At 48.2% G+C, this 215,828-nt stretch overlaps 73 protein-coding genes and 4 pseudogenes across 74 annotated transcripts; 1 reads left to right on the plus strand and 76 right to left on the minus strand.

The window, feature by feature from the left end:
• Positions 1-14,563: 14,563 nt before the first annotated feature.
• LOC126378768 (phosphate carrier protein, mitochondrial-like) lies at positions 14,564-25,749 on the plus strand. The gene is made up of 9 exons (XM_050027150.1): positions 14,564-14,686; positions 16,663-16,762; positions 17,720-17,825; positions 20,625-20,794; positions 21,269-21,430; positions 22,894-23,073; positions 23,629-23,766; positions 24,437-24,568; positions 25,283-25,749. The coding sequence occupies exons 2-9, from the start codon at positions 16,667-16,669 to the stop codon at positions 25,373-25,375; spliced, it is 1,077 nt and encodes a 358-aa protein (XP_049883107.1). The 5' UTR covers positions 14,564-14,686; positions 16,663-16,666; the 3' UTR covers positions 25,376-25,749.
• A 5,735-nt stretch (positions 25,750-31,484) lies between these two features.
• Positions 31,485-32,374, minus strand: LOC126379058 (histone H1B-like). The gene has a single exon (XM_050027628.1). It carries the CDS (start codon positions 32,298-32,300, stop codon positions 31,596-31,598), a length of 705 nt encoding a protein of 234 aa, XP_049883585.1. The 5' UTR covers positions 32,301-32,374; the 3' UTR covers positions 31,485-31,595.
• Positions 32,375-35,696: 3,322 nt separating this feature from the next.
• LOC126378766 (histone H2B) lies at positions 35,697-36,071 on the minus strand. The gene has a single exon (XM_050027148.1). It carries the CDS (start codon positions 36,069-36,071, stop codon positions 35,697-35,699), a length of 375 nt encoding a protein of 124 aa, XP_049883105.1.
• A 404-nt stretch (positions 36,072-36,475) lies between these two features.
• LOC126378765 (histone H2A) lies at positions 36,476-37,171 on the minus strand. Its single transcript, XM_050027147.1, has one exon. It carries the CDS (start codon positions 37,169-37,171, stop codon positions 36,797-36,799), a length of 375 nt encoding a protein of 124 aa, XP_049883104.1. The 3' UTR covers positions 36,476-36,796.
• Positions 37,172-37,939: 768 nt separating this feature from the next.
• Positions 37,940-38,829, minus strand: LOC126378762 (histone H1B-like). The gene has a single exon (XM_050027144.1). The coding sequence runs from the start codon at positions 38,753-38,755 to the stop codon at positions 38,051-38,053; it is 705 nt and encodes a 234-aa protein (XP_049883101.1). The 5' UTR covers positions 38,756-38,829; the 3' UTR covers positions 37,940-38,050.
• A 4,569-nt stretch (positions 38,830-43,398) lies between these two features.
• Positions 43,399-43,928, minus strand: LOC126378763 (histone H3). Its single transcript, XM_050027145.1, has one exon. The coding sequence runs from the start codon at positions 43,877-43,879 to the stop codon at positions 43,469-43,471; it is 411 nt and encodes a 136-aa protein (XP_049883102.1). The 5' UTR covers positions 43,880-43,928; the 3' UTR covers positions 43,399-43,468.
• Positions 43,929-44,409: 481 nt separating this feature from the next.
• LOC126378767 (histone H2B) lies at positions 44,410-44,863 on the minus strand. Its single transcript, XM_050027149.1, has one exon. The coding sequence runs from the start codon at positions 44,861-44,863 to the stop codon at positions 44,489-44,491; it is 375 nt and encodes a 124-aa protein (XP_049883106.1). The 3' UTR covers positions 44,410-44,488.
• Positions 44,864-45,267: 404 nt separating this feature from the next.
• On the minus strand, positions 45,268-45,963 carry LOC126378764 (histone H2A). Its single transcript, XM_050027146.1, has one exon. It carries the CDS (start codon positions 45,961-45,963, stop codon positions 45,589-45,591), a length of 375 nt encoding a protein of 124 aa, XP_049883103.1. The 3' UTR covers positions 45,268-45,588.
• Positions 45,964-46,731: 768 nt separating this feature from the next.
• Positions 46,732-47,621, minus strand: LOC126378770 (histone H1B-like). The gene has a single exon (XM_050027151.1). The coding sequence runs from the start codon at positions 47,545-47,547 to the stop codon at positions 46,843-46,845; it is 705 nt and encodes a 234-aa protein (XP_049883108.1). The 5' UTR covers positions 47,548-47,621; the 3' UTR covers positions 46,732-46,842.
• A 3,256-nt stretch (positions 47,622-50,877) lies between these two features.
• LOC126378692 (histone H2B) lies at positions 50,878-51,314 on the minus strand. The gene has a single exon (XM_050027074.1). The coding sequence runs from the start codon at positions 51,312-51,314 to the stop codon at positions 50,940-50,942; it is 375 nt and encodes a 124-aa protein (XP_049883031.1). The 3' UTR covers positions 50,878-50,939.
• A 411-nt stretch (positions 51,315-51,725) lies between these two features.
• On the minus strand, positions 51,726-52,430 carry LOC126378686 (histone H2A). Its single transcript, XM_050027067.1, has one exon. It carries the CDS (start codon positions 52,428-52,430, stop codon positions 52,056-52,058), a length of 375 nt encoding a protein of 124 aa, XP_049883024.1. The 3' UTR covers positions 51,726-52,055.
• Positions 52,431-53,228: 798 nt separating this feature from the next.
• LOC126378650 (histone H1B-like) lies at positions 53,229-54,118 on the minus strand. The gene has a single exon (XM_050027027.1). It carries the CDS (start codon positions 54,042-54,044, stop codon positions 53,340-53,342), a length of 705 nt encoding a protein of 234 aa, XP_049882984.1. The 5' UTR covers positions 54,045-54,118; the 3' UTR covers positions 53,229-53,339.
• A 4,422-nt stretch (positions 54,119-58,540) lies between these two features.
• LOC126378662 (histone H3) lies at positions 58,541-59,196 on the minus strand. The gene has a single exon (XM_050027041.1). The coding sequence runs from the start codon at positions 59,134-59,136 to the stop codon at positions 58,726-58,728; it is 411 nt and encodes a 136-aa protein (XP_049882998.1). The 5' UTR covers positions 59,137-59,196; the 3' UTR covers positions 58,541-58,725.
• Positions 59,197-59,545: 349 nt separating this feature from the next.
• On the minus strand, positions 59,546-60,285 carry LOC126378696 (histone H2B). Its single transcript, XM_050027077.1, has one exon. It carries the CDS (start codon positions 60,119-60,121, stop codon positions 59,747-59,749), a length of 375 nt encoding a protein of 124 aa, XP_049883034.1. The 5' UTR covers positions 60,122-60,285; the 3' UTR covers positions 59,546-59,746.
• Positions 60,286-60,532: 247 nt separating this feature from the next.
• Positions 60,533-61,234, minus strand: LOC126378674 (histone H2A). The gene has a single exon (XM_050027053.1). It carries the CDS (start codon positions 61,232-61,234, stop codon positions 60,860-60,862), a length of 375 nt encoding a protein of 124 aa, XP_049883010.1. The 3' UTR covers positions 60,533-60,859.
• Positions 61,235-62,131: 897 nt separating this feature from the next.
• Positions 62,132-62,910, minus strand: LOC126378651 (histone H1B-like). Its single transcript, XM_050027029.1, has one exon. It carries the CDS (start codon positions 62,834-62,836, stop codon positions 62,132-62,134), a length of 705 nt encoding a protein of 234 aa, XP_049882986.1. The 5' UTR covers positions 62,837-62,910.
• An 832-nt stretch (positions 62,911-63,742) lies between these two features.
• LOC126378660 (histone H4-like) lies at positions 63,743-66,807 on the minus strand. 2 transcript variants are annotated; one of them, XM_050027039.1, is made up of 2 exons: positions 66,427-66,807; positions 63,743-64,481 (listed from the first exon to the last, which is right to left on the minus strand). In XM_050027039.1, exons 1-2 carry the CDS (start codon positions 66,592-66,594, stop codon positions 64,170-64,172), a joined length of 480 nt encoding a protein of 159 aa, XP_049882996.1. In that variant the 5' UTR covers positions 66,595-66,807; the 3' UTR covers positions 63,743-64,169. The 2 variants fall into 2 exon arrangements, with proteins under 2 accessions (XP_049882996.1, XP_049882995.1); XM_050027038.1 differs by lacking the exon at positions 66,427-66,807 and adding an exon at positions 65,273-65,659 and having other exon boundaries at positions 63,743-64,488.
• Positions 66,808-66,998: 191 nt separating this feature from the next.
• Positions 66,999-67,694, minus strand: LOC126378680 (histone H2A). Its single transcript, XM_050027060.1, has one exon. The coding sequence runs from the start codon at positions 67,692-67,694 to the stop codon at positions 67,320-67,322; it is 375 nt and encodes a 124-aa protein (XP_049883017.1). The 3' UTR covers positions 66,999-67,319.
• Positions 67,695-67,733: 39 nt separating this feature from the next.
• On the minus strand, positions 67,734-69,839 carry LOC126378760 (uncharacterized). The gene is made up of 3 exons (XM_050027142.1): positions 69,247-69,839; positions 68,325-69,165; positions 67,734-67,853 (listed from the first exon to the last, which is right to left on the minus strand). Exons 1-3 carry the CDS (start codon positions 69,837-69,839, stop codon positions 67,734-67,736), a joined length of 1,554 nt encoding a protein of 517 aa, XP_049883099.1.
• Positions 69,840-70,829: 990 nt separating this feature from the next.
• LOC126378659 (histone H1B-like) lies at positions 70,830-71,719 on the minus strand. The gene has a single exon (XM_050027037.1). It carries the CDS (start codon positions 71,643-71,645, stop codon positions 70,941-70,943), a length of 705 nt encoding a protein of 234 aa, XP_049882994.1. The 5' UTR covers positions 71,646-71,719; the 3' UTR covers positions 70,830-70,940.
• A 4,437-nt stretch (positions 71,720-76,156) lies between these two features.
• On the minus strand, positions 76,157-76,531 carry LOC126378697 (histone H2B). The gene has a single exon (XM_050027078.1). The coding sequence runs from the start codon at positions 76,529-76,531 to the stop codon at positions 76,157-76,159; it is 375 nt and encodes a 124-aa protein (XP_049883035.1).
• A 1,465-nt stretch (positions 76,532-77,996) lies between these two features.
• Positions 77,997-78,692, minus strand: LOC126378681 (histone H2A). The gene has a single exon (XM_050027061.1). The coding sequence runs from the start codon at positions 78,690-78,692 to the stop codon at positions 78,318-78,320; it is 375 nt and encodes a 124-aa protein (XP_049883018.1). The 3' UTR covers positions 77,997-78,317.
• Positions 78,693-79,461: 769 nt separating this feature from the next.
• LOC126378641 (histone H1B-like) lies at positions 79,462-80,351 on the minus strand. Its single transcript, XM_050027019.1, has one exon. It carries the CDS (start codon positions 80,275-80,277, stop codon positions 79,573-79,575), a length of 705 nt encoding a protein of 234 aa, XP_049882976.1. The 5' UTR covers positions 80,278-80,351; the 3' UTR covers positions 79,462-79,572.
• Positions 80,352-82,652: 2,301 nt separating this feature from the next.
• LOC126378667 (histone H3) lies at positions 82,653-83,112 on the minus strand. The gene has a single exon (XM_050027046.1). It carries the CDS (start codon positions 83,061-83,063, stop codon positions 82,653-82,655), a length of 411 nt encoding a protein of 136 aa, XP_049883003.1. The 5' UTR covers positions 83,064-83,112.
• Positions 83,113-83,672: 560 nt separating this feature from the next.
• LOC126378707 (histone H2B) lies at positions 83,673-84,053 on the minus strand. The gene has a single exon (XM_050027087.1). The coding sequence runs from the start codon at positions 84,045-84,047 to the stop codon at positions 83,673-83,675; it is 375 nt and encodes a 124-aa protein (XP_049883044.1). The 5' UTR covers positions 84,048-84,053.
• Positions 84,054-84,451: 398 nt separating this feature from the next.
• LOC126378682 (histone H2A) lies at positions 84,452-85,147 on the minus strand. Its single transcript, XM_050027062.1, has one exon. The coding sequence runs from the start codon at positions 85,145-85,147 to the stop codon at positions 84,773-84,775; it is 375 nt and encodes a 124-aa protein (XP_049883019.1). The 3' UTR covers positions 84,452-84,772.
• A 3,011-nt stretch (positions 85,148-88,158) lies between these two features.
• On the minus strand, positions 88,159-88,533 carry LOC126378698 (histone H2B). The gene has a single exon (XM_050027079.1). The coding sequence runs from the start codon at positions 88,531-88,533 to the stop codon at positions 88,159-88,161; it is 375 nt and encodes a 124-aa protein (XP_049883036.1).
• A 404-nt stretch (positions 88,534-88,937) lies between these two features.
• Positions 88,938-89,633, minus strand: LOC126378676 (histone H2A). Its single transcript, XM_050027055.1, has one exon. It carries the CDS (start codon positions 89,631-89,633, stop codon positions 89,259-89,261), a length of 375 nt encoding a protein of 124 aa, XP_049883012.1. The 3' UTR covers positions 88,938-89,258.
• Positions 89,634-90,402: 769 nt separating this feature from the next.
• On the minus strand, positions 90,403-91,292 carry LOC126378642 (histone H1B-like). Its single transcript, XM_050027020.1, has one exon. It carries the CDS (start codon positions 91,216-91,218, stop codon positions 90,514-90,516), a length of 705 nt encoding a protein of 234 aa, XP_049882977.1. The 5' UTR covers positions 91,219-91,292; the 3' UTR covers positions 90,403-90,513.
• Positions 91,293-94,613: 3,321 nt separating this feature from the next.
• Positions 94,614-94,988, minus strand: LOC126378694 (histone H2B). The gene has a single exon (XM_050027075.1). The coding sequence runs from the start codon at positions 94,986-94,988 to the stop codon at positions 94,614-94,616; it is 375 nt and encodes a 124-aa protein (XP_049883032.1).
• Positions 94,989-96,698: 1,710 nt separating this feature from the next.
• On the minus strand, positions 96,699-97,157 carry LOC126378688 (histone H2A). The gene has a single exon (XM_050027069.1). The coding sequence runs from the start codon at positions 97,155-97,157 to the stop codon at positions 96,783-96,785; it is 375 nt and encodes a 124-aa protein (XP_049883026.1). The 3' UTR covers positions 96,699-96,782.
• A 770-nt stretch (positions 97,158-97,927) lies between these two features.
• Positions 97,928-98,817, minus strand: LOC126378643 (histone H1B-like). The gene has a single exon (XM_050027021.1). The coding sequence runs from the start codon at positions 98,741-98,743 to the stop codon at positions 98,039-98,041; it is 705 nt and encodes a 234-aa protein (XP_049882978.1). The 5' UTR covers positions 98,744-98,817; the 3' UTR covers positions 97,928-98,038.
• A 3,417-nt stretch (positions 98,818-102,234) lies between these two features.
• On the minus strand, positions 102,235-102,650 carry LOC126378664 (histone H3). The gene has a single exon (XM_050027043.1). The coding sequence runs from the start codon at positions 102,643-102,645 to the stop codon at positions 102,235-102,237; it is 411 nt and encodes a 136-aa protein (XP_049883000.1). The 5' UTR covers positions 102,646-102,650.
• Positions 102,651-105,594: 2,944 nt separating this feature from the next.
• On the minus strand, positions 105,595-105,969 carry LOC126378700 (histone H2B-like). Its single transcript, XM_050027080.1, has one exon. The coding sequence runs from the start codon at positions 105,967-105,969 to the stop codon at positions 105,595-105,597; it is 375 nt and encodes a 124-aa protein (XP_049883037.1).
• Positions 105,970-107,760: 1,791 nt separating this feature from the next.
• On the minus strand, positions 107,761-108,137 carry LOC126378693 (histone H2A-like; annotated as a pseudogene).
• Positions 108,138-109,015: 878 nt separating this feature from the next.
• LOC126378640 (histone H1B-like) lies at positions 109,016-109,715 on the minus strand (annotated as a pseudogene).
• Positions 109,716-111,054: 1,339 nt separating this feature from the next.
• LOC126378661 (histone H3-like) lies at positions 111,055-112,526 on the minus strand (annotated as a pseudogene).
• A 577-nt stretch (positions 112,527-113,103) lies between these two features.
• Positions 113,104-113,479, minus strand: LOC126378702 (histone H2B-like; annotated as a pseudogene).
• A 1,713-nt stretch (positions 113,480-115,192) lies between these two features.
• LOC126378689 (histone H2A) lies at positions 115,193-115,651 on the minus strand. The gene has a single exon (XM_050027070.1). The coding sequence runs from the start codon at positions 115,649-115,651 to the stop codon at positions 115,277-115,279; it is 375 nt and encodes a 124-aa protein (XP_049883027.1). The 3' UTR covers positions 115,193-115,276.
• A 767-nt stretch (positions 115,652-116,418) lies between these two features.
• Positions 116,419-117,308, minus strand: LOC126378644 (histone H1B-like). The gene has a single exon (XM_050027022.1). The coding sequence runs from the start codon at positions 117,232-117,234 to the stop codon at positions 116,530-116,532; it is 705 nt and encodes a 234-aa protein (XP_049882979.1). The 5' UTR covers positions 117,235-117,308; the 3' UTR covers positions 116,419-116,529.
• A 1,270-nt stretch (positions 117,309-118,578) lies between these two features.
• LOC126378706 (histone H4) lies at positions 118,579-118,971 on the minus strand. Its single transcript, XM_050027086.1, has one exon. The coding sequence runs from the start codon at positions 118,888-118,890 to the stop codon at positions 118,579-118,581; it is 312 nt and encodes a 103-aa protein (XP_049883043.1). The 5' UTR covers positions 118,891-118,971.
• A 1,753-nt stretch (positions 118,972-120,724) lies between these two features.
• LOC126378665 (histone H3) lies at positions 120,725-121,140 on the minus strand. The gene has a single exon (XM_050027044.1). The coding sequence runs from the start codon at positions 121,133-121,135 to the stop codon at positions 120,725-120,727; it is 411 nt and encodes a 136-aa protein (XP_049883001.1). The 5' UTR covers positions 121,136-121,140.
• Positions 121,141-124,082: 2,942 nt separating this feature from the next.
• On the minus strand, positions 124,083-124,457 carry LOC126378701 (histone H2B). Its single transcript, XM_050027081.1, has one exon. The coding sequence runs from the start codon at positions 124,455-124,457 to the stop codon at positions 124,083-124,085; it is 375 nt and encodes a 124-aa protein (XP_049883038.1).
• Positions 124,458-125,922: 1,465 nt separating this feature from the next.
• On the minus strand, positions 125,923-126,618 carry LOC126378678 (histone H2A). Its single transcript, XM_050027057.1, has one exon. It carries the CDS (start codon positions 126,616-126,618, stop codon positions 126,244-126,246), a length of 375 nt encoding a protein of 124 aa, XP_049883014.1. The 3' UTR covers positions 125,923-126,243.
• Positions 126,619-127,386: 768 nt separating this feature from the next.
• Positions 127,387-128,276, minus strand: LOC126378645 (histone H1B-like). The gene has a single exon (XM_050027023.1). The coding sequence runs from the start codon at positions 128,200-128,202 to the stop codon at positions 127,498-127,500; it is 705 nt and encodes a 234-aa protein (XP_049882980.1). The 5' UTR covers positions 128,203-128,276; the 3' UTR covers positions 127,387-127,497.
• A 1,271-nt stretch (positions 128,277-129,547) lies between these two features.
• On the minus strand, positions 129,548-131,813 carry LOC126378711 (histone H4). The gene is made up of 2 exons (XM_050027090.1): positions 131,805-131,813; positions 129,548-129,859 (listed from the first exon to the last, which is right to left on the minus strand). The coding sequence occupies exon 2, from the start codon at positions 129,857-129,859 to the stop codon at positions 129,548-129,550; it is 312 nt and encodes a 103-aa protein (XP_049883047.1). The 5' UTR covers positions 131,805-131,813.
• On the minus strand, positions 131,598-131,972 carry LOC126378695 (histone H2B). The gene has a single exon (XM_050027076.1). It carries the CDS (start codon positions 131,970-131,972, stop codon positions 131,598-131,600), a length of 375 nt encoding a protein of 124 aa, XP_049883033.1.
• A 1,465-nt stretch (positions 131,973-133,437) lies between these two features.
• On the minus strand, positions 133,438-134,133 carry LOC126378679 (histone H2A). The gene has a single exon (XM_050027059.1). It carries the CDS (start codon positions 134,131-134,133, stop codon positions 133,759-133,761), a length of 375 nt encoding a protein of 124 aa, XP_049883016.1. The 3' UTR covers positions 133,438-133,758.
• A 768-nt stretch (positions 134,134-134,901) lies between these two features.
• LOC126378646 (histone H1B-like) lies at positions 134,902-135,791 on the minus strand. The gene has a single exon (XM_050027024.1). The coding sequence runs from the start codon at positions 135,715-135,717 to the stop codon at positions 135,013-135,015; it is 705 nt and encodes a 234-aa protein (XP_049882981.1). The 5' UTR covers positions 135,718-135,791; the 3' UTR covers positions 134,902-135,012.
• Positions 135,792-137,062: 1,271 nt separating this feature from the next.
• Positions 137,063-140,444, minus strand: LOC126378705 (histone H4). The gene is made up of 2 exons (XM_050027085.1): positions 140,436-140,444; positions 137,063-137,374 (listed from the first exon to the last, which is right to left on the minus strand). The coding sequence occupies exon 2, from the start codon at positions 137,372-137,374 to the stop codon at positions 137,063-137,065; it is 312 nt and encodes a 103-aa protein (XP_049883042.1). The 5' UTR covers positions 140,436-140,444.
• On the minus strand, positions 140,229-140,609 carry LOC126378708 (histone H2B). The gene has a single exon (XM_050027088.1). The coding sequence runs from the start codon at positions 140,601-140,603 to the stop codon at positions 140,229-140,231; it is 375 nt and encodes a 124-aa protein (XP_049883045.1). The 5' UTR covers positions 140,604-140,609.
• Positions 140,610-147,796: 7,187 nt separating this feature from the next.
• Positions 147,797-148,686, minus strand: LOC126378648 (histone H1B-like). Its single transcript, XM_050027025.1, has one exon. The coding sequence runs from the start codon at positions 148,610-148,612 to the stop codon at positions 147,908-147,910; it is 705 nt and encodes a 234-aa protein (XP_049882982.1). The 5' UTR covers positions 148,613-148,686; the 3' UTR covers positions 147,797-147,907.
• A 3,322-nt stretch (positions 148,687-152,008) lies between these two features.
• On the minus strand, positions 152,009-152,389 carry LOC126378709 (histone H2B). The gene has a single exon (XM_050027089.1). The coding sequence runs from the start codon at positions 152,381-152,383 to the stop codon at positions 152,009-152,011; it is 375 nt and encodes a 124-aa protein (XP_049883046.1). The 5' UTR covers positions 152,384-152,389.
• Positions 152,390-152,787: 398 nt separating this feature from the next.
• Positions 152,788-153,483, minus strand: LOC126378677 (histone H2A). Its single transcript, XM_050027056.1, has one exon. It carries the CDS (start codon positions 153,481-153,483, stop codon positions 153,109-153,111), a length of 375 nt encoding a protein of 124 aa, XP_049883013.1. The 3' UTR covers positions 152,788-153,108.
• A 4,028-nt stretch (positions 153,484-157,511) lies between these two features.
• On the minus strand, positions 157,512-158,401 carry LOC126378649 (histone H1B-like). Its single transcript, XM_050027026.1, has one exon. The coding sequence runs from the start codon at positions 158,325-158,327 to the stop codon at positions 157,623-157,625; it is 705 nt and encodes a 234-aa protein (XP_049882983.1). The 5' UTR covers positions 158,328-158,401; the 3' UTR covers positions 157,512-157,622.
• A 2,301-nt stretch (positions 158,402-160,702) lies between these two features.
• LOC126378666 (histone H3) lies at positions 160,703-161,162 on the minus strand. The gene has a single exon (XM_050027045.1). It carries the CDS (start codon positions 161,111-161,113, stop codon positions 160,703-160,705), a length of 411 nt encoding a protein of 136 aa, XP_049883002.1. The 5' UTR covers positions 161,114-161,162.
• Positions 161,163-161,643: 481 nt separating this feature from the next.
• Positions 161,644-162,097, minus strand: LOC126378690 (histone H2B). The gene has a single exon (XM_050027071.1). It carries the CDS (start codon positions 162,095-162,097, stop codon positions 161,723-161,725), a length of 375 nt encoding a protein of 124 aa, XP_049883028.1. The 3' UTR covers positions 161,644-161,722.
• A 404-nt stretch (positions 162,098-162,501) lies between these two features.
• On the minus strand, positions 162,502-163,197 carry LOC126378683 (histone H2A). Its single transcript, XM_050027063.1, has one exon. The coding sequence runs from the start codon at positions 163,195-163,197 to the stop codon at positions 162,823-162,825; it is 375 nt and encodes a 124-aa protein (XP_049883020.1). The 3' UTR covers positions 162,502-162,822.
• A 768-nt stretch (positions 163,198-163,965) lies between these two features.
• Positions 163,966-164,855, minus strand: LOC126378655 (histone H1B-like). Its single transcript, XM_050027034.1, has one exon. The coding sequence runs from the start codon at positions 164,779-164,781 to the stop codon at positions 164,077-164,079; it is 705 nt and encodes a 234-aa protein (XP_049882991.1). The 5' UTR covers positions 164,782-164,855; the 3' UTR covers positions 163,966-164,076.
• A 3,242-nt stretch (positions 164,856-168,097) lies between these two features.
• LOC126378691 (histone H2B) lies at positions 168,098-168,551 on the minus strand. The gene has a single exon (XM_050027072.1). The coding sequence runs from the start codon at positions 168,549-168,551 to the stop codon at positions 168,177-168,179; it is 375 nt and encodes a 124-aa protein (XP_049883029.1). The 3' UTR covers positions 168,098-168,176.
• Positions 168,552-168,955: 404 nt separating this feature from the next.
• LOC126378684 (histone H2A) lies at positions 168,956-169,651 on the minus strand. Its single transcript, XM_050027064.1, has one exon. The coding sequence runs from the start codon at positions 169,649-169,651 to the stop codon at positions 169,277-169,279; it is 375 nt and encodes a 124-aa protein (XP_049883021.1). The 3' UTR covers positions 168,956-169,276.
• Positions 169,652-170,414: 763 nt separating this feature from the next.
• LOC126378656 (histone H1B-like) lies at positions 170,415-171,304 on the minus strand. The gene has a single exon (XM_050027035.1). The coding sequence runs from the start codon at positions 171,228-171,230 to the stop codon at positions 170,526-170,528; it is 705 nt and encodes a 234-aa protein (XP_049882992.1). The 5' UTR covers positions 171,231-171,304; the 3' UTR covers positions 170,415-170,525.
• Positions 171,305-173,535: 2,231 nt separating this feature from the next.
• Positions 173,536-174,065, minus strand: LOC126378663 (histone H3). The gene has a single exon (XM_050027042.1). The coding sequence runs from the start codon at positions 174,014-174,016 to the stop codon at positions 173,606-173,608; it is 411 nt and encodes a 136-aa protein (XP_049882999.1). The 5' UTR covers positions 174,017-174,065; the 3' UTR covers positions 173,536-173,605.
• A 341-nt stretch (positions 174,066-174,406) lies between these two features.
• Positions 174,407-175,165, minus strand: LOC126378670 (histone H2B). The gene has a single exon (XM_050027048.1). The coding sequence runs from the start codon at positions 174,999-175,001 to the stop codon at positions 174,627-174,629; it is 375 nt and encodes a 124-aa protein (XP_049883005.1). The 5' UTR covers positions 175,002-175,165; the 3' UTR covers positions 174,407-174,626.
• Positions 175,166-175,543: 378 nt separating this feature from the next.
• Positions 175,544-176,113, minus strand: LOC126378687 (histone H2A). Its single transcript, XM_050027068.1, has one exon. The coding sequence runs from the start codon at positions 176,111-176,113 to the stop codon at positions 175,739-175,741; it is 375 nt and encodes a 124-aa protein (XP_049883025.1). The 3' UTR covers positions 175,544-175,738.
• Positions 176,114-176,959: 846 nt separating this feature from the next.
• Positions 176,960-177,792, minus strand: LOC126378652 (histone H1B-like). The gene has a single exon (XM_050027030.1). The coding sequence runs from the start codon at positions 177,716-177,718 to the stop codon at positions 177,014-177,016; it is 705 nt and encodes a 234-aa protein (XP_049882987.1). The 5' UTR covers positions 177,719-177,792; the 3' UTR covers positions 176,960-177,013.
• An 833-nt stretch (positions 177,793-178,625) lies between these two features.
• Positions 178,626-179,663, minus strand: LOC126378703 (histone H4). Its single transcript, XM_050027083.1, has one exon. The coding sequence runs from the start codon at positions 179,366-179,368 to the stop codon at positions 179,057-179,059; it is 312 nt and encodes a 103-aa protein (XP_049883040.1). The 5' UTR covers positions 179,369-179,663; the 3' UTR covers positions 178,626-179,056.
• Positions 179,664-181,016: 1,353 nt separating this feature from the next.
• Positions 181,017-181,684, minus strand: LOC126378673 (histone H2B). Its single transcript, XM_050027052.1, has one exon. It carries the CDS (start codon positions 181,469-181,471, stop codon positions 181,097-181,099), a length of 375 nt encoding a protein of 124 aa, XP_049883009.1. The 5' UTR covers positions 181,472-181,684; the 3' UTR covers positions 181,017-181,096.
• Positions 181,685-181,875: 191 nt separating this feature from the next.
• Positions 181,876-182,571, minus strand: LOC126378685 (histone H2A). Its single transcript, XM_050027066.1, has one exon. It carries the CDS (start codon positions 182,569-182,571, stop codon positions 182,197-182,199), a length of 375 nt encoding a protein of 124 aa, XP_049883023.1. The 3' UTR covers positions 181,876-182,196.
• Positions 182,572-183,340: 769 nt separating this feature from the next.
• LOC126378654 (histone H1B-like) lies at positions 183,341-184,230 on the minus strand. The gene has a single exon (XM_050027033.1). It carries the CDS (start codon positions 184,154-184,156, stop codon positions 183,452-183,454), a length of 705 nt encoding a protein of 234 aa, XP_049882990.1. The 5' UTR covers positions 184,157-184,230; the 3' UTR covers positions 183,341-183,451.
• Positions 184,231-187,737: 3,507 nt separating this feature from the next.
• On the minus strand, positions 187,738-188,266 carry LOC126378704 (histone H4). Its single transcript, XM_050027084.1, has one exon. The coding sequence runs from the start codon at positions 188,070-188,072 to the stop codon at positions 187,761-187,763; it is 312 nt and encodes a 103-aa protein (XP_049883041.1). The 5' UTR covers positions 188,073-188,266; the 3' UTR covers positions 187,738-187,760.
• Positions 188,267-189,587: 1,321 nt separating this feature from the next.
• Positions 189,588-190,351, minus strand: LOC126378671 (histone H2B). The gene has a single exon (XM_050027049.1). It carries the CDS (start codon positions 190,184-190,186, stop codon positions 189,812-189,814), a length of 375 nt encoding a protein of 124 aa, XP_049883006.1. The 5' UTR covers positions 190,187-190,351; the 3' UTR covers positions 189,588-189,811.
• A 7,055-nt stretch (positions 190,352-197,406) lies between these two features.
• On the minus strand, positions 197,407-198,294 carry LOC126378653 (histone H1B-like). Its single transcript, XM_050027031.1, has one exon. It carries the CDS (start codon positions 198,218-198,220, stop codon positions 197,516-197,518), a length of 705 nt encoding a protein of 234 aa, XP_049882988.1. The 5' UTR covers positions 198,221-198,294; the 3' UTR covers positions 197,407-197,515.
• A 3,070-nt stretch (positions 198,295-201,364) lies between these two features.
• LOC126378672 (histone H2B) lies at positions 201,365-202,120 on the minus strand. The gene has a single exon (XM_050027051.1). The coding sequence runs from the start codon at positions 201,956-201,958 to the stop codon at positions 201,584-201,586; it is 375 nt and encodes a 124-aa protein (XP_049883008.1). The 5' UTR covers positions 201,959-202,120; the 3' UTR covers positions 201,365-201,583.
• Positions 202,121-202,369: 249 nt separating this feature from the next.
• On the minus strand, positions 202,370-203,071 carry LOC126378675 (histone H2A). The gene has a single exon (XM_050027054.1). The coding sequence runs from the start codon at positions 203,069-203,071 to the stop codon at positions 202,697-202,699; it is 375 nt and encodes a 124-aa protein (XP_049883011.1). The 3' UTR covers positions 202,370-202,696.
• A 4,028-nt stretch (positions 203,072-207,099) lies between these two features.
• LOC126378657 (histone H1B-like) lies at positions 207,100-207,989 on the minus strand. Its single transcript, XM_050027036.1, has one exon. It carries the CDS (start codon positions 207,913-207,915, stop codon positions 207,211-207,213), a length of 705 nt encoding a protein of 234 aa, XP_049882993.1. The 5' UTR covers positions 207,916-207,989; the 3' UTR covers positions 207,100-207,210.
• Positions 207,990-215,148: 7,159 nt separating this feature from the next.
• On the minus strand, positions 215,149-215,677 carry LOC126378669 (histone H3). Its single transcript, XM_050027047.1, has one exon. It carries the CDS (start codon positions 215,627-215,629, stop codon positions 215,219-215,221), a length of 411 nt encoding a protein of 136 aa, XP_049883004.1. The 5' UTR covers positions 215,630-215,677; the 3' UTR covers positions 215,149-215,218.
• Positions 215,678-215,828: the final 151 nt, after the last annotated feature.

Consider the following 215,828-nt stretch of genomic DNA (forward strand, 5'->3'; position numbering starts at 1 on the left):
AAAATTCCTAAAAAAAAGGGGGAAATTACCGGCCAAAATGATGGAATACTGCACACAGTGCGTTGCGAAGCGTACGCCACAATATTTGAACTAACCAACTAAGTTATGACCAGCGCCAAAGAGAAGATCTCCCATGTGCTACGGCGTCGGTCCGTGCCGCCCCCACAGCCTATCTCCTCGATGTCGCCTAAAACAAAAGGATTCCTGCAAAAGTTCTGCTGCAGGCAAGCCGCGGTGGTAGACATGACTCAGTACGGGTTCATCAATGACAGCAAGTCCAACCCTGTCAATCTGTTGCTTCGCCCGCTTCGGGAACGCATCAAGCAGATTTGTGGTTAGTAGCTACCCTGGGCCCCGGAATAAGACAGCTTGACGGCGCATTGGCGCTTCTGTCGTGTATATATCCCAATAAAGGACTACCCAGGCTACTCAGAACCCCGATACCGACCCCGCCGGCGTGGTCGACGATTTCCCTCATTCAGCGCTTATCGCTATCGACCCACTACGGTTGATTAATTCTTTCAAATTTTCTTCCTCTCAGACGACGCCCTGAGCCGAGGTTCGCGCCCAACTGGCCACCCTCAGGCCTGTTGTCTTATCTTAAATTTTGTACCAGGTCCGGCCAAGTAGTTAATTCCATCTGTGATTTAATGAACGTCCTTTATGCTATTTTGAAGTTGCTCTGTGAAAATTTTAAGTGATGTTATTGTCTTGTTTTTTGTGTGTGGCGTCCTTTTATAATAGGAAACAATTTCAATTCTATTCTATTCTAAAGTGAGTTTGTTTAGGAAGCACATTCAATAAGTTATTCATTGCAGGTGCCAGCAAGACCGTTCAGTCGAAGAAGAAACGCAACACCCCCACAAAACGACCGTCTGGTACATGTAATTATGATGTTTTTTAAAAATTCTTAATTGATATTTTTCTTAGATATATCCAGCTCCGCACCACTTAAATTCTTTGGTTTTTGCAGCTTTCGAACGCATCCCACTTGAGGACATAACCCACCACCTTCCCCTGGTCTTACCAACCTCGACGTATGGAACGGCAACTCTCCGCCCCCCACCAGCGTCTGAGCTAGGTTTACCTCACCCCCCCCCCCCCCTCGAACATAGTTTAGACTTGAATCGTATGGCATCAGACGTCACACACACAGATGCGCGTGTACGATAATGTCAATGTGTAGTGTCTGTGTAAAACGAGGTTGTTTGTATGAAGTGAGGCTTTCAGTCATATCGGACCGAGTCACGAGTGATGTGAGTGGTACTTTCTCGGGGATCTTTCCGACCCACACTTCTTGACACCCTACAAATTCTCGTCCTGTCCTGGACTTAGGACCCGCTTAGGGACAGTAGGTACTGAAGAATATCCCCGCCCGAAGGACGTAGGTAACATTACAACGACCCGATTACTCTAGCCTAGAGGGAGAGGGACCAATTAGCTCTCGACCCGCCGCCGGCGTGGTCGACGAGCTTTCCATGAGTTTTATATCAGGTACATGATTGCTGTCGATGACCTAGACCAGCACATCGGAACGTCTGTCGACTTAGACCAGCATGACAGATGACTGGACCCTCGAGGCGACAGACTCCCACGACGATTTCCCTCATTCAGCGCTTACCGCTATCACCCCACTAGGGTCGACTTATTGTTCCAAATTCCAAACAAAAAACATTAAGTTTATAGGTTAAAAAACCCTCTCAAACAACGCCCTGAGCCAAGGATCGCGCTCAACTGGGTACCTACCTTTTCTCAGAGCTATTGTCTTAAATTTTGTACCGAGTGAGAGCCCTCAGCGCTCCCCATTAGTCCGGCCAAGTAGTTAATGCCATCTGCGGCGAATCTACAATAAGTCACGTGAAATTCAAAAACCAGGACGCAATGCGTGTAGAGGTTAGGTAGATGTTAATCAACCTCTTGCGGACTAGATTTCCAGATAGCTAATGGGGTTTGGATTTTAAAAGGATATTCGGTCTTGCGACTTTAAGCAGGAGAGTACCACCTAAGTACCTACTACATACTCTGTCATCTACAGGGTTCACGAGGTCCCGCGGTGCCACGGCACGAGAGATAGTTCGTGAGCGCGGAGCCTGCACCAACAAATTTACAGGTTCACATTCTTTTTATTTTATTTCTTTAATTGACTCACCAACAGTTACTAAGTACATTTATACATGGTTACAATAGCATACAACTTAATGAACTTAATGTCCCCGATTCCTGCAGACACCTCCTAATTTTAAAGCCGGGACCTCCGGATCGTGAGCAGAACGCTCAATCACGGGACCACGGAGCCGTCACGTTATAACCCTGCCGAATTAAGTTAAAATTAAGTAGGTGTGGCCCGAATCGACATCATTATGTACTTACACGATGAAGTAAAAGAGCGAATTCAAACTTTGAACGAAGCGTTTTTCAAATCAAATCAAATATACTTTATTGCACAGAACTACATACAATTTGTTGTTTTTTGTTTGTTGTTTTTAATTTGTTTCCTAGGTACGGTCACGAGCAATTAATATGTACCTATACACTTTGGTACCATGTCACATTAACTTTTTTGACAAATTGAACTGTAAATGTCAAATATGTTAGTGCGACAGAGTCCTGAAGTGGGTACATTATATTGCTCATGACTGTACCTACAATTTGAATTTTCTTTTTTTCTTGCCAGGTAAGGCCCGTGTGGCCCTCAACACTCCGATTCGCAAGCTGCGTCGCTATAAGAAGCGCCTCAGCCCCGGGGGCGGCTGCGGCGGCGGCGGTTGCGGATGCGGCAGCGGCGGCGCGTGCGGCTAACCCATACGTACCGCAGTCGATCGGAAAATTAAGCTATCACTTTCAACGCAGTCTATGGACAAATAATAAAACAGTCCCAAAAGATAGTTTCCTTCTTCTTCCACTTGTCGTGTGGGACGCATAATGGGCTTTTTTTTTTTTTTTTTTTTTTTTTTTTTTTTTTTTTGACGTGACTTATTGTAGATTTGCCGCAGATGGCATTAACTACTTGGCCGGACAAATGGGGAGCGCTGAAGGCTCTCACCCGGTACAACGTTTAAGACAACAGGCCTGAGGGTGCCCAGTTGGGCGCGAACCTCGGCTCAGGGCGTCGTCTGAGAGGAAAAATATTTGAAAGAATTAATCGACCCTAGTGGGTCGATAGCGATAAGCGCTGAATGAGGGAAATCGTCGACCACGCCGGCGGGGTCGGTATCGGGGTCCTGAAGTGTTTGGTGTCGCGAGCTGATTGGCTGCCTCTATGGCTAGAGTAATCTGGTCGTCGGGATCGTATATTACGTCCTTCGGACGCCGATACTTTTCAGTACCGTCCCTAAGCGGGATGTATTCGGAAGCCGCAACTACCAGGGGATTTGGGTGGTGCGGAGCAGAATCGAAAAAACGTTTGGAAGCTAATTTGAGCCATTGGGCAATGGTTGGCAGACCTAGGTCAATGTGCAGATTTTCATTGCGAAGGAACCACGGAGCTCCCGTGGCTTTCCGCATGAAACGATTTTGTATTACCTGTAGACGGTGGGTTTGAGAGGGACTCGCATGAGCGAAAACTACCCCTGCATAGGTCATGATCGGACGGATGCAAGTCGTGTAGATTTTGACCTTATTCCTAAGGGACAATTTACTTCGCTTGTTAAGGAGACAGTGAAGACGGCCCATTACAAACGCGGCGCGATCGCGCACACGTTTGATATGGGCCTTGAAAGTAAGACGTCTATCTAAGACTACGCCGAGATATTTGACTTGCTCCTCCCAAGGGATCGGCTTGCCAAACATCTTAATGATTTTAAGTTGACGGCGTGACCGTGGCGTGTTATAATAGCCCTTTGAAAAGTACACCGCTGCACTTTTCTCCGGGTTTACCTCGATTCTCCATTTGCGAAACCACTTGCCCAAGGCATTAGCCGCGCGTTGGAGGATTCCGGTCATCATAACTCGACCACGGCACGAAGAATAGATGGCTGTATCATCCGCAAATAAAGCTAATTCGGTATTAGGGGATTTGGGAATGTCACTAGTATACAATGAAAATAGTAAAGGGGAGAGGACGGAGCCTTGTGGGACTCCGGCATGTATCGGGTGCGGTGACGAGAGCGTCCCTTCCACGCGGTAGCGAAAGGTTCGATTTGAGAGGAAGTCTCGTATGATGTGCACGAGACGGTCTGGCACTCCCAGTGAATAAAGCTTGTAGATCAAGCCGTTGTGCCAGACTTTGTCGAACGCTTTCGCCACATCGAAGAAGAGCGCTCCCGTAGCGACAGGTTTTTTTAAGTTTAATCTACTGGAGATATGTTCAACAATACGGTGCACTTGTTGAACGCAGGAGTGTTTGGTTCTAAAACCAAACTGCTCTGGTGGAATAAGACTATTGGATTCGGCGTAGTCCCGTAATCTAGCAAATATGAGCCGCTCATAAATCTTCCCCATGGTATTGAGGAGACTTATAGGGCGGTAACTGGAAGGTTCGTTTTTAGGTTTCCCAGGCTTTGGTATACCAATTACAATTGCTTCTTTCCACTGCTGTGGAAAGACGCAGTTGCTCATGGCGACGTTGAATATTGCCGTTAGTAAGCAGATGAGGGGAGCACCGAAGTTTTTAAGGACACGATTCGTGATACCGTCTGAGCCAGGGGCTTTTCGGGTATGAAATCTTTTGATGATACCTAGTACCTCTTCCTCAGTAACCTGTGGAAGAGGAGGATCGGTGGGAGGTACAGAAGCCCTACGCTGAACTTCAGAGTTCACCGTCGAGAGGTGCCTACGATCGATAGGGAGAGTACTGGGCGAACATTGGGCTTCGAGACTGTCGGCAAGGCATTCGGCTTTTTCGTCATCGTCAAAAGCGGGGGGTTGGTTAGGCCTATTGAGAGGAGGAGTAGGAACAACCGTATCCTTTTGAAGAGACCTAGACAGCTGCCAGATGGCCTGGTGGTGGGGCTCAATGCCGCTCAAAAGATTATCCCACCGATTCTGTCGCATGTCATTAATACGTTTTCTTACAGTATGCTGCAAGAGACGCAAATGACGGCGACATTCCTCGGTGCGATTGGAATCATATGCGCGGGTGGCTGCGTTTTTCTCCGTTAGCAGATCACGGATGTCGGTAGGCAGTTTCCAGCGATGGTCTTCCATCTCCGGAACCTGTTTTGAACTTTCATTCAAAACCGACTTCACGTGATCCGTGAGGGAGTTAATAGCTGTCGAGGCCTCCTCTAAGGAGACTATTTCTACTGGGATACTATCTAAGTATACTGAACTAGAAGACTGGAGGCCTTCGGCCACCTTCTCCCAGTCCAGTACTGTCTTAGGGGTTGCTGGATTATCAGGGGCGTCTAAACGGGAGCCTAGTTTTAATATAACAGGTCGGTGGTCGGATTGTAACTCGTGTAGTACTTCTATAGAACATAGACGTAAGTTTATGTTCTTTAGAAGCGCCAAGTCGAGTATTTCTGGTCTGTGGTTCAAGTCAGGGGGATATCTAGTGGGCTGCAATGGTGTTATTATATCATAATAGAGGGGCTCGGCTAGAGTTTCTAATACCCTGCCTCTTGTGTTTGTTGTTAAGCAACTCCAAGAAAGATGTTTAGCGTTAAGATCGCCTGCAATTATGACTGAATTACTGAGATTAAAGAGGGCTTCGAGGTCACTTCTAAGTAACCTCTTAGAGTTATTAGGAGATAGATAAGCCGACACTAGTGTGATTGGCTGATGTCCTGTCATGCCCACTCGACAGATCGAAGCCTCAATGTCAGTGAGGGCAGGCGGGTCTATAGGTATACAGTGAAGTGACTTTCTATAATAAATGAGAGTGCCCCCTTTGGGCGCAAAGATCCTGTCGTTTCGCACTAAATTATAATTCGCCATCTTGGGGTCGCGATTAGAGGGTTTGAGGAAAGATTCCTGCACTAATAAAATATCTACCTGATGATGTTTTACAAACTCGTGAATCTCTGCACGTTGACCTAAGATGCCATCAGCATTGAAAAAACCTATTGTAAGGGAACGCGGTTTGACTCTACTTTTATTCGTACAATCCATTATTAGGCTTTAAATTGGGACAGGGAGTCTAATAAACTGTCAAGTTGACTAAGGGCCGACTTAAAGAGAATACTAAATTCCCTAAACTGGTTGACAGGAAACGCAGAGGCCTGAGGGGCCATCGCAGGAACCGGATGAGGCGCAAGAGTGGCTGCAGGAATACCTAAGTTGCTACTAGGTTGGGCGCGGAGCGGATTTGTGGGTCGGACGATTGCCGGGGGACGAATCCATGCGGATGGACGCTGTGGCGCGAGTTTGGTCTGCGTGAGTGGCAGAGCCGGGAAATCGCGAGTAGAGTGCGAGGAAGGGGCCATATGGGCCTTAGTGGGACCGGGTTGGGAAGCTGCAGCGCGGGCTGCCCTTCGTTGAGCTACCTTATGGTGGGTGCGTGGAGCCTTGGTGCATCCGCGATAGTTCGCAGGATGACCTTGCTGACCACACAGCACACAGCTAGGGGGTTCCACCTCGTTTTTGCCTCTAAGGCAATCCGAGGTAGCGTGATCACCTAGGCACTTTACGCACCTAGGCTTGGCATGACAATGCCTACTAGAATGCCCGTAAAGTTGGCATCTATGACATTGCGTTGGGGGGCCTCCCTTATGGGGAGTTTCAACTTTAAGGCCAGATAGACCGCAACAAGTCTTCAGGTTGAAGATCTTCTTGCCCTCATCCGTCCTTTCTAATATAACGGTGACCATGTCGTACGGGACTTGGCCACGACCGCGGTGCATACGGTGCACCTCGAGAACCGGAAAACCGTTTTTAATAAGGTCCTCCTTAACAAGAGTGGTTTCCCACTCCTTAGGGATTCCCTTTAGAATAATACGGAGGATACGTTCCTCCGGGAGGGCGTAGGTATGGAATTGTATTCCTCTACCTTTTAGAATCGAAGTGAGCTTTCTATGCTCCGAAGATGACGGGACCTGGATTTTGATCCCATCTTGGGTCGTGCGGGCGCTGGTGATTACGATGTTCTCCTCTTTCGCCCGAAGGGAGACTTCATTCCACCTATTTTTGTCCCTCATGTACAAGGGCGGAGGGGTGGGACCTTTTTGTACTTCAGTGACAGCCTTAGAAGGGCTGGAAGGGACCTTACGGACCTCGGGGATGGAAGAGGGGGGGATCGACGTTCCCGAGGACGTTTTCTGAACCTTAGCAGGCTCAGATTCACGGTGACGGCGGGCTCGTTTTCCCTTACGGCCCTCCACGAGCGTGAATATGTCCTCCGAAGAGGACGACTCCACACACTCCGACGACGAATCGGACTCGGCAACGTCCATACGAACATCGCACGATACCTCATCGTCACCGGCGAGGAGGGAAGCAGGGGAAGGAGATGACGCGCGCGATTGGGACAAAGCTAGAGACGCGGCGGGGCGGGCAGGGCCGGGAAACGACGCGAAGGACGCGGTGGGGCAGGGGGTCGCGGGGAGACTGGGTGACGAAGCGCGGTCGGCACGAGGGCTATCAACGCGAGGCGCGGAAGGCAAGGTTAACGCCGCAACTTGAGGTACTAATCGGCATATCTCAGCGTAAAGCGCGCTGCTTTTATCCGCTAGGATATGCGTCAAAATGAGTTTACCGATTTCGGCCCACAGCTCGGAGCTGTCGGCCATTTTTAAGGGACGGCCAATCTGCTATAGAATAATTACTACCGCTTCGCAAAAGCGTTCCTCAGAGAATAAGCGGCGCAAGAAACTCTGAGGCGATCGCTCGCTAACTTTCGCAACTCGAGTGGGATTGCTCGAGGGTGTGTGAGAGTGAGTTTTGCCTCTTTGGTTGGGGTTAACAAAGAGGATGTGTGCTTATGGTGTGCCCTAAGCTGGTATCCCTTTGCCGATCTTATTGTGCAAGAGGGTTCCTATGCTCTAAGTGCGGAGGGTTTTTACACCCCGAAACACGAAGAGAAAAGAATAAGGGGTAGAGATTGGCCACTCTACCCCGGGTGACAGCTAGAGTCGACTAGGGTAGACCCCAAGGCCGGTGGTTCTAGCCCCGTCCGGGTAATATGCCTGCCTCAAAGTGAGGCAAGCGGACGCCCCAGGGCCACGTCCCACTCAGCTTAGTTAACACCGCACTGAGGACCACGAAACTGTGGTTTTAAATTAAGATCGATGCAACTGTAAAATAACAGTCGTTATTTTAACCTTGAAACTTAGATAAGCCAGCAAGTTCTGAGAAGAACTATTGTTGGCTCAATGAATGGCGGCAGGGTCACGCCAGCAGGTAGCCGGCAGACAATGGCGGCACGGGGCGCGGGGCGCGCGGCGGGGGGCTGCGGGGCGCAGCGCGGGGAGCTGCGGGGCGCAGCTCGGGACCTCTGAACAAACGACCGTTCGGGACGGCCGCTCGACGCAGAGTGACGCATAATGGGCCATCTTAGAGTCTAAATGCGGAAAACAGAGCCCACTAACATAACTAACATCTATCGTGTGGGTTGTGGGTTGAATTGATTTGATTTGATTTGATTTGATTTGTGAGGTGGAGTACCCACCCCATCAACCCTGGTGTCAAGGTTAATATTGAGCCGCCAAAGGCCCCTGACATGGCTCATGTAACGACTACTTACATCAGTAAGAAATAACCGGGACCAACAGCTTAACGTGCCTTCCGAAGCACGGATCATGTTACTTTCGGAATCAGGTGATCAGCCTGTAATGTGCTAACCAAACTAGGGATCACAAAGTGATTTTTGTGATATGTCCCCACCGGGGTTTGAACCCGAGAATATAACTACTATGGTCAAGTCCGTCATATGTCAAATTGGTAATTCGTCAAGTCCTCTTTTCGACAAGTTATGAAATTTGCCAAACACGCTATTCGTCATCTATGTATCTGTACCTAGCGATTGACCATGGCCTGCGTTTTAACGAATATATTAAATAATTAGTTCTATATTTGTTTTATCGAAATATGTATAATACACAATTTGTTCCGTTTTAGTTTATATAAAAAAATACTTCTCCTGTAACAGTTAGCCAGCGATGTACTTTTGAATTACGCACTTTGAAAAAACAAAATCTAGATAGGCGATTAGTTCTACATTAACTCTAATTACTTATCTACTTTTTACTTATAAAATTCATTACTTTAAGTTAAAAAGAAAATATAAAGGAAAGTAAAGCTAGCGATGTATTGTAAAATAAATTATTATTATTATAATATGAATGATCAAAATTGTCTGTACGTTTTTAAATTTTAATTAAATCATCCCATTTTATGTGTTTTTAAATTGGCCGGTAATTTCTAGAAGTAAATAAAACTAATAGTTTATTACAAAAAAAGATGAGTTTAATCTAAGCAGTTTTTTCAACATTCATAATAAAATACTAAATGAGTTGTAGTGTTTAATAATTTGTTAATACTCGTATATATAAACATATATATAAACATAACGAAACAATACAATCAGTCAAAAATCATCATAAATATAATCTTCAATAATTTATTTTACAATACATCGCTAGCTTTACTTTCCTTTATATTTTCTTTTTAACTTAAAGTAATGAATTTTATAAGTAAAAAGTAGATAAGTAATTAGAGTTAATGTAGAACTAATCGCCTATCTAGATTTTGTTTTTTCAAAGTGCGTAATTCAAAAGTACATCGCTGGCTAACTGTTACAGGAGAAGTATTTTTTTATATAAACTAAAACGGAACAAATTGTGTATTATACATATTTCGATAAAACAAATATAGAACTAATTATTTAATATATTCGTTAAAACGCAGGCCATGGTCAATCGCTAGGTACAGATACATTCGTCATCTCCGTGTACAGTCGCCTGCAGATATATTGGACCCCTCCGGTATCGCCTGCATCTGCATGGACACCTCTGGTATATCTATACCAGAGGGGTCCAGTATATCTGCAGGCGACCGTACAATCAAAATCTGTTCATGTACATAAATATTTTGAAAAAAGAGGCTCATTATTATTTAAAAATAGGTTAATTGATTAAAGTTTTAAAATATAAAATCTTTATTTATTTTTATTGTGTGTAAGTACATACAATATTTTATTAAATTACGCATATAAAGAAAATAAACTAGTGTACTTATATTGCTAATGACTGTACTTGATTAACATGACGAGTAGCGTGTTTGGCAAATATCATAACTTGTCGAAAATAGGACTTGACGAATTACCAATTTGACATATGACAGACTTGGCCATAGTCGTGAAATTCGAACCCCGAGACCACGGAGGATCACGGAGGCCGTTATAGTTTTTATATTATTTTTGCTCTATACCACCTCGGGTTGATTGAAGGGTGACGTAAGTTATATTATTTATTTATTTATTTTATTTATTTATTGCAAAGCCACAGGTTATTATAAAAGGTGTTACATAATTAATAAAGTACAAGTGACACCCTGCAAGGGCACAGCAATTTAAAGTGTAGAGAGGCTACTAGATACAATAAAAAATAAATGATATTAGTGTTCTATTCTATGTTAGTAAATTATTTATATAGTGTTAATATGTTAGTTAGTACTTATTATCTATAATATATATATTTTTCTCTACAATTAATCAACAATAGGAACTTTACATATTTTCTTTATCATTATTATCGTGTGGGTTGCGTGCGAGGTGGATGACCAACCTCACCAAGGCATGGGACTGAAAAACCGACTTCTACATAACGTAAGCTTACTATTATATTTCAATTGAGGTAGTCAAAGGTACATCCAGTACCCTCACAGACACAGCGTGCTTCTGTTAGACATCAAAATCTGTTTAAAAGTAGTAAGTAAATAATTTCAAGGAAATTAAATAAAACAACAAATGTATGTAGGTAAGTATATATGTATGTACTTAAGTAGTTTATGTGTATGAGTGATGTAAGCAAGGAATTGTAAAAAGGCCATATCGGAGCAATTCATCTAACAAACAAATATTGCAATTTGACATTTGCGCATATAAAATTAAGTGCGCAATGTCTTGAGTGTCGTCTGATACCCAGTAGAACGCGAACCTCGGCTCAGGGCTTCGTTTGAGGGGATTATAGAAAGAATTAATCGACCCTAGTGGGCCGATAGCGGCGTTGAATGGGGGAAATCATCAACGGGGTCCTGAAGCTGTTTTATGTAAGTAGCTTCAATATGGCCTTTTTAACCCTCCAGGAGTATCAGGTGTCCTTGCAGCAGCAGCTGCCGGCGATGTTACCGGCGCAGGACAGCTGTTCGAACGCGGGCGGATAGTGGCATGAACATCCGCCCACGGAATTCTTGCTCGCTGAACTCTTGCAGTGACAACTGTCGCCCTTTAGATTAAGAGAAATAAAAACGTTAAAAATAGGTACAGTTCATCTACTTACCTATGACCCCGGTCTTCGAAGATGTGCCTACGTATGTCTGGTGAACTTACAGCGTACATCCAGAAGGGCGGGTGGCCCGGTGAAGGTACAATAAGCAATTTCAACTACTGGTATAGATACTGGACATCTAACTGCTCGGCCGACCGGAAGCACCACGAAACCTGAAAATACTTCCAATTGAACGAATAGTATTTTAAATCACTGGCACCATCGTAATGGTAATATCTGGAACCTAGAAAATGGGGCCAGAAATTGTCTGCTACCCTGTTTGTTTGTAAAAGTTCTTTATTCACATAGTAAGTAGGTACCTAAATTTCAAATATCTCGATATAGAGTTCATTTAACATTTTTCGAAGTTTCGTGAATTAAATTAGATGTCCAGTAAATATTCAATTGCTAGTAAGTAAGTACTTAAGTATTTTACTAATAATCTACTAACGCTTACCCTGTGGCTACTCTTTTTCTTCGCGAGGCAGTCCCGCGACATGCCGATAGCTTTCTCAACTACAAAGTTGCTCCTTATAGGGTCCAGCGCCACGTCGTAGCATTCACAAGTAATCTGATTGGCAACGGATGATTTCTTGCCTGCTTTTCTAGAATTTTTTGAACTGGTCTTCGAACATTCGCATTCCATTTTATTGCTATCCGAGCACATACAAGTGCATAACTGCCTCTCCTTTTCTTCTTCACAACGACAACTATTACATTCGCACACGTCCAAATCTGATTTCTTTCTCTTATCTTTTTTGTGTTTCTTTTTCAAACTGCTAACGCTGGTAGAACATTCACAGATGACCTTCTCAACCGACTTCTTGTGTTGATGCATTTCGCATTTGCTTCTATGATGTTGATGGACCCCGTCCGGGCTATCGCGGAAATCCTCGTCAGGTAGATCTGCCTGACATTTCCTTGAGAAATATTCACAGGGAGGCAACATACACGCGGGGGGAGAGGCGTTCTGCAAGCAGCCGAAGGAAACATTCCTCCGCTCGCAAACTGTTCCCGAGTCCTGTCGCGGCGGCAGACATTGGACACTTGCGGAGAAATTAGGACAAACTGGCTGGTCTGCTGGACATGGCGTAGGCTGCGCTGGACACGGTTGCGGTGCAGCGCACGGCACTGAAGGTTGTATACAAACAGACACGGGCTTCGAGCAAGTTGGGGACAGGAATCGACACAGGGGCTCGTGGTCCTGACATGGACCAATTTTGCGGAAGAAACACGGCGGGAGAGACACCATAGTCTGGACATGCTCTGACATCGGAGGGCATGGGTACATCTCGTCTTCGGAGAAGCACGGAGGGTCTTGGGGATAGCATTGCGGCGTGGGTGGCTGCATGTAACACTGAGGCAAGGGAATGGGCTCCGGCGGGAAGCAGGGCTGCTGCTGAGGTGGTTGGGGATAGCACGGCTGCGGCACATTGCAAGGTTGTAGAGGAGAGTAACATGGAGACGTCGCCTTTGGAACATAGCACGGAGCTTCTTGGGGATAGCACGGTGACGGCGGCTCTTGATTGGGATAACATGGAGTATATTCTTGGCAGTCCCTTCTAGAGCTGCAAGGTAGGCCGTATTCGTCGCAGTACAAGGGCTCGGTTGGGAGGCACGTGCGGTAGCGATGTCTGGAGTAGGGGTGGGAGGGGCGGCGTTTGCACTTTGGGTGTCTTTCGTATCTGAAGCTGGGCCTTCTGTACGAGGTCGAGCGGTCCACTCTGCAGCTGGTGGAACGATCTCTCTTACAAGGGCCGCCCTCGCTCGCACATGGTGATTCATAGTCATCCCACATTGGTGGCGGCGGGAAGTGGGGCTGCTGCGTGCATGACGATGGGATGTTCAGGCTGCCGATGCAATGGCGTAGACCCTGCTGGTGTCCGAAGCAACGTCCTTGCCATCGCCTCCTCCGGTGAGTGGGCATCAGATCATATATTGCGGGGACACGCGGTTCAACGAAGCATGGTTATGAATCGCTATTAAATCGCTGGTGGTTCTAATTTTCAATCATTTCTTATGGCTGCAACACATCCTGGATGATGAAGTGGATCCGGCGGCAATACTCTGTGAGCATTAGTTACATTTCTACTTCCTTCTATTTCTTGAATGTTAATTACTTGTGTTATGGCTATGTATGTGACAATTAGACTGACTGAAGTTCACAGATCTCGCTGACAGTTGATAGTATTCTTCTTTTCAGACCGACCGATTTTATAAAAAGTTTGTAGTCAATACGGCTCCTTTTAAATGAAAAAGTTTTTATTTTAAGAAATATGATTTGACTTCTACTTGACAATAAATAGATGGCGCTATCAAAAAATATTTAATTGTTATAGTGACATCTATTAGTCGTTGCATGGTACTTCGCGTACCGCTACTCGTCAATAGATGGCGCTACTTGTCTTTTATTTTTAAATCATACACTTCCACCACTGCATACGACAAAAAGTCACTTGTTTCTCATCTATGGCAAAATATGACTTTTCTTTTGTCTTTGTCTTCTTAGTACAAGTAAGAAGCAGTGTTGCCAACTTAGTGGATTTTCCACTAGATCTGGTGGTTTAGACATGTGGTTCGGCGAAAAAATATTAGTTTTAGTGGTTAGTGGATTTTTTAGTGGATCAGAGTCCTTCCAGTTAGCGATAAGTGACGAATTTAACCACTAACACTACCGAATATGGTTTATGAGTTACTTGAGCGAAAGAACCAATATGATGTTTATTTATTAGTAATACATACAATTAGTTTCATATTGAGTAAGATCAAGATGCCTAAGCCATAAGTACACCCAAAAGTTTCGTGATTGTTGGTTACGTGACTCAGTTTTAAAGGATTGGTTGCAAATAGTCGAAAGCACTGGTGGTCCAGTTGCTAAGTGAAAATTATGTGGTATATTATTAAGGAATCATTATTAATAATAATTGAATAATTTACCCTGTCTCTAGCACGTCTTTACCTACGACGCGGCGCTAAAGAGGGGGAAAAAACATCCCACGATCTGATTGCACTGATTCGGCTTTGGGTTATCTAGTGAAATTCTGGTGGTTTCAGAGACCGCTCAGTTTTAGTGGTTTCTGGTGGTTTGCACGGCCGCATTTGGTGGGCTGGTAAAAATAAAGTTGGCAACACTGGTAAGAAGAGACAGAGCGTGATTTAGACGAAAACAATGTGAGTTTGCCTCATAAGTACCACAGCTGTCAAAAGTTTCACGTGATTACGTAATTTCCGTCATGGCGCTCGCGTCGACACCTCAGTTTCCTTTACACTGTGCGGTCAGCGCGGTGCGGTGTGTTGAATAATTTCGATCGGATTTTAGACATGTAAGTAAATCAATGATCAATATTTATACAGTTGAACACGTGCAGAACGTGCCCGGTTATAAGGTATATTTATAAGTGTCCATTTAAGGCGAAGAACCGTAAGTTTTCTTGGTAATTTTTCCTTACGTAACGGATAATGGAATTATGTTTGCACGTGACCTTGTCCTATATATTATTTGGGAATAATATTATAATAACCTTCGTGAAAGTCCATTTTATGTAACAGTTACTTCCGTTGTTACTATTCTCGTGTAATTATAACCAAATATAATTTGTTTGATCTGACATGTACCCGGTTCGAAGCAGTATCGATTGAGGCATCAAATTGTTCATTATTTCTGTCGCATACACGTTATAGTCGCGTGTTCTTCATTTATTTTACTTCTTTATGTTGTTTTCGTCTAGAAGTACAAAGTAGTGATGTTTTTTGTCATAGAAGTTACCTAATCTGTCAGCTGCTTGACACTGGCATTGATTTAACCTATTTCCATCGAGGTCGACTATATTCAGGCTAATGTAATAATGGTTTACTCATTTTTTTTAAACTAAATTATTATAGAATACTTTCATAATGGCTTTTATTCTCTTCTAAATGAGTACAAGGTGTTAGGGTGCCACCTAGGCAATAAAAAAATCTGGAAAATATGTATGATGCCTGATGACGGTGTTTGAATAATAATATCTTTATTTTTGTACCATTAAATCAAGAAGTTAAATATATGACAATATTTGTTTACATTTATAAGTATGTAGTTAGTTAGGCTGTGACATAATTGCTATGAGTCTGCTGTTATCCCTAAAAGTTTTAAAACTGAGCTAAGGAATGAAAAAATTGAACTGCCCCAGAGAAATATTACCATATTAACTAAATTAAATAGCTATACCCAGCAGCTCTTTTGTGAGATCCAATGACATACAAGAGATATAATGGAGATGCAATTTTAAAAGGATATTCGGTTGAAGTGAACCTAAGGGGGCACTATGAGTTGAGACATAGAAAAATCACCACCATACATATAACCTACCTAATCCCTGATGCCAAAGTACATTGGGCTGCTAGTTTCAGACCATGCATTGAGGTATTTCCAGTTGGAAGTATAAATGCACTATTTAATTTATTGCACCTCTTTTTATTCTTCCGCAGTTACTCTAATACTACCTCTGGGTTAGCTGGAAGAGATCTCTCTTAGAGATAAGTCCACCCTTGTAAACGTCCATTTCTTGTTTGTGTTGTAACTAGTTGTTAAGTTCAATAAAGTATATTAAATATTTATAATATAAGTCATAGATATATGAAAATCAAGTTGTAACTTTTTTTACTTTTATGAATCCTGCTCAACACAGAAATCTGTCATCTTGGATATTTAGCTGCTTCTGTGTTTGATTTTCATCTGTGTTTGATACTTGTAATGCTATAACTATAAACAGAAACTAACAAAGTGACAATATTATTATTTTTCTTTTCTTTGTGTTTTTGTTTAAGTATGTATGTATGTTGTCTGTAACCTGGAACCTGACAAATAGCTTTATGGTGGTAGCAGTAACTGTCAGTACTATTCAGAGGCTAAGGAAAGGAGTCCTTGTACGGCTTTGAAATGGACTACTCTGGGTGGCATCCCACTTGCGTCAGACAGAGAGTACTGCGGGGCGGAAGGCAAGAGGGAAAGCACTGCCCTGTTTTTCCCTGAAAATGTAGCATGGGAAATGATACGTCGACAAGAGTGTGGCTCTTAAGGATAAACATCCGACATATGAATTAATCTTTTATCTTTCTTACGGCCCGGCTATACAGGTTGTGAGAAGCTGCAGTAGTTTTAGGCAGATGAGACATTTGTTATGTAAAAATTGACGATTCAAAATGTAACTGAGTTACCTACTGAAAAAAGATATATTTGAATTTCCTTATTACATTAGGTCGCATTTGCCATTCGGGCTCAAGACTTTTTCAACTTAATAACAAGGTGATTGTGTTGCAGTAAAATGTTCTCATCCCTGCTGGACGCGGCGCGGAACTCCCCGTTCCGCGGGCCGCTCTCCCCCGCACAGTGTGAACCCTCCACACTGCAGATCCAGCCCGTGAGTACACCTTTTATTACCTGCCTTTAAAGTACCCATATGCAAAATAGACAAAAACATCTGCAGATCTTCTTACCACAGGCGGAATATAATAAGTGCCCCTATTAAATCATTGGCCTAAGAGAACTTCAGTTTTGATGAGAACTAGGTAAAACCAGCATCTAACAAATAATGAGTTTATAGGAAAATAAAATATGCAAAATATCACTCTCTGCAGCCTTTGTAAAGGGCCCTTCTCCTTTGCGTTAGACAGCAAAACTGGAGCTGAGGAAAGGAAAATTGATTGAACACTAGAAATTATCACATGTTGTGGTGTGTTGTTTTTGAACACTAGAAATTATCACGTGTTGTGTTGCCCGATGATGACAACTCATGCCGGAGGGGGGTCGGGGCGGGGGCCGGCCGCGGCGCGCGGCCACTGCTGGCGCAGCGTGACCCCCGCCGTGATAGTGCCCTGTGACACAAGGATTATGAGAGCTGAGGGCTTTACACAGCATACAAAAAACCCATCATTGCATCAAATATTTATATGTACAGTCATGAGCAATATAATGTACCCACTTTAGGACTCTGTCGCACTAACATATTTGACATTTAGTGAGACTTACAGTTGAATTTGTCAAAAAAGTGAATGTGACATGGTACCAAAGTGTATACACATTAATGCTCGTGACCGTACTCTCAGTTGCACATAAAAACAGAACATAAAACCGCCTTAATCGGTAAAAAAAAAAACATCGAAAATTCATCTTGCGATGAAGATGAATCACGACTAGATTTGTATATAGATGTTAACTTATATAATATGTTAAAATAAAACACAAATGAACATTGTAATAAAAAAAATTACAGCCTGTGTGGCAGCCCTTTAACAACAATTTCCTAGATTCCAGCACTACACATGTCATAGAATAAACAACTGATTTAAAAAAAGAGAAATGCCTCTTAACTCTGCAGGCCAGCGGTATGGCTGCGGCGACTGCTGTCCCACAAGAAGACTCGTGCGAGTTCGCCTCGCCCAAATACTTCGCGCTCTGCGGATTGGGCGGTATCCTGTCTTGCGGTAAGTACCGACTATTTAACTCAGGCCCGCGATCCCTAATGGGGTGGGCAAAGCCACAAGTGAGACACATTTCAGCCACTGTTGATACAAAGTTCGTGATAAACCTTACGGTGACAAGGGATCAGCGTATCGCCCACAAACCAAAGATTGTCCATCATATTAGAAAGGACACAATCTCTGTCTTATCTTACGACAAGCCCGGAAGATAAGCAGCTGAAGCTTTTTATTCATACCCACATCTCGCCTTGCGTCACATAAACGCCGCGAATGCTATCTACGTAAATAGACGTCGAACGGCTATTGGTCGAAGCCCTCCATATAATACCCTACTGTCCAGCGTAGAATCCAGAACTAAGTAGTAATAGAAAGCTACTCTTCATTTTTTCGGTCAATATGCCTCTTCTGACCGATAGTAAAGTTATGATCTGCATTCAAGAAGACAAATTGTAGCCAGGTAAAGCCGACTCAATCGGCTAGTGGCAACATAATGGTCCCGATTCCTGTAGACACCTAATTTTAAGTTATACCTGTCATTTTCTTATCCGCCGAAAGGGAAAGGGACAGATGATTGATTGAAAGTAGGTACATTATATTGCTGTGTGTACATTACATTGTAATTGTGGGTACATTACATTAATTGAATGTACCCACTTTAGGACTGTCGCACTAACATATTTGACATTTAGTGAGACTTACAGTTCAAATTGTCACAAAAGTTAATGTGACATGGTACCTAAGTGTATACATATTAATGCTCGTGACCGTACAGGAATCGGCATCATTGTAACATCTGCACTGCAGTCTTTGCCTTGGACTATAAGAGCTCGACCAACCTTACGGTCACATTGTTCAAAATATCCTTGATAATGGAGAGATTATCATTATTGATGGGACATAGTTTATCCAGTCTTTAACAGTGAAATCGTCAATCACGGACGTGGCGTGTCAAACTTATCTAATCTGGACTTTTTAAACTAATTACATAATAATTTTATGTAAGGCTTGGGAATTATCAGTGCATGACTCACTTGGGTAGTTCTTCGAACGCCGGAAATCAATCTCATAACAGTTGACACAAAAATATCCAAGTATCTTTCCTTTCTTTGCAAATATCCAGTTAGAACTTACGTAACGTTGGCGACATGGATAAGTTCAAACTTGATAATGGATATTTGCAAAAGACTAAAGATTCTAGGATACTTTTGAGAGGGAGTGAAGTCGGCGCCCGCTACGAATTGGTGCGGAGAGAAGTACCGCTCTATACGTAGTAGAATTCCTTATTCTAGGGTCCACTTACCTAACCTGAAGATTTTGACAGGTTCGTTTTTACAGAAGCGACTGCCTGTCTGACCTTCCAACCAGCCCAATACAGGTTAGGTCACATACCTCCGAAAATCGGGAATGTGGGTTTCCTCACGATGTTTTTCCTTCACCGTTGAGCACGTGATAAACATTTATGATCCAAACATGAATTCGAAAACAAATTCGATAATCATTGGTTTAGGCCTGTGCTGGATTCGAACCTGCGAACTGCTACAAAGTGCTACCCAGGCTCATACAGCTCGACCTTATTCTATTCTCATACTTTATCTTATTAACCACGTGCAAAAGACAGTAGTTCAGTACACTTTCTAAAACAAGTAACGTAACCTTCGCAAGTCACGAGCTTTCCCCGTAACATTCGAAGTATGGCGCGTGTGTGACATTGAAATTGAATACCTTTGGCCTCTAGCCAGTGCACGAATGCTATCTCAACACTAAGCTATCTTTATCACCGAACAAGACTTATATGTTATATGTGTGACGTGACTTATTGTATATTTGCCGCAGATGGCATTAACTACTTGGCCGGACAAATGGGGAGCGCTGAGGACTCTCACCCGGTACAAAATTTAAGATAACAGGTCTGAGGGTGCCTAGTTAGGTGCGAACCTCGGTTCAGGGTGTCGTCTGAGAGGAAGAATATTTGAAAGAATTAATCGACCCTAGTGGGTCGATGGCGATAAGCGCTGAATGAGGGAAATCGTCGAACACACCGGCGGGGTCGGTATCGGGGTTCTGAAGTGTTTGGTGTCGCGGGCTGATTGGCCGCCTCTATGGCTAGAGTAATCGGGTCGTCGGGAGCTATACAATACCACACCCCGGACACTTCATACAACACACCTCGTTTTACACAGACACCACACATTGACGTTATCGTACACGCGCATATCTGTGTGTGTGGCGTCTGACGCCCATACAATTGAAGAATTAACTACAACACCTTAAATAACTTGTGACTTGCAATAAACTTATATTCTGTTCTAACTTATAAGAACGGCTAATGAATGGAATAACCTGTCTTAGTCTTGCTTTTCCCTCTCATTACAATATTGGAACCTTCAAAACTAGAGTGAATAGGCAAGAGTGTACTACCTTAGTCCACACTGTTCAAATGTTAAGGTCACAAGCTCCAAAATCCGGGGTTTTGCCTCTTATCCTATTTGACAGGTTGAGCGTTGGTCCCGGATCCGAAGGTCCCGGGTTCGAATCCCATTGGGGAAATATCACAAAAATCACTTTGTGAACCCTGCTTTGATAAGGACATTACAAGCAGATCATCCGATTGGCCGAACGTAAGGTGTTGGTCCCGGTTACTATTTACTGATGTAAGTACGTAGTCGTTACATGAGCCACGTCAGGGGCCTTTGGCGGCTCGATAATAACCTGACACCAGGGTTGACGAGATTGGTAGTCAACCTCACAACCACACGATAGAAGAGACGGTAACTGAATGCATATGTGTTTGTCGGGTTGCAGGTATCACGCACACAGCGGTGGTGCCGCTCGACCTGGTGAAGTGCCGGCTGCAGGTGGACGCTGACAAGTACAAGAATGTGGTGACCGGGTTCCGCGTGTCGGTGCGCGAGGAAGGCATGCGCGGCCTGGCCAAAGGGTGGGCGCCCACCTTCATTGGATACTCGCTCCAGGTAACATTTGGACAACATTTTATAAGTGATAAAAATCCGAATCCGCAACTATCGATGTATTTGGATCTGTTCGATGTATTTTGCCGGATCAAAGACAAATTATAAAATGCTAATCTAGAAATAGAAGCCAGTCTAAGATGATCAAAAATCAATCTCATTTTACTTTCGAATTTTATTTATGAATTAAGTAACAATGATTACGACGTTTGACCGATTTTATTGATGACGTCACAGGACAGTATTTCCATACAAACGCCAGACTTCGTTTGACGTTTCGTGAAAAGTACCTCATTTGACCAGGTTGTCAAGCAGTCCATTATTTATGATCCAAACATGTAACTGCAACACTATGATTATAAGTAAATCCAATTGTTCCTACCGAACACTCTTGAAGACAATAACATTATGAGTCGCATCAACACTTCTGTAGCTATCTCTGTCTAGCACACGTATTTGAGCCTATGTCTGTTGCAGGGTCTGTGCAAGTTCGGGCTGTACGAGGTGTTCAAGGTGGGCTACAACAACCTGCTGGACGAGGAGACCGCGTACACGTACCGCACGCTGGTGTACCTCGCCGCCTCCGCCTCGGCAGAGTTCTTCGCCGACATCGCGCTCTCACCCCTCGAGGCCGCTAAGGTAACATAACATACAGGGTACTAGTGATATTGTTACAAAAACTTTGAGGGATCATTCAGACCATGTTCTGAGTTGATATCAAGTGGAATTTACCATAGCAAAAGTATCATCACCAGCCCATTATCGTCCCCACTGCTGGGGCACGGGCCTTCCCTATGGATGGATAGGGAGAGGAGCAAAAGTATAGAACTGAAAATAATTTAACAAATACTATCATGACTTTTCCGACAGGAAAGTCCACTTGATATCGACTCAGAATCATTGTCTGAATCACCCCTCTCAGTATTTGTTACGGTGTCACTAACACCACTACGCACATGTATGGCAACAGTACGTACTCGTACGGGATGTAAGTAACATCGTAACAAATACTGAGAGGGGTGATTCAGCTGATTATTCTGAGTTAATATCACGTGGAATTTTCAATCGAAAAGTAAAGTAGTGATATGCCCGATGATGACAAAGCGCTTAGTGAGGGGGGCCGGCGGCGGCGAGCGGTGACGCGGTAACGTCACCCTGCCAGCAGCAGCGTGCCGCGGCCGCCGGGGGTGCCCTGTGACAACTAGATTATGAGAGCTGAGGGCTATATCGCTACGCTACTGTGATAAAGGTGCTAATACCTGTAAACACCATCTAATTTTATTTTAAGTTATATCTGTAATTTTCTTATCCGCCGAAAAGGAAAAGGACGGGTAATCGACAAGCATAAAATTTATGGAACACACGTCAATTTTAAGCACAAATCTAAAACAACCGTCTAAAAATTTTACACTGGCCAATAATAATCCGACAGAATTATGTTGACAGCACACGTCAAACGGTTTGCGACCAGCGAGAAAGCTTTTTGATTCGCCCGGGTTATCCATTCATTTACTCATTCTTCCTAAAATTAAGAGCTATCAATCATCCGTCCCTTTCCTTTTCGGCGTATAAGTATAACTTAAAGGATCAGGTATAACTTAAAGTAAAATTAGGAGGTGTCTGCAGGAATCGGGGCCAATAAGTGGATTGAATTGCAAGAGACATAAATAATCGTATGGAGTCGTATGATGTCTTAATAGGGAACATTAAAAGACATGTCCTGGATGTTTTAAATATTAAAAATGTTGCTGAACTCTTTTTTGGCAATCTAAAGAAATCTTTATTTAATCATCTTATTAGTTTACTACTGTTTTTGATACCTAATATTATTAAGCGAACCCCACTCCTACAGACGTGGTCGACGTGTCTTATAGGGAAGTCAAGGAATTGGCCTTTGATAGACTGGAATGGAAAATGCTACACCGACAAGAGCGTGGCTCTTAAATGATGATGATGACTCTTATAGACAAACCGAGGAATTGGTTTATTGTATTAATTCTTTACGAAAAATAAACATAAAAAAATTAATATCGGGTTGTAATAAATACAAATTTCTTCTCTATTTGTGCGTGTAATGCTAACACTGGACATTTGTGCGACAGGTCCGCATCCAGACGATGCCCGGGTTCGCGAACACGCTGCGCGAGGCGTGGCCCAAGATGGTCCAGAACGAGGGCTACGGCACCTTCTACAAGGGGCTGGTCCCGCTGTGGGGCCGCCAGATCCCGTACACCATGATGAAGTTCGCCTGCTTCGAGAAGACCCTCGAGCTCCTCTACAAGGTGAGACGAACGGACCGACTGCTTCATAATAATGTTATGGGGGATTAAAAATCTGGCATTAACTATTGGGCCGGACATATGGGGAGCTCTAGGGCTCTCACCCGGTCTTCTACTTTTTAATATGTAATGTAACCATAATAAATGACCCTTTTTGGTCTCGTTCAGATTAATCAGGGGGGTTAAACAGGCCACATCGAAGCAATTCATCTAAAAAAGCAATATTGCAATTTGACATTTGAGCGTATAAAAGTAAGTGCTCAATGCAAACAAATGTCAAATAGCAATATTGTTTTTTAGATGAATTGCTTAGGTGTGGCTTTTTTAAACCCCCGGATTAATCTGAACGAGGCCAAAAAGGGACATTTAATATGGTTACATTACATATTAAACAGTGAAAAACCGGGTGAGAGCCCTCCGTGCTATCCATATGTCCGGCCCATAGTTAATGACATTTGCAGCAAATTATTATTATATGCATGGTCTTTGTGATATAGTAACAAAAACTTTAAGGGATTCAAACCATGAATCTGGGTTGATATTTGTGTGTTGTTGCAGTTTGTGGTGCCGAAGCCGCGCGAGCAGTGCACCAAGGGCGAGCAGCTGGTGGTGACGTTCGCGGCCGGGTACATCGCCGGCGTGTTCTGCGCCATCGTCAGCCACCCCGCCGACACCGTCGTCTCCAAGCTCAACCAGGTAACAACACATTTATACACGTTCCGGCCAGCACTGTTATCTCACAATTTTGGTTACTGGCATTAATCTTCTATCGTATGGGTTGTGAGGTGGAGTACCAACCTCATCAACCCTGGTGTCAGGGTTACTATTGAGCCGCCAAAGGCCCTTGACATGGCTCATGTAATATAACCGGAACCAACGGCTTAATGTGCCTTCCGAAGCGCGGATCATCTTACTTTCTGACAGTCTGGTGATCAGGCAGTAATGTCCTAACCAAACTAGGGACCACATAATAATTTCTGTGTTATGTCCCCACCGGGAATCGGACCCTGGACCTCCGGATCGTGAGCCCAGCGCTCAACCACTGGACCGTTACTGACATTAATTAAAATACGTTGAACCGTTGGTCCCGGCTATTTTAGCTGTAAAACTGATAATCCGAAATAATTTAACCGTGTCCGGTATAATAATCATTCTTAAAACGGATTATCCAAGGATATCCAATCCGTATCAGAAATTTCATATCCTTAACATCACTGATGTATTCTTAATATAAATCTTCCAGTTTTCACAGCGATCGCTTACCTGACTTGAAGATTTGACAAAACTGGTTGTTCAAGCGACTGCCTCTCTGACCTAAGCAAGTCTGCGTATATCGAGTCGTTCACGGAAAGTGTTTTTGTTGCAGGACAAGACAGCGACCGTGGGCTCAATCATAGGCAAGCTCGGAATGGCGGGCGTGTGGAAGGGACTCGGCCCTAGGATCGTGATGATCGGTACCCTCACCGCGCTGCAGTGGTTCATCTACGACGCTGTCAAGGTAGCTAACGACATATAAACCGACGAAGATGTGTTTGGTTGGACAAACTCTGAACCAACGCCGCAACCTATGGAAATGTCACTTTTGCCAGTTAACCCTTTTACGGACAATAACCTTGGGTCATTGGTGGTTCATAATAACTAGTATGACACCTTGGAATCGGAACGTCCGTAGACTTTTTGTCCTTGAAAGTGTTAATAATAATAATATTAACCCCCAACAACAATAGGTCAGTTCCATATGTCTCCATAATCTGCAATAGTTCTACACGAACCGGGGATTGTCTTTGGGTGCACTCCCGTAGTGCATACAGGGATAATCGCCGGTTGGTGTCACACAACATTTAGATTAAATTGTCTTAAGGGGCCTCTACGTGTTGGCTTCAGCCCCACGCACGCCTTCCAAAAGTCCGGGCCTCCATAGGCCGAGATATGAAAACGCATGTGTCGTCTCCGACACATAAACGACTGTTATATCCGAATATCTGACGACTACTCGTCAAAATACAGCTAGAGATAAATACCGAAGCTCTATGATTATATTTATTTGGGGACCAACAAAATCCTTTGATTAGTAAAAAACTTTCAATGATTATCAATACAACCAATTGTTCCTACCGACTTATCTGTGGACAACAGTACTCTATGAGAAAGAGTTCACTTTCTACCTCTATTCCTCTCTGTGGAACGGATTTTCACATCAATATCTTTTCAGGTTTGGCTGAGAATGCCGCGACCACCGCCAGCTGAGATGCCCGAGTCGATGCGCAAGCGGCTAGAGGCCGAGGAGGCGGCCAAGGCCAAGTGAAGCGTACATACTTAGACTAGACTAGCCAATATATATCACGCGACATCTGTGATCAACGCTCTGTTATGTTTATATTATGATATAGTTCAATATGGACACGAGTTTCTAGCAAAAACACTCATGACGTTTCGCTGTTATTAACATTTAAGACTTATTCAATGGATACGTACGTAATTCATGTTTCGTTTGAAGCTGGTGTCCTCGAGAATGTTCCAGATGTTTCTCGATGTCGTGCGATGTACAGAAATTGTTCCACACACCGCCACATGTTGTATTATAGGTTTCCAATGTGATGATTACCATGTTTCAGTATAAGCGTAACTGATATCGTGTTAAATTATTTTGAAAATAAAATTATATTTTTATTTATTTAATTTTTCGTTTCTCTTTCTTTCTGTTCTGTGCATGGTTGAGAGTGCATAATGTATAATGATATGTATATGTCATAGACATGTGTCTTGGTACAATTCGATTCAATAAATTACATAGATTCACACAAATTGTTTCAATATAGTTATACCTACTCGATACATTAAATAGACTGCGTTGCGTATGCTGCCCACTCCTCTTAAGTGTGTGTATGAAGATTATGAACTACCAGCAATGAGATACGTAAATCTGTTTTCACGACAACTACTTGATCGATTGGATGAAAATGCGCGACCACTTCATCATCTAAATAATGAATCCACAGATCTCGGAATGATTGTGATTAAATATCAATCTCCTCAACCGTACCTGAGGTTGAGTGGAGGTATGACTTCAATAATTAGATTAAATTGTCTTAAGGGGCCTCTACGTGATGAATTTGGCCCCACGCACGCCTTCCAAAAGTCCGAGACTCCATAGGCCAAGAGATATGGAAACGACATGCATAATTAATATTTAGTTTATTAGCAGTATATGCTCCAGTGAGTAAAGTCCTCTGGACAACCTTATCCTACAATTGCTTACAGCATTATGTAGCTTCCACAGGGCACAATGAGGAAGGGACCAAAAAAAGAATAGAGGGTGCTGTAATATTTCAACGTGATAATTAGATATATATTTTCTCTTTCTCAGGTACATAATTATTCAAAAACATAATGGAATACTTATTTTGTTCAGAATAATAATGGGTGGAAGATGTGTTTGTTTGTTGCCTGGGTGAATGGTATGTTATACCGTGCCATCAATTTTTTTTTTTATTTTTTTTTTTTGAGGAACAACCTGAAAAGTTCCCTCATTAACAATAAACTTAATACATTGAAATTAAAAGAGTTCGATTTTAGAAACTATGGAAATAAACTATAGACTAGCTAGGGTAGTTCTTCGAACACCGGAAGCCAACGCAATAATATATCCTAGCCAGTGTTGCCAACTTAGTAGATTTTCCCATTTAGTGGTGAAATATTGGTTGGACTTTTCTAGTGGTGTATTAAAATTTAACTTCTTGTGTAATTAATAATTATATCCATTGTGTCAGACGAACACGAACACGTAGGTTAGAACAGGAAACAGTGTACGAAAGAGGCAGTGAGGCTAGGTGAAATGGACATACTGAAGAGCGAGATGGACTACTAGTTTGTGATTGGCAGAAAATGTTGTGAGATAATTTATTTCCGCGTCTAGGATAGGATGACTTTTACTTTCTTACTTTCCTCCGAACAGTTTTTTGTTAATAATTATTTTGTAATTTTTTAATTAGTTTTCACCTTGAATTTTTGTTAGTATATGTATAGGTAGTCGTAGTATATGTCTTCTATCACCCAACTGAGATATAAGATAAACGATAGACAACTTTTAGCAAAGTAATTTGTTTAAAAGTAAATTTTAGATATATAAAGGACAAAAACACCTTATAAGGGTGTTATTTGGATAGGATATAGCATGGACCGTCAGTCAGTCCTAATGATTATGGGAATTTTAGTTATAAGTCGAAATGTATGGGTTTCATAACTAAACGCATAACTGAGCTAGGTACATGCTTAGCCGTTACGTTCAAGTAAGTATATACTTATAGAGCATTGTTTATAGAAAAGGGTTCCCATCCCCGCGACGAAGGGGCAATGAATGCCAATAAAAAGGGTCGGCTCTTACAACTCTCGTTTACAACATTGATATACGGAAGACTCCCTCTGGTGTTTCGCTTCCTGATAGATTTCTTCTCGCCGCGGCGGGCGATCAGCACGCAACGGGCCTTGGTTCGCAACTAGCGGCCTCCTCCCCCGTCCATCCAGCACAGTCGGCATTCAAAGGCCAAAGAAGCCGCGTGCAAGCGGTCGCTGACCGCGTCACGGCGTCAGTCACTCGCGCATCTCTGTGGTGAGCGCATGCGTTCAAACGCCGCTTTTCCATGGGACTCGCGCGCGTTTATTTTATTGTGCTTGTGTGGTGACTAGTGACCTCCGGCTCAAGCCACTGGACCACTGTACTAAGGAGTGCGAAGTGATAATGCAGTTTTAGACAACACTCAAAATCATGCAAGATTCTGTGACAAAAGGGTCAGAGTCGGCTCTTACAACTCTCGCTTACAACATTGATATAAAGAAGACCTCGATAGTGCGCTCCCTGATTTAAAGATCCTGATAGAAGCATTTTATTTCTTCTCGCCGCGGTGATCAGCACGCAACGGGCTTTGGTTCGCAACTAGCGGCCTCCTCCCCCGTCCATCCAGCACATCCAGCAGTCGGCATTCAAAGCCCAAAGAAGCCGCGCGCGAGCGGTCGCTGACCGCGTCACGGCGTCAGTCGCTCGCGCATCTCTGTGGTGTATGCATGCATGCGCTCAAACGCCATTTAGCCAAGTGACCATCCGCGATTCGCCCGCGTTCATTTTGTCGTGCTTGTGTAGTTACTAGTGACAAACGCCCAACCACTGGACCACGGAGTGCGAAGTGATAATGCAGTTTTATGAAAATAAAAGGACAACACTCAAAAACGTGCAAGATTCTGTGATAAAAGGAATTTGTAAGTTAGTTTTTACGTTTGTACGTTTCATTTATCGATAATTTAATATAATCCCTATGCAGTATGAAGGGAAATGTGTTGACTTATATGTAACGTTGTTTCTAGATTTTTTGTTCTAAATCACATTGTAAAAAAAGAAACGTATTTATAGTTTTCGTCAAAGATTCACATGTTTCATTTTATGAAGTGGGCAAAAATTCTAATTTTGCGATTTTTAGTGTGAGATAATAATTTGTTAGTTGAATCTGGTGGAAAGCTAGTGTGACTGTTGGCAACACTGTAGGACGCCATAGTCTTGGCGCACAAAAATTTGCTCATTGCCGTCGATGTTCCCGTTCCGTCAACACGTGCCTGGTTTCCATGTGAGTAATTTTCCTACTGTTATAGGTATATACTTAGTAGTTCTTATTCTATTATATTTTTTACAAAGTGAATTCCCTTTCAAATATTTCAAAACTAGAATTTAACAAAACATGATTATTTATTTTTTTTTATAGTAGTGGGTATTTGGTGAAAATAAGTTTTGTGAAATTATAGCTTCCGGCTCGGCGTCTAAACTCTGAATTCGAGTTTATGAGTTTTAATCATAATTATATCACGTGGTTTCGAACATTTGTGTCCGGTTGATGGCATAGGCTCGCCTCCATTACATGGGACTACACTACACACTTATATACTTGTACCTCTGCTCTGATTCTATTATAGTTCTGCCTACCCCATCGGGGATACAGGCATGTTGCTATAGTATGTAATAATTCTGTACGTTACATTTGAAGTTTTTTTTTTATATCTGTGGGTAGTTTTAAAATGTAGATATATTTAAAACGTTTAACGGTGAACGGTGTATACCGTCCGATATTTGTGTGTTATTAGTACTTATATAATATAATTTACGTGTTTTATATAATTTCCTTATATAGTGACGGTTTTCAAGAGTGAAAAACATAATGACGTATAGTAACATATAGGCATAAAGCGATTATTCTGCCACGTGCGGTCGCCGTCTCTCGCTCTATCAAATGACTGTTCTGAATAACAGAAAAGGGTAGAAGCATAGGAAAGTGCTCCGAGGTGCTGGGTGCAGTAGTTCCAGCTCAGATTCGACTTCCTCCATAAATGTCTTTATTCATTAGGTATGATAGTTTTTTTTTTTTATTATTATTTGTCGGTATAATTTCGTTTCGGCTGATAAGTACCCACGAGATCCCCGATTTTCTTTCTACTGCAAATGAACTTCCTGCCCCTCTCTCTCGGGTTGAGTTCAGCACCTATGACGTTTGTTTCAATAAGCAATTGGATTGCTCAAATTATATATACACCTCGACGACTACATATGAAGCAGGTATGAATAGGTGAAGCGGGTAGCAGTCAACGCACTTGTTGAAATATGTGGCATGAATGGTTAACTACAGCAAATCTGTTCTTATTTATTATAAGATATATAATAATTGTCAGGTTATTTATTATGCCTACTTGAAATAAACTGGCGATAGATTCTCTTCTCGAAACACCGACTGTGTGATGGAAGGATTTGCTGTACCTAGAGGAAGATTACAGTACAGGTAATATTTTAGGTACGACCGACCACAATGACAGTGATTCGAGAACGCTTTCATTAGGCATTAGGTCCCCAACGCGCGTGCGCTCTCTACAGGATTCCACCTAATTTCAGTCGATAGGATGTATTATATATCTCTCGACGTCGAGGTAGGTAGACTTGCTAGGAAGGCTCGCTTTATAGGATACTCGATACGACGACACCTGGTATTCAGTTTCAATAGGCGACAGTGACAGTTGTTCGGTCGGCTGCTGCTAGCGGAGTGAGTGAAGCGGGCAAACCGCGCGACTTACATTCTGAACTATCGGTACGCAACTAGCGGTTCGCAACTAGCTTGCAGCAACACTGTAGATAGTCACTCAGTATTTTACAAAATGTTTTATACAAGATTAACAATATCCCAATTAGATTAATTTTACGTATTATCATGCTAATTAGAAAAAATAATTCTTTATGACACCATTCTGTTTTCCTATTAGGATTTCGCTTACAAAAATAACAAATGTAAGATGACGTACACAACATTTCTTATTGGAACAAGATATACCTCTAGTATAGAATATAAAGTAATTGGTTTCTTTAGTTTATTTACATAGTATTATGTGTGTATTATGTATGTACATTCGTGCTTATTAGAAAATAACAAATTAAGTAATGTTATTAATGTCATTTAATTAATGACTATTTCTTATCCCTTATTATTGCCACTTTGGTGGTTATTGGTGGCTTGCAGCATTTCGTGCAAGGAAGCCATTTTTCTAGATTAAGATTTTCTTCTGTTTTTGAGCCAGAAATATTGTTCCAATATTAGCTTCCCGGTAACTGTGATGCGCAAAGATCAAACGAAAACTGGCGACTAGAGGAGAGGAGAGTGGCGGGGAACGGGGCACGGGGATTAAGGACTCTGATTGGTGGATCTAACTGGTCCGTGATTGGTTTCTAATAAGACATGCGTGACATTGGTCATTACAGTGATCAAAGAATTTGCCGCCAATTTTACTCATCCTCAAAGTATAAATAGGACCGCGTATTATATTATATATTATAAATGTCGGAGTCGGAGTCGGGAGTCGGGCAGTCGGGCGGGTGGGTGCGTTCGCGGGCGGGCGGGGTGTGTTTCACCCGTTTGAGAGAGAGAAATTGAAAATTTGAGCGATTAGTATGAATCACTAATGAAGTTAATTAACCGATGATATTACGTTGTGTATCTTAATAAATAATTAAGATAATATTATGTATGTATAATATATTATGGTAGAATGAGAGCAATCTTTTATATAGGTAGGTATATACCTAGCCTAGGTGTGTTATTATAGGTGTTGTAATATTTTTTTAATTCGCGCAGCATCCGCTAGTTGCAGTATCGAAAAATACGTAAATATTATGGATGATTATGATCTATTATTACCTATAATCTATTGATTCATTGTACGTGTTGTATTGTTTGGTGAAGTGAGGTTATTTTTAAAATTTACCTATATGGTGTGTTTTTTATCGGTAGAGAGGAGGTTAGGTAGGTGGTAAATTTTGTTGTATTTTTTTTTTTTTTTTTTTCATATCGATGTAGAATAGTATGAAACCGTATATAAGAGTATCGGAACAATTTGTTAGCCCTGAAAAGGGCTTTTTGTTGCGCGTTGCTTTAAAAGCGCGCGCGCGGCTGTTTGCTGCTGCTGCTGCTGGTGCGGCGGCGGCTGCGGCGATGGCGGCGCGTTTACTTCTTGGACGCTTTCTTCGCTGCGGCGGCCTTAGATTTAGGCGTAGCGGCGGCCTTCTTGGGTTTCGGCGCCTTCGGTTTCTTCGTGGGCGGCTTGGCGGTCTTCTTTGCTTTCGGTGCGGCGGCGCTCTTCGCCTTTGCGGGAGCGGCGGCCCTCTTGGCCGCGGCGGGCTTCTTCTTGGCGGCGGCCGCCTTCTTGTCCTTGGTGGCGGCGGCGGCGGCGGACGATTTAGCCTTGGCCGGCGAGGAAGCGGCCGGTTTCTTGGCCTTCTTGGGCGAGGCGGCCGCGGCGGCTGCCTTCTTCGGTTTAGCGGCGGGCTTGGCGCCCGCAGCCTTGCTGGACGCCGGCTTCTTGCCGGAGGAGGACTTTGATTCCAACTTGAACGAACCGGACGCACCTTTGCCCTTGGTCTGGATCAGGGCGCCGGATTCGACGGCGCTCTTCAGATATTTCCTGATGAACGGAGCCAATTTCTCAGCGTCGACCTTGTACTGGGCGGCGATGTATTTCTTGATCGCCTGCAGGCTGGACCCGCTTCGTTCTTTCAACTCTTTAATGGCGTTGTTTACCATTTCAGATGTCTTCGGGTGGGTCGGCTTCGCCTTCGGCTTCTTAGCACCGGCGCCGGCGGCGGACGCCTTCGGCTTCTTCGCGGGCGTCGTCGGTGCGGGAGCCTCGGATGCGACTGCTGTATCGGCCATTTTCGCAATATTAAAGTAAGTAAGTAACTAACTTTTAATAACACTGTGTGTACTGTACGAGTTGTATGTATGAAACTTCGTGCGTGCGCCCGGTACAGGTGGCGCCACAGACCCCACGAGCGGAGCAATACTGTAAGGAGAGCCGCTGTGTCGCGAGACGTTTTCTCGTATGATAACTTCCAACTTTTCACTTACACGTATCGATGAATATCGATAAAACTAATTATATATAAATATTTGTGACTAAATATACGTATATTGATATTATTTTTGAGTTCTACCAACTGTTTAAATTTTATTTAAACGTGTAAACGTATCGAATACGGCGATAAAAGCGTTTATATTCACCTTTGGTGTCGTCGCTCACCTAGTGTCCACTTCAAAAGTTATTTTTCTCTATAAAAATTAACGCGTCGGTGTCTAATGTTCGATAATTCAACGCCTAGGTTCCCGACCTTCTATACGATAACAATATATTGCATATTTCCAATGATTTTGACGATTTTTAACGTGTAAATGTTGGAGGTCGTAAAACACTCGTACCCTACTCTTCACAACTACGGACGGCTCTATTCGGGACGTATAGATTTTGTTATTGCAATAATTTATATATTTTTTAAATAAATTATGTAATACGTTATATAAGGATATATACTATTATTATTAAATGTGTGTTAATAAAACTCTAAACGCTAAAAATCCGTCGAACGTCCACGCGCACACAACTCACGGCGCTCTCTCTCTATCTAGAATCTCTCATACACGTCGTACATACACACAGACCGCATCTGTTGTACACAAGTGTATGTATTTCACTTGATTTATTTATTTATTTTAAATTAGATATAAATCTTAAAAAAAAAAAAATTATGAATAAAATATGTATAATACGCTCGCACGTCTCGCTCACCTTACTAGTTAGATTCGTTAACATAAGGAAGGTAAGTACTAGATATTATTATGTATACTTATAGGGTACCTATCCAAATAACATGGAATTGACTGACTAATTATAAAATATTAAATGAGTGAGTGAGTGAGTGAGTAAGTTACTGTATGCAAGGGATTGTGTTTAGTTGAGACGCCTACACCGCCGCGTCTCGGCGCCCTACGGGCCTCGATGATCACAAGCAACTTTACCCACTCGGCTGCTGGGTATATTCGTAACTTGTACATATTGAGGTGTTATTTATTATATAGTATCGACGTAATATCGTGAAACATTTTGTAAAACAACAATGAACTATTTGCGGCCCTGAAAAGGGCCTTTTTGATTTGTGTGTTGTTGTTCTTTCGACCGACACACACACGAGGTGGGCGATGACGCCGGCGCGGCGATGGTAGACTTAACCACCGAAACCGTAGAGGGTGCGGCCCTGACGTTTCAGAGCGTAGACGACGTCCATAGCAGTGACGGTCTTCCTCTTGGCGTGCTCGGTGTAAGTGACCGCGTCGCGGATCACGTTCTCGAGGAACACCTTGAGGACACCACGAGTCTCCTCGTATATCAAACCGGAGATACGCTTGACGCCTCCTCTGCGGGCGAGACGACGGATGGCCGGCTTGGTGATACCTTGGATGTTATCACGGAGTACCTTCCTGTGACGCTTAGCTCCTCCCTTTCCCAGACCTTTGCCTCCCTTACCGCGACCGGTCATAATTATATATGTTTTTTATAAAAAACACGAAACTAAATGTACACAAACACGCACGACGCGCGACGCAGTGACGACGCTCAACGGGCGAATGGTGGCTAAACAATGTTCGAACGCCGTTATATATATACAGAATCGTCGCGTTCGCGGGGTGGTAGTGTAGCGAGCGAGGGGGGAGAGATAATACCAAACAAATGACTGACGACGACACTCCCGAGACATCTCATATTAGGTACCTACTTATATATTATAACGAAAATATTAAAAAAGCGGCGGTAGAATTCGATTCTTTCTTTTTCCTTCTATTATCATTGTTTTTGAATATTAAAATTAAATTCCGTTATGTACATACGCTACTCTCTTCTTTCCTATAATAATAATAATATATACAACCCGGAAAATTAAGTAATACCTAACGTTTCAACTTTTTTAACAAAGTCTTATGTAAATAAAAATAAGGTTATTCATTAATTTATGTTGCAATAATTTATATGTACGTTTGTGTATTCTCTAATATTATAATACCTATATATATATAAACTATATATATTATAATTTGTTTGTATGCGATGTTAAAATACGTTGAAACTATATTATCATAACAGAAACTCTTGTGGCCCTGAAAAGGGCCTTTTGAAGCGTAAAGACAAACAAGACACGCGCACGGTGGGAAGTGCGCGCGTCGTCGGTCTTTGGCGCTGTGTGTGCGTGCGCGTGTATTTTAGGCGCGTTCCCCGCGGATTCTGCGAGCGAGCTGAATGTCCTTTGGCATGATGGTGACGCGCTTCGCGTGGATAGCGCAAAGGTTGGTGTCTTCGAAGAGACCGACGAGGTATGCCTCGCTCGCCTCCTGGAGGGCCATCACAGCGGAACTCTGGAAACGGAGATCAGTCTTGAAATCTTGAGCGATCTCACGCACCAAACGCTGGAACGGCAGCTTGCGGATCAGCAATTCGGTACTCTTTTGGTAACGACGGATCTCACGGAGGGCGACGGTGCCGGGCCTGTAGCGATGGGGCTTCTTGACACCACCGGTTGCTGGTGCGCTCTTACGAGCCGCCTTGGTGGCGAGTTGTTTACGCGGCGCCTTACCACCGGTCGATTTACGAGCTGTCTGCTTGGTACGGGCCATCTTTTAGTCGCGCGCGCGAACGAGAACCTGCAACGTCAACGTACGAGAGTTTACTGAATAGTTCACTATTCCCCTACCTTCTTTTATATATAGTATAATGGACCGTTCGCGGGCGGGTGGAGAGGGGGGGCGCGGGGAGAGGACTCCGAAACGACAACAGCGCCACCTGAAGTTTATATTATAAATTATTATTCGTGATAGTGGTGCATTTTGTTTTTTCTTTTATATACTCATAGGTACATTTCTTTATGATCATCATAATTATGCGTGTGTAAATAAATATTTCCACTTATGTACATAAGTTGATTTGACTTACTAAACAACAAACAAAATTCCTACATCACCATTATTCTAATGTCGTAGTTAATTTTAACTTAATTTTTCAATTTACTTTCTACCGTGTCTTACGTTATTTGAAATTACTTACATAACATAACAACATTATTAATTATATTATATCGATTGTGGATCATCATTGAAACATAATATTTTATATATTGAACGAGTTTGTGGCCCTGAAAAGGGCCTTTTGTACGTTTGGCGCGAACACACACGCACGGCAGATTGTTTTAGTCGTCTGCCTGTGTATGTAGTCGGTCGGTGGACGCTTCACTTGGAGCTGGTGTACTTGGTTACGGCCTTGGTGCCCTCGGATACTGCGTGCTTGGCGAGCTCACCGGGCAGAAGGAGCCTCACGGAGGTCTGCACCTCCCTCGATGTGATAGTTGAACGCTTGTTGTAGTGAGCGAGACGCGATGCTTCGGCGGCGATACGCTCGAAGATGTCGTTCACGAACGAGTTCATGATGGACATGGCCTTGCTAGAGATACCGGTGTCGGGGTGTACTTGTTTCAACACCTTGTAGATGTAAATGGCGTAGCTCTCCTTCCTCTTGTGCTTCTTCTTTTTCTTGTCAGACTTGGAGATGTTCTTCTGGGCTTTGCCAGATTTCTTAGCTGCCTTTCCGCTTGTCTTGGGTGGCATTTCGACTAATGAACGAGTAAACTGAGAGCGTGTGCGTTATACGATAGACTCGGGACGAGACGTGTGCGCGCCGGTCGAAAAAATCGAACCTACATCAAGTTTTCGGTACGCTACTAGCGGGCTTTGCGCGCATTAAACGGACCAATCGCGTCCCTCGGTGGTAATAAAGCGGGACGGGTAGATTCGCTATCGCCGCTATACACCGCGACCGACTCTGACACCACCCCCCCACACATACGTAATACGTAATATTTTTATTTATTTTTTGAAACGTTTACTTATACGTAGATTTTGTATTATATTATATTTTTCACTTTAGATTATCTTTAATGACAATAATTTGATTTGATTCAATTATATAGTTCAAAAACAGTCAAATTGTTAAAATGACGACGAGTCTGTGTGTCTGCTCACCCCTTTTCGGGGTTCGTTGGTACATACGTGTACGTGATGACATGTTATTTATTCACCATAATTATTAGGTATTGCACTAATATCGTAATTGCTTGCTAATATGTATGTATGTAAGTTATGTAATTATTAATATTATGTCAAAAGTACACATATATCGACGATTGTTTTAACCGTTAGAAACTTTTTTATGATTATTGAACAATTTTGTGGCCCTGAAAAGGGCCTTTTTAACGTTGGGGTCCCGTCCCCTCGTCGTCGTCGTAGTAGATAGAGAGAGGGAGAGGGCCGCTTCGAGGTTGGTTCGGACGCGCTTAAGCCTTCTTCTCGGTCTTCTTGGGAAGGAGCACCGCTTGGATGTTGGGCAGCACACCACCCTGGGCGATGGTAACGCCAGACAGGAGCTTGTTCAACTCCTCGTCATTCCTGATCGCCAGCTGCAAGTGTCTCGGTATGATTCTGGTCTTCTTGTTGTCGCGTGCGGCGTTACCGGCCAACTCGAGAACTTCGGCGGCCAGGTATTCCATCACGGCGGCGAGATACACCGGAGCACCGGCACCGACGCGCTCGGCGTAATTTCCCTTGCGGAGCAGCCTGTGAATACGACCCACGGGGAACTGTAGACCGGCACGGTTGGAACGGGACTTGACCTTGCCCTTTACTTTACCACCTTTGCCGCGACCGGACATGATTGAGATAGATTTAACTTGAAACACACACAAAAAACACTATTGCGACACCGCGCAATAGTCGACCGCAACGTACGAAGTCAGTGGGTATAATAAAAACGTCGGCCGTATAGCCGGACATTTATATAGAAAACGCGAGTGTCACAAATAGTGGGGTCTGCGCGCAGTTAGAGCGAGACAAAACGCGAATGAACGACGTGATGCGCGCGCAGCAAGCAAGCAAGGAAGGAAGGCAGTCGGGCAGTCGGGCGGGTGGGTGCGTTCGCGGGCGGGCGGGGTGTGTTTCACCCGTTTGAGAGAGAGAAATTGAAAATTTGAGCGATTAGTATGAATCACTAATGAAGTTAATTAACCGATGATATTACGTTGTGTATCTTAATAAATAATTAAGATAATATTATGTATGTATAATATATTATGGTAGAATGAGAGCAATCTTTTATATAGGTAGGTATATACCTAGCCTAGGTGTGTTATTATAGGTGTTGTAATATTTTTTTAATTCGCGCAGCATCCGCTAGTTGCAGTATCGAAAAATACGTAAATATTATGGATGATTATGATCTATTATTACCTATAATCTATTGATTCATTGTACGTGTTGTATTGTTTGGTGAAGTGAGGTTATTTTTAAAATTTACCTATATGGTGTGTTTTTTATCGGTAGAGAGGAGGTTAGGTAGGTGGTAAATTTTGTTGTATTTTTTTTTTTTTTTTTTCATATCGATGTAGAATAGTATGAAACCGTATATAAGAGTATCGGAACAATTTGTTAGCCCTGAAAAGGGCTTTTTGTTGCGCGTTGCTTTAAAAGCGCGCGCGCGGCTGTTTGCTGCTGCTGCTGCTGGTGCGGCGGCGGCTGCGGCGATGGCGGCGCGTTTACTTCTTGGACGCTTTCTTCGCTGCGGCGGCCTTAGATTTAGGCGTAGCGGCGGCCTTCTTGGGTTTCGGCGCCTTCGGTTTCTTCGTGGGCGGCTTGGCGGTCTTCTTTGCTTTCGGTGCGGCGGCGCTCTTCGCCTTTGCGGGAGCGGCGGCCCTCTTGGCCGCGGCGGGCTTCTTCTTGGCGGCGGCCGCCTTCTTGTCCTTGGTGGCGGCGGCGGCGGCGGACGATTTAGCCTTGGCCGGCGAGGAAGCGGCCGGTTTCTTGGCCTTCTTGGGCGAGGCGGCCGCGGCGGCTGCCTTCTTCGGTTTAGCGGCGGGCTTGGCGCCCGCAGCCTTGCTGGACGCCGGCTTCTTGCCGGAGGAGGACTTTGATTCCAACTTGAACGAACCGGACGCACCTTTGCCCTTGGTCTGGATCAGGGCGCCGGATTCGACGGCGCTCTTCAGATATTTCCTGATGAACGGAGCCAATTTCTCAGCGTCGACCTTGTACTGGGCGGCGATGTATTTCTTGATCGCCTGCAGGCTGGACCCGCTTCGTTCTTTCAACTCTTTAATGGCGTTGTTTACCATTTCAGATGTCTTCGGGTGGGTCGGCTTCGCCTTCGGCTTCTTAGCACCGGCGCCGGCGGCGGACGCCTTCGGCTTCTTCGCGGGCGTCGTCGGTGCGGGAGCCTCGGATGCGACTGCTGTATCGGCCATTTTCGCAATATTAAAGTAAGTAAGTAACTAACTTTTAATAACACTGTGTGTACTGTACGAGTTGTATGTATGAAACTTCGTGCGTGCGCCCGGTACAGGTGGCGCCACAGACCCCACGAGCGGAGCAATACTGTAAGGAGAGCCGCTGTGTCGCGAGACGTTTTCTCGTATGATAACTTCCAACTTTTCACTTACACGTATCGATGAATATCGATAAAACTAATTATATATAAATATTTGTGACTAAATATACGTATATTGATATTATTTTTGAGTTCTACCAACTGTTTAAATTTTATTTAAACGTGTAAACGTATCGAATACGGCGATAAAAGCGTTTATATTCACCTTTGGTGTCGTCGCTCACCTAGTGTCCACTTCAAAAGTTATTTTTCTCTATAAAAATTAACGCGTCGGTGTCTAATGTTCGATAATTCAACGCCTAGGTTCCCGACCTTCTATACGATAACAATATATTGCATATTTCCAATGATTTTGACGATTTTTAACGTGTAAATGTTGGAGGTCGTAAAACACTCGTACCCTACTCTTCACAACTACGGACGGCTCTATTCGGGACGTATAGATTTTGTTATTGCAATAATTTATATATTTTTTAAATAAATTATGTAATACGTTATATAAGGATATATACTATTATTATTAAATGTGTGTTAATAAAACTCTAAACGCTAAAAATCCGTCGAACGTCCACGCGCACACAACTCACGGCGCTCTCTCTCTATCTAGAATCTCTCATACACGTCGTACATACACACAGACCGCATCTGTTGTACACAAGTGTATGTATTTCACTTGATTTATTTATTTATTTTAAATTAGATATAAATCTTAAAAAAAAAAAATTATGAATAAAATATGTATAATACGCTCGCACGTCTCGCTCACCTTACTAGTTAGATTCGTTAACATAAGGAAGGTAAGTACTAGATATTATTATGTATACTTATAGGGTACCTATCCAAATAACATGGAATTGACTGACTAATTATAAAATATTAAATGAGTGAGTGAGTGAGTGAGTAAGTTACTGTATGCAAGGGATTGTGTTTAGTTGAGACGCCTACACCGCCGCGTCTCGGCGCCCTACGGGCCTCGATGATCACAAGCAACTTTACCCACTCGGCTGCTGGGTATATTCGTAACTTGTACATATTGAGGTGTTATTTATTATATAGTATCGACGTAATATCGTGAAACATTTTGTAAAACAACAATGAACTATTTGCGGCCCTGAAAAGGGCCTTTTTGATTTGTGTGTTGTTGTTCTTTCGACCGACACACACACGAGGTGGGCGATGACGCCGGCGCGGCGATGGTAGACTTAACCACCGAAACCGTAGAGGGTGCGGCCCTGACGTTTCAGAGCGTAGACGACGTCCATAGCAGTGACGGTCTTCCTCTTGGCGTGCTCGGTGTAAGTGACCGCGTCGCGGATCACGTTCTCGAGGAACACCTTGAGGACACCACGAGTCTCCTCGTATATCAAACCGGAGATACGCTTGACGCCTCCTCTGCGGGCGAGACGACGGATGGCCGGCTTGGTGATACCTTGGATGTTATCACGGAGTACCTTCCTGTGACGCTTAGCTCCTCCCTTTCCCAGACCTTTGCCTCCCTTACCGCGACCGGTCATAATTATATATGTTTTTTATAAAAAACACGAAACTAAATGTACACAAACACGCACGACGCGCGACGCAGTGACGACGCTCAACGGGCGAATGGTGGCTAAACAATCCGTGTGGTTTCTTCTCGTCGCGGGCGAAGCCCGCGACGGGGAGACATTCACGGGGCGTAGCCCCTCTAATGTAGCAGCAGTCGCCGCCCGCAGAAACGGGCGTGGCACGGGGTTGGGTCACGGCGGGCGAGAACGCCCCTCCGTGAGCCCGATGATGTTTCGTCCGTGGTGCCGCCAGCGAGGTCGAGCCCACCGGGTGGTTCCCCATTGGGGGAGGCCCAGTGAGCGCCCGTCAGCCGGCGGTGGTGTCAGTCCGGTGAAGCTGCTCCGTCGCCGGGGCAGCTGGTGTCGAGTCGGCTGGAGGGGGGGAGAGGACTGCTTCCACTGCCACTGGAAGCGTCAACTCATCCCCCGGGGGGTGGCCACAATCCTGACTACTCGACGGGGAGTAGTGGATGTGGGCAGCCCCGGTCCAGTCCGATGTCCGAGGGGTCAGTGCCCACCAGTGAGTTGGCCCAGCAGTGATGCCAGGCCTCCCACGATGATGGGCACAGGGTCAATCCGTGAGCGGATGGCAGCGAGGACGTTGTGCAGCAGTTGGATCGTCTGCTCCAGCACTTCCAGTTTCTCACTGGATGGGGCCGATGGTTCCTCCACTTGGGGCTTCGCCTTCTTCCCCCCCCTGGGAGGGGCGGCGACCGCTTGGTTCGGCGTCGGTGTCGGCTGCGGCTCGACAGTGATGGAGGCTGCAGGGGCAGGCTTTGCCCTCGCGCGGATGCGCTTCGGCCTGCGCGGCTTGGGCCCGTCTGGGCCGTTCGCCGCGGCCATAAGCGAGCTCCGCGCGGTCGGCTCGCTGTTGGGGTCCACTGTTGAGGGTGGAGGTGGCAGTGGGGCTCTTCTTGCTGTGGTCATAGGCGCGGTTCCCGCCTTCGTGTTCCGCAGCTCGCGCAACTTGACCGGGCAAGAAGGGCTGTTGGCCGGGTGTCCCCCCCCGCAGTTACAGCAGGTGGCTGGAACCTCCCGGGGCCGCTGACAGTCCTTGGCCGCGTGACTTTCTCCACAGCGGACACAGGCCATTGGCCGGTGACAGTTGTGGCTGCTGTGGCGAAATTGTTGGCAGCGGTGGCATTGGGAGGGCCCCTTGCGTCCTCTCCATGCCTCGATCTTCACGCCGGGCATGCACAGCAGCTCGGTGGTCTCGTATACGGTCTGGAAGCCCTGTGTCCTCTTCATCTCCACGAAGAAGACGCAGCCTCTTTTGCCCTGGATGGGGCGCACGTACTCCGGGAAGAAGCCACGGTTGCGCAGCTCCTCCTCCAGGTCGGTGGGATTCGTGTTCGCGGGCAGGCCGAGGATCGCTAGCTTGAGCGAGCGTTCCGCCGGGGGTGCGTAGGCAAACCAGGAGAGTCCAGAAGCTCTCTCCAGGTTGGTGAGGTAACTCTGGTAGAGCCTGAACTCCCCCTCGGTTCTTGCCATGAACCGTACGCCTTTGCCGTAGGGGCGCGCGTTTGGAGCGTGGCCCAGCATCTCCCGCAGCTGGCGGAAGTGGTGCGGCCAGTTCGGCAGCTGGTCCACCACTATGGGCGGGATTTTCCTGCTCGCGGGGGCGAGCGGCGGTTGCTGGGCGGTCTTCTTCGACGGCGGCGATGGCGTGGGCGTCGTCCGGAGGGACGGGCGCGGTGGCGCGTGCGGCGGCGAAGCCGGGTTGGTGTTTAACACCGCCGCGTATGATCGCGGCGGTGTTGTCTCCGTGTCCGGCCTGGACATGGAGGGCGGCGAGAAGGGGTTGGTGGGCGCGAAGCTGAAAGTGCGCGGCGGCGATGTCTCCATGTCCAGTGAGGGCATGGAGAGTGCGACGGGCGGGCTAATCTTCGTGCGGAGCTGCGGGGAGGGCCGCTCCGGCGGCGTGGAGGTCCTCTTTGCCGCGGCCTCTGTTCCCGGAAGTTGGGGCAGGGGCAGCGGGAAAGCGGGTGGCCGATGAGTTGCGCCACTGAATGGCGGTGTGGCGGACGGCATCATTGCTGCGATTGCAGCGGTGGCGTGCGTTATGGAAGGGCAGGTGCGCACAAATACGCGCGACCTGCGCTTCGTTATTCCGGGCGTTGGGGGAGCCATGCTCACCCCGTATGGACGCAGCGTGGAGTTGTCCTGCGCGCGATGTCGAGCAGTCCGCTAGGCAGGGCACACGCTATCACACCCTCCCCGGTGAGACCCGCTGGTGGGAGGCCGGGGGTGATAGGCGTGATAACGGTGTTACCTAGCGAACGTGCGGAATCTGGAGGGTATTTTTAAATAAAAATACCCCCCCCAGCTTCTTTCTTCTTGTCAGGCAGCAGTGTGGGTAGACAAAGAGTGCATCCGTGCGCATGCAGTGGACAAGCGATCCGGCTAAACAATGTTCGAACGCCGTTATATATATACAGAATCGTCGCGTTCGCGGGGTGGTAGTGTAGCGAGCGAGGGGGGAGAGATAATACCAAACAAATGACTGACGACGACACTCCCGAGACATCTCATATTAGGTACCTACTTATATATTATAACGAAAATATTAAAAAAGCGGCGGTAGAATTCGATTCTTTCTTTTTCCTTCTATTATCATTGTTTTTGAATATTAAAATTAAATTCCGTTATGTACATACGCTACTCTCTTCTTTCCTATAATAATAATAATATATACAACCCGGAAAATTAAGTAATACCTAACGTTTCAACTTTTTTAACAAAGTCTTATGTAAATAAAAATAAGGTTATTCATTAATTTATGTTGCAATAATTTATATGTACGTTTGTGTATTCTCTAATATTATAATACCTATATATATATAAACTATATATATTATAATTTGTTTGTATGCGATGTTAAAATACGTTGAAACTATATTATCATAACAGAAACTCTTGTGGCCCTGAAAAGGGCCTTTTGAAGCGTAAAGACAAACAAGACACGCGCACGGTGGGAAGTGCGCGCGTCGTCGGTCTTTGGCGCTGTGTGTGCGTGCGCGTGTATTTTAGGCGCGTTCCCCGCGGATTCTGCGAGCGAGCTGAATGTCCTTTGGCATGATGGTGACGCGCTTCGCGTGGATAGCGCAAAGGTTGGTGTCTTCGAAGAGACCGACGAGGTATGCCTCGCTCGCCTCCTGGAGGGCCATCACAGCGGAACTCTGGAAACGGAGATCAGTCTTGAAATCTTGAGCGATCTCACGCACCAAACGCTGGAACGGCAGCTTGCGGATCAGCAATTCGGTACTCTTTTGGTAACGACGGATCTCACGGAGGGCGACGGTGCCGGGCCTGTAGCGATGGGGCTTCTTGACACCACCGGTTGCTGGTGCGCTCTTACGAGCCGCCTTGGTGGCGAGTTGTTTACGCGGCGCCTTACCACCGGTCGATTTACGAGCTGTCTGCTTGGTACGGGCCATCTTTTAGTCGCGCGCGCGAACGAGAACCTGCAACGTCAACGTACGAGAGTTTACTGAATAGTTCACTATTCCCCTACCTTCTTTTATATATAGTATAATGGACCGTTCGCGGGCGGGTGGAGAGGGGGGGCGCGGGGAGAGGACTCCGAAACGACAACAGCGCCACCTGAAGTTTATATTATAAATTATTATTCGTGATAGTGGTGCATTTTGTTTTTTCTTTTATATACTCATAGGTACATTTCTTTATGATCATCATAATTATGCGTGTGTAAATAAATATTTCCACTTATGTACATAAGTTGATTTGACTTACTAAACAACAAACAAAATTCCTACATCACCATTATTCTAATGTCGTAGTTAATTTTAACTTAATTTTTCAATTTACTTTCTACCGTGTCTTACGTTATTTGAAATTACTTACATAACATAACAACATTATTAATTATATTATATCGATTGTGGATCATCATTGAAACATAATATTTTATATATTGAACGAGTTTGTGGCCCTGAAAAGGGCCTTTTGTACGTTTGGCGCGAACACACACGCACGGCAGATTGTTTTAGTCGTCTGCCTGTGTATGTAGTCGGTCGGTGGACGCTTCACTTGGAGCTGGTGTACTTGGTTACGGCCTTGGTGCCCTCGGATACTGCGTGCTTGGCGAGCTCACCGGGCAGAAGGAGCCTCACGGAGGTCTGCACCTCCCTCGATGTGATAGTTGAACGCTTGTTGTAGTGAGCGAGACGCGATGCTTCGGCGGCGATACGCTCGAAGATGTCGTTCACGAACGAGTTCATGATGGACATGGCCTTGCTAGAGATACCGGTGTCGGGGTGTACTTGTTTCAACACCTTGTAGATGTAAATGGCGTAGCTCTCCTTCCTCTTGTGCTTCTTCTTTTTCTTGTCAGACTTGGAGATGTTCTTCTGGGCTTTGCCAGATTTCTTAGCTGCCTTTCCGCTTGTCTTGGGTGGCATTTCGACTAATGAACGAGTAAACTGAGAGCGTGTGCGTTATACGATAGACTCGGGACGAGACGTGTGCGCGCCGGTCGAAAAAATCGAACCTACATCAAGTTTTCGGTACGCTACTAGCGGGCTTTGCGCGCATTAAACGGACCAATCGCGTCCCTCGGTGGTAATAAAGCGGGACGGGTAGATTCGCTATCGCCGCTATACACCGCGACCGACTCTGACACCACCCCCCCACACATACGTAATACGTAATATTTTTATTTATTTTTTGAAACGTTTACTTATACGTAGATTTTGTATTATATTATATTTTTCACTTTAGATTATCTTTAATGACAATAATTTGATTTGATTCAATTATATAGTTCAAAAACAGTCAAATTGTTAAAATGACGACGAGTCTGTGTGTCTGCTCACCCCTTTTCGGGGTTCGTTGGTACATACGTGTACGTGATGACATGTTATTTATTCACCATAATTATTAGGTATTGCACTAATATCGTAATTGCTTGCTAATATGTATGTATGTAAGTTATGTAATTATTAATATTATGTCAAAAGTACACATATATCGACGATTGTTTTAACCGTTAGAAACTTTTTTATGATTATTGAACAATTTTGTGGCCCTGAAAAGGGCCTTTTTAACGTTGGGGTCCCGTCCCCTCGTCGTCGTCGTAGTAGATAGAGAGAGGGAGAGGGCCGCTTCGAGGTTGGTTCGGACGCGCTTAAGCCTTCTTCTCGGTCTTCTTGGGAAGGAGCACCGCTTGGATGTTGGGCAGCACACCACCCTGGGCGATGGTAACGCCAGACAGGAGCTTGTTCAACTCCTCGTCATTCCTGATCGCCAGCTGCAAGTGTCTCGGTATGATTCTGGTCTTCTTGTTGTCGCGTGCGGCGTTACCGGCCAACTCGAGAACTTCGGCGGCCAGGTATTCCATCACGGCGGCGAGATACACCGGAGCACCGGCACCGACGCGCTCGGCGTAATTTCCCTTGCGGAGCAGCCTGTGAATACGACCCACGGGGAACTGTAGACCGGCACGGTTGGAACGGGACTTGACCTTGCCCTTTACTTTACCACCTTTGCCGCGACCGGACATGATTGAGATAGATTTAACTTGAAACACACACAAAAAACACTATTGCGACACCGCGCAATAGTCGACCGCAACGTACGAAGTCAGTGGGTATAATAAAAACGTCGGCCGTATAGCCGGACATTTATATAGAAAACGCGAGTGTCACAAATAGTGGGGTCTGCGCGCAGTTAGAGCGAGACAAAACGCGAATGAACGACGTGATGCGCGCGCAGCAAGCAAGCAAGGAAGGAAGGCAGTCGGGCTGTCGGGCGGGTGGGTGGGTTCGGGGGGGGGCGGGGTGTGTTTCACCCGTTTGAGAGAGAGAAATTGAAAATTTGAGCGATTAGTATGAATCACTAATGAAGTTAATTAACCGATGATATTACGTTGTGTATCTTAATAAATAATTAAGATAATATTATGTATGTATAATATATTATGGTAGAATGAGAGCAATCTTTTATATAGGTAGGTATATACCTAGCCTAGGTGTGTTATTATAGGTGTTGTAATATTTTTTTAATTCGCGCAGCATCCGCTAGTTGCAGTATCGAAAAATACGTAAATATTATGGATGATTATGATCTATTATTACCTATAATCTATTGATTCATTGTACGTGTTGTATTGTTTGGTGAAGTGAGGTTATTTTTAAAATTTACCTATATGGTGTGTTTTTTATCGGTAGAGAGGAGGTTAGGTAGGTGGTAAATTTTGTTGTATTTTTTTTTTTTTTTTTTCATATCGATGTAGAATAGTATGAAACCGTATATAAGAGTATCGGAACAATTTGTTAGCCCTGAAAAGGGCTTTTTGTTGCGCGTTGCTTTAAAAGCGCGCGCGCGGCTGTTTGCTGCTGCTGCTGCTGGTGCGGCGGCGGCTGCGGCGATGGCGGCGCGTTTACTTCTTGGACGCTTTCTTCGCTGCGGCGGCCTTAGATTTAGGCGTAGCGGCGGCCTTCTTGGGTTTCGGCGCCTTCGGTTTCTTCGTGGGCGGCTTGGCGGTCTTCTTTGCTTTCGGTGCGGCGGCGCTCTTCGCCTTTGCGGGAGCGGCGGCCCTCTTGGCCGCGGCGGGCTTCTTCTTGGCGGCGGCCGCCTTCTTGTCCTTGGTGGCGGCGGCGGCGGCGGACGATTTAGCCTTGGCCGGCGAGGAAGCGGCCGGTTTCTTGGCCTTCTTGGGCGAGGCGGCCGCGGCGGCTGCCTTCTTCGGTTTAGCGGCGGGCTTGGCGCCCGCAGCCTTGCTGGACGCCGGCTTCTTGCCGGAGGAGGACTTTGATTCCAACTTGAACGAACCGGACGCACCTTTGCCCTTGGTCTGGATCAGGGCGCCGGATTCGACGGCGCTCTTCAGATATTTCCTGATGAACGGAGCCAATTTCTCAGCGTCGACCTTGTACTGGGCGGCGATGTATTTCTTGATCGCCTGCAGGCTGGACCCGCTTCGTTCTTTCAACTCTTTAATGGCGTTGTTTACCATTTCAGATGTCTTCGGGTGGGTCGGCTTCGCCTTCGGCTTCTTAGCACCGGCGCCGGCGGCGGACGCCTTCGGCTTCTTCGCGGGCGTCGTCGGTGCGGGAGCCTCGGATGCGACTGCTGTATCGGCCATTTTCGCAATATTAAAGTAAGTAAGTAACTAACTTTTAATAACACTGTGTGTACTGTACGAGTTGTATGTATGAAACTTCGTGCGTGCGCCCGGTACAGGTGGCGCCACAGACCCCACGAGCGGAGCAATACTGTAAGGAGAGCCGCTGTGTCGCGAGACGTTTTCTCGTATGATAACTTCCAACTTTTCACTTACACGTATCGATGAATATCGATAAAACTAATTATATATAAATATTTGTGACTAAATATACGTATATTGATATTATTTTTGAGTTCTACCAACTGTTTAAATTTTATTTAAACGTGTAAACGTATCGAATACGGCGATAAAAGCGTTTATATTCACCTTTGGTGTCGTCGCTCACCTAGTGTCCACTTCAAAAGTTATTTTTCTCTATAAAAATTAACGCGTCGGTGTCTAATGTTCGATAATTCAACGCCTAGGTTCCCGACCTTCTATACGATAACAATATATTGCATATTTCCAATGATTTTGACGATTTTTAACGTGTAAATGTTGGAGGTCGTAAAACACTCGTACCCTACTCTTCACAACTACGGACGGCTCTATTCGGGACGTATAGATTTTGTTATTGCAATAATTTATATATTTTTTAAATAAATTATGTAATACGTTATATAAGGATATATACTATTATTATTAAATGTGTGTTAATAAAACTCTAAACGCTAAAAATCCGTCGAACGTCCACGCGCACACAACTCACGGCGCTCTCTCTCTATCTAGAATCTCTCATACACGTCGTACATACACACAGACCGCATCTGTTGTACACAAGTGTATGTATTTCACTTGATTTATTTATTTATTTTAAATTAGATATAAATCTTAAAAAAAAAAAAATTATGAATAAAATATGTATAATACGCTCGCACGTCTCGCTCACCTTACTAGTTAGATTCGTTAACATAAGGAAGGTAAGTACTAGATATTATTATGTATACTTATAGGGTACCTATCCAAATAACATGGAATTGACTGACTAATTATAAAATATTAAATGAGTGAGTGAGTGAGTGAGTAAGTTACTGTATGCAAGGGATTGTGTTTAGTTGAGACGCCTACACCGCCGCGTCTCGGCGCCCTACGGGCCTCGATGATCACAAGCAACTTTACCCACTCGGCTGCTGGGTATATTCGTAACTTGTACATATTGAGGTGTTATTTATTATATAGTATCGACGTAATATCGTGAAACATTTTGTAAAACAACAATGAACTATTTGCGGCCCTGAAAAGGGCCTTTTTGATTTGTGTGTTGTTGTTCTTTCGACCGACACACACACGAGGTGGGCGATGACGCCGGCGCGGCGATGGTAGACTTAACCACCGAAACCGTAGAGGGTGCGGCCCTGACGTTTCAGAGCGTAGACGACGTCCATAGCAGTGACGGTCTTCCTCTTGGCGTGCTCGGTGTAAGTGACCGCGTCGCGGATCACGTTCTCGAGGAACACCTTGAGGACACCACGAGTCTCCTCGTATATCAAACCGGAGATACGCTTGACGCCTCCTCTGCGGGCGAGACGACGGATGGCCGGCTTGGTGATACCTTGGATGTTATCACGGAGTACCTTCCTGTGACGCTTAGCTCCTCCCTTTCCCAGACCTTTGCCTCCCTTACCGCGACCGGTCATAATTATATATGTTTTTTATAAAAAACACGAAACTAAATGTACACAAACACGCACGACGCGCGACGCAGTGACGACGCTCAACGGGCGAATGGTGGCTAAACAATGTTCGAACGCCGTTATATATATACAGAATCGTCGCGTTCGCGGGGTGGTAGTGTAGCGAGCGAGGGGGGAGAGATAATACCAAACAAATGACTGACGACGACACTCCCGAGACATCTCATATTAGGTACCTACTTATATATTATAACGAAAATATTAAAAAAGCGGCGGTAGAATTCGATTCTTTCTTTTTCCTTCTATTATCATTGTTTTTGAATATTAAAATTAAATTCCGTTATGTACATACGCTACTCTCTTCTTTCCTATAATAATAATAATATATACAACCCGGAAAATTAAGTAATACCTAACGTTTCAACTTTTTTAACAAAGTCTTATGTAAATAAAAATAAGGTTATTCATTAATTTATGTTGCAATAATTTATATGTACGTTTGTGTATTCTCTAATATTATAATACCTATATATATATAAACTATATATATTATAATTTGTTTGTATGCGATGTTAAAATACGTTGAAACTATATTATCATAACAGAAACTCTTGTGGCCCTGAAAAGGGCCTTTTGAAGCGTAAAGACAAACAAGACACGCGCACGGTGGGAAGTGCGCGCGTCGTCGGTCTTTGGCGCTGTGTGTGCGTGCGCGTGTATTTTAGGCGCGTTCCCCGCGGATTCTGCGAGCGAGCTGAATGTCCTTTGGCATGATGGTGACGCGCTTCGCGTGGATAGCGCAAAGGTTGGTGTCTTCGAAGAGACCGACGAGGTATGCCTCGCTCGCCTCCTGGAGGGCCATCACAGCGGAACTCTGGAAACGGAGATCAGTCTTGAAATCTTGAGCGATCTCACGCACCAAACGCTGGAACGGCAGCTTGCGGATCAGCAATTCGGTACTCTTTTGGTAACGACGGATCTCACGGAGGGCGACGGTGCCGGGCCTGTAGCGATGGGGCTTCTTGACACCACCGGTTGCTGGTGCGCTCTTACGAGCCGCCTTGGTGGCGAGTTGTTTACGCGGCGCCTTACCACCGGTCGATTTACGAGCTGTCTGCTTGGTACGGGCCATCTTTTAGTCGCGCGCGCGAACGAGAACCTGCAACGTCAACGTACGAGAGTTTACTGAATAGTTCACTATTCCCCTACCTTCTTTTATATATAGTATAATGGACCGTTCGCGGGCGGGTGGAGAGGGGGGGCGCGGGGAGAGGACTCCGAAACGACAACAGCGCCACCTGAAGTTTATATTATAAATTATTATTCGTGATAGTGGTGCATTTTGTTTTTTCTTTTATATACTCATAGGTACATTTCTTTATGATCATCATAATATGCGTGTGTAAATAAATATTTCCACTTATGTACATAAGTTGATTTGACTTACTAAACAACAAACAAAATTCCTACATCACCATTATTCTAATGTCGTAGTTAATTTTAACTTAATTTTTCAATTTACTTTCTACCGTGTCTTACGTTATTTGAAATTACTTACATAACATAACAACATTAATTATATTATATCGATTGTGGATCATCATTGAAACATAATATTTTATATATTGAACGAGTTTGTGGCCCTGAAAAGGGCCTTTTGTACGTTTGGCGCGAACACACACGCACGGCAGATTGTTTTAGTCGTCTGCCTGTGTATGTAGTCGGTCGGTGGACGCTTCACTTGGAGCTGGTGTACTTGGTTACGGCCTTGGTGCCCTCGGATACTGCGTGCTTGGCGAGCTCACCGGGCAGAAGGAGCCTCACGGAGGTCTGCACCTCCCTCGATGTGATAGTTGAACGCTTGTTGTAGTGAGCGAGACGCGATGCTTCGGCGGCGATACGCTCGAAGATGTCGTTCACGAACGAGTTCATGATGGACATGGCCTTGCTAGAGATACCGGTGTCGGGGTGTACTTGTTTCAACACCTTGTAGATGTAAATGGCGTAGCTCTCCTTCCTCTTGTGCTTCTTCTTTTTCTTGTCAGACTTGGAGATGTTCTTCTGGGCTTTGCCAGATTTCTTAGCTGCCTTTCCGCTTGTCTTGGGTGGCATTTCGACTAATGAACGAGTAAACTGAGAGCGTGTGCGTTATACGATAGACTCGGGACGAGACGTGTGCGCGCCGGTCGAAAAAATCGAACCTACATCAAGTTTTCGGTACGCTACTAGCGGGCTTTGCGCGCATTAAACGGACCAATCGCGTCCCTCGGCGGTAATAAAGCGGGACGGGTATATTCGCTATCGCCGCTATACACCGCGACCGACTCTGACACCACCCCCCACACATACGTAATACGTAATATTTTTATTTATTTTTTGAAACGTTTACTTATACGTAGATTTTGTATTATATTATATTTTTCACTTTAGATTATCTTTAATGACAATAATTTGATTTGATTCAATTATATAGTTCAAAAACAGTCAAATTGTTAAAATGACGACGAGTCTGTGTGTCTGCTCACCCCTTTTCGGGGTTCGTTGGTACATACGTGTACGTGATGACATGTTATTTATTCACCATAATAATTATTAGGTTTTATAATAATAATATTGCACTAATATCGTAATTGCTTGCTAATATGTATGTATGTAAGTTATGTAATTATTAATATTATGTCAAAAGTACACATATATCGACGATTGTTTTAACCGTTAGAAACTTTTTTATGATTATTGAACAATTTTGTGGCCCTGAAAAGGGCCTTTTTAACGTTGGGGTCCCGTCCCCTCGTCGTCGTCGTAGTAGATAGAGAGAGGGAGAGGGCCGCTTCGAGGTTGGTTCGGACGCGCTTAAGCCTTCTTCTCGGTCTTCTTGGGAAGGAGCACCGCTTGGATGTTGGGCAGCACACCACCCTGGGCGATGGTAACGCCAGACAGGAGCTTGTTCAACTCCTCGTCATTCCTGATCGCCAGCTGCAAGTGTCTCGGTATGATTCTGGTCTTCTTGTTGTCGCGTGCGGCGTTACCGGCCAACTCGAGAACTTCGGCGGCCAGGTATTCCATCACGGCGGCGAGATACACCGGAGCACCGGCACCGACGCGCTCGGCGTAATTTCCCTTGCGGAGCAGCCTGTGAATACGACCCACGGGGAACTGTAGACCGGCACGGTTGGAACGGGACTTGACCTTGCCCTTTACTTTACCACCTTTGCCGCGACCGGACATGATTGAGATAGATTTAACTTGAAACACACACAAAAAACACTATTGCGACACCGCGCAATAGTCGACCGCAACGTACGAAGTCAGTGGGTATAATAAAAACGTCGGCCGTATAGCCGGACATTTATATAGAAAACGCGAGTGTCACAAATAGTGGGGTCTGCGCGCAGTTAGAGCGAGACAAAACGCGAATGAACGACGTGATGCGCGCGCAGCAAGCAAGCAAGGAAGGAAGGCAGTCGGGCAGTCGGGCGGGTGGGTGCGTTCGGGGGCGGGCGGGGTGTGTGTTTCACCCGTTTGAGAGAGAGAAATTGAAAATTTGAGCGATTAGTATGAATCACTAATGAAGTTAATTAATTAACGAACGAACGAACCAACCGATGATATTACGTTCGTTGTGTATCTTAATAAATAATTAAGATAATATTATGTATGTATAATAAATATTATGGTAGAATGAGAGCAATCTTTTATGTACGTACGTACGGTATGTGTATATACCTAGCCTAGGTGTGTTATTATAGGTGTTGTAATATTTTTTTAATTCGCGCAGCATCCGCTAGTTGCAGTATCGAAAAATACGTAAATGTTATGGATGATGATCTATTATTACTACCTATAATCTATTGATTCATTGTACGTGTTGTATTGTTTGGTGAAGTGAGGTTATTTTTAAAATTTACCTATATGGTGTGTTTTTATCGGTAGAGAGGAGGTTAGGTAGGTTTTTTTTTATTTTTTTTTTTTTTTTTCATATCGATGTAGAATAGTATGAAACCGTATATAAGAGTATCGGAACAATTTGTTAGCCCTGAAAAGGGCTTTTTGTTGCGCGTTGCTTTAAAAGCGCGCGCGCGGCTGTTTGCTGCTGCTGCTGCTGGTGCGGCGGCGGCTGCGGCGATGGCGGCGCGTTTACTTCTTGGACGCTTTCTTCGCTGCGGCGGCCTTAGATTTAGGCGTAGCGGCGGCCTTCTTGGGTTTCGGCGCCTTCGGTTTCTTCGTGGGCGGCTTGGCGGTCTTCTTTGCTTTCGGTGCGGCGGCGCTCTTCGCCTTTGCGGGAGCGGCGGCCCTCTTGGCCGCGGCGGGCTTCTTCTTGGCGGCGGCCGCCTTCTTGTCCTTGGTGGCGGCGGCGGCGGCGGACGATTTAGCCTTGGCCGGCGAGGAAGCGGCCGGTTTCTTGGCCTTCTTGGGCGAGGCGGCCGCGGCGGCTGCCTTCTTCGGTTTAGCGGCGGGTTTGGCGCCCGCAGCCTTGCTTGACGCCGGCTTCTTGCCGGAGGAGGACTTTGACTCCAACTTGAACGAACCGGACGCGCCTTTGCCCTTGGTCTGGATCAGGGCGCCGGATTCGACGGCGCTCTTCAGATATTTCCTGATGAACGGAGCCAATTTCTCAGCGTCGACCTTGTACTGGGCGGCGATGTATTTCTTGATCGCCTGCAGGCTGGACCCGCTTCGTTCTTTCAACTCTTTAATGGCGTTGTTTACCATTTCAGATGTCTTCGGGTGGGTCGGCTTCGCCTTCGGCTTCTTAGCACCGGCGCCGGCGGCGGACGCCTTCGGCTTCTTCGCGGGCGTCGTCGGTGCGGGAGCCTCGGATGCGACTGCTGTATCGGCCATTTTCGCAATATTCAAGTAAGTAAGTAACTAACTTTTAATAACACTGTGTGTACTGTACGAGTTGTATGTATGAAACTTCGTGCGTGCGCCCGGTACAGGTGGCGCCACAGACCCCACGAGCGGAGCAATACTGTAAGGAGAGCCGCTGTGTCGCGAGACGTTTTCTCGTATGATAACTTCCAACTTTTCACTTACACGTATCGATGAATATCGATAAAACTAATTATATATAAATATTTGTGACTAAATATACGTATATTGATATTATTTTTGAGTTCTACCAACTGTTTAAATTTTATTTAAACGTGTAAAAGTATCGAATACGGCGATAAAAGCGTTTATATTCACCTTTGGTGTCGTCGCTCACCTAGTGTCCACTTCAAAAGTTATTTTTCTCTATAAAAATTAACGCGTCGGTGTCTAATGTTCGATAATTCAACGCCTAGGTTCCCGACCTTCTATACGATAACAATATATTGCATATTTCCAATGATTTTGACGATTTTTAACGTGTAAATGTTGGAGGTCGTAAAACACTCGTACCCTACTCTTCACAACTACGGACGGCTCTATTCGGGACGTATAGATTTTGTTATTGCAATAATTTATATATTTTTTAAATAAATTATGTAATACGTTATATAAGGATATATACTATTATTATTAAATGTGTGTTAATAAAACTCTAAACGCTAAAAATCCGTCGAACGTCCACGCGCACACAACTCACGGCGCTCTCTCTCTCTATCTAGAATCTCTCATACACGTCGTACATACACGCACAGACCGCATCTCTGTTGTACACAAGTGTATGTATTTCACTTGATTTATTTATTTATTTTAAATTAGATATAAATCTTAAAAAAAAAAAAAAAAAAATGAATAAAATATGTATAATACGCTCGCACGTCTCGCTCACCTTACTAGTTAGATTCGTTAACATAAGGACTAGATATTATTATGTATACTTATAGGGTATCCAAATAACATAGAATTGACTGACTAATTATAAAATATTATATTATGAGTGAGTGAGTAAGTTACCGTATGCAAGGGGTTGTGTTTAGTTGAGACGCCTACACCGACGCGTCTCGGCGCCCTACGGGCCTCGATGATCACAAGCAACTTTACCCACCCACTCGGCTGGGTATATTCGTAATTTGTACATATTATTGAGGTGTTATTTATTATATAGTATCGACGTAATATCGTGAAACATTTTGTAAAACAACAGTGAACCATTTGCGGCCCTGAAAAGGGCCTTTTTGATTTGTGTGTTGTTCTTTCGACCGACACACACACGAGGTGGGCGATGACGCCGGCGCGGCGATGGTAGACTTAACCACCGAAACCGTAGAGGGTGCGGCCCTGACGTTTCAGAGCGTAGACGACGTCCATAGCAGTGACGGTCTTCCTCTTGGCGTGCTCGGTGTAAGTGACCGCGTCGCGGATCACGTTCTCGAGGAACACCTTGAGGACACCACGAGTCTCCTCGTATATCAAACCGGAGATACGCTTGACGCCTCCTCTGCGGGCGAGACGACGGATGGCCGGCTTGGTGATACCTTGGATGTTATCACGGAGTACCTTCCTGTGACGCTTAGCTCCTCCCTTTCCCAGACCTTTGCCTCCCTTACCGCGACCGGTCATAATTATATATGTTTTTATAAAAACACGAAATTAAATTGTACACAAACACGCACGACGCGCGACGCAGTGACGACGCTCAACGGGCGAATGGCGGCTAAACCGTGTGGTTTCTTCTCGTCGCGGGCGAAGCCCGCGACGGGGAGACATTCACGGGGCGTAGCCCCTCTAATGTAGCAGCAGTCGCCGCCCGCAGAAACGGGCGTGGCACGGGGTTGGGTCACGGCGGGCGAGAACGCCCCTCCGTGAGCCCGATGATGTTTCGTCCGTGGTGCCGCCAGCGAGGTCGAGCCCACCGGGTGGTTCCCCATTGGGGGAGGCCCAGTGAGCGCCCGTCAGCCGGCGGTGGTGTCAGTCCGGTGAAGCTGCTCCGTCGCCGGGGCAGCTGGTGTCGAGTCGGCTGGAGGGGGGGAGAGGACTGCTTCCACTGCCACTGGAAGCGTCAACTCATCCCCCGGGGGGTGGCCACAATCCTGACTACTCGACGGGGAGTAGTGGATGTGGGCAGCCCCGGTCCAGTCCGATGTCCGAGGGGTCAGTGCCCACCAGTGAGTTGGCCCAGCAGTGATGCCAGGCCTCCCACGATGATGGGCACAGGGTCAATCCGTGAGCGGATGGCAGCGAGGACGTTGTGCAGCAGTTGGATCGTCTGCTCCAGCACTTCCAGTTTCTCACTGGATGGGGCCGATGGTTCCTCCACTTGGGGCTTCGCCTTCTTCCCCCCCCTGGGAGGGGCGGCGACCGCTTGGTTCGGCGTCGGTGTCGGCTGCGGCTCGACAGTGATGGAGGCTGCAGGGGCAGGCTTTGCCCTCGCGCGGATGCGCTTCGGCCTGCGCGGCTTGGGCCCGTCTGGGCCGTTCGCCGCGGCCATAAGCGAGCTCCGCGCGGTCGGCTCGCTGTTGGGGTCCACTGTTGAGGGTGGAGGTGGCAGTGGGGCTCTTCTTGCTGTGGTCATAGGCGCGGTTCCCGCCTTCGTGTTCCGCAGCTCGCGCAACTTGACCGGGCAAGAAGGGCTGTTGGCCGGGTGTCCCCCCCCGCAGTTACAGCAGGTGGCTGGAACCTCCCGGGGCCGCTGACAGTCCTTGGCCGCGTGACTTTCTCCACAGCGGACACAGGCCATTGGCCGGTGACAGTTGTGGCTGCTGTGGCGAAATTGTTGGCAGCGGTGGCATTGGGAGGGCCCCTTGCGTCCTCTCCATGCCTCGATCTTCACGCCGGGCATGCACAGCAGCTCGGTGGTCTCGTATACGGTCTGGAAGCCCTGTGTCCTCTTCATCTCCACGAAGAAGACGCAGCCTCTTTTGCCCTGGATGGGGCGCACGTACTCCGGGAAGAAGCCACGGTTGCGCAGCTCCTCCTCCAGGTCGGTGGGATTCGTGTTCGCGGGCAGGCCGAGGATCGCTAGCTTGAGCGAGCGTTCCGCCGGGGGTGCGTAGGCAAACCAGGAGAGTCCAGAAGCTCTCTCCAGGTTGGTGAGGTAACTCTGGTAGAGCCTGAACTCCCCCTCGGTTCTTGCCATGAACCGTACGCCTTTGCCGTAGGGGCGCGCGTTTGGAGCGTGGCCCAGCATCTCCCGCAGCTGGCGGAAGTGGTGCGGCCAGTTCGGCAGCTGGTCCACCACTATGGGCGGGATTTTCCTGCTCGCGGGGGCGAGCGGCGGTTGCTGGGCGGTCTTCTTCGACGGCGGCGATGGCGTGGGCGTCGTCCGGAGGGACGGGCGCGGTGGCGCGTGCGGCGGCGAAGCCGGGTTGGTGTTTAACACCGCCGCGTATGATCGCGGCGGTGTTGTCTCCGTGTCCGGCCTGGACATGGAGGGCGGCGAGAAGGGGTTGGTGGGCGCGAAGCTGAAAGTGCGCGGCGGCGATGTCTCCATGTCCAGTGAGGGCATGGAGAGTGCGACGGGCGGGCTAATCTTCGTGCGGAGCTGCGGGGAGGGCCGCTCCGGCGGCGTGGAGGTCCTCTTTGCCGCGGCCTCTGTTCCCGGAAGTTGGGGCAGGGGCAGCGGGAAAGCGGGTGGCCGATGAGTTGCGCCACTGAATGGCGGTGTGGCGGACGGCATCATTGCTGCGATTGCAGCGGTGGCGTGCGTTATGGAAGGGCAGGTGCGCACAAATACGCGCGACCTGCGCTTCGTTATTCCGGGCGTTGGGGGAGCCATGCTCACCCCGTATGGACGCAGCGTGGAGTTGTCCTGCGCGCGATGTCGAGCAGTCCGCTAGGCAGGGCACACGCTATCACACCCTCCCCGGTGAGACCCGCTGGTGGGAGGCCGGGGGTGATAGGCGTGATAACGGTGTTACCTAGCGAACGTGCGGAATCTGGAGGGTATTTTTAAATAAAAATACCCCCCCCAGCTTCTTTCTTCTTGTCAGGCAGCAGTGTGGGTAGACAAAGAGTGCATCCGTGCGCATGCAGTGGACAAGCGATCCGATGGCGGCTAAAATAGGTTCGAACGCCGTTATATATACAGAATCGTCGCGTTCGCGGGGTGGTAGTGTAGCGAGCGAGCGAGGGGGGAGAGATAATACCAAACAAATGACTGACGACGACACTCCCGAGACATCATATTAGGTATATATTATAACGAAAATACCTAAAAACAGCGGCGGTAGAATTCGATTCTTTCTTTTTCCTTCTATTATCATTGTTTTTGAATATTACAATTAAATTCCGTTATGTACATACGCTACTCTTCTTTCCTATAATAATACGTTTCAACTTCTTTAACAAAGTCGATGTAAATATGTAGTTTACTAAAATGCAAATCGTATTAATTAAGTACTTAAAACCAAAAATAAGGTTATTCATTAATTAATTTATGTTGCAATAATTTATATGTAAGTATGTGTATTCTCTAATATTATAATATTTGTTTGTATGCGATGTTAAAATACGTTGAAACTATATTATCATAACAGAAACTCTTGTGGCCCTGAAAAGGGCCTTTTGAAGCGTAAAGACAAACAAGACACGCGCACGGTGAGAAGTGCGCGCGTCGTCGGTCTTTGGCGCTGTGTGTGCGTGCGCGTGTATTTTAGGCGCGTTCCCCGCGGATTCTGCGAGCGAGCTGAATGTCCTTTGGCATGATGGTGACGCGCTTCGCGTGGATAGCGCAAAGGTTGGTGTCTTCGAAGAGACCGACGAGGTATGCCTCGCTCGCCTCCTGGAGGGCCATCACAGCGGAGCTCTGGAAACGGAGATCAGTCTTGAAATCTTGAGCGATCTCGCGCACCAAACGCTGGAACGGCAGCTTGCGGATCAGCAATTCGGTACTCTTCTGGTAACGACGGATCTCACGGAGGGCGACGGTGCCGGGCCTGTAGCGATGGGGCTTCTTGACACCACCGGTTGCCGGTGCGCTCTTACGAGCCGCCTTGGTGGCGAGTTGTTTACGCGGTGCCTTACCACCGGTCGATTTACGAGCTGTCTGCTTGGTACGGGCCATCTTTTAGTCGCGCGCGCGAAGGAGAACCTGCAACGTCAACGTACGAGAGTTTACTGAATAGTTCACTATTCCCCTACCTTCTTTTATATATAGTATAATGGACCGTTCGCGGGCGGGTGGAGAGGGGGGGCGCGGGGAGAGGACTCCGAAACGACAACAGCGCCACCTGAAGTTTATATTATAAATTATTATTCGTGATAGTGGTACATTTTGTTTTTTCTTTTATATACTCATAGGTACATTTCTTTATGATCATCATATGCGTGTGTAAATAAATATTTCCACTTATGTACATAAGTTGATTTGACTTACTAAACAACAAACAAAATTCCTACATCACCATTATTCTAATGTCGTAGTTAATTTTAACTTAATTTTTCAATTTACTTTCTACCGTGTCTTACGTTATTTGAAATTAATTAATTACTTACATAACATAACAACATTAATTATATTATATCGATTGTGGATCATCATTGAAACATAATATTTTATATATTGAACGAGTTTGTGGCCCTGAAAAGGGCCTTTTGTACGTTTGGCGCGAACACACACGCACGGCAGATTGTTTTAGTCGTCTGCCTGTGTATGTAGTCGGTCGGTGGACGCTTCACTTGGAGCTGGTGTACTTGGTTACGGCCTTGGTGCCCTCGGATACTGCGTGCTTGGCGAGCTCACCGGGCAGAAGGAGCCTCACGGAGGTCTGCACCTCCCTCGATGTGATAGTTGAACGCTTGTTGTAGTGAGCGAGACGCGATGCTTCGGCGGCGATACGCTCGAAGATGTCGTTCACGAACGAGTTCATGATGGACATGGCCTTGCTCGAGATACCGGTGTCGGGGTGTACTTGTTTCAACACCTTGTAGATGTAAATGGCGTAGCTCTCCTTCCTCTTGTGCTTCTTCTTTTTCTTGTCAGACTTGGAGATGTTCTTCTGGGCTTTGCCAGATTTCTTAGCTGCCTTTCCGCTTGTCTTGGGTGGCATTTCGACTAATGAACGAGTAAACTGAGAGCGTGTGCGTTATACGATAGACTCGGGACGAGACGTGTGCGCGCCGGTCGAAAAAATCGAACCTACATCAAGTTTTCGGTACGCTACTAGCGGGCTTTGCGCGCATTAAACGGACCAATCGCGTCCCTCGGCGGTAATAAAGCGGGACGGGTATATTCGCTATCGCCGTTATACACCGCGACCGACTCTGACACCACCCCCCACACATACGTAATACGTAATATTTTTATTTATTTTTTGAAACGTTTACTTATACGTAGATTTTGTATTATATTATATTTTTCACTTTAGATTATCTTTAATGACAATAATTTGATTTGATTCAATTATATAGTTCAAAAACAGTCAAATTGTTAAAATGACGACGAGTCTGTGTGTCTGCTCACCCCTTTTCGGGGTTCGTTGGTACATACGTGTACGTGATGACATGTTATTTATTCACCATAATAATTATTAGGTTTTATAATAATAATATTGCACTAATATCGTAATTGCTTGCTAATATGTATGTATGTAAGTTATGTAATTATTAATATTATGTCAAAAGTACACATATATCGACGATTGTTTTAACCGTTAGAAACTTTTTTATGATTATTGAACAATTTTGTGGCCCTGAAAAGGGCCTTTTTAACGTTGGGGTCCCGTCCCCTCGTCGTCGTAGTAGATAGAGAGAGGGAGAGGGCCGCTTCGAGGTTGGTTCGGACGCGCTTAAGCCTTCTTCTCGGTCTTCTTGGGAAGGAGCACCGCTTGGATGTTGGGCAGCACACCACCCTGGGCGATGGTAACGCCAGACAGGAGCTTGTTCAACTCCTCGTCATTCCTGATCGCCAGCTGCAAGTGTCTCGGTATGATTCTGGTCTTCTTGTTGTCGCGTGCGGCGTTACCGGCCAACTCGAGAACTTCGGCGGCCAGGTATTCCATCACGGCGGCGAGATACACCGGAGCACCGGCACCGACGCGCTCGGCGTAATTTCCCTTGCGGAGCAGCCTGTGAATACGACCCACGGGGAACTGTAGACCGGCACGGTTGGAACGGGACTTGACCTTGCCCTTTACTTTACCACCTTTGCCGCGACCGGACATGATTGAGATAGATTTAACTTGAAACACACACAAAAAACACTATTGCGACACCGCGCAATAGTCGACCGCAACGTACGAAGTCAGTGGGTATAATAAAAACGTCGGCCGTATAGCCGGACATTTATATAGAAAACGCGAGTGTCACAAATAGTGGGGTCTGCGCGCAGTTAGAGCGAGACAAAACGCGAATGAACGACGTGATGCGCGCGCAGCAAGGAAGGCAGTCGGGCAGTCGGGCGGGTGGGTGCGTTCGCGGGCGGGCGGGGTGTGTGTTTCACCCGTTTGAGAGAGAGAAATTGAAAATTTGAGCGATTAGTATGAATCACTAATGAAGTTAATTAATTAACGAACGAACGAACCAACCGATGATATTACGTTCGTTGTGTATCTTAATAAATAATTAAGATAATATTATGTATGTATAATAAATATTATGGTAGAATGAGAGCAATCTTTTATGTACGTACGTACGGTATGTGTATATACCTAGCCTAGGTGTGTTATTATAGGTGTTGTAATATTTTTTTAATTCGCGCAGCATCCGCTAGTTGCAGTATCGAAAAATACGTAAATGTTATGGATGATGATCTATTATTACTACCTATAATCTATTGATTCATTGTACGTGTTGTATTGTTTGGTGAAGTGAGGTTATTTTTAAAATTTACCTATATGGTGTGTTTTTATCGGTAGAGAGGAGGTTAGGTAGGTTTTTTTTTATTTTTTTTTTTTTTTTCATATCGATGTAGAATAGTATGAAACCGTATATAAGAGTATCGGAACAATTTGTTAGCCCTGAAAAGGGCTTTTTGTTGCGCGTTGCTTTAAAAGCGCGCGCGCGGCTGTTTGCTGCTGCTGCTGGTGCGTGCGGCGGCGGCTGCGGCGATGGCGGCGCGTTTACTTCTTGGACGCTTTCTTCGCTGCGGCGGCCTTAGATTTAGGCGTAGCGGCGGCCTTCTTGGGTTTCGGCGCCTTCGGTTTCTTCGTGGGCGGCTTGGCGGTCTTCTTTGCTTTCGGTGCGGCGGCGCTCTTCGCCTTTGCGGGAGCGGCGGCCCTCTTGGCCGCGGCGGGCTTCTTCTTGGCGGCGGCCGCCTTCTTGTCCTTGGTGGCGGCGGCGGCGGCGGACGATTTAGCCTTGGCCGGCGAGGAAGCGGCCGGTTTCTTGGCCTTCTTGGGCGAGGCGGCCGCGGCGGCTGCCTTCTTCGGTTTAGCGGCGGGTTTGGCGCCCGCAGCCTTGCTTGACGCCGGCTTCTTGCCGGAGGAGGACTTTGACTCCAACTTGAACGAACCGGACGCGCCTTTGCCCTTGGTCTGGATCAGGGCGCCGGATTCGACGGCGCTCTTCAGATATTTCCTGATGAACGGAGCCAATTTCTCAGCGTCGACCTTGTACTGGGCGGCGATGTATTTCTTGATCGCCTGCAGGCTGGACCCGCTTCGTTCTTTCAACTCTTTAATGGCGTTGTTTACCATTTCAGATGTCTTCGGGTGGGTCGGCTTCGCCTTCGGCTTCTTAGCACCGGCGCCGGCGGCGGACGCCTTCGGCTTCTTCGCGGGCGTCGTCGGTGCGGGAGCCTCGGATGCGACTGCTGTATCGGCCATTTTCGCAATATTCAAGTAAGTAAGTAACTAACTTTTAATAACACTGTGTGTACTGTACGAGTTGTATGTATGAAACTTCGTGCGTGCGCCCGGTACAGGTGGCGCCACAGACCCCACGAGCGGAGCAATACTGTAAGGAGAGCCGCTGTGTCGCGAGACGTTTTCTCGTATGATAACTTCCAACTTTTCACTTACACGTATCGATGAATATCGATAAAACTAATTATATATAAATATTTGTGACTAAATATACGTATATTGATATTATTTTTGAGTTCTACCAACTGTTTAAATTTTATTTAAACGTGTAAAAGTATCGAATACGGCGATAAAAGCGTTTATATTCACCTTTGGTGTCGTCGCTCACCTAGTGTCCACTTCAAAAGTTATTTTTCTCTATAAAAATTAACGCGTCGGTGTCTAATGTTCGATAATTCAACGCCTAGGTTCCCGACCTTCTATACGATAACAATATATTGCATATTTCCAATGATTTTGACGATTTTTAACGTGTAAATGTTGGAGGTCGTAAAACACTCGTACCCTACTCTTCACAACTACGGACGGCTCTATTCGGGACGTATAGATTTTGTTATTGCAATAATTTATATATTTTTTAAATAAATTATGTAATACGTTATATAAGGATATATACTATTATTATTAAATGTGTGTTAATAAAACTCTAAACGCTAAAAATCCGTCGAACGTCCACGCGCACACAACTCACGGCGCTCTCTCTCTCTATCTAGAATCTCTCATACACGTCGTACATACACGCACAGACCGCATCTCTGTTGTACACAAGTGTATGTATTTCACTTGATTTATTTATTTATTTTAAATTAGATATAAATCTTAAAAAAAAAAAAAAAAAATGAATAAAATATGTATAATACGCTCGCACGTCTCGCTCACCTTACTAGTTAGATTCGTTAACATAAGGACTAGATATTATTATGTATACTTATAGGGTATCCAAATAACATAGAATTGACTGACTAATTATAAAATATTATATTATGAGTGAGTGAGTAAGTTACCGTATGCAAGGGGTTGTGTTTAGTTGAGACGCCTACACCGACGCGTCTCGGCGCCCTACGGGCCTCGATGATCACAAGCAACTTTACCCACTCGGCTGCTGGGTATATTCGTAACTTGTACATATTGAGGTGTTATTTATTATATAGTATCGACGTAATATCGTGAAACATTTTGTAAAACAACAGTGAACCATTTGCGGCCCTGAAAAGGGCCTTTTTGATTTGTGTGTTGTTCTTTCGACCGACACACACACGAGGTGGGCGATGACGCCGGCGCGGCGATGGTAGACTTAACCACCGAAACCGTAGAGGGTGCGGCCCTGACGTTTCAGAGCGTAGACGACGTCCATAGCAGTGACGGTCTTCCTCTTGGCGTGCTCGGTGTAAGTGACCGCGTCGCGGATCACGTTCTCGAGGAACACCTTGAGGACACCACGAGTCTCCTCGTATATCAAACCGGAGATACGCTTGACGCCTCCTCTGCGGGCGAGACGACGGATGGCCGGCTTGGTGATACCTTGGATGTTATCACGGAGTACCTTCCTGTGACGCTTAGCTCCTCCCTTTCCCAGACCTTTGCCTCCCTTACCGCGACCGGTCATAATTATATATGTTTTTTATAAAAAACACGAAACTAAATGTACACAAACACGCACGACGCGCGACGCAGTGACGACGCTCAACGGGCTAATGGCGGCTAAAATAGGTTCGAACGCCGTTATATATACAGAATCGTCGCGTTCGCGGGGTGGTAGTGTAGCGAGCGAGGGGGGAGAGATAATACCAAACAAATGACTGACGACGACACTCCCGAGACATCTCATATTAGGTACCTACTTATATATTATAACGAAAATACCTAAAAACAGCGGCGGTAGAATTCGATTCTTTCTTTTTCCTTCTATTATCATTGTTTTTGAATATTACAATTAAATTCCGTTATGTACATACGCTACTCTCTTCTTTCCTATAATAATAATAATATATACAACCCGGAAAATTAAGTAATACCTAACGTTTCAACTTTTTTAACAAAGTCTTATGTAAATAAAAATAAGGTTATTCATTAATTTATGTTGCAATAATTTATATGTACGTTTGTGTATTCTCTAATATTATAATACCTATATATATATAAACTATATATATTATAATTTGTTTGTATGCGATGTTAAAATACGTTGAAACTATATTATCATAACAGAAACTCTTGTGGCCCTGAAAAGGGCCTTTTGAAGCGTAAAGACAAACAAGACACGCGCACGGTGGGAAGTGCGCGCGTCGTCGGTCTTTGGCGCTGTGTGTGCGTGCGCGTGTATTTTAGGCGCGTTCCCCGCGGATTCTGCGAGCGAGCTGAATGTCCTTTGGCATGATGGTGACGCGCTTCGCGTGGATAGCGCAAAGGTTGGTGTCTTCGAAGAGACCGACGAGGTATGCCTCGCTCGCCTCCTGGAGGGCCATCACAGCGGAGCTCTGGAAACGGAGATCAGTCTTGAAATCTTGAGCGATCTCACGCACCAAACGCTGGAACGGCAGCTTGCGGATCAGCAATTCGGTACTCTTCTGGTAACGACGGATCTCACGGAGGGCGACGGTGCCGGGCCTGTAGCGATGGGGCTTCTTGACACCACCGGTTGCTGGTGCGCTCTTACGAGCCGCCTTGGTGGCGAGTTGTTTACGCGGCGCCTTACCACCGGTCGATTTACGAGCTGTCTGCTTGGTACGGGCCATCTTTTAGTCGCGCGCGCGAACGAGAACCTGCAACGTCAACGTACGAGAGTTTACTGAATAGTTCACTATTCCCCTACCTTCTTTTATATATAGTATAATGGACCGTTCGCGGGCGGGTGGAGAGGGGGGGCGCGGGGAGAGGACTCCGAAACGACAACAGCGCCACCTGAAGTTTATATTATAAATTATTATTCGTGATAGTGGTGCATTTTGTTTTTTCTTTTATATACTCATAGGTACATTTCTTTATGATCATCATAATTATGCGTGTGTAAATAAATATTTCCACTTATGTACATAAGTTGATTTGACTTACTAAACAACAAACAAAATTCCTACATCACCATTATTCTAATGTCGTAGTTAATTTTAACTTAATTTTTCAATTTACTTTCTACCGTGTCTTACGTTATTTGAAATTACTTACATAACATAACAACATTATTAATTATATTATATCGATTGTGGATCATCATTGAAACATAATATTTTATATATTGAACGAGTTTGTGGCCCTGAAAAGGGCCTTTTGTACGTTTGGCGCGAACACACACGCACGGCAGATTGTTTTAGTCGTCTGCCTGTGTATGTAGTCGGTCGGTGGACGCTTCACTTGGAGCTGGTGTACTTGGTTACGGCCTTGGTGCCCTCGGATACTGCGTGCTTGGCGAGCTCACCGGGCAGAAGGAGCCTCACGGAGGTCTGCACCTCCCTCGATGTGATAGTTGAACGCTTGTTGTAGTGAGCGAGACGCGATGCTTCGGCGGCGATACGCTCGAAGATGTCGTTCACGAACGAGTTCATGATGGACATGGCCTTGCTAGAGATACCGGTGTCGGGGTGTACTTGTTTCAACACCTTGTAGATGTAAATGGCGTAGCTCTCCTTCCTCTTGTGCTTCTTCTTTTTCTTGTCAGACTTGGAGATGTTCTTCTGGGCTTTGCCAGATTTCTTAGCTGCCTTTCCGCTTGTCTTGGGTGGCATTTCGACTAATGAACGAGTAAACTGAGAGCGTGTGCGTTATACGATAGACTCGGGACGAGACGTGTGCGCGCCGGTCGAAAAAATCGAACCTACATCAAGTTTTCGGTACGCTACTAGCGGGCTTTGCGCGCATTAAACGGACCAATCGCGTCCCTCGGTGGTAATAAAGCGGGACGGGTAGATTCGCTATCGCCGCTATACACCGCGACCGACTCTGACACCACCCCCCCACACATACGTAATACGTAATATTTTTATTTATTTTTTGAAACGTTTACTTATACGTAGATTTTGTATTATATTATATTTTTCACTTTAGATTATCTTTAATGACAATAATTTGATTTGATTCAATTATATAGTTCAAAAACAGTCAAATTGTTAAAATGACGACGAGTCTGTGTGTCTGCTCACCCCTTTTCGGGGTTCGTTGGTACATACGTGTACGTGATGACATGTTATTTATTCACCATAATTATTAGGTATTGCACTAATATCGTAATTGCTTGCTAATATGTATGTATGTAAGTTATGTAATTATTAATATTATGTCAAAAGTACACATATATCGACGATTGTTTTAACCGTTAGAAACTTTTTTATGATTATTGAACAATTTTGTGGCCCTGAAAAGGGCCTTTTTAACGTTGGGGTCCCGTCCCCTCGTCGTCGTCGTAGTAGATAGAGAGAGGGAGAGGGCCGCTTCGAGGTTGGTTCGGACGCGCTTAAGCCTTCTTCTCGGTCTTCTTGGGAAGGAGCACCGCTTGGATGTTGGGCAGCACACCACCCTGGGCGATGGTAACGCCAGACAGGAGCTTGTTCAACTCCTCGTCATTCCTGATCGCCAGCTGCAAGTGTCTCGGTATGATTCTGGTCTTCTTGTTGTCGCGTGCGGCGTTACCGGCCAACTCGAGAACTTCGGCGGCCAGGTATTCCATCACGGCGGCGAGATACACCGGAGCACCGGCACCGACGCGCTCGGCGTAATTTCCCTTGCGGAGCAGCCTGTGAATACGACCCACGGGGAACTGTAGACCGGCACGGTTGGAACGGGACTTGACCTTGCCCTTTACTTTACCACCTTTGCCGCGACCGGACATGATTGAGATAGATTTAACTTGAAACACACACAAAAAACACTATTGCGACACCGCGCAATAGTCGACCGCAACGTACGAAGTCAGTGGGTATAATAAAAACGTCGGTTGCTTCTTCTTCTCGTCGCGGGCGAAGCCCGCGGCGGGGAGACGTCCTCGGGGCTATGCCCCCTTGACGTGGCCTCAGTCGCCGCCCGCAGAAACGGGCGTGGCACGTGGGTGGGACACGGCGGGCGATGATCGCCCCTCCGTGAGCCCGATGGTGAGTCTTGTCCGAGGTGCCGCCAGCGAGGTCGAGCCCACCGGGTGGTTCCCCGTTGGGGGAGGCCCAGTGAGCGCCCGTCAGCTGGCGGTGGTGTCAATCCGGTGAAGCTGCTCCGTCGCCGGGGCAGCTGGTGTCGAGTCGGCTGGAGGGGGGGAGAGGACTGCTTCCACTGCCACTGGAAGCGTCAACTCATCCCCCGGGGGGTGGCCACGATCCTAACTACTCGACGGGGAGTAGTGGATGTGGGCAGCCCCGGTCCAGTCCGATGAAAGTGGTCAGTGCCCACCGGTGAGTTGGCCCAGCAGTGAAGCCAGGCCTCCCACGATGATGGGCACAGGGTCGTTCCGGGATCGTATGGCAGCCAGTACGTTGTGGAGCAGCTGGATAGTCTGCTCCAGTACTTCCAGCTTCTCGCTGGAGGGGGCTGGTGGTATCTCCGCGCGGGGCTTCGCCTTCTTCCCCTTGGTAGGGGCGGCGACCGCTTGGTTCGGCGTCGGAGTTGGCGCTGGCTGCTGCTCGACGATGGTGGTGGCAGTGGGGGCCGGTTTTGCCCTCTTGCGGATGCGCTTAGGCTTCTGCGGCTTGGGCCCGGCTGGGCCGTTCGCCGCGGCCATAAGCGAGCTCCGCGCGGTCGGCTCGATGTTGGGGTCCACTGTGGAGGCTGCTGGTGGGATAGCTCCTCTCGCGCCGGTCATGGGCGCCGCACCCGCCTTGGTGTTACGCAGCTCGCGTAACTTGACCGGGCAGGAAGAGCTATTCGCCGGGTGTGTTCCCCCGCAGTTCACGCAGGTTGCCGGAACTTCCCGGGGGCGCTGGCACTCCTTGGCCGTATGGTTTTCACCACAACGGACACAGGCGGCAGGGCGGTGGCAGTTATGGCTGCTATGCCGGAACTGCTGGCAGCGGTGGCACTGCGCTGCTCCTCTTCGTCCCCTCCACGCCTCGACCTTGACGCCGGGCATGCAGAGGAGCTCGGAGACCTCGTAGATCCGCTGGAAACCCAGCGTCCTGCGGATCTCCGCGAAGAAGAGGCAGCCTGTCCTTCCCTCGCGAGCCTGGATGGGGCGGATGTATTGGGGGTCGAAGCCGCGGGCGCGCAGCTCCTCCTCCAACTCAGCAACATCGGTGTCCATGGGCAGGCCACGGATGGCCAGCTTCAGTGAGCGCTCCGCCGGTGGGGCGTACGCAAACCAGGAGAGTCCCGTGGCTCTCTCCAGGGTGGTGAGGTACCGCTGGTAGAGCCGGAACTCTTCCTCGGTCCTCGCCAGGAAGCGGACGCCCTTCCCGTACGGGCGCGCGTTGGGGATGTGGCCCAGCAACTCCCGCAGCTTGCGGAGGTGGTGGGGCCAGTCAGGCAGCCGGTCGACCACGATGGGCGGGAGCTTCTTGCTCGCGGGTGCGAGCGGCGGCTGGGGTCGCGCGGGCTTTGGCGACGGTGTAGGCGCCGTCCGGAGCGACGGGCGCGGAGGCGCGTGCGGCGGCGACTCCGGGTTGGTGTTGAGCACCGCCGCGTATGAGCGTGGCGGTGTTGTCTCCATGACCGGTTGGGGCGTGGAGAGCGGCGAGAACGGGTTTGTTGCCGCGTATTGGCGCGGCGGTGTTGTCTCCATGTCCAACAGGGGCATGGAGAGTGCTGCGGGCGGCGTGGTCCTCACCACGGGCCGCGGTGGGATACGTTCGGGCGGCGTTGTGGTCCTCTTTTCCGCGGCTCCTGCTCCCGGAAGTCGGGGCAGGGGCATCGGGAACGGGGACAATCGGAGGCCTGTGTCGATGAGACGCGGCGGAGGCGGTGGTATATTAGCGGCGAACGGCGTCGTGACGGCGCGGGTGCGCACGAAAGTGCGCGCCCGGCGCTTCACTACGCCGGCAGTTGGGGGAGCCATACCTGGCTGCTCACCCCGTTGAGCTGTCTCAGCGCGAAGCCAAGCGGTCCGCCTGGCAGAGCACGCGCTACCACTCCCTCCCCGGTGAGACCCGCTGGTGGGAGGCCGGGGGTTGGTAGGAGCGGTAGCGGTGGTACCGTTTGGAGCCGCGGGATTAGGAGGGTATTTTAATAAAATACCCCCCCCTGCTTCTTCTCGTCTAGGGTCGCAGTGTAGGTGGACGGAGAAACGGCTTCCGAGCGCTTGATAAGACAGAGCGATCCATAAGACAGAGCGATCCGAAAAAAAAAAAAAAAAAAAAAAAAAAAAAAAAAAAAAAACGTCGGCCGTATAGCCGGACATTTATATAGAAAACGCGAGTGTCACAAATAGTGGGGTCTGCGCGCAGTTAGAGCGAGACAAAACGCGAATGAACGACGTGATGCGCGCGCAGCAAGCAAGCAAGGAAGGAAGGCAGTCGGGCAGTCGGGCGGGTGGGTGCGTTCGCGGGCGGGCGGGGTGTGTTTCACCCGTTTGAGAGAGAGAAATTGAAAATTTGAGCGATTAGTATGAATCACTAATGAAGTTAATTAACCGATGATATTACGTTGTGTATCTTAATAAATAATTAAGATAATATTATGTATGTATAATATATTATGGTAGAATGAGAGCAATCTTTTATATAGGTAGGTATATACCTAGCCTAGGTGTGTTATTATAGGTGTTGTAATATTTTTTTAATTCGCGCAGCATCCGCTAGTTGCAGTATCGAAAAATACGTAAATATTATGGATGATTATGATCTATTATTACCTATAATCTATTGATTCATTGTACGTGTTGTATTGTTTGGTGAAGTGAGGTTATTTTTAAAATTTACCTATATGGTGTGTTTTTTATCGGTAGAGAGGAGGTTAGGTAGGTGGTAAATTTTGTTGTATTTTTTTTTTTTTTTTTTTCATATCGATGTAGAATAGTATGAAACCGTATATAAGAGTATCGGAACAATTTGTTAGCCCTGAAAAGGGCTTTTTGTTGCGCGTTGCTTTAAAAGCGCGCGCGCGGCTGTTTGCTGCTGCTGCTGCTGGTGCGGCGGCGGCTGCGGCGATGGCGGCGCGTTTACTTCTTGGACGCTTTCTTCGCTGCGGCGGCCTTAGATTTAGGCGTAGCGGCGGCCTTCTTGGGTTTCGGCGCCTTCGGTTTCTTCGTGGGCGGCTTGGCGGTCTTCTTTGCTTTCGGTGCGGCGGCGCTCTTCGCCTTTGCGGGAGCGGCGGCCCTCTTGGCCGCGGCGGGCTTCTTCTTGGCGGCGGCCGCCTTCTTGTCCTTGGTGGCGGCGGCGGCGGCGGACGATTTAGCCTTGGCCGGCGAGGAAGCGGCCGGTTTCTTGGCCTTCTTGGGCGAGGCGGCCGCGGCGGCTGCCTTCTTCGGTTTAGCGGCGGGCTTGGCGCCCGCAGCCTTGCTGGACGCCGGCTTCTTGCCGGAGGAGGACTTTGATTCCAACTTGAACGAACCGGACGCACCTTTGCCCTTGGTCTGGATCAGGGCGCCGGATTCGACGGCGCTCTTCAGATATTTCCTGATGAACGGAGCCAATTTCTCAGCGTCGACCTTGTACTGGGCGGCGATGTATTTCTTGATCGCCTGCAGGCTGGACCCGCTTCGTTCTTTCAACTCTTTAATGGCGTTGTTTACCATTTCAGATGTCTTCGGGTGGGTCGGCTTCGCCTTCGGCTTCTTAGCACCGGCGCCGGCGGCGGACGCCTTCGGCTTCTTCGCGGGCGTCGTCGGTGCGGGAGCCTCGGATGCGACTGCTGTATCGGCCATTTTCGCAATATTAAAGTAAGTAAGTAACTAACTTTTAATAACACTGTGTGTACTGTACGAGTTGTATGTATGAAACTTCGTGCGTGCGCCCGGTACAGGTGGCGCCACAGACCCCACGAGCGGAGCAATACTGTAAGGAGAGCCGCTGTGTCGCGAGACGTTTTCTCGTATGATAACTTCCAACTTTTCACTTACACGTATCGATGAATATCGATAAAACTAATTATATATAAATATTTGTGACTAAATATACGTATATTGATATTATTTTTGAGTTCTACCAACTGTTTAAATTTTATTTAAACGTGTAAACGTATCGAATACGGCGATAAAAGCGTTTATATTCACCTTTGGTGTCGTCGCTCACCTAGTGTCCACTTCAAAAGTTATTTTTCTCTATAAAAATTAACGCGTCGGTGTCTAATGTTCGATAATTCAACGCCTAGGTTCCCGACCTTCTATACGATAACAATATATTGCATATTTCCAATGATTTTGACGATTTTTAACGTGTAAATGTTGGAGGTCGTAAAACACTCGTACCCTACTCTTCACAACTACGGACGGCTCTATTCGGGACGTATAGATTTTGTTATTGCAATAATTTATATATTTTTTAAATAAATTATGTAATACGTTATATAAGGATATATACTATTATTATTAAATGTGTGTTAATAAAACTCTAAACGCTAAAAATCCGTCGAACGTCCACGCGCACACAACTCACGGCGCTCTCTCTCTATCTAGAATCTCTCATACACGTCGTACATACACACAGACCGCATCTGTTGTACACAAGTGTATGTATTTCACTTGATTTATTTATTTATTTTAAATTAGATATAAATCTTAAAAAAAAAAAATTATGAATAAAATATGTATAATACGCTCGCACGTCTCGCTCACCTTACTAGTTAGATTCGTTAACATAAGGAAGGTAAGTACTAGATATTATTATGTATACTTATAGGGTACCTATCCAAATAACATGGAATTGACTGACTAATTATAAAATATTAAATGAGTGAGTGAGTGAGTGAGTAAGTTACTGTATGCAAGGGATTGTGTTTAGTTGAGACGCCTACACCGCCGCGTCTCGGCGCCCTACGGGCCTCGATGATCACAAGCAACTTTACCCACTCGGCTGCTGGGTATATTCGTAACTTGTACATATTGAGGTGTTATTTATTATATAGTATCGACGTAATATCGTGAAACATTTTGTAAAACAACAATGAACTATTTGCGGCCCTGAAAAGGGCCTTTTTGATTTGTGTGTTGTTGTTCTTTCGACCGACACACACACGAGGTGGGCGATGACGCCGGCGCGGCGATGGTAGACTTAACCACCGAAACCGTAGAGGGTGCGGCCCTGACGTTTCAGAGCGTAGACGACGTCCATAGCAGTGACGGTCTTCCTCTTGGCGTGCTCGGTGTAAGTGACCGCGTCGCGGATCACGTTCTCGAGGAACACCTTGAGGACACCACGAGTCTCCTCGTATATCAAACCGGAGATACGCTTGACGCCTCCTCTGCGGGCGAGACGACGGATGGCCGGCTTGGTGATACCTTGGATGTTATCACGGAGTACCTTCCTGTGACGCTTAGCTCCTCCCTTTCCCAGACCTTTGCCTCCCTTACCGCGACCGGTCATAATTATATATGTTTTTTATAAAAAACACGAAACTAAATGTACACAAACACGCACGACGCGCGACGCAGTGACGACGCTCAACGGGCGAATGGTGGCTAAACAATCCGTGTGGTTTCTTCTCGTCGCGGGCGAAGCCCGCGACGGGGAGACATTCACGGGGCGTAGCCCCTCTAATGTGGCGGCAGTCGCCGCCCGCAGAAACGGGCGTGGCACGGGGTTGGGACACAGCGGGCGAGAACGCCCCTCCGTGAGCCCGATGTTACATCCGTGGTGCCGCCAGCGAGGTCGAGCCCACCGGGTGGTTCCCCGTTGGGGGAGGCCCAGTGAGCGCCCGTCAGCTGGCGGTGGTGTCTTGTCCGGTGAGCTGCTCCGTCGCCGGGGCAGCTGGTGTCATGTCGGCTGGAGGGGGGGAGAGGACTGCTTCCACTGCCACTGGAAGCGTCAACTCATCCCCCGGGGGGTGGCCACAATCCTGACTACTCGACGGGGAGTAGTGGATGTGGGCAGCCCCGGTCCAGTCCGATGTCCGAGAGGTCAGTGCCCACCAGTGAGTTGGCCCAGCAGTGATGCCAGGCCTCCCACGATGATGGGCACAGGGTCAATCCGTGAGCGGGTGGCCGCGAGGATGTTGTGGAGCAGCTGGATCGTCTGCTCCACCACTTCCAGCTTTTCGCTGGATGGGGCCGGTGGTACCTCCGCTTGGGGCTTCGCCTTCTTCCCCCCCCTGGGAGGGGCGGCGACCGCTTGGTCTGGAGTCGGTGTCGGCTGCGGCTCGACAGTGATGGAGGCTGCAGGGGCAGGCTTTGCCCTCGCGCGGATGCGCTTCGGCCTGCGCGGCTTGGGCCCGTCTGGGCCGTTCGCCGCGGCCATAAGCGAGCACCGCGCGGTCGGCTCGCTGTTGGGGTCCACTGTTGATGGTGGAGGTGGCAGTGGGGCTCTTCTTGCGGTGGTCATAGGCGCGGTTCCCGCCTTCGTGTTCCGCAGCTCGCGCAACTTGACCGGGCAAGAAGAGCTGTTGGCCGGGTGAGTCCCCCCGCAGTTACAGCAGGTGGCTGGAACCTCCCGGGGCCGCAGGCAATCCTTGGCCGCGTGGCTTTCGCCACAGCGGACACAGGCCATCGGCCGGTGACAATTGTGGCTGCTGTGGCGAAATTGTTGGCAGCGGTGGCATTGGGAGGGCCCCTTGCGTCCTCTCCATGCCTCTATCTTCACTAAACAATGTTCGAACGCCGTTATATATATACAGAATCGTCGCGTTCGCGGGGTGGTAGTGTAGCGAGCGAGGGGGGAGAGATAATACCAAACAAATGACTGACGACGACACTCCCGAGACATCTCATATTAGGTACCTACTTATATATTATAACGAAAATATTAAAAAAGCGGCGGTAGAATTCGATTCTTTCTTTTTCCTTCTATTATCATTGTTTTTGAATATTAAAATTAAATTCCGTTATGTACATACGCTACTCTCTTCTTTCCTATAATAATAATAATATATACAACCCGGAAAATTAAGTAATACCTAACGTTTCAACTTTTTTAACAAAGTCTTATGTAAATAAAAATAAGGTTATTCATTAATTTATGTTGCAATAATTTATATGTACGTTTGTGTATTCTCTAATATTATAATACCTATATATATATAAACTATATATATTATAATTTGTTTGTATGCGATGTTAAAATACGTTGAAACTATATTATCATAACAGAAACTCTTGTGGCCCTGAAAAGGGCCTTTTGAAGCGTAAAGACAAACAAGACACGCGCACGGTGGGAAGTGCGCGCGTCGTCGGTCTTTGGCGCTGTGTGTGCGTGCGCGTGTATTTTAGGCGCGTTCCCCGCGGATTCTGCGAGCGAGCTGAATGTCCTTTGGCATGATGGTGACGCGCTTCGCGTGGATAGCGCAAAGGTTGGTGTCTTCGAAGAGACCGACGAGGTATGCCTCGCTCGCCTCCTGGAGGGCCATCACAGCGGAACTCTGGAAACGGAGATCAGTCTTGAAATCTTGAGCGATCTCACGCACCAAACGCTGGAACGGCAGCTTGCGGATCAGCAATTCGGTACTCTTTTGGTAACGACGGATCTCACGGAGGGCGACGGTGCCGGGCCTGTAGCGATGGGGCTTCTTGACACCACCGGTTGCTGGTGCGCTCTTACGAGCCGCCTTGGTGGCGAGTTGTTTACGCGGCGCCTTACCACCGGTCGATTTACGAGCTGTCTGCTTGGTACGGGCCATCTTTTAGTCGCGCGCGCGAACGAGAACCTGCAACGTCAACGTACGAGAGTTTACTGAATAGTTCACTATTCCCCTACCTTCTTTTATATATAGTATAATGGACCGTTCGCGGGCGGGTGGAGAGGGGGGGCGCGGGGAGAGGACTCCGAAACGACAACAGCGCCACCTGAAGTTTATATTATAAATTATTATTCGTGATAGTGGTGCATTTTGTTTTTTCTTTTATATACTCATAGGTACATTTCTTTATGATCATCATAATTATGCGTGTGTAAATAAATATTTCCACTTATGTACATAAGTTGATTTGACTTACTAAACAACAAACAAAATTCCTACATCACCATTATTCTAATGTCGTAGTTAATTTTAACTTAATTTTTCAATTTACTTTCTACCGTGTCTTACGTTATTTGAAATTACTTACATAACATAACAACATTATTAATTATATTATATCGATTGTGGATCATCATTGAAACATAATATTTTATATATTGAACGAGTTTGTGGCCCTGAAAAGGGCCTTTTGTACGTTTGGCGCGAACACACACGCACGGCAGATTGTTTTAGTCGTCTGCCTGTGTATGTAGTCGGTCGGTGGACGCTTCACTTGGAGCTGGTGTACTTGGTTACGGCCTTGGTGCCCTCGGATACTGCGTGCTTGGCGAGCTCACCGGGCAGAAGGAGCCTCACGGAGGTCTGCACCTCCCTCGATGTGATAGTTGAACGCTTGTTGTAGTGAGCGAGACGCGATGCTTCGGCGGCGATACGCTCGAAGATGTCGTTCACGAACGAGTTCATGATGGACATGGCCTTGCTAGAGATACCGGTGTCGGGGTGTACTTGTTTCAACACCTTGTAGATGTAAATGGCGTAGCTCTCCTTCCTCTTGTGCTTCTTCTTTTTCTTGTCAGACTTGGAGATGTTCTTCTGGGCTTTGCCAGATTTCTTAGCTGCCTTTCCGCTTGTCTTGGGTGGCATTTCGACTAATGAACGAGTAAACTGAGAGCGTGTGCGTTATACGATAGACTCGGGACGAGACGTGTGCGCGCCGACGTAAAGCCTTCTCACGCGCCCTCTTGTGGGCACGGGGGATCTTCCGGGCTCTTGGAGCCCCTGCAGAGGTTGCATTCGCGACTGGTTAAGACCAGCCGGGGTTGGGTTGCCTTGCTGGCGCGGCTAGGTGCACCGTCGTGGTGCTGGGTGGCCATTCTGCGGCTTAGATGCTGCGATGGCCTATCTGCGGCTTGGAGGTAGGAACCTCACTGTGCGAGCTCTCTGGGTAGAGGTCGCCCACGTCTCTCCGGGGGGCGCGCGTGAAGCGGCGCAAAGCCCTGGAGAAACTGATGGCTTGAGTTGTCTGCGCGGTCGAACATCACCCGCGCGAGACGACTTATAAAGGCGTCTAGGCCCTCCCATCTGAGGTCTTTCGCTATCGTCCGGTTGCGGACGAAGCGAGGGGCTGCTAGTATCGTTCTTAGTGATAAATTTTCCTGCGCACGGAGCTTTTTTCTCTGTAATTCGGATACAAGAGCGTACCATGCGGGCGCCGCGTAAGTTAGGCGGGACCGCACGTACGTCTTGTATATCCCTAGCTTGGTGCGCAGGGGCAGGCGGGAATCGAGGATAGGGCGGAGGTTGTACCGCGCCTGCTTCGCCTTTTGAAGCACGGTGGACACGTGCTTAGCCATCGTGAGATTCCTGTCAATGGTAACCCCCAGGTATTTCACCGAGGGCTGCCATGGGATGTCCTGTCCCAGCAGTTTGAGGGTAGTAGGCTGCTGACTTCTCCCCGTAATCAGCGCCTGGGTCTTCGCGACGTTGACCTTCAGTCGCCATCTGTCCAGCCAGTCGGGAAGGGCGTCGAGTGTGGGCTGCATTTTTCTGACGGCGTGCTCGGCTTTGAATGACGACACGAAGAAGGCCGCGTCGTCCGCGAAGAGGCCTAGCTGGGCCTGGCCCTCCACCGGGATGTCGTCCGTGTAGAGGGCGTACAGTGCTGGGGACAGGCACGATCCCTGAGGGACACCGGCTCTTATGGGCCGCTCTGTTGAGGTGGCGTCTTCCACCGCCACCACAAATTTCCTCCCCTCGAGGAAGGCCGTGTGCGCGCCGGTCGAAAAAATCGAACCTACATCAAGTTTTCGGTACGCTACTAGCGGGCTTTGCGCGCATTAAACGGACCAATCGCGTCCCTCGGTGGTAATAAAGCGGGACGGGTAGATTCGCTATCGCCGCTATACACCGCGACCGACTCTGACACCACCCCCCCACACATACGTAATACGTAATATTTTTATTTATTTTTTGAAACGTTTACTTATACGTAGATTTTGTATTATATTATATTTTTCACTTTAGATTATCTTTAATGACAATAATTTGATTTGATTCAATTATATAGTTCAAAAACAGTCAAATTGTTAAAATGACGACGAGTCTGTGTGTCTGCTCACCCCTTTTCGGGGTTCGTTGGTACATACGTGTACGTGATGACATGTTATTTATTCACCATAATTATTAGGTATTGCACTAATATCGTAATTGCTTGCTAATATGTATGTATGTAAGTTATGTAATTATTAATATTATGTCAAAAGTACACATATATCGACGATTGTTTTAACCGTTAGAAACTTTTTTATGATTATTGAACAATTTTGTGGCCCTGAAAAGGGCCTTTTTAACGTTGGGGTCCCGTCCCCTCGTCGTCGTCGTAGTAGATAGAGAGAGGGAGAGGGCCGCTTCGAGGTTGGTTCGGACGCGCTTAAGCCTTCTTCTCGGTCTTCTTGGGAAGGAGCACCGCTTGGATGTTGGGCAGCACACCACCCTGGGCGATGGTAACGCCAGACAGGAGCTTGTTCAACTCCTCGTCATTCCTGATCGCCAGCTGCAAGTGTCTCGGTATGATTCTGGTCTTCTTGTTGTCGCGTGCGGCGTTACCGGCCAACTCGAGAACTTCGGCGGCCAGGTATTCCATCACGGCGGCGAGATACACCGGAGCACCGGCACCGACGCGCTCGGCGTAATTTCCCTTGCGGAGCAGCCTGTGAATACGACCCACGGGGAACTGTAGACCGGCACGGTTGGAACGGGACTTGACCTTGCCCTTTACTTTACCACCTTTGCCGCGACCGGACATGATTGAGATAGATTTAACTTGAAACACACACAAAAAACACTATTGCGACACCGCGCAATAGTCGACCGCAACGTACGAAGTCAGTGGGTATAATAAAAACGTCGGCCGTATAGCCGGACATTTATATAGAAAACGCGAGTGTCACAAATAGTGGGGTCTGCGCGCAGTTAGAGCGAGACAAAACGCGAATGAACGACGTGATGCGCGCGCAGCAAGCAAGCAAGGAAGGAAGGCAGTCGGGCAGTCGGGCGGGTGGGTGCGTTCGCGGGCGGGCGGGGTGTGTTTCACCCGTTTGAGAGAGAGAAATTGAAAATTTGAGCGATTAGTATGAATCACTAATGAAGTTAATTAACCGATGATATTACGTTGTGTATCTTAATAAATAATTAAGATAATATTATGTATGTATAATATATTATGGTAGAATGAGAGCAATCTTTTATATAGGTAGGTATATACCTAGCCTAGGTGTGTTATTATAGGTGTTGTAATATTTTTTTAATTCGCGCAGCATCCGCTAGTTGCAGTATCGAAAAATACGTAAATATTATGGATGATTATGATCTATTATTACCTATAATCTATTGATTCATTGTACGTGTTGTATTGTTTGGTGAAGTGAGGTTATTTTTAAAATTTACCTATATGGTGTGTTTTTTATCGGTAGAGAGGAGGTTAGGTAGGTGGTAAATTTTGTTGTATTTTTTTTTTTTTTTTTTTCATATCGATGTAGAATAGTATGAAACCGTATATAAGAGTATCGGAACAATTTGTTAGCCCTGAAAAGGGCTTTTTGTTGCGCGTTGCTTTAAAAGCGCGCGCGCGGCTGTTTGCTGCTGCTGCTGCTGGTGCGGCGGCGGCTGCGGCGATGGCGGCGCGTTTACTTCTTGGACGCTTTCTTCGCTGCGGCGGCCTTAGATTTAGGCGTAGCGGCGGCCTTCTTGGGTTTCGGCGCCTTCGGTTTCTTCGTGGGCGGCTTGGCGGTCTTCTTTGCTTTCGGTGCGGCGGCGCTCTTCGCCTTTGCGGGAGCGGCGGCCCTCTTGGCCGCGGCGGGCTTCTTCTTGGCGGCGGCCGCCTTCTTGTCCTTGGTGGCGGCGGCGGCGGCGGACGATTTAGCCTTGGCCGGCGAGGAAGCGGCCGGTTTCTTGGCCTTCTTGGGCGAGGCGGCCGCGGCGGCTGCCTTCTTCGGTTTAGCGGCGGGCTTGGCGCCCGCAGCCTTGCTGGACGCCGGCTTCTTGCCGGAGGAGGACTTTGATTCCAACTTGAACGAACCGGACGCACCTTTGCCCTTGGTCTGGATCAGGGCGCCGGATTCGACGGCGCTCTTCAGATATTTCCTGATGAACGGAGCCAATTTCTCAGCGTCGACCTTGTACTGGGCGGCGATGTATTTCTTGATCGCCTGCAGGCTGGACCCGCTTCGTTCTTTCAACTCTTTAATGGCGTTGTTTACCATTTCAGATGTCTTCGGGTGGGTCGGCTTCGCCTTCGGCTTCTTAGCACCGGCGCCGGCGGCGGACGCCTTCGGCTTCTTCGCGGGCGTCGTCGGTGCGGGAGCCTCGGATGCGACTGCTGTATCGGCCATTTTCGCAATATTAAAGTAAGTAAGTAACTAACTTTTAATAACACTGTGTGTACTGTACGAGTTGTATGTATGAAACTTCGTGCGTGCGCCCGGTACAGGTGGCGCCACAGACCCCACGAGCGGAGCAATACTGTAAGGAGAGCCGCTGTGTCGCGAGACGTTTTCTCGTATGATAACTTCCAACTTTTCACTTACACGTATCGATGAATATCGATAAAACTAATTATATATAAATATTTGTGACTAAATATACGTATATTGATATTATTTTTGAGTTCTACCAACTGTTTAAATTTTATTTAAACGTGTAAACGTATCGAATACGGCGATAAAAGCGTTTATATTCACCTTTGGTGTCGTCGCTCACCTAGTGTCCACTTCAAAAGTTATTTTTCTCTATAAAAATTAACGCGTCGGTGTCTAATGTTCGATAATTCAACGCCTAGGTTCCCGACCTTCTATACGATAACAATATATTGCATATTTCCAATGATTTTGACGATTTTTAACGTGTAAATGTTGGAGGTCGTAAAACACTCGTACCCTACTCTTCACAACTACGGACGGCTCTATTCGGGACGTATAGATTTTGTTATTGCAATAATTTATATATTTTTTAAATAAATTATGTAATACGTTATATAAGGATATATACTATTATTATTAAATGTGTGTTAATAAAACTCTAAACGCTAAAAATCCGTCGAACGTCCACGCGCACACAACTCACGGCGCTCTCTCTCTATCTAGAATCTCTCATACACGTCGTACATACACACAGACCGCATCTGTTGTACACAAGTGTATGTATTTCACTTGATTTATTTATTTATTTTAAATTAGATATAAATCTTAAAAAAAAAAAATTATGAATAAAATATGTATAATACGCTCGCACGTCTCGCTCACCTTACTAGTTAGATTCGTTAACATAAGGAAGGTAAGTACTAGATATTATTATGTATACTTATAGGGTACCTATCCAAATAACATGGAATTGACTGACTAATTATAAAATATTAAATGAGTGAGTGAGTGAGTGAGTAAGTTACTGTATGCAAGGGATTGTGTTTAGTTGAGACGCCTACACCGCCGCGTCTCGGCGCCCTACGGGCCTCGATGATCACAAGCAACTTTACCCACTCGGCTGCTGGGTATATTCGTAACTTGTACATATTGAGGTGTTATTTATTATATAGTATCGACGTAATATCGTGAAACATTTTGTAAAACAACAATGAACTATTTGCGGCCCTGAAAAGGGCCTTTTTGATTTGTGTGTTGTTGTTCTTTCGACCGACACACACACGAGGTGGGCGATGACGCCGGCGCGGCGATGGTAGACTTAACCACCGAAACCGTAGAGGGTGCGGCCCTGACGTTTCAGAGCGTAGACGACGTCCATAGCAGTGACGGTCTTCCTCTTGGCGTGCTCGGTGTAAGTGACCGCGTCGCGGATCACGTTCTCGAGGAACACCTTGAGGACACCACGAGTCTCCTCGTATATCAAACCGGAGATACGCTTGACGCCTCCTCTGCGGGCGAGACGACGGATGGCCGGCTTGGTGATACCTTGGATGTTATCACGGAGTACCTTCCTGTGACGCTTAGCTCCTCCCTTTCCCAGACCTTTGCCTCCCTTACCGCGACCGGTCATAATTATATATGTTTTTTATAAAAAACACGAAACTAAATGTACACAAACACGCACGACGCGCGACGCAGTGACGACGCTCAACGGGCGAATGGTGGCTAAACAATGTTCGAACGCCGTTATATATATACAGAATCGTCGCGTTCGCGGGGTGGTAGTGTAGCGAGCGAGGGGGGAGAGATAATACCAAACAAATGACTGACGACGACACTCCCGAGACATCTCATATTAGGTACCTACTTATATATTATAACGAAAATATTAAAAAAGCGGCGGTAGAATTCGATTCTTTCTTTTTCCTTCTATTATCATTGTTTTTGAATATTAAAATTAAATTCCGTTATGTACATACGCTACTCTCTTCTTTCCTATAATAATAATAATATATACAACCCGGAAAATTAAGTAATACCTAACGTTTCAACTTTTTTAACAAAGTCTTATGTAAATAAAAATAAGGTTATTCATTAATTTATGTTGCAATAATTTATATGTACGTTTGTGTATTCTCTAATATTATAATACCTATATATATATAAACTATATATATTATAATTTGTTTGTATGCGATGTTAAAATACGTTGAAACTATATTATCATAACAGAAACTCTTGTGGCCCTGAAAAGGGCCTTTTGAAGCGTAAAGACAAACAAGACACGCGCACGGTGGGAAGTGCGCGCGTCGTCGGTCTTTGGCGCTGTGTGTGCGTGCGCGTGTATTTTAGGCGCGTTCCCCGCGGATTCTGCGAGCGAGCTGAATGTCCTTTGGCATGATGGTGACGCGCTTCGCGTGGATAGCGCAAAGGTTGGTGTCTTCGAAGAGACCGACGAGGTATGCCTCGCTCGCCTCCTGGAGGGCCATCACAGCGGAACTCTGGAAACGGAGATCAGTCTTGAAATCTTGAGCGATCTCACGCACCAAACGCTGGAACGGCAGCTTGCGGATCAGCAATTCGGTACTCTTTTGGTAACGACGGATCTCACGGAGGGCGACGGTGCCGGGCCTGTAGCGATGGGGCTTCTTGACACCACCGGTTGCTGGTGCGCTCTTACGAGCCGCCTTGGTGGCGAGTTGTTTACGCGGCGCCTTACCACCGGTCGATTTACGAGCTGTCTGCTTGGTACGGGCCATCTTTTAGTCGCGCGCGCGAACGAGAACCTGCAACGTCAACGTACGAGAGTTTACTGAATAGTTCACTATTCCCCTACCTTCTTTTATATATAGTATAATGGACCGTTCGCGGGCGGGTGGAGAGGGGGGGCGCGGGGAGAGGACTCCGAAACGACAACAGCGCCACCTGAAGTTTATATTATAAATTATTATTCGTGATAGTGGTGCATTTTGTTTTTTCTTTTATATACTCATAGGTACATTTCTTTATGATCATCATAATTATGCGTGTGTAAATAAATATTTCCACTTATGTACATAAGTTGATTTGACTTACTAAACAACAAACAAAATTCCTACATCACCATTATTCTAATGTCGTAGTTAATTTTAACTTAATTTTTCAATTTACTTTCTACCGTGTCTTACGTTATTTGAAATTACTTACATAACATAACAACATTATTAATTATATTATATCGATTGTGGATCATCATTGAAACATAATATTTTATATATTGAACGAGTTTGTGGCCCTGAAAAGGGCCTTTTGTACGTTTGGCGCGAACACACACGCACGGCAGATTGTTTTAGTCGTCTGCCTGTGTATGTAGTCGGTCGGTGGACGCTTCACTTGGAGCTGGTGTACTTGGTTACGGCCTTGGTGCCCTCGGATACTGCGTGCTTGGCGAGCTCACCGGGCAGAAGGAGCCTCACGGAGGTCTGCACCTCCCTCGATGTGATAGTTGAACGCTTGTTGTAGTGAGCGAGACGCGATGCTTCGGCGGCGATACGCTCGAAGATGTCGTTCACGAACGAGTTCATGATGGACATGGCCTTGCTAGAGATACCGGTGTCGGGGTGTACTTGTTTCAACACCTTGTAGATGTAAATGGCGTAGCTCTCCTTCCTCTTGTGCTTCTTCTTTTTCTTGTCAGACTTGGAGATGTTCTTCTGGGCTTTGCCAGATTTCTTAGCTGCCTTTCCGCTTGTCTTGGGTGGCATTTCGACTAATGAACGAGTAAACTGAGAGCGTGTGCGTTATACGATAGACTCGGGACGAGACGTGTGCGCGCCGGTCGAAAAAATCGAACCTACATCAAGTTTTCGGTACGCTACTAGCGGGCTTTGCGCGCATTAAACGGACCAATCGCGTCCCTCGGTGGTAATAAAGCGGGACGGGTAGATTCGCTATCGCCGCTATACACCGCGACCGACTCTGACACCACCCCCCCACACATACGTAATACGTAATATTTTTATTTATTTTTTGAAACGTTTACTTATACGTAGATTTTGTATTATATTATATTTTTCACTTTAGATTATCTTTAATGACAATAATTTGATTTGATTCAATTATATAGTTCAAAAACAGTCAAATTGTTAAAATGACGACGAGTCTGTGTGTCTGCTCACCCCTTTTCGGGGTTCGTTGGTACATACGTGTACGTGATGACATGTTATTTATTCACCATAATTATTAGGTATTGCACTAATATCGTAATTGCTTGCTAATATGTATGTATGTAAGTTATGTAATTATTAATATTATGTCAAAAGTACACATATATCGACGATTGTTTTAACCGTTAGAAACTTTTTTATGATTATTGAACAATTTTGTGGCCCTGAAAAGGGCCTTTTTAACGTTGGGGTCCCGTCCCCTCGTCGTCGTCGTAGTAGATAGAGAGAGGGAGAGGGCCGCTTCGAGGTTGGTTCGGACGCGCTTAAGCCTTCTTCTCGGTCTTCTTGGGAAGGAGCACCGCTTGGATGTTGGGCAGCACACCACCCTGGGCGATGGTAACGCCAGACAGGAGCTTGTTCAACTCCTCGTCATTCCTGATCGCCAGCTGCAAGTGTCTCGGTATGATTCTGGTCTTCTTGTTGTCGCGTGCGGCGTTACCGGCCAACTCGAGAACTTCGGCGGCCAGGTATTCCATCACGGCGGCGAGATACACCGGAGCACCGGCACCGACGCGCTCGGCGTAATTTCCCTTGCGGAGCAGCCTGTGAATACGACCCACGGGGAACTGTAGACCGGCACGGTTGGAACGGGACTTGACCTTGCCCTTTACTTTACCACCTTTGCCGCGACCGGACATGATTGAGATAGATTTAACTTGAAACACACACAAAAAACACTATTGCGACACCGCGCAATAGTCGACCGCAACGTACGAAGTCAGTGGGTATAATAAAAACGTCGGCCGTATAGCCGGACATTTATATAGAAAACGCGAGTGTCACAAATAGTGGGGTCTGCGCGCAGTTAGAGCGAGACAAAACGCGAATGAACGACGTGATGCGCGCGCAGCAAGCAAGCAAGGAAGGAAGGCAGTCGGGCAGTCGGGCGGGTGGGTGCGTTCGCGGGCGGGCGGGGTGTGTTTCACCCGTTTGAGAGAGAGAAATTGAAAATTTGAGCGATTAGTATGAATCACTAATGAAGTTAATTAACCGATGATATTACGTTGTGTATCTTAATAAATAATTAAGATAATATTATGTATGTATAATATATTATGGTAGAATGAGAGCAATCTTTTATATAGGTAGGTATATACCTAGCCTAGGTGTGTTATTATAGGTGTTGTAATATTTTTTTAATTCGCGCAGCATCCGCTAGTTGCAGTATCGAAAAATACGTAAATATTATGGATGATTATGATCTATTATTACCTATAATCTATTGATTCATTGTACGTGTTGTATTGTTTGGTGAAGTGAGGTTATTTTTAAAATTTACCTATATGGTGTGTTTTTTATCGGTAGAGAGGAGGTTAGGTAGGTGGTAAATTTTGTTGTATTTTTTTTTTTTTTTTTTTCATATCGATGTAGAATAGTATGAAACCGTATATAAGAGTATCGGAACAATTTGTTAGCCCTGAAAAGGGCTTTTTGTTGCGCGTTGCTTTAAAAGCGCGCGCGCGGCTGTTTGCTGCTGCTGCTGCTGGTGCGGCGGCGGCTGCGGCGATGGCGGCGCGTTTACTTCTTGGACGCTTTCTTCGCTGCGGCGGCCTTAGATTTAGGCGTAGCGGCGGCCTTCTTGGGTTTCGGCGCCTTCGGTTTCTTCGTGGGCGGCTTGGCGGTCGATTTACGAGCTGTCTGCTTGGTACGGGCCATCTTTTAGTCGCGCGCGCGAACGAGAACCTGCAACGTCAACGTACGAGAATTTACTGAATAGTTCACTTTTTTTCCGTGTGGTTTCTTCTCGTCGCGGGCGAAGCCCGCGACGGGGAGACATTCACGGGGCGTAGCCCCTCTAATGTGGCGGCAGTCGCCGCCCGCAGAAACGGGCGTGGCACGGGGTTGGGACACGGCGGGCGAGAACGCCCCTCCGTGAGCCCGATGTTACATCCGTGGTGCCGCCAGCGAGGTCGAGCCCACCGGGTGGTTCCCCGTTGGGGGAGGCCCAGTGAGCGCCCGTCAGCTGGCGGTGGTGTCTTGTCCGGTGAGCTGCTCCGTCGCCGGGGCAGCTGGTGTCATGTCGGCTGGAGGGGGGGAGAGGACTGCTTCCACTGCCACTGGAAGCGTCAACTCATCCCCCGGGGGGTGGCCACAATCCTGACTACTCGACGGGGAGTAGTGGATGTGGGCAGCCCCGGTCCAGTCCGATGTCCGAGAGGTCAGTGCCCACCAGTGAGTTGGCCTAGCAGTGATGCCAGGCCTCCCACGATGATGGGCACAGGGTCAATCCGTGAGCGGATGGCCGCGAGGATGTTGTGGAGCAGCTGGATCGTCTGCTCCAGCACTTCCAGCTTTTCGCTGGATGGGGCCGGTGGTACCTCCGCTTGGGGCTTCGCCTTCTTCCCCCCCCTGGGAGGGGCGGCGACCGCTTGGTCTGGAGTCGGTGTCGGCTGCGGCTCGACAGTGATGGAGGCTGCAGGGGCAGGCTTTGCCCTCGCGCGGATGCGCTTCGGCCTGCGCGGCTTGGGCCCGTCTGGGCCGTTCGCCGCGGCCATAAGCGAGCTCCGCGCGGTCGGCTCGCTGGTGGGGTCCACTGTTGAAGGTGGAGGTGGCAGTGGGGCTCTTCTTGCGACGGTCATAGGCGCGGTACCCGCCTTCGTGTTCCGCAGCTCGCGCAACTTGACCGGGCATGAAGAGCTGTTGGCCGGGTGAGTCCCCCCGCAGTTGCAGCATGTTGCTGGGACTTCTCTGGGCCGCAGGCAATCCTTGGCCGCGTGGCTTTCGCCACAGCGGACACAGGCCATTGGCCGGTGACAATTGTGGCTGCTGTGGCGAAATTGTTGGCAGCGGTGACATTGGGAGGGCCCCTTGCGTCCTCTCCATGCCTCGACTTTCACCCCGGGCATGCATAACAGCTCGGTGGTCTCGTAGATGGTCTGGAAGTTCTGAGTCCTCTTGATCTCCACGAAGAAGATGTTGCCTTTTCTGCCCTGGATGGGGCGGACGTACTCCGGGAAGAAGCCGCGGTTCCGTAGCTCCTCCTCCAGATCGATGGGGTTCGTATCCACGGGCAGGCCGAGGATCGCCAGCTTCAGTGAGCGCTCCGCCGGGGGGGCGTACGCGAACCAGGAGAGTCCCGTAGCTCTCTCCAGGGTGAATAGTTCACTATTCCCCTACCTTCTTTTATATATAGTATAATGGACCGTTCGCGGGCGGGTGGAGAGGGGGGGCGCGGGGAGAGGACTCCGAAACGACAACAGCGCCACCTGAAGTTTATATTATAAATTATTATTCGTGATAGTGGTGCATTTTGTTTTTTCTTTTATATACTCATAGGTACATTTCTTTATGATCATCATAATTATGCGTGTGTAAATAAATATTTCCACTTATGTACATAAGTTGATTTGACTTACTAAACAACAAACAAAATTCCTACATCACCATTATTCTAATGTCGTAGTTAATTTTAACTTAATTTTTCAATTTACTTTCTACCGTGTCTTACGTTATTTGAAATTACTTACATAACATAACAACATTATTAATTATATTATATCGATTGTGGATCATCATTGAAACATAATATTTTATATATTGAACGAGTTTGTGGCCCTGAAAAGGGCCTTTTGTACGTTTGGCGCGAACACACACGCACGGCAGATTGTTTTAGTCGTCTGCCTGTGTATGTAGTCGGTCGGTGGACGCTTCACTTGGAGCTGGTGTACTTGGTTACGGCCTTGGTGCCCTCGGATACTGCGTGCTTGGCGAGCTCACCGGGCAGAAGGAGCCTCACGGAGGTCTGCACCTCCCTCGATGTGATAGTTGAACGCTTGTTGTAGTGAGCGAGACGCGATGCTTCGGCGGCGATACGCTCGAAGATGTCGTTCACGAACGAGTTCATGATGGACATGGCCTTGCTAGAGATACCGGTGTCGGGGTGTACTTGTTTCAACACCTTGTAGATGTAAATGGCGTAGCTCTCCTTCCTCTTGTGCTTCTTCTTTTTCTTGTCAGACTTGGAGATGTTCTTCTGGGCTTTGCCAGATTTCTTAGCTGCCTTTCCGCTTGTCTTGGGTGGCATTTCGACTAATGAACGAGTAAACTGAGAGCGTGTGCGTTATACGATAGACTCGGGACGAGACGTGTGCGCGCCGGTCGAAAAAATCGAACCTACATCAAGTTTTCGGTACGCTACTAGCGGGCTTTGCGCGCATTAAACGGACCAATCGCGTCCCTCGGTGGTAATAAAGCGGGACGGGTAGATTCGCTATCGCCGCTATACACCGCGACCGACTCTGACACCACCCCCCCACACATACGTAATACGTAATATTTTTATTTATTTTTTGAAACGTTTACTTATACGTAGATTTTGTATTATATTATATTTTTCACTTTAGATTATCTTTAATGACAATAATTTGATTTGATTCAATTATATAGTTCAAAAACAGTCAAATTGTTAAAATGACGACGAGTCTGTGTGTCTGCTCACCCCTTTTCGGGGTTCGTTGGTACATACGTGTACGTGATGACATGTTATTTATTCACCATAATTATTAGGTATTGCACTAATATCGTAATTGCTTGCTAATATGTATGTATGTAAGTTATGTAATTATTAATATTATGTCAAAAGTACACATATATCGACGATTGTTTTAACCGTTAGAAACTTTTTTATGATTATTGAACAATTTTGTGGCCCTGAAAAGGGCCTTTTTAACGTTGGGGTCCCGTCCCCTCGTCGTCGTCGTAGTAGATAGAGAGAGGGAGAGGGCCGCTTCGAGGTTGGTTCGGACGCGCTTAAGCCTTCTTCTCGGTCTTCTTGGGAAGGAGCACCGCTTGGATGTTGGGCAGCACACCACCCTGGGCGATGGTAACGCCAGACAGGAGCTTGTTCAACTCCTCGTCATTCCTGATCGCCAGCTGCAAGTGTCTCGGTATGATTCTGGTCTTCTTGTTGTCGCGTGCGGCGTTACCGGCCAACTCGAGAACTTCGGCGGCCAGGTATTCCATCACGGCGGCGAGATACACCGGAGCACCGGCACCGACGCGCTCGGCGTAATTTCCCTTGCGGAGCAGCCTGTGAATACGACCCACGGGGAACTGTAGACCGGCACGGTTGGAACGGGACTTGACCTTGCCCTTTACTTTACCACCTTTGCCGCGACCGGACATGATTGAGATAGATTTAACTTGAAACACACACAAAAAACACTATTGCGACACCGCGCAATAGTCGACCGCAACGTACGAAGTCAGTGGGTATAATAAAAACGTCGGCCGTATAGCCGGACATTTATATAGAAAACGCGAGTGTCACAAATAGTGGGGTCTGCGCGCAGTTAGAGCGAGACAAAACGCGAATGAACGACGTGATGCGCGCGCAGCAAGCAAGCAAGGAAGGAAGGCAGTCGGGCAGTCGGGCGGGTGGGTGCGTTCGCGGGCGGGCGGGGTGTGTTTCACCCGTTTGAGAGAGAGAAATTGAAAATTTGAGCGATTAGTATGAATCACTAATGAAGTTAATTAACCGATGATATTACGTTGTGTATCTTAATAAATAATTAAGATAATATTATGTATGTATAATATATTATGGTAGAATGAGAGCAATCTTTTATATAGGTAGGTATATACCTAGCCTAGGTGTGTTATTATAGGTGTTGTAATATTTTTTTAATTCGCGCAGCATCCGCTAGTTGCAGTATCGAAAAATACGTAAATATTATGGATGATTATGATCTATTATTACCTATAATCTATTGATTCATTGTACGTGTTGTATTGTTTGGTGAAGTGAGGTTATTTTTAAAATTTACCTATATGGTGTGTTTTTTATCGGTAGAGAGGAGGTTAGGTAGGTGGTAAATTTTGTTGTATTTTTTTTTTTTTTTTTTTCATATCGATGTAGAATAGTATGAAACCGTATATAAGAGTATCGGAACAATTTGTTAGCCCTGAAAAGGGCTTTTTGTTGCGCGTTGCTTTAAAAGCGCGCGCGCGGCTGTTTGCTGCTGCTGCTGCTGGTGCGGCGGCGGCTGCGGCGATGGCGGCGCGTTTACTTCTTGGACGCTTTCTTCGCTGCGGCGGCCTTAGATTTAGGCGTAGCGGCGGCCTTCTTGGGTTTCGGCGCCTTCGGTTTCTTCGTGGGCGGCTTGGCGGTCTTCTTTGCTTTCGGTGCGGCGGCGCTCTTCGCCTTTGCGGGAGCGGCGGCCCTCTTGGCCGCGGCGGGCTTCTTCTTGGCGGCGGCCGCCTTCTTGTCCTTGGTGGCGGCGGCGGCGGCGGACGATTTAGCCTTGGCCGGCGAGGAAGCGGCCGGTTTCTTGGCCTTCTTGGGCGAGGCGGCCGCGGCGGCTGCCTTCTTCGGTTTAGCGGCGGGCTTGGCGCCCGCAGCCTTGCTGGACGCCGGCTTCTTGCCGGAGGAGGACTTTGATTCCAACTTGAACGAACCGGACGCACCTTTGCCCTTGGTCTGGATCAGGGCGCCGGATTCGACGGCGCTCTTCAGATATTTCCTGATGAACGGAGCCAATTTCTCAGCGTCGACCTTGTACTGGGCGGCGATGTATTTCTTGATCGCCTGCAGGCTGGACCCGCTTCGTTCTTTCAACTCTTTAATGGCGTTGTTTACCATTTCAGATGTCTTCGGGTGGGTCGGCTTCGCCTTCGGCTTCTTAGCACCGGCGCCGGCGGCGGACGCCTTCGGCTTCTTCGCGGGCGTCGTCGGTGCGGGAGCCTCGGATGCGACTGCTGTATCGGCCATTTTCGCAATATTAAAGTAAGTAAGTAACTAACTTTTAATAACACTGTGTGTACTGTACGAGTTGTATGTATGAAACTTCGTGCGTGCGCCCGGTACAGGTGGCGCCACAGACCCCACGAGCGGAGCAATACTGTAAGGAGAGCCGCTGTGTCGCGAGACGTTTTCTCGTATGATAACTTCCAACTTTTCACTTACACGTATCGATGAATATCGATAAAACTAATTATATATAAATATTTGTGACTAAATATACGTATATTGATATTATTTTTGAGTTCTACCAACTGTTTAAATTTTATTTAAACGTGTAAACGTATCGAATACGGCGATAAAAGCGTTTATATTCACCTTTGGTGTCGTCGCTCACCTAGTGTCCACTTCAAAAGTTATTTTTCTCTATAAAAATTAACGCGTCGGTGTCTAATGTTCGATAATTCAACGCCTAGGTTCCCGACCTTCTATACGATAACAATATATTGCATATTTCCAATGATTTTGACGATTTTTAACGTGTAAATGTTGGAGGTCGTAAAACACTCGTACCCTACTCTTCACAACTACGGACGGCTCTATTCGGGACGTATAGATTTTGTTATTGCAATAATTTATATATTTTTTAAATAAATTATGTAATACGTTATATAAGGATATATACTATTATTATTAAATGTGTGTTAATAAAACTCTAAACGCTAAAAATCCGTCGAACGTCCACGCGCACACAACTCACGGCGCTCTCTCTCTATCTAGAATCTCTCATACACGTCGTACATACACACAGACCGCATCTGTTGTACACAAGTGTATGTATTTCACTTGATTTATTTATTTATTTTAAATTAGATATAAATCTTAAAAAAAAAAAATTATGAATAAAATATGTATAATACGCTCGCACGTCTCGCTCACCTTACTAGTTAGATTCGTTAACATAAGGAAGGTAAGTACTAGATATTATTATGTATACTTATAGGGTACCTATCCAAATAACATGGAATTGACTGACTAATTATAAAATATTAAATGAGTGAGTGAGTGAGTGAGTAAGTTACTGTATGCAAGGGATTGTGTTTAGTTGAGACGCCTACACCGCCGCGTCTCGGCGCCCTACGGGCCTCGATGATCACAAGCAACTTTACCCACTCGGCTGCTGGGTATATTCGTAACTTGTACATATTGAGGTGTTATTTATTATATAGTATCGACGTAATATCGTGAAACATTTTGTAAAACAACAATGAACTATTTGCGGCCCTGAAAAGGGCCTTTTTGATTTGTGTGTTGTTGTTCTTTCGACCGACACACACACGAGGTGGGCGATGACGCCGGCGCGGCGATGGTAGACTTAACCACCGAAACCGTAGAGGGTGCGGCCCTGACGTTTCAGAGCGTAGACGACGTCCATAGCAGTGACGGTCTTCCTCTTGGCGTGCTCGGTGTAAGTGACCGCGTCGCGGATCACGTTCTCGAGGAACACCTTGAGGACACCACGAGTCTCCTCGTATATCAAACCGGAGATACGCTTGACGCCTCCTCTGCGGGCGAGACGACGGATGGCCGGCTTGGTGATACCTTGGATGTTATCACGGAGTACCTTCCTGTGACGCTTAGCTCCTCCCTTTCCCAGACCTTTGCCTCCCTTACCGCGACCGGTCATAATTATATATGTTTTTTATAAAAAACACGAAACTAAATGTACACAAACACGCACGACGCGCGACGCAGTGACGACGCTCAACGGGCGAATGGTGGCTAAACAATGTTCGAACGCCGTTATATATATACAGAATCGTCGCGTTCGCGGGGTGGTAGTGTAGCGAGCGAGGGGGGAGAGATAATACCAAACAAATGACTGACGACGACACTCCCGAGACATCTCATATTAGGTACCTACTTATATATTATAACGAAAATATTAAAAAAGCGGCGGTAGAATTCGATTCTTTCTTTTTCCTTCTATTATCATTGTTTTTGAATATTAAAATTAAATTCCGTTATGTACATACGCTACTCTCTTCTTTCCTATAATAATAATAATATATACAACCCGGAAAATTAAGTAATACCTAACGTTTCAACTTTTTTAACAAAGTCTTATGTAAATAAAAATAAGGTTATTCATTAATTTATGTTGCAATAATTTATATGTACGTTTGTGTATTCTCTAATATTATAATACCTATATATATATAAACTATATATATTATAATTTGTTTGTATGCGATGTTAAAATACGTTGAAACTATATTATCATAACAGAAACTCTTGTGGCCCTGAAAAGGGCCTTTTGAAGCGTAAAGACAAACAAGACACGCGCACGGTGGGAAGTGCGCGCGTCGTCGGTCTTTGGCGCTGTGTGTGCGTGCGCGTGTATTTTAGGCGCGTTCCCCGCGGATTCTGCGAGCGAGCTGAATGTCCTTTGGCATGATGGTGACGCGCTTCGCGTGGATAGCGCAAAGGTTGGTGTCTTCGAAGAGACCGACGAGGTATGCCTCGCTCGCCTCCTGGAGGGCCATCACAGCGGAACTCTGGAAACGGAGATCAGTCTTGAAATCTTGAGCGATCTCACGCACCAAACGCTGGAACGGCAGCTTGCGGATCAGCAATTCGGTACTCTTTTGGTAACGACGGATCTCACGGAGGGCGACGGTGCCGGGCCTGTAGCGATGGGGCTTCTTGACACCACCGGTTGCTGGTGCGCTCTTACGAGCCGCCTTGGTGGCGAGTTGTTTACGCGGCGCCTTACCACCGGTCGATTTACGAGCTGTCTGCTTGGTACGGGCCATCTTTTAGTCGCGCGCGCGAACGAGAACCTGCAACGTCAACGTACGAGAGTTTACTGAATAGTTCACTATTCCCCTACCTTCTTTTATATATAGTATAATGGACCGTTCGCGGGCGGGTGGAGAGGGGGGGCGCGGGGAGAGGACTCCGAAACGACAACAGCGCCACCTGAAGTTTATATTATAAATTATTATTCGTGATAGTGGTGCATTTTGTTTTTTCTTTTATATACTCATAGGTACATTTCTTTATGATCATCATAATTATGCGTGTGTAAATAAATATTTCCACTTATGTACATAAGTTGATTTGACTTACTAAACAACAAACAAAATTCCTACATCACCATTATTCTAATGTCGTAGTTAATTTTAACTTAATTTTTCAATTTACTTTCTACCGTGTCTTACGTTATTTGAAATTACTTACATAACATAACAACATTATTAATTATATTATATCGATTGTGGATCATCATTGAAACATAATATTTTATATATTGAACGAGTTTGTGGCCCTGAAAAGGGCCTTTTGTACGTTTGGCGCGAACACACACGCACGGCAGATTGTTTTAGTCGTCTGCCTGTGTATGTAGTCGGTCGGTGGACGCTTCACTTGGAGCTGGTGTACTTGGTTACGGCCTTGGTGCCCTCGGATACTGCGTGCTTGGCGAGCTCACCGGGCAGAAGGAGCCTCACGGAGGTCTGCACCTCCCTCGATGTGATAGTTGAACGCTTGTTGTAGTGAGCGAGACGCGATGCTTCGGCGGCGATACGCTCGAAGATGTCGTTCACGAACGAGTTCATGATGGACATGGCCTTGCTAGAGATACCGGTGTCGGGGTGTACTTGTTTCAACACCTTGTAGATGTAAATGGCGTAGCTCTCCTTCCTCTTGTGCTTCTTCTTTTTCTTGTCAGACTTGGAGATGTTCTTCTGGGCTTTGCCAGATTTCTTAGCTGCCTTTCCGCTTGTCTTGGGTGGCATTTCGACTAATGAACGAGTAAACTGAGAGCGTGTGCGTTATACGATAGACTCGGGACGAGACGTGTGCGCGCCGACGTAAAGCCTTCTCACGCGCCCTCTTGTGGGCACGGGGGATCTTCCGGGCTCTTGGAGCCCCTGCAGAGGTTGCATTCGCGACTGGTTAAGACCAGCCGGGGTTGGGTTGCCTTGCTGGCGCGGCTAGGTGCACCGTCGTGGTGCTGGGTGGCCATTCTGCGGCTTAGATGCTGCGATGGCCTATCTGCGGCTTGGAGGTAGGAACCTCACTGTGCGAGCTCTCTGGGTAGAGGTCGCCCACGTCTCTCCGGGGGGCGCGCGTGAAGCGGCGCAAAGCCCTGGAGAAACTGATGGCTTGAGTTGTCTGCGCGGTCGAACATCACCCGCGCGAGACGACTTATAAAGGCGTCTAGGCCCTCCCATCTGAGGTCTTTCGCTATCGTCCGGTTGCGGACGAAGCGAGGGGCTGCTAGTATCGTTCTTAGTGATAAATTTTCCTGCGCACGGAGCTTTTTTCTCTGTAATTCGGATACAAGAGCGTACCATGCGGGCGCCGCGTAAGTTAGGCGGGACCGCACGTACGTCTTGTATATCCCTAGCTTGGTGCGCAGGGGCAGGCGGGAATCGAGGATAGGGCGGAGGTTGTACCGCGCCTGCTTCGCCTTTTGAAGCACGGTGGACACGTGCTTAGCCATCGTGAGATTCCTGTCAATGGTAACCCCCAGGTATTTCACCGAGGGCTGCCATGGGATGTCCTGTCCCAGCAGTTTGAGGGTAGTAGGCTGCTGACTTCTCCCCGTAATCAGCGCCTGGGTCTTCGCGACGTTGACCTTCAGTCGCCATCTGTCCAGCCAGTCGGGAAGGGCGTCGAGTGTGGGCTGCATTTTTCTGACGGCGTGCTCGGCTTTGAATGACGACACGAAGAAGGCCGCGTCGTCCGCGAAGAGGCCTAGCTGGGCCTGGCCCTCCACCGGGATGTCGTCCGTGTAGAGGGCGTACAGTGCTGGGGACAGGCACGATCCCTGAGGGACACCGGCTCTTATGGGCCGCTCTGTTGAGGTGGCGTCTTCCACCGCCACCACAAATTTCCTCCCCTCGAGGAAGGCCGTGTGCGCGCCGGTCGAAAAAATCGAACCTACATCAAGTTTTCGGTACGCTACTAGCGGGCTTTGCGCGCATTAAACGGACCAATCGCGTCCCTCGGTGGTAATAAAGCGGGACGGGTAGATTCGCTATCGCCGCTATACACCGCGACCGACTCTGACACCACCCCCCCACACATACGTAATACGTAATATTTTTATTTATTTTTTGAAACGTTTACTTATACGTAGATTTTGTATTATATTATATTTTTCACTTTAGATTATCTTTAATGACAATAATTTGATTTGATTCAATTATATAGTTCAAAAACAGTCAAATTGTTAAAATGACGACGAGTCTGTGTGTCTGCTCACCCCTTTTCGGGGTTCGTTGGTACATACGTGTACGTGATGACATGTTATTTATTCACCATAATTATTAGGTATTGCACTAATATCGTAATTGCTTGCTAATATGTATGTATGTAAGTTATGTAATTATTAATATTATGTCAATATGTCAAAAGTACACATATATCGACGATTGTTTTAACCGTTAGAAACTTTTTTATGATTATTGAACAATTTTGTGGCCCTGAAAAGGGCCTTTTTAACGTTGGGGTCCCGTCCCCTCGTCGTCGTCGTAGTAGATAGAGAGAGGGAGAGGGCCGCTTCGAGGTTGGTTCGGACGCGCTTAAGCCTTCTTCTCGGTCTTCTTGGGAAGGAGCACCGCTTGGATGTTGGGCAGCACACCACCCTGGGCGATGGTAACGCCAGACAGGAGCTTGTTCAACTCCTCGTCATTCCTGATCGCCAGCTGCAAGTGTCTCGGTATGATTCTGGTCTTCTTGTTGTCGCGTGCGGCGTTACCGGCCAACTCGAGAACTTCGGCGGCCAGGTATTCCATCACGGCGGCGAGATACACCGGAGCACCGGCACCGACGCGCTCGGCGTAATTTCCCTTGCGGAGCAGCCTGTGAATACGACCCACGGGGAACTGTAGACCGGCACGGTTGGAACGGGACTTGACCTTGCCCTTTACTTTACCACCTTTGCCGCGACCGGACATGATTGAGATAGATTTAACTTGAAACACACACAAAAAACACTATTGCGACACCGCGCAATAGTCGACCGCAACGTACGAAGTCAGTGGGTATAATAAAAACGTCGGCCGTATAGCCGGACATTTATATAGAAAACGCGAGTGTCACAAATAGTGGGGTCTGCGCGCAGTTAGAGCGAGACAAAACGCGAATGAACGACGTGATGCGCGCGCAGCAAGCAAGCAAGGAAGGAAGGCAGTCGGGCAGTCGGGGGGGTGGGTGGGTTCGGGGGGGGGCGGGGTGTGTTTCACCCGTTTGAGAGAGAGAAATTGAAAATTTGAGCGATTAGTATGAATCACTAATGAAGTTAATTAACCGATGATATTACGTTGTGTATCTTAATAAATAATTAAGATAATATTATGTATGTATAATATATTATGGTAGAATGAGAGCAATCTTTTATATAGGTAGGTATATACCTAGCCTAGGTGTGTTATTATAGGTGTTGTAATATTTTTTTAATTCGCGCAGCATCCGCTAGTTGCAGTATCGAAAAATACGTAAATATTATGGATGATTATGATCTATTATTACCTATAATCTATTGATTCATTGTACGTGTTGTATTGTTTGGTGAAGTGAGGTTATTTTTAAAATTTACCTATATGGTGTGTTTTTTATCGGTAGAGAGGAGGTTAGGTAGGTGGTAAATTTTGTTGTATTTTTTTTTTTTTTTTTTTTCATATCGATGTAGAATAGTATGAAACCGTATATAAGAGTATCGGAACAATTTGTTAGCCCTGAAAAGGGCTTTTTGTTGCGCGTTGCTTTAAAAGCGCGCGCGCGGCTGTTTGCTGCTGCTGCTGCTGGTGCGGCGGCGGCTGCGGCGATGGCGGCGCGTTTACTTCTTGGACGCTTTCTTCGCTGCGGCGGCCTTAGATTTAGGCGTAGCGGCGGCCTTCTTGGGTTTCGGCGCCTTCGGTTTCTTCGTGGGCGGCTTGGCGGTCTTCTTTGCTTTCGGTGCGGCGGCGCTCTTCGCCTTTGCGGGAGCGGCGGCCCTCTTGGCCGCGGCGGGCTTCTTCTTGGCGGCGGCCGCCTTCTTGTCCTTGGTGGCGGCGGCGGCGGCGGACGATTTAGCCTTGGCCGGCGAGGAAGCGGCCGGTTTCTTGGCCTTCTTGGGCGAGGCGGCCGCGGCGGCTGCCTTCTTCGGTTTAGCGGCGGGCTTGGCGCCCGCAGCCTTGCTGGACGCCGGCTTCTTGCCGGAGGAGGACTTTGATTCCAACTTGAACGAACCGGACGCACCTTTGCCCTTGGTCTGGATCAGGGCGCCGGATTCGACGGCGCTCTTCAGATATTTCCTGATGAACGGAGCCAATTTCTCAGCGTCGACCTTGTACTGGGCGGCGATGTATTTCTTGATCGCCTGCAGGCTGGACCCGCTTCGTTCTTTCAACTCTTTAATGGCGTTGTTTACCATTTCAGATGTCTTCGGGTGGGTCGGCTTCGCCTTCGGCTTCTTAGCACCGGCGCCGGCGGCGGACGCCTTCGGCTTCTTCGCGGGCGTCGTCGGTGCGGGAGCCTCGGATGCGACTGCTGTATCGGCCATTTTCGCAATATTAAAGTAAGTAAGTAACTAACTTTTAATAACACTGTGTGTACTGTACGAGTTGTATGTATGAAACTTCGTGCGTGCGCCCGGTACAGGTGGCGCCACAGACCCCACGAGCGGAGCAATACTGTAAGGAGAGCCGCTGTGTCGCGAGACGTTTTCTCGTATGATAACTTCCAACTTTTCACTTACACGTATCGATGAATATCGATAAAACTAATTATATATAAATATTTGTGACTAAATATACGTATATTGATATTATTTTTGAGTTCTACCAACTGTTTAAATTTTATTTAAACGTGTAAACGTATCGAATACGGCGATAAAAGCGTTTATATTCACCTTTGGTGTCGTCGCTCACCTAGTGTCCACTTCAAAAGTTATTTTTCTCTATAAAAATTAACGCGTCGGTGTCTAATGTTCGATAATTCAACGCCTAGGTTCCCGACCTTCTATACGATAACAATATATTGCATATTTCCAATGATTTTGACGATTTTTAACGTGTAAATGTTGGAGGTCGTAAAACACTCGTACCCTACTCTTCACAACTACGGACGGCTCTATTCGGGACGTATAGATTTTGTTATTGCAATAATTTATATATTTTTTAAATAAATTATGTAATACGTTATATAAGGATATATACTATTATTATTAAATGTGTGTTAATAAAACTCTAAACGCTAAAAATCCGTCGAACGTCCACGCGCACACAACTCACGGCGCTCTCTCTCTATCTAGAATCTCTCATACACGTCGTACATACACACAGACCGCATCTGTTGTACACAAGTGTATGTATTTCACTTGATTTATTTATTTATTTTAAATTAGATATAAATCTTAAAAAAAAAAAATTATGAATAAAATATGTATAATACGCTCGCACGTCTCGCTCACCTTACTAGTTAGATTCGTTAACATAAGGAAGGTAAGTACTAGATATTATTATGTATACTTATAGGGTACCTATCCAAATAACATGGAATTGACTGACTAATTATAAAATATTAAATGAGTGAGTGAGTGAGTGAGTAAGTTACTGTATGCAAGGGATTGTGTTTAGTTGAGACGCCTACACCGCCGCGTCTCGGCGCCCTACGGGCCTCGATGATCACAAGCAACTTTACCCACTCGGCTGCTGGGTATATTCGTAACTTGTACATATTGAGGTGTTATTTATTATATAGTATCGACGTAATATCGTGAAACATTTTGTAAAACAACAATGAACTATTTGCGGCCCTGAAAAGGGCCTTTTTGATTTGTGTGTTGTTGTTCTTTCGACCGACACACACACGAGGTGGGCGATGACGCCGGCGCGGCGATGGTAGACTTAACCACCGAAACCGTAGAGGGTGCGGCCCTGACGTTTCAGAGCGTAGACGACGTCCATAGCAGTGACGGTCTTCCTCTTGGCGTGCTCGGTGTAAGTGACCGCGTCGCGGATCACGTTCTCGAGGAACACCTTGAGGACACCACGAGTCTCCTCGTATATCAAACCGGAGATACGCTTGACGCCTCCTCTGCGGGCGAGACGACGGATGGCCGGCTTGGTGATACCTTGGATGTTATCACGGAGTACCTTCCTGTGACGCTTAGCTCCTCCCTTTCCCAGACCTTTGCCTCCCTTACCGCGACCGGTCATAATTATATATGTTTTTTATAAAAAACACGAAACTAAATGTACACAAACACGCACGACGCGCGACGCAGTGACGACGCTCAACGGGCGAATGGTGGCTAAACAATCCGTGTGGTTTCTTCTCGTCGCGGGCGAAGCCCGCGACGGGGAGACATTCACGGGGCGTAGCCCCTCTAATGTGGCGGCAGTCGCCGCCCGCAGAAACGGGCGTGGCACGGGGTTGGGACACAGCGGGCGAGAACGCCCCTCCGTGAGCCCGATGTTACATCCGTGGTGCCGCCAGCGAGGTCGAGCCCACCGGGTGGTTCCCCGTTGGGGGAGGCCCAGTGAGCGCCCGTCAGCTGGCGGTGGTGTCTTGTCCGGTGAGCTGCTCCGTCGCCGGGGCAGCTGGTGTCATGTCGGCTGGAGGGGGGGAGAGGACTGCTTCCACTGCCACTGGAAGCGTCAACTCATCCCCCGGGGGGTGGCCACAATCCTGACTACTCGACGGGGAGTAGTGGATGTGGGCAGCCCCGGTCCAGTCCGATGTCCGAGAGGTCAGTGCCCACCAGTGAGTTGGCCCAGCAGTGATGCCAGGCCTCCCACGATGATGGGCACAGGGTCAATCCGTGAGCGGGTGGCCGCGAGGATGTTGTGGAGCAGCTGGATCGTCTGCTCCACCACTTCCAGCTTTTCGCTGGATGGGGCCGGTGGTACCTCCGCTTGGGGCTTCGCCTTCTTCCCCCCCCTGGGAGGGGCGGCGACCGCTTGGTCTGGAGTCGGTGTCGGCTGCGGCTCGACAGTGATGGAGGCTGCAGGGGCAGGCTTTGCCCTCGCGCGGATGCGCTTCGGCCTGCGCGGCTTGGGCCCGTCTGGGCCGTTCGCCGCGGCCATAAGCGAGCACCGCGCGGTCGGCTCGCTGTTGGGGTCCACTGTTGATGGTGGAGGTGGCAGTGGGGCTCTTCTTGCGGTGGTCATAGGCGCGGTTCCCGCCTTCGTGTTCCGCAGCTCGCGCAACTTGACCGGGCAAGAAGAGCTGTTGGCCGGGTGAGTCCCCCCGCAGTTACAGCAGGTGGCTGGAACCTCCCGGGGCCGCAGGCAATCCTTGGCCGCGTGGCTTTCGCCACAGCGGACACAGGCCATCGGCCGGTGACAATTGTGGCTGCTGTGGCGAAATTGTTGGCAGCGGTGGCATTGGGAGGGCCCCTTGCGTCCTCTCCATGCCTCTATCTTCACTAAACAATGTTCGAACGCCGTTATATATATACAGAATCGTCGCGTTCGCGGGGTGGTAGTGTAGCGAGCGAGGGGGGAGAGATAATACCAAACAAATGACTGACGACGACACTCCCGAGACATCTCATATTAGGTACCTACTTATATATTATAACGAAAATATTAAAAAAGCGGCGGTAGAATTCGATTCTTTCTTTTTCCTTCTATTATCATTGTTTTTGAATATTAAAATTAAATTCCGTTATGTACATACGCTACTCTCTTCTTTCCTATAATAATAATAATATATACAACCCGGAAAATTAAGTAATACCTAACGTTTCAACTTTTTTAACAAAGTCTTATGTAAATAAAAATAAGGTTATTCATTAATTTATGTTGCAATAATTTATATGTACGTTTGTGTATTCTCTAATATTATAATACCTATATATATATAAACTATATATATTATAATTTGTTTGTATGCGATGTTAAAATACGTTGAAACTATATTATCATAACAGAAACTCTTGTGGCCCTGAAAAGGGCCTTTTGAAGCGTAAAGACAAACAAGACACGCGCACGGTGGGAAGTGCGCGCGTCGTCGGTCTTTGGCGCTGTGTGTGCGTGCGCGTGTATTTTAGGCGCGTTCCCCGCGGATTCTGCGAGCGAGCTGAATGTCCTTTGGCATGATGGTGACGCGCTTCGCGTGGATAGCGCAAAGGTTGGTGTCTTCGAAGAGACCGACGAGGTATGCCTCGCTCGCCTCCTGGAGGGCCATCACAGCGGAACTCTGGAAACGGAGATCAGTCTTGAAATCTTGAGCGATCTCACGCACCAAACGCTGGAACGGCAGCTTGCGGATCAGCAATTCGGTACTCTTTTGGTAACGACGGATCTCACGGAGGGCGACGGTGCCGGGCCTGTAGCGATGGGGCTTCTTGACACCACCGGTTGCTGGTGCGCTCTTACGAGCCGCCTTGGTGGCGAGTTGTTTACGCGGCGCCTTACCACCGGTCGATTTACGAGCTGTCTGCTTGGTACGGGCCATCTTTTAGTCGCGCGCGCGAACGAGAACCTGCAACGTCAACGTACGAGAGTTTACTGAATAGTTCACTATCCGTGTGGTTTCTTCTCGTCGCGGGCGAAGCCCGCGACGGGGAGACATTCACGGGGCGTAGCCCCTCTAATGTAGCAGCAGTCGCCGCCCGCAGAAACGGGCGTGGCACGGGGTTGGGTCACGGCGGGCGAGAACGCCCCTCCGTGAGCCCGATGATGTTTCGTCCGTGGTGCCGCCAGCGAGGTCGAGCCCACCGGGTGGTTCCCCATTGGGGGAGGCCCAGTGAGCGCCCGTCAGCCGGCGGTGGTGTCAGTCCGGTGAAGCTGCTCCGTCGCCGGGGCAGCTGGTGTCGAGTCGGCTGGAGGGGGGGAGAGGACTGCTTCCACTGCCACTGGAAGCGTCAACTCATCCCCCGGGGGGTGGCCACAATCCTGACTACTCGACGGGGAGTAGTGGATGTGGGCAGCCCCGGTCCAGTCCGATGTCCGAGGGGTCAGTGCCCACCAGTGAGTTGGCCCAGCAGTGATGCCAGGCCTCCCACGATGATGGGCACAGGGTCAATCCGTGAGCGGATGGCAGCGAGGACGTTGTGCAGCAGTTGGATCGTCTGCTCCAGCACTTCCAGTTTCTCACTGGATGGGGCCGATGGTTCCTCCACTTGGGGCTTCGCCTTCTTCCCCCCCCTGGGAGGGGCGGCGACCGCTTGGTTCGGCGTCGGTGTCGGCTGCGGCTCGACAGTGATGGAGGCTGCAGGGGCAGGCTTTGCCCTCGCGCGGATGCGCTTCGGCCTGCGCGGCTTGGGCCCGTCTGGGCCGTTCGCCGCGGCCATAAGCGAGCTCCGCGCGGTCGGCTCGCTGTTGGGGTCCACTGTTGAGGGTGGAGGTGGCAGTGGGGCTCTTCTTGCTGTGGTCATAGGCGCGGTTCCCGCCTTCGTGTTCCGCAGCTCGCGCAACTTGACCGGGCAAGAAGGGCTGTTGGCCGGGTGTCCCCCCCCGCAGTTACAGCAGGTGGCTGGAACCTCCCGGGGCCGCTGACAGTCCTTGGCCGCGTGACTTTCTCCACAGCGGACACAGGCCATTGGCCGGTGACAGTTGTGGCTGCTGTGGCGAAATTGTTGGCAGCGGTGGCATTGGGAGGGCCCCTTGCGTCCTCTCCATGCCTCGATCTTCACGCCGGGCATGCACAGCAGCTCGGTGGTCTCGTATACGGTCTGGAAGCCCTGTGTCCTCTTCATCTCCACGAAGAAGACGCAGCCTCTTTTGCCCTGGATGGGGCGCACGTACTCCGGGAAGAAGCCACGGTTGCGCAGCTCCTCCTCCAGGTCGGTGGGATTCGTGTTCGCGGGCAGGCCGAGGATCGCTAGCTTGAGCGAGCGTTCCGCCGGGGGTGCGTAGGCAAACCAGGAGAGTCCAGAAGCTCTCTCCAGGTTGGTGAGGTAACTCTGGTAGAGCCTGAACTCCCCCTCGGTTCTTGCCATGAACCGTACGCCTTTGCCGTAGGGGCGCGCGTTTGGAGCGTGGCCCAGCATCTCCCGCAGCTGGCGGAAGTGGTGCGGCCAGTTCGGCAGCTGGTCCACCACTATGGGCGGGATTTTCCTGCTCGCGGGGGCGAGCGGCGGTTGCTGGGCGGTCTTCTTCGACGGCGGCGATGGCGTGGGCGTCGTCCGGAGGGACGGGCGCGGTGGCGCGTGCGGCGGCGAAGCCGGGTTGGTGTTTAACACCGCCGCGTATGATCGCGGCGGTGTTGTCTCCGTGTCCGGCCTGGACATGGAGGGCGGCGAGAAGGGGTTGGTGGGCGCGAAGCTGAAAGTGCGCGGCGGCGATGTCTCCATGTCCAGTGAGGGCATGGAGAGTGCGACGGGCGGGCTAATCTTCGTGCGGAGCTGCGGGGAGGGCCGCTCCGGCGGCGTGGAGGTCCTCTTTGCCGCGGCCTCTGTTCCCGGAAGTTGGGGCAGGGGCAGCGGGAAAGCGGGTGGCCGATGAGTTGCGCCACTGAATGGCGGTGTGGCGGACGGCATCATTGCTGCGATTGCAGCGGTGGCGTGCGTTATGGAAGGGCAGGTGCGCACAAATACGCGCGACCTGCGCTTCGTTATTCCGGGCGTTGGGGGAGCCATGCTCACCCCGTATGGACGCAGCGTGGAGTTGTCCTGCGCGCGATGTCGAGCAGTCCGCTAGGCAAGGGCACACGCTATCACACCCTCCCCGGTGAGACCCGCTGGTGGGAGGCCGGGGGTGATAGGCGTGATAACGGTGTTACCTAGCGAACGTGCGGAATCTGGAGGGTATTTTTAAATAAAAATACCCCCCCCAGCTTCTTTCTTCTTGTCAGGCAGCAGTGTGGGTAGACAAAGAGTGCATCCGTGCGCATGCAGTGGACAAGCGATCCTAGTTCACTATTCCCCTACCTTCTTTTATATATAGTATAATGGACCGTTCGCGGGCGGGTGGAGAGGGGGGGGCGCGGGGAGAGGACTCCGAAACGACAACAGCGCCACCTGAAGTTTATATTATAAATTATTATTCGTGATAGTGGTGCATTTTGTTTTTTCTTTTATATACTCATAGGTACATTTCTTTATGATCATCATAATTATGCGTGTGTAAATAAATATTTCCACTTATGTACATAAGTTGATTTGACTTACTAAACAACAAACAAAATTCCTACATCACCATTATTCTAATGTCGTAGTTAATTTTAACTTAATTTTTCAATTTACTTTCTACCGTGTCTTACGTTATTTGAAATTACTTACATAACATAACAACATTATTAATTATATTATATCGATTGTGGATCATCATTGAAACATAATATTTTATATATTGAACGAGTTTGTGGCCCTGAAAAGGGCCTTTTGTACGTTTGGCGCGAACACACACGCACGGCAGATTGTTTTAGTCGTCTGCCTGTGTATGTAGTCGGTCGGTGGACGCTTCACTTGGAGCTGGTGTACTTGGTTACGGCCTTGGTGCCCTCGGATACTGCGTGCTTGGCGAGCTCACCGGGCAGAAGGAGCCTCACGGAGGTCTGCACCTCCCTCGATGTGATAGTTGAACGCTTGTTGTAGTGAGCGAGACGCGATGCTTCGGCGGCGATACGCTCGAAGATGTCGTTCACGAACGAGTTCATGATGGACATGGCCTTGCTAGAGATACCGGTGTCGGGGTGTACTTGTTTCAACACCTTGTAGATGTAAATGGCGTAGCTCTCCTTCCTCTTGTGCTTCTTCTTTTTCTTGTCAGACTTGGAGATGTTCTTCTGGGCTTTGCCAGATTTCTTAGCTGCCTTTCCGCATGTCTTGGGTGGCATTTCGACTAATGAACGAGTAAACTGAGAGCGTGTGCGTTATACGATAGACTCGGGACGAGACGTGTGCGCGCCGACGTAAAGCCTTCTCACGCGCCCTCTTGTGGGCACGGGGATCTTCCGGGCTCTTGGAGCCCCTGCAGAGGTTGCATTCGCGACTGGTTAAGACCAGCCGGGGTTGGGGTTTGCCTTGCTGGCGCGGCTAGGTGCACCGTCGTGGTGCTGGGTGGCCATTCTGCGGCTTAGATGCTGCGATGGCCTATCTGCGGCTTGGAGGTAGGAACCTCACTGTGCGAGCTCTCTGGGTAGAGGTCGCCCACGTCTCTCCGGGGGGCGCGCGTGAAGCGGCGCAAAGCCCTGGAGAAACTGATGGCTTGAGTTGTCTGCGCGGTCGAACATCACCCGCGCGAGACGACTTATAAAGGCGTCTAGGCCCTCCCATCTGAGGTCTTTCGCTATCGTCCGGTTGCGGACGAAGCGAGGGGCTGCTAGTATCGTTCTTAGTGATAAATTTTCCTGCGCACGGAGCTTTTTTCTCTGTAATTCGGATACAAGAGCGTACCATGGCGGGCGCCGCGTAAGTTAGGCGGGACCGACACGTACGTCTTGTATATCCCTAGCTTGGTGCGCAGGGGCAGGCGGGAATCGAGGATAGGGCGGAGGTTGTACCGCGCCTGCTTCGCCTTTTGAAGCACGGTGGACACGTGCTTAGCCATCGTGAGATTCCTGTCAATGGTAACCCCCAGGTATTTCACCGAGGGCTGCCATGGGATGTCCTGTCCCAGCAGTTTGAGGGTAGTAGGCTGCTGACTTCTCCCCGTAATCAGCGCCTGGGTCTTCGCGACGTTGACCTTCAGTCGCCATCTGTCCAGCCAGTCGGGAAGGGCGTCGAGTGTGGGCTGCATTTTTCTGACGGCGTGCTCGGCTTTGAATGACGACACGAAGAAGGCCGCGTCGTCCGCGAAGAGGCCTAGCTGGGCCTGGCCCTCCACCGGGATGTCGTCCGTGTAGAGGGCGTACAGTGCTGGGGACAGGCACGATCCCTGAGGGACACCGGCTCTTATGGGGCCGCTCTGTTGAGGTGGCGTCTTCCACCGCCACCACAACTTTCCTCCCTCGAGGAAGGCCGTGTGCGCGCCGGTCGAAAAAATCGAACTACATCAAGTTTTCGGTACGCTACTAGCGGGCTTTGCGCGCATTAAACGGACCAATCGCGTCCCTCGGTGTAATAAAGCGGGACGGGTAGATTCGCTATCGCGGCCGCTATACACCGCGACCGACTCTGACACCACCCCCCCCACACATACGTAATCCGTAATATTTTTATTTATTTTTTGAAACGTTTACTTATACGTAGATTTTGTATTATATTATATTTTTCACTTTAGATTATCTTTAATGACAATAATTTGATTTGATTCAATTATATAGTTCAAAAACAGTCAAATTGTTAAAATGACGACGAGTCTGTGTGTCTGCTCACCCCTTTTCGGGGTTCGTTGGTACATACGTGTACGTGATGACATGTTATTTATTCACCATAATTATTAGGTATTGCACTAATATCGTAATTGCTTGCTAATATGTATGTATGTAAGTTATGTAATATTAATATTATGTCAAAAGTACACATATATCGACGATTGTTTTAACCGTTAGAAACTTTTTTATGATTATTGAACAATTTTGTGGCCCTGAAAAGGGCCTTTTTAACGTTGGGGTCCCGTCCCCTCGTCGTCGTCCGTAGTAGATAGAGAGAGGGAGAGGGCCGCTTCGAGGTTGGTTCGGACGCGCTTAAGCCTTCTTCTCGGTCTTCTTGGGAAGGAGCACCGCTTGGATGTTGGGCAGCCACCCACCCTGGGCGATGGTAACGCCAGACAGGAGCTTGTTCAACTCCTCGTCATTCCTGATCGCCAGCTGCAAGTGTCTCGGTATGATTCTGGTCTTCTTGTTGTCGCGTGCGGCGGTTACCCGGCCAACTCGAGAACTTCGGCGGCCAGGTATTCCATCACGGCGGCGAGATACACCGGAGCACCGGCACCGACGCGCTCGGCGTAATTTCCCTTGCGGAGCAGCCTGTGAATACGACCCACGGGGAACTGTAGACCGGCACGGTTGGAACGGGACTTGACCTTGCCCTTTACTTTACCACCTTTGCCGCGACCGGACATGATTGAGATAGATTTAACTTGAAACACACACAAAAAACACTATTGCGACACCGCGCAATAGTCGACCGCAACGTACGAAGTCAGTGGGTATAATAAAAACGTCGGCCGTATAGCCGGACATTTATATAGAAAACGCGAGTGTCACAAATAGTGGGGTCTGCGCGCAGTTAGAGCGAGACAAAACGCGAATGAACGACGTGATGCGCGCGCAGCAAGCAAGCAAGGAAGGAAGGCAGTCGGGCAGTCGGGCGGGTGGGTGCGTTCGCGGGCGGGCGGGGTGTGTTTCACCCGTTTGAGAGAGAGAAATTGAAAATTTGAGCGATTAGTATGAATCACTAATGAAGTTAATTAACCGATGATATTACGTTGTGTATCTTAATAAATAATTAAGATAATCTTATGTATGTATAATATATTATGGTAGAATGAGAGCAATCTTTTATAGGTAGGTATATACCTAGCCTAGGTGTGTTATTATAGGTGTTGTAATATTTTTTTAATTCGCGCAGCATCCGCTAGTTGCAGTATCGAAAAATACGTAAATATTATGGATGATTATGATCTATTATTACCTATAATCTATTGATCATTGTACGTGTTGTATTGTTTGGTGAAGTGAGGTTATTTTTAAAATTTACCTATATGGTGTGTTTTTTATCGGTAGAGAGGAGGTTAGGTAGGTGGTAAATTTTGTTGTATTTTTTTTTTTTTTTTTTTCATATCGATGTAGAATAGTATGAAACCGTATATAAGAGTATCGGAACAATTTGTTAGCCCTGAAAAGGGCTTTTTGTTGCGCGTTGCTTTAAAAGCGCGCGCGCGGGCTGTTTGCTGCTGCTGCTGCTGGTGCGGCGGCGGCTGCGGCGATGGCGGCGCGTTTACTTCTTGGACGCTTTCTTCGCTGCGGCGGCCTTAGATTTAGGCGTAGCGGCGGCCTTCTTGGGTTTCGGCGCCTTCGGTTTCTTCGTGGGCGGCTTGGCGGTCTTCTTTGCTTTCGGTGCGGCGGCGCTCTTCGCCTTTGCGGGAGCGGCGGCCCTCTTGGCCGCGGGCGGGCTTCTTCTTGGCGGCGGCCGCCTTCTTGTCCTTGGTGGCGGCGGCGCGGCGGGACGATTTAGCCTTGGCCGGCGAGGAAGCGGCCGGTTTCTTGGCCTTCTTGGGCGAGGCGGCCGCGGCGGCTGCCTTCTTCGGTTTAGCGGCGGCTTGGCGCCCGCAGCCTTGCTGGACGCCGGCTTCTTGCCGGAGGAGACTTTTGATTCCAACTTGACGAACCGGACGCACCTTTGCCCTTGGTCTGGATCAGGGCGCCGATTCGACGGCGCTCTTCAGATATTTCCTGATGAACGGAGCCAATTTCTCAGCGTCGACCTTGTACTGGGCGGCGATGTATTTCTTGATCGCCTGCAGGCTGACCCGCTTCGTTCTTCAACTCTTTAATGGCGTTGTTTACCATTCAGATGTCTTCGGGTGGGTCGGCTTCGGCCTTCGGCTTCTTAGCACCGGCGCCGGCGGCGGACGCCTTCGCTTCTTCGCGGGCGTCGTCGGTGCGGAGCCTCGGATGCGACTGCTGGTATCGGCCATTTTCGCATATTAAAGTAAGTAAGTAACTAACTTTTAATAACACTGTGTGTGTACTGTACGAGTTGTATGTATGAAACTTCGTGCGTGCGCCGGTACAGGTGGCGCCACAGACCCCACGAGCGGAGCAATACTGTAAGGAGAGCCGCTGTGTCGCGAGACGTTTTCTCGTATGATAACTTCCAACTTTTCACTTACACGTATCGATGATATCGATAAAACTAATTATATATAAATATTTGTGACTAAATATACGTATATTGATATTATTTTTGAGTTCTACCAACTGTTTAAATTTTATTTAATCGTGTAAAAGTATCGAATACGGCGATAAAAGCGTTTATATTCACCTTTGGTGTCGTCGCTCACCTAGTGTCCACTTCAAAAGTTATTTTTCTCTATAAAAATTAACGCGTCGGTGTCTAATGTTCGATAATTCAACGCCTAGGTTCCGACCTTCTATACGATAACAATATATTGCATATTTCCAATGATTTTGACGATTTTTAACGTGTAAATGTTGGAGGTCGTAAAACACTCGTACCCTACTCTTCACAACTACGGACGGCTCTATTCGGGACGTATAGATTTTGTTATTGCAATAATTTATATATTTTTTAATAAATTATGTAATACGTTATATAAGGATATATACTATTATTATTACATGTGTGTTAATAAAACTTAAACGCTAAAAATCCGTCGAACGTCCACGCGCACACAACTCACGGCGCTCTCTCTCTATCTAGAATCTCTCATACACGTCGTACATACACACAGACCGCATCTGTTGTACACAAGTGTATGTATTTCACTTGATTTATTTATTTATTTTAAATTAGATATAAATCTTAAAAAAAAAATTATGAATAAAATATGTATAATACGCTCGCACGTCTCGCTCACCTTACTAGTTAGATTCGTTAACATAAGGAAGGTAAGTACTAGATATTATTATGTATACTTATAGGGTACCTATCCAAATAACATGGAATTGACTGACTAATTATAAAATATTAAATGAGTGAGTGAGTGAGTGAGTAAGTTACTGTATGCAAGGGATTGTGTTTAGTTGAGACGCCTACACCGCCGCGTCTCGGCGCCCTACGGGCCTCGATGATCACAAGCAACTTTACCCACTCGGCTGCTGGGTATATTCGTAACTTGTACATATTGAGGTGTTATTTATTATATAGTATCGACGTAATATCGTGAAACATTTTGTAAAACAACAATGAACTATTTGCGGCCCTGAAAAGGGCCTTTTTGATTTGTGTGTTGTTGTTCTTTCGACCGACACACACACGAGGTGGGCGATGACGCCGGCGCGGCGATGGTAGACTTAACCACCGAAACCGTAGAGGGTGCGGCCCTGACGTTTCAGAGCGTAGACGACGTCCATAGCAGTGACGGTCTTCCTCTTGGCGTGCTCGGTGTAAGTGACCGCGTCGCGGATCACGTTCTCGAGGAACACCTTGAGGACACCACGAGTCTCCTCTTATTCAAACGGAGATACGCTTGACGCCTCCTCTGCGGGCGAGACGACGGATGCCGCGTTGGTGATACCTTGGATGTTATCACGGAGTACCTTCCTGTGACGCTTAGCTCTCCCTTTCCAGACCTTTGCTCCCTTACCGCGACCGGTCATAATTATATATGTTTTTTATAAAAACACGAAACTAAATGTACACAAACACGCACGACGCGCGACGCAGTGACCGACGCTCAACGGGCGAATGGTGGCTAAACAATGTTCGAACCGCCGTTATATATATACAGAATCGTCGCGTTCGCGGGTGGTAGTGTAGCGAGCGAGGGGGGAGAGATAATACCAAACAAATGACTGACGACGACACTCCCGAGACATCTCATATTAGGTACCTACTTATATATTATAACGAAAATATTAAAAAAGCCGGCGGTAGAATTCGATTCTTTCTTTTTCCTTCTATTATCATAGTTTTTGAATATTAAAATTAAATTCCGTTATGTACATACGCTACTCTCTTCTTTCCTATAATAATAATAATATATACAACCCGGAAAATTAAGTAATACCTAACGTTTCAACTTTTTTAACAAAGTCTTATGTAAATAAAAATAAGGTTATTCATTAATTTATGTTGCAATAATTTATATGTACGTTTGTGTATTCTCTAATATTATAATACCTATATATATATAAACTAATATATTATAATTTGTTTGTATGCGAAGTTAAAATACGTTGAAACTATATTATCATAACAGAAACTCTTGTGGCCCTGAAAGGGCCGACACTTTTGAAGCGTAAAGACAAACAAGACACGCGCACGGTGGGAAGGTGCGCGCTGTCGTCGGTCTTTGGCGCTGTGTGTGCGTGCGGTGTATTTTAGGGCGCGTTCCCGCGGATTCTGCGAGCGAGCTGAATGTCCTTTGGCATGATGGTGACGCGCTTCGCGTGGATAGCGCAAAGGTTGGTCTCTTCGAAGAGACCGACGAGGTATGCCTCGCTCGCCTCCTGGAGGGCCATCACAGCGGAACTCTGGAAACGGAGATCAGTCTTGAAATCTTGAGCGATCTCACGCACCAAACGCTGGAACGGCAGCTTGCGGATCAGCAATTCGGTACTCTTTTGGTAACGACGGATCTCACGGAGGGCGACGGTGCCGGGCCTGTAGCGATGGGGCTTCTTGACACCACCGGTTGCTGGTGCGCTCTTACGAGCCGCCTTGGTGGCGAGTTGTTTACGCGGCGCCTTACCACCGGTCGATTTACGAGCTGTCTGCTTGGTACGGGCCATCTTTTAGTCGCGCGCGCGAACGAGAACCTGCAACGTCAACGTACGAGAGATTACTGAATAGTTCACTATTCCCCTACCTTCTTTTATATATAGTATAATGGACCGTTCGCGGGCGGGTGGAGAGGGGGGGCGCGGGGAGAGGACTCCGAAACGACAACAGCGCCACCTGAAGTTTATATTATAAATTATTATTCGTGATAGTGGTGCATTTTGTTTTTTCTTTTATATACTCATAGGTACATTTCTTTATGATCATCATAATTATGCGTGTGTAAATAAATATTTCCACTTATGTACATAAGTTGATTTGACTTACTAAACAACAAACAAAATTCCTACATCACCATTATTCTAATGTCGTAGTTAATTTTAACTTAATTTTTCAATTTACTTTCTACCGTGTCTTACGTATTTGAAATTACTTACATAACATAACAACATTATTAATTATATTATATCGATTGTGGATCATCATTGAAACATAATATTTTATATATTGAACGAGTTTGTGGCCCTGAAAAGGGCCTTTTGTACGTTTGGCGCGAACACACACGCACGGCAGATTGTTTTAGTCGTCTGCCTGTGTATGTAGTCGGTCGGTGGAACGCTTCACTTGGAGCTGGTGTACTTGGATACGGCCTTGGTGCCCTCGGATACTGCGTGCTTGGCGAGCTCACCGGGCAGAAGGAGCCTCACGGAGGTCTGCACCTCCCTCGATGTGATAGTTGAACGCTTGTTGTAGTGAGCGAGACGCGATGCTTCGGCGGCGATACGCTCGAAGATGTCGTTCACGAACGAGTTCATGATGGACATGGCCTTGCTAGAGATACCGGTGTCGGGGTGTACTTGTTTCAACACCTTGTAGATGTAAATGGGCGTAGCTCTCCTTCCTCTTGTGCTTCTTCTTTTTCTTGTCAGACTTGGAGATGTTCTTCTGGGCTTTGCCAGATTTCTTAGCTGCCTTTCCGCTTGTCTTGGGTGGCATTTCGACTAATGAACGAGTAAACTGAGAGCGTGTGCGTTATACGATAGACTCGGGACGAGACGTGTGCGCGCCGACGTAAAGCCTTCTCACGCGCCCTCTTGTGGGCACGGGGGATCTTCCGGGCTCTTGGAGCCCCTGCAGAGGTTGCATTCGCGACTGGTTAAGACCAGCCGGGGTTGGGTTGCCTTGCTGGCGCGGCTAGGTGCACCGTCGTGGTGCTGGGTGGCCATTCTGCGGCTTAGATGCTGCGATGGCCTATCTGCGGCTTGGAGGTAGGAACCTCACTGTGCGAGCTCTCTGGGTAGAGGTCGCCCACGTCTCTCCGGGGGGCGCGCGTGAAGCGGCGCAAAGCCCTGGAGAAACTGATGGCTTTGAGTTGTCTGCGCGGTCGAACATCACCCGCGCGAGACGACTTATAAAGGCGTCTAGGCCCTCCCATCTGAGGTCTTTCGCTATCGTCCGGTTGCGGACGAAGCGAGGGGCTGCTAGTATCGTTCTTAGTGATAAATTTTCCTGCGCACGGAGCTTTTTTCTCTGTAATTCGGATACAAGAGCGTACCATGCGGGCGCCGGCGTAAGTTAGGCGGGACCGCAACGTACGTCTTGTATATCCCTAGCTTGGTGGCGCAGGGGCAGGCGGGAATCGAGGATAGGGCGGAGGTTGTACCGCGCCTGCTTCGCCTTTTGAAGCACGGTGGACACGTGCTTAGCCATCGTGAGATTCCTGTCAATGGTAACCCCCAGGTATTTCACCGAGGGCTGCCATGGGATGTCCTGTCCCAGCAGTTTGAGGGTAGTAGGCTGCTGACTTCTCCCCGTAATCAGCGCCTGGGTCTTCGCGACGTTGACCGTCAGTCGCCATCTGTCCAGCCAGTCGGGAAGGGCGTCGAGTGTGGGCTGCATTTTTCTGACGGCGTGCTCGGCTTTGAATGACGACACGAAGAAGGCCGCGTCGTCCGCGAAGAGGCCTAGCTGGGCCTGGCCCTCCACCGGGATGTCGTCCGTGTAGAGGGCGTACAGTGCTGGGGACAGGCACGATCCCTGAGGGACACCGGCTCTTATGGGCCGCTCTGTTGAGGTGGCGTCTTCCACCGCCACCACCAATTTCCTCCCCTCGAGGAAGGCCGTGTGCGCGCCGGTCGAAAAAATCGAACCTACATCAAGTTTTCGGTACGCTACTAGCGGGCTTTGCGCGCATTAAACGGACCAATCGCGTCCCTCGGTGGTAATAAAGCGGGACGGGTAGATTCGCTATCGCCGCTATACACCGCGACCGACTCTGACACCACCCCCCCACACATACGTAATACGTAATATTTTTATTTATTTTTTGAAACGTTTACTTATACGTAGATTTTGTATTATATTATATTTTTCACTTTAGATTATCTTTAATGACAATAATTTGATTTGATTCAATTATATAGTTCAAAAACAGTCAAATGTTAAAATGACGACGAGTCTGTGTGTCTGCTCACCCCTTTTCGGGGTTCGTTGGTACATACGTGTACGTGATGACATGTTATTTATTCACCATAATTATTAGGTATTGCACTAATATCGTAATTGCTTGCTAATATGTATGTATGTAAGTTATGTAATTATTAATATTATGTCAATATGTCAAAAGTACACATATATCGACGATTGTTTTAACCGTTAGAAACTTTTTTATGATTATTGAACAATTTTGTGGCCCTGAAAAGGGCCTTTTTAACGTTGGGGTCCCGTCCCCTCGTCGTCGTCGTAGTAGATAGAGAGAGGGAGAGGGCCGCTTCGAGGTTGGTTCGGACGCGCTTAAGCCTTCTTCTCGGTCTTCTTGGGAAGGAGCACCGCTTGGATGTTGGGCAGCACACCACCCTGGGCGATGGTAACGCCAGACAGGAGCTTGTTCAACTCCTCGTCATTCCTGATCGCCAGCTGCAAGTGTCTCGGTATGATTCTGGTCTTCTTGTTGTCGCGTGCGGCGTTACCGGCCAACTCGAGAACTTCGGCGGCCAGGTATTCCATCACGGCGGCGAGATACACCGGAGCACCGGCACCGACGCGCTCGGCGTAATTTCCCTTGCGGAGCAGCCTGTGAATACGACCCACGGGGAACTGTAGACCGGCACGGTTGGAACGGGACTTGACCTTGCCCTTTACTTTACCACCTTTGCCGCGACCGGACATGATTGAGATAGATTTAACTTGAAACACACACAAAAAACACTATTGCGACACCGCGCAATAGTCGACCGCAACGTACGAAGTCAGTGGGTATAATAAAAACGTCGGCCGTATAGCCGGACATTTATATAGAAAACGCGAGTGTCACAAATAGTGGGGTCTGCGCGCAGTTAGAGCGAGACAAAACGCGAATGAACGACGTGATGCGCGCGCAGCAAGCAAGCAAGGAAGGAAGGCAGTCGGGCAGTCGGGCGGGTGGGTGCGTTCGCGGGCGGGCGGGGTGTGTTTCACCCGTTTGAGAGAGAGAAATTGAAAATTTGAGCGATTAGTATGAATCACTAATGAAGTTAATTAACCGATGATATTACGTTGTGTATCTTAATAAATAATTAAGATAATATTATGTATGTATAATATATTATGGTAGAATGAGAGCAATCTTTTATATAGGTAGGTATATACCTAGCCTAGGTGTGTTATTATAGGTGTTGTAATATTTTTTAATTCGCGCAGCATCCGCTAGTTGCAGTATCGAAAATACGTAAATATTATGGATGATTATGATCTATTATTACCTATAATCTATTGATTCATTGTACGTGTTGTATTGTTTGGTGAAGTGAGGTTATTTTTAAAATTTACCTATATGGTGTGTTTTTTATCGGTAGAGAGGAGGTTAGGTAGGTGGTAAATTTTGTTGTATTTTTTTTTTTTTTTTTTTCATATCGATGTAGAATAGTATGAAACCGTATATAAGAGTATCGGAACAATTTGTTAGCCCTGAAAAGGGCTTTTTGTTGCGCGTTGCTTTAAAAGCGCGCGCGCGGCTGTTTGCTGCTGCTGCTGCTGGTGCGGCGGCGGCTGCGGCGATGGCGGCGCGTTTACTTCTTGGACGCTTTCTTCGCTGCGGCGGCCTTAGATTTAGGCGTAGCGGCGGCCTTCTTGGGTTTCGGCGCCTTCGGTTTCTTCGTGGGCGGCTTGGCGGTCTTCTTTGCTTTCGGTGCGGCGGCGCTCTTCGCCTTTGCGGGAGCGGCGGCCCTCTTGGCCGCGGCGGGCTTCTTCTTGGCGGCGGCCGCCTTCTTGTCCTTGGTGGCGGCGGCGGCGGCGGACGATTTAGCCTTGGCCGGCGAGGAAGCGGCCGGTTTCTTGGCCTTCTTGGGCGAGGCGGCCGCGGCGGCTGCCTTCTTCGGTTTAGCGGCGGGCTTGGCGCCCGCAGCCTTGCTGGACGCCGGCTTCTTGCCGGAGGAGGACTTTGATTCCAACTTGAACGAACCGGACGCACCTTTGCCCTTGGTCTGGATCAGGGCGCCGGATTCGACGGCGCTCTTCAGATATTTCCTGATGAACGGAGCCAATTTCTCAGCGTCGACCTTGTACTGGGCGGCGATGTATTTCTTGATCGCCTGCAGGCTGGACCCGCTTCGTTCTTTCAACTCTTTAATGGCGTTGTTTACCATTTCAGATGTCTTCGGGTGGGTCGGCTTCGCCTTCGGCTTCTTAGCACCGGCGCCGGCGGCGGACGCCTTCGGCTTCTTCGCGGGCGTCGTCGGTGCGGGAGCCTCGGATGCGACTGCTGTATCGGCCATTTTCGCAATATTAAAGTAAGTAAGTAACTAACTTTTAATAACACTGTGTGTACTGTACGAGTTGTATGTATGAAACTTCGTGCGTGCGCCCGGTACAGGTGGCGCCACAGACCCCACGAGCGGAGCAATACTGTAAGGAGAGCCGCTGTGTCGCGAGACGTTTTCTCGTATGATAACTTCCAACTTTTCACTTACACGTATCGATGAATATCGATAAAACTAATTATATATAAATATTTGTGACTAAATATACGTATATTGATATTATTTTTGAGTTCTACCAACTGTTTAAATTTTATTTAAACGTGTAAACGTATCGAATACGGCGATAAAAGCGTTTATATTCACCTTTGGTGTCGTCGCTCACCTAGTGTCCACTTCAAAAGTTATTTTTCTCTATAAAAATTAACGCGTCGGTGTCTAATGTTCGATAATTCAACGCCTAGGTTCCCGACCTTCTATACGATAACAATATATTGCATATTTCCAATGATTTTGACGATTTTTAACGTGTAAATGTTGGAGGTCGTAAAACACTCGTACCCTACTCTTCACAACTACGGACGGCTCTATTCGGGACGTATAGATTTTGTTATTGCAATAATTTATATATTTTTTAAATAAATTATGTAATACGTTATATAAGGATATATACTATTATTATTAAATGTGTGTTAATAAAACTCTAAACGCTAAAAATCCGTCGAACGTCCACGCGCACACAACTCACGGCGCTCTCTCTCTATCTAGAATCTCTCATACACGTCGTACATACACACAGACCGCATCTGTTGTACACAAGTGTATGTATTTCACTTGATTTATTTATTTATTTTAAATTAGATATAAATCTTAAAAAAAAAAATTATGAATAAAATATGTATAATACGCTCGCACGTCTCGCTCACCTTACTAGTTAGATTCGTTAACATAAGGAAGGTAAGTACTAGATATTATTATGTATACTTATAGGGTACCTATCCAAATAACATGGAATTGACTGACTAATTATAAAATATTAAATGAGTGAGTGAGTGAGTGAGTAAGTTACTGTATGCAAGGGATTGTGTTTAGTTGAGACGCCTACACCGCCGCGTCTCGGCGCCCTACGGGCCTCGATGATCACAAGCAACTTTACCCACTCGGCTGCTGGGTATATTCGTAACTTGTACATATTGAGGTGTTATTTATTATATAGTATCGACGTAATATCGTGAAACATTTTGTAAAACAACAATGAACTATTTGCGGCCCTGAAAAGGGCCTTTTTGATTTGTGTGTTGTTGTTCTTTCGACCGACACACACACGAGGTGGGCGATGACGCCGGCGCGGCGATGGTAGACTTAACCACCGAAACCGTAGAGGGTGCGGCCCTGACGTTTCAGAGCGTAGACGACGTCCATAGCAGTGACGGTCTTCCTCTTGGCGTGCTCGGTGTAAGTGACCGCGTCGCGGATCACGTTCTCGAGGAACACCTTGAGGACACCACGAGTCTCCTCGTATATCAAACCGGAGATACGCTTGACGCCTCCTCTGCGGGCGAGACGACGGATGGCCGGCTTGGTGATACCTTGGATGTTATCACGGAGTACCTTCCTGTGACGCTTAGCTCCTCCCTTTCCCAGACCTTTGCCTCCCTTACCGCGACCGGTCATAATTATATATGTTTTTTATAAAAAACACGAAACTAAATGTACACAAACACGCACGACGCGCGACGCAGTGACGACGCTCAACGGGCGAATGGTGGCTAAACAATCCGTGTGGTTTCTTCTCGTCGCGGGCGAAGCCCGCGACGGGGAGACATTCACGGGGCGTAGCCCCTCTAATGTGGCGGCAGTCGCCGCCCGCAGAAACGGGCGTGGCACGGGGTTGGGACACAGCGGGCGAGAACGCCCCTCCGTGAGCCCGATGTTACATCCGTGGTGCCGCCAGCGAGGTCGAGCCCACCGGGTGGTTCCCCGTTGGGGGAGGCCCAGTGAGCGCCCGTCAGCTGGCGGTGGTGTCTTGTCCGGTGAGCTGCTCCGTCGCCGGGGCAGCTGGTGTCATGTCGGCTGGAGGGGGGGAGAGGACTGCTTCCACTGCCACTGGAAGCGTCAACTCATCCCCCGGGGGGTGGCCACAATCCTGACTACTCGACGGGGAGTAGTGGATGTGGGCAGCCCCGGTCCAGTCCGATGTCCGAGAGGTCAGTGCCCACCAGTGAGTTGGCCCAGCAGTGATGCCAGGCCTCCCACGATGATGGGCACAGGGTCAATCCGTGAGCGGGTGGCCGCGAGGATGTTGTGGAGCAGCTGGATCGTCTGCTCCACCACTTCCAGCTTTTCGCTGGATGGGGCCGGTGGTACCTCCGCTTGGGGCTTCGCCTTCTTCCCCCCCCTGGGAGGGGCGGCGACCGCTTGGTCTGGAGTCGGTGTCGGCTGCGGCTCGACAGTGATGGAGGCTGCAGGGGCAGGCTTTGCCCTCGCGCGGATGCGCTTCGGCCTGCGCGGCTTGGGCCCGTCTGGGCCGTTCGCCGCGGCCATAAGCGAGCACCGCGCGGTCGGCTCGCTGTTGGGGTCCACTGTTGATGGTGGAGGTGGCAGTGGGGCTCTTCTTGCGGTGGTCATAGGCGCGGTTCCCGCCTTCGTGTTCCGCAGCTCGCGCAACTTGACCGGGCAAGAAGAGCTGTTGGCCGGGTGAGTCCCCCCGCAGTTACAGCAGGTGGCTGGAACCTCCCGGGGCCGCAGGCAATCCTTGGCCGCGTGGCTTTCGCCACAGCGGACACAGGCCATCGGCCGGTGACAATTGTGGCTGCTGTGGCGAAATTGTTGGCAGCGGTGGCATTGGGAGGGCCCCTTGCGTCCTCTCCATGCCTCTATCTTCACTAAACAATGTTCGAACGCCGTTATATATATACAGAATCGTCGCGTTCGCGGGGTGGTAGTGTAGCGAGCGAGGGGGGAGAGATAATACCAAACAAATGACTGACGACGACACTCCCGAGACATCTCATATTAGGTACCTACTTATATATTATAACGAAAATATTAAAAAAGCGGCGGTAGAATTCGATTCTTTCTTTTTCCTTCTATTATCATTGTTTTTGAATATTAAAATTAAATTCCGTTATGTACATACGCTACTCTCTTCTTTCCTATAATAATAATAATATATACAACCCGGAAAATTAAGTAATACCTAACGTTTCAACTTTTTTAACAAAGTCTTATGTAAATAAAAATAAGGTTATTCATTAATTTATGTTGCAATAATTTATATGTACGTTTGTGTATTCTCTAATATTATAATACCTATATATATATAAACTATATATATTATAATTTGTTTGTATGCGATGTTAAAATACGTTGAAACTATATTATCATAACAGAAACTCTTGTGGCCCTGAAAAGGGCCTTTTGAAGCGTAAAGACAAACAAGACACGCGCACGGTGGGAAGTGCGCGCGTCGTCGGTCTTTGGCGCTGTGTGTGCGTGCGCGTGTATTTTAGGCGCGTTCCCCGCGGATTCTGCGAGCGAGCTGAATGTCCTTTGGCATGATGGTGACGCGCTTCGCGTGGATAGCGCAAAGGTTGGTGTCTTCGAAGAGACCGACGAGGTATGCCTCGCTCGCCTCCTGGAGGGCCATCACAGCGGAACTCTGGAAACGGAGATCAGTCTTGAAATCTTGAGCGATCTCACGCACCAAACGCTGGAACGGCAGCTTGCGGATCAGCAATTCGGTACTCTTTTGGTAACGACGGATCTCACGGAGGGCGACGGTGCCGGGCCTGTAGCGATGGGGCTTCTTGACACCACCGGTTGCTGGTGCGCTCTTACGAGCCGCCTTGGTGGCGAGTTGTTTACGCGGCGCCTTACCACCGGTCGATTTACGAGCTGTCTGCTTGGTACGGGCCATCTTTTAGTCGCGCGCGCGAACGAGAACCTGCAACGTCAACGTACGAGAGTTTACTGAATAGTTCACTATCCGTGTGGTTTCTTCTCGTCGCGGGCGAAGCCCGCGACGGGGAGACATTCACGGGGCGTAGCCCCTCTAATGTAGCAGCAGTCGCCGCCCGCAGAAACGGGCGTGGCACGGGGTTGGGTCACGGCGGGCGAGAACGCCCCTCCGTGAGCCCGATGATGTTTCGTCCGTGGTGCCGCCAGCGAGGTCGAGCCCACCGGGTGGTTCCCCATTGGGGGAGGCCCAGTGAGCGCCCGTCAGCCGGCGGTGGTGTCAGTCCGGTGAAGCTGCTCCGTCGCCGGGGCAGCTGGTGTCGAGTCGGCTGGAGGGGGGGAGAGGACTGCTTCCACTGCCACTGGAAGCGTCAACTCATCCCCCGGGGGGTGGCCACAATCCTGACTACTCGACGGGGAGTAGTGGATGTGGGCAGCCCCGGTCCAGTCCGATGTCCGAGGGGTCAGTGCCCACCAGTGAGTTGGCCCAGCAGTGATGCCAGGCCTCCCACGATGATGGGCACAGGGTCAATCCGTGAGCGGATGGCAGCGAGGACGTTGTGCAGCAGTTGGATCGTCTGCTCCAGCACTTCCAGTTTCTCACTGGATGGGGCCGATGGTTCCTCCACTTGGGGCTTCGCCTTCTTCCCCCCCCTGGGAGGGGCGGCGACCGCTTGGTTCGGCGTCGGTGTCGGCTGCGGCTCGACAGTGATGGAGGCTGCAGGGGCAGGCTTTGCCCTCGCGCGGATGCGCTTCGGCCTGCGCGGCTTGGGCCCGTCTGGGCCGTTCGCCGCGGCCATAAGCGAGCTCCGCGCGGTCGGCTCGCTGTTGGGGTCCACTGTTGAGGGTGGAGGTGGCAGTGGGGCTCTTCTTGCTGTGGTCATAGGCGCGGTTCCCGCCTTCGTGTTCCGCAGCTCGCGCAACTTGACCGGGCAAGAAGGGCTGTTGGCCGGGTGTCCCCCCCCGCAGTTACAGCAGGTGGCTGGAACCTCCCGGGGCCGCTGACAGTCCTTGGCCGCGTGACTTTCTCCACAGCGGACACAGGCCATTGGCCGGTGACAGTTGTGGCTGCTGTGGCGAAATTGTTGGCAGCGGTGGCATTGGGAGGGCCCCTTGCGTCCTCTCCATGCCTCGATCTTCACGCCGGGCATGCACAGCAGCTCGGTGGTCTCGTATACGGTCTGGAAGCCCTGTGTCCTCTTCATCTCCACGAAGAAGACGCAGCCTCTTTTGCCCTGGATGGGGCGCACGTACTCCGGGAAGAAGCCACGGTTGCGCAGCTCCTCCTCCAGGTCGGTGGGATTCGTGTTCGCGGGCAGGCCGAGGATCGCTAGCTTGAGCGAGCGTTCCGCCGGGGGTGCGTAGGCAAACCAGGAGAGTCCAGAAGCTCTCTCCAGGTTGGTGAGGTAACTCTGGTAGAGCCTGAACTCCCCCTCGGTTCTTGCCATGAACCGTACGCCTTTGCCGTAGGGGCGCGCGTTTGGAGCGTGGCCCAGCATCTCCCGCAGCTGGCGGAAGTGGTGCGGCCAGTTCGGCAGCTGGTCCACCACTATGGGCGGGATTTTCCTGCTCGCGGGGGCGAGCGGCGGTTGCTGGGCGGTCTTCTTCGACGGCGGCGATGGCGTGGGCGTCGTCCGGAGGGACGGGCGCGGTGGCGCGTGCGGCGGCGAAGCCGGGTTGGTGTTTAACACCGCCGCGTATGATCGCGGCGGTGTTGTCTCCGTGTCCGGCCTGGACATGGAGGGCGGCGAGAAGGGGTTGGTGGGCGCGAAGCTGAAAGTGCGCGGCGGCGATGTCTCCATGTCCAGTGAGGGCATGGAGAGTGCGACGGGCGGGCTAATCTTCGTGCGGAGCTGCGGGGAGGGCCGCTCCGGCGGCGTGGAGGTCCTCTTTGCCGCGGCCTCTGTTCCCGGAAGTTGGGGCAGGGGCAGCGGGAAAGCGGGTGGCCGATGAGTTGCGCCACTGAATGGCGGTGTGGCGGACGGCATCATTGCTGCGATTGCAGCGGTGGCGTGCGTTATGGAAGGGCAGGTGCGCACAAATACGCGCGACCTGCGCTTCGTTATTCCGGGCGTTGGGGGAGCCATGCTCACCCCGTATGGACGCAGCGTGGAGTTGTCCTGCGCGCGATGTCGAGCAGTCCGCTAGGCAGGGCACACGCTATCACACCCTCCCCGGTGAGACCCGCTGGTGGGAGGCCGGGGGTGATAGGCGTGATAACGGTGTTACCTAGCGAACGTGCGGAATCTGGAGGGTATTTTTAAATAAAAATACCCCCCCCAGCTTCTTTCTTCTTGTCAGGCAGCAGTGTGGGTAGACAAAGAGTGCATCCGTGCGCATGCAGTGGACAAGCGATCCTAGTTCACTATTCCCCTACCTTCTTTTATATATAGTATAATGGACCGTTCGCGGGCGGGTGGAGAGGGGGGGCGCGGGGAGAGGACTCCGAAACGACAACAGCGCCACCTGAAGTTTATATTATAAATTATTATTCGTGATAGTGGTGCATTTTGTTTTTTCTTTTATATACTCATAGGTACATTTCTTTATGATCATCATAATTATGCGTGTGTAAATAAATATTTCCACTTATGTACATAAGTTGATTTGACTTACTAAACAACAAACAAAATTCCTACATCACCATTATTCTAATGTCGTAGTTAATTTTAACTTAATTTTTCAATTTACTTTCTACCGTGTCTTACGTTATTTGAAATTACTTACATAACATAACAACATTATTAATTATATTATATCGATTGTGGATCATCATTGAAACATAATATTTTATATATTGAACGAGTTTGTGGCCCTGAAAAGGGCCTTTTGTACGTTTGGCGCGAACACACACGCACGGCAGATTGTTTTAGTCGTCTGCCTGTGTATGTAGTCGGTCGGTGGACGCTTCACTTGGAGCTGGTGTACTTGGTTACGGCCTTGGTGCCCTCGGATACTGCGTGCTTGGCGAGCTCACCGGGCAGAAGGAGCCTCACGGAGGTCTGCACCTCCCTCGATGTGATAGTTGAACGCTTGTTGTAGTGAGCGAGACGCGATGCTTCGGCGGCGATACGCTCGAAGATGTCGTTCACGAACGAGTTCATGATGGACATGGCCTTGCTAGAGATACCGGTGTCGGGGTGTACTTGTTTCAACACCTTGTAGATGTAAATGGCGTAGCTCTCCTTCCTCTTGTGCTTCTTCTTTTTCTTGTCAGACTTGGAGATGTTCTTCTGGGCTTTGCCAGATTTCTTAGCTGCCTTTCCGCTTGTCTTGGGTGGCATTTCGACTAATGAACGAGTAAACTGAGAGCGTGTGCGTTATACGATAGACTCGGGACGAGACGTGTGCGCGCCGACGTAAAGCCTTCTCACGCGCCCTCTTGTGGGCACGGGGGATCTTCCGGGCTCTTGGAGCCCCTGCAGAGGTTGCATTCGCGACTGGTTAAGACCAGCCGGGGTTGGGTTGCCTTGCTGGCGCGGCTAGGTGCACCGTCGTGGTGCTGGGTGGCCATTCTGCGGCTTAGATGCTGCGATGGCCTATCTGCGGCTTGGAGGTAGGAACCTCACTGTGCGAGCTCTCTGGGTAGAGGTCGCCCACGTCTCTCCGGGGGGCGCGCGTGAAGCGGCGCAAAGCCCTGGAGAAACTGATGGCTTGAGTTGTCTGCGCGGTCGAACATCACCCGCGCGAGACGACTTATAAAGGCGTCTAGGCCCTCCCATCTGAGGTCTTTCGCTATCGTCCGGTTGCGGACGAAGCGAGGGGCTGCTAGTATCGTTCTTAGTGATAAATTTTCCTGCGCACGGAGCTTTTTTCTCTGTAATTCGGATACAAGAGCGTACCATGCGGGCGCCGCGTAAGTTAGGCGGGACCGCACGTACGTCTTGTATATCCCTAGCTTGGTGCGCAGGGGCAGGCGGGAATCGAGGATAGGGCGGAGGTTGTACCGCGCCTGCTTCGCCTTTTGAAGCACGGTGGACACGTGCTTAGCCATCGTGAGATTCCTGTCAATGGTAACCCCCAGGTATTTCACCGAGGGCTGCCATGGGATGTCCTGTCCCAGCAGTTTGAGGGTAGTAGGCTGCTGACTTCTCCCCGTAATCAGCGCCTGGGTCTTCGCGACGTTGACCTTCAGTCGCCATCTGTCCAGCCAGTCGGGAAGGGCGTCGAGTGTGGGCTGCATTTTTCTGACGGCGTGCTCGGCTTTGAATGACGACACGAAGAAGGCCGCGTCGTCCGCGAAGAGGCCTAGCTGGGCCTGGCCCTCCACCGGGATGTCGTCCGTGTAGAGGGCGTACAGTGCTGGGGACAGGCACGATCCCTGAGGGACACCGGCTCTTATGGGCCGCTCTGTTGAGGTGGCGTCTTCCACCGCCACCACAAATTTCCTCCCCTCGAGGAAGGCCGTGTGCGCGCCGGTCGAAAAAATCGAACCTACATCAAGTTTTCGGTACGCTACTAGCGGGCTTTGCGCGCATTAAACGGACCAATCGCGTCCCTCGGTGGTAATAAAGCGGGACGGGTAGATTCGCTATCGCCGCTATACACCGCGACCGACTCTGACACCACCCCCCCACACATACGTAATACGTAATATTTTTATTTATTTTTTGAAACGTTTACTTATACGTAGATTTTGTATTATATTATATTTTTCACTTTAGATTATCTTTAATGACAATAATTTGATTTGATTCAATTATATAGTTCAAAAACAGTCAAATTGTTAAAATGACGACGAGTCTGTGTGTCTGCTCACCCCTTTTCGGGGTTCGTTGGTACATACGTGTACGTGATGACATGTTATTTATTCACCATAATTATTAGGTATTGCACTAATATCGTAATTGCTTGCTAATATGTATGTATGTAAGTTATGTAATTATTAATATTATGTCAAAAGTACACATATATCGACGATTGTTTTAACCGTTAGAAACTTTTTTATGATTATTGAACAATTTTGTGGCCCTGAAAAGGGCCTTTTTAACGTTGGGGTCCCGTCCCCTCGTCGTCGTCGTAGTAGATAGAGAGAGGGAGAGGGCCGCTTCGAGGTTGGTTCGGACGCGCTTAAGCCTTCTTCTCGGTCTTCTTGGGAAGGAGCACCGCTTGGATGTTGGGCAGCACACCACCCTGGGCGATGGTAACGCCAGACAGGAGCTTGTTCAACTCCTCGTCATTCCTGATCGCCAGCTGCAAGTGTCTCGGTATGATTCTGGTCTTCTTGTTGTCGCGTGCGGCGTTACCGGCCAACTCGAGAACTTCGGCGGCCAGGTATTCCATCACGGCGGCGAGATACACCGGAGCACCGGCACCGACGCGCTCGGCGTAATTTCCCTTGCGGAGCAGCCTGTGAATACGACCCACGGGGAACTGTAGACCGGCACGGTTGGAACGGGACTTGACCTTGCCCTTTACTTTACCACCTTTGCCGCGACCGGACATGATTGAGATAGATTTAACTTGAAACACACACAAAAAACACTATTGCGACACCGCGCAATAGTCGACCGCAACGTACGAAGTCAGTGGGTATAATAAAAACGTCGGCCGTATAGCCGGACATTTATATAGAAAACGCGAGTGTCACAAATAGTGGGGTCTGCGCGCAGTTAGAGCGAGACAAAACGCGAATGAACGACGTGATGCGCGCGCAGCAAGCAAGCAAGGAAGGAAGGCAGTCGGGCAGTCGGGCGGGTGGGTGCGTTCGCGGGCGGGCGGGGTGTGTTTCACCCGTTTGAGAGAGAGAAATTGAAAATTTGAGCGATTAGTATGAATCACTAATGAAGTTAATTAACCGATGATATTACGTTGTGTATCTTAATAAATAATTAAGATAATATTATGTATGTATAATATATTATGGTAGAATGAGAGCAATCTTTTATATAGGTAGGTATATACCTAGCCTAGGTGTGTTATTATAGGTGTTGTAATATTTTTTTAATTCGCGCAGCATCCGCTAGTTGCAGTATCGAAAAATACGTAAATATTATGGATGATTATGATCTATTATTACCTATAATCTATTGATTCATTGTACGTGTTGTATTGTTTGGTGAAGTGAGGTTATTTTTAAAATTTACCTATATGGTGTGTTTTTTATCGGTAGAGAGGAGGTTAGGTAGGTGGTAAATTTTGTTGTATTTTTTTTTTTTTTTTTTCATATCGATGTAGAATAGTATGAAACCGTATATAAGAGTATCGGAACAATTTGTTAGCCCTGAAAAGGGCTTTTTGTTGCGCGTTGCTTTAAAAGCGCGCGCGCGGCTGTTTGCTGCTGCTGCTGCTGGTGCGGCGGCGGCTGCGGCGATGGCGGCGCGTTTACTTCTTGGACGCTTTCTTCGCTGCGGCGGCCTTAGATTTAGGCGTAGCGGCGGCCTTCTTGGGTTTCGGCGCCTTCGGTTTCTTCGTGGGCGGCTTGGCGGTCTTCTTTGCTTTCGGTGCGGCGGCGCTCTTCGCCTTTGCGGGAGCGGCGGCCCTCTTGGCCGCGGCGGGCTTCTTCTTGGCGGCGGCCGCCTTCTTGTCCTTGGTGGCGGCGGCGGCGGCGGACGATTTAGCCTTGGCCGGCGAGGAAGCGGCCGGTTTCTTGGCCTTCTTGGGCGAGGCGGCCGCGGCGGCTGCCTTCTTCGGTTTAGCGGCGGGCTTGGCGCCCGCAGCCTTGCTGGACGCCGGCTTCTTGCCGGAGGAGGACTTTGATTCCAACTTGAACGAACCGGACGCACCTTTGCCCTTGGTCTGGATCAGGGCGCCGGATTCGACGGCGCTCTTCAGATATTTCCTGATGAACGGAGCCAATTTCTCAGCGTCGACCTTGTACTGGGCGGCGATGTATTTCTTGATCGCCTGCAGGCTGGACCCGCTTCGTTCTTTCAACTCTTTAATGGCGTTGTTTACCATTTCAGATGTCTTCGGGTGGGTCGGCTTCGCCTTCGGCTTCTTAGCACCGGCGCCGGCGGCGGACGCCTTCGGCTTCTTCGCGGGCGTCGTCGGTGCGGGAGCCTCGGATGCGACTGCTGTATCGGCCATTTTCGCAATATTAAAGTAAGTAAGTAACTAACTTTTAATAACACTGTGTGTACTGTACGAGTTGTATGTATGAAACTTCGTGCGTGCGCCCGGTACAGGTGGCGCCACAGACCCCACGAGCGGAGCAATACTGTAAGGAGAGCCGCTGTGTCGCGAGACGTTTTCTCGTATGATAACTTCCAACTTTTCACTTACACGTATCGATGAATATCGATAAAACTAATTATATATAAATATTTGTGACTAAATATACGTATATTGATATTATTTTTGAGTTCTACCAACTGTTTAAATTTTATTTAAACGTGTAAACGTATCGAATACGGCGATAAAAGCGTTTATATTCACCTTTGGTGTCGTCGCTCACCTAGTGTCCACTTCAAAAGTTATTTTTCTCTATAAAAATTAACGCGTCGGTGTCTAATGTTCGATAATTCAACGCCTAGGTTCCCGACCTTCTATACGATAACAATATATTGCATATTTCCAATGATTTTGACGATTTTTAACGTGTAAATGTTGGAGGTCGTAAAACACTCGTACCCTACTCTTCACAACTACGGACGGCTCTATTCGGGACGTATAGATTTTGTTATTGCAATAATTTATATATTTTTTAAATAAATTATGTAATACGTTATATAAGGATATATACTATTATTATTAAATGTGTGTTAATAAAACTCTAAACGCTAAAAATCCGTCGAACGTCCACGCGCACACAACTCACGGCGCTCTCTCTCTATCTAGAATCTCTCATACACGTCGTACATACACACAGACCGCATCTGTTGTACACAAGTGTATGTATTTCACTTGATTTATTTATTTATTTTAAATTAGATATAAATCTTAAAAAAAAAAAATTATGAATAAAATATGTATAATACGCTCGCACGTCTCGCTCACCTTACTAGTTAGATTCGTTAACATAAGGAAGGTAAGTACTAGATATTATTATGTATACTTATAGGGTACCTATCCAAATAACATGGAATTGACTGACTAATTATAAAATATTAAATGAGTGAGTGAGTGAGTGAGTAAGTTACTGTATGCAAGGGATTGTGTTTAGTTGAGACGCCTACACCGCCGCGTCTCGGCGCCCTACGGGCCTCGATGATCACAAGCAACTTTACCCACTCGGCTGCTGGGTATATTCGTAACTTGTACATATTGAGGTGTTATTTATTATATAGTATCGACGTAATATCGTGAAACATTTTGTAAAACAACAATGAACTATTTGCGGCCCTGAAAAGGGCCTTTTTGATTTGTGTGTTGTTGTTCTTTCGACCGACACACACACGAGGTGGGCGATGACGCCGGCGCGGCGATGGTAGACTTAACCACCGAAACCGTAGAGGGTGCGGCCCTGACGTTTCAGAGCGTAGACGACGTCCATAGCAGTGACGGTCTTCCTCTTGGCGTGCTCGGTGTAAGTGACCGCGTCGCGGATCACGTTCTCGAGGAACACCTTGAGGACACCACGAGTCTCCTCGTATATCAAACCGGAGATACGCTTGACGCCTCCTCTGCGGGCGAGACGACGGATGGCCGGCTTGGTGATACCTTGGATGTTATCACGGAGTACCTTCCTGTGACGCTTAGCTCCTCCCTTTCCCAGACCTTTGCCTCCCTTACCGCGACCGGTCATAATTATATATGTTTTTTATAAAAAACACGAAACTAAATGTACACAAACACGCACGACGCGCGACGCAGTGACGACGCTCAACGGGCGAATGGTGGCTAAACAATGTTCGAACGCCGTTATATATATACAGAATCGTCGCGTTCGCGGGGTGGTAGTGTAGCGAGCGAGGGGGGAGAGATAATACCAAACAAATGACTGACGACGACACTCCCGAGACATCTCATATTAGGTACCTACTTATATATTATAACGAAAATATTAAAAAAGCGGCGGTAGAATTCGATTCTTTCTTTTTCCTTCTATTATCATTGTTTTTGAATATTAAAATTAAATTCCGTTATGTACATACGCTACTCTCTTCTTTCCTATAATAATAATAATATATACAACCCGGAAAATTAAGTAATACCTAACGTTTCAACTTTTTTAACAAAGTCTTATGTAAATAAAAATAAGGTTATTCATTAATTTATGTTGCAATAATTTATATGTACGTTTGTGTATTCTCTAATATTATAATACCTATATATATATAAACTATATATATTATAATTTGTTTGTATGCGATGTTAAAATACGTTGAAACTATATTATCATAACAGAAACTCTTGTGGCCCTGAAAAGGGCCTTTTGAAGCGTAAAGACAAACAAGACACGCGCACGGTGGGAAGTGCGCGCGTCGTCGGTCTTTGGCGCTGTGTGTGCGTGCGCGTGTATTTTAGGCGCGTTCCCCGCGGATTCTGCGAGCGAGCTGAATGTCCTTTGGCATGATGGTGACGCGCTTCGCGTGGATAGCGCAAAGGTTGGTGTCTTCGAAGAGACCGACGAGGTATGCCTCGCTCGCCTCCTGGAGGGCCATCACAGCGGAACTCTGGAAACGGAGATCAGTCTTGAAATCTTGAGCGATCTCACGCACCAAACGCTGGAACGGCAGCTTGCGGATCAGCAATTCGGTACTCTTTTGGTAACGACGGATCTCACGGAGGGCGACGGTGCCGGGCCTGTAGCGATGGGGCTTCTTGACACCACCGGTTGCTGGTGCGCTCTTACGAGCCGCCTTGGTGGCGAGTTGTTTACGCGGCGCCTTACCACCGGTCGATTTACGAGCTGTCTGCTTGGTACGGGCCATCTTTTAGTCGCGCGCGCGAACGAGAACCTGCAACGTCAACGTACGAGAGTTTACTGAATAGTTCACTATTCCCCTACCTTCTTTTATATATAGTATAATGGACCGTTCGCGGGCGGGTGGAGAGGGGGGGCGCGGGGAGAGGACTCCGAAACGACAACAGCGCCACCTGAAGTTTATATTATAAATTATTATTCGTGATAGTGGTGCATTTTGTTTTTTCTTTTATATACTCATAGGTACATTTCTTTATGATCATCATAATTATGCGTGTGTAAATAAATATTTCCACTTATGTACATAAGTTGATTTGACTTACTAAACAACAAACAAAATTCCTACATCACCATTATTCTAATGTCGTAGTTAATTTTAACTTAATTTTTCAATTTACTTTCTACCGTGTCTTACGTTATTTGAAATTACTTACATAACATAACAACATTATTAATTATATTATATCGATTGTGGATCATCATTGAAACATAATATTTTATATATTGAACGAGTTTGTGGCCCTGAAAAGGGCCTTTTGTACGTTTGGCGCGAACACACACGCACGGCAGATTGTTTTAGTCGTCTGCCTGTGTATGTAGTCGGTCGGTGGACGCTTCACTTGGAGCTGGTGTACTTGGTTACGGCCTTGGTGCCCTCGGATACTGCGTGCTTGGCGAGCTCACCGGGCAGAAGGAGCCTCACGGAGGTCTGCACCTCCCTCGATGTGATAGTTGAACGCTTGTTGTAGTGAGCGAGACGCGATGCTTCGGCGGCGATACGCTCGAAGATGTCGTTCACGAACGAGTTCATGATGGACATGGCCTTGCTAGAGATACCGGTGTCGGGGTGTACTTGTTTCAACACCTTGTAGATGTAAATGGCGTAGCTCTCCTTCCTCTTGTGCTTCTTCTTTTTCTTGTCAGACTTGGAGATGTTCTTCTGGGCTTTGCCAGATTTCTTAGCTGCCTTTCCGCTTGTCTTGGGTGGCATTTCGACTAATGAACGAGTAAACTGAGAGCGTGTGCGTTATACGATAGACTCGGGACGAGACGTGTGCGCGCCGACGTAAAGCCTTCTCACGCGCCCTCTTGTGGGCACGGGGGATCTTCCGGGCTCTTGGAGCCCCTGCAGAGGTTGCATTCGCGACTGGTTAAGACCAGCCGGGGTTGGGTTGCCTTGCTGGCGCGGCTAGGTGCACCGTCGTGGTGCTGGGTGGCCATTCTGCGGCTTAGATGCTGCGATGGCCTATCTGCGGCTTGGAGGTAGGAACCTCACTGTGCGAGCTCTCTGGGTAGAGGTCGCCCACGTCTCTCCGGGGGGCGCGCGTGAAGCGGCGCAAAGCCCTGGAGAAACTGATGGCTTGAGTTGTCTGCGCGGTCGAACATCACCCGCGCGAGACGACTTATAAAGGCGTCTAGGCCCTCCCATCTGAGGTCTTTCGCTATCGTCCGGTTGCGGACGAAGCGAGGGGCTGCTAGTATCGTTCTTAGTGATAAATTTTCCTGCGCACGGAGCTTTTTTCTCTGTAATTCGGATACAAGAGCGTACCATGCGGGCGCCGCGTAAGTTAGGCGGGACCGCACGTACGTCTTGTATATCCCTAGCTTGGTGCGCAGGGGCAGGCGGGAATCGAGGATAGGGCGGAGGTTGTACCGCGCCTGCTTCGCCTTTTGAAGCACGGTGGACACGTGCTTAGCCATCGTGAGATTCCTGTCAATGGTAACCCCCAGGTATTTCACCGAGGGCTGCCATGGGATGTCCTGTCCCAGCAGTTTGAGGGTAGTAGGCTGCTGACTTCTCCCCGTAATCAGCGCCTGGGTCTTCGCGACGTTGACCTTCAGTCGCCATCTGTCCAGCCAGTCGGGAAGGGCGTCGAGTGTGGGCTGCATTTTTCTGACGGCGTGCTCGGCTTTGAATGACGACACGAAGAAGGCCGCGTCGTCCGCGAAGAGGCCTAGCTGGGCCTGGCCCTCCACCGGGATGTCGTCCGTGTAGAGGGCGTACAGTGCTGGGGACAGGCACGATCCCTGAGGGACACCGGCTCTTATGGGCCGCTCTGTTGAGGTGGCGTCTTCCACCGCCACCACAAATTTCCTCCCCTCGAGGAAGGCCGTGTGCGCGCCGGTCGAAAAAATCGAACCTACATCAAGTTTTCGGTACGCTACTAGCGGGCTTTGCGCGCATTAAACGGACCAATCGCGTCCCTCGGTGGTAATAAAGCGGGACGGGTAGATTCGCTATCGCCGCTATACACCGCGACCGACTCTGACACCACCCCCCCACACATACGTAATACGTAATATTTTTATTTATTTTTTGAAACGTTTACTTATACGTAGATTTTGTATTATATTATATTTTTCACTTTAGATTATCTTTAATGACAATAATTTGATTTGATTCAATTATATAGTTCAAAAACAGTCAAATTGTTAAAATGACGACGAGTCTGTGTGTCTGCTCACCCCTTTTCGGGGTTCGTTGGTACATACGTGTACGTGATGACATGTTATTTATTCACCATAATTATTAGGTATTGCACTAATATCGTAATTGCTTGCTAATATGTATGTATGTAAGTTATGTAATTATTAATATTATGTCAAAAGTACACATATATCGACGATTGTTTTAACCGTTAGAAACTTTTTTATGATTATTGAACAATTTTGTGGCCCTGAAAAGGGCCTTTTTAACGTTGGGGTCCCGTCCCCTCGTCGTCGTCGTAGTAGATAGAGAGAGGGAGAGGGCCGCTTCGAGGTTGGTTCGGACGCGCTTAAGCCTTCTTCTCGGTCTTCTTGGGAAGGAGCACCGCTTGGATGTTGGGCAGCACACCACCCTGGGCGATGGTAACGCCAGACAGGAGCTTGTTCAACTCCTCGTCATTCCTGATCGCCAGCTGCAAGTGTCTCGGTATGATTCTGGTCTTCTTGTTGTCGCGTGCGGCGTTACCGGCCAACTCGAGAACTTCGGCGGCCAGGTATTCCATCACGGCGGCGAGATACACCGGAGCACCGGCACCGACGCGCTCGGCGTAATTTCCCTTGCGGAGCAGCCTGTGAATACGACCCACGGGGAACTGTAGACCGGCACGGTTGGAACGGGACTTGACCTTGCCCTTTACTTTACCACCTTTGCCGCGACCGGACATGATTGAGATAGATTTAACTTGAAACACACACAAAAAACACTATTGCGACACCGCGCAATAGTCGACCGCAACGTACGAAGTCAGTGGGTATAATAAAAACGTCGGCCGTATAGCCGGACATTTATATAGAAAACGCGAGTGTCACAAATAGTGGGGTCTGCGCGCAGTTAGAGCGAGACAAAACGCGAATGAACGACGTGATGCGCGCGCAGCAAGCAAGCAAGGAAGGAAGGCAGTCGGGCAGTCGGGCGGGTGGGTGCGTTCGCGGGCGGGCGGGGTGTGTTTCACCCGTTTGAGAGAGAGAAATTGAAAATTTGAGCGATTAGTATGAATCACTAATGAAGTTAATTAACCGATGATATTACGTTGTGTATCTTAATAAATAATTAAGATAATATTATGTATGTATAATATATTATGGTAGAATGAGAGCAATCTTTTATATAGGTAGGTATATACCTAGCCTAGGTGTGTTATTATAGGTGTTGTAATATTTTTTTAATTCGCGCAGCATCCGCTAGTTGCAGTATCGAAAAATACGTAAATATTATGGATGATTATGATCTATTATTACCTATAATCTATTGATTCATTGTACGTGTTGTATTGTTTGGTGAAGTGAGGTTATTTTTAAAATTTACCTATATGGTGTGTTTTTTATCGGTAGAGAGGAGGTTAGGTAGGTGGTAAATTTTGTTGTATTTTTTTTTTTTTTTTTTCATATCGATGTAGAATAGTATGAAACCGTATATAAGAGTATCGGAACAATTTGTTAGCCCTGAAAAGGGCTTTTTGTTGCGCGTTGCTTTAAAAGCGCGCGCGCGGCTGTTTGCTGCTGCTGCTGCTGGTGCGGCGGCGGCTGCGGCGATGGCGGCGCGTTTACTTCTTGGACGCTTTCTTCGCTGCGGCGGCCTTAGATTTAGGCGTAGCGGCGGCCTTCTTGGGTTTCGGCGCCTTCGGTTTCTTCGTGGGCGGCTTGGCGGTCTTCTTTGCTTTCGGTGCGGCGGCGCTCTTCGCCTTTGCGGGAGCGGCGGCCCTCTTGGCCGCGGCGGGCTTCTTCTTGGCGGCGGCCGCCTTCTTGTCCTTGGTGGCGGCGGCGGCGGCGGACGATTTAGCCTTGGCCGGCGAGGAAGCGGCCGGTTTCTTGGCCTTCTTGGGCGAGGCGGCCGCGGCGGCTGCCTTCTTCGGTTTAGCGGCGGGCTTGGCGCCCGCAGCCTTGCTGGACGCCGGCTTCTTGCCGGAGGAGGACTTTGATTCCAACTTGAACGAACCGGACGCACCTTTGCCCTTGGTCTGGATCAGGGCGCCGGATTCGACGGCGCTCTTCAGATATTTCCTGATGAACGGAGCCAATTTCTCAGCGTCGACCTTGTACTGGGCGGCGATGTATTTCTTGATCGCCTGCAGGCTGGACCCGCTTCGTTCTTTCAACTCTTTAATGGCGTTGTTTACCATTTCAGATGTCTTCGGGTGGGTCGGCTTCGCCTTCGGCTTCTTAGCACCGGCGCCGGCGGCGGACGCCTTCGGCTTCTTCGCGGGCGTCGTCGGTGCGGGAGCCTCGGATGCGACTGCTGTATCGGCCATTTTCGCAATATTAAAGTAAGTAAGTAACTAACTTTTAATAACACTGTGTGTACTGTACGAGTTGTATGTATGAAACTTCGTGCGTGCGCCCGGTACAGGTGGCGCCACAGACCCCACGAGCGGAGCAATACTGTAAGGAGAGCCGCTGTGTCGCGAGACGTTTTCTCGTATGATAACTTCCAACTTTTCACTTACACGTATCGATGAATATCGATAAAACTAATTATATATAAATATTTGTGACTAAATATACGTATATTGATATTATTTTTGAGTTCTACCAACTGTTTAAATTTTATTTAAACGTGTAAACGTATCGAATACGGCGATAAAAGCGTTTATATTCACCTTTGGTGTCGTCGCTCACCTAGTGTCCACTTCAAAAGTTATTTTTCTCTATAAAAATTAACGCGTCGGTGTCTAATGTTCGATAATTCAACGCCTAGGTTCCCGACCTTCTATACGATAACAATATATTGCATATTTCCAATGATTTTGACGATTTTTAACGTGTAAATGTTGGAGGTCGTAAAACACTCGTACCCTACTCTTCACAACTACGGACGGCTCTATTCGGGACGTATAGATTTTGTTATTGCAATAATTTATATATTTTTTAAATAAATTATGTAATACGTTATATAAGGATATATACTATTATTATTAAATGTGTGTTAATAAAACTCTAAACGCTAAAAATCCGTCGAACGTCCACGCGCACACAACTCACGGCGCTCTCTCTCTATCTAGAATCTCTCATACACGTCGTACATACACACAGACCGCATCTGTTGTACACAAGTGTATGTATTTCACTTGATTTATTTATTTATTTTAAATTAGATATAAATCTTAAAAAAAAAAAATTATGAATAAAATATGTATAATACGCTCGCACGTCTCGCTCACCTTACTAGTTAGATTCGTTAACATAAGGAAGGTAAGTACTAGATATTATTATGTATACTTATAGGGTACCTATCCAAATAACATGGAATTGACTGACTAATTATAAAATATTAAATGAGTGAGTGAGTGAGTGAGTAAGTTACTGTATGCAAGGGATTGTGTTTAGTTGAGACGCCTACACCGCCGCGTCTCGGCGCCCTACGGGCCTCGATGATCACAAGCAACTTTACCCACTCGGCTGCTGGGTATATTCGTAACTTGTACATATTGAGGTGTTATTTATTATATAGTATCGACGTAATATCGTGAAACATTTTGTAAAACAACAATGAACTATTTGCGGCCCTGAAAAGGGCCTTTTTGATTTGTGTGTTGTTGTTCTTTCGACCGACACACACACGAGGTGGGCGATGACGCCGGCGCGGCGATGGTAGACTTAACCACCGAAACCGTAGAGGGTGCGGCCCTGACGTTTCAGAGCGTAGACGACGTCCATAGCAGTGACGGTCTTCCTCTTGGCGTGCTCGGTGTAAGTGACCGCGTCGCGGATCACGTTCTCGAGGAACACCTTGAGGACACCACGAGTCTCCTCGTATATCAAACCGGAGATACGCTTGACGCCTCCTCTGCGGGCGAGACGACGGATGGCCGGCTTGGTGATACCTTGGATGTTATCACGGAGTACCTTCCTGTGACGCTTAGCTCCTCCCTTTCCCAGACCTTTGCCTCCCTTACCGCGACCGGTCATAATTATATATGTTTTTTATAAAAAACACGAAACTAAATGTACACAAACACGCACGACGCGCGACGCAGTGACGACGCTCAACGGGCGAATGGTGGCTAAACAATCCGTGTGGTTTCTTCTCGTCGCGGGCGAAGCCCGCGACGGGGAGACATTCACGGGGCGTAGCCCCTCTAATGTGGCGGCAGTCGCCGCCCGCAGAAACGGGCGTGGCACGGGGTTGGGACACAGCGGGCGAGAACGCCCCTCCGTGAGCCCGATGTTACATCCGTGGTGCCGCCAGCGAGGTCGAGCCCACCGGGTGGTTCCCCGTTGGGGGAGGCCCAGTGAGCGCCCGTCAGCTGGCGGTGGTGTCTTGTCCGGTGAGCTGCTCCGTCGCCGGGGCAGCTGGTGTCATGTCGGCTGGAGGGGGGGAGAGGACTGCTTCCACTGCCACTGGAAGCGTCAACTCATCCCCCGGGGGGTGGCCACAATCCTGACTACTCGACGGGGAGTAGTGGATGTGGGCAGCCCCGGTCCAGTCCGATGTCCGAGAGGTCAGTGCCCACCAGTGAGTTGGCCCAGCAGTGATGCCAGGCCTCCCACGATGATGGGCACAGGGTCAATCCGTGAGCGGGTGGCCGCGAGGATGTTGTGGAGCAGCTGGATCGTCTGCTCCACCACTTCCAGCTTTTCGCTGGATGGGGCCGGTGGTACCTCCGCTTGGGGCTTCGCCTTCTTCCCCCCCCTGGGAGGGGCGGCGACCGCTTGGTCTGGAGTCGGTGTCGGCTGCGGCTCGACAGTGATGGAGGCTGCAGGGGCAGGCTTTGCCCTCGCGCGGATGCGCTTCGGCCTGCGCGGCTTGGGCCCGTCTGGGCCGTTCGCCGCGGCCATAAGCGAGCACCGCGCGGTCGGCTCGCTGTTGGGGTCCACTGTTGATGGTGGAGGTGGCAGTGGGGCTCTTCTTGCGGTGGTCATAGGCGCGGTTCCCGCCTTCGTGTTCCGCAGCTCGCGCAACTTGACCGGGCAAGAAGAGCTGTTGGCCGGGTGAGTCCCCCCGCAGTTACAGCAGGTGGCTGGAACCTCCCGGGGCCGCAGGCAATCCTTGGCCGCGTGGCTTTCGCCACAGCGGACACAGGCCATCGGCCGGTGACAATTGTGGCTGCTGTGGCGAAATTGTTGGCAGCGGTGGCATTGGGAGGGCCCCTTGCGTCCTCTCCATGCCTCTATCTTCACTAAACAATGTTCGAACGCCGTTATATATATACAGAATCGTCGCGTTCGCGGGGTGGTAGTGTAGCGAGCGAGGGGGGAGAGATAATACCAAACAAATGACTGACGACGACACTCCCGAGACATCTCATATTAGGTACCTACTTATATATTATAACGAAAATATTAAAAAAGCGGCGGTAGAATTCGATTCTTTCTTTTTCCTTCTATTATCATTGTTTTTGAATATTAAAATTAAATTCCGTTATGTACATACGCTACTCTCTTCTTTCCTATAATAATAATAATATATACAACCCGGAAAATTAAGTAATACCTAACGTTTCAACTTTTTTAACAAAGTCTTATGTAAATAAAAATAAGGTTATTCATTAATTTATGTTGCAATAATTTATATGTACGTTTGTGTATTCTCTAATATTATAATACCTATATATATATAAACTATATATATTATAATTTGTTTGTATGCGATGTTAAAATACGTTGAAACTATATTATCATAACAGAAACTCTTGTGGCCCTGAAAAGGGCCTTTTGAAGCGTAAAGACAAACAAGACACGCGCACGGTGGGAAGTGCGCGCGTCGTCGGTCTTTGGCGCTGTGTGTGCGTGCGCGTGTATTTTAGGCGCGTTCCCCGCGGATTCTGCGAGCGAGCTGAATGTCCTTTGGCATGATGGTGACGCGCTTCGCGTGGATAGCGCAAAGGTTGGTGTCTTCGAAGAGACCGACGAGGTATGCCTCGCTCGCCTCCTGGAGGGCCATCACAGCGGAACTCTGGAAACGGAGATCAGTCTTGAAATCTTGAGCGATCTCACGCACCAAACGCTGGAACGGCAGCTTGCGGATCAGCAATTCGGTACTCTTTTGGTAACGACGGATCTCACGGAGGGCGACGGTGCCGGGCCTGTAGCGATGGGGCTTCTTGACACCACCGGTTGCTGGTGCGCTCTTACGAGCCGCCTTGGTGGCGAGTTGTTTACGCGGCGCCTTACCACCGGTCGATTTACGAGCTGTCTGCTTGGTACGGGCCATCTTTTAGTCGCGCGCGCGAACGAGAACCTGCAACGTCAACGTACGAGAGTTTACTGAATAGTTCACTATTCCCCTACCTTCTTTTATATATAGTATAATGGACCGTTCGCGGGCGGGTGGAGAGGGGGGGCGCGGGGAGAGGACTCCGAAACGACAACAGCGCCACCTGAAGTTTATATTATAAATTATTATTCGTGATAGTGGTGCATTTTGTTTTTTCTTTTATATACTCATAGGTACATTTCTTTATGATCATCATAATTATGCGTGTGTAAATAAATATTTCCACTTATGTACATAAGTTGATTTGACTTACTAAACAACAAACAAAATTCCTACATCACCATTATTCTAATGTCGTAGTTAATTTTAACTTAATTTTTCAATTTACTTTCTACCGTGTCTTACGTTATTTGAAATTACTTACATAACATAACAACATTATTAATTATATTATATCGATTGTGGATCATCATTGAAACATAATATTTTATATATTGAACGAGTTTGTGGCCCTGAAAAGGGCCTTTTGTACGTTTGGCGCGAACACACACGCACGGCAGATTGTTTTAGTCGTCTGCCTGTGTATGTAGTCGGTCGGTGGACGCTTCACTTGGAGCTGGTGTACTTGGTTACGGCCTTGGTGCCCTCGGATACTGCGTGCTTGGCGAGCTCACCGGGCAGAAGGAGCCTCACGGAGGTCTGCACCTCCCTCGATGTGATAGTTGAACGCTTGTTGTAGTGAGCGAGACGCGATGCTTCGGCGGCGATACGCTCGAAGATGTCGTTCACGAACGAGTTCATGATGGACATGGCCTTGCTAGAGATACCGGTGTCGGGGTGTACTTGTTTCAACACCTTGTAGATGTAAATGGCGTAGCTCTCCTTCCTCTTGTGCTTCTTCTTTTTCTTGTCAGACTTGGAGATGTTCTTCTGGGCTTTGCCAGATTTCTTAGCTGCCTTTCCGCTTGTCTTGGGTGGCATTTCGACTAATGAACGAGTAAACTGAGAGCGTGTGCGTTATACGATAGACTCGGGACGAGACGTGTGCGCGCCGGTCGAAAAAATCGAACCTACATCAAGTTTTCGGTACGCTACTAGCGGGCTTTGCGCGCATTAAACGGACCAATCGCGTCCCTCGGTGGTAATAAAGCGGGACGGGTAGATTCGCTATCGCCGCTATACACCGCGACCGACTCTGACACCACCCCCCCACACATACGTAATACGTAATATTTTTATTTATTTTTTGAAACGTTTACTTATACGTAGATTTTGTATTATATTATATTTTTCACTTTAGATTATCTTTAATGACAATAATTTGATTTGATTCAATTATATAGTTCAAAAACAGTCAAATTGTTAAAATGACGACGAGTCTGTGTGTCTGCTCACCCCTTTTCGGGGTTCGTTGGTACATACGTGTACGTGATGACATGTTATTTATTCACCATAATTATTAGGTATTGCACTAATATCGTAATTGCTTGCTAATATGTATGTATGTAAGTTATGTAATTATTAATATTATGTCAAAAGTACACATATATCGACGATTGTTTTAACCGTTAGAAACTTTTTTATGATTATTGAACAATTTTGTGGCCCTGAAAAGGGCCTTTTTAACGTTGGGGTCCCGTCCCCTCGTCGTCGTCGTAGTAGATAGAGAGAGGGAGAGGGCCGCTTCGAGGTTGGTTCGGACGCGCTTAAGCCTTCTTCTCGGTCTTCTTGGGAAGGAGCACCGCTTGGATGTTGGGCAGCACACCACCCTGGGCGATGGTAACGCCAGACAGGAGCTTGTTCAACTCCTCGTCATTCCTGATCGCCAGCTGCAAGTGTCTCGGTATGATTCTGGTCTTCTTGTTGTCGCGTGCGGCGTTACCGGCCAACTCGAGAACTTCGGCGGCCAGGTATTCCATCACGGCGGCGAGATACACCGGAGCACCGGCACCGACGCGCTCGGCGTAATTTCCCTTGCGGAGCAGCCTGTGAATACGACCCACGGGGAACTGTAGACCGGCACGGTTGGAACGGGACTTGACCTTGCCCTTTACTTTACCACCTTTGCCGCGACCGGACATGATTGAGATAGATTTAACTTGAAACACACACAAAAAACACTATTGCGACACCGCGCAATAGTCGACCGCAACGTACGAAGTCAGTGGGTATAATAAAAACGTCGGACGTAAAGCCTTCTCACGCGCCCTCTTGTGGGCACGGGGGATCTTCCGGGCTCTTGGAGCCCCTGCAGATGTAGCAATCGCGGCTGGTTACGACCAGCCGGTGTTGGGTTGCCTCGCTGGCGCGGCTAGGTGCACCGTCATGGTGCTGGGTGGCCATTCTGCGGCTTAGATGCTGCGATGGCCTGTCTGCGGCTTGGAGGTAGGAACCTCACTGTACGAGCTCTCTAGGTAGGGCTCGTCCACGTCTCTCCGGGGGGCGCGCGTGAAGCGGCGCAAAGCCCTGAAGAAACTGATGACTAGAGTTGTCTGCGCGGTCGAACATCACCCGCGCGAGACGACTTATGAAGGCGTCTAGGCCCTCCCATCTCAGGTCTTTCGCTATCGTCCGGTTGCTGACGAAGCGAGGGGCTGCTAGTATCATTCTCAGTGATAGATTTTCCTGCGCACGGAGCTTTCCTCTCTGTAGTTCGGATACAAGAGCGTACCATGCGGGCGCCGCGTAAGTTAGGCGGGACCGCACGTACGTCTTGTATATCCCTAGCTTGGTGCGCAGGGGCAGGCGGGAATCGAGGATAGGGCGGAGGTTGTACCGCGCCTGCTTCGCCTTGAGGAGCACGGTGGACACGTGCTTAGTCATCGTGAGATTCCTGTCTATGGTAACCCCCAGGTATTTCACCGAGGGTTGCCATGGGATGTCCTGTCCCAGCAGTTTCAGGGTAGATGGCTGCTGACTTCTCCCCGTGATCAGCGCCTGGGTCTTCGCGACGTTCGCCTTCAGTCGCCATCTGTCTAGCCAGTCGGGAAGGGCGTCAAGTGTGGGCTGCATTTTAGATACGGCGTGCTCGGCTTTGTACGACGACACGAAGAACGCCGCGTCGTCCGCGAAGAGGCCGAGTTGGACCTGGCCCTCCACCGGGATGTCGTCCGTGTAGAGGGCGTAGAGTGCTGGGGACAGGCACGATCCCTGAGGGACTCCGGCTCTTATGGGCCGCTCTTGAGAGGTGGCGTCTTCCACCGCCACCACAAATTTCCTCCCCTCGAGGAAAGCCGCAATGACTTTTACAAGTCTCCTCGGTGCTGGTGACCTCGACAGCTTGTACAGCAGTCCCTCGTGCCATACCCTGTCGAAGGCTTTTTCCATATCTAAGAGTACTGCGACGGTGAACTCCCTCTTGTTCATGTTGCTCGCCATGTAGTGCAGTACTCTTGTAAGCTGCAATGTCGTGGAGTGGCCAGCTCTGAACCCGAACTGTTCATCCCGCGGTGTGATGTGTGGCTGCAGGTGCGTTAGTAGAAGCCTCTCAAAAGTCTTCGACAACGTGCTGAGGAGAGTGATTGGACGGTAACTCTCCGGCTTCTTAGGGTCCTTCCCGGGCTTCGGGAGCATAATCACCCGGCCGAGCTTCCATTCCGTGGGAAAGTGTCCCGAGCGCATGATCCCATTGAACAGGCGTGTCACCGCCACTATGACTCGCGGGGGAAGTGTCCGCAGTGCCATGTTTGGGATCATGTCAGCGCCCGGGGCCTTCTTGGGCTTAGCTTTCTGGAGAGCTCTCTTCACCTGGCCGGGTGAGAAGAAGACGGGGTCCTCTTCCGGTCCAATCGGCGTTGCGAAGTACTCTTCCAGTTGTTGATGGACTGCAGCCACATGGGGTGTGTTCGCAGTCGGGTTCGGGGTGAATTGCTGTTCGAGGCACTCGGCGAAGATCTCCGCCCTATCTTGGGCCTTGTACCTCGGCTGGCCATTCTCGTCATGCAGCGGGCGTACTGCTTCCTTCTTCATGCCAAGATTTTTACATAGACGATGTACTGAGGGCAAGTCGTCATCTATCGAGGCGATATAATTGTCCCACGACAAGGCAGCATGGGTCACCAGCTCCGCCTTCACTCTGGCTGTGAGGCGGTTTAGCTCTGACTTCAGTGTAGGGCAGCCAGAGTGTTGCCACTGCCGTCGCACTCGGCGCTTGTCCTCGAGGAGTGCTTTTAACCGCGGCGGGAGGGAGAGCCTCCTCTCGCCTCTCGGGACGGTGTGTGAGGCGGTTGTTAGAGCGCTATCGATGTCGGCGGTCAGTAGCTTGGCGGCTCTTTCTACGTCGTCGGCCGATGAGACTGGGCCGGTGTGGGATTTCTCCTCCAGCTCCGTGATGAAAGTCTCCCAGTCGATGACGGTGCGGCTTCGGGGTGCTTGTACCCTGGTGGGGAGTTCGTTCAGGGTAAGCAGGACCGGACGGTGATCGGAGGGGAGGTCTGGAAGGACCTCCTGATATGGCGGCGTGCGTAGACCTTTGCTGACCACTATATCCAGTACATCGCATGTGCCCCAGGTGTTATAATGCGTGGGCTGGGTGGGTCCGGTGACTTCGAAGTCTTCGTCTTGTGCTAGCCTCGCGAGTTTCCTCCCCGCCTCGTTCCGGGCACGCGAGTTCCAGGCCGGATGTTTTGCGTTGAGGTCCCCCGCGAGGATAGTGGGCATCGGTCCGTTTAGGAGGTCTTTGAAGAAGGTGGTGTCGAACAGGTCGTAGGGCGGTCTATAGACCGCGAAGATGCGGAGGTCACTGCCGTTCACTTGCACGTCGATCCCGAGAGCATAGTGATCTTGGTACTGCCCGGAATCGACGGGCTGGTGGACAATGGTCCTCCGCACCAACACGGCCAAGCCTCTGTATGGCTTGCCATCGGGGGCCACCTCGTCCCTTCTGTACGCGATGTACCCGGGCGCCTTGAGGACCGTCGAGCTGCGCAGGTGGGTCTCACTGACTAAGAGAATGTCGACGCTTTGCTCTTTTAGAAAGTTTCTCAGTAGGAGCATTTTCCCCGTCAATGAGTGGGCGTTCCAATGGACTATCCTCAGTGACTTATGCATTGCGAAGTCCTTGCGTGGCTGCGCTGAGAATAGTCGACGATGTCCCTGGAGTGGCCAGAAGCGCCTGCCTCAAAAGTGCGAGCAAAGCGTCGATCTCCGGGGCCGGCGTAGTGTTGGCTGAGGTGGGGGGGGGCGCCGTCGGTCCGTGAGGGCCGGTTTTCCCTGCTTTCTTCGTCTTTTTTTTCTTACCCTTCCCTCCGCGCGGCCGCGGCGGTAGGTTGGGAGCGGGCTGACGCGCTGAGGCCGGTCTGGCTGGGGCCATCAAAGAGCCAGTCGCGGTCTCTGTAACTGTTGCCTTTGCAACAGGCGCTTGCGGATTGTAGGTCTTTTTTGTTGGGGCGGTGGGTGCTGCGGTCCGGGTGCGAGCCACCGTGGACGCCCTCTTGTTCCTGGCCTCCCTCAGGAACACGGGGCAGCTCGTGTGGTTAGCCGGGTGTGGCCCCTTGCAGTTCACGCAAGTGGGCAAGTCCTCTTTCGGGCGTGGGCAGTCACCGGCCGCGTGTCCCTCTCCGCAACGGACACAGGCGATGGGGCGGTGGCAGTTGTGAGAGGAGTGACGGAAGCCCTGGCAGCGATGACATTGTGCTGGCCCCCTCTTACCCCTCCATGCCTCGATTTTAACCCCCGGCATGCATAAAAGTTCGGTCACCTCGTAGATGTCGGGGGTGGGTTCTGGGGTGCGCGACAATTGGGCGAAGTAGATGCAGCCGGGCCTTCCCTCCCTTGCCCGGATGCTTTTTACGTATTCGCAGTTGTAACCCTTCTCCTCGATTGCGGCGCGGATCTCCTCCGGGTCAGTTTCCACCGGGAGGCCCCTGATGGCGACTTTCAATTTCTTCTCTTCGGGGAGGGCGTAAGAGAACCAAGAAATCTCTGTTTGTGTTTCTAGCTGAGATAGGTACCTTTGGATGAGCCTATATTCGCCCTCGTCCGCCGGTGTAAAACGCACCCCCTTGCCGAATGGGCGCGCGTTCGGGGGCCTCCCCAGTTCCTGGGCGATGGCCTTGAAATGTTTGGCCCAGTCTGGTAGGTATTCCACTACTAGTGGAGGGTACCTAGGCGGTTTCGGTCCCGTTTGGGGGGTAGCTTGGGGAGTTGGTCCTGTGGCTGTTTTTGCGGCGGTGGTTGTTGTTGCTGGGAGGGTGGGGTGCTGCCGCACCGCGGCGGCAAATGTGGGAGCCCTCCCCTGTGTAGGCGGCGGTGGTTGGGGTGCGGCCGTGGTAGGCCTAACTGTTATTTGAGCCGCAGAGGGCGGACGAGCAGCCGTGCGGCCGGTCGTGCTGGGCGGCGGCGACGTCGGTGGGGTGCGGAACTGGTCCGACGACTGGACTTGAGAGTTTGTTGGTTTGGGGGTAGGCATTAAAAGATGCTTACCCTTAATCCTGGGGTCCCTTGGTGGCTGAGATGTTGTCGGTGTCTGTGTGGGGGCCGTCGGCTGCGGGCGCGGCTTCGCTACCGGGGTAGGCAGCGGGCGCGGTGGTTGCTCCTGAGGTGCGGACGGGGGCGTAGGGGCGCGCGGCGGCGGGCGCGGAGTGCTTCCTGCGCTCAGTGAGCGCCGGTGCGCCTCATCGGGCGGCGTCGCGATCGGTCGCGATGAGCGGCAGATGCGGAGGAGCTCCGCGCAGTGCCTCTTGTGGGCGTTGGTGGCGTCTTCTTCGTCGCCGCTAGGGCGTCTTTTCCTGCGCGCGATCGGCACAGGCGGCAGTGAGTAGGGGAGCTGGGCCTGCAGCTCGAGCGCTGCCAGGTCGCACGGGGCCAGCTCGTCGGTGTCGCCCAAGTCGTACTCCATGAGCCGCACGTAGGTCGCCATCCAGCGGAGCATCCCGACGGACAACAGGGAAGTCCTCTGTAATCTAGCCAAGATCACGAGGTCCTTCTCGTACTGTTCGCGGGGTGTCTCCGCCGCATGACGATACGGCGACTCTGGCGGGGCGGTTGAACCCGACGACGAAGTCGGGGGCGGGTGCGGGGGAGCGGAGCGCGGCGTAGGCGGCGGCATTCGCTCACGGGACGATGGCCTGCTTGTGGTAGCAGGTGTCGCGGCGGTAGCAGGTGTCGCGGCGGTAACAGGTGTCGCGGCACGCGCGGGGGTGGGGGGGGTCGGTCCCTCCATGGCAGGTCGGGCGAAATTGCCTTGACGCGACAGCTCTGGCGGGTTGACAGACTGCCTGTCGCCGTGTATCCTTGCCCGGGGCTTGCCGCTGGTGGCAGACCGGGTTCGGACACACGGAGGGGCGAGTCAACCGCGCCGGCCTAGTGTGAAAAGGCAATCCCCGCTAGTGGGTATTTCGAAAAAGATCGAATACCCACTAGGTCGAACTCGCGGCGAATGGTTGCTCAGCAACCACCCGCGAATTCTCGCGAATAAAAACTATGCTGTCCGAGCGTACTTAAAAGAGAAAAATGGCGTATGGCGCATCCAACTCATAACAAGGCAAGGCACTCCCAATAAAAACGTCGGCCGTATAGCCGGACATTTATATAGAAAACGCGAGTGTCACAAATAGTGGGGTCTGCGCGCAGTTAGAGCGAGACAAAACGCGAATGAACGACGTGATGCGCGCGCAGCAAGCAAGCAAGGAAGGAAGGCAGTCGGGCAGTCGGGCGGGTGGGTGCGTTCGCGGGCGGGCGGGGTGTGTTTCACCCGTTTGAGAGAGAGAAATTGAAAATTTGAGCGATTAGTATGAATCACTAATGAAGTTAATTAACCGATGATATTACGTTGTGTATCTTAATAAATAATTAAGATAATATTATGTATGTATAATATATTATGGTAGAATGAGAGCAATCTTTTATATAGGTAGGTATATACCTAGCCTAGGTGTGTTATTATAGGTGTTGTAATATTTTTTTAATTCGCGCAGCATCCGCTAGTTGCAGTATCGAAAAATACGTAAATATTATGGATGATTATGATCTATTATTACCTATAATCTATTGATTCATTGTACGTGTTGTATTGTTTGGTGAAGTGAGGTTATTTTTAAAATTTACCTATATGGTGTGTTTTTTATCGGTAGAGAGGAGGTTAGGTAGGTGGTAAATTTTGTTGTATTTTTTTTTTTTTTTTTTTCATATCGATGTAGAATAGTATGAAACCGTATATAAGAGTATCGGAACAATTTGTTAGCCCTGAAAAGGGCTTTTTGTTGCGCGTTGCTTTAAAAGCGCGCGCGCGGCTGTTTGCTGCTGCTGCTGCTGGTGCGGCGGCGGCTGCGGCGATGGCGGCGCGTTTACTTCTTGGACGCTTTCTTCGCTGCGGCGGCCTTAGATTTAGGCGTAGCGGCGGCCTTCTTGGGTTTCGGCGCCTTCGGTTTCTTCGTGGGCGGCTTGGCGGTCTTCTTTGCTTTCGGTGCGGCGGCGCTCTTCGCCTTTGCGGGAGCGGCGGCCCTCTTGGCCGCGGCGGGCTTCTTCTTGGCGGCGGCCGCCTTCTTGTCCTTGGTGGCGGCGGCGGCGGCGGACGATTTAGCCTTGGCCGGCGAGGAAGCGGCCGGTTTCTTGGCCTTCTTGGGCGAGGCGGCCGCGGCGGCTGCCTTCTTCGGTTTAGCGGCGGGCTTGGCGCCCGCAGCCTTGCTGGACGCCGGCTTCTTGCCGGAGGAGGACTTTGATTCCAACTTGAACGAACCGGACGCACCTTTGCCCTTGGTCTGGATCAGGGCGCCGGATTCGACGGCGCTCTTCAGATATTTCCTGATGAACGGAGCCAATTTCTCAGCGTCGACCTTGTACTGGGCGGCGATGTATTTCTTGATCGCCTGCAGGCTGGACCCGCTTCGTTCTTTCAACTCTTTAATGGCGTTGTTTACCATTTCAGATGTCTTCGGGTGGGTCGGCTTCGCCTTCGGCTTCTTAGCACCGGCGCCGGCGGCGGACGCCTTCGGCTTCTTCGCGGGCGTCGTCGGTGCGGGAGCCTCGGATGCGACTGCTGTATCGGCCATTTTCGCAATATTAAAGTAAGTAAGTAACTAACTTTTAATAACACTGTGTGTACTGTACGAGTTGTATGTATGAAACTTCGTGCGTGCGCCCGGTACAGGTGGCGCCACAGACCCCACGAGCGGAGCAATACTGTAAGGAGAGCCGCTGTGTCGCGAGACGTTTTCTCGTATGATAACTTCCAACTTTTCACTTACACGTATCGATGAATATCGATAAAACTAATTATATATAAATATTTGTGACTAAATATACGTATATTGATATTATTTTTGAGTTCTACCAACTGTTTAAATTTTATTTAAACGTGTAAACGTATCGAATACGGCGATAAAAGCGTTTATATTCACCTTTGGTGTCGTCGCTCACCTAGTGTCCACTTCAAAAGTTATTTTTCTCTATAAAAATTAACGCGTCGGTGTCTAATGTTCGATAATTCAACGCCTAGGTTCCCGACCTTCTATACGATAACAATATATTGCATATTTCCAATGATTTTGACGATTTTTAACGTGTAAATGTTGGAGGTCGTAAAACACTCGTACCCTACTCTTCACAACTACGGACGGCTCTATTCGGGACGTATAGATTTTGTTATTGCAATAATTTATATATTTTTTAAATAAATTATGTAATACGTTATATAAGGATATATACTATTATTATTAAATGTGTGTTAATAAAACTCTAAACGCTAAAAATCCGTCGAACGTCCACGCGCACACAACTCACGGCGCTCTCTCTCTATCTAGAATCTCTCATACACGTCGTACATACACACAGACCGCATCTGTTGTACACAAGTGTATGTATTTCACTTGATTTATTTATTTATTTTAAATTAGATATAAATCTTAAAAAAAAAAAAATTATGAATAAAATATGTATAATACGCTCGCACGTCTCGCTCACCTTACTAGTTAGATTCGTTAACATAAGGAAGGTAAGTACTAGATATTATTATGTATACTTATAGGGTACCTATCCAAATAACATGGAATTGACTGACTAATTATAAAATATTAAATGAGTGAGTGAGTGAGTGAGTAAGTTACTGTATGCAAGGGATTGTGTTTAGTTGAGACGCCTACACCGCCGCGTCTCGGCGCCCTACGGGCCTCGATGATCACAAGCAACTTTACCCACTCGGCTGCTGGGTATATTCGTAACTTGTACATATTGAGGTGTTATTTATTATATAGTATCGACGTAATATCGTGAAACATTTTGTAAAACAACAATGAACTATTTGCGGCCCTGAAAAGGGCCTTTTTGATTTGTGTGTTGTTGTTCTTTCGACCGACACACACACGAGGTGGGCGATGACGCCGGCGCGGCGATGGTAGACTTAACCACCGAAACCGTAGAGGGTGCGGCCCTGACGTTTCAGAGCGTAGACGACGTCCATAGCAGTGACGGTCTTCCTCTTGGCGTGCTCGGTGTAAGTGACCGCGTCGCGGATCACGTTCTCGAGGAACACCTTGAGGACACCACGAGTCTCCTCGTATATCAAACCGGAGATACGCTTGACGCCTCCTCTGCGGGCGAGACGACGGATGGCCGGCTTGGTGATACCTTGGATGTTATCACGGAGTACCTTCCTGTGACGCTTAGCTCCTCCCTTTCCCAGACCTTTGCCTCCCTTACCGCGACCGGTCATAATTATATATGTTTTTTATAAAAAACACGAAACTAAATGTACACAAACACGCACGACGCGCGACGCAGTGACGACGCTCAACGGGCGAATGGTGGCTAAACAATGTTCGAACGCCGTTATATATATACAGAATCGTCGCGTTCGCGGGGTGGTAGTGTAGCGAGCGAGGGGGGAGAGATAATACCAAACAAATGACTGACGACGACACTCCCGAGACATCTCATATTAGGTACCTACTTATATATTATAACGAAAATATTAAAAAAGCGGCGGTAGAATTCGATTCTTTCTTTTTCCTTCTATTATCATTGTTTTTGAATATTAAAATTAAATTCCGTTATGTACATACGCTACTCTCTTCTTTCCTATAATAATAATAATATATACAACCCGGAAAATTAAGTAATACCTAACGTTTCAACTTTTTTAACAAAGTCTTATGTAAATAAAAATAAGGTTATTCATTAATTTATGTTGCAATAATTTATATGTACGTTTGTGTATTCTCTAATATTATAATACCTATATATATATAAACTATATATATTATAATTTGTTTGTATGCGATGTTAAAATACGTTGAAACTATATTATCATAACAGAAACTCTTGTGGCCCTGAAAAGGGCCTTTTGAAGCGTAAAGACAAACAAGACACGCGCACGGTGGGAAGTGCGCGCGTCGTCGGTCTTTGGCGCTGTGTGTGCGTGCGCGTGTATTTTAGGCGCGTTCCCCGCGGATTCTGCGAGCGAGCTGAATGTCCTTTGGCATGATGGTGACGCGCTTCGCGTGGATAGCGCAAAGGTTGGTGTCTTCGAAGAGACCGACGAGGTATGCCTCGCTCGCCTCCTGGAGGGCCATCACAGCGGAACTCTGGAAACGGAGATCAGTCTTGAAATCTTGAGCGATCTCACGCACCAAACGCTGGAACGGCAGCTTGCGGATCAGCAATTCGGTACTCTTTTGGTAACGACGGATCTCACGGAGGGCGACGGTGCCGGGCCTGTAGCGATGGGGCTTCTTGACACCACCGGTTGCTGGTGCGCTCTTACGAGCCGCCTTGGTGGCGAGTTGTTTACGCGGCGCCTTACCACCGGTCGATTTACGAGCTGTCTGCTTGGTACGGGCCATCTTTTAGTCGCGCGCGCGAACGAGAACCTGCAACGTCAACGTACGAGAGTTTACTGAATAGTTCACTATTCCCCTACCTTCTTTTATATATAGTATAATGGACCGTTCGCGGGCGGGTGGAGAGGGGGGGCGCGGGGAGAGGACTCCGAAACGACAACAGCGCCACCTGAAGTTTATATTATAAATTATTATTCGTGATAGTGGTGCATTTTGTTTTTTCTTTTATATACTCATAGGTACATTTCTTTATGATCATCATAATTATGCGTGTGTAAATAAATATTTCCACTTATGTACATAAGTTGATTTGACTTACTAAACAACAAACAAAATTCCTACATCACCATTATTCTAATGTCGTAGTTAATTTTAACTTAATTTTTCAATTTACTTTCTACCGTGTCTTACGTTATTTGAAATTACTTACATAACATAACAACATTATTAATTATATTATATCGATTGTGGATCATCATTGAAACATAATATTTTATATATTGAACGAGTTTGTGGCCCTGAAAAGGGCCTTTTGTACGTTTGGCGCGAACACACACGCACGGCAGATTGTTTTAGTCGTCTGCCTGTGTATGTAGTCGGTCGGTGGACGCTTCACTTGGAGCTGGTGTACTTGGTTACGGCCTTGGTGCCCTCGGATACTGCGTGCTTGGCGAGCTCACCGGGCAGAAGGAGCCTCACGGAGGTCTGCACCTCCCTCGATGTGATAGTTGAACGCTTGTTGTAGTGAGCGAGACGCGATGCTTCGGCGGCGATACGCTCGAAGATGTCGTTCACGAACGAGTTCATGATGGACATGGCCTTGCTAGAGATACCGGTGTCGGGGTGTACTTGTTTCAACACCTTGTAGATGTAAATGGCGTAGCTCTCCTTCCTCTTGTGCTTCTTCTTTTTCTTGTCAGACTTGGAGATGTTCTTCTGGGCTTTGCCAGATTTCTTAGCTGCCTTTCCGCTTGTCTTGGGTGGCATTTCGACTAATGAACGAGTAAACTGAGAGCGTGTGCGTTATACGATAGACTCGGGACGAGACGTGTGCGCGCCGGTCGAAAAAATCGAACCTACATCAAGTTTTCGGTACGCTACTAGCGGGCTTTGCGCGCATTAAACGGACCAATCGCGTCCCTCGGTGGTAATAAAGCGGGACGGGTAGATTCGCTATCGCCGCTATACACCGCGACCGACTCTGACACCACCCCCCCACACATACGTAATACGTAATATTTTTATTTATTTTTTGAAACGTTTACTTATACGTAGATTTTGTATTATATTATATTTTTCACTTTAGATTATCTTTAATGACAATAATTTGATTTGATTCAATTATATAGTTCAAAAACAGTCAAATTGTTAAAATGACGACGAGTCTGTGTGTCTGCTCACCCCTTTTCGGGGTTCGTTGGTACATACGTGTACGTGATGACATGTTATTTATTCACCATAATTATTAGGTATTGCACTAATATCGTAATTGCTTGCTAATATGTATGTATGTAAGTTATGTAATTATTAATATTATGTCAAAAGTACACATATATCGACGATTGTTTTAACCGTTAGAAACTTTTTTATGATTATTGAACAATTTTGTGGCCCTGAAAAGGGCCTTTTTAACGTTGGGGTCCCGTCCCCTCGTCGTCGTCGTAGTAGATAGAGAGAGGGAGAGGGCCGCTTCGAGGTTGGTTCGGACGCGCTTAAGCCTTCTTCTCGGTCTTCTTGGGAAGGAGCACCGCTTGGATGTTGGGCAGCACACCACCCTGGGCGATGGTAACGCCAGACAGGAGCTTGTTCAACTCCTCGTCATTCCTGATCGCCAGCTGCAAGTGTCTCGGTATGATTCTGGTCTTCTTGTTGTCGCGTGCGGCGTTACCGGCCAACTCGAGAACTTCGGCGGCCAGGTATTCCATCACGGCGGCGAGATACACCGGAGCACCGGCACCGACGCGCTCGGCGTAATTTCCCTTGCGGAGCAGCCTGTGAATACGACCCACGGGGAACTGTAGACCGGCACGGTTGGAACGGGACTTGACCTTGCCCTTTACTTTACCACCTTTGCCGCGACCGGACATGATTGAGATAGATTTAACTTGAAACACACACAAAAAACACTATTGCGACACCGCGCAATAGTCGACCGCAACGTACGAAGTCAGTGGGTATAATAAAAACGTCGGAAACGTAAAGCCTTCTCACGCGCCCTCTTGTGGGCACGGGGGATCTTCCGGGCTCTTGGAGCCCCTGCAGATGTAGCAATCGCGGCTGGTTACGACCAGCCGGTGTTGGGTTGCCTCGCTGGCGCGGCTAGGTGCACCGTCATGGTGCTGGGTGGCCATTCTGCGGCTTAGATGCTGCGATGGCCTGTCTGCGGCTTGGAGGTAGGAACCTCACTGTACGAGCTCTCTAGGTAGGGCTCGTCCACGTCTCTCCGGGGGGCGCGCGTGAAGCGGCGCAAAGCCCTGAAGAAACTGATGACTAGAGTTGTCTGCGCGGTCGAACATCACCCGCGCGAGACGACTTATGAAGGCGTCTAGGCCCTCCCATCTCAGGTCTTTCGCTATCGTTCGGTTGCTGACGAAGCGAGGGGCTGCTAGTATCATTCTCAGTGATAGATTTTCCTGCGCACGGAGCTTTCCTCTCTGTAGTTCGGATACAAGAGCGTACCATGCGGGCGCCGCGTAAGTTAGGCGGGACCGCACGTACGTCTTGTATATCCCTAGCTTGGTGCGCAGGGGCAGGCGGGAATCGAGGATAGGGCGGAGGTTGTACCGCGCCTGCTTCGCCTTGAGGAGCACGGTGGACACGTGCTTAGTCATCGTGAGATTCCTGTCTATGGTAACCCCCAGGTATTTCACCGAGGGTTGCCATGGGATGTCCTGTCCCAGCAGTTTCAGGGTAGATGGCTGCTGACTTCTCCCCGTGATCAGCGCCTGGGTCTTCGCGACGTTCGCCTTCAGTCGCCATCTGTCTAGCCAGTCGGGAAGGGCGTCAAGTGTGGGCTGCATTTTAGATACGGCGTGCTCGGCTTTGTACGACGACACGAAGAACGCCGCGTCGTCCGCGAAGAGGCCGAGTTGGACCTGGCCCTCCACCGGGATGTCGTCCGTGTAGAGGGCGTAGAGTGCTGGGGACAGGCACGATCCCTGAGGGACTCCGGCTCTTATGGGCCGCTCTTGAGAGGTGGCGTCTTCCACCGCCACCACAAATTTCCTCCCCTCGAGGAAGGCCGCGATGACTTTTACAAGTCTCCTCGGTGCTGGTGACCTCGACAGCTTGTACAGCAGTCCCTCGTGCCATACCCTGTCGAAGGCTTTTTCCATATCTAAGAGTACTGCGACGGTGAACTCCCTCTTGTTCATGTTGCTCGCCATGTAGTGCAGTACTCTTGTAAGCTGCAATGTCGTGGAGTGGCCAGCTCTGAACCCGAACTGTTCATCCCGCGGTGTGATGTGTGGCTGCAGGTGCGTTAGTAGAAGCCTCTCAAAAGTCTTCGACAACGTGCTGAGGAGAGTGATTGGACGGTAACTCTCCGGCTTCTTAGGGTCCTTCCCGGGCTTCGGGAGCATAATCACCCGGCCGAGCTTCCATTCCGTGGGAAAGTGTCCCGAGCGCATGATCCCATTGAACAGGCGTGTCACCGCCACTATGACTCGCGGGGGAAGTGTCCGCAGTGCCATGTTTGGGATCATGTCAGCGCCCGGGGCCTTCTTGGGCTTAGCTTTCTGGAGAGCTCTCTTCACCTGGCCGGGTGAGAAGAAGACGGGGTCCTCTTCCGGTCCAATCGGCGTTGCGAAGTACTCTTCCAGATGTTGTTGGACTGCAGCCACATGGGGTGTGTTCGCAGTCGGGTTCGGGGTGAATTGCTGTTCGAGGCACTCGGCGAAGATCTCCGCCCTATCTTGGGCCTTGTACCTCGGCTGGCCATTCTCGTCATGCAGCGGGCGTACTGCTTCCTTCTTCATGCCAAGATTTTTACATAGACGATGTACTGAGGGCAAGTCGTCATCTATCGAGGCGATATAATTGTCCCACGACAAGGCAGCATGGGTCACCAGCTCCGCCTTCACTCTGGCTGTGAGGCGGTTTAGCTCTGACTTCAGTGTAGGGCAGCCAGAGTGTTGCCACTGCCGTCGCACTCGGCGCTTGTCCTCGAGGAGTGCTTTTAACCGCGGCGGGAGGGAGAGCCTCCTCTCGCCTCTCGGGACGGTGTGTGAGGCTGTTGTTAGAGCGCTATCGATGTCGGCGGTCAGTAGCTTGGCGGCTCTTTCTACGTCGTCGGCCGATGAGACTGGGCCGGTGTGGGATTTCTCCTCCAGCTCCGTGATGAAAGTCTCCCAGTCGATGACGGTGCGGCTTCGGGGTGCTTGTACCCTGGTGGGGAGTTCGTTCAGGGTAAGCAGGACCGGACGGTGGTCGGAGGGGAGGTCTGGAAGGACCTCCTGATATGGCGGCGTGCGTAGACCTTTGCTGACCACTATATCCAGTACATCGCATGTGCCCCAGGTGTTATAATGCGTGGGCTGGGTGGGTCCGGTGACTTCGAAGTCTTCGTCTTGTGCTAGCCTCGCGAGTTTCCTCCCCGCCTCGTTCCGGGCACGCGAGTTCCAGGCCGGATGTTTTGCGTTGAGGTCCCCCGCGAGGATAGTGGGCATCGGTCCGTTTAGGAGGTCTTTGAAGAAGGTGGTGTCGAACAGGTCGTAGGGCGGCCTATAGACCGCGAAGATGCGGAGGTCACTGCCGTTCACTTGCACGTCGATCCCGAGAGCATAGTGATCTTGGTACTGCCCGGAATCGACGGGCTGGTGGACAATGGTCCTCCGCACCAACACGGCCAAGCCTCTGTATGGCTTGCCATCGGGGGCCACCTCGTCCCTTCTGTACGCGATGTACCCGGGCGCCTTGAGGACCGTCGAGCTGCGCAGGTGGGTCTCACTGACTAAGAGAATGTCGACGCTTTGCTCTTTTAGAAAGTTTCTCAGTAGGAGCATTTTCCCCGTCAATGAGTGGGCGTTCCAATGGACTATCCTCAGTGACTTATGCATTGCGAAGTCCTTGCGTGGCTGCGCTGAGAATAGTCGACGATGTCCCTGGTGTGGCCAGAAGCGCCTGCCTCAAAAGTGCGAGCAAAGCGTCGATCTCCGGGGCCGGCGTAGTGTTGGCTGAGGTGGGGGGGGGCGCCGTCGGTCCGTGAGGGCCGGTTTTCCCTGCTTTCTTCGTCTTTTTTTTCTTACCCTTCCCTCCGCGCGGCCGCGGCGGTAGGTTGGGAGCGGGCTGACGCGCTGAGGCCGGTCTGGCTGGGGCCATCAAAGAGCCAGTCGCGGTCTCTGTAACTGTTGCCTTTGCAACAGGCGCTTGCGGATTGTAGGTCTTTTTTGTTGGGGCGGTGGGTGCTGCGGTCCGGGTGCGAGCCACCGTGGACGCCCTCTAAAACGTCGGCCGTATAGCCGGACATTTATATAGAAAACGCGAGTGTCACAAATAGTGGGGTCTGCGCGCAGTTAGAGCGAGACAAAACGCGAATGAACGACGTGATGCGCGCGCAGCAAGCAAGCAAGGAAGGAAGGCAGTCGGGCAGTCGGGCGGGTGGGTGCGTTCGCGGGCGGGCGGGGTGTGTTTCACCCGTTTGAGAGAGAGAAATTGAAAATTTGAGCGATTAGTATGAATCACTAATGAAGTTAATTAACCGATGATATTACGTTGTGTATCTTAATAAATAATTAAGATAATATTATGTATGTATAATATATTATGGTAGAATGAGAGCAATCTTTTATATAGGTAGGTATATACCTAGCCTAGGTGTGTTATTATAGGTGTTGTAATATTTTTTTAATTCGCGCAGCATCCGCTAGTTGCAGTATCGAAAAATACGTAAATATTATGGATGATTATGATCTATTATTACCTATAATCTATTGATTCATTGTACGTGTTGTATTGTTTGGTGAAGTGAGGTTATTTTTAAAATTTACCTATATGGTGTGTTTTTTATCGGTAGAGAGGAGGTTAGGTAGGTGGTAAATTTTGTTGTATTTTTTTTTTTTTTTTTTTCATATCGATGTAGAATAGTATGAAACCGTATATAAGAGTATCGGAACAATTTGTTAGCCCTGAAAAGGGCTTTTTGTTGCGCGTTGCTTTAAAAGCGCGCGCGCGGCTGTTTGCTGCTGCTGCTGCTGGTGCGGCGGCGGCTGCGGCGATGGCGGCGCGTTTACTTCTTGGACGCTTTCTTCGCTGCGGCGGCCTTAGATTTAGGCGTAGCGGCGGCCTTCTTGGGTTTCGGCGCCTTCGGTTTCTTCGTGGGCGGCTTGGCGGTCTTCTTTGCTTTCGGTGCGGCGGCGCTCTTCGCCTTTGCGGGAGCGGCGGCCCTCTTGGCCGCGGCGGGCTTCTTCTTGGCGGCGGCCGCCTTCTTGTCCTTGGTGGCGGCGGCGGCGGCGGACGATTTAGCCTTGGCCGGCGAGGAAGCGGCCGGTTTCTTGGCCTTCTTGGGCGAGGCGGCCGCGGCGGCTGCCTTCTTCGGTTTAGCGGCGGGCTTGGCGCCCGCAGCCTTGCTGGACGCCGGCTTCTTGCCGGAGGAGGACTTTGATTCCAACTTGAACGAACCGGACGCACCTTTGCCCTTGGTCTGGATCAGGGCGCCGGATTCGACGGCGCTCTTCAGATATTTCCTGATGAACGGAGCCAATTTCTCAGCGTCGACCTTGTACTGGGCGGCGATGTATTTCTTGATCGCCTGCAGGCTGGACCCGCTTCGTTCTTTCAACTCTTTAATGGCGTTGTTTACCATTTCAGATGTCTTCGGGTGGGTCGGCTTCGCCTTCGGCTTCTTAGCACCGGCGCCGGCGGCGGACGCCTTCGGCTTCTTCGCGGGCGTCGTCGGTGCGGGAGCCTCGGATGCGACTGCTGTATCGGCCATTTTCGCAATATTAAAGTAAGTAAGTAACTAACTTTTAATAACACTGTGTGTACTGTACGAGTTGTATGTATGAAACTTCGTGCGTGCGCCCGGTACAGGTGGCGCCACAGACCCCACGAGCGGAGCAATACTGTAAGGAGAGCCGCTGTGTCGCGAGACGTTTTCTCGTATGATAACTTCCAACTTTTCACTTACACGTATCGATGAATATCGATAAAACTAATTATATATAAATATTTGTGACTAAATATACGTATATTGATATTATTTTTGAGTTCTACCAACTGTTTAAATTTTATTTAAACGTGTAAACGTATCGAATACGGCGATAAAAGCGTTTATATTCACCTTTGGTGTCGTCGCTCACCTAGTGTCCACTTCAAAAGTTATTTTTCTCTATAAAAATTAACGCGTCGGTGTCTAATGTTCGATAATTCAACGCCTAGGTTCCCGACCTTCTATACGATAACAATATATTGCATATTTCCAATGATTTTGACGATTTTTAACGTGTAAATGTTGGAGGTCGTAAAACACTCGTACCCTACTCTTCACAACTACGGACGGCTCTATTCGGGACGTATAGATTTTGTTATTGCAATAATTTATATATTTTTTAAATAAATTATGTAATACGTTATATAAGGATATATACTATTATTATTAAATGTGTGTTAATAAAACTCTAAACGCTAAAAATCCGTCGAACGTCCACGCGCACACAACTCACGGCGCTCTCTCTCTATCTAGAATCTCTCATACACGTCGTACATACACACAGACCGCATCTGTTGTACACAAGTGTATGTATTTCACTTGATTTATTTATTTATTTTAAATTAGATATAAATCTTAAAAAAAAAAAATTATGAATAAAATATGTATAATACGCTCGCACGTCTCGCTCACCTTACTAGTTAGATTCGTTAACATAAGGAAGGTAAGTACTAGATATTATTATGTATACTTATAGGGTACCTATCCAAATAACATGGAATTGACTGACTAATTATAAAATATTAAATGAGTGAGTGAGTGAGTGAGTAAGTTACTGTATGCAAGGGATTGTGTTTAGTTGAGACGCCTACACCGCCGCGTCTCGGCGCCCTACGGGCCTCGATGATCACAAGCAACTTTACCCACTCGGCTGCTGGGTATATTCGTAACTTGTACATATTGAGGTGTTATTTATTATATAGTATCGACGTAATATCGTGAAACATTTTGTAAAACAACAATGAACTATTTGCGGCCCTGAAAAGGGCCTTTTTGATTTGTGTGTTGTTGTTCTTTCGACCGACACACACACGAGGTGGGCGATGACGCCGGCGCGGCGATGGTAGACTTAACCACCGAAACCGTAGAGGGTGCGGCCCTGACGTTTCAGAGCGTAGACGACGTCCATAGCAGTGACGGTCTTCCTCTTGGCGTGCTCGGTGTAAGTGACCGCGTCGCGGATCACGTTCTCGAGGAACACCTTGAGGACACCACGAGTCTCCTCGTATATCAAACCGGAGATACGCTTGACGCCTCCTCTGCGGGCGAGACGACGGATGGCCGGCTTGGTGATACCTTGGATGTTATCACGGAGTACCTTCCTGTGACGCTTAGCTCCTCCCTTTCCCAGACCTTTGCCTCCCTTACCGCGACCGGTCATAATTATATATGTTTTTTATAAAAAACACGAAACTAAATGTACACAAACACGCACGACGCGCGACGCAGTGACGACGCTCAACGGGCGAATGGTGGCTAAACAATGTTCGAACGCCGTTATATATATACAGAATCGTCGCGTTCGCGGGGTGGTAGTGTAGCGAGCGAGGGGGGAGAGATAATACCAAACAAATGACTGACGACGACACTCCCGAGACATCTCATATTAGGTACCTACTTATATATTATAACGAAAATATTAAAAAAGCGGCGGTAGAATTCGATTCTTTCTTTTTCCTTCTATTATCATTGTTTTTGAATATTAAAATTAAATTCCGTTATGTACATACGCTACTCTCTTCTTTCCTATAATAATAATAATATATACAACCCGGAAAATTAAGTAATACCTAACGTTTCAACTTTTTTAACAAAGTCTTATGTAAATAAAAATAAGGTTATTCATTAATTTATGTTGCAATAATTTATATGTACGTTTGTGTATTCTCTAATATTATAATACCTATATATATATAAACTATATATATTATAATTTGTTTGTATGCGATGTTAAAATACGTTGAAACTATATTATCATAACAGAAACTCTTGTGGCCCTGAAAAGGGCCTTTTGAAGCGTAAAGACAAACAAGACACGCGCACGGTGGGAAGTGCGCGCGTCGTCGGTCTTTGGCGCTGTGTGTGCGTGCGCGTGTATTTTAGGCGCGTTCCCCGCGGATTCTGCGAGCGAGCTGAATGTCCTTTGGCATGATGGTGACGCGCTTCGCGTGGATAGCGCAAAGGTTGGTGTCTTCGAAGAGACCGACGAGGTATGCCTCGCTCGCCTCCTGGAGGGCCATCACAGCGGAACTCTGGAAACGGAGATCAGTCTTGAAATCTTGAGCGATCTCACGCACCAAACGCTGGAACGGCAGCTTGCGGATCAGCAATTCGGTACTCTTTTGGTAACGACGGATCTCACGGAGGGCGACGGTGCCGGGCCTGTAGCGATGGGGCTTCTTGACACCACCGGTTGCTGGTGCGCTCTTACGAGCCGCCTTGGTGGCGAGTTGTTTACGCGGCGCCTTACCACCGGTCGATTTACGAGCTGTCTGCTTGGTACGGGCCATCTTTTAGTCGCGCGCGCGAACGAGAACCTGCAACGTCAACGTACGAGAGTTTACTGAATAGTTCACTATTCCCCTACCTTCTTTTATATATAGTATAATGGACCGTTCGCGGGCGGGTGGAGAGGGGGGGCGCGGGGAGAGGACTCCGAAACGACAACAGCGCCACCTGAAGTTTATATTATAAATTATTATTCGTGATAGTGGTGCATTTTGTTTTTTCTTTTATATACTCATAGGTACATTTCTTTATGATCATCATAATTATGCGTGTGTAAATAAATATTTCCACTTATGTACATAAGTTGATTTGACTTACTAAACAACAAACAAAATTCCTACATCACCATTATTCTAATGTCGTAGTTAATTTTAACTTAATTTTTCAATTTACTTTCTACCGTGTCTTACGTTATTTGAAATTACTTACATAACATAACAACATTATTAATTATATTATATCGATTGTGGATCATCATTGAAACATAATATTTTATATATTGAACGAGTTTGTGGCCCTGAAAAGGGCCTTTTGTACGTTTGGCGCGAACACACACGCACGGCAGATTGTTTTAGTCGTCTGCCTGTGTATGTAGTCGGTCGGTGGACGCTTCACTTGGAGCTGGTGTACTTGGTTACGGCCTTGGTGCCCTCGGATACTGCGTGCTTGGCGAGCTCACCGGGCAGAAGGAGCCTCACGGAGGTCTGCACCTCCCTCGATGTGATAGTTGAACGCTTGTTGTAGTGAGCGAGACGCGATGCTTCGGCGGCGATACGCTCGAAGATGTCGTTCACGAACGAGTTCATGATGGACATGGCCTTGCTAGAGATACCGGTGTCGGGGTGTACTTGTTTCAACACCTTGTAGATGTAAATGGCGTAGCTCTCCTTCCTCTTGTGCTTCTTCTTTTTCTTGTCAGACTTGGAGATGTTCTTCTGGGCTTTGCCAGATTTCTTAGCTGCCTTTCCGCTTGTCTTGGGTGGCATTTCGACTAATGAACGAGTAAACTGAGAGCGTGTGCGTTATACGATAGACTCGGGACGAGACGTGTGCGCGCCGGTCGAAAAAATCGAACCTACATCAAGTTTTCGGTACGCTACTAGCGGGCTTTGCGCGCATTAAACGGACCAATCGCGTCCCTCGGTGGTAATAAAGCGGGACGGGTAGATTCGCTATCGCCGCTATACACCGCGACCGACTCTGACACCACCCCCCCACACATACGTAATACGTAATATTTTTATTTATTTTTTGAAACGTTTACTTATACGTAGATTTTGTATTATATTATATTTTTCACTTTAGATTATCTTTAATGACAATAATTTGATTTGATTCAATTATATAGTTCAAAAACAGTCAAATTGTTAAAATGACGACGAGTCTGTGTGTCTGCTCACCCCTTTTCGGGGTTCGTTGGTACATACGTGTACGTGATGACATGTTATTTATTCACCATAATTATTAGGTATTGCACTAATATCGTAATTGCTTGCTAATATGTATGTATGTAAGTTATGTAATTATTAATATTATGTCAAAAGTACACATATATCGACGATTGTTTTAACCGTTAGAAACTTTTTTATGATTATTGAACAATTTTGTGGCCCTGAAAAGGGCCTTTTTAACGTTGGGGTCCCGTCCCCTCGTCGTCGTCGTAGTAGATAGAGAGAGGGAGAGGGCCGCTTCGAGGTTGGTTCGGACGCGCTTAAGCCTTCTTCTCGGTCTTCTTGGGAAGGAGCACCGCTTGGATGTTGGGCAGCACACCACCCTGGGCGATGGTAACGCCAGACAGGAGCTTGTTCAACTCCTCGTCATTCCTGATCGCCAGCTGCAAGTGTCTCGGTATGATTCTGGTCTTCTTGTTGTCGCGTGCGGCGTTACCGGCCAACTCGAGAACTTCGGCGGCCAGGTATTCCATCACGGCGGCGAGATACACCGGAGCACCGGCACCGACGCGCTCGGCGTAATTTCCCTTGCGGAGCAGCCTGTGAATACGACCCACGGGGAACTGTAGACCGGCACGGTTGGAACGGGACTTGACCTTGCCCTTTACTTTACCACCTTTGCCGCGACCGGACATGATTGAGATAGATTTAACTTGAAACACACACAAAAAACACTATTGCGACACCGCGCAATAGTCGACCGCAACGTACGAAGTCAGTGGGTATAATAAAAACGTCGGCCGTATAGCCGGACATTTATATAGAAAACGCGAGTGTCACAAATAGTGGGGTCTGCGCGCAGTTAGAGCGAGACAAAACGCGAATGAACGACGTGATGCGCGCGCAGCAAGCAAGCAAGGAAGGAAGGCAGTCGGGCAGTCGGGCGGGTGGGTGCGTTCGCGGGCGGGCGGGGTGTGTTTCACCCGTTTGAGAGAGAGAAATTGAAAATTTGAGCGATTAGTATGAATCACTAATGAAGTTAATTAACCGATGATATTACGTTGTGTATCTTAATAAATAATTAAGATAATATTATGTATGTATAATATATTATGGTAGAATGAGAGCAATCTTTTATATAGGTAGGTATATACCTAGCCTAGGTGTGTTATTATAGGTGTTGTAATATTTTTTTAATTCGCGCAGCATCCGCTAGTTGCAGTATCGAAAAATACGTAAATATTATGGATGATTATGATCTATTATTACCTATAATCTATTGATTCATTGTACGTGTTGTATTGTTTGGTGAAGTGAGGTTATTTTTAAAATTTACCTATATGGTGTGTTTTTTATCGGTAGAGAGGAGGTTAGGTAGGTGGTAAATTTTGTTGTATTTTTTTTTTTTTTTTTTCATATCGATGTAGAATAGTATGAAACCGTATATAAGAGTATCGGAACAATTTGTTAGCCCTGAAAAGGGCTTTTTGTTGCGCGTTGCTTTAAAAGCGCGCGCGCGGCTGTTTGCTGCTGCTGCTGCTGGTGCGGCGGCGGCTGCGGCGATGGCGGCGCGTTTACTTCTTGGACGCTTTCTTCGCTGCGGCGGCCTTAGATTTAGGCGTAGCGGCGGCCTTCTTGGGTTTCGGCGCCTTCGGTTTCTTCGTGGGCGGCTTGGCGGTCTTCTTTGCTTTCGGTGCGGCGGCGCTCTTCGCCTTTGCGGGAGCGGCGGCCCTCTTGGCCGCGGCGGGCTTCTTCTTGGCGGCGGCCGCCTTCTTGTCCTTGGTGGCGGCGGCGGCGGCGGACGATTTAGCCTTGGCCGGCGAGGAAGCGGCCGGTTTCTTGGCCTTCTTGGGCGAGGCGGCCGCGGCGGCTGCCTTCTTCGGTTTAGCGGCGGGCTTGGCGCCCGCAGCCTTGCTGGACGCCGGCTTCTTGCCGGAGGAGGACTTTGATTCCAACTTGAACGAACCGGACGCACCTTTGCCCTTGGTCTGGATCAGGGCGCCGGATTCGACGGCGCTCTTCAGATATTTCCTGATGAACGGAGCCAATTTCTCAGCGTCGACCTTGTACTGGGCGGCGATGTATTTCTTGATCGCCTGCAGGCTGGACCCGCTTCGTTCTTTCAACTCTTTAATGGCGTTGTTTACCATTTCAGATGTCTTCGGGTGGGTCGGCTTCGCCTTCGGCTTCTTAGCACCGGCGCCGGCGGCGGACGCCTTCGGCTTCTTCGCGGGCGTCGTCGGTGCGGGAGCCTCGGATGCGACTGCTGTATCGGCCATTTTCGCAATATTAAAGTAAGTAAGTAACTAACTTTTAATAACACTGTGTGTACTGTACGAGTTGTATGTATGAAACTTCGTGCGTGCGCCCGGTACAGGTGGCGCCACAGACCCCACGAGCGGAGCAATACTGTAAGGAGAGCCGCTGTGTCGCGAGACGTTTTCTCGTATGATAACTTCCAACTTTTCACTTACACGTATCGATGAATATCGATAAAACTAATTATATATAAATATTTGTGACTAAATATACGTATATTGATATTATTTTTGAGTTCTACCAACTGTTTAAATTTTATTTAAACGTGTAAACGTATCGAATACGGCGATAAAAGCGTTTATATTCACCTTTGGTGTCGTCGCTCACCTAGTGTCCACTTCAAAAGTTATTTTTCTCTATAAAAATTAACGCGTCGGTGTCTAATGTTCGATAATTCAACGCCTAGGTTCCCGACCTTCTATACGATAACAATATATTGCATATTTCCAATGATTTTGACGATTTTTAACGTGTAAATGTTGGAGGTCGTAAAACACTCGTACCCTACTCTTCACAACTACGGACGGCTCTATTCGGGACGTATAGATTTTGTTATTGCAATAATTTATATATTTTTTAAATAAATTATGTAATACGTTATATAAGGATATATACTATTATTATTAAATGTGTGTTAATAAAACTCTAAACGCTAAAAATCCGTCGAACGTCCACGCGCACACAACTCACGGCGCTCTCTCTCTATCTAGAATCTCTCATACACGTCGTACATACACACAGACCGCATCTGTTGTACACAAGTGTATGTATTTCACTTGATTTATTTATTTATTTTAAATTAGATATAAATCTTAAAAAAAAAAAATTATGAATAAAATATGTATAATACGCTCGCACGTCTCGCTCACCTTACTAGTTAGATTCGTTAACATAAGGAAGGTAAGTACTAGATATTATTATGTATACTTATAGGGTACCTATCCAAATAACATGGAATTGACTGACTAATTATAAAATATTAAATGAGTGAGTGAGTGAGTGAGTAAGTTACTGTATGCAAGGGATTGTGTTTAGTTGAGACGCCTACACCGCCGCGTCTCGGCGCCCTACGGGCCTCGATGATCACAAGCAACTTTACCCACTCGGCTGCTGGGTATATTCGTAACTTGTACATATTGAGGTGTTATTTATTATATAGTATCGACGTAATATCGTGAAACATTTTGTAAAACAACAATGAACTATTTGCGGCCCTGAAAAGGGCCTTTTTGATTTGTGTGTTGTTGTTCTTTCGACCGACACACACACGAGGTGGGCGATGACGCCGGCGCGGCGATGGTAGACTTAACCACCGAAACCGTAGAGGGTGCGGCCCTGACGTTTCAGAGCGTAGACGACGTCCATAGCAGTGACGGTCTTCCTCTTGGCGTGCTCGGTGTAAGTGACCGCGTCGCGGATCACGTTCTCGAGGAACACCTTGAGGACACCACGAGTCTCCTCGTATATCAAACCGGAGATACGCTTGACGCCTCCTCTGCGGGCGAGACGACGGATGGCCGGCTTGGTGATACCTTGGATGTTATCACGGAGTACCTTCCTGTGACGCTTAGCTCCTCCCTTTCCCAGACCTTTGCCTCCCTTACCGCGACCGGTCATAATTATATATGTTTTTTATAAAAAACACGAAACTAAATGTACACAAACACGCACGACGCGCGACGCAGTGACGACGCTCAACGGGCGAATGGTGGCTAAACAATGTTCGAACGCCGTTATATATATACAGAATCGTCGCGTTCGCGGGGTGGTAGTGTAGCGAGCGAGGGGGGAGAGATAATACCAAACAAATGACTGACGACGACACTCCCGAGACATCTCATATTAGGTACCTACTTATATATTATAACGAAAATATTAAAAAAGCGGCGGTAGAATTCGATTCTTTCTTTTTCCTTCTATTATCATTGTTTTTGAATATTAAAATTAAATTCCGTTATGTACATACGCTACTCTCTTCTTTCCTATAATAATAATAATATATACAACCCGGAAAATTAAGTAATACCTAACGTTTCAACTTTTTTAACAAAGTCTTATGTAAATAAAAATAAGGTTATTCATTAATTTATGTTGCAATAATTTATATGTACGTTTGTGTATTCTCTAATATTATAATACCTATATATATATAAACTATATATATTATAATTTGTTTGTATGCGATGTTAAAATACGTTGAAACTATATTATCATAACAGAAACTCTTGTGGCCCTGAAAAGGGCCTTTTGAAGCGTAAAGACAAACAAGACACGCGCACGGTGGGAAGTGCGCGCGTCGTCGGTCTTTGGCGCTGTGTGTGCGTGCGCGTGTATTTTAGGCGCGTTCCCCGCGGATTCTGCGAGCGAGCTGAATGTCCTTTGGCATGATGGTGACGCGCTTCGCGTGGATAGCGCAAAGGTTGGTGTCTTCGAAGAGACCGACGAGGTATGCCTCGCTCGCCTCCTGGAGGGCCATCACAGCGGAACTCTGGAAACGGAGATCAGTCTTGAAATCTTGAGCGATCTCACGCACCAAACGCTGGAACGGCAGCTTGCGGATCAGCAATTCGGTACTCTTTTGGTAACGACGGATCTCACGGAGGGCGACGGTGCCGGGCCTGTAGCGATGGGGCTTCTTGACACCACCGGTTGCTGGTGCGCTCTTACGAGCCGCCTTGGTGGCGAGTTGTTTACGCGGCGCCTTACCACCGGTCGATTTACGAGCTGTCTGCTTGGTACGGGCCATCTTTTAGTCGCGCGCGCGAACGAGAACCTGCAACGTCAACGTACGAGAGTTTACTGAATAGTTCACTATTCCCCTACCTTCTTTTATATATAGTATAATGGACCGTTCGCGGGCGGGTGGAGAGGGGGGGCGCGGGGAGAGGACTCCGAAACGACAACAGCGCCACCTGAAGTTTATATTATAAATTATTATTCGTGATAGTGGTGCATTTTGTTTTTTCTTTTATATACTCATAGGTACATTTCTTTATGATCATCATAATTATGCGTGTGTAAATAAATATTTCCACTTATGTACATAAGTTGATTTGACTTACTAAACAACAAACAAAATTCCTACATCACCATTATTCTAATGTCGTAGTTAATTTTAACTTAATTTTTCAATTTACTTTCTACCGTGTCTTACGTTATTTGAAATTACTTACATAACATAACAACATTATTAATTATATTATATCGATTGTGGATCATCATTGAAACATAATATTTTATATATTGAACGAGTTTGTGGCCCTGAAAAGGGCCTTTTGTACGTTTGGCGCGAACACACACGCACGGCAGATTGTTTTAGTCGTCTGCCTGTGTATGTAGTCGGTCGGTGGACGCTTCACTTGGAGCTGGTGTACTTGGTTACGGCCTTGGTGCCCTCGGATACTGCGTGCTTGGCGAGCTCACCGGGCAGAAGGAGCCTCACGGAGGTCTGCACCTCCCTCGATGTGATAGTTGAACGCTTGTTGTAGTGAGCGAGACGCGATGCTTCGGCGGCGATACGCTCGAAGATGTCGTTCACGAACGAGTTCATGATGGACATGGCCTTGCTAGAGATACCGGTGTCGGGGTGTACTTGTTTCAACACCTTGTAGATGTAAATGGCGTAGCTCTCCTTCCTCTTGTGCTTCTTCTTTTTCTTGTCAGACTTGGAGATGTTCTTCTGGGCTTTGCCAGATTTCTTAGCTGCCTTTCCGCTTGTCTTGGGTGGCATTTCGACTAATGAACGAGTAAACTGAGAGCGTGTGCGTTATACGATAGACTCGGGACGAGACGTGTGCGCGCCGGTCGAAAAAATCGAACCTACATCAAGTTTTCGGTACGCTACTAGCGGGCTTTGCGCGCATTAAACGGACCAATCGCGTCCCTCGGTGGTAATAAAGCGGGACGGGTAGATTCGCTATCGCCGCTATACACCGCGACCGACTCTGACACCACCCCCCCACACATACGTAATACGTAATATTTTTATTTATTTTTTGAAACGTTTACTTATACGTAGATTTTGTATTATATTATATTTTTCACTTTAGATTATCTTTAATGACAATAATTTGATTTGATTCAATTATATAGTTCAAAAACAGTCAAATTGTTAAAATGACGACGAGTCTGTGTGTCTGCTCACCCCTTTTCGGGGTTCGTTGGTACATACGTGTACGTGATGACATGTTATTTATTCACCATAATTATTAGGTATTGCACTAATATCGTAATTGCTTGCTAATATGTATGTATGTAAGTTATGTAATTATTAATATTATGTCAAAAGTACACATATATCGACGATTGTTTTAACCGTTAGAAACTTTTTTATGATTATTGAACAATTTTGTGGCCCTGAAAAGGGCCTTTTTAACGTTGGGGTCCCGTCCCCTCGTCGTCGTCGTAGTAGATAGAGAGAGGGAGAGGGCCGCTTCGAGGTTGGTTCGGACGCGCTTAAGCCTTCTTCTCGGTCTTCTTGGGAAGGAGCACCGCTTGGATGTTGGGCAGCACACCACCCTGGGCGATGGTAACGCCAGACAGGAGCTTGTTCAACTCCTCGTCATTCCTGATCGCCAGCTGCAAGTGTCTCGGTATGATTCTGGTCTTCTTGTTGTCGCGTGCGGCGTTACCGGCCAACTCGAGAACTTCGGCGGCCAGGTATTCCATCACGGCGGCGAGATACACCGGAGCACCGGCACCGACGCGCTCGGCGTAATTTCCCTTGCGGAGCAGCCTGTGAATACGACCCACGGGGAACTGTAGACCGGCACGGTTGGAACGGGACTTGACCTTGCCCTTTACTTTACCACCTTTGCCGCGACCGGACATGATTGAGATAGATTTAACTTGAAACACACACAAAAAACACTATTGCGACACCGCGCAATAGTCGACCGCAACGTACGAAGTCAGTGGGTATAATAAAAACGTCGGCCGTATAGCCGGACATTTATATAGAAAACGCGAGTGTCACAAATAGTGGGGTCTGCGCGCAGTTAGAGCGAGACAAAACGCGAATGAACGACGTGATGCGCGCGCAGCAAGGAAGGCAGTCGGGCAGTCGGGCGGGTGGGTGCGTTCGCGGGCGGGCGGGGTGTGTTTCACCCGTTTGAGAGAGAGAAATTGAAAATTTGAGCGATTAGTATGAATCACTAATGAAGTTAATTAACCGATGATATTACGTTGTGTATCTTAATAAATAATTAAGATAATATTATGTATGTATAATATATTATGGTAGAATGAGAGCAATCTTTTATGTACGTACGGTATGTGTATATACCTAGCCTAGGTGTGTTATTATAGGTGTTGTAATATTTTTTTAATTCGCGCAGCATCCGCTAGTTGCAGTATCGAAAAATACGTAAATATTATGGATGATTATGATCTATTATTACCTATAATCTATTGATTCATTGTACGTGTTGTATTGTTTGGTGAAGTGAGGTTATTTTTAAAATTTACCTATATGGTGTGTTTTTTATCGGTAGAGAGGAGGTTAGGTAGGTGGTAAATTTTGTTGTATTTTTTTTTTTTTTTTTTCATATCGATGTAGAATAGTATGAAACCGTATATAAGAGTATCGGAACAATTTGTTAGCCCTGAAAAGGGCTTTTTGTTGCGCGTTGCTTTAAAAGCGCGCGCGCGGCTGTTTGCTGCTGCTGCTGCTGGTGCGGCGGCGGCTGCGGCGATGGCGGCGCGTTTACTTCTTGGACGCTTTCTTCGCTGCGGCGGCCTTAGATTTAGGCGTAGCGGCGGCCTTCTTGGGTTTCGGCGCCTTCGGTTTCTTCGTGGGCGGCTTGGCGGTCTTCTTTGCTTTCGGTGCGGCGGCGCTCTTCGCCTTTGCGGGAGCGGCGGCCCTCTTGGCCGCGGCGGGCTTCTTCTTGGCGGCGGCCGCCTTCTTGTCCTTGGTGGCGGCGGCGGCGGCGGACGATTTAGCCTTGGCCGGCGAGGAAGCGGCCGGTTTCTTGGCCTTCTTGGGCGAGGCGGCCGCGGCGGCTGCCTTCTTCGGTTTAGCGGCGGGCTTGGCGCCCGCAGCCTTGCTGGACGCCGGCTTCTTGCCGGAGGAGGACTTTGATTCCAACTTGAACGAACCGGACGCACCTTTGCCCTTGGTCTGGATCAGGGCGCCGGATTCGACGGCGCTCTTCAGATATTTCCTGATGAACGGAGCCAATTTCTCAGCGTCGACCTTGTACTGGGCGGCGATGTATTTCTTGATCGCCTGCAGGCTGGACCCGCTTCGTTCTTTCAACTCTTTAATGGCGTTGTTTACCATTTCAGATGTCTTCGGGTGGGTCGGCTTCGCCTTCGGCTTCTTAGCACCGGCGCCGGCGGCGGACGCCTTCGGCTTCTTCGCGGGCGTCGTCGGTGCGGGAGCCTCGGATGCGACTGCTGTATCGGCCATTTTCGCAATATTAAAGTAAGTAAGTAACTAACTTTTAATAACACTGTGTGTACTGTACGAGTTGTATGTATGAAACTTCGTGCGTGCGCCCGGTACAGGTGGCGCCACAGACCCCACGAGCGGAGCAATACTGTAAGGAGAGCCGCTGTGTCGCGAGACGTTTTCTCGTATGATAACTTCCAACTTTTCACTTACACGTATCGATGAATATCGATAAAACTAATTATATATAAATATTTGTGACTAAATATACGTATATTGATATTATTTTTGAGTTCTACCAACTGTTTAAATTTTATTTAAACGTGTAAACGTATCGAATACGGCGATAAAAGCGTTTATATTCACCTTTGGTGTCGTCGCTCACCTAGTGTCCACTTCAAAAGTTATTTTTCTCTATAAAAATTAACGCGTCGGTGTCTAATGTTCGATAATTCAACGCCTAGGTTCCCGACCTTCTATACGATAACAATATATTGCATATTTCCAATGATTTTGACGATTTTTAACGTGTAAATGTTGGAGGTCGTAAAACACTCGTACCCTACTCTTCACAACTACGGACGGCTCTATTCGGGACGTATAGATTTTGTTATTGCAATAATTTATATATTTTTTAAATAAATTATGTAATACGTTATATAAGGATATATACTATTATTATTAAATGTGTGTTAATAAAACTCTAAACGCTAAAAATCCGTCGAACGTCCACGCGCACACAACTCACGGCGCTCTCTCTCTATCTAGAATCTCTCATACACGTCGTACATACACACAGACCGCATCTGTTGTACACAAGTGTATGTATTTCACTTGATTTATTTATTTATTTTAAATTAGATATAAATCTTAAAAAAAAAAAATTATGAATAAAATATGTATAATACGCTCGCACGTCTCGCTCACCTTACTAGTTAGATTCGTTAACATAAGGAAGGTAAGTACTAGATATTATTATGTATACTTATAGGGTACCTATCCAAATAACATGGAATTGACTGACTAATTATAAAATATTAAATGAGTGAGTGAGTGAGTGAGTAAGTTACTGTATGCAAGGGATTGTGTTTAGTTGAGACGCCTACACCGCCGCGTCTCGGCGCCCTACGGGCCTCGATGATCACAAGCAACTTTACCCACTCGGCTGCTGGGTATATTCGTAACTTGTACATATTGAGGTGTTATTTATTATATAGTATCGACGTAATATCGTGAAACATTTTGTAAAACAACAATGAACTATTTGCGGCCCTGAAAAGGGCCTTTTTGATTTGTGTGTTGTTGTTCTTTCGACCGACACACACACGAGGTGGGCGATGACGCCGGCGCGGCGATGGTAGACTTAACCACCGAAACCGTAGAGGGTGCGGCCCTGACGTTTCAGAGCGTAGACGACGTCCATAGCAGTGACGGTCTTCCTCTTGGCGTGCTCGGTGTAAGTGACCGCGTCGCGGATCACGTTCTCGAGGAACACCTTGAGGACACCACGAGTCTCCTCGTATATCAAACCGGAGATACGCTTGACGCCTCCTCTGCGGGCGAGACGACGGATGGCCGGCTTGGTGATACCTTGGATGTTATCACGGAGTACCTTCCTGTGACGCTTAGCTCCTCCCTTTCCCAGACCTTTGCCTCCCTTACCGCGACCGGTCATAATTATATATGTTTTTTATAAAAAACACGAAACTAAATGTACACAAACACGCACGACGCGCGACGCAGTGACGACGCTCAACGGGCGAATGGTGGCTAAACAATGTTCGAACGCCGTTATATATATACAGAATCGTCGCGTTCGCGGGGTGGTAGTGTAGCGAGCGAGGGGGGAGAGATAATACCAAACAAATGACTGACGACGACACTCCCGAGACATCTCATATTAGGTACCTACTTATATATTATAACGAAAATATTAAAAAAGCGGCGGTAGAATTCGATTCTTTCTTTTTCCTTCTATTATCATTGTTTTTGAATATTAAAATTAAATTCCGTTATGTACATACGCTACTCTCTTCTTTCCTATAATAATAATAATATATACAACCCGGAAAATTAAGTAATACCTAACGTTTCAACTTTTTTAACAAAGTCTTATGTAAATAAAAATAAGGTTATTCATTAATTTATGTTGCAATAATTTATATGTACGTTTGTGTATTCTCTAATATTATAATACCTATATATATATAAACTATATATATTATAATTTGTTTGTATGCGATGTTAAAATACGTTGAAACTATATTATCATAACAGAAACTCTTGTGGCCCTGAAAAGGGCCTTTTGAAGCGTAAAGACAAACAAGACACGCGCACGGTGGGAAGTGCGCGCGTCGTCGGTCTTTGGCGCTGTGTGTGCGTGCGCGTGTATTTTAGGCGCGTTCCCCGCGGATTCTGCGAGCGAGCTGAATGTCCTTTGGCATGATGGTGACGCGCTTCGCGTGGATAGCGCAAAGGTTGGTGTCTTCGAAGAGACCGACGAGGTATGCCTCGCTCGCCTCCTGGAGGGCCATCACAGCGGAACTCTGGAAACGGAGATCAGTCTTGAAATCTTGAGCGATCTCGCGCACCAAACGCTGGAACGGCAGCTTGCGGATCAGCAATTCGGTACTCTTCTGGTAACGACGGATCTCACGGAGGGCGACGGTGCCGGGCCTGTAGCGATGGGGCTTCTTGACACCACCGGTTGCCGGTGCGCTCTTACGAGCCGCCTTGGTGGCGAGTTGTTTACGCGGTGCCTTACCACCGGTCGATTTACGAGCTGTCTGCTTGGTACGGGCCATCTTTTAGTCGCGCGCGCGAACGAGAACCTGCAACGTCAACGTACGAGAGTTTACTGAATAGTTCACTATTCCCCTACCTTCTTTTATATATAGTATAATGGACCGTTCGCGGGCGGGTGGAGAGGGGGGGCGCGGGGAGAGGACTCCGAAACGACAACAGCGCCACCTGAAGTTTATATTATAAATTATTATTCGTGATAGTGGTACATTTTGTTTTTTCTTTTATATACTCATAGGTACATTTCTTTATGATCATCATATGCGTGTGTAAATAAATATTTCCACTTATGTACATAAGTTGATTTGACTTACTAAACAACAAACAAAATTCCTACATCACCATTATTCTAATGTCGTAGTTAATTTTAACTTAATTTTTCAATTTACTTTCTACCGTGTCTTACGTTATTTGAAATTAATTAATTACTTACATAACATAACAACATTAATTATATTATATCGATTGTGGATCATCATTGAAACATAATATTTTATATATTGAACGAGTTTGTGGCCCTGAAAAGGGCCTTTTGTACGTTTGGCGCGAACACACACGCACGGCAGATTGTTTTAGTCGTCTGCCTGTGTATGTAGTCGGTCGGTGGACGCTTCACTTGGAGCTGGTGTACTTGGTTACGGCCTTGGTGCCCTCGGATACTGCGTGCTTGGCGAGCTCACCGGGCAGAAGGAGCCTCACGGAGGTCTGCACCTCCCTCGATGTGATAGTTGAACGCTTGTTGTAGTGAGCGAGACGCGATGCTTCGGCGGCGATACGCTCGAAGATGTCGTTCACGAACGAGTTCATGATGGACATGGCCTTGCTCGAGATACCGGTGTCGGGGTGTACTTGTTTCAACACCTTGTAGATGTAAATGGCGTAGCTCTCCTTCCTCTTGTGCTTCTTCTTTTTCTTGTCAGACTTGGAGATGTTCTTCTGGGCTTTGCCAGATTTCTTAGCTGCCTTTCCGCTTGTCTTGGGTGGCATTTCGACTAATGAACGAGTAAACTGAGAGCGTGTGCGTTATACGATAGACTCGGGACGAGACGTGTGCGCGCCGGTCGAAAAAATCGAACCTACATCAAGTTTTCGGTACGCTACTAGCGGGCTTTGCGCGCATTAAACGGACCAATCGCGTCCCTCGGCGGTAATAAAGCGGGACGGGTATATTCGCTATCGCCGTTATACACCGCGACCGACTCTGACACCACCCCCCCACACATACGTAATACGTAATATTTTTATTTATTTTTTGAAACGTTTACTTATACGTAGATTTTGTATTATATTATATTTTTCACTTTAGATTATCTTTAATGACAATAATTTGATTTGATTCAATTATATAGTTCAAAAACAGTCAAATTGTTAAAATGACGACGAGTCTGTGTGTCTGCTCACCCCTTTTCGGGGTTCGTTGGTACATACGTGTACGTGATGACATGTTATTTATTCACCATAATTATTAGGTTATAATAATAATATTGCACTAATATCGTAATTGCTTGCTAATATGTATGTATGTAAGTTATGTAATTATTAATATTATGTCAAAAGTACACATATATCGACGATTGTTTTAACCGTTAGAAACTTTTTTATGATTATTGAACAATTTTGTGGCCCTGAAAAGGGCCTTTTTAACGTTGGGGTCCCGTCCCCTCGTCGTCGTCGTAGTAGATAGAGAGAGGGAGAGGGCCGCTTCGAGGTTGGTTCGGACGCGCTTAAGCCTTCTTCTCGGTCTTCTTGGGAAGGAGCACCGCTTGGATGTTGGGCAGCACACCACCCTGGGCGATGGTAACGCCAGACAGGAGCTTGTTCAACTCCTCGTCATTCCTGATCGCCAGCTGCAAGTGTCTCGGTATGATTCTGGTCTTCTTGTTGTCGCGTGCGGCGTTACCGGCCAACTCGAGAACTTCGGCGGCCAGGTATTCCATCACGGCGGCGAGATACACCGGAGCACCGGCACCGACGCGCTCGGCGTAATTTCCCTTGCGGAGCAGCCTGTGAATACGACCCACGGGGAACTGTAGACCGGCACGGTTGGAACGGGACTTGACCTTGCCCTTTACTTTACCACCTTTGCCGCGACCGGACATGATTGAGATAGATTTAACTTGAAACACACACAAAAAACACTATTGCGACACCGCGCAATAGTCGACCGCAACGTACGAAGTCAGTGGGTATAATAAAAACGTCGGCCGTATAGCCGGACATTTATATAGAAAACGCGAGTGTCACAAATAGTGGGGTCTGCGCGCAGTTAGAGCGAGACAAAACGCGAATGAACGACGTGATGCGCGCGCAGCAAGGAAGGCAGTCGGGCAGTCGGGCGGGTGGGTGCGTTCGCGGGCGGGCGGGGTGTGTGTTTCACCCGTTTGAGAGAGAGAAATTGAAAATTTGAGCGATTAGTATGAATCACTAATGAAGTTAATTAATTAACGAACGAACGAACCAACCGATGATATTACGTTCGTTGTGTATCTTAATAAATAATTAAGATAATATTATGTATGTATAATAAATATTATGGTAGAATGAGAGCAATCTTTTATGTACGTACGTACGGTATGTGTATATACCTAGCCTAGGTGTGTTATTATAGGTGTTGTAATATTTTTTTAATTCGCGCAGCATCCGCTAGTTGCAGTATCGAAAAATACGTAAATGTTATGGATGATGATCTATTATTACTACCTATAATCTATTGATTCATTGTACGTGTTGTATTGTTTGGTGAAGTGAGGTTATTTTTAAAATTTACCTATATGGTGTGTTTTTATCGGTAGAGAGGAGGTTAGGTAGGTTTTTTTTTATTTTTTTTTTTTTTTTTCATATCGATGTAGAATAGTATGAAACCGTATATAAGAGTATCGGAACAATTTGTTAGCCCTGAAAAGGGCTTTTTGTTGCGCGTTGCTTTAAAAGCGCGCGCGCGGCTGTTTGCTGCTGCTGCTGCTGGTGCGGCGGCGGCGGCTGCGGCGATGGCGGCGCGTTTACTTCTTGGACGCTTTCTTCGCTGCGGCGGCCTTAGATTTAGGCGTAGCGGCGGCCTTCTTGGGTTTCGGCGCCTTCGGTTTCTTCGTGGGCGGCTTGGCGGTCTTCTTTGCTTTCGGTGCGGCGGCGCTCTTCGCCTTTGCGGGAGCGGCGGCCCTCTTGGCCGCGGCGGGCTTCTTCTTGGCGGCGGCCGCCTTCTTGTCCTTGGTGGCGGCGGCGGCGGCGGACGATTTAGCCTTGGCCGGCGAGGAAGCGGCCGGTTTCTTGGCCTTCTTGGGCGAGGCGGCCGCGGCGGCTGCCTTCTTCGGTTTAGCGGCGGGTTTGGCGCCCGCAGCCTTGCTTGACGCCGGCTTCTTGCCGGAGGAGGACTTTGACTCCAACTTGAACGAACCGGACGCGCCTTTGCCCTTGGTCTGGATCAGGGCGCCGGATTCGACGGCGCTCTTCAGATATTTCCTGATGAACGGAGCCAATTTCTCAGCGTCGACCTTGTACTGGGCGGCGATGTATTTCTTGATCGCCTGCAGGCTGGACCCGCTTCGTTCTTTCAACTCTTTAATGGCGTTGTTTACCATTTCAGATGTCTTCGGGTGGGTCGGCTTCGCCTTCGGCTTCTTAGCACCGGCGCCGGCGGCGGACGCCTTCGGCTTCTTCGCGGGCGTCGTCGGTGCGGGAGCCTCGGATGCGACTGCTGTATCGGCCATTTTCGCAATATTCAAGTAAGTAAGTAACTAACTTTTAATAACACTGTGTGTACTGTACGAGTTGTATGTATGAAACTTCGTGCGTGCGCCCGGTACAGGTGGCGCCACAGACCCCACGAGCGGAGCAATACTGTAAGGAGAGCCGCTGTGTCGCGAGACGTTTTCTCGTATGATAACTTCCAACTTTTCACTTACACGTATCGATGAATATCGATAAAACTAATTATATATAAATATTTGTGACTAAATATACGTATATTGATATTATTTTTGAGTTCTACCAACTGTTTAAATTTTATTTAAACGTGTAAAAGTATCGAATACGGCGATAAAAGCGTTTATATTCACCTTTGGTGTCGTCGCTCACCTAGTGTCCACTTCAAAAGTTATTTTTCTCTATAAAAATTAACGCGTCGGTGTCTAATGTTCGATAATTCAACGCCTAGGTTCCCGACCTTCTATACGATAACAATATATTGCATATTTCCAATGATTTTGACGATTTTTAACGTGTAAATGTTGGAGGTCGTAAAACACTCGTACCCTACTCTTCACAACTACGGACGGCTCTATTCGGGACGTATAGATTTTGTTATTGCAATAATTTATATATTTTTTAAATAAATTATGTAATACGTTATATAAGGATATATACTATTATTATTAAATGTGTGTTAATAAAACTCTAAACGCTAAAAATCCGTCGAACGTCCACGCGCACACAACTCACGGCGCTCTCTCTCTCTATCTAGAATCTCTCATACACGTCGTACATACACGCACAGACCGCATCTCTGTTGTACACAAGTGTATGTATTTCACTTGATTTATTTATTTATTTTAAATTAGATATAAATCTTAAAAAAAAAAAAAAAAAAATGAATAAAATATGTATAATACGCTCGCACGTCTCGCTCACCTTACTAGTTAGATTCGTTAACATAAGGACTAGATATTATTATGTATACTTATAGGGTATCCAAATAACATAGAATTGACTGACTAATTATAAAATATTATATTATGAGTGAGTGAGTAAGTTACCGTATGCAAGGGGTTGTGTTTAGTTGAGACGCCTACACCGACGCGTCTCGGCGCCCTACGGGCCTCGATGATCACAAGCAACTTTACCCACCCACTCGGCTGGGTATATTCGTAATTTGTACATATTATTGAGGTGTTATTTATTATATAGTATCGACGTAATATCGTGAAACATTTTGTAAAACAACAGTGAACCATTTGCGGCCCTGAAAAGGGCCTTTTTGATTTGTGTGTTGTTCTTTCGACCGACACACACACGAGGTGGGCGATGACGCCGGCGCGGCGATGGTAGACTTAACCACCGAAACCGTAGAGGGTGCGGCCCTGACGTTTCAGAGCGTAGACGACGTCCATAGCAGTGACGGTCTTCCTCTTGGCGTGCTCGGTGTAAGTGACCGCGTCGCGGATCACGTTCTCGAGGAACACCTTGAGGACACCACGAGTCTCCTCGTATATCAAACCGGAGATACGCTTGACGCCTCCTCTGCGGGCGAGACGACGGATGGCCGGCTTGGTGATACCTTGGATGTTATCACGGAGTACCTTCCTGTGACGCTTAGCTCCTCCCTTTCCCAGACCTTTGCCTCCCTTACCGCGACCGGTCATAATTATATATGTTTTTATAAAAACACGAAATTAAATTGTACACAAACACGCACGACGCGCGACGCAGTGACGACGCTCAACGGGCGAATGGCGGCTAAAATAGGTTCGAACGCCGTTATATATACAGAATCGTCGCGTTCGCGGGGTGGTAGTGTAGCGAGCGAGCGAGGGGGGAGAGATAATACCAAACAAATGACTGACGACGACACTCCCGAGACATCATATTAGGTATATATTATAACGAAAATACCTAAAAACAGCGGCGGTAGAATTCGATTCTTTCTTTTTCCTTCTATTATCATTGTTTTTGAATATTACAATTAAATTCCGTTATGTACATACGCTACTCTTCTTTCCTATAATAATAATAATATTTACAACCCGGAAAATTAAGTAATACCTAACGTTTCAAATTTTTTAACAAAGTCTTATGTAAATAAAAATAAGGTTATTCATTAATTTATGTTGCAATAATTTATATGTACGTATGTGTATTCTCTAATATTATAATACCTATATATATATAAACTATATATATTATAATTTGTTTGTATGCGATGTTAAAATACGTTGAAACTATATTATCATAACAGAAACTCTTGTGGCCCTGAAAAGGGCCTTTTGAAGCGTAAAGACAAACAAGACACGCGCACGGTGAGAAGTGCGCGCGTCGTCGGTCTTTGGCGCTGTGTGTGCGTGCGCGTGTATTTTAGGCGCGTTCCCCGCGGATTCTGCGAGCGAGCTGAATGTCCTTTGGCATGATGGTGACGCGCTTCGCGTGGATAGCGCAAAGGTTGGTGTCTTCGAAGAGACCGACGAGGTATGCCTCGCTCGCCTCCTGGAGGGCCATCACAGCGGAGCTCTGGAAACGGAGATCAGTCTTGAAATCTTGAGCGATCTCGCGCACCAAACGCTGGAACGGCAGCTTGCGGATCAGCAATTCGGTACTCTTCTGGTAACGACGGATCTCACGGAGGGCGACGGTGCCGGGCCTGTAGCGATGGGGCTTCTTGACACCACCGGTTGCTGGTGCGCTCTTACGAGCCGCCTTGGTGGCGAGTTGTTTACGCGGCGCCTTACCACCGGTCGATTTACGAGCTGTCTGCTTGGTACGGGCCATCTTTTAGTCGCGCGCGCGAACGAGAACCTGCAACGTCAACGTACGAGAGTTTACTGAATAGTTCACTATTCCCCTACCTTCTTTTATATATAGTATAATGGACCGTTCGCGGGCGGGTGGAGAGGGGGGGCGCGGGGAGAGGACTCCGAAACGACAACAGCGCCACCTGAAGTTTATATTATAAATTATTATTCGTGATAGTGGTACATTTTGTTTTTTCTTTTATATACTCATAGGTACATTTCTTTATGATCATCATATTATGCGTGTGTAAATAAATATTTCCACTTATGTACATAAGTTGATTTGACTTACTAAACAACAAACAAAATTCCTACATCACCATTATTCTAATGTCGTAGTTAATTTTAACTTAATTTTTCAATTTACTTTCTACCGTGTCTTACGTTATTTGAAATTACTTACATAACATAACAACATTATTAATTATATTATATCGATTGTGGATCATCATTGAAACATAATATTTTATATATTGAACGAGTTTGTGGCCCTGAAAAGGGCCTTTTGTACGTTTGGCGCGAACACACACGCACGGCAGATTGTTTTAGTCGTCTGCCTGTGTATGTAGTCGGTCGGTGGACGCTTCACTTGGAGCTGGTGTACTTGGTTACGGCCTTGGTGCCCTCGGATACTGCGTGCTTGGCGAGCTCACCGGGCAGAAGGAGCCTCACGGAGGTCTGCACCTCCCTCGATGTGATAGTTGAACGCTTGTTGTAGTGAGCGAGACGCGATGCTTCGGCGGCGATACGCTCGAAGATGTCGTTCACGAACGAGTTCATGATGGACATGGCCTTGCTAGAGATACCGGTGTCGGGGTGTACTTGTTTCAACACCTTGTAGATGTAAATGGCGTAGCTCTCCTTCCTCTTGTGCTTCTTCTTTTTCTTGTCAGACTTGGAGATGTTCTTCTGGGCTTTGCCAGATTTCTTAGCTGCCTTTCCGCTTGTCTTGGGTGGCATTTCGACTAATGAACGAGTAAACTGAGAGCGTGTGCGTTATACGATAGACTCGGGACGAGACGTGTGCGCGCCGGTCGAAAAAATCGAACCTACATCAAGTTTTCGGTACGCTACTAGCGGGCTTTGCGCGCATTAAACGGACCAATCGCGTCCCTCGGTGGTAATAAAGCGGGACGGGTAGATTCGCTATCGCCGCTATACACCGCGACCGACTCTGACACCACCCCCCCACACATACGTAATACGTAATATTTTTATTTATTTTTTGAAACGTTTACTTATACGTAGATTTTGTATTATATTATATTTTTCACTTTAGATTATCTTTAATGACAATAATTTGATTTGATTCAATTATATAGTTCAAAAACAGTCAAATTGTTAAAATGACGACGAGTCTGTGTGTCTGCTCACCCCTTTTCGGGGTTCGTTGGTACATACGTGTACGTGATGACATGTTATTTATTCACCATAATTATTAGGTATTGCACTAATATCGTAATTGCTTGCTAATATGTATGTATGTAAGTTATGTAATTATTAATATTATGTCAAAAGTACACATATATCGACGATTGTTTTAACCGTTAGAAACTTTTTTATGATTATTGAACAATTTTGTGGCCCTGAAAAGGGCCTTTTTAACGTTGGGGTCCCGTCCCCTCGTCGTCGTCGTAGTAGATAGAGAGAGGGAGAGGGCCGCTTCGAGGTTGGTTCGGACGCGCTTAAGCCTTCTTCTCGGTCTTCTTGGGAAGGAGCACCGCTTGGATGTTGGGCAGCACACCACCCTGGGCGATGGTAACGCCAGACAGGAGCTTGTTCAACTCCTCGTCATTCCTGATCGCCAGCTGCAAGTGTCTCGGTATGATTCTGGTCTTCTTGTTGTCGCGTGCGGCGTTACCGGCCAACTCGAGAACTTCGGCGGCCAGGTATTCCATCACGGCGGCGAGATACACCGGAGCACCGGCACCGACGCGCTCGGCGTAATTTCCCTTGCGGAGCAGCCTGTGAATACGACCCACGGGGAACTGTAGACCGGCACGGTTGGAACGGGACTTGACCTTGCCCTTTACTTTACCACCTTTGCCGCGACCGGACATGATTGAGATAGATTTAACTTGAAACACACACAAAAAACACTATTGCGACACCGCGCAATAGTCGACCGCAACGTACGAAGTCAGTGGGTATAATAAAAACGTCGGCCGTATAGCCGGACATTTATATAGAAAACGCGAGTGTCACAAATAGTGGGGTCTGCGCGCAGTTAGAGCGAGACAAAACGCGAATGAACGACGTGATGCGCGCGCAGCAAGCAAGCAAGGAAGGAAGGCAGTCGGGCAGTCGGGCGGGTGGGTGCGTTCGCGGGCGGGCGGGGTGTGTTTCACCCGTTTGAGAGAGAGAAATTGAAAATTTGAGCGATTAGTATGAATCACTAATGAAGTTAATTAACCGATGATATTACGTTGTGTATCTTAATAAATAATTAAGATAATATTATGTATGTATAATATATTATGGTAGAATGAGAGCAATCTTTTATATAGGTAGGTATATACCTAGCCTAGGTGTGTTATTATAGGTGTTGTAATATTTTTTTAATTCGCGCAGCATCCGCTAGTTGCAGTATCGAAAAATACGTAAATATTATGGATGATTATGATCTATTATTACCTATAATCTATTGATTCATTGTACGTGTTGTATTGTTTGGTGAAGTGAGGTTATTTTTAAAATTTACCTATATGGTGTGTTTTTTATCGGTAGAGAGGAGGTTAGGTAGGTGGTAAATTTTGTTGTATTTTTTTTTTTTTTTTTTTCATATCGATGTAGAATAGTATGAAACCGTATATAAGAGTATCGGAACAATTTGTTAGCCCTGAAAAGGGCTTTTTGTTGCGCGTTGCTTTAAAAGCGCGCGCGCGGCTGTTTGCTGCTGCTGCTGCTGGTGCGGCGGCGGCTGCGGCGATGGCGGCGCGTTTACTTCTTGGACGCTTTCTTCGCTGCGGCGGCCTTAGATTTAGGCGTAGCGGCGGCCTTCTTGGGTTTCGGCGCCTTCGGTTTCTTCGTGGGCGGCTTGGCGGTCTTCTTTGCTTTCGGTGCGGCGGCGCTCTTCGCCTTTGCGGGAGCGGCGGCCCTCTTGGCCGCGGCGGGCTTCTTCTTGGCGGCGGCCGCCTTCTTGTCCTTGGTGGCGGCGGCGGCGGCGGACGATTTAGCCTTGGCCGGCGAGGAAGCGGCCGGTTTCTTGGCCTTCTTGGGCGAGGCGGCCGCGGCGGCTGCCTTCTTCGGTTTAGCGGCGGGCTTGGCGCCCGCAGCCTTGCTGGACGCCGGCTTCTTGCCGGAGGAGGACTTTGATTCCAACTTGAACGAACCGGACGCACCTTTGCCCTTGGTCTGGATCAGGGCGCCGGATTCGACGGCGCTCTTCAGATATTTCCTGATGAACGGAGCCAATTTCTCAGCGTCGACCTTGTACTGGGCGGCGATGTATTTCTTGATCGCCTGCAGGCTGGACCCGCTTCGTTCTTTCAACTCTTTAATGGCGTTGTTTACCATTTCAGATGTCTTCGGGTGGGTCGGCTTCGCCTTCGGCTTCTTAGCACCGGCGCCGGCGGCGGACGCCTTCGGCTTCTTCGCGGGCGTCGTCGGTGCGGGAGCCTCGGATGCGACTGCTGTATCGGCCATTTTCGCAATATTAAAGTAAGTAAGTAACTAACTTTTAATAACACTGTGTGTACTGTACGAGTTGTATGTATGAAACTTCGGTTGCTTCTTCTTCTCGTCGCGGGCGAAGCCCGCGGCGGGGAGACGTCCTCGGGGCTATGCCCCCTTGACGTGGCCTCAGTCGCCGCCCGCAGAAACGGGCGTGGCACGTGGGTGGGACACGGCGGGCGATGATCGCCCCTCCGTGAGCCCGATGGTGAGTCTTGTCCGAGGTGCCGCCAGCGAGGTCGAGCCCACCGGGTGGTTCCCCGTTGGGGGAGGCCCAGTGAGCGCCCGTCAGCTGGCGGTGGTGTCATTCCGGTGAAGCTGCTCCGTCGCCGGGGCAGCTGGTGTCGAGTCGGCTGGAGGGGGGGAGAGGACTGCTTCCACTGCCACTGGAAGCGTCAACTCATCCCCCGGGGGGTGGCCACGATCCTAACTACTCGACGGGGAGTAGTGGATGTGGGCAGCCCCGGTCCAGTCCGATGAAAGTGGTCAGTGCCCACCGGTGAGTTGGCCCAGCAGTGAAGCCAGGCCTCCCACGATGATGGGCACAGGGTCGTTCCGGGATCGTATGGCAGCCAGTACGTTGTGGAGCAGCTGGATAGTCTGCTCCAGTACTTCCAGCTTCTCGCTGGAGGGGGCTGGTGGTATCTCCGCGCGGGGCTTCGCCTTCTTCCCCTTGGTAGGGGCGGCGACCGCTTGGTTCGGCGTCGGAGTTGGCGCTGGCTGCTGCTCGACGATGGTGGTGGCAGTGGGGGCCGGTTTTGCCCTCTTGCGGATGCGCTTCGGTCTCTGCGGCTTGGGCCCGGCTGGGCCGTTCGCCGCGGCCATAAGCGAGCTCCGCGCGGTCGGCTCGATGTTGGGGTCCACAGTGGAGGCTGCTGGTGGAGCGGCTCTTCTTGCGCCGGTCATGGGCGCCGCACCCGCCTTGGTGTTACGCAGCTCGCGTAACTTGACCGGGCAGGAAGAGCTGTTCGCCGGGTGTGTTCCCCCGCAGTTCACGCAGGTTGCCGGAACTTCCCGGGGGCGCAGGCACTCCTTGGCCGTATGGTTTTCACCACAACGGACACAGGCGGCAGGGCGGTGGCAGTTATGGCTGCTATGCCGGAACTGCTGGCAGCGGTGGCACTGCGCTGCTCCTCTTCGTCCCCTCCACGCCTCGACCTTGACGCCGGGCATGCAGAGGAGCTCGGAGATCTCATAGACACGCTGGAATCCCAGCGTCCTACGGATCTCCGCGAAGAAGAGGCAGCCTGTTCTTCCCTCGCGAGCCTGGATGGGGCGGATGAACTGTGGGTCGAAGCCGCGGGCGCGCAGCTCCTCCCCCAACTCAGCAACGTCGGTATCCATGGGTAGGCCACGGATGGCCAGCTTCAGTGAGCGCTCCGCCGGTGGGGCGTACGCAAACCAGGAGAGTCCCGTGGCTCTCTCCAGGGTGGTGAGGTACCGCTGGTAGAGCCGGAACTCTTCCTCGGTCCTCGCCAGGAAGCGAACGCCCTTCCCGTACGGGCGCGCGTTGGGGATGTGGCCCAGCAACTCCCGCAGCTTGCGGAGGTGGTGGGGCCAGTCAGGCAGCCGGTCGACCACGATGGGCGGGATCTTTTTGCTCGCGGGTGCGAGCGGTGGCTGGAGTCTCACGGGCTTCGGCGATGGTGTAGGCGCCGTCCGTAGCGACGGGCGCGGAGGCGCGTGCGGCGGCGACTCGGGATTCGTGTTTAACACCGCCGCGTAAGAGCGCGGCGGTGTTGTCTCCATGACCGGCTGGGGCGTGGAGAGCGGCGAAAATGGATTTGGATTTGTGGCCGCGTATTGGCGCGGCGGTGTTGTCTCCATGTCCAACAGGGGCATGGAGAGTGCTGCGGGCGGCGTGGTCCTCACCACGGGCTGCGGTGGACGGCGCTCAGGCGGCGTCGTGGTCCTCTTTTCCGCGGCCCCTGTCCTCGGAAGTCGGGGCAGTGGCAGCGGGAACGGGGACATTCGAAGGCCCGTATCAATAAGGCGCGGCGGGGGCGGCGGTACGGTGGCGGCGATCGGCGTCGTGACGGCGCGGCTGCGCACGAAAGTGCGCGCTCGGCGCTTCGTTACGCCGGCTGTTGGGGGAGCCATGCTTGGCTGCTCACCCCGTTGGGCTGGCTCGGTGCGAAGCCAAGCGGTCCGCCTAGCAGAGCACACGTTATCACTCCCTCCCCGGTGAGACCCGCTGGTGGGAGGCCGGGGGTGGGTAGGAGTGATAACGGTGGTACTATTTGGAACCGCGGTAGCAGGAGGGTATTTTAATAAAAATACCCCCCCCTGCTTCTTCTACGTATGAAACTTCGTGCGTGCGCCCGGTACAGGTGGCGCCACAGACCCCACGAGCGGAGCAATACTGTAAGGAGAGCCGCTGTGTCGCGAGACGTTTTCTCGTATGATAACTTCCAACTTTTCACTTACACGTATCGATGAATATCGATAAAACTAATTATATATAAATATTTGTGACTAAATATACGTATATTGATATTATTTTTGAGTTCTACCAACTGTTTAAATTTTATTTAAACGTGTAAACGTATCGAATACGGCGATAAAAGCGTTTATATTCACCTTTGGTGTCGTCGCTCACCTAGTGTCCACTTCAAAAGTTATTTTTCTCTATAAAAATTAACGCGTCGGTGTCTAATGTTCGATAATTCAACGCCTAGGTTCCCGACCTTCTATACGATAACAATATATTGCATATTTCCAATGATTTTGACGATTTTTAACGTGTAAATGTTGGAGGTCGTAAAACACTCGTACCCTACTCTTCACAACTACGGACGGCTCTATTCGGGACGTATAGATTTTGTTATTGCAATAATTTATATATTTTTTAAATAAATTATGTAATACGTTATATAAGGATATATACTATTATTATTAAATGTGTGTTAATAAAACTCTAAACGCTAAAAATCCGTCGAACGTCCACGCGCACACAACTCACGGCGCTCTCTCTCTATCTAGAATCTCTCATACACGTCGTACATACACACAGACCGCATCTGTTGTACACAAGTGTATGTATTTCACTTGATTTATTTATTTATTTTAAATTAGATATAAATCTTAAAAAAAAAAAATTATGAATAAAATATGTATAATACGCTCGCACGTCTCGCTCACCTTACTAGTTAGATTCGTTAACATAAGGAAGGTAAGTACTAGATATTATTATGTATACTTATAGGGTACCTATCCAAATAACATGGAATTGACTGACTAATTATAAAATATTAAATGAGTGAGTGAGTGAGTGAGTAAGTTACTGTATGCAAGGGATTGTGTTTAGTTGAGACGCCTACACCGCCGCGTCTCGGCGCCCTACGGGCCTCGATGATCACAAGCAACTTTACCCACTCGGCTGCTGGGTATATTCGTAACTTGTACATATTGAGGTGTTATTTATTATATAGTATCGACGTAATATCGTGAAACATTTTGTAAAACAACAATGAACTATTTGCGGCCCTGAAAAGGGCCTTTTTGATTTGTGTGTTGTTGTTCTTTCGACCGACACACACACGAGGTGGGCGATGACGCCGGCGCGGCGATGGTAGACTTAACCACCGAAACCGTAGAGGGTGCGGCCCTGACGTTTCAGAGCGTAGACGACGTCCATAGCAGTGACGGTCTTCCTCTTGGCGTGCTCGGTGTAAGTGACCGCGTCGCGGATCACGTTCTCGAGGAACACCTTGAGGACACCACGAGTCTCCTCGTATATCAAACCGGAGATACGCTTGACGCCTCCTCTGCGGGCGAGACGACGGATGGCCGGCTTGGTGATACCTTGGATGTTATCACGGAGTACCTTCCTGTGACGCTTAGCTCCTCCCTTTCCCAGACCTTTGCCTCCCTTACCGCGACCGGTCATAATTATATATGTTTTTTATAAAAAACACGAAACTAAATGTACACAAACACGCACGACGCGCGACGCAGTGACGACGCTCAACGGGCGAATGGTGGCTAAACAATGTTCGAACGCCGTTATATATATACAGAATCGTCGCGTTCGCGGGGTGGTAGTGTAGCGAGCGAGGGGGGAGAGATAATACCAAACAAATGACTGACGACGACACTCCCGAGACATCTCATATTAGGTACCTACTTATATATTATAACGAAAATATTAAAAAAGCGGCGGTAGAATTCGATTCTTTCTTTTTCCTTCTATTATCATTGTTTTTGAATATTAAAATTAAATTCCGTTATGTACATACGCTACTCTCTTCTTTCCTATAATAATAATAATATATACAACCCGGAAAATTAAGTAATACCTAACGTTTCAACTTTTTTAACAAAGTCTTATGTAAATAAAAATAAGGTTATTCATTAATTTATGTTGCAATAATTTATATGTACGTTTGTGTATTCTCTAATATTATAATACCTATATATATATAAACTATATATATTATAATTTGTTTGTATGCGATGTTAAAATACGTTGAAACTATATTATCATAACAGAAACTCTTGTGGCCCTGAAAAGGGCCTTTTGAAGCGTAAAGACAAACAAGACACGCGCACGGTGGGAAGTGCGCGCGTCGTCGGTCTTTGGCGCTGTGTGTGCGTGCGCGTGTATTTTAGGCGCGTTCCCCGCGGATTCTGCGAGCGAGCTGAATGTCCTTTGGCATGATGGTGACGCGCTTCGCGTGGATAGCGCAAAGGTTGGTGTCTTCGAAGAGACCGACGAGGTATGCCTCGCTCGCCTCCTGGAGGGCCATCACAGCGGAGCTCTGGAAACGGAGATCAGTCTTGAAATCTTGAGCGATCTCGCGCACCAAACGCTGGAACGGCAGCTTGCGGATCAGCAATTCGGTACTCTTCTGGTAACGACGGATCTCACGGAGGGCGACGGTGCCGGGCCTGTAGCGATGGGGCTTCTTGACACCACCGGTTGCCGGTGCGCTCTTACGAGCCGCCTTGGTGGCGAGTTGTTTACGCGGTGCCTTACCACCGGTCGATTTACGAGCTGTCTGCTTGGTACGGGCCATCTTTTAGTCGCGCGCGCGAAGGAGAACCTGCAACGTCAACGTACGAGAGTTTACTGAATAGTTCACTATTCCCCTACCTTCTTTTATATATAGTATAATGGACCGTTCGCGGGCGGGTGGAGAGGGGGGGCGCGGGGAGAGGACTCCGAAACGACAACAGCGCCACCTGAAGTTTATATTATAAATTATTATTCGTGATAGTGGTACATTTTGTTTTTTCTTTTATATACTCATAGGTACATTTCTTTATGATCATCATATGCGTGTGTAAATAAATATTTCCACTTATGTACATAAGTTGATTTGACTTACTAAACAACAAACAAAATTCCTACATCACCATTATTCTAATGTCGTAGTTAATTTTAACTTAATTTTTCAATTTACTTTCTACCGTGTCTTACGTTATTTGAAATTAATTAATTACTTACATAACATAACAACATTAATTATATTATATCGATTGTGGATCATCATTGAAACATAATATTTTATATATTGAACGAGTTTGTGGCCCTGAAAAGGGCCTTTTGTACGTTTGGCGCGAACACACACGCACGGCAGATTGTTTTAGTCGTCTGCCTGTGTATGTAGTCGGTCGGTGGACGCTTCACTTGGAGCTGGTGTACTTGGTTACGGCCTTGGTGCCCTCGGATACTGCGTGCTTGGCGAGCTCACCGGGCAGAAGGAGCCTCACGGAGGTCTGCACCTCCCTCGATGTGATAGTTGAACGCTTGTTGTAGTGAGCGAGACGCGATGCTTCGGCGGCGATACGCTCGAAGATGTCGTTCACGAACGAGTTCATGATGGACATGGCCTTGCTCGAGATACCGGTGTCGGGGTGTACTTGTTTCAACACCTTGTAGATGTAAATGGCGTAGCTCTCCTTCCTCTTGTGCTTCTTCTTTTTCTTGTCAGACTTGGAGATGTTCTTCTGGGCTTTGCCAGATTTCTTAGCTGCCTTTCCGCTTGTCTTGGGTGGCATTTCGACTAATGAACGAGTAAACTGAGAGCGTGTGCGTTATACGATAGACTCGGGACGAGACGTGTGCGCGCCGGTCGAAAAAATCGAACCTACATCAAGTTTTCGGTACGCTACTAGCGGGCTTTGCGCGCATTAAACGGACCAATCGCGTCCCTCGGCGGTAATAAAGCGGGACGGGTATATTCGCTATCGCCGTTATACACCGCGACCGACTCTGACACCACCCCCCACACATACGTAATACGTAATATTTTTATTTATTTTTTGAAACGTTTACTTATACGTAGATTTTGTATTATATTATATTTTTCACTTTAGATTATCTTTAATGACAATAATTTGATTTGATTCAATTATATAGTTCAAAAACAGTCAAATTGTTAAAATGACGACGAGTCTGTGTGTCTGCTCACCCCTTTTCGGGGTTCGTTGGTACATACGTGTACGTGATGACATGTTATTTATTCACCATAATAATTATTAGGTTTTATAATAATAATATTGCACTAATATCGTAATTGCTTGCTAATATGTATGTATGTAAGTTATGTAATTATTAATATTATGTCAAAAGTACACATATATCGACGATTGTTTTAACCGTTAGAAACTTTTTTATGATTATTGAACAATTTTGTGGCCCTGAAAAGGGCCTTTTTAACGTTGGGGTCCCGTCCCCTCGTCGTCGTAGTAGATAGAGAGAGGGAGAGGGCCGCTTCGAGGTTGGTTCGGACGCGCTTAAGCCTTCTTCTCGGTCTTCTTGGGAAGGAGCACCGCTTGGATGTTGGGCAGCACACCACCCTGGGCGATGGTAACGCCAGACAGGAGCTTGTTCAACTCCTCGTCATTCCTGATCGCCAGCTGCAAGTGTCTCGGTATGATTCTGGTCTTCTTGTTGTCGCGTGCGGCGTTACCGGCCAACTCGAGAACTTCGGCGGCCAGGTATTCCATCACGGCGGCGAGATACACCGGAGCACCGGCACCGACGCGCTCGGCGTAATTTCCCTTGCGGAGCAGCCTGTGAATACGACCCACGGGGAACTGTAGACCGGCACGGTTGGAACGGGACTTGACCTTGCCCTTTACTTTACCACCTTTGCCGCGACCGGACATGATTGAGATAGATTTAACTTGAAACACACACAAAAAACACTATTGCGACACCGCGCAATAGTCGACCGCAACGTACGAAGTCAGTGGGTATAATAAAAACGTCGGACGTAAAGCCTTCTCACGCGCCCTCTTGTGGGCACGGGGGATCTTCCGGGCTCTTGGAGCCCCTGCAGATGTAGCAATCGCGGCTGGTTACGACCAGCCGGTGTTGGGTTGCCTCGCTGGCGCGGCTAGGTGCACCGTCATGGTGCTGGGTGGCCATTCTGCGGCTTAGATGCTGCGATGGCCTGTCTGCGGCTTGGAGGTAGGAACCTCACTGTACGAGCTCTCTAGGTAGGGCTCGTCCACGTCTCTCCGGGGGGCGCGCGTGAAGCGGCGCAAAGCCCTGAAGAAACTGATGACTAGAGTTGTCTGCGCGGTCGAACATCACCCGCGCGAGACGACTTATGAAGGCGTCTAGGCCCTCCCATCTCAGGTCTTTCGCTATCGTCCGGTTGCTGACGAAGCGAGGGGCTGCTAGTATCATTCTCAGTGATAGATTTTCCTGCGCACGGAGCTTTCCTCTCTGTAGTTCGGATACAAGAGCGTACCATGCGGGCGCCGCGTAAGTTAGGCGGGACCGCACGTACGTCTTGTATATCCCTAGCTTGGTGCGCAGGGGCAGGCGGGAATCGAGGATAGGGCGGAGGTTGTACCGCGCCTGCTTCGCCTTGAGGAGCACGGTGGACACGTGCTTAGTCATCGTGAGATTCCTGTCTATGGTAACCCCCAGGTATTTCACCGAGGGTTGCCATGGGATGTCCTGTCCCAGCAGTTTCAGGGTAGATGGCTGCTGACTTCTCCCCGTGATCAGCGCCTGGGTCTTCGCGACGTTCGCCTTCAGTCGCCATCTGTCTAGCCAGTCGGGAAGGGCGTCAAGTGTGGGCTGCATTTTAGATACGGCGTGCTCGGCTTTGTACGACGACACGAAGAACGCCGCGTCGTCCGCGAAGAGGCCGAGTTGGACCTGGCCCTCCACCGGGATGTCGTCCGTGTAGAGGGCGTAGAGTGCTGGGGACAGGCACGATCCCTGAGGGACTCCGGCTCTTATGGGCCGCTCTTGAGAGGTGGCGTCTTCCACCGCCACCACAAATTTCCTCCCCTCGAGGAAAGCCGCAATGACTTTTACAAGTCTCCTCGGTGCTGGTGACCTCGACAGCTTGTACAGCAGTCCCTCGTGCCATACCCTGTCGAAGGCTTTTTCCATATCTAAGAGTACTGCGACGGTGAACTCCCTCTTGTTCATGTTGCTCGCCATGTAGTGCAGTACTCTTGTAAGCTGCAATGTCGTGGAGTGGCCAGCTCTGAACCCGAACTGTTCATCCCGCGGTGTGATGTGTGGCTGCAGGTGCGTTAGTAGAAGCCTCTCAAAAGTCTTCGACAACGTGCTGAGGAGAGTGATTGGACGGTAACTCTCCGGCTTCTTAGGGTCCTTCCCGGGCTTCGGGAGCATAATCACCCGGCCGAGCTTCCATTCCGTGGGAAAGTGTCCCGAGCGCATGATCCCATTGAACAGGCGTGTCACCGCCACTATGACTCGCGGGGGAAGTGTCCGCAGTGCCATGTTTGGGATCATGTCAGCGCCCGGGGCCTTCTTGGGCTTAGCTTTCTGGAGAGCTCTCTTCACCTGGCCGGGTGAGAAGAAGACGGGGTCCTCTTCCGGTCCAATCGGCGTTGCGAAGTACTCTTCCAGTTGTTGATGGACTGCAGCCACATGGGGTGTGTTCGCAGTCGGGTTCGGGGTGAATTGCTGTTCGAGGCACTCGGCGAAGATCTCCGCCCTATCTTGGGCCTTGTACCTCGGCTGGCCATTCTCGTCATGCAGCGGGCGTACTGCTTCCTTCTTCATGCCAAGATTTTTACATAGACGATGTACTGAGGGCAAGTCGTCATCTATCGAGGCGATATAATTGTCCCACGACAAGGCAGCATGGGTCACCAGCTCCGCCTTCACTCTGGCTGTGAGGCGGTTTAGCTCTGACTTCAGTGTAGGGCAGCCAGAGTGTTGCCACTGCCGTCGCACTCGGCGCTTGTCCTCGAGGAGTGCTTTTAACCGCGGCGGGAGGGAGAGCCTCCTCTCGCCTCTCGGGACGGTGTGTGAGGCGGTTGTTAGAGCGCTATCGATGTCGGCGGTCAGTAGCTTGGCGGCTCTTTCTACGTCGTCGGCCGATGAGACTGGGCCGGTGTGGGATTTCTCCTCCAGCTCCGTGATGAAAGTCTCCCAGTCGATGACGGTGCGGCTTCGGGGTGCTTGTACCCTGGTGGGGAGTTCGTTCAGGGTAAGCAGGACCGGACGGTGATCGGAGGGGAGGTCTGGAAGGACCTCCTGATATGGCGGCGTGCGTAGACCTTTGCTGACCACTATATCCAGTACATCGCATGTGCCCCAGGTGTTATAATGCGTGGGCTGGGTGGGTCCGGTGACTTCGAAGTCTTCGTCTTGTGCTAGCCTCGCGAGTTTCCTCCCCGCCTCGTTCCGGGCACGCGAGTTCCAGGCCGGATGTTTTGCGTTGAGGTCCCCCGCGAGGATAGTGGGCATCGGTCCGTTTAGGAGGTCTTTGAAGAAGGTGGTGTCGAACAGGTCGTAGGGCGGTCTATAGACCGCGAAGATGCGGAGGTCACTGCCGTTCACTTGCACGTCGATCCCGAGAGCATAGTGATCTTGGTACTGCCCGGAATCGACGGGCTGGTGGACAATGGTCCTCCGCACCAACACGGCCAAGCCTCTGTATGGCTTGCCATCGGGGGCCACCTCGTCCCTTCTGTACGCGATGTACCCGGGCGCCTTGAGGACCGTCGAGCTGCGCAGGTGGGTCTCACTGACTAAGAGAATGTCGACGCTTTGCTCTTTTAGAAAGTTTCTCAGTAGGAGCATTTTCCCCGTCAATGAGTGGGCGTTCCAATGGACTATCCTCAGTGACTTATGCATTGCGAAGTCCTTGCGTGGCTGCGCTGAGAATAGTCGACGATGTCCCTGGAGTGGCCAGAAGCGCCTGCCTCAAAAGTGCGAGCAAAGCGTCGATCTCCGGGGCCGGCGTAGTGTTGGCTGAGGTGGGGGGGGGCGCCGTCGGTCCGTGAGGGCCGGTTTTCCCTGCTTTCTTCGTCTTTTTTTTCTTACCCTTCCCTCCGCGCGGCCGCGGCGGTAGGTTGGGAGCGGGCTGACGCGCTGAGGCCGGTCTGGCTGGGGCCATCAAAGAGCCAGTCGCGGTCTCTGTAACTGTTGCCTTTGCAACAGGCGCTTGCGGATTGTAGGTCTTTTTTGTTGGGGCGGTGGGTGCTGCGGTCCGGGTGCGAGCCACCGTGGACGCCCTCTTGTTCCTGGCCTCCCTCAGGAACACGGGGCAGCTCGTGTGGTTAGCCGGGTGTGGCCCCTTGCAGTTCACGCAAGTGGGCAAGTCCTCTTTCGGGCGTGGGCAGTCACCGGCCGCGTGTCCCTCTCCGCAACGGACACAGGCGATGGGGCGGTGGCAGTTGTGAGAGGAGTGACGGAAGCCCTGGCAGCGATGACATTGTGCTGGCCCCCTCTTACCCCTCCATGCCTCGATTTTAACCCCCGGCATGCATAAAAGTTCGGTCACCTCGTAGATGTCGGGGGTGGGTTCTGGGGTGCGCGACAATTGGGCGAAGTAGATGCAGCCGGGCCTTCCCTCCCTTGCCCGGATGCTTTTTACGTATTCGCAGTTGTAACCCTTCTCCTCGATTGCGGCGCGGATCTCCTCCGGGTCAGTTTCCACCGGGAGGCCCCTGATGGCGACTTTCAATTTCTTCTCTTCGGGGAGGGCGTAAGAGAACCAAGAAATCTCTGTTTGTGTTTCTAGCTGAGATAGGTACCTTTGGATGAGCCTATATTCGCCCTCGTCCGCCGGTGTAAAACGCACCCCCTTGCCGAATGGGCGCGCGTTCGGGGGCCTCCCCAGTTCCTGGGCGATGGCCTTGAAATGTTTGGCCCAGTCTGGTAGGTATTCCACTACTAGTGGAGGGTACCTAGGCGGTTTCGGTCCCGTTTGGGGGGTAGCTTGGGGAATTGGTCCTGTGGCTGTTTTTGCGGCGGTGGTTGTTGTTGCTGGGAGGGTGGGGTGCTGCCGCACCGCGGCGGCAAATGTGGGAGCCCTCCCCTGTGTAGGCGGCGGTGGTTGGGGTGCGGCCGTGGTAGGCCTAACTGTTATTTGAGCCGCAGAGGGCGGACGAGCAGCCGTGCGGCCGGTCGTGCTGGGCGGCGGCGACGTCGGTGGGGTGCGGAACTGGTCCGACGACTGGACTTGAGAGTTTGTTGGTTTGGGGGTAGGCATTAAAAGATGCTTACCCTTAATCCTGGGGTCCCTTGGTGGCTGAGATGTTGTCGGTGTCTGTGTGGGGGCCGTCGGCTGCGGGCGCGGCTTCGCTACCGGGGTAGGCAGCGGGCGCGGTGGTTGCTCCTGAGGTGCGGACGGGGGCGTAGGGGCGCGCGGCGGCGGGCGCGGAGTGCTTCCTGCGCTCAGTGAGCGCCGGTGCGCCTCATCGGGCGGCGTCGCGATCGGTCGCGATGAGCGGCAGATGCGGAGGAGCTCCGCGCAGTGCCTCTTGTGGGCGTTGGTGGCGTCTTCTTCGTCGCCGCTAGGGCGTCTTTTCCTGCGCGCGATCGGCACAGGCGGCAGTGAGTAGGGGAGCTGGGCCTGCAGCTCGAGCGCTGCCAGGTCGCACGGGGCCAGCTCGTCGGTGTCGCCCAAGTCGTACTCCATGAGCCGCACGTAGGTCGCCATCCAGCGGAGCATCCCGACGGACAACAGGGAAGTCCTCTGTAATCTAGCCAAGATCACGAGGTCCTTCTCGTACTGTTCGCGGGGTGTCTCCGCCGCATGACGATACGGCGACTCTGGCGGGGCGGTTGAACCCGACGACGAAGTCGGGGGCGGGTGCGGGGGAGCGGAGCGCGGCGTAGGCGGCGGCATTCGCTCACGGGACGATGGCCTGCTTGTGGTAGCAGGTGTCGCGGCGGTAGCAGGTGTCGCGGCGGTAACAGGTGTCGCGGCACGCGCGGGGGTGGGGGGGGTCGGTCCCTCCATGGCAGGTCGGGCGAAATTGCCTTGACGCGACAGCTCTGGCGGGTTGACAGACTGCCTGTCGCCGTGTATCCTTGCCCGGGGCTTGCCGCTGGTGGCAGACCGGGTTCGGACACACGGAGGGGCGAGTCAACCGCGCCGGCCTAGTGTGAAAAGGCAATCCCCGCTAGTGGGTATTTCGAAAAAGATCGAATACCCACTAGGTCGAACTCGCGGCGAATGGTTGCTCAGCAACCACCCGCGAATTCTCGCGAATAAAAACTATGCTGTCCGAGCGTACTTAAAAGAGAAAAATGGCGTATGGCGCATCCAACTCATAACAAGGCAAGGCACTCCAAAAAAACGTCGGCCGTATAGCCGGACATTTATATAGAAAACGCGAGTGTCACAAATAGTGGGGTCTGCGCGCAGTTAGAGCGAGACAAAACGCGAATGAACGACGTGATGCGCGCGCAGCAAGGAAGGCAGTCGGGCAGTCGGGCGGGTGGGTGCGTTCGCGGGCGGGCGGGGTGTGTGTTTCACCCGTTTGAGAGAGAGAAATTGAAAATTTGAGCGATTAGTATGAATCACTAATGAAGTTAATTAATTAACGAACGAACGAACCAACCGATGATATTACGTTCGTTGTGTATCTTAATAAATAATTAAGATAATATTATGTATGTATAATAAATATTATGGTAGAATGAGAGCAATCTTTTATGTACGTACGTACGGTATGTGTATATACCTAGCCTAGGTGTGTTATTATAGGTGTTGTAATATTTTTTTAATTCGCGCAGCATCCGCTAGTTGCAGTATCGAAAAATACGTAAATGTTATGGATGATGATCTATTATTACTACCTATAATCTATTGATTCATTGTACGTGTTGTATTGTTTGGTGAAGTGAGGTTATTTTTAAAATTTACCTATATGGTGTGTTTTTATCGGTAGAGAGGAGGTTAGGTAGGTTTTTTTTTTTTTTTTTTTTTTTTCATATCGATGTAGAATAGTATGAAACCGTATATAAGAGTATCGGAACAATTTGTTAGCCCTGAAAAGGGCTTTTTGTTGCGCGTTGCTTTAAAAGCGCGCGCGCGGCTGTTTGCTGCTGCTGCTGGTGCGGCGGCGGCGGCTGCGGCGATGGCGGCGCGTTTACTTCTTGGACGCTTTCTTCGCTGCGGCGGCCTTAGATTTAGGCGTAGCGGCGGCCTTCTTGGGTTTCGGCGCCTTCGGTTTCTTCGTGGGCGGCTTGGCGGTCTTCTTTGCTTTCGGTGCGGCGGCGCTCTTCGCCTTTGCGGGAGCGGCGGCCCTCTTGGCCGCGGCGGGCTTCTTCTTGGCGGCGGCCGCCTTCTTGTCCTTGGTGGCGGCGGCGGCGGCGGACGATTTAGCCTTGGCCGGCGAGGAAGCGGCCGGTTTCTTGGCCTTCTTGGGCGAGGCGGCCGCGGCGGCTGCCTTCTTCGGTTTAGCGGCGGGTTTGGCGCCCGCAGCCTTGCTTGACGCCGGCTTCTTGCCGGAGGAGGACTTTGACTCCAACTTGAACGAACCGGACGCGCCTTTGCCCTTGGTCTGGATCAGGGCGCCGGATTCGACGGCGCTCTTCAGATATTTCCTGATGAACGGAGCCAATTTCTCAGCGTCGACCTTGTACTGGGCGGCGATGTATTTCTTGATCGCCTGCAGGCTGGACCCGCTTCGTTCTTTCAACTCTTTAATGGCGTTGTTTACCATTTCAGATGTCTTCGGGTGGGTCGGCTTCGCCTTCGGCTTCTTAGCACCGGCGCCGGCGGCGGACGCCTTCGGCTTCTTCGCGGGCGTCGTCGGTGCGGGAGCCTCGGATGCGACTGCTGTATCGGCCATTTTCGCAATATTCAAGTAAGTAAGTAACTAACTTTTAATAACACTGTGTGTACTGTACGAGTTGTATGTATGAAACTTCGTGCGTGCGCCCGGTACAGGTGGCGCCACAGACCCCACGAGCGGAGCAATACTGTAAGGAGAGCCGCTGTGTCGCGAGACGTTTTCTCGTATGATAACTTCCAACTTTTCACTTACACGTATCGATGAATATCGATAAAACTAATTATATATAAATATTTGTGACTAAATATACGTATATTGATATTATTTTTGAGTTCTACCAACTGTTTAAATTTTATTTAAACGTGTAAAAGTATCGAATACGGCGATAAAAGCGTTTATATTCACCTTTGGTGTCGTCGCTCACCTAGTGTCCACTTCAAAAGTTATTTTTCTCTATAAAAATTAACGCGTCGGTGTCTAATGTTCGATAATTCAACGCCTAGGTTCCCGACCTTCTATACGATAACAATATATTGCATATTTCCAATGATTTTGACGATTTTTAACGTGTAAATGTTGGAGGTCGTAAAACACTCGTACCCTACTCTTCACAACTACGGACGGCTCTATTCGGGACGTATAGATTTTGTTATTGCAATAATTTATATATTTTTTAAATAAATTATGTAATACGTTATATAAGGATATATACTATTATTATTAAATGTGTGTTAATAAAACTCTAAACGCTAAAAATCCGTCGAACGTCCACGCGCACACAACTCACGGCGCTCTCTCTCTCTATCTAGAATCTCTCATACACGTCGTACATACACGCACAGACCGCATCTCTGTTGTACACAAGTGTATGTATTTCACTTGATTTATTTATTTATTTTAAATTAGATATAAATCTTAAAAAAAAAAAAAAAAAAAATGAATAAAATATGTATAATACGCTCGCACGTCTCGCTCACCTTACTAGTTAGATTCGTTAACATAAGGACTAGATATTATTATGTATACTTATAGGGTATCCAAATAACATAGAATTGACTGACTAATTATAAAATATTATATTATGAGTGAGTGAGTAAGTTACCGTATGCAAGGGGTTGTGTTTAGTTGAGACGCCTACACCGACGCGTCTCGGCGCCCTACGGGCCTCGATGATCACAAGCAACTTTACCCACCCACTCGGCTGGGTATATTCGTAATTTGTACATATTATTGAGGTGTTATTTATTATATAGTATCGACGTAATATCGTGAAACATTTTGTAAAACAACAGTGAACCATTTGCGGCCCTGAAAAGGGCCTTTTTGATTTGTGTGTTGTTCTTTCGACCGACACACACACGAGGTGGGCGATGACGCCGGCGCGGCGATGGTAGACTTAACCACCGAAACCGTAGAGGGTGCGGCCCTGACGTTTCAGAGCGTAGACGACGTCCATAGCAGTGACGGTCTTCCTCTTGGCGTGCTCGGTGTAAGTGACCGCGTCGCGGATCACGTTCTCGAGGAACACCTTGAGGACACCACGAGTCTCCTCGTATATCAAACCGGAGATACGCTTGACGCCTCCTCTGCGGGCGAGACGACGGATGGCCGGCTTGGTGATACCTTGGATGTTATCACGGAGTACCTTCCTGTGACGCTTAGCTCCTCCCTTTCCCAGACCTTTGCCTCCCTTACCGCGACCGGTCATAATTATATATGTTTTTATAAAAACACGAAATTAAATTGTACACAAACACGCACGACGCGCGACGCAGTGACGACGCTCAACGGGCGAATGGCGGCTAAAATAGGTTCGAACGCCGTTATATATACAGAATCGTCGCGTTCGCGGGGTGGTAGTGTAGCGAGCGAGCGAGGGGGGAGAGATAATACCAAACAAATGACTGACGACGACACTCCCGAGACATCATATTAGGTATATATTATAACGAAAATACCTAAAAACAGCGGCGGTAGAATTCGATTCTTTCTTTTTCCTTCTATTATCATTGTTTTTGAATATTACAATTAAATTCCGTTATGTACATACGCTACTCTTCTTTCCTATAATAATACGTTTCAACTTCTTTAACAAAGTCGATGTAAATATGTAGTTTACTAAAATGCAAATCGTATTAATTAAGTACTTAAAACCAAAAATAAGGTTATTCATTAATTAATTTATGTTGCAATAATTTATATGTAAGTATGTGTATTCTCTAATATTATAATATTTGTTTGTATGCGATGTTAAAATACGTTGAAACTATATTATCATAACAGAAACTCTTGTGGCCCTGAAAAGGGCCTTTTGAAGCGTAAAGACAAACAAGACACGCGCACGGTGAGAAGTGCGCGCGTCGTCGGTCTTTGGCGCTGTGTGTGCGTGCGCGTGTATTTTAGGCGCGTTCCCCGCGGATTCTGCGAGCGAGCTGAATGTCCTTTGGCATGATGGTGACGCGCTTCGCGTGGATAGCGCAAAGGTTGGTGTCTTCGAAGAGACCGACGAGGTATGCCTCGCTCGCCTCCTGGAGGGCCATCACAGCGGAGCTCTGGAAACGGAGATCAGTCTTGAAATCTTGAGCGATCTCGCGCACCAAACGCTGGAACGGCAGCTTGCGGATCAGCAATTCGGTACTCTTCTGGTAACGACGGATCTCACGGAGGGCGACGGTGCCGGGCCTGTAGCGATGGGGCTTCTTGACACCACCGGTTGCCGGTGCGCTCTTACGAGCCGCCTTGGTGGCGAGTTGTTTACGCGGTGCCTTACCACCGGTCGATTTACGAGCTGTCTGCTTGGTACGGGCCATCTTTTAGTCGCGCGCGCGAAGGAGAACCTGCAACGTCAACGTACGAGAGTTTACTGAATAGTTCACTATTCCCCTACCTTCTTTTATATATAGTATAATGGACCGTTCGCGGGCGGGTGGAGAGGGGGGGCGCGGGGAGAGGACTCCGAAACGACAACAGCGCCACCTGAAGTTTATATTATAAATTATTATTCGTGATAGTGGTACATTTTGTTTTTTCTTTTATATACTCATAGGTACATTTCTTTATGATCATCATATGCGTGTGTAAATAAATATTTCCACTTATGTACATAAGTTGATTTGACTTACTAAACAACAAACAAAATTCCTACATCACCATTATTCTAATGTCGTAGTTAATTTTAACTTAATTTTTCAATTTACTTTCTACCGTGTCTTACGTTATTTGAAATTAATTAATTACTTACATAACATAACAACATTAATTATATTATATCGATTGTGGATCATCATTGAAACATAATATTTTATATATTGAACGAGTTTGTGGCCCTGAAAAGGGCCTTTTGTACGTTTGGCGCGAACACACACGCACGGCAGATTGTTTTAGTCGTCTGCCTGTGTATGTAGTCGGTCGGTGGACGCTTCACTTGGAGCTGGTGTACTTGGTTACGGCCTTGGTGCCCTCGGATACTGCGTGCTTGGCGAGCTCACCGGGCAGAAGGAGCCTCACGGAGGTCTGCACCTCCCTCGATGTGATAGTTGAACGCTTGTTGTAGTGAGCGAGACGCGATGCTTCGGCGGCGATACGCTCGAAGATGTCGTTCACGAACGAGTTCATGATGGACATGGCCTTGCTCGAGATACCGGTGTCGGGGTGTACTTGTTTCAACACCTTGTAGATGTAAATGGCGTAGCTCTCCTTCCTCTTGTGCTTCTTCTTTTTCTTGTCAGACTTGGAGATGTTCTTCTGGGCTTTGCCAGATTTCTTAGCTGCCTTTCCGCTTGTCTTGGGTGGCATTTCGACTAATGAACGAGTAAACTGAGAGCGTGTGCGTTATACGATAGACTCGGGACGAGACGTGTGCGCGCCGGTCGAAAAAATCGAACCTACATCAAGTTTTCGGTACGCTACTAGCGGGCTTTGCGCGCATTAAACGGACCAATCGCGTCCCTCGGCGGTAATAAAGCGGGACGGGTATATTCGCTATCGCCGTTATACACCGCGACCGACTCTGACACCACCCCCCACACATACGTAATACGTAATATTTTTATTTATTTTTTGAAACGTTTACTTATACGTAGATTTTGTATTATATTATATTTTTCACTTTAGATTATCTTTAATGACAATAATTTGATTTGATTCAATTATATAGTTCAAAAACAGTCAAATTGTTAAAATGACGACGAGTCTGTGTGTCTGCTCACCCCTTTTCGGGGTTCGTTGGTACATACGTGTACGTGATGACATGTTATTTATTCACCATAATAATTATTAGGTTTTATAATAATAATATTGCACTAATATCGTAATTGCTTGCTAATATGTATGTATGTAAGTTATGTAATTATTAATATTATGTCAAAAGTACACATATATCGACGATTGTTTTAACCGTTAGAAACTTTTTTATGATTATTGAACAATTTTGTGGCCCTGAAAAGGGCCTTTTTAACGTTGGGGTCCCGTCCCCTCGTCGTCGTAGTAGATAGAGAGAGGGAGAGGGCCGCTTCGAGGTTGGTTCGGACGCGCTTAAGCCTTCTTCTCGGTCTTCTTGGGAAGGAGCACCGCTTGGATGTTGGGCAGCACACCACCCTGGGCGATGGTAACGCCAGACAGGAGCTTGTTCAACTCCTCGTCATTCCTGATCGCCAGCTGCAAGTGTCTCGGTATGATTCTGGTCTTCTTGTTGTCGCGTGCGGCGTTACCGGCCAACTCGAGAACTTCGGCGGCCAGGTATTCCATCACGGCGGCGAGATACACCGGAGCACCGGCACCGACGCGCTCGGCGTAATTTCCCTTGCGGAGCAGCCTGTGAATACGACCCACGGGGAACTGTAGACCGGCACGGTTGGAACGGGACTTGACCTTGCCCTTTACTTTACCACCTTTGCCGCGACCGGACATGATTGAGATAGATTTAACTTGAAACACACACAAAAAACACTATTGCGACACCGCGCAATAGTCGACCGCAACGTACGAAGTCAGTGGGTATAATAAAAACGTCGGAAACGTAAAGCCTTCTCACGCGCCCTCTTGTGGGCACGGGGGATCTTCCGGGCTCTTGGAGCCCCTGCAGATGTAGCAATCGCGGCTGGTTACGACCAGCCGGTGTTGGGTTGCCTCGCTGGCGCGGCTAGGTGCACCGTCATGGTGCTGGGTGGCCATTCTGCGGCTTAGATGCTGCGATGGCCTGTCTGCGGCTTGGAGGTAGGAACCTCACTGTACGAGCTCTCTAGGTAGGGCTCGTCCACGTCTCTCCGGGGGGCGCGCGTGAAGCGGCGCAAAGCCCTGAAGAAACTGATGACTAGAGTTGTCTGCGCGGTCGAACATCACCCGCGCGAGACGACTTATGAAGGCGTCTAGGCCCTCCCATCTCAGGTCTTTCGCTATCGTTCGGTTGCTGACGAAGCGAGGGGCTGCTAGTATCATTCTCAGTGATAGATTTTCCTGCGCACGGAGCTTTCCTCTCTGTAGTTCGGATACAAGAGCGTACCATGCGGGCGCCGCGTAAGTTAGGCGGGACCGCACGTACGTCTTGTATATCCCTAGCTTGGTGCGCAGGGGCAGGCGGGAATCGAGGATAGGGCGGAGGTTGTACCGCGCCTGCTTCGCCTTGAGGAGCACGGTGGACACGTGCTTAGTCATCGTGAGATTCCTGTCTATGGTAACCCCCAGGTATTTCACCGAGGGTTGCCATGGGATGTCCTGTCCCAGCAGTTTCAGGGTAGATGGCTGCTGACTTCTCCCCGTGATCAGCGCCTGGGTCTTCGCGACGTTCGCCTTCAGTCGCCATCTGTCTAGCCAGTCGGGAAGGGCGTCAAGTGTGGGCTGCATTTTAGATACGGCGTGCTCGGCTTTGTACGACGACACGAAGAACGCCGCGTCGTCCGCGAAGAGGCCGAGTTGGACCTGGCCCTCCACCGGGATGTCGTCCGTGTAGAGGGCGTAGAGTGCTGGGGACAGGCACGATCCCTGAGGGACTCCGGCTCTTATGGGCCGCTCTTGAGAGGTGGCGTCTTCCACCGCCACCACAAATTTCCTCCCCTCGAGGAAGGCCGCGATGACTTTTACAAGTCTCCTCGGTGCTGGTGACCTCGACAGCTTGTACAGCAGTCCCTCGTGCCATACCCTGTCGAAGGCTTTTTCCATATCTAAGAGTACTGCGACGGTGAACTCCCTCTTGTTCATGTTGCTCGCCATGTAGTGCAGTACTCTTGTAAGCTGCAATGTCGTGGAGTGGCCAGCTCTGAACCCGAACTGTTCATCCCGCGGTGTGATGTGTGGCTGCAGGTGCGTTAGTAGAAGCCTCTCAAAAGTCTTCGACAACGTGCTGAGGAGAGTGATTGGACGGTAACTCTCCGGCTTCTTAGGGTCCTTCCCGGGCTTCGGGAGCATAATCACCCGGCCGAGCTTCCATTCCGTGGGAAAGTGTCCCGAGCGCATGATCCCATTGAACAGGCGTGTCACCGCCACTATGACTCGCGGGGGAAGTGTCCGCAGTGCCATGTTTGGGATCATGTCAGCGCCCGGGGCCTTCTTGGGCTTAGCTTTCTGGAGAGCTCTCTTCACCTGGCCGGGTGAGAAGAAGACGGGGTCCTCTTCCGGTCCAATCGGCGTTGCGAAGTACTCTTCCAGATGTTGTTGGACTGCAGCCACATGGGGTGTGTTCGCAGTCGGGTTCGGGGTGAATTGCTGTTCGAGGCACTCGGCGAAGATCTCCGCCCTATCTTGGGCCTTGTACCTCGGCTGGCCATTCTCGTCATGCAGCGGGCGTACTGCTTCCTTCTTCATGCCAAGATTTTTACATAGACGATGTACTGAGGGCAAGTCGTCATCTATCGAGGCGATATAATTGTCCCACGACAAGGCAGCATGGGTCACCAGCTCCGCCTTCACTCTGGCTGTGAGGCGGTTTAGCTCTGACTTCAGTGTAGGGCAGCCAGAGTGTTGCCACTGCCGTCGCACTCGGCGCTTGTCCTCGAGGAGTGCTTTTAACCGCGGCGGGAGGGAGAGCCTCCTCTCGCCTCTCGGGACGGTGTGTGAGGCTGTTGTTAGAGCGCTATCGATGTCGGCGGTCAGTAGCTTGGCGGCTCTTTCTACGTCGTCGGCCGATGAGACTGGGCCGGTGTGGGATTTCTCCTCCAGCTCCGTGATGAAAGTCTCCCAGTCGATGACGGTGCGGCTTCGGGGTGCTTGTACCCTGGTGGGGAGTTCGTTCAGGGTAAGCAGGACCGGACGGTGGTCGGAGGGGAGGTCTGGAAGGACCTCCTGATATGGCGGCGTGCGTAGACCTTTGCTGACCACTATATCCAGTACATCGCATGTGCCCCAGGTGTTATAATGCGTGGGCTGGGTGGGTCCGGTGACTTCGAAGTCTTCGTCTTGTGCTAGCCTCGCGAGTTTCCTCCCCGCCTCGTTCCGGGCACGCGAGTTCCAGGCCGGATGTTTTGCGTTGAGGTCCCCCGCGAGGATAGTGGGCATCGGTCCGTTTAGGAGGTCTTTGAAGAAGGTGGTGTCGAACAGGTCGTAGGGCGGCCTATAGACCGCGAAGATGCGGAGGTCACTGCCGTTCACTTGCACGTCGATCCCGAGAGCATAGTGATCTTGGTACTGCCCGGAATCGACGGGCTGGTGGACAATGGTCCTCCGCACCAACACGGCCAAGCCTCTGTATGGCTTGCCATCGGGGGCCACCTCGTCCCTTCTGTACGCGATGTACCCGGGCGCCTTGAGGACCGTCGAGCTGCGCAGGTGGGTCTCACTGACTAAGAGAATGTCGACGCTTTGCTCTTTTAGAAAGTTTCTCAGTAGGAGCATTTTCCCCGTCAATGAGTGGGCGTTCCAATGGACTATCCTCAGTGACTTATGCATTGCGAAGTCCTTGCGTGGCTGCGCTGAGAATAGTCGACGATGTCCCTGGTGTGGCCAGAAGCGCCTGCCTCAAAAGTGCGAGCAAAGCGTCGATCTCCGGGGCCGGCGTAGTGTTGGCTGAGGTGGGGGGGGGCGCCGTCGGTCCGTGAGGGCCGGTTTTCCCTGCTTTCTTCGTCTTTTTTTTCTTACCCTTCCCTCCGCGCGGCCGCGGCGGTAGGTTGGGAGCGGGCTGACGCGCTGAGGCCGGTCTGGCTGGGGCCATCAAAGAGCCAGTCGCGGTCTCTGTAACTGTTGCCTTTGCAACAGGCGCTTGCGGATTGTAGGTCTTTTTTGTTGGGGCGGTGGGTGCTGCGGTCCGGGTGCGAGCCACCGTGGACGCCCTCTAAAACGTCGGCCGTATAGCCGGACATTTATATAGAAAACGCGAGTGTCACAAATAGTGGGGTCTGCGCGCAGTTAGAGCGAGACAAAACGCGAATGAACGACGTGATGCGCGCGCAGCAAGCAAGCAAGGAAGGAAGGCAGTCGGGCAGTCGGGCGGGTGGGTGCGTTCGCGGGCGGGCGGGGTGTGTTTCACCCGTTTGAGAGAGAGAAATTGAAAATTTGAGCGATTAGTATGAATCACTAATGAAGTTAATTAACCGATGATATTACGTTGTGTATCTTAATAAATAATTAAGATAATATTATGTATGTATAATATATTATGGTAGAATGAGAGCAATCTTTTATATAGGTAGGTATATACCTAGCCTAGGTGTGTTATTATAGGTGTTGTAATATTTTTTTAATTCGCGCAGCATCCGCTAGTTGCAGTATCGAAAAATACGTAAATATTATGGATGATTATGATCTATTATTACCTATAATCTATTGATTCATTGTACGTGTTGTATTGTTTGGTGAAGTGAGGTTATTTTTAAAATTTACCTATATGGTGTGTTTTTTATCGGTAGAGAGGAGGTTAGGTAGGTGGTAAATTTTGTTGTATTTTTTTTTTTTTTTTTTTCATATCGATGTAGAATAGTATGAAACCGTATATAAGAGTATCGGAACAATTTGTTAGCCCTGAAAAGGGCTTTTTGTTGCGCGTTGCTTTAAAAGCGCGCGCGCGGCTGTTTGCTGCTGCTGCTGCTGGTGCGGCGGCGGCTGCGGCGATGGCGGCGCGTTTACTTCTTGGACGCTTTCTTCGCTGCGGCGGCCTTAGATTTAGGCGTAGCGGCGGCCTTCTTGGGTTTCGGCGCCTTCGGTTTCTTCGTGGGCGGCTTGGCGGTCTTCTTTGCTTTCGGTGCGGCGGCGCTCTTCGCCTTTGCGGGAGCGGCGGCCCTCTTGGCCGCGGCGGGCTTCTTCTTGGCGGCGGCCGCCTTCTTGTCCTTGGTGGCGGCGGCGGCGGCGGACGATTTAGCCTTGGCCGGCGAGGAAGCGGCCGGTTTCTTGGCCTTCTTGGGCGAGGCGGCCGCGGCGGCTGCCTTCTTCGGTTTAGCGGCGGGCTTGGCGCCCGCAGCCTTGCTGGACGCCGGCTTCTTGCCGGAGGAGGACTTTGATTCCAACTTGAACGAACCGGACGCACCTTTGCCCTTGGTCTGGATCAGGGCGCCGGATTCGACGGCGCTCTTCAGATATTTCCTGATGAACGGAGCCAATTTCTCAGCGTCGACCTTGTACTGGGCGGCGATGTATTTCTTGATCGCCTGCAGGCTGGACCCGCTTCGTTCTTTCAACTCTTTAATGGCGTTGTTTACCATTTCAGATGTCTTCGGGTGGGTCGGCTTCGCCTTCGGCTTCTTAGCACCGGCGCCGGCGGCGGACGCCTTCGGCTTCTTCGCGGGCGTCGTCGGTGCGGGAGCCTCGGATGCGACTGCTGTATCGGCCATTTTCGCAATATTAAAGTAAGTAAGTAACTAACTTTTAATAACACTGTGTGTACTGTACGAGTTGTATGTATGAAACTTCGTGCGTGCGCCCGGTACAGGTGGCGCCACAGACCCCACGAGCGGAGCAATACTGTAAGGAGAGCCGCTGTGTCGCGAGACGTTTTCTCGTATGATAACTTCCAACTTTTCACTTACACGTATCGATGAATATCGATAAAACTAATTATATATAAATATTTGTGACTAAATATACGTATATTGATATTATTTTTGAGTTCTACCAACTGTTTAAATTTTATTTAAACGTGTAAACGTATCGAATACGGCGATAAAAGCGTTTATATTCACCTTTGGTGTCGTCGCTCACCTAGTGTCCACTTCAAAAGTTATTTTTCTCTATAAAAATTAACGCGTCGGTGTCTAATGTTCGATAATTCAACGCCTAGGTTCCCGACCTTCTATACGATAACAATATATTGCATATTTCCAATGATTTTGACGATTTTTAACGTGTAAATGTTGGAGGTCGTAAAACACTCGTACCCTACTCTTCACAACTACGGACGGCTCTATTCGGGACGTATAGATTTTGTTATTGCAATAATTTATATATTTTTTAAATAAATTATGTAATACGTTATATAAGGATATATACTATTATTATTAAATGTGTGTTAATAAAACTCTAAACGCTAAAAATCCGTCGAACGTCCACGCGCACACAACTCACGGCGCTCTCTCTCTATCTAGAATCTCTCATACACGTCGTACATACACACAGACCGCATCTGTTGTACACAAGTGTATGTATTTCACTTGATTTATTTATTTATTTTAAATTAGATATAAATCTTAAAAAAAAAAAATTATGAATAAAATATGTATAATACGCTCGCACGTCTCGCTCACCTTACTAGTTAGATTCGTTAACATAAGGAAGGTAAGTACTAGATATTATTATGTATACTTATAGGGTACCTATCCAAATAACATGGAATTGACTGACTAATTATAAAATATTAAATGAGTGAGTGAGTGAGTGAGTAAGTTACTGTATGCAAGGGATTGTGTTTAGTTGAGACGCCTACACCGCCGCGTCTCGGCGCCCTACGGGCCTCGATGATCACAAGCAACTTTACCCACTCGGCTGCTGGTGTAATGTTTAAGAATTTAAAGATGAGATGATGAAGAATGGATGTATGAAATAAGATGTAAGACAATGTGTTTACTCGAATTTATTAATCACTAAGAAAACCAAAGTTACACAAAAATATAAATAGGTATTTGGAACTTTTAAATCCTAAGGGTACATTCCAGGTATTCAAGGCCACTGGTCATTCGTTAAGCATTATTAAAAGAAATAAGAAAGGTATTATAAAAACCTCCCTAGCTCGTTTGCCCTCGGCGGCGGGAAGGAAGCCGAGCCGACTAGGAGCAGCTACCAATAAGCTGTAGCTGTAGCAGAACAGCTGTACAAAACACCCGTCATAGAACAGAACAGCCTTCGTAAAACAGCCATCCCAAAACAGCCATCACGAAACAGCCATCCCAAAACACCTTCCCAAAACACCTCCTGTCGGAGGTCGAGAAGCCACGTATGCGGCCAACGTACGATGACGTCGATGCCACGACGCTGGGACAAAATGGCGGAGCAACGTGTCCACGCCACGGACACCAAAACCACACCAGAATAAAAATTTACGAAGATTTGGCGGCGCGTGCGACGGAGTTGCGGGCCACCGGTCACACGCTTATAAACCGCCCGAAATTCACACTAAAAATCGAAGGTGTGGACACACCCGCTCGGCGGAGCGCTGTCTGGGGAATGCGGCAGCTCGCAGGCGCAGGACTATATAAATCGCCCAATTCAACGCCTACGTCACGGACAAAGCTAGTACGACCTCAATCGTCCGTTAGATGACGCCGCCGTCGCACACTCAAAATGCAAGTTATTAACAAGTCCAAGGACAGGAGACAGACCGAAAATTCCCAAATATAATTTTGTATTAAATATTGACACCAACATTCTTCAGCAGCCACGTGACAAGGGACTCCAAGATATAGCCTTCCGTATAATATCGGCACACGCCATCTTCCGGTTACTGGTGGAAAGTCGCCGACTGCGGAGCCAAACGATAGCAAGTCGATGCTTCCGGACCTTACATCGAACAAGGCGAGATGGCGCTGTGTTCAATACTACACAAAAAAGCTATAAAACGGATCCCCTGTAACTAATCCGGAGGCTGAAAGAAACGGCACTACAATACCTCCCCACCCAAAAGGATTTCCGAGTGAAAAAAAAAATAATTAAAAAATAAAACAAACGAGGAAATCCCAGCTGGCCCTCCAGCTGATCCCTCAAACAAACCAAAACTCAAACCTCCACAAAAATATTCAAGAGAAATAATTTAAAATAAAAAGTAAAACTATAGCAATGAAAATAAATAAAGGCAAAAAAATGCCATTCCGTACAAACAGTAAAAAGAAAATCCTAGAAATACAAAGAAAAACTTAAAAAGAATAGAAAAAAAATAAAGGCAAAAATGCCATTGCCGGCGGAGGCCAAACAACGTAAAAACTTGCCTGTGACGGCACATGAACCACCCGTGCTCACCATGAGCACAACAACATCTGATAGCATCCAAGAAATTCTTCGCATCCAAAAATACTTCGCATCCAAAAAATACTTCGCATCCAAGAAATACTTCGCATCCAAGAAATACTTCGCATCCAAGAAATCGCATCAATAGCGCGCATACGAGCGCCAAAAACATGTCGGTAAGCAAGTCGCAATGACTCATTACAACAACAATACGTGTCCGTAGCAATAACTACGTCCACCAACGAACACTAACGACTTCAAAAGCCATCAGTCACAACCACCACTCCCTCAACATCTTAAAATGGTGGGGAAGTGACCTCACCTTACAATTGGCGAGTGCTCGACCCCAACCATCAACAAACACTAATGACTTCAACAGCCATCAGTCACAACTACCACTCTCTCGACATCTCAAAATGGTGGAGAAGTGACCTCACCTTACAATTGGCGAGTGCTCGACCCCAACCATCAATAAACACTAATGACTCAACAGCCATCAGTCACAACTACCACTCCCTCAACATCTCAAAATGGTGGAGAAGTGACCTCACCTTACAATTGGCGAGTGCTCGACCCCAACCATCAATAAACACTAATGACTTCAACAGCCATCAGTCACAACTACCACTCCCTCAACATCCTAAAACGGCGGGGAAGTGACCTCACCTTACTATTGGTGAGTGCTCGACCCCAACCATCAACAAACCACACGATTAGGTACTAATCCCTACCTAACGCGAAACAAAAAAAAGAGAAAAAAAAAAATATAAAAAAATCGACCCAACTTGTTGATGGCGGCGCGGCGTGCCGCCGGTGTGGCCGCGCGTCCACCCGCAAGCTGCTCGGAAATAAAGTTATAAAGAGAAAAAAAAATTAAAAAAGAAATAATAAAAATAACTGGATATGTCGACAGTGGCAGTGTGGGGAACCTAGGGAATGCCCACACGTCCACCGTCAACAATATAATAGGCCACAATTTGCCAGTGGCGGCGCGGCGAGCCCCACAGCGGCCGCGCGTCCACCAGTAAATCGGCTCCTACAACAACTAACCTAAATGATTCCCCAACGCTGCCGGTGTACCCACACCTTCAAAATGTGAAGATGTATAGTACAAGTGGTGGCCCTGCACCACGAAATAATACCTCGTAAATTATTTCATCTTTACGTAATAGACGAAATTTAATTGGACGTCCTTCCAATCCCATGATTAAAAAAAATGAATGACCAATGTACTTTAACAAAGATTTAACTAAGTACTAAGTTTTAAAGAAAAAAAAATCAAAGAATATTTTCATTAACTAAGTACCTACGTGAAAAGTAAAAATAAATGCAAATAATCAAAATGCAAATGTAAAAAGTAAGTTATTTGTAAAACTAACAATGTATAAATGTTATTTATATATAGTATTTAATCCAATTCAAAAGATTAGAAACTATCCGGTAATAGAATACAAAACTATTAAGCAAACAATAGCTCAACAATAAAAGATTGTACCACGTAATACTAACGAGCGTATCAAAAAAAAAACAAAACCAGTTTATTTGCTATAAGCTCAAAAGGAATGCAAGATAGATAACAAGCACGTAGGTACTTATGTATAGCCGTGGTTATACAACCAAGAACTATAATTTCACTAGACAGCAAGTTAAATGTTTAATTGAAATTAGGCCGAAATGCTTTTATAAATTGTTGCTTAATTTGAAAGAATTTACAAATTGTAAATAAACCTTGAGGGTATAAAACAAAAATTTAATTCTAAACTCACGCCAAGTTTCATAAAATTTTGAAGAAAAAAGCTGTATAGCAAAGCTAAGCAGTAAACTAGCAACAATAATAATTTTACTCAAGAATGTTAAATATTTAAAGTTACATTAAAAAAAACCTTCGTAGGGTATATAATGTTTTGTTTTATAAAAGCAAATTTGTGATAAAAACAAAAAAGTAAGCTCAAAATTTTAAGAAACAATTAAAGAAGTTTAATAATACGGAAAAATAGCTGCAACGCAGTATAATTTTTTTTAACAATGTGATGTTATAAAATGCTATACGAGTTCAAAGTCCAAACTTTAAAAGTATGCAAAGCAAAAGAAATAATATATAATGCAAATGTAAATTTAAAAACACAGTTATACAAAATAGTTTGTAGGTATTTGGAAATTAACTTGTTTCGTTTAAAGCACACATCAATATGAACACGATAAATCTTATTCACTAGGGGGTAAATGAAGAAACACCACCACCACACAATTTGTTCTTTTTACACGTTACAAAAAAAAATACACAACGAATGACCAGCCGATCCTCGAGCGAAAGACCGAAGACCGGGGGCGTACCCTGAACCTTTAGACCTCAGTAATCGGGCGCCATGTAATGTTTAAGAATTTAAAGATGAGATGATGAAGAATGGATGTATGAAATAAGATGTAAGACAATGTGTTTACTCGAATTTATTAATCACTAAGAAAACCAAAGTTACACAAAAATATAAATAGGTATTTGGAACTTTTAAATCCTAAGGGTACATTCCAGGTATTCAAGGCCACTGGTCATTCGTTAAGCATTATTAAAAGAAATAAGAAAGGTATTATAAAAACCTCCCTAGCTCGTTTGCCCTCGGCGGCGGGAAGGAAGCCGAGCCGACTAGGAGCAGCTACCAATAAGCTGTAGCTGTAGCAGAACAGCTGTACAAAACACCCGTCATAGAACAGAACAGCCTTCGTAAAACAGCCATCCCAAAACAGCCATCACGAAACAGCCATCCCAAAACACCTTCCCAAAACACCTCCTGTCGGAGGTCGAGAAGCCACGTATGCGGCCAACGTACGATGACGTCGATGCCACGACGCTGGGACAAAATGGCGGAGCAACGTGTCCACGCCACGGACACCAAAACCACACCAGAATAAAAATTTACGAAGATTTGGCGGCGCGTGCGACGGAGTTGCGGGCCACCGGTCACACGCTTATAAACCGCCCGAAATTCACACTAAAAATCGAAGGTGTGGACACACCCGCTCGGCGGAGCGCTGTCTGGGGAATGCGGCAGCTCGCAGGCGCAGGACTATATAAATCGCCCAATTCAACGCCTACGTCACGGACAAAGCTAGTACGACCTCAATCGTCCGTTAGATGACGCCGCCGTCGCACACTCAAAATGCAAGTTATTAACAAGTCCAAGGACAGGAGACAGACCGAAAATTCCCAAATATAATTTTGTATTAAATATTGACACCAACATTCTTCAGCAGCCACGTGACAAGGGACTCCAAGATATAGCCTTCCGTATAATATCGGCACACGCCATCTTCCGGTTACTGGTGGAAAGTCGCCGACTGCGGAGCCAAACGATAGCAAGTCGATGCTTCCGGACCTTACATCGAACAAGGCGAGATGGCGCTGTGTTCAATACTACACAAAAAAGCTATAAAACGGATCCCCTGTAACTAATCCGGAGGCTGAAAGAAACGGCACTACACTGGGTATATTCGTAACTTGTACATATTGAGGTGTTATTTATTATATAGTATCGACGTAATATCGTGAAACATTTTGTAAAACAACAATGAACTATTTGCGGCCCTGAAAAGGGCCTTTTTGATTTGTGTGTTGTTGTTCTTTCGACCGACACACACACGAGGTGGGCGATGACGCCGGCGCGGCGATGGTAGACTTAACCACCGAAACCGTAGAGGGTGCGGCCCTGACGTTTCAGAGCGTAGACGACGTCCATAGCAGTGACGGTCTTCCTCTTGGCGTGCTCGGTGTAAGTGACCGCGTCGCGGATCACGTTCTCGAGGAACACCTTGAGGACACCACGAGTCTCCTCGTATATCAAACCGGAGATACGCTTGACGCCTCCTCTGCGGGCGAGACGACGGATGGCCGGCTTGGTGATACCTTGGATGTTATCACGGAGTACCTTCCTGTGACGCTTAGCTCCTCCCTTTCCCAGACCTTTGCCTCCCTTACCGCGACCGGTCATAATTATATATGTTTTTTATAAAAAACACGAAACTAAATGTACACAAACACGCACGACGCGCGACGCAGTGACGACGCTCAACGGGCGAATGGTGGCTAAACAATGTTCGAACGCCGTTATATATATACAGAATCGTCGCGTTCGCGGGGTGGTAGTGTAGCGAGCGAGGGGGGAGAGATAATACCAAACAAATGACTGACGACGACACTCCCGAGACATCTCATATTAGGTACCTACTTATATATTATAACGAAAATATTAAAAAAGCGGCGGTAGAATTCGATTCTTTCTTTTTCCTTCTATTATCATTGTTTTTGAATATTAAAATTAAATTCCGTTATGTACATACGCTACTCTCTTCTTTCCTATAATAATAATAATATATACAACCCGGAAAATTAAGTAATACCTAACGTTTCAACTTTTTTAACAAAGTCTTATGTAAATAAAAATAAGGTTATTCATTAATTTATGTTGCAATAATTTATATGTACGTTTGTGTATTCTCTAATATTATAATACCTATATATATATAAACTATATATATTATAATTTGTTTGTATGCGATGTTAAAATACGTTGAAACTATATTATCATAACAGAAACTCTTGTGGCCCTGAAAAGGGCCTTTTGAAGCGTAAAGACAAACAAGACACGCGCACGGTGGGAAGTGCGCGCGTCGTCGGTCTTTGGCGCTGTGTGTGCGTGCGCGTGTATTTTAGGCGCGTTCCCCGCGGATTCTGCGAGCGAGCTGAATGTCCTTTGGCATGATGGTGACGCGCTTCGCGTGGATAGCGCAAAGGTTGGTGTCTTCGAAGAGACCGACGAGGTATGCCTCGCTCGCCTCCTGGAGGGCCATCACAGCGGAACTCTGGAAACGGAGATCAGTCTTGAAATCTTGAGCGATCTCACGCACCAAACGCTGGAACGGCAGCTTGCGGATCAGCAATTCGGTACTCTTTTGGTAACGACGGATCTCACGGAGGGCGACGGTGCCGGGCCTGTAGCGATGGGGCTTCTTGACACCACCGGTTGCTGGTGCGCTCTTACGAGCCGCCTTGGTGGCGAGTTGTTTACGCGGCGCCTTACCACCGGTCGATTTACGAGCTGTCTGCTTGGTACGGGCCATCTTTTAGTCGCGCGCGCGAACGAGAACCTGCAACGTCAACGTACGAGAGTTTACTGAATAGTTCACTATTCCCCTACCTTCTTTTATATATAGTATAATGGACCGTTCGCGGGCGGGTGGAGAGGGGGGGGCGCGGGGAGAGGACTCCGAAACGACAACAGCGCCACCTGAAGTTTATATTATAAATTATTATTCGTGA

Source organism: Pectinophora gossypiella, chromosome 27, assembly GCF_024362695.1.
Source record: "Pectinophora gossypiella chromosome 27, ilPecGoss1.1, whole genome shotgun sequence".
Lineage (NCBI taxonomy): Eukaryota > Metazoa > Arthropoda > Insecta > Lepidoptera > Gelechiidae > Pectinophora > Pectinophora gossypiella.

Bases quoted from the DNA above. Each gene is read 5' to 3' on its own strand.
- LOC126378770 (XM_050027151.1), bottom strand. From the start codon at position 47,547: ATGGCCGATACAGCAGTCGCATCCGAGGCTCCCGCACCGACGACGCCC.
- LOC126378704 (XM_050027084.1), bottom strand. From the start codon at position 188,072: ATGACCGGTCGCGGTAAGGGAGGCAAAGGTCTGGGAAAGGGAGGAGCT.
- LOC126378642 (XM_050027020.1), bottom strand. From the start codon at position 91,218: ATGGCCGATACAGCAGTCGCATCCGAGGCTCCCGCACCGACGACGCCC.
- LOC126378669 (XM_050027047.1), bottom strand. From the start codon at position 215,629: ATGGCCCGTACCAAGCAGACAGCTCGTAAATCGACCGGTGGTAAGGCG.
- LOC126378697 (XM_050027078.1), bottom strand. From the start codon at position 76,531: ATGCCACCCAAGACAAGCGGAAAGGCAGCTAAGAAATCTGGCAAAGCC.
- LOC126378653 (XM_050027031.1), bottom strand. From the start codon at position 198,220: ATGGCCGATACAGCAGTCGCATCCGAGGCTCCCGCACCGACGACGCCC.
- LOC126378662 (XM_050027041.1), bottom strand. From the start codon at position 59,136: ATGGCCCGTACCAAGCAGACAGCTCGTAAATCGACCGGTGGTAAGGCA.
- LOC126378686 (XM_050027067.1), bottom strand. From the start codon at position 52,430: ATGTCCGGTCGCGGCAAAGGTGGTAAAGTAAAGGGCAAGGTCAAGTCC.
- LOC126378688 (XM_050027069.1), bottom strand. From the start codon at position 97,157: ATGTCCGGTCGCGGCAAAGGTGGTAAAGTAAAGGGCAAGGTCAAGTCC.
- LOC126378652 (XM_050027030.1), bottom strand. From the start codon at position 177,718: ATGGCCGATACAGCAGTCGCATCCGAGGCTCCCGCACCGACGACGCCC.
- LOC126378690 (XM_050027071.1), bottom strand. From the start codon at position 162,097: ATGCCACCCAAGACAAGCGGAAAGGCAGCTAAGAAATCTGGCAAAGCC.
- LOC126378660 (XM_050027038.1), bottom strand. From the start codon at position 65,610: ATGGCCCGTACCAAGCAGACAGCTCGTAAATCGACCGGTGGTAAGGCG. The intron at 64,489-65,272 runs CCACGCGAAGCG...ATAAAAAACATA, and splicing joins GACACCAACCTTTGCGCTAT to TATAATTATGACCGGTCGCG.
- LOC126378675 (XM_050027054.1), bottom strand. From the start codon at position 203,071: ATGTCCGGTCGCGGCAAAGGTGGTAAAGTAAAGGGCAAGGTCAAGTCC.
- LOC126378767 (XM_050027149.1), bottom strand. From the start codon at position 44,863: ATGCCACCCAAGACAAGCGGAAAGGCAGCTAAGAAATCTGGCAAAGCC.
- LOC126378689 (XM_050027070.1), bottom strand. From the start codon at position 115,651: ATGTCCGGTCGCGGCAAAGGTGGTAAAGTAAAGGGCAAGGTCAAGTCC.
- LOC126378766 (XM_050027148.1), bottom strand. From the start codon at position 36,071: ATGCCACCCAAGACAAGCGGAAAGGCAGCTAAGAAATCTGGCAAAGCC.
- LOC126378705 (XM_050027085.1), bottom strand. From the start codon at position 137,374: ATGACCGGTCGCGGTAAGGGAGGCAAAGGTCTGGGAAAGGGAGGAGCT.
- LOC126378692 (XM_050027074.1), bottom strand. From the start codon at position 51,314: ATGCCACCCAAGACAAGCGGAAAGGCAGCTAAGAAATCTGGCAAAGCC.
- LOC126378671 (XM_050027049.1), bottom strand. From the start codon at position 190,186: ATGCCACCCAAGACAAGCGGAAAGGCAGCTAAGAAATCTGGCAAAGCC.
- LOC126378679 (XM_050027059.1), bottom strand. From the start codon at position 134,133: ATGTCCGGTCGCGGCAAAGGTGGTAAAGTAAAGGGCAAGGTCAAGTCC.
- LOC126378645 (XM_050027023.1), bottom strand. From the start codon at position 128,202: ATGGCCGATACAGCAGTCGCATCCGAGGCTCCCGCACCGACGACGCCC.
- LOC126378663 (XM_050027042.1), bottom strand. From the start codon at position 174,016: ATGGCCCGTACCAAGCAGACAGCTCGTAAATCGACCGGTGGTAAGGCA.
- LOC126378709 (XM_050027089.1), bottom strand. From the start codon at position 152,383: ATGCCACCCAAGACAAGCGGAAAGGCAGCTAAGAAATCTGGCAAAGCC.
- LOC126378694 (XM_050027075.1), bottom strand. From the start codon at position 94,988: ATGCCACCCAAGACAAGCGGAAAGGCAGCTAAGAAATCTGGCAAAGCC.
- LOC126378698 (XM_050027079.1), bottom strand. From the start codon at position 88,533: ATGCCACCCAAGACAAGCGGAAAGGCAGCTAAGAAATCTGGCAAAGCC.
- LOC126378665 (XM_050027044.1), bottom strand. From the start codon at position 121,135: ATGGCCCGTACCAAGCAGACAGCTCGTAAATCGACCGGTGGTAAGGCG.
- LOC126378703 (XM_050027083.1), bottom strand. From the start codon at position 179,368: ATGACCGGTCGCGGTAAGGGAGGCAAAGGTCTGGGAAAGGGAGGAGCT.
- LOC126378677 (XM_050027056.1), bottom strand. From the start codon at position 153,483: ATGTCCGGTCGCGGCAAAGGTGGTAAAGTAAAGGGCAAGGTCAAGTCC.
- LOC126378711 (XM_050027090.1), bottom strand. From the start codon at position 129,859: ATGACCGGTCGCGGTAAGGGAGGCAAAGGTCTGGGAAAGGGAGGAGCT.
- LOC126378644 (XM_050027022.1), bottom strand. From the start codon at position 117,234: ATGGCCGATACAGCAGTCGCATCCGAGGCTCCCGCACCGACGACGCCC.
- LOC126378768 (XM_050027150.1), top strand. From the start codon at position 16,667: ATGTTCTCATCCCTGCTGGACGCGGCGCGGAACTCCCCGTTCCGCGGG. The intron at 16,763-17,719 runs GTGAGTACACCT...TTAACTCTGCAG, and splicing joins CCACACTGCAGATCCAGCCC to GCCAGCGGTATGGCTGCGGC. The intron at 23,074-23,628 runs GTGAGACGAACG...GTGTTGTTGCAG, and splicing joins CCCTCGAGCTCCTCTACAAG to TTTGTGGTGCCGAAGCCGCG.
- LOC126378646 (XM_050027024.1), bottom strand. From the start codon at position 135,717: ATGGCCGATACAGCAGTCGCATCCGAGGCTCCCGCACCGACGACGCCC.
- LOC126378762 (XM_050027144.1), bottom strand. From the start codon at position 38,755: ATGGCCGATACAGCAGTCGCATCCGAGGCTCCCGCACCGACGACGCCC.
- LOC126378696 (XM_050027077.1), bottom strand. From the start codon at position 60,121: ATGCCACCCAAGACAAGCGGAAAGGCAGCTAAGAAATCTGGCAAAGCC.
- LOC126378684 (XM_050027064.1), bottom strand. From the start codon at position 169,651: ATGTCCGGTCGCGGCAAAGGTGGTAAAGTAAAGGGCAAGGTCAAGTCC.
- LOC126378687 (XM_050027068.1), bottom strand. From the start codon at position 176,113: ATGTCCGGTCGCGGCAAAGGTGGTAAAGTAAAGGGCAAGGTCAAGTCC.
- LOC126378648 (XM_050027025.1), bottom strand. From the start codon at position 148,612: ATGGCCGATACAGCAGTCGCATCCGAGGCTCCCGCACCGACGACGCCC.
- LOC126378707 (XM_050027087.1), bottom strand. From the start codon at position 84,047: ATGCCACCCAAGACAAGCGGAAAGGCAGCTAAGAAATCTGGCAAAGCC.
- LOC126378760 (XM_050027142.1), bottom strand. From the start codon at position 69,839: ATGGCTCCCCCAACTGCCGGCGTAGTGAAGCGCCGGGCGCGCACTTTC. The intron at 69,166-69,246 runs GTACGGGAAGGG...CACCCTGGAGAG, and splicing joins CACATCCCCAACGCGCGCCC to AGCCACGGGACTCTCCTGGT. The intron at 67,854-68,324 runs GTACTGGCTGCC...AAGGGGGCATAG, and splicing joins CTATCCAGCTGCTCCACAAC to CCCCGAGGACGTCTCCCCGC.
- LOC126378650 (XM_050027027.1), bottom strand. From the start codon at position 54,044: ATGGCCGATACAGCAGTCGCATCCGAGGCTCCCGCACCGACGACGCCC.
- LOC126378664 (XM_050027043.1), bottom strand. From the start codon at position 102,645: ATGGCCCGTACCAAGCAGACAGCTCGTAAATCGACCGGTGGTAAGGCG.
- LOC126378708 (XM_050027088.1), bottom strand. From the start codon at position 140,603: ATGCCACCCAAGACAAGCGGAAAGGCAGCTAAGAAATCTGGCAAAGCC.
- LOC126378643 (XM_050027021.1), bottom strand. From the start codon at position 98,743: ATGGCCGATACAGCAGTCGCATCCGAGGCTCCCGCACCGACGACGCCC.
- LOC126378654 (XM_050027033.1), bottom strand. From the start codon at position 184,156: ATGGCCGATACAGCAGTCGCATCCGAGGCTCCCGCACCGACGACGCCC.
- LOC126378672 (XM_050027051.1), bottom strand. From the start codon at position 201,958: ATGCCACCCAAGACAAGCGGAAAGGCAGCTAAGAAATCTGGCAAAGCC.
- LOC126378695 (XM_050027076.1), bottom strand. From the start codon at position 131,972: ATGCCACCCAAGACAAGCGGAAAGGCAGCTAAGAAATCTGGCAAAGCC.
- LOC126378641 (XM_050027019.1), bottom strand. From the start codon at position 80,277: ATGGCCGATACAGCAGTCGCATCCGAGGCTCCCGCACCGACGACGCCC.
- LOC126378691 (XM_050027072.1), bottom strand. From the start codon at position 168,551: ATGCCACCCAAGACAAGCGGAAAGGCAGCTAAGAAATCTGGCAAAGCC.
- LOC126378680 (XM_050027060.1), bottom strand. From the start codon at position 67,694: ATGTCCGGTCGCGGCAAAGGTGGTAAAGTAAAGGGCAAGGTCAAGTCC.
- LOC126378763 (XM_050027145.1), bottom strand. From the start codon at position 43,879: ATGGCCCGTACCAAGCAGACAGCTCGTAAATCGACCGGTGGTAAGGCG.
- LOC126378657 (XM_050027036.1), bottom strand. From the start codon at position 207,915: ATGGCCGATACAGCAGTCGCATCCGAGGCTCCCGCACCGACGACGCCC.
- LOC126378701 (XM_050027081.1), bottom strand. From the start codon at position 124,457: ATGCCACCCAAGACAAGCGGAAAGGCAGCTAAGAAATCTGGCAAAGCC.
- LOC126378673 (XM_050027052.1), bottom strand. From the start codon at position 181,471: ATGCCACCCAAGACAAGCGGAAAGGCAGCTAAGAAATCTGGCAAAGCC.
- LOC126378706 (XM_050027086.1), bottom strand. From the start codon at position 118,890: ATGACCGGTCGCGGTAAGGGAGGCAAAGGTCTGGGAAAGGGAGGAGCT.
- LOC126378651 (XM_050027029.1), bottom strand. From the start codon at position 62,836: ATGGCCGATACAGCAGTCGCATCCGAGGCTCCCGCACCGACGACGCCC.
- LOC126378685 (XM_050027066.1), bottom strand. From the start codon at position 182,571: ATGTCCGGTCGCGGCAAAGGTGGTAAAGTAAAGGGCAAGGTCAAGTCC.
- LOC126378649 (XM_050027026.1), bottom strand. From the start codon at position 158,327: ATGGCCGATACAGCAGTCGCATCCGAGGCTCCCGCACCGACGACGCCC.
- LOC126378682 (XM_050027062.1), bottom strand. From the start codon at position 85,147: ATGTCCGGTCGCGGCAAAGGTGGTAAAGTAAAGGGCAAGGTCAAGTCC.
- LOC126378683 (XM_050027063.1), bottom strand. From the start codon at position 163,197: ATGTCCGGTCGCGGCAAAGGTGGTAAAGTAAAGGGCAAGGTCAAGTCC.
- LOC126378676 (XM_050027055.1), bottom strand. From the start codon at position 89,633: ATGTCCGGTCGCGGCAAAGGTGGTAAAGTAAAGGGCAAGGTCAAGTCC.
- LOC126378655 (XM_050027034.1), bottom strand. From the start codon at position 164,781: ATGGCCGATACAGCAGTCGCATCCGAGGCTCCCGCACCGACGACGCCC.
- LOC126378659 (XM_050027037.1), bottom strand. From the start codon at position 71,645: ATGGCCGATACAGCAGTCGCATCCGAGGCTCCCGCACCGACGACGCCC.
- LOC126378666 (XM_050027045.1), bottom strand. From the start codon at position 161,113: ATGGCCCGTACCAAGCAGACAGCTCGTAAATCGACCGGTGGTAAGGCG.
- LOC126379058 (XM_050027628.1), bottom strand. From the start codon at position 32,300: ATGGCCGATACAGCAGTCGCATCCGAGGCTCCCGCACCGACGACGCCC.
- LOC126378656 (XM_050027035.1), bottom strand. From the start codon at position 171,230: ATGGCCGATACAGCAGTCGCATCCGAGGCTCCCGCACCGACGACGCCC.
- LOC126378764 (XM_050027146.1), bottom strand. From the start codon at position 45,963: ATGTCCGGTCGCGGCAAAGGTGGTAAAGTAAAGGGCAAGGTCAAGTCC.
- LOC126378670 (XM_050027048.1), bottom strand. From the start codon at position 175,001: ATGCCACCCAAGACAAGCGGAAAGGCAGCTAAGAAATCTGGCAAAGCC.
- LOC126378681 (XM_050027061.1), bottom strand. From the start codon at position 78,692: ATGTCCGGTCGCGGCAAAGGTGGTAAAGTAAAGGGCAAGGTCAAGTCC.
- LOC126378765 (XM_050027147.1), bottom strand. From the start codon at position 37,171: ATGTCCGGTCGCGGCAAAGGTGGTAAAGTAAAGGGCAAGGTCAAGTCC.
- LOC126378667 (XM_050027046.1), bottom strand. From the start codon at position 83,063: ATGGCCCGTACCAAGCAGACAGCTCGTAAATCGACCGGTGGTAAGGCG.
- LOC126378700 (XM_050027080.1), bottom strand. From the start codon at position 105,969: ATGCCACCCAAGACATGCGGAAAGGCAGCTAAGAAATCTGGCAAAGCC.
- LOC126378678 (XM_050027057.1), bottom strand. From the start codon at position 126,618: ATGTCCGGTCGCGGCAAAGGTGGTAAAGTAAAGGGCAAGGTCAAGTCC.
- LOC126378674 (XM_050027053.1), bottom strand. From the start codon at position 61,234: ATGTCCGGTCGCGGCAAAGGTGGTAAAGTAAAGGGCAAGGTCAAGTCC.